At 40.3% G+C, this 234,744-nt stretch overlaps 11 protein-coding genes and 1 long non-coding RNA gene across 22 annotated transcripts in view; 6 read left to right on the top strand and 6 right to left on the bottom strand.

Annotated features, from left to right (window-relative positions):
* Positions 1-619: 619 nt before the first annotated feature.
* On the bottom strand, positions 620-17,296 carry armc8 (armadillo repeat containing 8). Its single transcript, XM_005803797.2, has 22 exons — positions 17,214-17,296; positions 14,880-14,956; positions 12,373-12,444; positions 11,200-11,342; positions 11,027-11,124; positions 10,060-10,152; positions 9,871-9,951; positions 9,709-9,784; positions 9,538-9,628; positions 8,590-8,650; positions 8,290-8,490; positions 7,500-7,595; positions 7,324-7,406; positions 6,422-6,503; positions 6,234-6,320; positions 5,980-6,072; positions 5,697-5,846; positions 4,874-4,969; positions 4,635-4,730; positions 3,616-3,688; positions 2,912-3,005; positions 620-2,809 (listed from the first exon to the last, which is right to left on the bottom strand). The coding sequence occupies exons 1-22, from the start codon at positions 17,256-17,258 to the stop codon at positions 2,776-2,778; spliced, it is 2,022 nt and encodes a 673-aa protein (XP_005803854.1). The 5' UTR covers positions 17,259-17,296; the 3' UTR covers positions 620-2,775.
* A 25-nt stretch (positions 17,297-17,321) lies between these two features.
* dbr1 (debranching RNA lariats 1) lies at positions 17,322-23,038 on the top strand. 2 transcript variants are annotated; one of them, XM_023337231.1, is made up of 9 exons: positions 17,322-17,410; positions 18,774-18,971; positions 19,049-19,173; positions 19,246-19,326; positions 19,411-19,496; positions 20,573-20,797; positions 20,878-20,955; positions 21,034-21,179; positions 21,533-23,038. In XM_023337231.1, the coding sequence occupies exons 2-9, from the start codon at positions 18,775-18,777 to the stop codon at positions 22,212-22,214; spliced, it is 1,620 nt and encodes a 539-aa protein (XP_023192999.1). In that variant the 5' UTR covers positions 17,322-17,410; position 18,774; the 3' UTR covers positions 22,215-23,038. The 2 variants fall into 2 exon arrangements, with proteins under 2 accessions (XP_023192999.1, XP_005803878.1); XM_005803821.2 differs by lacking the exon at positions 17,322-17,410 and adding an exon at positions 17,751-17,898.
* A 254-nt stretch (positions 23,039-23,292) lies between these two features.
* Positions 23,293-29,694, bottom strand: LOC102224939 (ras-related protein Rab-5B-like). 2 transcript variants are annotated; one of them, XM_005803800.3, is made up of 6 exons: positions 29,605-29,694; positions 26,471-26,763; positions 26,231-26,382; positions 25,998-26,120; positions 25,171-25,264; positions 23,293-25,054 (listed from the first exon to the last, which is right to left on the bottom strand). In XM_005803800.3, exons 2-6 carry the CDS (start codon positions 26,634-26,636, stop codon positions 24,939-24,941), a joined length of 651 nt encoding a protein of 216 aa, XP_005803857.1. In that variant the 5' UTR covers positions 26,637-26,763; positions 29,605-29,694; the 3' UTR covers positions 23,293-24,938. The 2 variants fall into 2 exon arrangements, with proteins under 2 accessions (XP_005803857.1, XP_023193000.1); XM_023337232.1 differs by lacking the exon at positions 29,605-29,694 and having other exon boundaries at positions 26,471-28,351.
* Positions 29,621-39,946, top strand: lcmt2 (leucine carboxyl methyltransferase 2). The gene is made up of 15 exons (XM_014470527.2): positions 29,621-29,705; positions 31,780-32,041; positions 32,892-33,016; positions 33,439-33,520; positions 34,267-34,453; positions 34,533-34,689; positions 34,769-34,958; positions 36,356-36,463; positions 36,549-36,636; positions 36,712-36,930; positions 37,027-37,263; positions 37,439-37,536; positions 37,650-37,837; positions 38,979-39,114; positions 39,275-39,946. Exons 2-15 carry the CDS (start codon positions 31,937-31,939, stop codon positions 39,458-39,460), a joined length of 2,106 nt encoding a protein of 701 aa, XP_014326013.1. The 5' UTR covers positions 29,621-29,705; positions 31,780-31,936; the 3' UTR covers positions 39,461-39,946.
* A 908-nt stretch (positions 39,947-40,854) lies between these two features.
* ankrd44 (ankyrin repeat domain 44) lies at positions 40,855-77,086 on the bottom strand. 3 transcript variants are annotated; one of them, XM_023336939.1, is made up of 28 exons: positions 76,550-77,086; positions 68,009-68,092; positions 64,091-64,169; positions 63,508-63,578; positions 62,036-62,236; positions 61,602-61,689; positions 60,636-60,778; positions 59,572-59,784; positions 59,394-59,472; positions 59,205-59,319; positions 59,039-59,121; positions 56,845-56,908; positions 56,520-56,588; positions 56,230-56,370; positions 55,223-55,288; positions 55,034-55,145; positions 54,149-54,220; positions 53,120-53,321; positions 52,824-52,911; positions 52,623-52,740; positions 51,533-51,755; positions 51,127-51,214; positions 50,958-51,041; positions 50,736-50,881; positions 49,872-49,954; positions 49,307-49,389; positions 48,326-48,417; positions 40,855-45,222 (listed from the first exon to the last, which is right to left on the bottom strand). In XM_023336939.1, the coding sequence occupies exons 1-28, from the start codon at positions 76,574-76,576 to the stop codon at positions 44,963-44,965; spliced, it is 3,174 nt and encodes a 1,057-aa protein (XP_023192707.1). In that variant the 5' UTR covers positions 76,577-77,086; the 3' UTR covers positions 40,855-44,962. The 3 variants fall into 3 exon arrangements, with proteins under 3 accessions (XP_023192707.1, XP_023192708.1, XP_023192709.1); XM_023336940.1 differs by having other exon boundaries at positions 45,003-45,125; XM_023336941.1 differs by lacking the exon at positions 40,855-45,222 and adding an exon at positions 45,233-46,928.
* A 3,720-nt stretch (positions 77,087-80,806) lies between these two features.
* On the bottom strand, positions 80,807-97,273 carry sf3b1 (splicing factor 3b subunit 1). Of its 5 annotated transcripts, XM_023337284.1 has the most exons (24): positions 97,173-97,272; positions 95,491-95,666; positions 95,224-95,325; positions 95,015-95,129; positions 92,992-93,071; positions 92,272-92,457; positions 91,716-92,178; positions 91,201-91,322; positions 89,984-90,181; positions 89,799-89,900; positions 88,580-88,759; positions 88,407-88,493; positions 86,639-86,909; positions 85,895-86,040; positions 85,503-85,649; positions 85,107-85,232; positions 84,185-84,406; positions 83,889-84,071; positions 83,693-83,804; positions 83,139-83,259; positions 82,916-83,047; positions 82,553-82,825; positions 81,474-81,690; positions 80,807-81,358 (listed from the first exon to the last, which is right to left on the bottom strand). In XM_023337284.1, exons 1-24 carry the CDS (start codon positions 97,198-97,200, stop codon positions 81,200-81,202), a joined length of 3,948 nt encoding a protein of 1,315 aa, XP_023193052.1. In that variant the 5' UTR covers positions 97,201-97,272; the 3' UTR covers positions 80,807-81,199. The 5 variants fall into 5 exon arrangements, with proteins under 5 accessions (XP_023193052.1, XP_023193053.1, XP_023193056.1 ...); XM_023337285.1 differs by lacking the exons at positions 95,015-95,129; positions 95,224-95,325; positions 95,491-95,666; positions 97,173-97,272 and adding an exon at positions 93,424-93,821; XM_023337288.1 differs by lacking the exons at positions 80,807-81,358; positions 81,474-81,690; positions 82,553-82,825; ... (14 more) ...; positions 91,716-92,178; positions 92,272-92,457 and adding an exon at positions 93,424-93,478.
* Positions 97,274-100,659: 3,386 nt separating this feature from the next.
* coq10b (coenzyme Q10B) lies at positions 100,660-123,147 on the top strand. Its single transcript, XM_023337289.1, has 5 exons — positions 100,660-100,827; positions 106,759-106,914; positions 109,723-109,915; positions 118,215-118,316; positions 119,410-123,147. The coding sequence occupies exons 1-5, from the start codon at positions 100,730-100,732 to the stop codon at positions 119,575-119,577; spliced, it is 717 nt and encodes a 238-aa protein (XP_023193057.1). The 5' UTR covers positions 100,660-100,729; the 3' UTR covers positions 119,578-123,147.
* A 1,427-nt stretch (positions 123,148-124,574) lies between these two features.
* hspd1 (heat shock protein family D (Hsp60) member 1) lies at positions 124,575-132,976 on the bottom strand. The gene is made up of 11 exons (XM_005816344.2): positions 132,868-132,976; positions 129,895-130,070; positions 129,469-129,804; positions 129,292-129,387; positions 128,693-128,786; positions 128,437-128,605; positions 128,251-128,350; positions 127,106-127,351; positions 126,859-127,033; positions 126,597-126,775; positions 124,575-125,542 (listed from the first exon to the last, which is right to left on the bottom strand). The coding sequence occupies exons 2-11, from the start codon at positions 130,066-130,068 to the stop codon at positions 125,384-125,386; spliced, it is 1,728 nt and encodes a 575-aa protein (XP_005816401.1). The 5' UTR covers positions 130,069-130,070; positions 132,868-132,976; the 3' UTR covers positions 124,575-125,383.
* A 459-nt stretch (positions 132,977-133,435) lies between these two features.
* On the top strand, positions 133,436-151,869 carry LOC102225458 (MOB-like protein phocein). Of its 3 annotated transcripts, XM_023336812.1 has the most exons (9): positions 133,436-133,543; positions 135,266-135,421; positions 146,047-146,109; positions 146,528-146,628; positions 147,159-147,201; positions 147,569-147,655; positions 147,741-147,820; positions 149,038-149,149; positions 150,753-151,869. In XM_023336812.1, the coding sequence occupies exons 1-9, from the start codon at positions 133,541-133,543 to the stop codon at positions 150,885-150,887; spliced, it is 780 nt and encodes a 259-aa protein (XP_023192580.1). In that variant the 5' UTR covers positions 133,436-133,540; the 3' UTR covers positions 150,888-151,869. The 3 variants fall into 3 exon arrangements, with proteins under 3 accessions (XP_023192580.1, XP_005816400.1, XP_005803859.1); XM_005803802.2 differs by lacking the exons at positions 133,436-133,543; positions 135,266-135,421 and adding an exon at positions 145,363-145,465; XM_005816343.2 differs by lacking the exons at positions 146,047-146,109; positions 146,528-146,628; positions 147,159-147,201; ... (2 more) ...; positions 149,038-149,149; positions 150,753-151,869 and adding exons at positions 136,643-136,732; positions 136,807-137,003.
* On the top strand, positions 138,684-140,358 carry LOC111609303. The gene is made up of 3 exons (XR_002753048.1): positions 138,684-138,736; positions 139,943-140,137; positions 140,240-140,358. It is a non-coding gene; the product is annotated as an uncharacterized LOC111609303 (long non-coding RNA).
* A 2,008-nt stretch (positions 151,870-153,877) lies between the features above and the next one.
* Positions 153,878-174,599, bottom strand: rftn2 (raftlin family member 2). Its single transcript, XM_005803804.2, has 9 exons — positions 174,198-174,599; positions 161,311-161,491; positions 159,906-160,014; positions 159,642-159,804; positions 158,825-159,043; positions 157,140-157,246; positions 156,157-156,260; positions 155,987-156,068; positions 153,878-154,720 (listed from the first exon to the last, which is right to left on the bottom strand). The coding sequence occupies exons 1-9, from the start codon at positions 174,334-174,336 to the stop codon at positions 154,514-154,516; spliced, it is 1,311 nt and encodes a 436-aa protein (XP_005803861.1). The 5' UTR covers positions 174,337-174,599; the 3' UTR covers positions 153,878-154,513.
* Positions 174,600-193,970: 19,371 nt separating this feature from the next.
* plcl1 (phospholipase C like 1 (inactive)) overlaps positions 193,971-234,744 on the top strand; it is a 158,801-nt gene continuing 118,027 nt past the window's right edge. Inside the window, exon 1 of the mRNA XM_023336621.1 lies at positions 193,971-194,871. Coding sequence (XP_023192389.1) covers positions 194,683-194,871 — 189 coding nt within the window. The 5' untranslated portion in view covers positions 193,971-194,682. The remainder of the gene's footprint in view (positions 194,872-234,744) is intronic.

Here is a 234,744-nt window from a genome sequence, read left to right as displayed (position 1 = left end):
TAAAATTCTGACTTTGAATGAAATGAGTGGCTTGTTACCAGGCCCGTTCAGAGCTGAATGGCTGCTGAGAGAATTCAGACGATTGAGCCTCGTCTGCTGACAACGGATGAATCTAAAAGTTGCAGGACTGGACCTGAGCAATCCTGGTCCATTCAGTCTGCCAGGTTTTGTAATGTCCAACTCTTTTGTGTCTAAGTTTTTTTTTATGAACTCATTTATAAATTTATTTATAGATCAACATATTTCCATGTGCATGTTTGTTATTCATTTTATATTGAGTCATATTGAAATTGCCTGTAATATCACACTTGTGCACATATTTTTTTATCAAATATTTTATATAGTTTTTTTTATATTGTTTCTGGTTATATTTATTTTTATTAACATTTTGGATGGAATATCTTTTCAATTTCCCTTTGGGGATCAATGTAGTCTATTCTATTCTGTTCTATTCTACCTAAAATCTTAAAAATAATACCTATAATATTTTAGTTGTAACAGTCGGAAGCCATTTTCCATGGAAGCGGTGCAGTCTGGAAGTCTCTAAGTGTGACGATGGAAGCACTGGCACAACGTGAGAACAGAACAGAGTCGAACCTAATGAGCACGTAGGGACATGAACATTAACAATGATCTACTTTTATTTCACTCCAGATGAACCAAGAATATTAAATGTTTAGTTCAGCACCTTCATTTCATTGGATACTTTCCTTTGCTTCAAGCCAGAAACACACTAAGAAAAATTAGAAAAGAGGCCATTTTGGGCCTGACATCTTTGTCAGAGACAACAATACGGAGTTACAGTCACATATGCCACGTTCTTAAGTGTCGATAAAGAACCCGCTCTTTAACCTTACTCAGACGTGATGTTGACCATCACACGGTCAAAGCAAATATATGGTTAAATTAACTCCAGATTTTTATTCTTGTAAGAAATTAACCCAAAACAAAAAAGACAGAAAGGAGCACCTATACGCTTCCTAGTACCAAATCTTAAAAGTCAGGCTCTGCAATGTTGTGGCTTTACAAAATAACACATCAAAGCTGCAGTATGTAACTTTTTTAAATATGTTTTAGATATATTTGTTAAAATGTGTAACAAAGAGTAGGAGACAGACAATTTGTGGGGGAAAAAACAGTCAAGGCCCTCCATCTCCTCTCTGAGCTACTATTGGTGTCTGAAGAAACTACAAACAACCAATCAGAGCTTGGAGGTGGGTCTTAGCGATGTCAATCAACCTCATATACTGGTAAATGTGTTAATGGCGGAGAAGTGACGTAAAAATTACAGGAAAATCATTTATCCACCATCATTGATGGCCATGCTAACCAGCCAAGCATTCAGGACAGGTTCTGCTAGCTGACTGGCAGCGCCAAGACCCGCCTCCTAGCTCTGATTGGTTGTTAAAAATAAGTAGTAGGAGCACTGGGAGAAGGCAGAGAAACGACATTTTTTTCCACTGATTATTTCTCATACACTTTCAACAAATACCCCAAAAAACCAAAAAAAAAAGCTACATACTGCAGCTTTAACTAGCTTTATCTAGATTTGGGACTGAAACAAAAACTATGCAGCCTCCCTACAGAAGAAATAACACACAACACAAAGGAATCCTTCTGCAGGTCTGCATATATTTTCCATTTTGTGACATTCATTCTATCAGAACTTCAGTACGGTTTGAAATGTCAGAGGGAAACACTAAAAACCCCCTAGATGGAGGAGAGGTTCTACACCGGAGCGCTAGCTTCAGAGAGGAAACGGTGGAGGAGGAGGATGGCAGGAGAGGGTTTGCTGTTCATGTTTTCATTCTGACAAACACACAGAAAAAGAAGTACAGGAGAGAAGGGGGGATGATACAGAGATAGCAACAGTGAATCCTCCTCTACTCCACTGATAACGGAGCTGATTGGATTAAGCACTACCAGCTCTGGAACTACATTTCCCATGGGGACTGTAAGGAAACTGGGCAGAGGTGACAGGCGTCAAGTGCAAGCAGCCTCTTCACGGTCGCCACCGGAAACTTAGAAATCTGGGATCCTTGGATTTGTTTTCAGTTTTCACCCCTGCAGACAAAATTCAGGGTTTAATAGTGATCCAATCAGGCTGCAGTTCCAACTGTGCTGAGAGTGGAGATGTAGCGGGAGAGGATGGAGTCAATGGGCTGAGAACAGGGGGAAAATAAAAATCCAAAAATATATATTTATGTTTAAATTTATATATATTTATATTTATATATATTTACGAGGTATATGTCCACAAAAAAATAAAACACCCAAAGTTTCAAAATAGGCATTTCTTCCAAATATATCCTTGCTAGTGATGCCTTGTGTAGACGTTAATATTAACAGCAATATTAATCCAAAAATTCCAAAAGAAACACCAGGAAGTTCGCCTGTCTTGAATCTCCTCCGTCAGGAGTCCCAGAAGAGAAGCCTCAGACGAGCGCATGTATGGGAATATGACGTCAAACCCCAGAAAGTTACCTCTCCAGCAAAAAAAGACAAAGGAACAGGAAAAAAAAAAAAACTTCCCTAATTTCTCCAACTACCAAACAGCCACACACTCGGAGCCTCTTCCACGATGAGTTAGGGCTGAGAAGAACCGCTGAAAACGGGAGGCAGGAGAAACGTGGGCCACAGGTCCAAGACGAAACAAAAAGGTGTCTTTGTGCAAGTCTCAAAACGAAAGCCAACATAAACCCAAACAGGCAGCGACAGGCGTCCTCTAGATGACCGTCAGTTAGCCTGGCAGTAGAGGATCGCTGCCCACTGTAGTCATGCTAGGTATTGTTGCAACGCCGTCTTCGCCCTGACAGAGACACAAACACGTCATCATCATCATCATCATCAAGGTCAGACAACAGTCTTTGCTAACGGAAGGGGCAAAGAGGTTTTCTGCTCAGTGGCCCACCTGTCGCTGAGGTTGGGATCGGCTGACTGCGTCAGTTTGTGCAGGACGTCCACAAAGCCCATCTCCCTCAGCTTGTCCTGGCGATCCTGAGAACCTAACGCACAACCAGGAGCAAACCGGAAAACTTCATCATCGTGTCCAAGACGCCGAGTTTGTAAAGCTGATTTTACTTTAAAAACAGACTCAGGTGGGGACATGGTACTGATTAATACTTAGTCTGCAATCATCCTACAACAGCAAATTAGGGCCATTGTAGACAGATTAAAAGAAGGAGTAAATTGCTGCCAAAAAGAATTCTGACGTTTTTATTTTAATTTCAGAAATTTTCTTGGAAAAGAAAGTTGGAAATTCCTGATTTTCACATTTCAGAAATGTATATATATTTTTAATTCTAGAAAATGTCTGAGATTAATCTCAAGGCTTTGCTGTGCTTTCTATCAAATTTTTGACTTTGATTGGAACTGGATTAAATTTTAAACCAGATTTCGGTGGACAAGAAAGTACTTTTAAAAATGACGTGGGAGAAATCTGAAATAAACAGAAAACCAATAATTACAATCAGCAACTGTAATGTTCCTCAATGAAAAAATTACTAAAAAGATCATGTGACAGGAATTTAACAGAAACTCTCTTTTTCTGCCATATTTTTTTACATCCATGAGTTCTTCTGTAATCTGAATCGACCAGCTGGCAGCAGTCCTTACCGTCCTCCTCGTTCCAGATGAGGTTGGACACACAGAAGGTGGCGGCGAGCTGCAGCTTCACGTTCGAGTGTCCCTGTGGGAACAGAGGACGGAGAGGAAGTCAAAGACACACAGCCCTGTTCTGTAGCGAAACCAACGCTTTCTGAACCGTGAGCACAATTTTAAATGTCAGGCTGGACAATACGGCTGAAAAACTTATCATCATATCAGCTCATGTATCAGTCAATACTGATAATTGTCAAACTGGTGATGTGACCTCTCCTGTTCTGTCCGGAGTTTCACTCCATTGTTTTTTTGGTTTTTTTTTTTAAAGTTATGAGGCAGTGTAGCAAAACATAAAACTGCTGCTACCCAAGTTACTTAGCAACAGTTGTTGCTAGGTAACCAAAGACAGTTAATTGATGCCACCAAATAGCTTAGCTCGCTGTCAAAGGTTGAGCAGTTAAATCTTTTCCTTTGCCTACATCGCCCAGAATGCTGTGCGGTTCTGGGTTGGTGTTCAGTGAATATTCTATCAGATGTATTATCTATTGATATTAATCACATGTCTATATACATTGTTAGTGATTTATTCTTCAAATGTTTCTTGAAATCCTGAATCTATAGTTCTATTCTAACATTTTTACTTCAGTCTTAATAATAAATCATCAAGGCATTCTTTTATAGAAGTTATTGACTATTCTCAACGCGAGTAATAAGAGCATACAAAACATCCTCATGTAATACAAATCTAATTAAACAAAATGAAATAAATATTTAGCTTCTAGCTAAATGTACATTTTGTTGTACATTTGTACATCTGTAAATAAATATTTATATCTCGTAGAGCACTTCTGGATAGATGCAAACTACATCTCGTTGCTTGTACTTGTGACAGTGCAATGACAATAAAGTTGAATTCTATTCTATTCTATTCTAAATAAATGTTCTTTTTTCATGAGGCTAAAATCAGAAAGCAACAATGAAGCAAGCTTGTGTTGAAAAGTTCAACACTGGGTTGGATCAACACTGGGCCGTACCATGTAGTATTTAATTTTCTGGAGCATGTCATCATTAGTCATGATGAGCTCCTTGGCTGTGTTTCCATCGGCGATGTTGGCGAGGATGCACAGCGTCTGAGTGAACAAAAAAAAACAAAACGAAGAGTCAGTGCTTTCATCTGAGCTGATCACAGATTTAACTCAAAACGTAGAAATCCCATCCTGCAGTGCAGCAGCAAGACGAAGTGCTGCAGAGAAATCCTGTTTCGCATGCTCACCTGCTCTTTGACCTCTATGCTGTGCTCGGCTTCCAGGATCAGGGTCACCGCCTGCATGATCTGCTTCCCATGAGAGCTCATGATCTGGTCTATGTGCTGGCAGCATGAGGAGAGCAGAGGGAGGTCAGTGTTGAGATGCATGGAGAAATCCTTCACATTCAGCACATTACGGCTCAGAGAGAAGCCTGAATGCAGCGCTGGCTGAGCTGTTCAACTAATAGAAATCCAGACATAGACACAGCCTGAATCTCACCTCTAACTGGTCCGTCTGCATTTCCTACACAGCATTCTGTAATTGATCATTTCTACTGTTTGGGAGTTTACTATTGGCTCGTATGCAAGTCCAGTCAGAGGGAATGGATGCCCCAGTGCAGTGACAACATTTTTATGCTCCTCTAATCTGAAACAAACTTCCAGAAAACTGCAAAACAGCTGAAACACTAAGTTCCTTCAAATCAAGACTAAAGACCCAGCCGTTTACAGTTGCCTTTGATTAGTACAGTGGTTCCCAAAGATTTTCTGGGCCCCCCTATGGATTACAATAAAATCCCCCCAAAAACGAAAAAAAAATACAAAAATCAACTGGACACACACATCGTTCAACCAGACTTGGTACTTGGTAAGATTTTGTGTTTTTAGCTGTGAGGGAACACAAACAGAATATTCTGTGTGTGTGTGTGTGTGTGTGTGTGTGTGTGTGTGTGTGTGTGTGTGTGTGTGTGTGTGTGTGTGTGTGTGTGTGTGTGTGTGTGTGTGTGTGTGTGTGTGTGTGTGTGTGTGTGTGTGTGTGTGTGTTTGGGGGGCGGGGGGGTCTACGTCTCACCGGGCGCGTTGACAGTAGGTTACGCAGCAAACCAAGAGTCTTCATCAGCACGTTGGTGTCGGGGTCAGAGAGCAGGCGGAACAGCTGCTCGGTGCCCAGACACCGGACAATCTCCACCTTCACCTTCTGATCGGCCTGGAACGCCATGTTCTGGAAACACATCATGGGGGGGATTCAACACATCTATACATATAAGATGGGAGTTTTTCCCATCACCATATTTTGGTTTCTTCTTTTTTTTTAATAAATGAATTCTATAATGAAACAAAAGTTTGCTCGTTACCATCAGGGCCCAGATGCCATTTACCCTGAGAGCAGGGCTGTCGCTCTGAGTCAGACTGCATAGTAACTCGATCACCCCAGACTCCAGGATGGGCTGTTGGAAATAACTTCATTTACAGATCAACTTTAAACTGGTCTACTGTCCATTAAATTTAAAATGTACTCTCTTCACAAACTGAGCCACATATAATTGATCAACTATATCTAAAAACAACTGGATGTGAGGGCTTCTTCAGTGTCTAGTGACATCATCACCTCTTTACTTGGTGAGAACTCCAGCAGCAGGTTGCATAGTGTTGAGGAAGCCATGACCAGGACTTCATCTGGGGCGTTCTGCAGCAGCTGCACACAAACACATCATTCATAGTGAACAGCCTGACAGCTGGAACAGATTCTAGTCTTACTTCAGTCAGAAAGTTGAGTGGAGATCGGTTCAAACTGACCTTCATGAGGGGCTTCCACACAGCATGATCATGAAAGCTGGTCCTTAGTTGCTGCACTGACCGGGAAAGACTATGAAGACACCTGCAGAGGAGTGAAGAGGGGAGAGGAGGAGACATGCACACATGGACAAACATTACAGCAACTTCTATGAAAAATATGGATTCTAGATATTTGTTAAAACTATCACCATGTCGTGACAGTCTAATATGACAAAAAAAAAAAGGCTCCTCTGCCTCCTTCTAACAGTCGTCTGAGCAAATACACCGCTCTGTAAAAAACAACCAATCAGAGCCAGGAATAGGGTCGTAGCTCTGTCAGTCATCCTCGTGTTGCTCACAACCTTTCACTTTTTCTCCGCTACACTACATCTGGTTCACCACAACACAGTTATCATCTAATGGTAAGTTGTTTCTGCACCATTAGCACATTACAGCGAGTAAGCGATGTTGATTGACAGCGCTAAGGCCCTCCTCCTGGCTCTGATTAGTTGTTTTTGACTGCGAGCGGTACATTTCTGCAGACGCCTCCATCTTTTCGTAGATCATCTGTCTCATATCACACTGCTTCAACATGGTGACAGTTTTAACAACTGGATGTGAGGGCTAAAACACATTTTTGTAAAAGTTGCATACTGTAGCTCTAACCTTTAATCTTGGGTTCATGCACTATTTTGGTTCAGCGTATTTACACAGTTCCTTCAAGTTCAGTTTCCTTCATCTAATTGTTGGGAACATTTTCATACACATTCATAGTGTTATGGTTTTATTATCAGTATGGCATCAGTATGAAGAGCTCCAAAGTTAAAATGAATCCTGCAGGCATTACTTGATGCACAAGTAATGCCTGCTTGTGCATGCATTCCACTTCTTCAAAGTGGAAAACGAAGTTGAGAGAGGCTCACCTCACCGCTGCCAGCCGCACTTTAATGCTGGATTCCGATAGGCCGCTGACTATTCGGTCCATCATGTTTTCTGTCTCTGTGATCTGAAGTAAACAAAGGCAGTGCATTGGAACATGAGCATGTGTTCATATCACCCACACATGCAGGAATGGGGGGGAAAAAACTGACTGCAGAACCTTTTTGCGAATGTCCTCGTCATTTGAGCCCAGAGAGGCGTAGAGCTTGAAAGCAGCTTGTCTCAGCTCATGTGCATGTTTAAGGTCATGGTCCAGCTGCAGAGTGGACAGGCGCAACATTTCAATACGGACGGCTTTTAGCTTTAATCAAAAAAGGTTCTGTAAAACATTTAAAACAATCCCATCCAGACCCAAAAGCCCATTGGGAAAGAACCAACAATCAAAAGATTAAAGGGAGGAAGAAAGCCTGAAGCAAATGACTTTCAAATTAAGTTGAAAAGAGTGTAGAGTACATAAATATGCCATCATATTACACAAGAAAGACATAATCACATCACAATCCAGCATCTGTGTACCCACCATGAATCAGAAGTTTGGTCATACTGATCATTTGATGACACAGTTATAAGTAGGTATTGAAATTGACAGAAATCACCAAAATCTTTTAGGCTAGGAGTGATCTGATGTGATTTTCATTCCTGTTTTTTATTCAATTCTTACACATTTATCTAACAGCAGCACACAGACAGAAGGTGAAACTGAACCCAGACAAAACACAAGCAGCCGAGACCAAAGACTAACCAGGAATTTCTATTCAATTTACAAGCAATTACTCAGGCTAAACAATCTGTAAAAGGCTTCCACCAATCTGAGGAAATAACCACTCTCCCACAAACAGTGCAATGAAACATCTTTCTACAACTGGTACAGGAAATATTGATAACTTATTTCATATAACCCAAACTCTCCATTTCAGTCAGATACATGTAAAAGGCCTGCTTAGACCCACCCTCTTGATGTCAGCGATGGCAGACACAGAGCTGGGGTACTTGAAGTAGTCGGCCAACATGGCCACCAGGTGGTCGGTGGTGCTGGCGATCCTCTGCAGCTCCACGTCGGGCTCCATCAGGTAGGCTAGTGTCTCTGCACCCTCCACTCTCTCCTCCAGTAAATGCTCTTTACTGCACATTCGCACGAGGCAGGGCAACGTCTGAACACACAACAGGAAGTGACGTCGCACAGAAACGTCGCACAGAAACGGCTCACCGTCGGTAGTTAGGACAAAATGCAGGGGTAAAAAGATCCAAACCTTTAGTACTATGCAGCCGTCGTCGGTCCTGATGGCACCTGCTCGACACATGTAGGTTAGACTGGAATGGAAACAGCAGCCACACATGAGGTCAACGCAAACAACAAACACGCTCTAACTGTAAAGCTGAAGTCTATAACTTTTATAAAAAGTGTGTTTTTTACAGATTTGTTAAAACTGGCACCATATAGTAACAGTATGGTATGAGACAGATGACCTGTGGGGGAAAAAAAATCTAGCCCTTTCACTTCCTCCCAGTGATAAATTTGCAATCTGCAGAAATGGACCGCTACCGACCAAAAACAACCAATTGGAGCCAGGAGAAAGGCCTTAGTGCTGTCAATCACGCATGTGTATAAGTTACTTAATGGTGGAGAAACAACTTCCCGTTTCAAAAAAACTATTTATCTGCTGTCACTGTGGGCTATGCTAACTGGCTTTAGCATTCATTACAGACTCTGGTCTGCAAGATTTTAGACATTTAAAAATAAATGAACTAATAAAATTAGCGTAAGAAGATGTACATTTATTAAAATGTACAACTTTTGTGCTTTTCTGCCACACAATGATAGATATTTCAACTAAATATTTCTATGAATACTTTCTAAAAATTATGTCGAAGGAAAATCAGCCCAAATTTAAACAACCCACCCAATTCTATTTTTCCATGTTTTCATAAGAGGTCCAATTGTGATGGTTGACCCCGTTAAGACCCTCCTCCTGGCTCTGATTGGTTGTTTCTGACTAGAGAGTGTATTTCTACAGACAGCCATAAAGTACAAGGAGAAGTGTGAGGAGCTTCATTTTTTTCACAGATGATCTGTCTCATATTATATTGTTTGTGCATAGTGATAGTTTTACCAAATATGTAAAAAAGAAACATATTGTTTGTAAAAGTTACATACTGCAACTATGATGCGTTATTGGCAAAACCGCTGCAACACTCACCATTTGGCTGCTGTTAGCTGCATTTCAACGGGTTGATCCCTTTGCATCATTTTAACAAATACCTGAGTGAGCTGCTCACCATCCACCAGCACTGCCAGCAACAGAACAACAAGCAGAGCTCAGAAGAGGAGAAAAAGTGGAGGGAAAACCAAAAGCAGGTGAGAATCTCACCATTCACCAGTGTCATGGAGACCTGAGTGTTCTCATAGGCCAGGACTGAGAAACACTTTAACGCCTGCATCCGGACCTGAGGAGGGAATGATGTAGAAGTTGATGTACGCATCACTGGCGGTAAGAACACGTCAGACGACCTCACTGGGAGGAGCTGCGTACCTTATAGGAGGGTGAAATAAGCAGAGGGGCGATATTCTGGATGGCGCCGTGGTTGAAAAGAACAGTCTGGTGCTCTGGGGTCTGCGGACAACAATCAGCAGCGGATTACAGTCTGGATATATGTGTGTGTGTCTGTGTGTGTGGGATTGAATCCATTATGTTCGTGTGTGACCAAATACCGTCAAATACCTTACAACAGTGGGAGAAGATCTGAGTGATGTACTCCTGGGTTCTCTGGGAGTTGCTCAGTAGAGACATGAGATGGGGAATCACAGTGGGATCCTTTAGTAAAACATACAACAACACTATATGTGCATGGCCTCACAGCACTGACAAAAAGCAGAAACAAGCATACTTACACTACAGTTCTGACAATAAATGTAGAGCAATGTGGAGAATATACAGTACATGTGAAATTGATCCTTTGGGATCAATAAAGTATTTTTGAATTTGAATAGTGAAGCTGCGATTAAGTTCCTGCAGTATCAAATCCTCACTGAATCCAGTTCAGAAAGCATCAACTTCACCTTAGAGACGTCACTAAGTGGTTTCTAACGGTGCTGTAAAATATATCAACTCGTTCCTCTACATGTACAGAAGAGTCATCTGAAAAATAATTCTGTAATCAAATAGACACATGCGTAGACACTAAATCTTACCAAGTATTTTTATTCTAGTTTCTAGCGCAAACATTTTAGTACACTTAAAATAAGGCAAAACTAACTTAAAAGTTACTGTTGAGCAAAATATAGGAGCTCGTTTTTAAAGTCAATAATTCCTTAATAATGATAAAAAGTAATAATTCCACTGGCAGATTATTTCACTTGTAATATGGGAAAAATGTTTAATTATAAATGAAATAATCTGCCAGTGGAACTAGTATTTTTTTCAGCAATATTAAGGATTTATTGACTCAAAACAAGTTCCATCTTGGTTTACAGCTACTTGTAAGTTAGTTTTGCCTTACTACAAGTGTACACAGATATTTGCACTAGAAACAGCCCTAAAACTACTTGGTAAGATTTAGCATTTTTGCAGTGCATAGGACCTAAAAGATGTATTATTGTGAATAATCACATTGCAAGGATCTAGAATTGCAAGGAAAGGAAGGCCCTGTAAACATGTGCTGCCCAGAGTCAGGTGTAAGGTGACCTACTGTATACAGCAGCTGCACAGGCGTAACGGGACTGATGAAGACAGTTCTGAGACATCGAAGACAGGCTTCAGTGAAGACCAGGTCTGGACACAGGAGACCTGCAAAGCAAAAGGAACGACCGTTTGCCCTTGTTTTCTTATTTGCATGCATGGCGGTGTGTTTTATAGCTTCACCTTGGAGCAGGGTGGGGATGATGTGACAGTCCACCAAGGACTTGATGTTGTTCTCGGTGCCCATGGCCAGACTGCCCAGCACCACGGCGCACTCCGTCCTCAGCTGCAGGCTGGACGAGCTCTGCTGAAGCAGGTACAGTAACCTGGAAGCAGAGAGAGAGAAAATCTGAAACCGACTTCATCACCTGCAAGGAACAAGACTGACACTGCAAAACTAACCAATCTTACCAAGTATTTTTGATCTAGTTTCTACTACAAATATCTTAGTACAATTGAAACACGACAAAACTAACTTACAACTTTTACAAGTCATAGGAGATTGTTCCAAGTCAATTATTCCTTAATATTGATGAAAACGTTCTGCTGTTTGAACTGGGAGATTATTTCACTTGTAACAAGACATTTTACTCATGATGTACATGAAATTATCTACCAGAGGATCTAGTACTTTTTCATCAATATTATGGAATTATTGACTTAAATCAAACTCCTATATCTTGCTGAAAAGTCAATTTTGTCCTACTTAAATGTAATATGTAATATTGCACTAGAATGCAAACAAGAATACTTGGTAGGATTTTGTAGTGTATCAAACATCCAACTCTTAAATCTGTCACTTTAATTGTCGTTTCATTAGGTCACTTAAAATAAGATTTTGAATTCGGTATGTGTAGGTGTAAGTGAGTCAGATTTGACATTTTGTTCAACCATGGCCTCATTGTTTCTTTTAAGACTTTTGACTTTGTTTCCATGTAAACGGACCAGTAAAAAGAGGAGAGCATATATAGTTGAGAAGCTGAGGTCAGCAATAAAAAGCTCATGTTAAAAAACTGCCTGGATTATTACAAAGCATTGCACTATTGTCAGTGCGAATGCAGGATCTGGTGTTACATTTGCTACAGATGAGATCATCATACAACTTAAAGGCCAACATTTCAGTTTTATTATGTTTCATAAACTACTAAATGTAAATTAGATCACAAACAGCAGCGCACAAGGTAGAAAGCCTAAAAAACCCCACAGGTTTGGAATAGTCAGCAGACCTGACAGCAGATGTGATCTATGCTAATGTTTGTTTACCACCATATTTATGCTGATGCGCTTGAAACAACAGAGAAAGAAAACAAATAAATGGCAAGAGAAAAGATGGAAATGAAAAGATATGCAGAGTACCTCGGTACAGCTCCAAGGACAATCAGATTGGCCTTCTGCTTGTTGTTTCCTATGACAGCATTCTTCATATCACTAAGGGAAAGACAAATAAAAAAACAAAAAGATAGATGAGAGTCTTTTCTTTGGATACAGTAGTTCATTTGTTTGTTTGTTTTTTGTGATGTTTAAATGTTTAAAACTGCAGTATGTAACTTGTATATGTAAAAAAGGTTTTTTACATATTTGTTAAAACTGTCACTATGCCATGACAGAAGAGTATGAGACAGATGATCTGTAATAAACTATTCCACCTCCTCACTGTGGTCCTATCACCATCTGCAGAAATGTACGGCTGCTGCTCAGAAACAACCAATCAGAGCCAGGAGAGGGTCTTAGCGCTGTCAATCATGATAGTGTATGTGAAGGGATTTCTCAACTTTACAGATGAGTTTATAATCAGGTCTTAGTGTGGGTAATGAAATTGAACGGAAAAAATCTAGTTAAAAACAATTCATGATTTAGATACTGTATTTTAGATAGTTTTGCCTTATTAAATAATATCATAATTTGTAAACTTCATTTTGTTTTTACCCATATCATCTTTGTTTAATCTGAAAAAAAAAAAAAAAAACGTTGTACAATCAGAAACATTAGTGTGGCAAGAAAGTTAAAAAAAAGAAGAAATTTGCAAGGGAGCAAATCCTTTATTGTGACAAAGTGACCACATTGTTATGTTAATTCATTTTTGTCATGGAAAATTCATATTATCACCAGATTATCATTTTTTAGTAAAAAAAAAAGAAGCATGGTTTAATAATTGCACCAGAGATTAAATATTTGATACGCTTAATTGAGGTGAAACTGAAAATATTAATGTGTAACTGATTGATTTCTATAAATCTGAAGTCCAATATGCACTTGCTTAACACATATTTATTGACGCAACCTTTCTTCTGCTGTGCCAGTGACCCAAATTACATCAAACAGCAGCTGAGTGAAGCTGGTGGAAAAGTGCAGCTGGAGTTTAGATAGCAGAGAGCTACGAGCCGAAACTAGAGCTAGTAACCTCAAATGATAAAAATAACCAGGAAATAGACTACATGTCATCTACCTTATGCTGAGTTCTGATTCAGAGTATCAGATGAAAACATGTACATATATACATATTGGTTCACTTCAGGAAAATCTCTCATTGGAAAAATGGGGCTTCCATAATATCCTGAAACATGAGCTATGTTAAAATAACCCAAATCACGGCACACAGTTATAAAATTATTAACTGGAAATGATCTACAACCTCTATTTGCCGACAGGAAAACACTTGATCTTCTCAAAACCTTTATTTAGTTTGAGCACAGAAGGAGGAAGCTGACCTCTGTATCTATACAGACAAAGATTTTCTACAGGATTTAGGTCTGGGTGTTGAGGTGAAGATGAAAGAAGATTGGTTTTATATCTGATGAAAAACTTCTGTGTTGCTTTGACCATGTATGGTTAGGTTTAATAAATCAATCATTGTTTTGAAGGGAAACAGGCCCACAGGATCGCAGATCTCTTACGATTCTCAGCAATGGTCATATGTAAAGTTTAGCCAACTCCACAGGTTTACATGTGTCTACCAAGCTACCAGTTGGGATGTAGTTCGCATCTAATGGTTGTTATGGAGTCTAGAGATATAAGTCTCTGCTGAAGTTCTTCCAAAGTGGGCTTTGGGGATTATTTTATTTATTTTACCTCCCTTACCATACAGCTCACTGCCAAGATAATTGTGTCCTCATGTAGAATTATAGCACAGAAATAAAATAACTAATATTTTAAAGGAGAAACAGAAAATGAAAATACCAAAGATCAAGGTAGGCTTTAAAAATTAATATGACAGGCAATGTGTGGTTTATCAAATAGTAGGTACCTAGTTCCCATTTCTTCAAAGCATTTTTAAAAGATAGATTGCAACCTGTCAACTTGATTTTCCCTATTTTAGGCTTTCACATTAACATATTTACATCTTCATATAGTTTGTAAATGTTTTGGGGTTTTTTTGCTTCTTCACTTGTAATGCATAATGTTCCATGAGGCTTGAAGGAATTCTGTTTCATTTAAGGGTGACTTTTGAGAATAAATGTCATCATTAATAATGTTTATTTTAATTGTACTTTGTGTTCAGATAAAAGCCAACTTAGAAACTGGATTAATTTGAAACTTTAAACACTGTGATCCTTCAATAAAAATAGAAAAATACGTATTGTAATATTCTTTTTTTTCCATATTATCCAGCACTGAGATGACATATAATATCTGTCATATTTATAAACCAGGAAGACAAGAAATCATAGAAACTACATGCAAAAATACTTCACCTGCTTTTATCATAAACTGATTCATTTTGGTAAAAACATTGTGTTGCTTATTTGTATAAGTGAATCATTAATGCATTTTCCATACAGAACAATTGGTCAAAAAAAGAATTTTAAAAAACAGGCAGCTTTTTAAAACATAATGCTGAAGAACCTCAGCACTGCTAGACTCACATGACTCCCTGCAGGACTTTCTGTGGGTCAGGGTCGAAAAGTCGGTCAACATAATGGCGACTGGTGGCGGTGACTTCCTGTGTAGACAAAACCAATAAATATAACTATACGAATCCAGAGATATTAACTCCAACACCAAGAATGTTCAGACTATTTGAACCATTCACGGTTTGCCACATTAAAACCACAACCTTCAATGCATTATATAGGTATTGTATGTGACCAACACAAAGCTGTGCATAATGGTGAAGTTAAAGGAAAATCCTCCCCTGGTCTCCAAAATATTTAACGCGTGGCCCTGGACTCTGCATCTCCCATTGTAGCATCATCCTGTTTGGATGCTGTTCTTCAGCTTGGGCAATCCTGGAAGAAAGCATCCAGCCGTATTTACAGAAAAATGTGGTTATAGTTCTACAAAGGACGGACTCAGGAAAACTGAATAAAAAGGGATGCCACTGTTGGTTTGTCACATAAATACTACATAAAGTACATTAAAACTTGTGGTTGCTGCATCACAAAAAGCTAATTATCTGGAAGAGCGGAATTACTTTTGAATATAATGGTTAAGTCTTCGCCTGTTTTCTTACATAATACAAACAACAGTGCAGATTTGAGTAGAGAGGGCTAATAAACAAGCAAATCTAAAGAATTTCCAACACAATGTTCTTTTTTGACGTTCATGCTGGACAAATACGTAGCATTTCAGTAAAACAACAATCTCATGAGCTTTTCAAACATAAATCACAAAACACAACTTAACTCTAGCTCGCTTAGAAACAATCATGTGTTCTCTGATGCAGTGGTTCTCAAACTTTTTTCAGTGATGTACCCCCTTAAAAATATATTTTTAGTCAAGTACCCCCTGACACGGGCAAAACATTTTTGGAATTAAAAAGAGGTACAGTGCTGTAAAATCACTGTCTGATTTATTAAAGCCAAACAACTTATATCAGTGAACCTGACAAATACATCCATATTGCAAACATTGCATGGTTAAACAAAAAAGAAAAACAGAAGACGGTGACCACCAGAAAGGTATAAAACCAGTCAAACCGTTTTATTTTAAAGGATATTGAAACTAAATACTGAATATAAAATTCAGTGCATGAACACACATTTATATTTTATCGAACTTTTTACAAAATAATTTTTCCCAAGACTTATTATGAGGAGCCTACAGATTTTTTAAAGATATTTTGAAAAGCTTCACGTACCCCCAGGGGTACACGTACCCCCATTTGAGAACCACTGCTCTGATGCATACAGAAGTCTTCATTCTAGCAGCCCCCCAACAAAGCTGTTTTATGTGTCATTTAATGAGGCTGCATGTGACACCAGAAAACTTTGTTTATTCCACTGACAGGTTGGACCAGAACTCTCCACATGACCCCTGAGAATTAAAGGTCCGCCAGCTAACAGCACAGTGATACTGTTGGATGGCTCCGGATGCCAACACACACACACAACATGACTCCACCTGCAACATCACTTCTGTTCGCAGCTTTCTCACATAGGTTGATTGCACATTGTTACAATACAGATATTGTAAGAGCTTTTCATGCTCAAAAATACGCGAACAAAACAATATTTTCGATTCTGTGTAGCTAAAATGTGGGTATCTTGTGACTGCTTCTTTTTACCCTTCACTAAACTTTAGCTAAATAATATCAAGCAGCCATTAACTCTAGTTTAAAGGTTTCGCAATATCCTAAAAATGGCACCACTTTGGCTTATTTTCACTCACTTAAAACTATAATGGAGCTGACAGATGTATTAGCTGCGTTAGCTTAATTGTACACTGCTAACTTCACAGGATTTGACGTTAGCTTAACAACGCTAAGTTTACAAACGTAAGACTAAGCAGGAGGTTCAGTGGTTTAAAACAAATTATAACAGGTAGTGGAAATAGAAATTAACTCCCATGACTGTCTTCAGTTGGAGCTTTATGTGGTGTGTAAACATGTTTAAACTGCTTAAACACTTTCAATTTGCAGCTAGCTGCTAACTCACTCCAAATGACACTGACATGACAGCTCCTGTGGTTGGTTCATTTGTTTTTGGGAGAGCACCGCTGGGGCGGGCGTCCATGAGACCAACTCGTCAGTAATAGTGTTTCATATGTTTCCGCCCGGCGGAGCGAAGGGGCAGTGAAAAACGTTCCCCTTAACAGCTATGTAGGTGCACAGCTACATGCTGCTGAGCCCGTTTAGCCTCCAGAGCTAATGCTGGGGTTTAACTCTCCCTAGCTGTTTATGACCGTTTCCATGATATCAACCGCTTGATTTTGTGGGGAGCATTTTGCAAACCGGCTTAAATTATGAGAGTGAGACTCACAGACAGAACACTGATGCGGAGAGGGGCCTCCAATAAGCACGCCATCTCTCTTCCTCCAAGCGGGCGCCCCAATCGGCGCAGCACTCCGAGGACACTCCGCCCCCCAGAGCAACTATGAGCGGCTTTAAAAAGTAACGGCGGCCGTCCACGGGGCTTTCCACGAACTCTCCTTTCCTAATAACGCACCAGAATCCTGTGTGAGTTCAGCTGTGATAATTATTACTGGATACAGAACAAAACAGCCCTGGTTGTGTTGGCGAGCTGTCTGACAGTCTGTGGCTTTACCACTTAGGTAAATGTTGTTTATAAGAGTGACGTAGGTGTCCTCCTTTTCAGCCCGATTCGATACGTTACTAAGATCAAACCAGCGTCAAAATTAAAACAAAGCTAGAAAATCCTCATTAGAATATTATTTTTCATCATAGATGATATTTAGAAACACAAATCTTAAACAACAATTTAAAAAAATGTAATCAACACATTCATGATGAATCTGCTTCCGAGTCTGAAAACATGCTCAAAGAGTGCTGCGCATGCGCGTTGAATGATAAAAGCAAGGTGGGAAAATTGGTTCTATCGCTTTCAACTGTGGATTAGTAACAAAATCATGTGTTTTGAAGAACATTAGAACCTCTATGGACAATCCCTGGAGACCAGTAACCGCCTCAGCTAAAACTTGATTCACGTATGTCCTGAATTGCTATACTTCTGCTTCTGTCGTTGCATTGTTTCGTCTCAAAAGGCATTGCTAGCTGAGGCGTGCTGTGTTCGGTTTGTTGCTGTAGTACTTGAGCTACTACTAATGATCTGGCTGCCAGAATGGAAATGTATTTTTTTTTTTTGTAAATTAGGCTTTGTTAAAGCTATACTTTTGATAAATAGCAGCACCAAGTCAGAAAAATACTTTCATATTCACGTTCTTAAGGCATTTAAAGTCAGTATTTGCTTGCTATGAATATATTATGTACAATTTAATTTGTAGGTTGTCATTATCAAAAACTGATTAACTGCATGCAAAGGCTTAGAATGCCTAAGACACAGACCATGGTGACGTCATACAATGAAACAATTACAATGATTTATTGAGTAGTGTAACAGTTGAAACATCCACCTTTTAAATCAAGTTAAATCAAACCGAACTTCTCTTGTTTTAGTTAGAATTACCAAAATCATTTCTATATTCTGATTTTTACAATAATGAGAGGAAGAAAATGGAATAGATGTATTTAATAATGTCTTCAAAGTCAGAAGTTTACATGCATTTCCTCAGTATTTGCTTGCATTGCCTTATAAACAGTATGACTGACTTGTGTCAGACACTTTGGGTTTCCTTCCGCAAGCTTTTCAAAATAGTTTGCCAATTTTGGTGGAAAAAAAAAAAAAAAGTAGAACTCATCTTGCACATTCTCCGTTTACATTCTCATAACCAAAAATAACATTTTGACAGAAGTCAAATTTCAAATATTTGTAATAGTCGATGGCATCTCATGCCGATCACTAAACCTCACAGTGTGAATGTAAGTTCGTTTGGTAATCTGCAGCTCACCTGTTGCCCCGCAGCATGAAGATCGCAGTAGAAGGCTGTTGCCACGGCGAGCTGGACAAGATCTATGAGACCATCGAGTATCTGGAGAAGAAAGAGTCGATCAAAGTGGATCTGCTGCTCTGCTGTGGAGACTTCCAGGCGGTGCGGAATGAGGGAGACTTGAAGTGCATGGCGGTGCCTGCAAAGTACCGGACGATGCAGACATTTTACAAGTCAGTGGTTTGGTTTTGGTTGGTGGTGACGATGGCGGTGGAGCAGACGTTGCTGAGACGTGATGGGACTGTTACAGGTATTACTCTGGAGAGAAGAAGGCTCCAGTTCTCACCATCTTCATCGGAGGGAACCATGAGGCTTCCAACCACCTGCAGGAGCTGCCGTACGGAGGCTGGGTTGCTCCAAACATTTATTACCTGGGTAAGCAGCAGAAGGTTGTAGACCTGGGCGTCCGATACATTAACTAATATTAACTTGGCTTTTTGTCTCCAGGTTACGCTGGTGTCGTCCGCTATAAAGGGATCAGGATCGGTGGCCTGTCTGGAATCTATAAATCACACGACTACAGAAAGGGTTTGTTCATTTATATATATTTTTAAATATGTAAAATATTTTGATACGTTTTTTTTTCCACTGACAGAGCGTGTTTCCCTTAAGGTCACCACGAATTCCCTCCGTATAATCCCGAAACGCTCCGGAGTGTGTACCACATCAGGAATATGGAGGTGTTTAAACTGAAACAGGTACATCAAGATCTAATGTTCAGCTGCAAATCCTTCAGATATGAACAGGTCTGTCACAATAACACATTTTGCTGGTTGACAAATTGTCCCAGACGTTCTTGCGATAAACGCTAATATTGTTGTTTTGAGACCATTTTCAAGTAATGTATCGATGACGGCATAATTCAAATTCACTCTCTCGATGGGCAATAAACTTTAAAGGTGCAGTGTTTTGTAAAATTTACTTATTTGAGTTTCACATCATGTTAGAATTTTATTTCCTCATCAAAAGCATACCTGTTGCCTGGATTATTTCATGCATGTTTGAGAATCTTTTAATCTCCATGGCAACCTTTCAGCTGTGCAAAACGCCTGGGTGGACCTAGCTCTGCCTTCGAGCAGGAAGTTTCTGCAATTTCCAGGTTTCTGAGCTTCCTCCTCTCCCACAACAGCTACTCTGAGGGAGCACACAGCTCCTATAAACTAGCCAGCAGCAATTAGCAGACACCTGGTGGAACTTCACATCTGCTGAGCTCATTATAGGAGCTACTTCTCAGTGCAACGCTGGTAAAAAAGCTTTGCTAAAGGTTTAATAGAGGAGCCATGTTGTGATGACTTTCTGAAGGTGGAGTTTCAGAAAGAGCAGGCGTTTTTAAAGAGACAGAGGCCCAATTTCAAGGTGTTAAATTAGGTAGTCAAATTTCTTTTTAAATCATATTTGATATACACTTAATTTTAATAACAGCTCAAGTTAACATAGTTACTTGAGTGTGGTATAAAATGGCTCTATATGCCTGGAAGACACATAATACTGCCACTTCAATTTTGAAAAGAACTCTGGAACTGGAAGATTTTTTTTAATATCCAAAGTAAAACATGACGACCAAAAACAATAAGTAGAACAGAAATTAAAAAAAAAAACATAGAAAACTAAAACCATAAATAAAATGGATTATGAAGTCTGAGCTTATTATGTGATTAACTGATTCCTTGCTTATTGTGACAGGCTTAGATATGAATTGCATATTGTTTTTTGTTGTGTTTTTTTTTTTTTTGTCTTATTGGTAAATGACTGTTTCAAAAAAAAAAAAAAAAAGATCCAGATGCCCATAGATATTTTCATGAGCCATGACTGGCCTCGAAGAATCTACCACTATGGAAACACGGAGGATCTGCTGCGGAAGAAGAAGTTCCTGCGGTCGGAAGTGGAGACCAACACACTGGGAAGTCCGGCTGCTGAGGAGCTGCTGGCCCATCTGCAGCCCAGCTACTGGTTCTCTGCACATCTCCATGTAAAGTTTGCTGCTCTCATGCAGCATCCAGTAAGTGTCTCAGTCTCTCCAGGTGGAATATGGCTCAGTTTTTAAAGAAACAAAAACTAACTTGGTTCTCGTCTTCGTAGCCTAAGGGTAACGCAGCCCCACGTGTCACCAAGTTCCTGTCTCTGGATAAATGTCTCCCCTACAGAGAGTTTTTGCAGGTCAGAGGAAGTCTTCTTCATAGATACTATGCTATTTCATACGTGTGTGTGTTCACAGTATATCGTTGTATCTTTCAGATTGTTGATATTCCAGACAGATCGAGTTCATCTGAAGGTCTGGAATATGACCCAGAGTGGTTTGCTGTTCTGAAAGCCACCAACAGTTTACAGGTGACCACTCCTCAGCGCTGGAACCCGCCAGAGAACAACGGCTTGCACGAACGGTACGCAAAGGTTCCCAAGAAAAATGACACAATATACACTCAATCTAAATGAATCTCAACATACAGTAAGCTTAAACTTTTTTTTTTATTAACAATTAACTTTGACATTTGCAGAGAAACTGTCGGTTAAGTTGCAGCATTTTTAGCTCGACTGACTGATTAGAACCTCAAAAATCCAATAATTTTTAGGGATCACACCAACAACAACACAAAAACACTCTTCAGTGTGAAAACTGCTACTGAGAATAAATTGTCACTCTTATCGCAAGCAAAAGAATTCAAGAGTTTGTGATTTTGTTGGTCGTGAACAGTGGTTTCCCCTGACACTGCTGTGGATTGTCTGTAACCGTCAGGTGGGACTTCAGAGCTTCGGAGGCGGACATGATGCAGGTGATGGAGGATCTCAGCGGGGAACTCGGCATTCCAGACAACTTCAGCCGTACCGTCCCGCCTTACGACCCCGGTCACCCCCAGCCACACACCCCCCCGAGCTACAACACCAACCCACAAACGACAGAGCTCTGCACCAAGCTGGGCCTCACAGACATCTACTGTAAGGTCGGACAGAGAGGCGACGACGCAGGCAGGTCCCAGAGCGCCACCAGGGAGGATGAGGATGAAAGTCTGGATGAACCCAGCGAGTATCCGACGGATACTTCAGGGTTGTCCAGTTCTTTTAACCCTGATGAGATCACCATCGAAGACGAGTGGGAAGAGGAGGAGGAGGAGAAAGGAGCAAAGGCGGACCTGCCCTCAGATACCCACACCCCCAGTCGGATGGTCCTGCCAGAGCCCAAATCTACCATCTCCCCCTCCGTCCTGATGGACCTGCCGCCCCCCTCCCACTCTACCCCCAGAGCTCTTCCCGCTCAGCCAGAGGGCGAACAGGAAGGACGGTGCGGTGACGAGGAGGCTGCCGCTCGCATCCTGAAGCGGAGCAGCGGCGAAGCGGGAAGCAGGAACACGACTCCGATAATCAAACGCAGGAACCAGCTCATTTACCAGACCACGGACGATGACGAGTGTGAGGGTTAGAACGTAGGAAACGGACTTCTTTATTAAGATGTCATTTTATGTGTTTTAAACAGAGCCAGATCATTTTAGAAAACAGGTTGAATTTCAGTTATTTTTGGTAATAGGAAATTCTCATTTAATGAGAAAGATTAAAAAAGCTGAACATTTTTTTTATTTTATTTTTTTTAGAATAATCCACTAAAACGAAAAGTCAATTGTGGCTATTAGAAACAGTATTTTCAATGCAGTACGGCTGAACCATCAGCCATACTGATTTTTTTCTTTTTTTTCAGCAAAATATGAATACATTTTAATAAGGAACTTGCAAATAAATTTCTCTCACTATCCTAACAAAAGTACTGGGTGTATTTTTTCCTAGTGATCTGCAAGCAGAATTATGTATTTCTACATTTTCTGCAGGTGCTCCAACTTTCTAAATGGTTTTGGATAATTTTTCTGACTTCTAATCGCACACTTCCAACAAGACTGAGCTCTTTAAGTAAAATTGCATCAGTTTCATGCTAGAAGAAAAACTACTGAACACAGAATGATGCATTATGTAAACTTGAAATCTTTTATTGTATTTGAAATAAAACAAGGGAACCACCCATTAAAACTTAGTGTTTGGCTCATTATAAATTCTGGTAATTATAGTAGCTCTTATTTTTTAAACCACAGATGAAATTGACGTTCAGTCAGATTCTAGATTTTATTTTGTCTTTGCAGGGGTTGCCAGTTAAAAGGGTGAATATGCTAATATTGACGTAATTGCTAGTATACTAGCTATTGTTAGCTTTTCTTTGGATTCATTGAGATTACACATTAAAGCTTGAGTTCAATGTCCACCTTTCCACCACACTTCACCTTCTGCTATTCAGTATCCTGTGTAGAACTTCCAACAGATTTTTTTTCTGACAGAGCCTGCCTGTCGTGTTCCTTCCAAGTAGCTTATTGTTAGCTTTATTAACTACACTGTTATATCCTCATTTGTAGGTCGTTTTGCATGAACTTGTCTCCAAATTGCATAAATACTTTTTTGAAAGGACTTGAAAGGGTTTTTCAAGAAATTGAAAAGGGAAAATATTGCACTGGTCACCACTGTTGATTTAAATCAAATAGATTTATAACACTGATTAGAGTCCTTTGAACAATCCATTCCAGGTTTACAAGTGTGATCTGCTAAAGTCAACATACACTTTCATTAAAATAAGGACAATATATGACATACAGTGTCTTTGACAAGATCTCTTTACATCCATTCAAAGAGCCATTACAGTGTAGCTTAACAACAAGGCGCCATGTTGTTTTAAATACGAGCCAGTGTCAGGGAAGTGCTTTTCCTGCGCCCTGTCCACAAAAAAAAAGTCACACCAAGGAAAAAGAAAACTTGGAGTAGGCACTTCTGTTCTCGTGTTTTACCAACAAATTTTTTTTGTCCTGTTTTCTTCTGCGAGGTTTGACAGCTAACAAGCACGCCTAACTCGTTTCAAGAGCATTGTCTGAAAATAAGTTAATTCATAAAACCATCTAAGATCACCGTGACAAGAGACAAACGAGGGAAACATACCAGAAGACGGGCAGAAAAGATCCCACAGGGAAACGTGGGTTATTTTGAGCTTCATTTTAGATCTTTTCTGCTTTCCTCCACATAACTAAACAAACAACCCCAGGATATCGGTGATCTGAGGCGAGAATTTTTACATGCACAGAAGCAGACACCATGGTATTATCTGCAGTCAAATCACCTCTATTACTCAATGCAGCCCTTCAGTTGGTTTAAGAGATCTACTCACAGCAGGATTCTGGTATTTGATGCCAATCTGAACCCTTTGGATTTCCCCGCTGTTCACTGTGTTTAGTGCCCAACCTCCCCTCCACATCAAGGCCATAGTGTTGTGGTAAAGTTTCCCCTCTTTCTTTATCACTGCTCATGCACTGACTGCAGGGAGTTTCTCAACATTGCATCTTAAATACCTAAAATACAAACAGATTTAGCTTTGTGTGAGCTAACACGTTGGCCTCATGTAGTGAATTTAAGTTTCTACCTAGACTACAGGACATGACAGGCTGGAATATTACAGCCGGAAGGCAATGAAGTCTAAACCATCACACTAGAAATTTGACCAGGCTGACACACTTGAGAAATTGTGATATGGATCTTTTCAAGCATGACAGAAGGGTTACAGATCATTCCAGGACAGTGTTATGGGGCAGTATTCACAGCAGACTTCGATCAGTTCAAAATGAGACAAAGCAAGCTCCACAAAGAAGAAGAAAGCTCCCTTTTCTAATGGTTTCTGTCCACTCACAAGAATGTGCTGTTCAGTTTATGCAACAGGACAGTGGGTAAACTGATGCAAGGCAGAGAGAAACAGGATTTTCACAATTAGTGCTAAATACTACAACAGAACTGCCACTGCCTTGCACATTCCTTCGTTTTGCAATCCTCAATCTTGGTCTTCGCCTGTTATTTCCAAAAGTAAAATCTCCAAGTCTGGTGGGCAAACTCAAGTGCCCGCCCTTAATTCAATTGGCACCATTCTTCTTCTGTCTTAACCGTTCCTTTGAGTTTCTGTCTGCTTGGGCTGGAGGATGGACGCAACGCACAGAGGGGAGCGGACGTCAGGTTTCCCAACATCAGGCTCACCCCTGGATGTTGCTGCAACACGACGTGGCGGAGTCAGGACTGTGGTGGAGGGGAGAATGGATGGGGGAGTTGATACGCAGCGGGGTGGTTCAGGAGCTTTAGTTCCCACCGCAGCAGGCTCGGGTGGAGTGGGCATCTGGATCCTGGAGGTTCACTCCCCGATGTCGTGCTGCGTGTGTTGGGTTCTGCGTGTCTGTTTTTGGCATCTTTTTTGCTACAGCAGAGTAAACGAGAGTTGTAATTAGATTAGCAAATTACAACACATATTCCAGGTTATTAATTCATTTACAAAAGAGCTAAATGTGTTGAATCTGATACAAGGTGTCTCACCAATAGCCAAGAAAAGCTCGTTGACGTTCATGGCTGTCTTGGCAGACGTCTCCATGAACAGCAGACCGGTGTCCTCAGCATATGTCTGGGCTTCCTTCGTAACACAGAGAAGGACAAGAAGACAATTGTCCTTCTCATTGGAGGGGTTTAATGAATTGGATGTTGTTTTGAACGGCCTTACCAGGGGTGGACTGCTCTAGCAATACAACCATTCTACCATAAACTAGTGATACACAGAGGTTTGAAGAGTTCATCCCCCCCTTCAAAAATATTCACACCTCATAAGCTTTCCATCATTTAGTCATGGTACAGCTAAAACTTTAGTGGGTCTTGGTCTTGTGTATGGGCTTAAAACTTTAGTCGGGCCCTGTACACTGAATACAAGACCCTGGTTTCCAGGGATATCCTTCTATTATTCAACAGGACAATGTAAAACCCCACTCTGCACACTGGCTGAAGTAGGAAGTAGCAGGACAAGTAATGGACTGTCCCTACTGTGACCTCTCCCAAAAGAGAAGGTGTAAAGCAGTTGTCTCAAACTAGGGCCAGGGTCCTGCAACTTTTAGATCCGTCTCTGCTTCAGCACACCTGGCTCCGATATTAGCTCATCACAGAGTTCTGTAGAGCTTGACTACATGCTGTTGAGGCAGTTTAGCCATTGAAATCAAGTGTGTAGGACAAAGGACACGTCTATAAAATTGCAGGACTGTGGCCCTCAAGGAATGCAGTTGGAGATCACTGGTGTAGAGGATTAAGAATTTTTGTCAATTTCTTCCTAAACTATGGATATAGAGAGAATAAAATTGGGGGAAAAAAACAAGTAGTACCTCATATTCTACCAGTCTTTTCTCAGCAAGGTCGGCCTTGTTTCCAGCCAGAGCGATAACAATGTTTGGACTGGCCTGCCTCTGCAGCTCCTTCACCCAGGCCTTAGCTCTCTCAAAGGTCTCCTGCAACCACATAATCAGAGGTAAAATAATGATCTTCTCACAAGACTGTATAATTAAACCCATTCTACTTAAACTAACTCATAAATAATGTGTTCTTTGTCTTCATGTACCGGTTTAGTGATATCAAAGACGACGATGGCAGCCTGAGCTCCGCGGTAGTACATGGGGGCCAGGCTGTGGTATCGCTCCTGTCCTGCTGTGTCCCAGATCTCAAACTTCACTGTGGTGTCGTCTAAACACACCGACTGAGCCAAGAACGCAGCTGGAGAAACACGGATGGAAGAGCAACAAGTTAACATCGAAGTATTCTCATACGGAACGATCACCTGGTCAGCACCACTGCGTCTCACCTCCTATAGTCGTCTCCTGGAACTCGTCGAACTGTCCCTTGACGAAGCGTAGTACCAGGCTGGACTTGCCCACAGCCATGTCCCCCAGCAGCACCAGCTTGAACTGGCAGATCTTGGTCTGTGGTAGCGAGCCGTTGGATCGGCTGCCGCTCCCCCTGGAGCTCATACCGACCTGTGCAGGAGACGGCTGGGCCTCCTCCCTGGAACGCTGCTCTAACAGTGACCCGAGTGGCCTCCCAAGTAGACACTCGTTACTGGGGCTGGCTTGATCTTTGTGCTCTTCTGGTGTTTTTCTTTGCGCAAAAGGAAAAACTTTAACTTTTGTGAAGTTAATTCCAACAACAGGTTCCATACTTAGTAATATCTATGGTTTTACTCCCCACTGGTCTAAATTAGAAGATCAATGTGAAGTTTTAGTTTGTACAGTCTACCTCCAAACTGACTCTGTGCAGAAAGAAACCTGTAGATATTTAACTGAGTCGAAGTAACACAACAGCTCATGTTGGAACGCTTTTCAAAGAAATCTGAAGAAATGTTAACAAAACACAATGTCAGTTTTGAGGGGAAGTGACTATAAAACCCAGGGAGAAAACACAACCTTTGTCTAATGTGACTAGAAACATTATAAAGATAAAAGACGTATGTAATCACTATGTTATATCAATACAAATATTTTTTAGCTAAAGACAAACCTCCCACCTCAACTTATGGCACACAAGGAAAGATTGAGTCCCTGATGCAACAGCTTCTAGATCCCCCTTCAACAGGAATATTTCTTTAGACGTCCAGCCACAGGGTTTCTTTTCCTTGTTATTGACAGGTTGTTGTTGTGTTTGCACTATTTGTTCTCATCATTGCCCTGTTTGGGTCAAGGTGGAGCCGTCACAAATGGATTCATATTTGACACAGGAAATTTTGTTGGCGAAGCAGTTCATGGTCACGTCAATGACTACAAGATGGCCAGGTCCCCATGGCAGCAAGCCATCACCTTCCTTCACATTTGGTTACGACGCTACAGTTCCTCCCTCACTGACTCTTTGGTCTTTCCTATGCAAAAGACACTGTTCCAAAATCCCATGGTTTGGTTAGATTCAATCATAGACTGGTAAAAATCAGCCCCTTGTTCTACGCTTTGCTTCGTTCAGAGCACTGAAGGGAGGGGAGAATTTGGCAGAATTGCATAGAAAGGCAGTGGCTCGGCTAATATATATTCTCAAACCTATGTAGAGCTGTTGGACTCTTTGGAGAGACAAATCAATTCTCTAGGTAGCGTTCCACAACAAGGCAGCCTTTAGTTTTCCTGTCATGAGCTTCTCTGATTAGCACACACTCTGACTGAACTCAATGGACTGGTAGTTATCCTGAACATATCTGACTTTTGAATCATCCGTATTTCTGCAGCAACATGGACTCTACTATTTGAAAATGGTCCCTATAGCCTACAGGTGTAAAACTCCAATCCTTGACAGTCAGTGTCCTGCAACTTTTACACATGGTTCTGCTGCAATACCCCTGAATCAAAGAATTAGGTCATTGGCAGGACTCTGGAGAAATTGTCTACATACTGAGGAGGTAATTCAGCCATTTGATTTCCATGTGTTGGACCAGTGGCACATCTGAAAATGCAAGGCAGCGGCCCTTGAAGACTGGAGTTTGACACGCCTGTTATAGCCATTATCACAAGGAGCAACATTTACTTGTGTAAGATCAGTCCTGAGCTCTTCCTACTTCACCGCGAGGTCAACACCTCACGTTGAATCCCCCTGAGCAGCAAACCAACAAAACATCTGCTTTTATGAAAGTGTTAAAGGGGCAGCATTATGTAAAATTGACACCTGGGTGTTGCCTTGATTTTCTCATGCATGTTTGAAAAATCCTTGAATCTGCCATGGCAACCATTCTGCCATGGGAGAAATTAAAATTTACTGATTGATTGATTCAGCTTTGCAAAACACCTGGTTGGACCTAGCTCCGCCTTTGAGGCGCAGACCAGGCCCAGCGGCATAGGCGGGCATTGGGGGGCATTGCCCGCCCACAGATTCACCCCCCCCCCCCCCCCCCCCTGTTAAACTCGTCTGGAGTCGGGGCTGGTGCAGACCCTCCGTAGAGCTGCAGTATCCAAGCTTCCGACTCAGAGAAGCCCTCACTCACAACTCCCCCACTTAACTCCTTCAGACTAGCCAGCAGCAATTAGCAAATACTGCTAAATGCTGATGGATACTGATGGAACTGTGCATCTGCTGAGCTCATTACATGTGCTACTGCTCAGTGCAGCGCTGGTAAAAACGTTGTTAAAGGGTTAACAGAGGAGCCATGTTGTGATGACTTCCTGAAGGTGGAGTTTCAGAAAGAGCAGGAGTTTTTAAAGAGACAGAGGCCAAATTTCAAGGTGTTAAATTAACAAGTCAAACACCTTTAAGTCATATCTGATGTACTGTATACACCATTTTATAAAAACTGAAGTAGTTAATTGATAGTGCTATAAAATGGCACTATGTGCCTGGAAAATGCACATAGTGCCATTTTATAGCACATAGTAAATCTTATGTTACTGATTATATAAAAACTTTTTTAGATCATATCTTTCAAGTGAAAGGTGATGTTTTACCAGGACTATCCTCTATGACAGTAACACTCCCCTCCTGCTAGGCACCCAAAGACAAGCAACACAAACTAAAAATGCAGGACTGTGAGAAATTCGCAGCGCGAAGATAAGACAATTTCAGATCGATGTTCTCACATGTCCTGTCAGACAACAGAGGTCTGAATCAGATCAACCCTGAGATCTGCAGAACGGAGGGTGAAGGTCTCAGCGCGGGTTCAGATGCTGCAGCCTCTGCGTCTAATCGACACAATGAGGAGAAGGAGTGTTGGTTGGGCGCCAGTGGGGCTCCATCACTCCATGACTCCAGCTCTCTGGTTCTCTGAGCGGATCGTTACGACACGCTACGGTTCCTCCCTCACTGAACCTTATCTTGTCTCACGCTGTGAGCTAACGACACACACCGCCGGGTCCAGCCGAGACACCACTCAGTCTACAGACCTTCGTACTTCGACGCTGGACTAGAAACAGAGATTCTCTCTCCTACCGACACGGCGTGTTCTTACTGACGGTCCAGCGACAGGATATTTACCGTGTTGGAGCGGCAGCAGGTGTCCCAGGCTTTTCTGGTGGAGCTATCAGCTGCTGCTATAAGACAAATGTTAACACTTCCTGTAATCTGGCGCAGGCGCGGTGAGTGCCGCATTGTCAAACTGGCATGAAGGGAAATGAAAACAAGAAGTGTTATCTACTCGGTTTATTGAGCTATTGAGCAAAAACTAAGGACGTACAGAATAAGTCAAGCATGAACACAATGCGTTCATAATAAATGCAACTGAAATTAATTATTCTTTAATAAGAAGTAAATGCAGTGGCTGTCTGTAATAGAAAAGACGCGTTGAAAAGGGGGTTTGTTTAAAAATAATAAAGATGGCGGATTGAAATGATATTTTCCAAGAAATTCCATCTTTGCACTTATTGGGAAATATTTGAATATTTGAAAGTCGGAATTTTAAAGATAAACATTCCTGTCAAGCTTTCTAGTTATCTTTACCAAAATATCAATCAATCAATCAATCAATCAATCAATCAATCAATCAATCAATCAATCAATCAATCTTTATTTCAGACACAAAAGAGGTCCATAGTAAAACAAAAAGAAAAGAAAAAAAAATATGAAAAGCGACGTAGAAATATTATTTTTAGTCATCACTATTGCCCTTTGTGGAAAAATTTTAATTTTAGAGATGATCGGCACGTTTCACAAAAAGCATGAGAGCATAGTGGTGCTCAATGGAAGAAAAGAAAAAAAACAAAGAACTCATGATTCCTCACTGGGAGTCAGCATGAGGTTAACATAGTTTCTGCCAAAGTAAAATGTTTTGAATGACACAAAGTATTCATCTTTTAATAATCTTGCTTTTTATTGCTTTCCTTTTAATTTCCTTGCATCACTAATGTCCACCAGCCTTTACTCAAAAGCAAAACTGGGATCACCCAAACCTGCATTTAATTGATTCATTAAATTTGGCTTGTTTTTAAAGAAAGACTGACAAGTGCTTGTATGTTTTGTCTGTTTTAAAACGTTGTCTATGTATTCTATGTTGTTTTGTATGTTTGAAATTTCTGGCTGCAAAACAAATTTCCCCCTTGGAAGACAATAAGGGAATTGAACTGAAGTGAACTGAACGGTTCTTGTCTCTGTGAATAGGCAAGAAAATAAAAAAGTGTCAGTCGCACCATAAAATGTTCAGGCTGTGTGCGGTTCTTCTAATAAGGCAAACCTACACACGCGTTTTTACAATTTGGGTCCATCTGGTCAGTCCTCTCCAGACCAGAACTGATCAAGAAGAGAAACTATTTAAGGCGTGTTTCTGTTAAGCGAAAACGAAACTGTTTCTCCTTGAACTTTATCTCATAATTGCTGTGCGTTATGACTAGAAGGTTATATAAATTACCTCTGCTGACATTAAAATAGTTCCCAGATTTACTCCTCCTCAGTCTGCCACTTACAGGGTATTGCCAAATATGCGTAAAAGAACTAAATATGAAATCTGTAAGCAATAAAACAAGAACTTATCAATGTTTCACCAGGAGCTTTTTTCAATGTCTTTTTTTAGAGTCACTCAGAATCCTATGCAAATGTCTAACTGTAGCAGGCTTTAGGAGTATTTTACAAATGTTTGGCTAAATAGATCTTAATAGGAGCTCAGATAGGATTACAATGTGGCATTCTAAAGGCACAAACATTAACTTCTACTTTCTTTGCATTCTGAGACCATGTCAAATCCCATCAAACCAACATTAACAGATGTTCAACAAATTAAGCTTGGTGAATTCCAAAAAGGAAGTGCAAAGAAAAGATATCAGCCAAATGCCTTGTTTCTTTCAGTCCTTAAATCGCTTAAACCTAAAATCTTAAAACCATCATTTTCATTGATCATAACGAGCAAGGATCATATCTCCAGTTCCTATGTTCATCTCTCTAACCTTACAGTACAGCAAGACAGAGATTTTAAAAAGGAGTGTCAACCTCTTCCAAAGGGAGGGAATTTAGCTTTTCTTGCAGTTTCTCTTTTTTTAAATTTGGTTTTAAACGTTTTTCTTTTCAAGATTAGATTGTAAAATAAGATTACGTTTCTTAATCTAATTCTTTTAGTTTAATGTTCTCACTTTCCCCTGTAAAGAAAATTTGAATCGCTTTGTATAAATGTATGGTGATGCTGCTATTGAGCAGCAAAGATTGACGCGATCTTTCCACCTCCAGGCCGCTGGAGGGCGACCGAGAACCACATGAGAAGGAAGTCGGAAGTTTGCCTCACGTGGCGGATGTTTGTATTATTTTTGATGGAGTGCTCAGATGAAAGAGCCAGAACTTTAACGTCAAAAGATCCCTATCAGATTGCACTTTATTTTATCTGGTGATGTGGTCCAGAGAAATAGAAGAAGAAGACGTTTGCAGTGGAAAGCTCGATGGCGTCGTGGCAACAAGAGCCAGAAAGAAGCAGAGAAAGGGCAGCGATACGGCGGCAAGTTCAGCTTCTCTATACACAGAAAAAAGCCTGTCTGTAAATGTACTCTGTGTAACTTATCTGTGGCACAGTTCGTAAGAAATACTGCACATTAAATATCACTACAGTGTCATGTGTCTCTTCATAAAGGCTCCACGAGGGAGAGTTTTCTCACGGTCTTCCTCCTCTCACTGAGATTTAGTTAGTCAGCGTTTAATGTGAAGCTAAAGAACTGAATAACCAAACTCCATTTTATATTAAACGTCTCTGGAACAGCAGGTTGACTGGTGAGTCCTAGAGTAGGACATAATATTGTATACACACTTTGTGGGTCCCTCCATGCAAAAAAAAAAAAAAAAGAAAGAAAGAAAGCAGAGTATATTTAATATTAATATTGTAAAGAAAATGTACATATATTATACATATAAGGTGTTTTGTACAGTGTACAAAAATGTACACAACAATAAAAATATGCTCCACAAAATTTGGACAATCAGTTAGGAAACTCATCTGTGAGTAGAATGGGAGGCAGAGCTGTCTGAATAACTAAAGTAAGCTGAAGGGAAATCTTTCGAAATGCTAAACTTTTATTTTGAAATGCAGTACTGCAGGGACACTATCAACCAATAATGCCTAGTAATTGAATGACTTCCAATCATGTAATAACTCTGGCCATTTTTAATGTAAAACACTACAACTGGCAAATGAATTGAATGTGATACAAGTCTTTGAGCCGGTATAGCAATGACAGTTTTCCAATAGTGTAAACTATTGTACTATTCCAGTACAGTATAAATACATTTCAAAATAAAATACTTTCCAGAACAGATCATTCTTCTGATGGCAGCGGTTTATTTTCCCGCCTCAGGTGCAGGGAACCAACGACAGCAGCGTGGTGAGCAAGGCTTCGGCTGCCGCGCAGGGATACTTCAGGGACCCTTTCATCCAGCACTTTGTGTGTAAAGTATCTCGAAGAGCCCCGCTTATCAACAGGTGAGAAGATGTCTGAGCCTCCTCACAGGTGAACCAGCCGGATCATCGCGGTGCTGCTGTCAGTCGGCCTTTAATGCATGTTTGCCATCAGGCAAGAGATCCAGAGCAATAAAAACCAGGACAAATCGCCTAAAAAACAGTTTTTACCCGATGGCAATCATGGCACTAAATTCAAAGGCATAAGAACTTCAGCTCTTGACACCACTTTGTTAAAAATGTAAATTCTGTTGCGGCACCTCCAGGCGCTGCAACCATCTTCTGATGTCTATTTATTCTCATTTTGTACTATTCATTTCTTTATCTTTGTATACTACGTATATACACATAACCTGCATCTTAACTCGAGTCGAGCAAATCTCAATCTCGTAATCTGTTGATGACAATGACAAATAAATCTTATCTTATCTTATCTTATGTTTTAGGGGCTACTTTGTGCGCTGGAGAGCTGTGGACCACTGTGTGAGGCGTTTCCTTCTCATCACTGCGAAATGTCCAAAGAGACAGGTGAGTTCTGTTGAGTTCGTTTTCATACAACCAATAAATAAAACCATTTCAAATGAAATGTTATATCAAGTCCCTCCTCATAAATGGACATCAGGGTGTACTCGCATCATTAAAAAGTCTTAAATGAATGTATCTAAAATTAAGACCTTAAATTGTTTAGCTTGATAGCAAGCAAGTATCAGCAGCAAGTAACAGATTCTAGTACTTGCTAGCTAAGTAGTTAGCTACTTGTACTTGCTACCTAGGTAGCATATGGTCAAAAAATACTAAGTGTATTTTTTTATTACCAATATTAATACTTGATAGCTAACTAGCAAGTATTATTAGTGAGTAATACTGTTAGTACTTGCTAACTAGCTGGCTAACAATTATTAGTATTATTTATATCAGTGACAGATGCAAAGAATTTATCTAGCTAGCTTTTTTGCCTCCATCATGAATAAGCGTAAATTTATTAATAGTTGACTGGATGATGTTTGTCTTTGCAACCAGCCCACATTTGTTGCCAACCTGTAGATTTATTCTGTACAATAAATCTTGGGACTACTGACCTTAAAGCTATATACCAATTTCTTTTGAACATTTCTGCCATGATAATGGTCTTAAAAAGTATTACATTGGAGTTGGTGAAAACTGTCTAAATCCCACCATTGGACAGTTGATCAAATCGATAACAGCAACAATCCCTCATGCTCTTCTTCATTTCCTGCATTCTTCTTTGTGTTTCTTGTGTTCCGCTGCTGCAGGTTCTGTCGCTGGGCGCCGGCTTCGACTCTCTGTATTTCCGCCTCTGTGCAGACGGAGCTCTGGACGGAACCGCCGTGTTTGAGGTGGATTTTCCTGATGTGGCTCGGCGCAAAGCTGCTCTGGTCACTTCTAATGCAACACTGAGAGGGATGTTGGACCCCTGCCTGTCTCCGATTCCTCAACCAGGTTCCTGATGCCTAAAATGACAGAGTAGCTGTCTAAATATAGCTTCACTTTTATTCTACAATCACATATCTGTTCTCAGGGCCTGTTTACATGTGCAGCAGCCAGTACCGCCTGTTAGGGGTGGATGTTAGGGAGGAATCTCAGACGGAGGAGGCTCTGAGTGCAGCTGGTCTGGACTGGGCCGCTCCCACCCTGATCCTCTCTGAAGTGGTGCTCACCTACATGGAAACCCAACGGTACAGCAGAGACGGTGACAGAGTGGTGTCCATCGCACTGTAAGGCTTTAAAAGCTGCGGTCCGCTGTGTGCCTCGCAGGTCAGACGCCGTGATCGGCTGGGCAGCAAAGCGCCTACCATGGTCCCTCTTCGTGATGTACGAGCAGATCCGTCCCGACGATCCCTTTGGCCGCGTCATGCAGGACCATTTCTTGAAGCTCAATTCAACTCTGCACGCCCTGCAGCAGTACCCAGATCTGTCGGCACAGAGGCAAAGGTTCCTGGACAAGGTCAGTACACACAACGTTTACTTTTGTCGTTTACCTTCGCAAACTTTGATTTATTTTTTGTGATAGACCATCAGAAAGTTGAAACCTCACTGGAGCAGGAAGGAGTATGGCACAGCTGCAAACCTACCAAGTCATGCTTGCTTAAATTATGCAAGCATGACTTAAGATATAGTCATATTTCTATATTTCTTCTATATGTGAATTGTGAATTTAAATTGTCCTACCAGCTCTGACCTATAATTAAGGTCAGCTAATGTTTCAATATTTCCTCCATATTTCCTAGCATTAAATTAATAATTAAGTTTTACATTAAGTACAAATCAGTGTGTCCTCGCATCCTTAAGATTTCTTAAATTCATGTATCTAAAATTAAGGCATTAAAATATCTTGAATTTATTTTTTAAAAATTTAAATTGACTTGTCATATGTTAATTAGAGGTCTTAAATTTTATCTTGGCAGGACAATGTAATCTCAGAGATTTTATGTATTTTTTTTCTCGTGGGACTTTTCTGCCTCTTAAAGGTTTTACTAGCCTGCAGACAGGCCAATAAAACTTTGCAAGTTTTACACCCAGCAGTTCTGCGACTCAAGATGGTTGGGGCTACTGCTAACTGGCTATTGACATACCCTTGCTAGCTATCTAGCAAGCTAGCCGTTTGCATCTATCATTGGTAGGTGCAAATTTATCGTTAGTTGGCAGGACAACGTTTGTCCATTTCTGTGAAAATGTACGCTTTGATTTCCATTCATTCTGGTCTTAAAACTTCTGAAAGGGGTGAGTGGGTGAAACCTGCAGAAACTTTTGTTTAGCTTGTTAAATAATTCGTTAATCACATGCTGTGCAACAAACATCAAGTGAGTCATTAGAAATACATTCAGTACTCTGTTAGAATGAACCGAAGACAAGCTCAGGCAGCATTAGCATTTCAAAAGATGTCAAAAACACCATCAGAGTAAATAAATGGCTCAATGGCAGTTTAGCTGAATTGTTAAGGACCCTTTAGACATTAACCAAAAGTAATCAGTAGTCCTACTTTAGGATGTTAAATAGTTTTATACGCAAACTTTTCAGAAATAACTAAACTCCACTGTAGAATTCTGATCATCAAATGCAGAAGTGGCATAACAGATAAATAGACATAAAAACAGAAGCCAGCAGTAAAATTAACAACCCTCAACAAACCGATCCAAACAAGCTGAATGTCAAGCATCTCACTGCTGAATTTGGTAAATCCATATTAAGTGTTCATGGAGTTTTGGAGCAGACCGTTCCAGCACTTTTACAACAGCGCCACCGGTGGCTGGATGAATGAACTGGTTATAGGCTTGGTAAAGTTGGCTAAACAGCATGTATGTTCTTCTTAATGAGCACTGTGTGTGTGCTTGTTGTCCTCAGGGCTGGGAGCGGTGTGTGTGTGTGGACATGAATACATTCTACTTGGGGCTGGTCCCCCAGGAGGAGCGGGACAGAATAGAAACCCTGGAGCCGTTCGACGAGCACGAGGTTAGCAGGACTCCTCCGTCAGACTGAAGCTCTCTTCTGGTAAAAGCCAACCCGACCCTTCCAAAGTCTTCCTGTCCTCCCTCAGGAATGGCACCAAAAGTGTTCCCACTACTTCATCCTGACCGCATCTCGAGGCGCTCTGATGGAGCAGGCTCTGCTCAGTCAGGCCTCAGGTAGTGAAACCTTTCTGCCTCAGCCTCTGCGTCTTTCTGTAAACCCTCTAACTGAGCCCATCTGACCGTCTCCAGTACCGTCCGTCAGTCCGAGCTGGGGCTCCACACAGCTGAAGGCGAGCACAGTTCCGGTGTGTTTGGAAGGCTTGGGGTTGGCCTCTACCTGGATGAGGTTAGAGGGGCTGCTGCTGACTGGAGGGTCCAGCAGAGGAGGCAGGGTGACGCAGCCCAGATCCCTGGTCAGGGATCAGAACGGCTGGAGGTCCACCAGCGTCGAAGCATCAGCAGATCTGGGTCAGATCAATGTTTCCTCCACATTCTACAGATTTTGCTAAACTTGCCTATGATTGACGTCAGAGGTTTTGAAAATGTTTTCTTCATTTACTCTAGGCGTGCGGCTCTATCACACGGTTACCCCCCTTCCAAGAGGAGGAGGAGCGGTGGTGTACGGCGGACGCTCCTCACCGCTCCGACCCAACTCCGACCTGTTTAAACTGACCTTTGACCTGTCCGCTGCCAAGGCACCGCGTCCAGACGCAGAGAAGGTTCAGGTGGAGCCAATGGACTGTACGGGGAATCCTCCCCCACCAAGATTTAGACACACTGCCACAGTGGTCCGGCACAAAGGTGAGCCGAGACCAAACCAGCGGTCCGTCAATTTTGACCGTCAGTCTGTCGGTGTTGACCCTCAGTCCTCCAGAACCAACTGGACTTCTCTTGATGACTTGAAAACGTTTCACTTCTCATCTCATTCAAACGTCTTCTTGTCCCAAGCTCAATCCTTGTTTCCTTTTCATGGTAGGCAGACACTTCCTGTTTGTGTTTGGTGGAAAGAACCAATCAGCTTGTGCTCTGGGTGACAGCAGCTTCCTGAGTCTGGACCAGCAGCACTGGACTGAGGTCAGTTTTTATCTGAATTTCCCATAAACTCACACGTCTGCGCTCTCTGCTCTGTTTCTAAGCTTCTGGAGGTTAATTCAGGGAACTTCGTTTCGTTTCATTATGATCCACAGTTTCCAGTAGGGGGCGATGTACCAGCGGCTCGCCATTCACACTCTGCTTGTTCATATCTCGGCTCCGTTGTTGTGTTTGGAGGTCTGAGCCGAGAGGGTGAACCTCTGGGTGATCTGAGCCTCCTGACGCCGACAGAACGAGGCTTCGATTGGATCAGAGTAGCTGTACATCCACCTCCTGTTCCCAGGTCAGTGGTTTTCCTCTGAACTGTTTCAATTTGATTCTAGAAACAATAAATGTGCCAAATTTCTATAGACCCGTCGCATGTTATTGTGTACATCTGGAAATTTTGTGCGTGGGCACATCGATGAAGGGCAAAAACACGATTCTTTTACTTGTCATCTATAGCCAGCCGCGCTGCTGCAATAGAACAATTCCATTAACAAAATGAAACCTGGAGATGGAAGTGTTATTAACTTCATGCAGTGTGCCACAGCAAAAGAAACACAGAAAACCTGTTGAAGAGCTCAAAACCACTCATTCTCTATGTATCTGCTAAGCTACACATAGCAACTGACTAACAGCAGCTCCATTAGGGTATCAGGATACAAAGCCAAAAAACACACAGACATTTCCAACACAAACAGAACATTCAGTCCATTAGTTTTATGTTTTCAGGCTTGATGTTTATTTTGCGTATTAATAAGTGATCGTCTGAACACAAGTGGTTGATTAGCTCATTTAAATTCCTGCTCTATTAATGTTCTGTCAGAAAGTTGGTGTGTGTGTCGTCTTATTTTTTTTAACTGAATCAAACAGACAGAATTCTGCAGCACATCTACATGTTAAGGTTGTCAAAGTCAAGCTAGCATAACTGACTTACTCCCATGTCACTATTTTGTTTTGTAAATTAAAACTTTAGTCAGACTTGAGAAATGTGATACTTTTGGACCTTGTGATCTAGTTGTTGTGGGGTTGACAATTAGTAGCAAAGCACTGTGTCCCTTTTTCTGTTATATATCAGGCATATATTTAAGATTTAGCGCGTTATGTTGACAACTTGACAGGTAAACCCAGTGTTAGCCATCGGTAGCTAGCAGGTTTTTTTCCCCCTCCAGCAAGAAGATGGTGGGCAGGATCTTGTACGTGTGACGTCACATTGCAGCGTGTCTATAGCGCTTCAGTCACACCGACCTCTCAAAACACTTTACACTGTTGCAGCATTCACCCAGTCACTCTCAGAACCAGATTGGTAGGCAACACTTCCACATGTGGAGGAGGAGGAAGCTGGAATTGAACTTGTAACTTCCAGATTCCAAGGCGACAACTCTTCCCATTGATCAACAGTTGCCTCAAAATGAGCTCCATTGTTCCTGTGTTTGTTTCAGGTATTCTCACTGCGCGCATGTGTTTGGTGATAAGCTGATTGCGGTGGGCGGAGCCTGGATGCATTCAGATGGCGTTCCTGGCGTCGTCATCATCAGCCTCAGCACATACAGCAGCATGGAGTTCAGACTGGACACGGTCAGCTTTCATACACAGTACACCCCCCTTTGGAGGAGTTTTCACACCTGATAGTCCGGTGTGAAAACCTTTTGATGTTCTGTTCTGTATAACATAGCAGGGTGTACTTTCTTTGACAGATGTTTTAGTGTAAATGTCTGATTCCGATGTGTGTGTGCAGAGCTCCGTGCCCTGGCCTCTGATGCTCCACTCCTTCTGCTCTGAGCTGACAGACTCAGAAGAACTGGCTCTGCTCCTGATTGGAGGAGGCGGGAACTGTTTCTCCTTCGGGACTCATCTGAACCCTCAGCCCATCTCTGTGTGTCTGCAGCCTATCTTTGACTACCTGCAGCCTCCTGGGCTTTAAATCCGGATATGTTCATCGCTGGTTTTTCTGGGACAAAACAAGATCTTTTTTCTGAGTTGTGATATATTTATATGTATGCAATATTAGGTATTTTCAATAAGGTCAAATAAATAAACCAAGCATTCAAATTCACATGATTTTATGGGTGTTTCAGCTGAGCTCAGAGCTGAGTCCCTGAGTGATGCAGGAAACTAACAATTTCTATCTTGGTCTATAAAAATCAGTTCAAATGTTGTTCTGTTAGTTGTACAGATAAAATTGAGGCAAACTGACCTACCAACAGAAAATAAGCTCTGCTGTGATTGGTCAGATCGAGTTTTGTATGTACATCAGTAACTGCGTTTCCATTAAAAATGTCTGCGAAAGTTTGTCAATATTCCTTAAATGTCTAAAAAGCACAATTTCACAATTGCGGTGCTTCCATCAAATAAGAAACGCAATTAAAATCACACGTGAATACGTTTTTTAACGTGATTAATCATTAAAAATGTGTGGCGCCAGTCGGCTTTTTTTTTTTTTGCCATCATACCAATTCCTGTTTTCTTCTTCGTGGTTTGTGCAGTGGCAACATCCGGTTGTTGATCATGTAATTATTGCGATGCAGAAAAAAAAGTGTTTCATTAGTTTTGCGAAATAAACCGATATCATTGCAGCTAAAAAACCCTCAGGTCATCCTAATGGCAGAACTTTCTAATTGAAAAAACGTGATTCTTTTTTCAAAATTTGTTTCCTTTAAGCAAATTTATGTCCCAAATGTCAAATTACGCAATTATATGGTCAATGGAACCTCAGCTAGTGACAATATTTTACTGCTACACCTTGGCCTCGTTGAAAAACTCTTTAACATTGTGGTAGCACTGCAGCCACGAACCTCAATGAATTTTATTGGTATAGTAAGGGATGATGACTGAGAGGTGGAAGAAAAAGGAGTTAAGTATTTTTACAAATAAAATGATGTCTTTCAAATGGACTTGGGCTCAGAGTGTTCATTATTTCAACTTCCTTCATTGAACATTTTAACATACAGTAAATGTATTATCCTTGAAGGGATAAAAGGCAGTGGAGTAAGCATTACTGTATGGAAACACCCCAAATCAACCACCCACCACTCCGTAAGGCCAGTAACGACCAACAAACACAAACATTCACCACAGATCACAGAAAACTGTTTTATTATTAAGGGAGAGACCCGACCAGTCTGCTGTGTTATTCGTTCATTTGGAGGTATCAGGGTAAAGGGGTTTGAATACTTAAAAAAAAATATTAATAAAATTGACATTTGTCAAAATTTGCATGCAAACACGGCATTACCTTTTTTTTCCCCAAGTTTGAAAAACATGGAAGCATTTTATTAAAAGAAATCAGAGAGAAAAAAGTAACTGTCACACAAAAAGTTCAGACAGATTTTAGTTTTATTTGTACAGCTACTATAAAAGAAAGGTTGCTGACAAACAGCCCTCGGCATGTCATACTGCATCAGGAACTGGCATGAAAATCATCAGACGCGTGACGATGGAGATTGTCAGGCCTGCATAAGCTCTTCTTCTTCTTGTCCAGTAATAATACTACTGGTGGCCAGACTCAGCCTCGCAGGCAGAAACACACTGTGCTTGTTCACCATCTGTGTGCTTATCAGTTCATAATCGTTTGAACCCAAACGTCAACCGTCTGTGACAGGAAGTGTTTTCGTACAAAGCTGTGACTAGTCGTTTTCATATCAGTACCTAAAGCCAACTTACACACACACACACACACACACAATTTTAAAGAAAAGCCTGGAGGTACTCCTTTGTTTATTATGACCTATAAGTACAGGTATGTGGGTTTTGATTTGGAGTAACAGCAGAGGGGACGATTCAACATGTCCGATTAGTTTGGTCTCATCATCTGAAATGTTGGCAGTAAATCTAAACAAAGGAAAATCTCCAGACAGGAAGGTGGGGGGGGGGGAAAAACAACACTTTCTCATTCAAAGTAAAATCTATGTCTTCACATATTAAAGGATAAGTTCACACAATAGCATAACTTGATTTTCTCATGGCAACGCGATCTCTTCTCAAGGCATTTCGAATATTCTCTTCACGGATTGAAACAGGCAGATTATTTTTAAAATCGTGAAGTTTTCCGATGTGTGACTTTCTTTTTATGGAGAAGAACCAACAAAAAGCCAAAGCAGTAAACCCAAGGAGAGAGAATCTTCAAGTATTCAAGTGAATTTTATTAACATACAAGTTATTTGGATGTTTTGGTGAACTTATCCTTTAAGAAAAAAACAAAACATTTCCGGAATTTACAAATAGAAAATATTATAAAACGAACCACGTGAATCAACATCAAGGCACTGGACACATTAGAGACAATGGCACGTTGCTGGTATGCAGACAAAAGGGGGTGAGAAAAGAGGGAGGAGGGGGGAGTGGTCAAGGCCCTGTGTAATTTTACATTTAAGTGCTGGCAGTATTTGTACCATCATGAAGTTAATAAATAGCACAAAGAACTGAGCTAAGAAGACATTTTCACCACAGGAGACTTTTGGTCTTTTTCTGGGAATCTGGAAACCGTGCTACTCTGAATTGTAAAGTGTGCAAACGCGCACAACCGAGTGGTTCACATGGAGAGGTCAAAGTGCAGGAGGCCATTTAAGACTGCGGGACAAAATGCACTAATGTACGTGATAATCTCATGATTCGTCCACATCTGCACAAATACTGCGTTCCATCGACGGGTACACCTGTTCCCTCAACGAATCATTCCACACATCATCTGAACCAATCTGGGGTTTTCTAAGGCCAATGCCCATACTGACATTTAAAAATAAGGGCAGTTGGTATTCTACGCAAATCATAGTTATTTTGTTTGTCTGGTGCCCCCCCCCCCCAAGTGTCCATTTCTTTTCCTTTATTAAAGATTCATGTAGCAATGACGCATTTCTCCTGTCTCAACAGATCTGCTGGTGAAGACATTTTAGGCGACTCACTTGGATCAGATTCTGTTTTCTGCCAGAATAAAGAATTTCCTGGTAGAAAATATGAGAGATTCCCATATAAGAGAACTCTTAGGACTTTACACTAAGATCTAAGAAATGTTACTATGCTAATATGTAAGTCTAGTACCTTCATCCTGAATCTTTTTTATACCCGTAACTCTGTTGTACCAATGTTCTTCTATGGAAAGTATTTTTAATGATTTTGTTAATATGCTCAAATCCCACATATTCTTAATGCTGAGATTTTTTAAAATCTCAACATTACACCCTATTCTCATTTACTTCGGTTCCGACCAGCTGACTCCTATGAAATATGACAAGATTATAAAACACTTACATATTTGGAGTAAGATCAGACAGGACAGCATGAGAAACAGGAAAGCCTCGATTCTCACTCCGTAAGAGTGAGAGTTGGAAACACATTTATATCGTACCGTGTAAAACCTTTCATTTTCGGTTAAATCCAGCCAATGATGTGCATGACATTTTCTGTTGGTGGAACTGAGATGTACCCGTTCTCTCTCTTACTCTCTCCTGGTGAAAATTAAACTACCAAGCATCTCATTGAGGCTGTACTGCTCACATTTCATTAAACCACACAGCCAACTCCACACTTGTGCTTTTAAGCTGGTAAAACATTTCAAAAAGTACCTGCTCATGTAACCCTTCAGTACATGGCAATTATCTATGCATGGAAGTCAAATATTTGGTACAAGTTTTAAAAAACTTAAAACTACACTGGAATTTCTGAATAATCTTAATTGTGTACAAACAGTTAAAATGGCTTTTTTTTTTTTTTTTTACAAAAAAAAGAAACCTCGTCTCAGAGCGGCATGGCTTTGCCATGCAGATGCTAAGTACCGAGGTTAGTTTACATTGAAGCACCACCTGAGCGTAAGAACCAACTGCGGCGTCAGTCAGTGTAAGCGTGCAGACCGGCGCTGAGGCCGGTCCAGATGGAGCTCTCCTCGTTTGGGGACCTAGCGGGCCGGCAGGCCGCAGGCGCCGGTCCAGGGAAGAAACGAAGGAGAGCCGCCGGACATCCTGCTCCGAGAGTCAGAGAGGAACTGTCCGCAGGCGCAATGTGGGGATGTGGAGCCCCAAGGGTTCACTGTGTAACAGCTGGACTACGTCGTCTGTTTAACAAAAAACCAATACTAAAAAAAACTACTTCTTAATATTAATTTCAGTCAAGTCTGAATGTTCAGAAAAATTAAGCAAGTCATCTTATTGCTTTTAAACTCACACGTTTCAGCTATCGGCTCCCAAACTGCATCTGTTAACCGTTTGTGTTTCCACTGTAGGGCTGAACGATATGAATCAATCAATATCAATAATTATTGATTAGTTATTTTGTCTTAAATATGTGAAATACTGCCAGACCGGTGACGTGACCTTTCCTGTTTTATTCACAATTTCCTCTCCAGCTTTTTCTCTTTGAAATGCACGCTGTTGTTTTTTTTACATTTCAGCAGTAAGCAGTGAGACTCGGGGGTGAAACATGAAACTGTTGCTGCGCAAGTTACTGAATAGGTTGTTGCTAGGTAACCAAAGAGTAAGTGAGTTTGTTGGTGTCATCAACTGTGCTTAGCTGGCCAGCTAAAGCCTTTCCTCTGCCTACATCCCCCAGAATGCTGCTCGGTTCTGAATCGGAGCTCAATGAAAGGATTGAAAATTCTACTGGATGTATTGAATATTTATATTGATCAAGTGTCTATCGCGATATATGTTGTTATTCATTTATTGCCCAGAATCAAACCAAGAAAAAAAAAAACTGACTAATGCAGCATTGATTTCAGATTTTTTTATAGTGCTTCCAGTTTCAAAGCTAAGGAAAGTCAGTGTAGAACAGTAAAATTTATAATTTATAACTAGAAGAATTTGAAATTAATTGCTCCGATCCTGACGTCCTGTTTAGCCACCAAATGGATAAAACTAAAAAGCTCTGACTTTCAGGAATAACATTTTAACCGAGGAGTAACTGAAAGAGGCTCCTACAGTGGAAACACAGCTAATGGTGCAATGGAAAATCAACATCCTAGATTTATAGATTCCTCATTATTTTTTATAAACTACTAATTTTTTTTTTCAATAATCTAAAACTTGAAAGTCAAGAAAGTTACATTTTGATTTGACTTTTTCATAAGGCGTGAAAAGTTGATCATGTTTCGCACAAAATCCCAAGAACGCATCGCAGCGGAACAAAGCCTGGTTGTTAGAAAAAAATAAAATAAATTTTAGTTTGTAACAGATTCAGACAAGTATGATTCATTAAAAAAAGAAAAGAAAAAAAGCTAATGAAAATATAAATTATTTAAAGAATAAATTAGAAATTATTTTCTGAGATAATTATTTTATATATATTTTTTGTAATATCTGTAAATGATGATTGTAAAGTTGCTTCTTTCTGTAACACTGAATCCCTTTGGAGCTCCATGCTGACCAACGTCCCGCTCTGCTTGGCAGGAGCGCCGTTCTGCTGAGGAGTCCGGGTGACCAGCTCGAGGTAAGAATCATCAAAACGTTTCAGAGTCCTCCGAGTCGTTCTCAGTAGTTCCCTCGCTGGAAGGTCCCGAGGGGTTCCTGGGGCTGCGGGGTCCCCGAGGGCCGGCGGCAACGCCTTTACCCCCCTGGTGGGGCAGCTGCCTCAGCAGGGAGCCTGGGGAGGGAGCTCCAGAGCTGCAAGGGGAGCAGAAAGGCATCATGGTAGCCAGAATGAGAGCCAGACAGTCAGCCACCTCTCTGCTAGGAGTACAAGCCAGAGCAGGGGTCAGACCTGAGGCAGAGAGACAGAGACGGAGCAAAGAGGAAGAGGAGGAGGAGGAAGGAGACAGGGAGATGTGGAGGAAGCGAGGGAGGCGAAGCAGAAGACAAAGATGGAGCAGCATTCCGTTAGTCTCCGGCCAGCTGACAGGTGGAGCAAAGAGAAGGGAGAACACTGAAGACAGGAACGACAGTCAGTCAGGGCTGGACTGAGGAACCACTAAAGGTTTTAACTCACAGCCAGGGATGCAAGTTATTGATTAATGAGCTGATCTAAAGATGATCAACTCAAGATTAATTGATCAGCAGCCATTTGCTTAAAAACCTGAGTTTTCTCTTGTATTGGGCCTCTTCCAACCGTCTTATCATAACATGGATGGCAACATTTTCTGGAATATGCTGAATTATAAACAGGAAATCATGATTAAGGTTTAACATATATTAGAGTCAGCTGAGCTAAATACGACTGACTCAACAGATAATTCAGTCATTATTAAGCTTAGACATTATGGTCATTCGTGTTGATTTTTTCCAAATCATAAGTTCTATCAATTTAATTTTTCTTTGAGCTGCTAGAAGATACTTAAGTTAGTTTGGAACCGAAACCTGTAATTAATTTTTGTATTTGGAAATGTTCAGATTACTTTGGTCACTTTTAGACCCTCCCATTCATTAAAGAGATGAAGACCACACCAGGGTCGGGGTGGATTTGTTTGTTTGTCGAATGTCCGGTGTGATGACGGGCATTTTTGTTTTTTCCCGCTCTCTGAACTTGTAGGTCAGTCTTGGTTAACTTTCGTTTTCATCGAAGTTTTTCAAAATTGTTGTTATTGATTTGCTCGTATTTTTGCTAGAAAATATGAAAAACTTCAAATATTTTTTCAAACAATAAAGTCAGAAGTGCGTTCAAGAAGCAAACACCTGATGCCGCCCACGGTCTTTCTGGAATAATTTTGGTTTTGGAGCTTAGAAGGCCGTGAAAACATAGGTTGCTGAGTAGAAAAATAAAAGATGAAAAAAAAAATAGATATTTGAAACACGAAATATATTTTAAAACACAACTGGACAAAATGCGTTTAGCATCTCAAACCGGACTCTAGTTGGACTGTTTTTCTTTCCCGTTCTGGTAAGGCTCAGCTGTCATTAATTTTTTATCACTGGCTCCCATGGGTGTGACCAACAGCGCCCTCTGATGGATGGCGCCCAAACTGCAACACTAAAACAAGGTCTACATGGATCAGAACTAGTTTTAACGTAATAAACCATTAGTCAAAAGTCAGTTAATTGTTCACATCCCTAATCACAACTATCCCACAGTTATTTATTGTTCATTCCATCCTGAATAGTGATAAAGAAGTCTAAAAGGGTTTTGAGCTTTGAAACAAAGATGAACCACATCGCTTTCCATGTAGAAGGAGCCTCAAAGCTCAACATTTTCAGCCTGTTCTTTAGTGGATGCTGCTCATTTCACTGCATCAACATTTCCTGCTTTTTGCAGTTTACATCGTTTCTTCTTCAGCTGTTCAGAGAACAGAGAGGATCCAGCTGCCACAGAACGCCAACTGCTTCCTGCTTTGGAAAGGTTTCATGTGCTGGAGTCAATTTCAAACGCATTACAGCAAATGTGCATTGTTTCTATTATTTTACACTTACCTGTATTTGTAAAAGAACACACAGGATTTGGGAATGTTTACAGGGATTTAGGAAATCACCTGCTTTCTGTAGGGAATACAGAAATATTGCAGTGTTTACTGGATGCTGTCGTGTTCTAAAATACAAATACACATATAGGAATATTAAAAGATATAAAAAGAGGCTGATAAACATTAGATTTGTTGTTTATGTTTAAATTAGTTTTCTTACTATAATGTGAGAATTCAAACAGGGTCGATTTGGACTTTAGTTGACAATTTGGGTCTTAAAAACAGCGACGTCCAGCCCTGACCAGTAAACACATTAAATAGAGAACACAGCAAGTCGGCAAGCAACCTGAACCGTTCAGTCACAGCTCCCACCAGCTGAATGCAAATGAAAGCATTTAATATCGGAACCCTTTGGAAAGAAAAATGGTTATTATGAGCCAAAAATCTTATTAAATATTCATCCTGGTTTTCACAATCAATATGTTCTAGAAGAGATGCTTTAAAATTAAGGTTGTACAATATAATGGTATTAACATCGGTATTGGCCAAAGTCAGGCAGTTTTTAATATATCGATACCAGTCCAATAAATCAAACTGGACTGATATTAACATCCGATCTTTCTATTTTGTTACTGATCTGATCTGGATTGAGAGGGGAGCAGGTTGGTCATGTGACAGTGATGCACCAAAGGATTATGGGGAGTTTAACTGAAGCAAAGACACCTTGGTGAATCAAAAGGGACTAGAAATGTATATTGATATTGATGTATATCAATTATTTGCAATATTAATATCGGCCCAAATTTTTATATTATTGCATCCCTAATTAAAATCTTTTCAAAGAGCTGAGAAAGTATTATAGGAGAGTTTCTACAATCATAAAAAGAGAGAAAATGTTAAAATTTTGCCTGACAAAACACAAAATCTTACCAAGCAATTTTGGTCTAGTTTCTGGTGAAAATATCTAAATACACTTGTAATAAGAGAAAACTACTTTATAAGTAACTTTCCAGCAAGATATAGAAGCTTGTTTTAGGTTAATAATTCCCTAATATTGATGAAAAAGTACTGATCCACTAGTAGATTATTTCACTGATGAGACTTTTTTCTTATAAGTGAAATAATCTGCGAGGGCAACTATGGAACTAGTACTTCTTCATCAATATTAAGAAGTTATTGACTTAAAACAAGCTCCTGTATTTTGCTGAAAAGTTACTTATAAGTTGGTTTTCTCTTCTAGTTGCACTAGAAACTAGACCAAAAACAGTTAGTAAAATGTTATGCTACTGCAGTGTATGCCTGTAATGTCACTGTACGCGTCAACCCAGTGGGAGCTGCTGTTAAAAGTGGAGCATCTGCAGAGCAGAGAGAAAGTCGTTTCCAAACCCTTCAGCAGTACAGTGCAGTTCATGCTGCAGGAGAGAGAAGCGTTCATGCAGAGCAGCAGTGATGGCGTGAAGCTGGTCATCCTACCGTTCTCATCGGCCGTCTGGACGTTGGCTCCTCTGGACAGCAAATCCTGGACCGCCTTCTTCAGGCCGCTGCGGGCGGCCAGGTGGAGCGGACTGACGGAGACAGACAGTTTCACACTGACATCGCTTCACTGGATCATATCACACTGCTGCCCAGGCTAAAAAGAAAACAACTTTTCCCTTTGCTCCTTCTCTTCCAGACCGAACACCGAACCAGGGAGAGTTCCAGAACATGTAAGTTCTATTTTATATACACTTTTTCCAATAAGTAATCCTACACATTTTAGCAATATATAAAGTCTAACCTGGTGTAGGTAAATACAAAAGTATTTACACCTCGTGAACATTTTTAGCATTTAGTCATTTTACAATCACAAACCTCACTGTATTTTATTGGGATTATAATGTCATAAACAAACACAAAGTATTGAGTGATTGCCAAGTGGAAGAAAGATACATGACTTTGAGACTTTTTACAAATAAAGATCTAAAAACAATGTGGAATACATATGTTTTCAGCCCCCTTCACAATGACACCTCTAAATAAAATCTACAGTAAGATTGTAATATGACAAAAGCCTTGTCCAAAATATAAACATATTTTTATAAAAACAAATATCTCCACCATATTGTTTAAAAAACAAGATATCATGCACACAGGATTGGTTTCAATTTTCATCCACATGAACCCGCACAACCATGGCGAACACATAGGGGGCAGTATAGCGCAAAGCTAAAACCCGTTAGCCAATACAAGTCATTCAAAACCAAAATGACTTCCTGTTAGGAATTAAACATGGTGCCAGATTTATAGGTTGAGCTACTTTTAAATAGTGTATTAGATTATATAAGTTACTAAAACACTAGATGACGTGGACTGTTAATATAACATAAAAAATAAACGGAATGCATTTCGAAATATATCCCTTGTAGATAATTCATACGTTTAGCTTAATTTTTATCCAGCTTCTTAGACACTCACGTTTGCAGCGCTGCATTTGTGGCATTTATGAGTGAAGAGTCAGACATCTTCTCCATGATCAACAATGCACAGTCTTCTTTCCCCTGAAACCAGAACATGCTACAGGTCAGGAGGAAAAAAATGACACTTATGGTAAACAGAGTGAAAACACATAACACATAACATTTTCTCATTAAATGTCCCAGTCAAAGTGTTTTAAATGCTCAGTTTTGGGGACAACTGACTAAGCTTATGTCATAAAACTCAGTTTTTGTGCTTTGAACTTAAAAATCACAGCCCATTTTCCTCTGCACAGCTTGCGTACCTCCCTTAAAGGCCATGCACATTACTCTGTTGATTCTATCAAATCTTGGTTTTTACAAACAATCTGAGTGTTTTTCACCTTTCCTAATGCATGCGCACATGTAGTGAAAGATTACTGAATCTGTGACTCAGTCTGGAGGAGAGATATATATACGTATACTATCAGCCACAAGCTGAATTACAAACAACTCATGACAAAACAGAGAGCAAATGTGCTAAAGTTAGCATATCACATTAGCAAATACTAAAGCTATGCACTTACATTACTGCAAGCCAGATGCAGGGCGGTGTTGCCATCTTTGTCTGTTAGACTGAGGTTGGCGTTAGCGCTGGTCAACAGCAAGTCTGCAAGAGAGCCATGTTAATACGCAGCTAAAACAACAACCAGACTGACTGCTGGGAAGGTTTTTAAATGGACTCAAATGGTCATTTTCCACTGGCACTTACTCAGCAAGGCTCAACTTGACTCTACGCAGTTACAGATTTTCTCTAGGTTTAAATTAAAAACTAGAAAAATTTAAAATCAGAAGAAAAAAAATCACCAAAAGAAACCAAACAAAATTAAAGAATTAAAAACCTCTAAACTTCCTCTAGAAGTTACATGGTAACAGTTTTTATCCAGCACATATGTTATCATCACAAGCCTAGTAGTTTCTCAACTCTATCTCAAAACAGATTTGGTTTCGATTTGCTCACGAATGATCATTTTTGCACCTTTAGGAAAAATCCACATAAACCATGTTCATATGTTATTACAGCATTTTGTAGATGCCTATAAACTTTGCCAACATTGTTTCTGAAGTTTGAAAAAAGTAATAGAAAGGAACAAACACAAAAATACCTAAGAGGTCTGAAATTTGACGATATATCAAACTTTTATTAAAAGTATCGGCCTCAGTATTGACGATTTATTTACTTGGTATTGGATTGATGCCAACATATAAAATGCTGGACAGCGTTAATTTGTGCCATGTACACGTATGTGGTAATACTTCCTGGACTCTGGGGTCATCTATATGAAGACCCCGCCCGCTTACACCTGTTCATCTTCTGTAACAGAAAACCAGAACTGTGCAGAGTTGAGTTGAGCTGCTAGGTGGAAAAGCACCAAATCAGGAATCATCACCAAGAGCTTCGGCCCGGCCCTTCTCAGCTGCCATCATGAGTGCAGTGCGGCCTGACTGGTCTGCGGTGTCCACAGGTGCATCATGGGAAAAGAGCAGATGGATGCAGTCTACGTGGCCGCTGAACGCCGCGGCGTGGAGAGGAGTCCTGCAGGAGTAAAAAGCTGTGATGCAGCGCAGATTGATGGCGCTGCAGCACCAGTGCTTTCACACCGACGTCTTACCTGCCCTTAGCATCACTGCATCCAGCGATGTCCGACCCCATGGCCTCCAGCAGCAGCGACGCACACGGCTCATGATCGTTCAACCTGGCAATTTAAGCATTGACACAAGCTCCGGCATGAAGGACGGCAAAACAAGAGAGCCGCAGTGAGAGTCGGCAGCCAGACTTACACCGCACAGTGTAGAGGAGTGAACGGATTGCCGTCGATGCACCGGCAGCCTTTCTGCTCCAGCAGAACCTCCACACACCCTTCATGGCCTGGAAACACACACTCATCGTCAGCGCTGACCAGTGGAGTTTATTATCTGGGTTTATTGTTTCATTTGTGGAAATTTATTCTGTAAAAAGTCTGTCCTCCTTTTCATAAACCTGCATGTTTTGAACATTTTAACTTCAAATTAACCTACACAGTTGAATAATCTTTTGGAAAACAATATTTCTGCACAGTTGGAATAATTGCCTAATTTTGGCTGATTTAGCTTAAAAACAGAAATGGACAAAACTCATTCTTAGTTCCTGACAGTTAACCAGAGGAACCAACCATCTTCCAGCAGCGGGTGTCTTTCAGTCACTAACCATAGTAGCAGGCCCAGTGCAGAGGTGTGTACCCGCCGTGGTCTCTTAGTGGGGGCAGAGAGGGCGACTCTGAGCAGGCGATGCTCAGAAGCTCGCTCAGCCAGGAGGCGTGGCCTCGCGCAGCAGCCAGGTGGATGGCGGTGCGACCCCGAGAGTCTCCTAGCAACACTGAGGCCTCTTGCTCCAGCAGACACTGGATGCACTCCTCCTGACCGCACAGCAGCTGGGGCGGACAGAGAGCAGGTCAGAGTGTAACTTCACAGGAACAGTCACATGATCAACAACAGCAAGTCTGACAGATTCATTCATGACAGGCACCGGCTGGCTCAGCGCTCTGCAACCTGCGGCTCCGGGGCCACAAGTGGCTCTTTGGATCTTTCACAATGAAAAAAATAATGTCCATTTTGCAAATTCAATAAAAAACCTTGTCTATAATTATATTCGACACAGAACTTCCTGATGTGGCATTTTTAGCTTCACCTGGTTCAAATTGTTTAAAACAAATCTCGTATTCGGCACCTTCAGCTGTTGAGCTGAACTTTTCAAATGATGTTAGAAGGATTATTTAGCTGAAGATAAATCCTTTGCTACAAATTAGAAAGTGTTCACCAAAGGAATGTTGTTATTCAATGTTTATTTTGCTACTTTAAAAAGAATCGTAGTATTTGCTTATTTACATTTTTATGTATGGCATAAGTTTGAATCATTAGATGAAAAATCAACTGACTGTAATAATCTTTTTATTAAATTGTTCATCAAAATAATCTTTTACTAAAATAATTGTTAGTTGCAACCCTAAAATTTTCACCGTAAATTTTTGACTACATAACTTTACATGGACTTTTACTACTTTTTTTTCACAAATATGAATATTCCCATAAAATAAAATGTATCCATTTCTTTTTAAAAAAAATTTATGTTGTTCTTTAAAACCTAAGAAACAAAACTGTATTTTTTTAATGACAACTTCTTACAGTAGATATCTTTTTTAAAAATGTTATATTGTCTTATTTTAAAAGGCTTTATAACATTTGCTGCGCTAAACAATTTGTACGTAGCTTCAAAGTAAAGTCTTGTGACAGAGACTCACCCCGAGGTGGAGGGCTGTGAGGCCGTGGCTGTCAGCCACGTTGACGTTGGCTTCCCGCTCCAGCAGCAGTGACACGGCGTCGACATGACCTCCAGCCACCGCCAGCATCAGAGGAGTCCTGCGGGAAACAAGGGCGACGCTTCCTTAAAGCAACAGACACAAAAATAATGCTGGAAGGCAGAAGGGAAGAGCACAACTCACTGTCCCTGAGAGTCAGCGGCATCAATGAGCTCCGCACCGTCCGATTCATCCAGCAGGAGGCGCACACACGTCGTATGGCCGTTCATCACTGAAGAGAGAGGAGCAGACATTAATGGCTGGTCAGCTGACTAACTGTTGAATAGTGGGACAAAAAGTGGATCCAAACAAGGCAAAGTTGTTATAACCATGACTTAAACATGGTTGCAGCGCTGCACTGACCGTTCCCTCTAAATAAAAGGTGATTTGATCAAAAATCTAAAGTTTAATTTGAACTCTATCCATGACTGTTAACCCACCTGCCAGGTGAACAGGTGAACGGCCATACTGCTGGTCACTAGAGTGTGGCGATGCCCCTTGGCTGAGGAGCGTGTGAACGCAGTCGGTGTGGCCCCGGAGGGCGGCCAGGGCCAGAGGGGTCCGTCCTGCCTCGTCTGCCTGGTCCACCTCCCTCTCTCCCTGTAGAAGGACCTCCAGAGCCTGGGCATGGCCGTGGTATGCCTGACGGAAAAACAAGCTCAGAGTAAAGAACGTCAATCAAATGTTTAACAGGGAAACTATCAATAATTCTTAATTAAAATCTCTACACGGGGCAGTGTTAGGTGTTTTCCAGCCACATAGTGCCATTTTATAGAATAATCAAATAACCATTGTGCCTTCAGTTGTTATAAAATGCTTGACTTAAAAGAAATTTGACTTTGTGATTGAACACCATGAAAGTGACAGACTTTTTCCTGTCTCTTTAAGAAACTCCTGCTTTTTCTGAAGCTCCGCCTTCAGGAAGCCTTGACAACATGGCTCCTCTATTAACCCTTTAACAATGTTTTTACCAGTGTTGCACTGAGAAGTAGCTCCTATAATGAGCTCAGCAGATGAGCAGGTCCACCAGGTGTTTACTAATTGCTGCTGGCTAGTCTGAAGGAGCTGAGCGGAGGAGTCGTACGGGAGGGCTGATCTATACTGCAGCTCTGAGGAGGAGCTTCGTTGTCAAAATGGGGCTACAATCCAGGTGTATAGAACAACTGAATGGTTGTCATAGAAATTAAAGGATTTCTAAAACATGCATGAAAGAATCACAGCAAAACTCTAGGTATGTTTTTAATAAGGAAATAATATAAGATGACAAAAATTGGATTTTCCATAATACTGCTCCTTTAATAATCATTTTGCTGACATAAATAAAGCTGAGAAACCCAGTAGAGATGATGTATTAAATCATTTGTCATTACTAATTTTACTTGAAAAATGACCTTATGGAACACCTTTGCTTATAATGCATGACATTATGTGGATTACAGTAAAGTGCAGTAGGAGAAGAGAAGACTTACAGCGAGGTGCAGAGGGCTCCTGGCATGAGGAGACTCAGGTTCTTCTTGAGGTCCATCATCTCTGTTCAGCAGCTGCAAGTCACAACAAAACCAGCATGAGACCCAGCTGGCTGGCCTCAGAAAGACATCCAATGGGATTAAAGGATACTTATGGAGGTGTGGAAGTTTTAATCACCTTTATTTTTCAGAATATTTAAACAATACCTCAGATTAAGGTGAGGGATTATTAGGGATGATTAACTGGCTGTTTATGGGATCCAGCAGTGTTTTAGCTGGACCAATCATTTCAACTATTTCTACAGAGGCAGGATGTAGAAAACACTTAGAAAACTTCCAGCCCACGTGGGATTTATTTACAGTCTAGCAAAGCCACACAGAGACTTTACAGTTAGCTAATCCGACTAGCCTTAATAAAAGATGTAAAAGACAGTCAGAAAAATGTTAGGTCTAAAATCATTCTAGTCTTTTTATTAGCAAAAAAAAAAAGATTCAAAAGTTAAGATGCTGCAATGTGAATTATAAGGCAGATATTGAGTAATTATTTTCACTTTCTTCAGCCTTTGGGCATGCACAGAAAGCCCATTCCCTTCCCAGACTAACAGCTGAACACATTAACATGAGCAAACATTCAGAATGACAAGTTGCTGCTTTCACCAGCATCAAACCGACATAACATGGCAACGACTGCAGGGTGAAAGTTCTTACAGGCAGTTTTAGTCCAAAAAACAAATAAAAAAACCCACAAAAGTTACTGTGTCTTTGTTAGATCACACTGGTGTGTGTGTGTGTGTGTGTGTGTGTGTGTGTGTGTGTGTGTGTGTGTGTGTGTGTGTGTGTGTGTGTGTGTGTGTTTGGGTGTGTGTGTGTGTGTGTGTAGGGACCAACCAGTTCCAGACAGTGCCTGTGTCCGAAGGCGGCAGCGTAATGGACAGGACTGTAGCCCTGTTTGTCTTTGACCGAGGCCGTCGCTCCGCTCTGCAGCAGGAACTCCAAACATCTGCGACACAAACACAGAGACTCAGAGGAGGGAGCAACTGGCAGCAGACATCCAACATGTCCGAACATTTCCCTCACAGCGCAGCCTCCTTCTCCCTCTCTGCCTGCACTCCCTCGCTCTCTGGCTCCAGGGCAACACGCCGCCTGTGGAGGGGTTGAAGGTAAAACACGGGACGTTAGCATAAACAGCGTCATCTCACCACTTATTTTACAGCACTATTACCAGCATACTCTAAAACACGTGTCGAACTAAAGGACTGGGAGCTAAATCTGGCCCGCCATGGCTTTTTAAATAGAACTCTCTAAATAACTGTTGTGCGGATTGTTTTCTTTGGCTTCTGAGAAGTAAAACAAAAATGAAAAAAATGGACAGTGCAGCATGAGCCGACCGTTTAGGAATGGAATGAGGTGAGCAAGGTTATTTACAAGATGGAAAGAAAAGACATTTCTGTGAATTTACAGATGGACATTATTGCTGAACATTGGGGGAAGTGGGAGAATTATGACACAAAATGTATGTCTGTGGTTATTTGATGTAAATGAAGAACTAAGTGTATTAGTTTTCAAAAAATCTTAATTGTTATCTCTTTCAATTTAAGTTAAACATTGCTACATGTTAACGTTCCTTCTCATTAATTTTCACTAGAAAATTATGTACATGTTAAAAGGGGAAAAAAAACATATGATCTTGTTGATCTTTTGCTCTCTCAATTTCCTTTTCTTTGGATTGATCTAGATCTGATGGTATTATAACTAATGAGTAATAACTGTCTGCTTCCACCAATGGGGAAAAGGTTTTTTAACTTTGGGATCGGCATGATAAATAAAACTGGGCAGATATAAACAACAAATATTTATTTCTACCTTGTTGCTGTTTGTTTCTGGTTGTTTTTTTTTCTTTTTCAAAGATGTAGAAAGAATAGATATATATAACATTGGTAAATATAAGTTATAGGCCGTAGCAACAATATTAATATCGGCCAAATTCCCTAATCAGATAATCAGAACACATCTTGTGGACAGGCCTGGTGTGTGGTATCATGTTACCAGAGCAATGAGTCAGAAACAGCTCTGTACCAGCTCACCTTCTGTCCAGGTCTGAGGCAGCAGCATAGTGCAGGGCAGAGCGCCCCCACTGGTCGGTCGCATTAATATCAATGCCACAAGCTACCAGGGTCTCCAGACACTGAAAGTGACGGCTGGCTGCTGCATAATGAAGCGGAGTCCTGAGGGACACGGAGACCAACGCATTAAAGCGACACCAGCAGAAACATTCTCAAAAGAAAATAAAGGAAACAAGACCCAATCTGAGGCAACAAGTCAACATGAGAGAATTTAAATAGACTCAGTGACAGCCTGTTGTGCTGTTTCCTACCTGCCACATTTGTCTCTGCGGTTGTGTTCCCCCCCACTGCTCAGCAGCAGTTTGACACAGTCCACATTACTGCACAGAAACAGAAACATGGTTAGTGGAAATGTGTGGCTGTTAATGTTTATAAAGGTTTGGGTTATTTTCCTTTTGGTGTTTAAAATAACATTTTCACATAACTTTATATTTTGATTGGTTTGTTTGACCTTTTGAGTCGCCTTTTTACTTGGTTACTTTTTTTCTACTTTGTTTGAGTGAAAATAATTCTGCCACAATATCAGATGAATTCATGAAGTTCAAAGCGGCCCAATCTGTGAACAGCTGCACTCACCCTCCAGCAGCGGCTGCGTGCAGGCATGTTCTTCCGAGGCTGTCCGGGGTGTCTATCTGGAAGCCTGCGGACAGGACCGAGTCGTTACACATTATGCTAAACCTCCGACCTGAAGGGGGCGGCACAGGGAGACGCAGGGAGGCCAGACAACACACATCGGCAGAGAGACGGAGAAAAGAAGAGAAGCAGGCGGGCATGGAGAGAAAGACAGGTGTTAGTGTGACAGGAGGGGGGAAACGAGGCTCAGGTGGACAGATATAAGCCGTATGTTGCTAACACAGACGACAGAACGTGATGCCTTCAGGTTACATATAGCCAGACAGTTTGAGCAGCTCAGAAGCGGTAGAGAGATTGAACCGGAGGTCTTAACGCAACGCTCAGGAAGAGGGCGGCAGAAGCAACAACAACAACAAAACTCGTAAAAACGCAGGCGGGTCAATGTGACCCCGCCGGAGAACCAAGCATAGATTAAAAGGCTCGCGGGGTCCAAATTCACCCAGTCCCTTAAGACCACGAGAGAGTTAAGTCAGAGAGTTTAGACACTGGTAGACAGGTGGTGTGAAGACAGACAGGAGGGAAATGCGTGATTATGTTTTAGCACAAGCTGTGCTCAAATTACTTTGAGAACTTGCGTTTTGTTTCAACATCTCAGTCATTCTAAAACACGTTCAGACATGTTTTGGACAAGAAGGCGTCTGTTTTTCTCTTCCATCTGCTTTTTTGTTCCACTTTAGAATGTAATGAACTCTGCACCACGGTGTAAAACACCAGGTTCCATCCCAGCCCCACATGCAGCGCCTTCCAAAAGTATTCCCCACCCCTCAACCTTTTCGTATTCTGACATGTTACAACCACAACACACCTCAGGGTGTGTTATTAGGATTTTATATGACAGAACAAGAAGCATGCGGAATGGAAAGTAAAATAAAGTTACAGGCAGTCAGAGAAATGGGAAGTTTGCCACAATTCTCTAGCCATATTTCCATCCAGTTGTCATGCAAATTTTGGGCGTCCATTTAATATGTCACAAAAAATCGAATTACACATATTTCCATCTACAGGTTTGGAACCAATGAAGCGAAGCAAAAAATAATTTAGTGTAATAGAGAAAGTCCTCCCTTCTGAGCCGGAGGTCTGGACATAAACATTTTCTGAGTTTCATGCCTCTGGTAAAGCACAAACCCATTTGACAATTGTGTTTTCATCTCTCCATTTACACATCAACTCTTTTTCGTAAAAACTGTTTTGCTAAATCGAGTACGTTATTTTGAATTTTTGCTGTTTCTAAAAACATTTCTAATGCACAGCTATAACATGTGCAGAAGAAATTCTGATAGAAACACAGCTTCCCATTAGTGCAACTTTGAGTATTTTTATGCTTATGTAACGCTCATTCCAGGGTGGCACACTGGTAGCATTGAAGAAAGTATAAAGTAATTTATTGGTAGTCCAATAAAATGCTCTCAACTCACATTTTCTACCAGAACTGAGTGACTGGAAAGAACTGAAGAAAACAGACATCTCCTGAAATGATTCAGTAAGAACTCTGAGCTCCACTTTTAACTGAGGAACAAATGTAGCCCATCCAACCAGCAGCTGTGCATGGGTTAGAAATATAAATAGGTTCTTTGTGCTCACTTCCACAATATAGCTGAACCACATGATGAACCCTTGTTTGTTTGTACTCATCGCCTGTAGACACAACAAGCACTGGAGTCTTGAAATCATCAAATTGTGTGATTTGATGATTCACACAAATCATCAAATCATTTCCAATGATTTGATGATTTCTAAATACATGGAAATGAGTTACTTATTCAGAGAATGAGTGGAAACCATGTCAGTAGCTGCATTTCCATCACAAATGTGTGCAAAACTTTGTCAATATTCCACTAATGTAAAAAATATATATATATAATCACAATTTTGCGATTGCAGTATTTCCATTAAACAAGAAACGCAATTAAAATCACATGTGAATAAGCTGGTTGACGCGATAAGTCATTAAAAGACATGATGAGGCATCATCCTCCAGATACTTCCTGCTGTCTTCTTCGTCTTTTCCACCAGTGGTAACATCCGGTTATAAATGTGACTCATGTGATGGGAAAAATCATTTCCATTACAGTTTTAGGAAATACACTAATTGCTGCGCGTTTTCCACCATATTTATCAGTATGTGAAGGTAAACTACCTGAGGACAGCAGCTTCCTGCAGCAGTCGGAGTGAGCGTTCAAGGCCGCCAGGTGGAGAGGAAACATCCCATGGACTCCTCGTCTGTACAGACAGATTGACAGTATTTTTAATGATTATAAACCTGCCCTGGTGATGAAAACACTTGCGGACAACAAACGTCACACCTTGTGCAGTCCGCTCCACTAGTGATGAGCGTGTTTATGAGGAGTTCGTGGCCGTAGCGGGCGGCAATGTGAAGCGGAGTGTTGCCGTCCTTATCCACGCTGTCGATCTCTCCACCTGAAACACAAAACGTGGACGTGTGAAGACAGAAGAGCAGCTTCGGGAAAGGACGATGTAGAACAACAACCAACCGTTCTGGATGAGTGTCTGTGAGCGGGTAAAACGACCATGAACCGCTGTCATGTGAAGAGGACTCTTCCCATCTCGGCTCTGATTGAAAACGAAGCAAAAAGGATTCAGGTTTAAAAAGAACAGAACTTTTATTTCAACAGAGCAGTCTGTCGTCCATCACTACCAGCCTGGTTTTACCTGCACGTTAACATCAGCCCCGTTGTTGACCAGGAACTCCAGACAGAGTGCTCCGTGTGTGGAGGCAGCAGCGAAGTGCAGCGGGGTGAAGCCTTTGTTGTTGGGCTGGCTGACGTTGGCGCCGTAGTCGATCAGCTCACTGACGACGGCGTCCTGGCCGTTGAAACAGGCGACGTGGAGCGCCGTGTTGCCGAAGGCATTGGCCTCGTCAATCTGTTGGCACACAGGAGGAAACGTGACCGTAATGGCAGGGATGCGAGACAGAACTGCTGACTTACAGCGACCTGCTAACTTGAAAGAAATTTTACTTCGTAATTCAACGCCTCTCTCTTTAAGAAACTCCTGCTTTTTCTGAAACTCTACGTTTAGGAAACCCTCACAATCACTCGTCTATTAACAATTTAACAATGTTTTTACTGAGAAGTAGCTTGTATTATGGGATAAGGAAATGATCGGATAACACATAATACTAGCCAGCCAGCATAATACAAACGCCTGTAGGTGTTTGTATTATGCTGGCTAGTCTGAAGGAGCTGAGTGGGGAAGTCAAGAGAAGGGCTGCTCTGTAAGTTGGAAGCTCAGAAGCTTGGAAAGTGAAGCTCAAAGGAGGAGCTTTGTCCTCAAAGGCGGAGCTAGGTCCACCCAGGCGTTTTGCACAGCTGAATGGTTACCATGGAGAATAAAGGATTTCTCAGACATCAATGAAAGAATCAAAGTAACACTTCAGATATGTTTTAGTTGAGGGAATAACATAACAGGATGTAAAGCTAAAAAAAGTCAACTGTGCATGATAATACCCCTTTAAAAAAATGGAGCTGCCAGATTTGTGTCTCTTGGTCAATGGTTACCAAATACAACACAAGCTTGACTTGAAGATTTATTGTAGACGTTTATATTCAGTTTACATCAGAGGTGGAGCTTGTAAATATCCGAAGCTTTGGGTTTAAAAGAGGTTTCTTGTTTATTGTAAATGGGTGGAATCCTGTAAATATGAACTGAAACACAGATTGGAAAGGCTTTATCTGTAAGAAACCAGTCAACCTGCTCTGACGATCTGTTCTTACCTCTACCGCCAGGTTGAGCAGATGTTTGACCACGGGCAGCTGTCCGCTGGACGCTGCAGCGTGAAGAGGCGTGTACCCCCGCTTGTCCTTACAGCTGATCTCTGCACCCTGACTCACCAGCTGACGCACTACTTCCAAATGACCTGCAGGGGGCAGCAGCACACAAACCAAGTCACACCTGAATAACTCTGGGCATGAACCTTTTTCTAAACAGGAGTCAGATCCTGGAACTTTCTGAATGATTCAACATTCATGCTCTGTTTTAGTTGAGAGGTCCAGTACCTCCAGCCTTCGCTTTAGTTAGCAGACACAGCCTGCAACGCTGAGAGCTAAAATGGAAGCACGTGATTGTGGTCATTTTTCTGATTATCAGCACAAAAAAAAAAAAGACCAGGACACTTGACTGAAAACTGACTTGAAAGCAGAACATGGAGAGAGAAGAAAAGACCTTATTATAAGGATAACAACATCAGACATTAATGTCTCTACTCTACTCTAACACCTAAACGCACAAAGTGACTCTATGCTGAAAAATAACCAACTTCAGATTAAAAATTAGGCTTTTATTATTTACTGGCACCCCTTGTAAGTGTGTGAAATCTTAGTTTTTATTGCAGTACTATAATCTCCCAAAAATTGACATGGTATAATCTCCCAATAATAATTCCTGTTTTCCCATTTTGAAATAATAGATTGAAGTCATTAAAATGTATAGCTCAGTTTAACCCAATTAAATTGTTTCATATTTCTATTTCCAATTTTGGATTTGTGTCTAAGAAGGAATATAGTGTTAAGAACATAGGAGGGGAATAATGGGAAGAAAAAAGGAGGAAATACTATAAAACACTAAAAACAAACATTTTAGGCTTGTATTAAACCCCCCCAGCAATATTAAGCTTTTTACACATCTTGGACAGGAATAAATGTGACATTTAGTTCTATAAGAAAGAGGTGAGTTGGTCTCACCCATGAAAGCGGCCCAATGCAGCGCTCGGCCGTCCTTCTTGTCGAAGGCGTTGATGTTCGCTCCTTTAGCAAGCAGAAGGTTCACCATCTGAGGGAAAGCAAGCAGAGGAAGAGGGATTGGTTGGTACAACATGATGAACACATAAACACAGCTCGTCTCCTGGCTCACTTGTTGCTTGAAAACTGTGGAGGACTTGTTGTTGGTGGTGAAAACAGCAGATTAATTTTAGCTCTGGCACATTTCTGAATGATTCCGTCAGAAATGAAAAGGCACCGCCCACTTCAAAACCCCACTGATACAGCTCCACTCGCCCACCTGTTTCCTCTATTCATCCAACCAGAATAGCAACGGAGGGCCGCTTACATCACAGCCTCCCTCTTCAGGAAAACTGCACTGGAAAAAGCTGATTTAGTCTGGACTCTGCCTGCAGTACCTCTGTGTGGCCGTTGAGGGCGGCGTGGTGCAGCGCGGTCCGCCCGCCGCGGTCCGACACGTTCACGCTGCTCAGCAGTGGGATGATGACCTCGGCGCACCTCAGAGCGTTGTTGGCGGCGGCGACGTGCAGCGGCGTCTGCCAGTTCTTGTCCCGCGCGTTCACGTCTGCAGAGTGTCGGATCAGAACCCGCACGGCGTCCTGGAGGGGGAGGCAAGACAAAACAGACCGGAGGACGTCTTTAACCAAAGTCACTATGAAAAACAAGAGAGACGATGAAGTTAAAGGAATGCGTTTATTTATTAAGACTTGTTAAATGGCAGCATGATGAGACAAAAATGTCCCACAAAACGTTTCACTAGGCCTGACGCAATAACCAATAAATCTTTTTTTTTCTTCTTGTGTCTCTCTCTTTCTACCACATTGTGAAAAAGTTCAATTTTCGGTCAGACCAAGTAGCAGCAGTAAAAGACTGTTACTAGCTGCATTTCCATTGACCATCTAATTGTGCAATTTGACATTTGTAATATAAATTGGCTTAATGGAAACACGGCAATTGAAAAGAAACTCTCGTTTTTCTATAAAGAGCTTAGGTGGTAGGATGAGGTGTTTTTTTGTCAAACTAAGTTCATTTGTTCAAAAATAGTTTTAATTTAATTACAATATAATTAAAATATTGGATATTAAATTGGGGTTTTTGAAATGTTTAAAAAAATTGTGTACATTTCATAAAACTGAAATGAATACACTGGTGCAAACCACAAAGAAGATGAGAGGAAGTGGAAGGAGGATGATGTTTTTAACAACTTGATGACAGTGAAATTGTGTTTTTTCGACATTAGCGGAATATTAGCTGTTTACATTACAAACGTGCGCTATATTCCGCTAATGTCGAAAAGACACAATTCCACAATTTTATTTACATTAAATAAGAAACGCAATTAAATTCATATGTGAATATGGGTGATCATCCTACAAGTCATTAAAAAACAAGCCACGCCTTCATCCTAAAACTACTTCCTGTCGTCGTCTTCTTCGTGGTTTGCACCAGTTGATGATCACGTGCAAAAAAACAGTGGTTCCATTGCATTTTTGCGAAATAAAACAATTTTGATATGGCAAGAAAAACCACCTCATCCCAGCGGCAAAACGTTTTATAAAAAAAACATTTTTTTCCCCTAATTGCAGTGTTCCATTAAGCAAATTTATTTTCAAAATGTCAAATTGTGCAATTATATAGTCAATGGAAATACAGCTAGTAACAAAGTCGTGTGAACTTTTATAAGGGAAGCGCAGCTACTGTCTGAAGTGAAATCAGACCAAACTGTGTTTGTTTAAGGGAAGTTTGGTCTGAATTCTTTTCAGACTGTGAGAAAAGAAGTTGTGTAAATCTTTTTACTTGATGTATGTAAACTCGTGGTTCCACTTGAGTGTGCCTGTGTGTATGCGTGTGTGTGTGCGTGTACACTCACCTCACTGCGGGATGCCACGGCGCGATGCAGAGGGGTAAGCCACATGTTATCTTTGGCATTGACTCTGGCCCCTGCAGCATGGAAACATTCATGTGAACACGGTGCTGCTGATCTGCACCTTCACACATCAATATGGCTGTCAGATGGAAGAACACACTGCAAAAACTACACCAGCCATGACAGCACACACATCAGCAAGCTAAAGTAAGACAACCTTGTGTTTCTTTTTCATGTTGTCTCACATTTTAGATTAAAGCTGCAGCTAATTTTCAGAAAGAAAAAAAATAAGGGGCAACGCTTTCCACAGAAATTCTGTCACCAGATATGGAAATTGTGAAAATATTTGCAATTTAAAGTAAACATCTGAAGCTAACCTGTTATACAAGTTCTTTAGTGAAGAACATCACAAAATACAGCTTGCAGAGAAGCTGTTGGAGGATTTATGCTTCTGAGATCATTTATCAATAATAGTTTTCTTTAAGTATTTTAACTTAAGGTTCATATCCTAAGTGAAAAAAGGCCCTTGCAACATATAACAGTAGATGAAAAATGTGAAGGATGAAGATCAGAGTGGATTTCTTACCGGAGAGGATGAGGAGCTCGATGATCTCTGCATCTCCCAGGAATGCTGCCGCATGCAGCGGGGTGCGTTTATCTGGATCCTGCAGGAAAACCCGCAACAAGTCAAGATGCAGCAGGCTCCAGAAAAACAAGCACCCCGACCTTCAGCTCAGGAGAAACCTCAGAGGGATTAACCTCTGGACCAACAGAATCATGATGCTGGACTCTGGACAGAAAACAATCCACTTCTAATCACATAACCAGCCCAGAGCTGTACAAACCGCAGTCAGGTTTGGTAGAATATTATGTTCCAAGTACCATGCATGGAAGTTGTGCATGTCAGTCATACTTCTAGCCTGTTGGATAAACCTTCACAGCCCCTCATGCAAACATTTGATGTGTACTTTTAAAGGCCAGGATGTTGGGACGTTGTGATGAAGGTAAAAATGTGGGTTAACCACAATCAATATCATCATCACTATATTCACCAAAAATAGCACAGCTGACCTGTTCTAGCCAGAACACTTTAGCAGCCTCTCATTCTGCTGTGTGCTAAGAAATATTACACCTCTGTTTTTTGGTGGAGTTTTTTTTTTAGTTGCACCAATTTGAAAACTTGGGCCGATATCGATATTTACATTATGGTCGATAACTGATATGGACAGATTTTATGTACATTGCAGTGGGGAGAACAAGTATTTAATACACTGCTGATTTAGCAGGTTTTCCCACTTGCAAAGCATGGAGAAGTCTTTCATTTTTATGATAGGTACTGTTCAACAGTCTGACTCCAAACTAAAAATCCAGAAAATACCCCTGAATGATTTTTAAGTAATTAATTATTCACTTAGAATGTAAAAAGGTTGTAATTTATCATCAGAGTCAGAGTAACAGACCCAGAGGTAACTAGAAGTAGGCGTCGGTCGGGAAAAGCCTGATCGGTGCTACAGGTTAGCACAGAAAAAACACATTATCTCCTGTTGCTGTTGACTGTTTCACGTTTCCTTTTTGAAAATGGGATATTACATTACATATCAATTAACATTTACATATAAATGCATGCGATGATAGCCAAAGGGCTAGTTTCCATCTATAGTCCCATTAGCAGGCTGATATACATGATGTTTAAAAATATTCAGAAAAAGCAGCCTCAAATACTGCATCAAAAACTCTTCATAAAGGTGAAAAAGGGCTAATTAAACAGTTCTTTGTCATTTGTAGGGTTCAATACATTGAATAGCATTAGCTTAAAGGCACTAAAAATAGAGGTGGATACGATACAGTTATCTATGCTATGCTAAACAGGCTAATTGTGTGACTAGAAAAAATAGTCATTGTAACAAACAAATCTACTACACAGTTTTCACATCCTATACAGATTCATGCGTTTTATTTTGGGTACATAAATAGTTTTACTGAAGTTTTGGCCTGCCGTTCACTGGAATCTAAGACTGCAGTTCATTTATTGCAGTTTTAATGTGCCACCCTTCAACAGTTTGTCCCCCTGCCTGGCCTCCGTAAGTAAAAAAAAACAGACACGCCCCTGATTGAAAGACATTCCAAGCGACATTAAGTCGCAGTTCAGAGGTGGATGTTTGAAAAATATCAACCTATTAATTAAAAGAAAAAACTCTTAAAAGTCAAGCCTGAACCATGTTTTAGTACTGGAGCTACTCTGACAGACCAACCGAAACACTAATCACTGGGTCTGATGAAAGATCCTTCCACTCACAGGAACTCTGCTTTGTTTTTTTTTATATCAACTCCTGTTCTAATGCAGTGTGATAAAATGTGAAGTCAGGGTTCATAAATCATCTCTACATGAGAAGGAAACAGGAGTAAAGTGTCCCTGTAAACACGACAGGGTTACCGCCGGGTTACTAAACCATGCTGCTCGTCCTCCAGCTCTAAACAAACCGGTTGCTATGACACCATTTCAGCAGTTTACATGGAGCAAGGTGTTAAATGGAACAAAAAAAAAGCCTCTGGTCCCACGAGAACAAGCTGCCTTTACACATGGCGGGCTGACGGATCGGGAGTTTCAGCTGACGGACGTCCTGCTGGACAGCCGGCCCAAGTCCAACCCACATCCGCTGCAGCTCGGCTGCACGTGTTGTCTATCTATAGCCAAATTAGAGCATATGTAAATAAACACACGCTCTGAACTGTGGCCTCGCTGACCCCTGACCTCCTGACTCAGGAAGTGGGGGGGCGGACCGAGGAGACGATGGATTATCTCCTTGAAAGCTGACTCTGAACTGGAGCTCCTGAAAGCAGCTACATGAAGATACTTTTAACCTGATGTGTTGAGCAAGTGGAAGAGAACCCAGCCCTGGTCAGATGTCAGTAGTTCGTGATGTGAAACAGTGAGAGCATTTCAAAATGTATTTGACCTTATTGTGACTTAGAACCTTGTAAATTGCAAAGCAGCTGAAACACTGAGCTCCTTTAAACCAAGGCTAAACACCCACCTGTTTACAGCTGCTTTTCATGAGCAGTAAATGGAACAGGTTTGATTCTGATTGATGATTTTGATGATTTGACAAAATGTAACGTTCACTGCCTGTTTTTGTGATACAAAGAACTTTGTTGCCTTGTTGCTGAAATTTGCCATACAAATAAACTTGACTTGATTTAAAGAGACAGTGTTACGTAAAATCAACTTTTTTTAGCTTTATCTCATGTTGTAATGTTATTCTCCTGTGGCAACCATTCAGCTGTCCAAACCACCTGGGTGAACTTAGCTCCGCCTTCAAGGACGAACTACCGCCCAACAGAGCACACCTGCCCCACTCAGCTTCTCGAGACTAGCCAGCAACAATTAGCAATGTCTCCTAAATTGTTAAAAGAGGAGATATGTTGTGCTGACTTCCTGAAAGCGGAGTGTCAGAAAAATCAAGTTTCTTAAAGAGACAGAGGCCCAATTACAAGGTGCTAAATTACAAAGTAAAATTTTCTTTAAAGCTATTTTTGATATGTACAGCATTTTTGCAAAAACTGAGGTTAACATTACTTAGTTGTGCGCTAAAATGGCACTATGTGCCTGGAAATGAACATAATTCTGCCCCTTCAACCTGTAGAAAAACATTCAAAATTTAAATGCTGCAATATCCCAGTTGCATAAGTTTGTATCTAACACTTCAGTCATTTTTGGTACAGATATCAAAGTTGTACATGTTGACTTAATAGTTGATATCTGATCATTCAAGCTTACAGATGTGCTCCAAATCTAGTAGATTGAGGACAAATCAACTGTTGACAACTAACGCACTTTGTCGCTATATTTTGTGACTTTACAGACCAAAAATAATTTTTAAAGAATTGGTATCAGCAGGTCAGTCTTTTTACAGACCGCCCAGAAAACTGCAATTGGTTCAACGCTTAGCCTACAGATTTTTTGTCAGTTGTTGTTCAGGACTTTGACTAGGCTGTAATTTTCACCCTATGAAGCAATTATGCTGTTGATTTGGATTCATGCTTGATCCTCAACAATGCATTTGCTACTCATCTCCATTTTTTTTGCTCAACATTGACTGGCATTTATTTGCAAAGGGTCATAACTTCATCCAGTTATATACAACAACTTCCAACTGACGTAACCTCACCATGATGCTGCCACTACCATGTTTCATTGTTAGCATGACGTTTCAGTAACCAAACATAAGCAACACTGACAAGTTTTTAGTCTTTAGCTAATGAATGCAAATATCAGAAAAAAATTAGTTAGGTACAGAAGAAAACCTACCGTTGAGTCAGTTTAACAGATTATTAATTGAAGGCTCCTGCTACCAGATTATTTCAGCTTTCTACTATTTTTCTTTTCTCTCTTTTCCGCAAAATGTTGAAATTATTTATTATGGTTTCACTTTTTAATGCCACAAAAGCCTGGCGTTTGCAGCTTCCTGTGAACCCCTGTGTCAGCGTCACTGTGTGTCCTCACCAGGGCATTGATGTCTTCAGATTTGTATATCAGCATTCGGATCTCTTCAGGGTCTCCGCTGAAGATCGCCTGGATAAGAGGAGGCTGGAATGGAGCGGGGGAGAGAGAGAAAAAGAAAGAAAAAAAGAAACACAAACATTTCTCTTAAGCACTTTGTCAAAGTGAGGCGACATGATGAGAGAGCGTTGGAATATTTCCTGAACATTACAACAGGAATTCATTCCTCCAGTGTTGCAAAGCGCCACCGTGCACAACTGGAAGTTACTCGGTTTAGGAAAAATATTCCCATTCCCTTTCCCCATCTTCTCCCAAACAGACAAACCACAGTGGAAAACACATTCCAAACACAGATCAGAAAAATAAAATGCTTGTGTAGAGAAACGGTCTCTGTGAAAGGCACGGCATGGAGGTCACATCTACAAGGCCCTTATTTTTCTTTTCAACATCACAGACAGACATGAGGTAAATGCAGGCCCTCGGCACTCCTTATGAGACTGAGGAACACTAGAGACAAAACGATAGCAGCAGGCTAACTGTGTTGTTAGGAATGTCAAAGCATTGCGGCAAAGCAGCTCAGTTTGTAACAGACTTTTTCAACGTTTTCAGCCTGCTGTTTTCTCAAACAAAGTCTTAAATTCATGTAACTATAAATAAGGCCTTAAAATTTCTTAAAAACTCAGACAAAAAATTTGTTAGCCTTAAATAAGTCAATCACAGCTCTTCAGATTATATACAAGACTATTTAGTTTTCAAGACGAGTCGTTTTCAACAACACCTTCCCTATGGTGTTCATGGGCACAGTAAGGTGAGACATGTTGAGGTTACTCTATATAGGAGAAAAAACCAAAAACATAACACTGTGGTCAGGGTACTGTTAGCCTTAACACTGCCAAAGAACTGACATGGTGAAGCATTTAAACATTTTCGTGTAATATGCTAGCTCAGTGGTTGACACTTTTTAAAAAGTACCACGTCAGTAGAAACTAACGTTTTCCACCGTCTTCACAGACATTTGAAATTCTTGACAAAACACATTTTAAATTCTTGTGTTTTGTCAAGCATTTCAAATGACAGCTTGCAGCATGCATTTTCATTGACACGTTTAAAATTGCAAGTATGAAGTAAGAAAAATGCGCAGAACAGTTGAAAACCATGTGGAGTTTTATTGCAATTATGAGTTCATCACATCTACAGTATGTATGCAAGACAAACTACTAATATAGACATATTTTTAATCTTGACCCGCTCCAAAAAAAAAAAAAAACTACAGAAAGGGATCAAACCTACTCTGTTAAACAATTAAAAGCTGAGCTCAGGCTCACTTTACTTCCTGTTGTATTTCTGCCACGAGCTGCCTCACTTCCTGTTGCACAGTCTCTCCTTCTCAGAAACACCAGAGAGGAACCGATCGCAGAGCAGCGTTTCACTTCTGCTTCAAACAGCCAGCGGTACTTCCTCATTGGACCCGTTTTGTCCCCCTGAAAGTGACTGTGGCGTGGTGAGATCATCACGCTGCTGATGGACATACCGGAGCCTGACCGTAAGGCGGCAGCTTTAAAGCAAACCAGAGATCAGGTCGCATCAGTTACCACAGCTAGGAATTCAAAGAAAATCCTGGCCTCAACATGTATGAAATGTTTTGGCAGTAATAAGTATGCAAAAAAGAAGCAGTGAACAGAAGCATCCGGTTTATTTCATTCTTCCTGCAGATTGGTCACAACGAAAGGAAATGTCTGTGAGAGACGGTCAGGGTCTCTAAACGTCTCCAGGTGTTTTTGGAATTCAGCTCAACTATTCCAGATACAGACAGAGGAATGTTCTAGAGCCTCTCCAGAGTTGTCTTGTCCGTTTCTTTCTCTGTTTTTGGTCAGTCCAGCAGAGCCAGAGGTTTGTCCCACTTCCAGGTCTCTCCACTTTGAAAGCAGGTTTCATTTCAACGCCTCTCCTCCTGAGTTTATCTCTACATTCTTCTGTCTGTACACACCGACTCACAGCATGATGCTGCCACCCTCGTGCTTCCCTGTAGGCCTGGTATCGTATTTACCATGTAACTAACTTGTTTATCAGGAAAACATAAAATGTCTTAATTCATTTTCATATAATCCTGATTATGCTCTGCACTTAATGATGGGCGATAAATCGATTTTTATCAATTAATCAAATGTTTGATTTTTGAAGTTTACATTTTTGGAAAATATGGATTTTGTTTTTTTCTCACCGTTTCCCTCCTGGGGTTTCCACAGTTCAGAGTGATGTCAGCGCGCCGACGGCAGCCGTCCTGTTTCACAAGCATCTCTTACAGCTTCTTTTCATTTGGACTTTGAATTCAGGTCAGCTCTATCGCTCAACACCAGGGCCAGGCTTTGATTTTATTTATGTCTTTTTTTTATGAGAATAAAGTCATAAGAGAGTGAAATCGTAATAAAAAGAGAGCAATGCCTTAATATCACCAGAATAAAGTCAGGATATTTTAAGAATGAAGTAGTAATTTTAAGAGAGCTCCAACACAAAAAATATTTTTTTAAAGTATTATTTAAGCCTTTTTCTCATTAAAATGATTTTTTCTCATAATTGAAATATGTTCTTTAAATATTATGACTACAGTCTTATAATTAAACAAAAGTTCTCATACAGCTAACAGAAGGGATGTTTGAAATAAAAGACACTTTTTGAAGCTATTTTCTGTCTTTTATCAATTTTATTTCGGAAAATAAAAAGGGCTGCACAGTGGCACAGTTGGTAGCTCTGTTGCCTTGTAGAAAGGAGGTTCAATTCAGGGTGTTTCTGCATGTTTTCTCTCTGTGTATGCGTATCTCGAAGTTCTCCTTAGGTGTGAGTGTAAAATAGGTTTTGTATGGAAAAAAAAAAAATTCAGAGGCATAAGTCCGAATAAAAACAAACTAGCCTAATTCACATCCAGTTCCTGTTGCTATCTCCTCCGCAGAGAGCGGAATGCAGTTCAAATGTCACAGCTGAGGGGAAAGCTGTCGACATTTGGCAAACACAAACAGCTTTGGGTTTCTCCCCTCTCGTCTCTGCATGCATTCAAATAACGTGGTGTGGTGGATGACAGCGTTGTCTACTGCACTGCTCCCAGATTGTCCTGCAACCAGCCTGACACCTAAAGCAAGGAGAGGAGCAGAATGGAGCAGAGACAGGGAGAGCGGAGGCCTGACAGGAAGTGACATCAGGAGTCTGGTTCATCTTCCCTGCAGGCCGTCCCGAATATAACAAGTCATTGTTGCAGCGGAAACTTTCACATATATACCCTGCCACAACCTCTCTCTCTCACACACACACACATATTTGCCATTATTCCGTAAGGACGGCTCAATGTGACCCAGATCCCATTAGAAAGCAAAACAATAAGAAATTCTTCTCCAACATGCAGCGACTGTTCATTCCTGGCAGTTCTTATTTAAAACAGGCTGAACTAGAAAAGGACAACACAGAAGTTCAAACTGAGTCGGTCAGATTAGCTGAAATGTCCTGTTTTCATCAAATAATCCACACGCTAAAGAACATTCTGCTTTAATTAGCTGCAAATTATGTCAAATACCGATGACTCAGCACATCAAAAGGCTGGAAACAGACAACGCTTTATGACTGAAAGGGAAAACACCGATGCTGCTATTGATTAACCAATCAGTTGCAATGGGTATTTTGAGAAGCATTTAGGAAGGAGAATTTGCTTATTTTATCTGACAGGAAAGATTGTTTTTTCTGCAGATTCCTCCAGACCATTAGAGGGCGCACCGATAAATCGGCCCAGATTTTATTCTTTTTGAGAGACTGGTGATCGGCCAGAAAACTGCAATCGGTGCAACCCTTTATCTTTTACTATCAAATTTCTCCATCAAATTATTACAAGTAGCCTGATCATGACATATCGTACAACGCTAATCATTTTGAACCTGTAAACCTTTGACAGGTTCAAAATGGGAAAAACCAAAAGTGTTATGAAGGAAAACAAAGTTACCATATAAATAAATAAGCACATCTAAACTCCCACCTGAGTCAGAACTACGGATGCACCAATATGAAAATTTGGGCCGATATTGACATCCAATATTAACGTTGCTGTTTTGGACGATAACGGATATTTACCGACATTATACACATTTATCAACGTGTGCAAAATATACAACATTTTGGACATTTTGAAAATGGATGTTTATTTTTTTTTATGTTTTATAATAATTATTATCATAATTATTACTTCGAGTGAAATCATATTTTATTTTACCGAGATTTTAGGGTGGAATATGGAAATAAATATCGGTTGCTAATATTTGGGCAAGTTTTATTTATCGGGTATGTTAAAAAAAAAAAAAAAAAGACTAGTATAGGCCGAAACCGATGTTGGCACTGGTATATCGCGCAGTCCTAGTCAGAACATCCAGAATTTTTGTTTTATTCAGCATGGAGGAGAGTTCTGTTCTAGGGGGCACAGAGAGTAAAAAGAAGATGAAGAAAAGTACACAAGTACACCAAGCCTGCGGGCTTTAGCTGAGTGCTGAGTGTAGGCATCCAGTTATCAGTCATCATCAGCTTGTTGTCTGAAAATAACAGGAAGTCCTACAGTTCTGGGCTACACACACACACAAACAAACTGAAAAAAAGAGAAAAAAGCAGCTCTTCCTTCCTTGACGACACATCTGATATGAGCGCCAAATCAGAGTTTCTACTGAGACATGTCCACCATAGAGCAGCTGCAAACGCCACTCTGCAGAGGCTCCCAAACAGGTTCAGAGACCTGTAGGATGGCTTTCTGTGTTCAGCACCATGAGCCCACATTAAAGCCACGGCGTCAAACCACAGAGACAACGACTGCATCGTCTAACAATGTCAGCTTTCTCCGTCAGAACTACCAGAGAGAAAAGTGAACAGGGAGGAACAAATGTTTTATTCAGTTTGATGAACATTTCCGTGCTAAGTGATGGAGATCACCGAGACGTTGCACGACCTTCGCCACTGAGGACATTCCCGTTTCTGTTTCTGTGTGAATCTACAGTGCTGGAGAAAAGTATTAATTCTTTTGTCTGACACCAGACCTCTGATATCGGTATCCACATCGGAAGTGAAAAAAGTGGATCGGTGCATCCCTAGTAACGACTCTCAACAACTGCCACTGAGTCTTTTTCCCTCCTTGTGGAGGAATTTTGTCCCAATCTTTTTTGCAGAATAGTTGAGCCGCATCATAAGTTTCTGAATACCTTAACAGCCTGTTTTAGATCACATCCGAGAATCAATCAGATTCAAGTCCAGACTTCGACTAGACCACGTCAGAACCTGATGGCGTTGTTCTTCAGTGTTTTCTGCATCAATGATGCCAGGTCGTTCAGGTCCAGACCATCACACTACCAAAATGGCTGATGGTGGGTTTTATTCTAAAACATTGTGTTAGCTCCACAGCAGCTGCAACGGGACACACTACTTCTGAAAAGTTAAACTTTTTCATCATCTAACCCTTAAATATTTTCACAGAAGCCTTGGCAATCGTCAGGATGCTTTTTTTTGGGACGTCCTGTTCCGCTGGGTCAGCAGTGGTTTTAATCTTGGAACTCTCACACAGATGGGGTAACTTCTTAGTGTTGAACTCCAACCTTTTCTGAGGCTAGAGCTTGAAATGTGACCCCCTGGATGAGTCACACACTCTTGGAGTTCCATGTTTCCTCCATTTGTGGATAATGGTTATCATTATGGTTCCGTAGTCATGCAGCCTTAAAAACGGCTTTCCAAACCCTTCCCAGACAAAACTCTGTCAATGATTTTGTAACGATTCAGGTCATCTAGATTGTCAGAATGAAGGACAAAACCCCAAAGAAGCCTGAAATTGATCAAATTCTGCAGATGAGTATAATTGTGATACAAGTGAAAGCTTGAGAGGAGAAAGCATGTCTCCTTGGGAGAAACATTTTATCTTTCGGCTGCTCATGAGTTCTCTACGTGGGATATCTAACAGGTCAGCAGTACTGATCTGCACTGCAGCAGCATTTTTATCATTTTTAATGACTAACTCTGGACGGCGACGTTATTCAGACAGAGTCAGTGTAAGAATGCACCACTACAATGAAAATAGATCCTCTGATTAAAATAAAAAGTGCTTCATTATTCAGGAATAATGTATTACAAAAACAATCAAGTCAATTTTAGATTAATATGTCGGGTGAAGTCATTAAATATTTGACACCAACTTAAAAAAGTTATTACACTGAATAAACAAACATTTAAGCAAGTTTTGGACATCATCTATGATCTGGTTGCAATCCCTTCATTCAAATATAAGACAACTGTTCATAATCAACTATACAGGCATGGTAAAAAAAAATGTATGCCCTCTTTATCTTCCAGGATTTTGTCTATCAAGACATAATACATCAATTTGTTCTTTTTCAGGTTGTAAAATCATTTTAATCTAAAAAAAAAAAAAAAAAGCATACCATGGTCTCCATTGCTATCGAATGTCAAACAAAAACAAAGCTAAAATGGAACAATGAAAAATAATAAGTACACCCCATGATTCAATAGCTTGTATACCTCCACTCAGTAGTTAGAATTTAAATTGTCTTCTGTCTTATTTTAGCAGCATCTCATTTTGTTTTGGAGGAAACTTAAGCTCAGTCAGGGCTTTGACTGGACCTCTTCTTCAACCATCCTAGATTACATTGGGGATGTGATTGTTGTCCTGTCGATGTTTCAGCTTAGTTGTCAGGCGACTTCACACTGGACTGTGGAATACTATCTAAGACAAAAGTTGACTTATGGACAGCAAGGTCCAACAAGCCCAGAGTATCACCACCCACCACCGTACTTGACAGCTGCTATAAAAGACTGTGTGCTTATATGGTGTCTTTGGTTGTCACCAAACTTGCTGCTGTGCATCATGGCCAAAAGACTCTGTTCTGCTCTCATTTGCCACAAGGAATTTGCTCTAGTGGTGCTATAATTACTTCTGATTCAACTTTCTGCTTTAAGAGAAGACACTTTCCCCTCGTTCAGTCTAATTTAAGTGTCACTAATTTCAGCACTTAACATGCTAACTGGAACCTGTAGAGGTCCCGGAGTTCCTGGGTTTCTCGCAATTCTCTGAGAAATGCAGGGTCTGACCTTTGGTTTCTCTGAAGAATGATGAACTTCAAATACTTTTGGATATGCCAATATAACACTTCCTCGATTTATGGGTGGTAACAATTGCTTTTATAAGTTCATTGCTGATGTTTTCCCCCTTAGGAGTTTGTTAATACAAACCTGTGTGTTCCAAAGCGGTACACTGGCCTTTTCTAAAAAGGTGCTGCCACTCCCTAATGATCAATTATTCAACTACATTTCACTGGAAACACCTGGGTGCCACTTTCCTTCTTAAATCCTATGGAAACAGCAAGGGTGTACTTAGTTGTTGTTGTTTTTTTTTATGCACAGCTTGAACATTTTGGGGTTGCATTGTTAAACTGATAATGACTGTGGGGAACCTGTTGGGTGTTTTTGTTACTTTAATGTTAGATTTAAACAATTTTAAAAACTGATAAAGACACTGTCATTTTTAATGTAGTCTGATACTTTAAACAGCAGAAGGTCAACTAATATTTGTCCTATAACTCAATTAATTCAACAGGATTTGTTATTGCCAGAACTGAAACTCTACCAAAATCCCACAAACATTAAACAATAGACCTATTTAGAACGAAATTTGCAATTCTCAACTACACAAAACACCAGAGCCGTATTAATAAAGTGGTGTGGCTTTTAGCTAGTTTTTATCTTTGTAGATAGTTAACATAAAAATCGAGGGCATTTATTTTTTTTCTATTATGAATTAGTTTTCTATAGTTCTAGTAAAAAAATATGGAGTAAAAATTTTTTTTTTCCTTTTTCAAATAGCAAAAGGTGTGAAAATGAGTCGCGTAAATTTAGCTAAGGCTAACTCGCTAGCTACAGTTAGCTGGTCTTCACTGTACTTTTTCTTTATCCTATTTTATGTATTTTTATTATGATTCTTGTAAAGTTCGTTAAAAGTTTGAGTCTTAGAAAATCACATTGTTTCTAATTTCATTAGAGTAACTTCTCACTTTTGAAGTCATGCACTGGTCTGGAGCTTCTGGATTCGGGCTATTGACTTGTTATGTTACTGTCGGGACTCCTTTTTTAAAACACATTTTTCTGGAAATCTTTGCAGAGGAGCAAAACACAGAAAACACTAGAGTTAATTATGTCATGTGTTCTTGCAGGCGCGGTACTTTTGCTACCTGCTTCTGGTGGAAGGAAACAAGCAGGAAGTCGCTGAGCTCTGTTATTAGGAAACACTTACACACATCATTACATCTTTGCTCATTTTTGTGCAGATGTCATGAAGGTGAACTGTGAAGTCTATATTTGGGTGAGACGTACTGCTTCCGGTTTAGATCTTACAGCTAATGCTCTAGAGAGGAATGATAAAGAAAAAGTCCAGTTGATATATTAATCACATTTTAACGAGGCAGCGCATCAGTGATGCTGAGCTGCGGGGCTCGCGCTAAGCTAACAGCGGCTAGCGGGTCCTACCTGGTCGGCCAGTTTCAGAACAGCCATCTCTGGGTCAGCTCCGTCTGCGCATCCACTCGCCCCCAAACCGCAGCACCATGCACGGTGCGATGCTGCGCCTCGTTCTGCCGCTACTTCCCCCTCGAGCTTCCTGCGGCACTACAGCCGACTGAAAGGCGAAGTTTTAGACCGTAATTCTCTACCGGGCACTCAGACGGGTGACTGTGGCGATGGTGAAGGCCGGTAGGAGCTCCACGGCCATCAGCCCCGCTCCACCGAGGCTATCTGCGGCAGGGCTGCTGAGCCGAGGCAGGCGCGCGGAGTCGCTTGGAGGCAGGGAAACAGGAAAAGCTTGACCCGCGGCTGTGAACGATCCGCATTTATGGTTGCTTCTATTACTTCTGGTGCACGGAGGTCCCGGGCGGCTCTCGGAGTTTTGCAGCAACCCTCACAAGCCTTCCTCGTCCTCGGTCTGCAGAAGCAGAAAGCTCCCGGAGAGGAAGCTAGGCTGTAGTCAGCTGAACGAGATCACACAGGAAGTCCTTGCTTCTCTCCTGCTTTCAGATGCAAGAGTGGAGGCGAAGCTTGCTAAGCATCATCAGAGCTGCAGCATCTCCTCGTTGCCGCCACCCAATGGCCAAACGCTGAACTGCAAACAACAACTCGAATAGATTTCATGTTTTTTTGTTTTTCTTTTATTGAAACATCAAGGCAGACATCTCAGAGGTCTAGTCAGGCGGTCACTAGTTAACCTAAAAGCAACTCCCAATGTACTACAAAGAAATCCACACAAACAAATAAGACTACTAAAAAAATATATAAAGCTGATTACAAAAAACCTCAAACTTAAAAGACTTTGAATTTTATTAATATTCTACCAAACTCAAATTGCAACCATCTGCTTTCAGGAGGTATGTCCTCATGTTTGCAGCACAGCAGCAGCATTAGGGATAACGTTTAGCAAGGGACGTCTCGTAGCTCTGTTTTCATGATGCATTCCAAAGGTTATGAAGGAAGGAAACAGATGGATGAATCTACTGCAGACACTGGAACAGTGTGACAGGAGGACTAGACTGTATGGTGTGGTGTCATATTTCATTCACAGATGTCATTCAGTGAACATTTTATTTCTTTTTGACCTACCGAGCCTTTGCTGCCAAAAATACTACTGATAGTTTGAGGAAACAATGTTCCTGAAGTGTTTGGTTTGGTTGAGATGTGGAGGCGTGGCCTCTGATACAGATAGAATCTGATCCATATCTGAAATGTTTTCTTTTCTTCTGTTTCTGGAGCTAGTCAAAACCAGTTTTTCTAAGAAGTCATTGTACTTGTACTTCACAATTTAAAAAATAAATAAATAACATACATTAGTACCATGCGACTGATGTACCAGAAAAACATTCCAACCAGATGTGCAACCAGTTGCGGATTCTAATTCTACAAAATTTTCTCAAACTGCTGCTAAGGTTTAAAATCTTTTAACACCAGAAATCCTGCCAGATGAGTGGCTTTTTCTCTGGGTGTAGTGATAAATTAAATCATTTGTTCCCTGTGATAAACTGGGGGTCTTGTTTGGAGACATATGGATGTAGTTCTGGTCTGCAGTTGAGGGGACAAAATTGTTCTTAAGTTGAGCTCTGCCAGAAAAGCTCCTCGTCCCTGATCTCATCTGTGGCGCTCCTGGACAGGATCTCGAGATTAACTGTGGGGGAGAGGAAACTCTGATTTTGGAAACTTGGGAGTTATATCTGTGCTTTTGGCAGATGATGTGCTTCTGTTGACATCTTCAAGCCACAACCACCATGTGAAGCAGCTGGGGTGCCCAAGTCGAGTTCTCAAGAGCCACCATCCTCAAGAGCAGTGAAGTATAGATACTTTGCTGCTCCAACTTCCTGAAGTCAACTGGCTTAAGGCCTCTAGCAGTAATTTAGGTTGGCAGAGGCCTGGTAGCAAGCCATTAATTTCATCCAGGTGTGTTAGAGAAGGGATGAATCTAAAAGTTGTAGGGTGGTATGTATCGAGGACTGGACCCAATTGAGATCTAGTGTATTATTCCTCAATTGCAGTCCTCTGGGACTACTGCCCTACATGTTTTAAATGTGTCTGTTCCAGAACTCCTGATTCAAATGCTTGTATTTCCTGCGGAGGATGAGAAGAGCACACCTGCCCCCGCCCATCCTCAAGACGTTCTACAGAAGCACCATAGAGAGCATTCTGACCAGCTGCCTCTCTGTGTGGTGTGGAGGCTGCAGCGCCTCCGACTGGAAGAACGTGAGGAGAGTGGTGCGGACAGCAGAGAGGATCATCGGGGCCCCCCTTCCCTCCATTCAGGACATTTCATCCCAGCGCTGCGTGTCACGAGGCCGAAACATCGTCAGTGACCCCTCATACCCCCACCATGGACTGTTCTCCCTGCTGCCCTCTGGAAAGAGGTTCCGCAGCATCCGGTGCCGGTCCACCAGGTTCCGAAACAGCTTTTTCCCACTTGCCATCAGACTGCTGAACTCTTAACTGGACTGCACTCAAAAACTGGTCTCCATTTGCACATGTACATAGCTAAATAACTCCCATTTTACTGTCAGTCCTGCACTTTATATTTTATATTCATATTTATATTCATATTTTATACTGTATTTTATTTTATTCTGGAGTAACCTCACAACATTGGAACCTCAAAACATTGTCCTGAGCCGTATGCAACGAAATTTCGTTCTGTATACACCCTGTGCATGCAAAATGACAATAAAGTCAGTCTAAGTCTAAGTCTAATGATTCTCAACCGTAAGTAGGGTAGGTCAAGGGTGTCCGAGTTCAGTCCTCAAGAACTACTTATAGCTTATTGATGAATTCCTTCTCTAAGACCTAGATAAAATGAATGGCTAGTTACCAGGCCTCTGCTTAAGCCATTTGACTTGGTTGTGTTGGAGCAGGGATGCATCTAAAAGTTAGGTGGTGGCGCGCGAGGACTGGACTTGGGTACCCCTGGAGTAGATTGATTGTTCCTGGTTGGGGTCAGGCTCTGCATCCAGTGTAGGACCTCGCTGTCTTGTTCACAAGAGATGGTTGAATTGAGAGAAAAACAGACATTGAGGCCTGATACGAAGAAAGAGCAAACAAAAACAAGCAAAGAGTGGTCTGTTCAAACCCTCACTAATGGCCCCAAAATTAGTGAAACAAGCAACCGGTATGAGTGGCCTCTGTCCAGCCACCTTCAGCCTTAGAGATAAGATGAGGAGCTTCATCACCTGCTGCTGCTCTACACGGTCAACGAGTCAGTTGAGGTCATTTAGAAATATGAACAGGATGCCTCAGAGGCACCTTCCTTTGGAGGTATTCAGGGCACATCCTGCTGGGATCAGACCCAAACCACATTGGAGAGGCTATATTTGCCTTCTGGCCTGGGAACGCCTAGGGATTCCCTATAATGAGCTGGGGAAGAGAATGTCAGTTTCCCTCTTCGACCAGTTGCCACAAGGACTGATTTCAGTGAAGCTGAAAACAACGGATAGATAGATGTACCGAATATGGAGAAACTGTGCTCTCTTTCTTCACCTGGGCACTGCTGAGGTTTCACTCTCTGTCCTTAAGACAAACATAGCTGTTTGGAAATGCTCCTGGGAGTAAAAACCTTTGTTTAAAACCCATTTAGACAAAGATTTTAGGCATATTTCAGCAACAAGCATAGTTGTAATTTCTTGACCCAAGGTTTTATGGTGAGGCTCTTTCTGGCATATAATTAGATCAGGGTCATTTCTCACTGAATTATCTTCACTAGTATGCTGTCCTGTGAATACCAACCTCTCCATCTGGTATGCAGAGAATGTCGTTTTGCAAGTGATCCAACATTAGCACTCATCTTAATTGTAAAAATCTTTACTTTTTTTGTCACCTTGTACTCTCTCCTGCATGCTGAACACAGAATTTACTTCTTTCCAATGTTCAAAATCAAAACAGATACAAATACTTTGCAACAAACTTCCAAAAGTGAGCAAACTATACAAATGGATGAGAGAGGGAACAATATGGCCTCAGTTCAGCCGTCTGCAAGGGAATCTGGGTCAGAGAGTCTGTGGTGCAGGAGCGAGCAGAACTGAGGGAAGGGGGAGGTGCAAGTCACAGTTGATGAATATGTGGAGGTTTTTATTTTCTTACTCTGTCACTTTATTACAAGCTCATTTGCTACTCAGGACAGTAAAGAGAAGACAAGATGCACGGCATTCTTCCTGGATGCAAATGCACACGTGTGGAAGAAAGAAAGAAACTCAACCAGAAACAGGATTTTGTACACAAACCTTTTATTTGGTTGAATAAAGCCTTGATCTAAGAACAGAAGTGATGTGAAAAATGGGGAAGGTCTGGGCGGTACAGAAGTCTATCATAACCAATTAAACAGACAAAATGATCTCGATATTTAAAATGTGCTGACGACAGCCCTGTGTTCCTAGACAATCTTCCGGCCTCAACTGCTTCTTACAGGAAACACAAGTTAAAAGTAAAAAATACATACAGACTCTACAAAGTTCCTTCTTTCACGTTTGGATTTTTCACTCAAATAGAAGAAACTTAATGTAAGCACGACGCCACTAAATAAAAACTGACCCACAGGTGACGGATCTAGAGCTGACCAGGGTTGGGAAGAGAGAGAGAAAAAAGAAAAAAAATCAAGTGTATTTACAAAACGTATTCGAGCTCATAGCGGACGTAGACGTTCTTCTCATCGTTGTAGACCTGTGGGTAATGAGCAATCAGGGCGTCCTGGGAACCAATATAGATGGAGTTGTAAATCTTCCAGTAGACGTCTCTCACCTTCCGGGCCGGATGGAACAGACCCTGCAGAGACAGACGGGGTTAAACAATGTGGTTCGTACATATCCAACGAAACATATCTATGTACCATCCTCTCTAGTCATACAGCTCTAACATCTATCCTAACTCTGGTCCCTACCTGTAAGCAGTACTGCAGCATGCGGCAGGGGCCGAGGGCCACTCTTAGCCCCTCCAGGGCACCCATAACAGCCTGGATGACGTGGGGAGACGTCTCAAAAACGTTGGGCCACACATAATTCAGTAAATGGTTAAGGGAGTCTTCACAGCCAAAACCGTAGACACCCAGGGACATGTGCTGGACGACAGCGCTGGCGGTCTGTCTGTGGACCAAATCTCTGCAGGACAACAAAGAAACGAGTTCAGAACGACACCCAAAGAACGCTCTTAAACAGTCACATGGTTTTATCCCAGTATATTATAGGCCTGGCGGGCCGTCAGGCTTTACTTACCTAAAACACATCATTACTTTGTCATACTTTCACATTTCCTGTCAACTTTAAACACTTAACTCAAAAACATGCTAGGCTGCTGGATGACTGCCCTAGCACCCCCTTAGCAAGCCTAGTAAGTTTTCTGGGTAAAACCCTGAATCATGTGTCTGGACAGGTTCTTCTCCACACACATTTCTATTTTGCCTCTTGAATGATGTAATCGGAAAGGCCAATTCAATAAATGAAAATTAAATGCTCCATTTCTTATATGTGTGGTTTCTCCTAAGCATCTGTAGGTTTCAGCAAGTCAAATTTAAAACTTTCTAAGATCCTTTTAAAGCCACACCGAAGTAAATTTAAATTAGAAATGTTAGACATTTTAAAGCTTCAAATTTAGATACATGAAATAAAGGATTTTAAGGTCAGCCCGTTTGTAGTGTATTAACATAATAATAATATTAATTTATTTATGGCAGATATTTGTAAAGCAGCCTGATGGGCAAAGTGTATTGGTAACCAAGAGAATGGAAGAAATAACATCTGTAAATACCTATTTTTTCCCTTTCTCAATTAGCCTTTTCCAACTCATCAAACCCTGGGAAACATACCTAATTCCCTAGTTTTTCTTTCTGGATGGGAATTCTGATAATAGCTGAAGTAAATTGTAGTGTATTCAAATATATCAGTAAACAATTCCAACTCATCAGGGAGTTGTTTTAGACATGGCAATAACTTGCTAGAAATCTTTCAAACTGAGGCGCATCACCTGTCCATTAATGCGTCCTCCAGTAGAGGTGTGACAGCGTAGATGTAGTCTTTTCCCATTTCTCCGATGTACTCGAACAGGAACGAGAGCGACTTCAGGACGCCGTTCTGCACGTTCAGCTCAGGCACTCTGTATTCGTTCATGAGCGCCGGCAGCACCGTGAACGGCGAACAGGTCTCCGCCACGATGGCGATGGCCACGGTTGTACACACGCGGTTCTGACGCTCCTGGACCTTCAGGTTGTTCAGCAGAGTGGCCAACACGTCATGAGGCCTGAAAGGAGAAAGGGGAAATAAAATGGGGTCAGACACAGAGTGAAGATTTCTACAGGTTAGCATACAGGAAGCAAACATCTGAACTGACCCGATGGCTTTGGCAATATAACCAAACGTGTTGACGGTAGCTCTGCGGATTGCCTTTTTGTGAGCTTTGAGTAACTCAAGCAACTCAAAGCAAATCCTCATCCACTCTCTGGCTGACACGTACTCAGCACCCCTACATGAGGAACAGAAGTTAGAATGAGAGCTGCCAGGAAACGGGCTGCACAACACTGAATCAGATTGTTGTTCATGCAGATTGCACCGACCTATCAGCAATCCGGCCCACCAGGTCGATGCAGTTCTCTTGAACCTTCTCATGCCGGTTCTTCAGGATGGGCGTCAAACGAGGAAGCAGGTCTTTGATTGGTGGAGTCATCTTGTGCATACCTATCATAAGCAAACAGCAAAATCTTTCCATATAATTCTTAAGCTTAATGAGTAATTTAAAAAAAACAAACAAAAAAAATATAAAAACAAAACAAAAGAAATGTATCATACAAACAGCATATTTTTTTTTAAAATCTAGTTTTTAATAGCTGATGTGTAAAAAACTCAAACCTTTGGAGTAAGGGTGGGCAATATGGCATAGCATTTTCTTCATACCAGTTTAGATTTTTAACAATTTCTCACTTTTTCTAAAAAAAAAAAAAAAAAAAAAAAGTAAATGAAATTAAATATTTTCAAAAACTGGCTTCTATTTAACGATTCCTTCTGTGAGCTGACCTGAATTCAAAGTCCATAGTTACAAGCTGTGAAAAGCACTATTTAAAACAGGATGGTAGTAGCAGTGTTGTTGCTAAGGAGACGCTCTCAGACATACCTATGACATTAACAATGGCCTTCAGTGCTCCCAGGATGCTGCCCAGGACCTCGGGGTACTCCTCTCCCAGGTACTCGTACAGAACCACGCCCAAGTGACCCATCAGCTTCTCCTGCAGGGACAAACAGCAGAGAGCATGAGCTGGAGCAGTCGGTCAGACCCGGCGGGCTTCGATGTGGCGTGGCGCAGCGCTCACCTCCTGACAGGTTTTCATCACCACTGCCGTGCGGGAAATGAGGTCAGCCGCCTGCTGGCGGACTTTGGCCGACTTGTTGTTCAGACGCCATAGCACCGTACCGCAGATCTGTGGCAGGTACGGCTTCACACGCTTCCCCAGGGCGTTCACCACTGTACCGAACCCATTCAGCATTACAGAATCCTGCACACAGTGGAAAAAAAAGAAAAAGAAAAAAGAAACAAAGAGGAATTCAGTTCAGTTACAGTAAAAATCCAAACGTTTTGGTCAGGTTGTGAACAGAGCTCCTTCCTCACCTCTGTAGTCTGCTCCTGGAAGGCGTACAGGATGCCGTCAATCAGCTGCTCCTCCAGCTTGTGGTCAATGTCAGCGGCTCCCAGGTTCCCCATAATCTTCTCGATGGTCTCCATCACCATCTTCCTGTACTGCTCTGCCTCGTCTTTCAGGTCGTCAACAATGCGGGAAATGATCTCGGCTGCTCCCACTTTGTTAGCCAGCTCCACAGTGGTGTCCACCAGCTGGAAACACAGAAAGGGAAAACCTTAGCCATGTGCGTCAGCTATTCAGGACATAATGAAGTTGCATGCCCCTCTGCCCCCACCGGCAAAAAAATAAATGTTGCTAGTTCATAGGGTGGAATTTTTGTCAGCCTCATTCAGCATTATTATAGGTTGTCCACATGACCGTCTCATCAATCTTTGTCTTCCCTGACAATTTCAGTGTTTTCCTGTTCTTGTAGCATTCCCAGTGAAAGAAAGGCTGCCTAGGCTCTCAGGGCTCCCTGTGAGTCATGTGACTTGCTCTGAGCCCAGACAGCTGACTGGGTGGAAAAACACCAGCCATCTTTGTAGGCTTACAAAGATGGCCATTTCTTTTCTTTAGTTTCAGTCCAAACACAGCAAAAAATAATGCAAGATGAATTATTAACAAGTGATTAAATCAAAGAGGAATCAGGAACTTTGTTCTTCCATTGATATTGACAGCCATATCATTTTTGTCACTGGTGTCAAAAATCCACTAGTATTACTGTAAATGAGACAATATGGAACACCGCTACTCAATACTGATAAAGACATCTTTAATAAACATTTTCTAACACTGAAGACATCAGTAGGAAATTGTATGTAAAAAGCGAAAAAAAAGATGCCAAAACTTAAATTTTGCAGTTACTTAAATTTCATAGCTTCAACGTTAAATGCTTCCATGCTTTTCACTGACCTGTCTGTAGTTGCGTCTGTCCAGAGCCATCCTGTGCTGCCAGAAGTGCTTGAAGAACGGGGGCAGGATCTCAGTTTTGATGTAGTTTGCTTCCACACCATCCGTGCCACAACACTGCTTCACCACCTGAGAGACAAAAACAGAAACGCTGTGGGATTTCTGTACAGTTTGCCTTTAAATCTATAATTGTAAATAAAGAGTCTTGGGTGATCAGAGTGAGTATGTAACCAACGGGTGCAGGGTGAGACCAGAAAGAGAGCAGCTGATGTTTCTGGTGAGTCTCATGCTGGTGTTAATGTAGCGGACTACTAGCCCTGCTGCAGCCACATTACGGCTGAACAGGCGAGAATGAGCCGCTTCCAGTTCGCACCAGGATGCCAGCCAGCTGCCGCTTACCTTCAGCACAATCTTCTTCATCTCCTCATCAGGAGACTGGAACTCTCTGATGAGAATCAGCATCACCTCCCTGGTGTAGTAGTTGGCGTATTCGGCGTCCATCAGGGGGATCAAGTAGCCGATAGCTTTGAGGAACGCAGCCAGACCCTGGAGACGTCAGGAGACGTTAGAAGTTAAACGTTAAATCTTATTCATAGATTTTAATTATTTCTTCTTTTTTTTTTTTTTTGTCCGCTGCTCCCAGCTGAGTAGTAACGGTCTGTCACCGGACCTCAGCCAGCAGCAGCAGCTCCCCAACGGAGACGATGTAGCAAGCAAATATTCACGCTGCAGCCACGTCCAGGCTCAGCGCTGGGTGTGGATCTTGCATTAGGAAGAGTGAAGGCGCTCACCTTTCCTCTGTGCTGCCGGATGCCCTTCCACAGCGGCTTCAGCACAGAGTCAAACGACTCGATTCCGTAGGGAGTGGCGGCCTCGGCCAGGGCAGCTATGGCCAGAGCGCTGATGGTCCTCACCTTCTGCTGCTCATCCACCAGACCTATAGCGCCACCAGGGGGACAGTTAGGGTTTATCAATTTCACACATTTAGGTGGAAACTTTCTGACTTGAAAACTTTCTATGGCAAATAATAGAAATTCCCGGGAATAAACCTGGATTTAAACAAACTGCAGGGTGACTTGCAGTTATGATTTTAAACATGGTTGGGGAAAATACATTTAGGATAATCTTGGCTAAAAACCATTTTTTAATACCTACAGCATATGGGAGGAATTGACTATTTGTGTTTTGCAAAACAAAACATATCTGAGTATGATGGTTTGTTTACATTACAATCTCTTCCCATAAATAAGTTAAAAGTCCAGTAGAGGTTTCCACGGAAAGCTTCAGAACCGATTCTGGAAATCTAAACCTTTTAAATTTAATAACTCTAGTAAGAGGTGAAAAAGCTGCCAAAAGCTGGTTGAAACTAAAACCTGGGTAGTAATCTGCAGCTACAATAATATTCTGAGAGCATTTTCCGGGCTTCAACAAATGCTGTCAAGATTAGTGAGTAGAATTCAAAACCATGTGAAACAAACTACAGCGTGTTGTGTGTGGAGACAGTTAAAGCTTCCAGAGATCAGCGCTGAACTGACCGTGTTCAATGATCTCCACCAAGCTGCGCAGGTGAGGCAGGATGGCGCAGCCCATCAGGATGGCGATCTGCTGCACGATCTTGATGCCCGTGTGTCTGGCCTGCCACGACTTCTTGCTTTTGCACACGGCTTTGAGGAAGGGGAGGAGCGAGGGAATGCCGAGGGCGGAGGCCACCACGGCGAAGGCTCGAGCGGTCGTGTTTCTGACGTACTCGTCCATGTTGTCGATATCGGGTCGCATCGTAGAGATCATCGTGGCCAACCCGGCAGCCTGACGCACACAACAGAAGGACGGGTTCCAGGTAAGACAAAAGAGATGAAGATATGGACACTTATTTTGTCGAGTCCCACTAAATAGATTAGAGCAGGAATATCCAAATAGTGGCCCAGGGGCCATTAGTGGCCCTTGGAATAATTTTATCCCCAACACAGGTGGTTAATGCAGATCTAGGCTGCATCAATAGCATTTACTAGTCAGGGTAAAATTATTGACAAGGGCTGAAAATTAATTGGATTAATCGCTATGAATCAATTATTTTTAAAAATCGTCAGCCAACGTGGTAATCAATAAATCGTTAACTGGAGTATAGACTCAAAACAGGCCATTTGCTGAAAAAAACCCTCAACATGTAAATACGCCAAAACTGCACAGAATCTATATACATTTTCTAATGAGGGTTTGAACGAATAATCATAATTAATCAATTATTGAAATAACCGTCAGCTAATTTGGTAATCTATTAGTTGTTAACTGAAGGATAGACTCAAAAAAGGTTATTGGCTGGAAAAAGAACTAAAAACAAAATAAATTCAGAGCAGTAATTAAACCAAAACAGGATATATGTATACATTTTAGGTTTAAGATAAAAACACCCTTGTTTGTAAATATGTTTCAGCCAAAATTTCTCAAATGGAATCATTTTAGCTTCACCTATTTCTAATTCACTGAATGAATGCTGTGTTATTGCAATTTAAGGAATAAAATGTTTATTTTCTTATTAAAAAATTAATTTAATTGCTTATTTTCATTTGAAATTGATTTGTTAGCTTGTAACTTTGAATGTTTCTATTATTTACATAAGATTTAAATTTCTAAATGAAAAACATGTAGACTGTGGCAATTTTTTGATCCGATTATTCGTAAGATTAAGGGATTACTAACATAATCAGATGATTTTTTACAACGGAAAAATTCAAAACTAATTGTTGATCTATTTATAAGCAAGTTTCTATAACAGCCAACTTTGCTGCACCCAAATCAGCTTTTATTTAATTGATTAAACTTGGCTAAATACAGCAACGTGCAAAATCCCTTTTACGGATAACATCCCTTTCCTACATAAAATGTTATTATTTTTTTTTCCTTAAGTGCCTTTGACTCGATTATTTTGGCTGACGTGACAAAATGTTTGGACATTAATAAAATATAATGCTGCCGTATTTACAAAATATAAATACAGTTACTGGACAAGAGAATAGGCCTTCAACATGATAACAAAAACATTTTAATAAAAAATTCAGAAATAATAATAAAAACATAACATATATATATATATATATATACATATATATATATATAGTGTCCAAGATTTGTGCCCAACGGGTGCAGGTTGAGAACAGACGAGGTGTGCACAGCAGGTCTGCTTGCTCTCATGTTGGTATCACTCTGGCGAACAACTAGCCCTGTTCTGACCACAGACCGGTCCAACAGGCGAGAATGGTTCGCAAAAACACCTTGGGGCAACAAGAAAAAACTGTTCAACATTACCTTCGCCAAGTTGGAGATGATTTCTCTGCCTTCAACTCTGGCGTAGTAGTCCTCATCGATCAGCAGCGGCTCAATCACCACCAGGATCTGGACACAAGAAGAAGAAAAGTTTGAGTCTCGACACCGGCAAACCGAGCCCACTGGAGCAAATATGAATCTAAAACTGAGCCCACCTTGTGTACGTACGGCCGGACCAGGTCGTCCAGTTTGTAGAGGATGCGGTCGATGACTTTGACCAGCAGATGGCGCTCTTGGTCTTCCAGGGTGGGGGACATGAGAAGCGGCAGAATCTGGTTGAAGAGCGGACCTGCTCCAAACTCGCGAGCTTTGTCAGTTATCTGGCGCAGAGCGGCCTGACAGGGGAAGACAGAGCTGCTCATCACCTTTCAGTTTATTTAGACCATAGTGAAATTGCTTGCAAGTTCACACTTCTACATTTGACATTACTATTGTTCTACATACACTTGCTAATATTTAACACTTTGGATGGGAGTAGCTTGCCAACAAGCACGCAGTTTTAACTACAGTGCAACTTGATTCTAACAACAGCTAAAGTTGTTTTCTTCTCACAGGTATGAGTTCACAAAGCAGCTCAGTGATATCGACTTTACATAAATAGTCAAGGGGATCATTGTGTAACTGGACAAAATTCTGCTAGTTGATAGGAAGCATCAGAGACTTTCACATGGGTAAATACAACCGAAACAAACACGAGTCTAGAGCCAGTGGGAGAAATGACTCATGGTCTTTTAGTAAAGACAAGAGAGAAATCCTACACAAATCTGACACAACTTCATTTATGCTTACATTTTGTAAAGAAAGTTTTGTTCAGTGTCTTCTTCTAAGGCACAAGTGTCAAACTCCAATCCTCAATGGCCGCTGTCCTGCAGTTTTTCGATGTGCCACAAGTACAAAACGCTGGAATGAAATGGCTTAATCACCTCCTCCTTGTGTAAATCAGTTGTCCAGAGTCTTAATGACCTAATTATTCTGTTCAGGTGGTGCAGCAGAGGCACATCTAAAGGTTGCAGGACAGCGGCCCTCCAGGACTGGAGTTTGACACCCCTGCTCTAAGGGGTTTGTGTCGTTTCCTTCAGTGGCTCTTGGTGCAGCGCCCCCACAGGTGTGTCTTTAATTTGTGAACATTTTCAGAATCGGGGGAAATGTGACAGGTTTCTTTGCCTTGATGGTTTATGTCCACTGCTCCCAGTAGAGCGCACCAGTCTAGACTGAGCTCCACCGACAGCAGCAGCTCCTCAGAAAGGATCTTCTGTAGCAAACACTTATTCACACTGTAGCCACATACAGGCTCCGTGCTGGGTGTTGATTTTGCAGCAGGAACAGAAACGTCTCCACTACACAGACTTTGCATCATGACAATCAGAAACCAACCTTTCTCATGGGAGGAGTTCCATTCTTAATCTTCAGCAGCAGCTTCATGATCTTCCTTTCCTTCTGTTCCTCGGGGCTCAGAGTTGATTCATCCACCTCCACCTAAAACAAACAGTTAATGACTTCAAAATGTCCTTGTGTACAATATTAGTTATGAATGATTAGTATACAGTGTGGGTGCTCACCAGCAGTTTGTCAAAGTACTGAATGTCATCAGGTTTGAGGAAGGGGAGGTTTCCTGAGGGCTGGTCATTCATCTGCTTGGTGGTCCGGTCCTCGGCCTGCATGTGGAAGCCCGTCATGCCTCCGATTGGGGTGGGAGTGGCCGACAGCTTACGGGCCGGGGTACGGATCGGTACGTACCCCGCTGGAGGAGGTAACACCTGCAGTCAGGAAGGACAGACTGAGTCCTGGGTCTCTCTGGGAGCAGCTCACAGCAGGGTTGGGCAATAAACCAGTAACAATATATATCGCCACAGACAAGGCATCAGCATCAATAGAAAATAAGTGCAGTAAAATGTCACTGAACTTGGATAAAGACCTGCACAGCTTTCTGGGAGATGTAGGCAGAGGGAAGGCTTTAGCCGCTAAAACTCCTCAGTCCCAGTTAACTAAGGCTGGAGGCATCAACCAGCCATGTTACCAGTTTGGTAGTAGTTTAAATATTTTAAACCAAAAACTAATCAATAATTACAAATAGACTAGTGCTGAAATTATTGTGATTAATCAGTTACTTAAATAATTGTTGATTAATTTAGTAATTAAATCATTAACTGGAGTATATGACCTCAAAAAAGCCAATCTGCTCTTCCTAGAACTCAAGTGGCTTCGTTTGAGCTACACCTGGTTCAAATTCAGTATAAATTTTTTTATCTTTAATTAACCACCTTTTGCTATCCATTTATTAATGGGTTGATCCAACATTAGTCAACAGATCAGCCTTACTATGTATTGCTTTCAAGCAGAAAGCTCTGATCTTTTCACATGTGGATTGTAGATTAATTATTTAGCAGCAGATGCTTCCTTTGCTACGAATTATCAATTGTTCACTAAAAGAATGCTGTTATTGCATTAAGGGCAATAACATTTTTACTTTCTAATTTGAAAAGGAATAATGTTTTTTGGTTATTTAAATATTTTAATGCATCTCTAATTTTGCTTAAAACTAGCTTATGTGGTTCAATGAAAAAGCAGCAAAATGTGCAAATTTATTATCCAACTGATCATCAGAATAATCGATTGCTAAAATAATTGTTAGCTTCAGCCCTGGGATCGACCGATATGAAACTCATACATCGTGATACATTTTTCAGATTTGGTCGAACCCAGTTTACAGTCTGTCTGCTGTAGAGTCAACCTCTAGTGAACGAGATGTCTAGAGACACCTAGAAGAGAAACAGACCTTGTATCCTTCTGGGAACATGGCGTCCAGCTCTTCATCGGTCAGAGGTCGGTTCCTCTCATCAATCTCCCGTTCCCACCTCCAGGCCTGGAGCTGCTCTGGGGTCATGCTCATCAGGTGTCCTGGAACAAACAACAGTTTGATTCAGAAAGAGACGACAGCAGAAGAAGTTATTCTTCACTTGCTGTGTTTCCGTTACAAAGGTGCACAAAACTGTCAATATTTTGCCAATGTCAAAAACATAATTTCACAATTATGGCGTTTCAATTAAGTAAGAAACATGACTGAAATCAAACATAGATAAGTTTGTCCATCCGATAAATCATAAAAAAAACCAAAAAAAAACAAAACACCAAAATCTTTTTATCAAAAGACAAGTTTTTTTTTTTTTTTAAAAGCTGTGCTACCATTAAGTGAACTTATTTTTGAAATGTCAAATTGAGCAATGGCATGGTGAATGGAAACACAGCTTATGTATTCTTGATGCAGAGGGAGAATGACAGGAGGATGTGTACCGGGTGTAGGTGTGGCCATGTTCATGGCTGGCGTTCCTAATGGAGTTTTTCCAGGCGTCAGAAGAGGTGTGGAAGAGCCCATCTGGCTGGCGGGCGTTTCATCCCACCGAGACTTCCTCTTGCTGGCTCCTGGGGTCGGGGTCTCCCCCACCGATTCCTCCCCTCTGTCTGTGCGCGGCGTCTCGGCCCAGCCGCTGCCGTGTCCTGGCGTCTCGCGCTCCGTCTTTGGGGTTTCGTCCCAGCGGTTCTTGCGGACGCTCCCCGTGGCGCCGCCGTGGCCGGGCGTAGCGTGGCCTGGTGTATCCCGGCCAGGCGTGGCGGCGCCGGCTGGGGTGTGGCTGGGGGTGGGGTCCCACATACGGGTGCTGGGTGTGGCCCCTGGGGTCTCACTGCCCTTCGGGCGGCCGGGAGTTTCGTCCCAGCGGCTGTTGGAAGGTGTGTGTGCAGGAGTGTGTCCAGGAGTCTGAAACAATCAGAGGGACAATCTGCAGGTTCAGAAGAGCCTTTCCCCCCCTCAAGCGGAGCAGGACGGACAGACTGAACGTGATTGGCTCACCTCAGTCCCGGCGTCTGCCTGGTCCCAGCTGGACAGTTTTTTGGGTGTGGAGTTGGACGGAGTTTGGTCAGCTGTCTGGTCCCAGCGGCGCTTTCGTTTGGCAGCAGCTTGAGAGGCAGCAGACCCATTGACAGCTTTCAGATCCCCCGACTTGGCCTTCTCTGCCAGCTGCAGACGAATTTCCCTCTGCAAACACAACAGATGATGGCCAAGGTTAACGGTAACGGGGCTGTAACTGCATTCCTGCTTCAAAACCAGACGCTTACACCTCAACCGGATGCAAACATCTATGGTGACCTCATTACAACAAAGACACTACTTTGTCTAGGGCAGTCTGACAACCAAGAGAAAATTGTGACCACAAACCAAAAATTAGGGTTTTCAAGTGCCCATCATTTGCTCTCTTCACAACTCACACACATATACTGTATATAAAACATTAAGTCCTCAGCCACCATTTCCCCATTGGCTGGATGTTTGCCCACTTTTCAGGAAAATGTCTAAATGGAAACCTACATATTACTGGGCAAAATGCTAGCTAGACACCAGTGGAAAACTTAAAAAATTGAGCTCTTAAAATAAACAAATGATGAAGATGGCATGGACATGTAGATTGAAAATGTAAAGAAGAATTTTACAGTCTTTACAGTTCAAGGTGAAGATAATAAACACAGACTGAAACCTATAAAGTAGAAAAGAAAAGCTGGTGTATAACTTTACCTCCTCTTTGGACAGGTTCTGTTCCATCATCACGTCCACATACGACCTGACCTGCAGCTTAGGGTCCGGTGTTTTGCCCCCTGCGCGAAAGAGCACCAACAGGACAAAGGAGACTTATCAGGATTCTGAAAGTACAGCCATCACAAACACAGCAAGTACAAACACAGCCAGCTAACCTTGTCTCTTTACTTATGTTTCTGCTCCGTTTAAAACAGCTGATTAACAAAAGAAAAGAAAAAAACAAAAAACTGGTACTGAATTGTGTTAAAAAAAATCTACAGCGTTTTCTTACATTGAGTCATAGCATTTTTAAAAGAACAACAAACAAGATACATGAAAAAAGCTGAGGTTGTGATGATTTCTTTAAGTGGATTAAGAAGTCTAGCCATCACTGATGCAGGGCTCCTGGGCTGTGCTCCTCAGAATACGTACACTTTCAGTGCCAAGGGTCCTTCTGCAGTCAGACTTCAACCGGCAGAAAAGAAGCCTAGAAAATTTCTCTTTACCATTAGTAACACTTTGGAAAAGGGTTTGAAGTCACACACAACAGTATACCACCTGTGTTGCAATGAGTCATGGCATTCATAGGACAATGCATCTTCTTGGGGATTACCCACCAAAAGTTACAGATAAATGATTCTGACTGTTACTTTTACTAAAAGAAACTAAAATGTTCAGGGTAAGGTTTGGCAAAGTAACAATATATTTATTTGAATGTAAGCAAAACATTACAACTATAGAGAAATATGTGGGATGCAGTGGCCACTCTGATTTCTGATTCACTCATTTTGGCCTTGACTTCCTCGTATGGAAGAGTGGATAGGTATGAAGCCAAATGTTTAAAAACAAAAAAAATCTGAACTTATATGTTGGATTTCTGAAAGGCCAAATAAAGGAGGATGAAGTTTGAAGTAGCTGCGCTGCATCTCATTCCCCCTCACAGCCTCCCAAACAAGCGGCCAGTGGACCCTGACCAAACTGACCCCATAACCTACACAGGATGAGTTGCTGCACCCTTTACAGAGTGCAGTACAGGACTGGCAAAGCAGTACTGCTGTAGGAGAGAAATTAAGGACAGTTAGTATGGGCCTGTGGCATTTTGGCACACAACTTTTCTTGGCAACATATTTCTATTTTACAGGGGAGAGCTGTAAAATAAAAATATATTCACATGACAACTTTATACAGAGAGCTCTCGCTACATGCAGGCTTTCAGAGAAACTACAACCAAACCTGAAACACTCAGGTTGTTTAAGCTCTTATCAAAAAGAAGGAAATCTGCTTCCTAAAAAATGAAATTAATGATAAACAGCTGAGGTCTGTTTTCAGTATTTCTAGGAATAAAGATGCTAACTTTTACATTGAACATTAATCCAGAGGCCCAAGATTTAAATCTACTCAAAGACTAATTAGATTTTTTTTGTTAGCTTTTTCAGGGCCTTTCACACAGAACTGCAACAATGGTTGCTATTTGCCTCTACGCTGGCCGCTCCACTCTGACTGCCGTAGATCTACATGACTGTGCCCAGTATGAAAAAAGCACAGCTCATTCAAACCCTAGCCCAAGTCTTCACATGCTCTGTATGCCAGTTTTGGGATCGTTAACCCTTCGACACACACATACATCACAATCTGCGACCCACGTTTGTTAGGCCAGACCTAACCAGCTCTCCCCCTCAACACATGGTTAGCCCTGCAAGGTTTGAGAGGCAAATCAGAAAATAAAGCGCTTCATTTGCACAACCAGAACAGTAACTCTCTCCCCAACCAAACGATGAGCCCATACTTCTACTTGGTGTAAAAATAGAAAATGATATAAATGTCGTGTGACCACAAAGGATTGACCACAGGGAAGGCACGGAGTCTGGGAAGCAAGCTAGTGCAATGTGGTCGAAGGGTTGAACAGTAAAGCTAAGCTACTGATGTTCAAGAAGGGGGAAATTCACTAATGTGAGCAGCGGGGAGGAGAATAAAAAGACAGGGTGTGTTTGATGTGATGGAAAGAAAAATGACAAAAATTTACCGTCAGCAAAAGGGTCGAGACGCTCGGGCGAGATGATCATCTGTCTGCGGCGGGCTTTGTACTCGTCCTCCCGATCGGCGATCTTCTGCGGCCGATGTTCTGCGAATGGGTCGTACTGCAGCACAAAAAAGAGGTGAAATTGTTTTTCCTTTTCCTGCTCAAACAATTGTTCTGAAATAAATGCAAAAAAGGGACAGATGTGGACATACCTGCTCATCCGACTGAGGGATGGAGTTGAGTATTGCCACCGGCGCGTGGTAGCCAGGTTTCTTCTGCCCCAGTAGGCTAGTGGACGTGTCGTCTTCATCGTCCTGGGGAAGGAAGGACAAGCAGGAGTCTAGTCAAATCTCGCCAAACTGGCAAGATCCTCCTAGCTCGCAAACAGAACACACACACATATATATATATGGGGAGCAGTCAAGCTCCCTGGGACAAGACTTGAATCGCCAAGCAACAGAACTTCACTTAATACTTACGTCCTCCTGCTCATTGGCTGCGATTGAAGTGACATATCCAGCAAAGCGGCTGTCGCTGCCGCCGTAGATCTCCTGGTCATAGAAGCCAGTGGAGACCAGACCCACACCCTGCTCGCCATTCTCCTCCTGCAGGGTGGCCTTCATCCCCTGGATCTCCAGGATCTGGGCCTCAATATCTACATGCCAGACAAAAAAAGGGACAAATTTATTTGTTTTTAAGTCATAGGACATCCCAACACGCAGTCAAGGTCAACTATAGTAGGGCTGTTTTAGTAAAAGAACAGGGACATGCCCAAAAACATGCTTAGCAATTTACACATTTAAATCAATGTGTGTTTTGCCTGAAGTACCAAGACCAATGCAAAAATAGAAGAAAAAGCTGTTATGTTTTATTAGTTTTAAATACATTCTTTGATTACTCTTTGAACAGGCTGAAAAATGCCAAACAACTTTAAAAAATATTAATTTTTTTTCAATAGACAATGTTCATCAAGTCAATCAAGGGAACCTTTAGTGTTAAACTGTTGTAAAATTTCTTTGTTGTTCTTAATTCTGTAGCAATTTTCATCATTTTCACAGAGGATCTGCCTTGGTAGCATAATCCACGTTCACAACGTCCCCTGGCATACTCTTCTTTACATTGGTATAATTTTTTTTAAATTCCCCCCCCACAACATCTTTATATTCAACATTAAATGTCCAATACATTTACCATCCCTTATACACAGCTATGCAAATCATCTTTGTTTGCTCAACCTGAGCCACAGATCTAATATACTAATTTCTGACTTTCAATTAGACTCAATCTTTGGAGTAAACAATGAGTGAAAATATTCTCTAAAGAAAACAAAACTCTTAACAGTCTATTCAACTACCGTATTTTTTAAAAACATGTTTCGTCAAAATATGTTGATGGAAACAAAACGAAATGACACTGTAACTTTTTATATTGCATGTCATTAGTAATTAGTCTTTGAAGATAAAGCGCGTGCTTTGTGACAGGTGAAAAGGAAACAACGGACATGCGCAACTTTTAAACTGGGATAATTAATATTAATAATAACAAAAGTAAAAGCGAGTAACTCTGTTGGGCTCTGGTAAAAAAATATAAATCTTTCCTAATGGTCGGGTTCGACAAAGACGAATCAGTTAAATTGATTATTTTAGTTTTGCCTTTATTTAAGAAAGAGCATCAGCGTCAGTTGAAAGTAGGTACACCCGAACTGCGTGTCTGTCTGGGCTTCTAGTGTTTTGTTACATGGGGGTCATGCTAAAAGCTTTGGCCTCATTATGACAAATAATGGCTATAAATTGTAAAGCTGAAAAAACAACAAAATAACCGCATATGAGGTAGCATAGCTACTATGTATAGTTAAATTTAGCGTATAAAGCAATCTAAAAAAAAAACAACAACCTTTCGTTACGTGTACAAGATATAAGCGCCAGAAGGTTGCTCAGTTTAAGCTAGCTAGCTAGCTAGCACTAGCAACCAGCGCCATTATATAAACCCGTCCGCGTTGCGTCGTAACAGGCCTGCTCCTTATCCTCTTTTAAACGTCAAACTAGAAATTATAACGCGTAAAAAATATCGGAATTACTGCTGGTTTTGCATTCATTTCCAAAACTCACTGAAAAGCATCGCGTAGATATTGGATATATATAATATTTCAGTAGAAACTTACCTTCGTGTGTTTTGGCGATCTTCGCCATTTTGGTGTTGGTGGCTCAAGACTGAAACCGGAAATGCGCTGTTTTTGACTTCCGTCTCCTTCCTGTGGGGAGCAGTAGACTCATGTCTACGGGTAGCAGGCTGTAAAGATAGAACGCCCCTAATTTAAAGCTCCAGACTACATGGTTGGAGGCGTAAAGAAGGTTGTTATCATTTCGAAATGTTCTCTTATCACGCTCATATTTGCAGATGAAATACCACAGAACTACAGAAATGTTATAATTAGGAGTCAACACAAAGCAACAAAGAGGAATCTTAACTGAATTTGCACTCTAAGAACTTTTTCACATTTATTTAAACAGCAGTAAATTAGTTTCCTTCTATGTTTCCTTCTGCTGATACAAAAATGCTGTGTAATATCAAACATAATTGAAATAATTGAAAATAAATGTGACTTTCTGCTGACCTCCACAACTTCGTAATTTGACGCCTTGAAATATGTAGGTCTGTCTCTTTAAGAAGCTCCTGCTCTTCGCGACATCGTCACTACAATGCCTTCCATTATGCATTTTACCATCATTCTTAAGAGTGTTGGACTAAGAAGTATTTTGTATGATTAGCCCATGAGACTCGCAATTCCAGCTCTGTTTGCTAACTGCTTGACCAGTTGTTGCTAGTCTAGAGGAGCTAATTGGAGGAGTTCAGGGAGGGGTGCTCTGTGAGTCAGACTGGCAAGTCTTTAGGTGTCTAGGCTGCCACAAATGACTGACACAGAGATCCATAGATTTCTCAATTGCATGAAGCAATCAAAGAAATACTCCAGGTATGTTTTTGATGAGAGAACAATTCTATTGCATGATTATGGCTCAAAAAAGTCAATTATACATTGTATCCTTCCTTTTAAGTATATTTAGAGTGGGTAAAGAATAAAAACAATGTCTGCTTGCACACTAAAATTCTTTTTTTTCAACACATTGTTTTTCTGATTAAATAAGACATATAAATTAATGGTGTTTTACCTATTTTTCTATGTTTCTATTAGAAACATAATTTTTGTATGAATGCTGACATGGGATAGGTTTGATATTAAAAATGCAATATTATAAGTCCCATCTGTTCCATTCCAGGTGTTGTCCTAATCACTTTTGGAAAAACATTGCAGTACCAAATCATATGCAGAAAGGCTTGTTGTTTTTTTCTGTTATGTGTTTGTTAAAGCCAGAGAATAAGCAGAACATCCTCTGCAATGAAATCACATTTCAATTGTTTGGATCAAAGAACACAAATGAATATCATCACCTTCCTAAAAATAATGGCCTATGTGATATTTTTGGCCCAAATTGATTTTGGCCAAAAAATGACTTATGGCAAAAAAAAAAAAGGCTTAGGCCATTATTTTAGGATTAAAATTTATATTAAACATAATTTTGTCATTTAATGTAAAAGTCTATTCAAATTTTATATACTACGTGTTATAAATCAAACTTTTTTGTTTCAAACAGTCATGTACTCCTGTTGCTCTAAACACACTTTGTTTAACTGGACCGAAGGTAAAAATGGCTCTCAGAGTTGTTGAGGTTGCTGACCCCTGGTCTCGTGTGCCATAGAACAAACAGGATTTTATTGAAGATTTGAGAAGCAAAGTTCATGCTGGACTCCCGCAGGGTTTGAAGTTGTTTGATTGAGGTTTTGTTCAAGTAGAAATACACTGCTGATTAACACACAGTCAACAAAACAAGCAAATTTATGTCTGACATGAGTTCATCACACAAACAGCAAACTCTCTCATTAGTTTGACCTTTAATATCTGAGCTAGGATTTCATAATGCAAACAGTGCCTTGCAGATGCATTCATACAACTTGAACTTTTTCACATTTTGTCTCTTTACAGCTACAGACTTTAGTATATTTTATTGGGATTTACTATCAGAAAGTAGTGCAGAATTGGAGTATATTGTCTTGGCACTGATTATCAACCGGATTTAGGTCTAGACTATGACTGGGTGATTTTTACATGAATATGCTTTGATCTAAAAACCACTCCATTGTAGCTCTGTGTGTATGTTTAGGTTCATGGCGTTCTAAAAGTAGAACCTCTGCCTCATTCTTAATTATTTTTGGAGCATTTCATAAGTTTTCTTCCAGGATTGTCCTGCATTTAGCTTCATCCATCTTCCTTCTAAGTATGACCTGTTTTGGGTCCATGCTGAAGAAAATCATCCCACAACATGATGCTGCCATCATGCACAAAATTATTTTGCTACAATTAACATTTTGCATGTGTAAATAGGCTATGTCATTGTTTTCCTATAATTTAACAAAAGCTCCATCACTGAAATAGTTGTAAATTTGCCCTGAAAACCACTGCTGAGACTATATGAGTTTAAGCTCTTCATTTCTTTGTCTGTGGTGTTCTTTTAAAAAATATTTTAAGCTGAGAGATTCAATTAGAATAAAAAAGAAAACAGAATAACTGATTTTCAGTGGCAATGAAAAAAGGTTCAGGGTGTCTAAGAGGTTAAAGTTATGTTGTGTAAAGCTTACTTAACATCAGCAGCGGTTTTGTGTGTCAGTGTGTGTGCTTACAGTGAAGAGAAGATTTTTACACTGTGGTGTTGTGACACCATTTATCTCCAGCACTTCATAATGAATGACAGAATTTAAAATAAAAAAAAAGAAAGAAAGAATAACAGGATGTTAGTTCTCTATCAAAATATCTTATCATTTGATATACAGTATGTTATTGATATAGATTAAGGAACTAAGCAATTTATCTGCATGCACTGATGACATCCAGAGGTGGGTAATAACGAGTTACATTTATTCAGTTATATTTACTAGAGTAACTTTATTGAAAAAAAATTACTTTTAGGAGTAGTTTTACTACACCGTACTTTTTAATTTTACTTGAATAATATTATAATAAAGTATCACTACTCTTACTTGAGTGAACTTTCTGGATACTTTACTCTACTCTTAATATAATTTCAAGCATTTAAAAGGGCTTCTTCAAATTTGCTGTAATGCAGACCACTACAGGGGATACTTCCTGCCCACAGCCATCAATATCTACAACACAACAACTCTTTGAAGGACATTGAATAATATGAGCTACAACAGAAATTAATATCCCTGCTTTAGGATAAATAAAGTATTTTTCAATTGAATTCAATTTGAAGTGAATGTGTCAGTACTAGAACCAATATAAAGCCAATATATGGATAAGCGGATATGAAAGTGGGAAAATATTTTTGTCTTGTAATTAGGCTTAAGAAAGTTGCGTATGCGCGCGTTTTAACTGAAAACAGTGAACCTGCCTGAACCTGCGTGAGAAGACACTGAAACCGGAGCCAGCATCTCGTGACTCTCGGGTATGCGCTTAGGCGCGTGCTCAAACGTCACTACTCTCATCCAACGAGTGGGTTGACCGACCAATTAAAGCGTTCAGTGGATACGGATCGACCAATAGCAAAGATGAAGGGAGGTGACGTCAATGTGGCTAGCATACCACCGCTGTATGCCTGTGAACTTGTCGCAGCAGGCGAAAGAAGAAACCGTCAAAGAAAGAAGATGGCGAGAGGCGGCCGCAGCTTACGGAGAGTAGCAGAGTATCTGAAGCAGTTACCGAGCACAGCGAGCCGGGAAATCCAGGCCAGGAATAATGTCAGGTAAAGAAGTAGCCTGTTTGCTGTCGACTAAACCCGAAGGAGTTTGGGGAGAAACACCCAAGGCTCCCAGCACACCCAGGCAGCAACCGGAGCCTTAGCGAACTTACTCCGTTCACTTTGGGGGACAAAAAGCTTGGTTTATTGATAACTAAATGTGCCATAATTTAAATAACTGCACTATTTTTAAAGTTAATCTTTAAATGGCTGTATCTGATAAGAAGAACCTCGTTTTTTTTCAAAGACTGAAACGTCAGGGGCGTTGCTAGGGGAAAAGCCGATTTGGGCTGGGGTCTACAAATATTCTAATCAGTCACTAAGTACTTTGGCTATGAGCTACATTTAGTCCAATAGATCCCGTATGTATCATAATGTGATGTACATTAACTTGCTGCTTCTCGCACAAAATTTGCCCACAGTCACTTTGTTGCTGTTCAAATCTGAAACCAAAATAAGTCCGGAAAAACACTGATACTGTGATTGCTATTTCAGCCTCAGTCGTCAGGAATTCATTAATTCTAATCTATTAATGACACCAACATATTGATAAAGTTACCGATTTCAATCTCGACATGGTCTAGAATGTAGTGTCAACGATGACCTGGATCACCAAATATTCCTGTCTTTAATAGACTCTAATTCAAGCAGTATATTCTCTATCGCATAGTTATTACAGGTTTCCTTTATAAGTCTCTGTGATGATATAGGTATGATTTTTCTGCACGCTGTTGAGTTGATTGCTCGTCACGGTCAGCCATTTCTTTTGTGGTACACCTGTGTGAGGTCAGAACAAAGTGTCAGCTGTCTCATGTTCCAGGTACTGGTGAACTGGCTCCTGTTGAAGGTCTGCATTAGGAACAGGTGGTCAGACGACACTTCATGACAAACATCTACTGGTGACATAATGTTATGTCAGCTCATAAAGTTATAATTGGATATCTATTTATTTTTTAAGCTATTATGTAAGAGGTATGTACAGGGTGTAGCTCTAAAGAAATTAATGCCACAGATTATCTTCCTAATGCGTAAAGCCTTGAGGATATGAGGTTGCTGTGGTTTTGGATTACAGTGTGATTTTAGTTTTGGAGTATTTGTATGTTTTGCATTCCTGTGACTTTTTCAGTGTTTTCAGTCTCATTTTCCCCTCTGTGTTCATTCTGTTCCCATTTCTTTGTGTTTTAATAGTCTGTATGCTAGTGTTGCAGAATATATCGGCTTTTTTTTTACCACTTCAGTATCCATCTGATAAATAAATCTGGGCCAGTATTAACAAATGTTTCTGTTTCTGACAGCAGAGGGGCTTGGTCGTGTGGTATTTGTTTGGTCATGGAACTGGAAGATATTTTAAATATCCAAAATAAAACAGTGTTTTAAATAAATAAAAAGAAAATGCAAACCATACAAAACCTAAACCATAGATATGTTATATAATAGATTATTAGTTTCTATAAGAGAAATAAATTAGCTTAAAAATATTAATGATTATTGTGATTTATTGCTTATTGTGACAGGCGTAACACTAGCAAGGCTAACTGCTGATAAAAGAAGCTAAAGTCAGTTTGAAATGCCTCCTGATCATTTTGTTTTTGTCTACAACAGTAAAACTTTGCTTTACAATGAATAGTCCTTTAACAAACACAGACAGCATCACATTGACTGCTCTTAATTTCAGTAATAAGTGACTGTTCACTGCAGGAAGGCTAGAACATATTTTCAATTCTGTTATATTTTCTTCTTTTATTCTACTCTTGAAATTAGGCTAAAATCAATATTGACATATTTTTCTGATGTCGTTTGCACCATTTTGATAAAATTGTAGACATCATTGATGTATTTATTGAATAATTCATAAATGTTTCGAAGTGTTTTGGACTGTGATAGAAAGTTTTGCAGAAACCCTCTGCCTCCATGGGGCAGGGAAACATCTGGTGCCAGGGACCCAGCTGTAGGGTGGACTGCCAGGCATGTCGAGCCAATGAAAGCAGCCAGCCCCGTCCCTCAGCAGCGGCCAATCACAGACAGCAGCCCCACATGCCGCCGCTGTCACGGTAGCAGGACCCCATTTAAGGTGCAAGCTCAGGGCTGCAGTGTATGTTACAAGTCAGCGTGTTCCCCCTGAGGATTAACAGAGTCCTCATTCATGCCGTCAAGACGGATCTGGGTCAGACCTGTTCACTTGATCCCAGAAGCGCTGGAGCAGAAACTCCAGTTGTGATAACTGATCAGTCATTTATTAATTAATTAGTTTCAAATTTCAACACTTTCCACTGCTTTTATCAGTTTAAATTGATTTAATCAAAAATCAAAGTAAAAAAACGCATCTTTTCACCTTTTGCATTCTTGTTGTTTGTTTTTACTATGTATTTAAGTATTTTTTCTTTTAAGATTTAGTTGGATGTACTCAAGTGTTCTGTTTTTAATTTTGCTTGATTCCTGTAGAGTTTTTAGAACAGTGCAATGTAAATAAAATGTATTACTATTATTATAAATACGTTATTTTAGCTTTACATTTGTGTCTCTAAATTGCCACACCTATATGGCAAACATATTAGAAGAGAACGTTTCTAAACGTTTGAGTGAGAGAGCAGTCACTGTAAAACTGGGCTTTGCTGGTTTAAAACAATAAAATGATTTGGAATTGACATTTTAATCCTCGTCCATCTTTAGAGCCTGATATTAGTGATTAGTTCTATTTTAATGGTCATCATAACTACTTGTCAACCTCAGCCTTCATATGAATGCAAACTGTCTGAACTGCTTGAGACTGCTCTGAATCTATATCAAGTTCCTGAATGTGTCTGCAGAAGATTATCCAACGATTAAAATGGCTGGTATTCAATCTTTCTTTATTCAAATAATCAGGGTTGATCAAACACCAATTCTTCTCAAACATAAAAACTTAATCCCAGAATTACCCATCTAACACGGCTTTAAACTGATTTTGACCGCCGATAACTTTAACTTAACCTGGCTTATATTCCAACTGAAGCCTAGTTCCACCCAGTTCTGGACTTTTTGTCCTCAGGAAAAGCTCAGGTGATCAGAACTGACTGGAAAAGTTTGGCTGCATGGTCATGCAGGTCTCATAAAGCTCATTGTAAAGTGTGTGACCTTGGCCTTGTTGCATTACAAAGGGTTTCTACATTTGCCTGGATGTTAAATCCTTCAACTAGACAAGGACAAATCTAATGAAACAGCATTATTTGTAGTTCTGCTGCAGTAGAATAAAGCAACACCACCTAACTTATTTATATAAAAAAACACTTATTGCATTACCTTGCAGTTGCTGTGTAATAATGTGTATATTTACTGTCATTGAGAACACAGATCAGACAGTCAGAAGTAGGTCTGTCACAATAAATCAATTAATCGTATGATAAACCAAAACAAACTCAATAATTTTCATTTGCTTGATTTATCATTTTTATTTTCTCTCTTTCTACCAAAACTGGTCTTCAGTCTGCTGCTTTGGTTTCAACTATCCCTTTTTTGAAAGACAATTTTGTCAACAGAGACTTCAGAATTCATTTAATTTGTTGTTTCTGTTTTATTTTGGATATTTAAAATGTCTTCCCGTTTCAATGGTTAAATGTTCATCAGATTTTAAAGTTTATTGATCTTTGAAAATGTTTTCTTGCATTGTTCTTCCATTATTACTATTATATTACTTGAACATTGTCGCAAAACAACAATATTACTGTTTGTCGCAATAAGTTCTGGGACAGTTTGTCGTCTGGAAAAATTTGTTGTTTTGACAGGTCAGAAGTAAACGTTGCTGAGTGAGAGAGCTCAGAACATTCGCTTGAAATTTTAGTGTTAGAAATACGCCATATTGTCAGCAATATACTCAGTTCTGCTCGTCTATTTTAGATAAAAGTAGATGAAGTTTGTGTTTGATAACTGGTATTTTTTACTTCTGATTATCATACCGTAAGATTTTAATTTCCTTTTAGAAACTGAAAATAAATATCCATATGTGCAACAATGTTCAAATCGAAACACACTCCGACAAGGGCGTCCTCATTTTTTCCACATGACTCTGTAGTTGTCCGTCATTGGTTTCTTGTGTATGGAAAGACAAAACTTAGAGAACGGTGGCGGTCAGTGGGGAAACCTCTTCCTGTGATGCATTCACTTCCTGTCCTGTTGGAAGTTTATTTCTGGAGGCGCGTCAGCTTCCTAGAAAACAGCCTGTGGAGCCAGAGTTCCTGCTGATTTACAGTGACAGCCCAGCATGCAAATGTTGGGACTTCACAGGGGTGTGTAATAATTCTCTATTTGTATTCAGAGTATGTTTGTTGTCATTTGTGCCTCTATATATATATTGCAGTATTTATAACACTTTTAAAAAGGAGAACAAAATATAATTTTATTTTTGATGCATTGAAAAAGAGAGAGAATAAACTCCTGCATATTGAGCAGTAGAACAAGAAAATCATTTGCCATTCTTGTCACCACATTGAATTCAGAATGTTACGTTGCTTTGTAAACTTCAGCAACTGGCAATAAATATAACAGCCTGTGTGATATGTAAACTGTGATCTTTTAAAATGTATATTCTAAATTGCAGGTAAAGCAGAAATGGGTATTGTTAAAAATGCAAAATCTTGGAACCACAAAACCTCAAATAAGAACTGGCTAGTTCCAAAGTTGTGGCTTTTCGTTTTCTAGTCTGTAATTATATTGCACACAGGATTCATCAAAGAGGCACCTGAGGGGATTTCACCAACATTAAGATAGAGATTTTTCAGAAAAACCTGAAGAGATTCATCTCATGTTGTTCATCAACCGTCATCATGTCATTTCTCTGGCTTGCTTCACTCTTTGGCCTTTACGCTTTTCTTCTTCTTCACTTTGTAGAGTGAAGATGCACTGACCAGGACCATCTTTATTTCTCATTTTATTTGAGGTCTTACATACTGATTTTATGTCCCTTAAAAGGACAGAATTTTGTAAAGTCAACTTCTTTTTTTTTTACATAGTTTTGTAATATTCTCTCATCAAAAACATACCTGGAGATGGTGTCCGAGAAACGCCCTCATGTGATCACTTTGTCCCCAGAAGTGATCTCTGTTGAAGTCTGCTTGTATTTGTCGAGATCATCATATCAAAGTCCGCAAACTCTGACGTAAAGTTGACATGCTGCACTCTTTATCCCTCAGCTAGACTGACTTTAGATCATAAAACCTCTGCTGTCTCCCATGGCAGAGAGCAACGTTTCCATTACCAGTGTGCGCAAATATTTGTCTATTTTCGACTAATGTTGAAAAAACACTTTCGCAATTGCGGTGCTTCCATTAAATAAGAAATGAAATGAAAATTAAACTTGCATGAACTTGTTTACAAGATAAGACATTCAAAATCATGGCAGCTCATAATTCGGTCATGGCGCTAGCGCTCATCAGCTGTCAGAGGAGACGTGGTATTCAGATGTTGGCGTGGCTACATGCGCAGAGTTTTGGGAAAATTGTAGTTTAAAAAAAACAACCCCATCATCCTTCTACAACTTCTTGTCATCTTCTTTGGCGTTTCCACCAGTAGTAACATCCATCTGTTCATCACGTGACTCGTGTGAAGTGATTCCATTGCAGTTCTGTGAAATATGTGAAATATTTTGATGCTTCCAAAAGAACACCTCAACTTAGTGCAAAAACTTTATAGGAATTTCTTTTTTTCCCCCGAAATTGGCGTGAATCCATTAAGCTAATTTATTTTTGTATTTTCAAGTTGTGCAATTTTATGGTTAATGGACATGCAGTGGTGCTCCTCTTTAAGCTCTGGTCTTTAGTCTAGTGTTTACCGCCCTGTTTCTGCTGACTCTAACTGAAAATATCTGGGGTTGTGTCGAGGACAAATCGAACAAGGTTTCCAAACTGAAAGTGTCTCTTAGTCTACAAGCCTCACCTTCTGTCCCTCTGTTTGCTTGCCGACCAGATACCTGTCGTCATGTGGCATCCTGATGACGCGCGTGCCTCCTCTGCTGGGCGGAGCCATGTCCAGTCGGCCCATCGTCCTGCCGACACGCAGCTTCTTCAACCTCACCGACTCCTTCTCCAAGAGGAAGGAGTACTCAGAGAGACGCATCATTGGGTACGTTAGCGCCGTTTACCAGCTGTTTTCATTCATTCTTTGTGTCTTTTACTGAGTGATGGTTTCCTACTCTGTTGTAAGATCTTATTTCCTGCTGTCAGATCAGCTACAGACAGGCCTGATTTAATACTTACGGTACTTTACCAAATTTGCAAAGTCTAAAGTATGGGAAGGATCTAGAAGGAGGTGGGGGAGATCAATATTTTTACAGATTATCTGTTTGAGATTAAACTGTTAGGACATAGTGACAGTTTTATCAAATATGTCAGTTTTTAATTTTTTTTACTAAAAGTTACATGCAGTTGCATCATGTCTGCTTACTTTCATACTGAACCTGGCTCAGGGTCTGGTTCTGAGGAGCAACATCTGCTGCTTCTCTCATTTCTAGCTGTGCACTGCCTGTCAGCAGGCTGAAGGAGGGCAACCAATTTCTTCTCTCTCTTCCAAAAACCCAGGACAGCTGTTAAAATGCATTCATGGAAAATGCTTCAATTATGATGTAGGAACAAAATCTTCCTGGGTTTTTTTAAGTATATTTTTCTTCTAAATCAATTGTAAAGTGATACAATAATAAATAACTCTTATTGATGGCATTATTAAAGCTGGAGTTATTTTTGTTAGATTAATTGTCTTAGTTTTGTTGTGTTTTGTGTGTAATTATTGTTTTTTAACGGGGTTCAGTTAGCATGTTAGCTACACCTTATTCTTCTGTCCCTCCTCCCCCACATATTTCTACTCCAAGAACCACGTCATGCTAGTAAAGTAAATCTCCGACTAGCTGCTGCTCTGAAGGTCAGACCAGGATGATTACAGGGAAGAGGATGGAAACGGAGGACATTAGCAATGTCCATTACTAGACTTGCACGCTAGTTGTTTTTTGTGAGGAACAATTCATTCATTAGAGAAGGTGCGGCTCGGCTTTAAACAAAGAAAAACATTTCAACTGACTGAAACGCAGATTGTGGAGAAAAACCTGAAAAACAACATCTGCTCACAGTAAGCAAAAACTTCAGTGCCTCGAGGACGTCCACAGGCTCTTTATGACTTTTAATGAGCGGGATAAATTCAGATCTCAGCAGGACCCTCAGTGTTGTGTTCTGGCCCCACTTAAAGGGGCAGCAGTGTTTTTGTTTTTTTAGGTCAGTTGTACATCCTTTTTTTTGGTAAAAGCAGCGTTTTACGGAATGCATTGTTCTCCGGATGGTGCTTCCTCAGAGTAACACCGGCAGACACACTGCCAATTCATATGGAGCAGATTAGGTTTGGTTTCACACTGTCACAGAAAACAAAGAACACAATCCTGTCTTTGTGTCTCAATCTGCAACAAAATGAAACTCTTCTCGGCGAGATCAGTGTGAGGCCCAGGAAGGAAAGGGATGGAAAGCTCCACCTTACTGAAGATGGAGCTGAAATATGAATTAATGATTGTTTGAGTAATCGATTATTCCTTTAATTCTGGCAAATAATCGATTAATCAAATAGAAGCTTTGGCATATACTACAGATTTTTTATTTAATCATTTAAGTCTATTTTGTATACTATTGAAAATGCACGAAAATGCAAAGAAGCAAATAATTAAATTCCTTTTTTAAATGGCAAAGTATTTTTTTATTGCTAAAAATGCAATAACAAAGCATTTATAAATGTTTGATTATTTGTAGCAAAGAATGCATCTGCAGCATCTGTCAGTACTTCTGACATCAATGTGAAAAGCTCAGCCTTTTCTGTTTGACTTATCCACAGTACACTCTAGGGCTGAAACAATTGATCACATTAATCATGATTAGCCAGTTATTGAAGAAATCGTCAGTTAATATAGTAATCGTTTAATAATTAAATTACAGTCTAACAAAGGCCATTTTCTGAAAGGACAACACAGTTAGAGCAGTAATTAATCCAAAACTGTCCAAAGAATACACAATTTTACCTTTAAGAAGAAAAACCTTCATCTAAGAAGAAGATTTGTTTGATACAAATAATCAAGTGTATGCTGATGTAATACTCTTATTGGTTAAATAAAAAGTCTGCAGAATTTGAATTGCTAGCTGTAGCCTTACAGTGTAGGGCTGATCTGTTGATTATTTTTTGGATTAACCACCAAAGGGAGCTGAAGAGATTTTTTTCATAACGACTTTGAACCAGGTGAAGCTAAAACGGTCCCTTGGAGAGTTCTGGGTAGAACAGATTTACAGACAAAGAAGTTGTCTGTTTTTTTTTCTTTTTTTTTGCATCTTAAATGTAAAATGTATTTAGTCTTTAATTGCTCTGGCTGTGTTGTTCTTTCAGCAAATGGCCTTTTTAAGAGTCTGTATACTCTAGTTAATCATTGGACGATTATTTGAACAATCGATTAATCACGTTTAATCTGATTAATTGTTTCAGCCCTGCCCAGAGCTGTTTTGCCCTGTCATTGCCGTCCTTCACAGGTTGAACTTTCATACTTTAAGTACCCGGAACGCCTCACTGTCCACATGTATGAGTGACGCACTAAGTGTTCCACACAGAGGTCATAATCACTAAATCTGCAGGTATAAATAGACACCAGAAGCTGCCAGCTATTTTCCCCCTAGCTGGAACTGGACATTGTCTCTGCGTGTCCCTCACTCTGCACGTCCTAGCTCTATTCCAGAGCTTCACAATCACCACGTCTGATCTTAATTTAATTGTTTCTTTTTTTCTTTTTTTTACCCCCAACTGGCGTCCACGCTCCTCTCTCTCCTCAGTCATGGGTCCTGCATCGTCCCGTCCTGTTGGGTGTTGCGTCACATGAACCGCCCACTGACCTTCACTCCCCTCCCTGTTCTGCAGGTATTCCATGCAGGAAATCTATGACGTTGTGGCGGAGGTGGAAAACTACCGCCACTTCGTTCCCTGGTGTAAGAAGTCGGACGTTGTGTTCAGGCGCTCCGGGTTCTGCAAGGCCAAGTTGTCGGTGGGCTTCCCCCCTGTGGTGGAGAACTACACCTCCCTCGTCACGACGGTGCGACCCCATCTGGTCAAGGTAACGCACAAGCATGAATAGCCCAAATACAGCGCTTCGTAAAAGTATTTACACCCTTTCATTCACCTGGATGTACAGACAGACTTTTCTTGTTATGAATTTGCACAGAAATGTGAAGTCATAGGAAAATGACACAGGTTGCCAGTATACTTTAGGGGAAAAATCTGAAAAGTGCTGAAGAAATGCGGTAAATGTCGCCGGGTCCGGGAATCGAACCTGAGACAGCCGTGTCGAGGACTCAAGGCCTCCAAACGTGGGTCGCGCTAACCCCTACGCCACCACAGCACGCCCTCTACATCTATTTTTACCTCAATATAAATCCAGCTGTTCTATGAAGGCCTCAGAGGTTTACCAGAGAATATTGGCCAACAAACAGCATGGAGACTTCAAGGGGTATGAAAACCTTTGCAGTGGACTGATTTTGAGTCGGGGTTTATATAATATACCGCAAGTATCATTATCGCAATATCATTGTGCGCAATATTTATATCGCAAAGGACTGGAGAGCAATAATTGTTGGCTAATATAGCTTGTGACTTCTGAAGTTGTATTTTTTTATTTACTCTAATGCAATATTTAGATAGTAGGACAAAGTCTCATGTTAGCAACAGTTTTTATGTGATAGAAATGACATGCTAACGGTCACATAGAGTAGGAAGCACAGACTGGAGAGAAGAAAGCAAGCAAATATTGCAATATTTCTAATATGATGCTGCCCTATATTTGAGCACATGGATGTGTGCAATGATTTGAGATATTTTATTATGGCTTAAATAATTTTTTCCCCACAATGTGAGGGCAAATAATGGGAGAAATGTACATTTTTTAAGGGAAAAAGCAGAAAAATGTAATGAAATCCATTAAGATGGGAACATTTGTTTGTCAGAAAACTGCTACAACTTGCTGAGTAAAATTCCCAAACTCTTCCACATCTAAAGTGTGTTTAATATTCAGCGTAGTCACAAGTTCACCTTTTCAGAGGGATTTCAGCACCGACACCAATAACAGAATAGAAATAACCTTTGTTTTCCCTCGATGGGGAAAATCTAAAAACAGAAGTAACAATGACAGACTGTACAGTAAGGACACATTAACAGCATAAGAAAAAGTTACTATATAGTTATTCACAATATCATACTCTAATTTAAAGAAATCTGAGTTGGGTCTTTTAAAACATCTACAAAATGTTGCTAAACAGCCGCTGTTTCAACAGTCCGATGTGGGCTGTAGTTGGTGTTAGCCTCTGACCATTTTGGGGGGATAAAGGCAAGGCTGAAAAAACAGATCAGTAATGGAGAAGTTTGCCATGATGGGTGAACTTTTAACAGAGTTTTTGACTGATTTCTGCTTTGTTACTTTTAAACTAAAGTTTCCAGAAGCGGCTCTGTTTCCCCCTCTGCCTCTGTAGAACCTCACACATTAGTTTCTTTTTTTTTTTTATTATTATTCTTTTATTTGGAAAGGCAAGTTACAATTACTTTGTACAATCCAGCTTCCACCACAATGGAAGTATTAGAAGGAATAACGTAAGCCAATCCAGGGTTTTTGTATAGTAACCGAACATCCATAACAGAAGAGTGAGTGGGGGTAGGGTGGGATTTTTCTAATGTTAGGGAAAAAACACAATCAAGAGCATAATTTTGCCCTAATCCTGAACCAGGGTACAATACACAGCACAACAATATTTGCATGTGATAAACATATTTAGTCCACAGGAATTACTGATTTTACAGTTTGTCCATTTAGACCAGATCCTCAAGAATGATTCCCTTTGACCTTGAACAGAAAAAGAGAACTTCTCCAGAATGTAAATGTCCTGTACAATATTGACCCAGTCCTCAACTGTAGGTGCTTCAGGCTTTAACCATTTTCTAGTGATTGTCTTTTTGCTCACTGCCAGAAGCATTGAAGCAGTTTTTGTTATCATCCAGAGTCCAGTTATCAAATGAAATGTTTCCTAAGTAAAGGGATTCACATTTACATGGGATTCTTTCAGCAAAGATGTTATTTAGGTGGGAACACATTTGTTCCCAAGAAACTTTAATCACCGGACAACCCCAGAAGATGTGGTGATGATTTGTCCCGTTTGTTCCACAGAGTCTCCAGCATGTGCCTCTGCTGCTCCGATGTTTTTTCTGAACTGGAGTTACAAATTATCGAACAGTGTTTTCCCAACAGTCACCCATCAGTTTCTATAGAAAACAAACCCGTTCCACTCGAACTCAGACTTGATCTGCCTCTTTCAGGATGACTCTGCGATTTGAATGACATAACGACATAAACTTGTACAACTCATTTTTAATTAAAGTGTCAATAATAATAAATGTACATATATGTGAATAAATTGCTGCCTACAGGGCAATTAAAAAAAAGAATGAAACAAAAAACAGGGCAATATTTCATCATTTAATATATTTGAGCCAAAGAGCCTCTTCTGTTAGCCTGTGTCTAGAACCGCCTGTGTCTGCAGGTCTGAGGCTTTTTGCTAGCATGTTTTCTATCATTCTTATAGCTTGATAGGAAGCCTGATCCAAACTGGCAACCCACATTCATAAAATGGTGAAATAATATTGACCACAAAACACTGTATTTATAAAAGATATCAACGTTTTTCCTACACAATCCTAACAAACGTTTTTAATGTTCTCTTCACAATATTTATTTATTTACTATTAATCTCTTTGTATGATTTGTTCTTTAAATTGCCATTTATATTATTTTTCGGTCTCAGAAAATGACTGAGGGATGAAGAGGCTGGTGTCTGGTTCTTTAGGTTCTGACGGGTCTGCGGTTCCTCTCCTGATCCATTCTGTCTGATCTCAAACAACCCACCGAATATCGCCGACACATTTTCTTTAATGCCCCTGTTAAACTTCACTGTAATTGTTTAGCCTGGAATGTGTGTCTTCCCACTCATAAGTAAAATAATAATAATAAATATAGGGCATAATAAAATATTATGTAATACACAAACCGTTCATTCAGTGGAGATATACAAATTCTATTTAGTCTAAAAGGTTCAAAAATTGTCCAGGTATTTTCCACATTAACATTTTGTTTTCACTTTTTTTTTTACCCAAAGTTTTTACAAATATAGTCTTTAACAAATGTAGCCATACTTTTTGTTAGTTGTTTCTGCTACTAAATGTTTCTTAAAAATCAGGATGTTCCTCGTTTTCCAAAGAGCGTCTTTCAATTAACAATTATCCACCACAAAAAAATCATTCCTCCCCCAATTTTCCTTCAACAACCCATAGGCTATTATTATATATGAAATAATAACCTGTAACCATGGTAACAATAATAACCACACCCGTTGAGCAAAGGAACATCCCCAAAACTAATGTCTGACCGTCTCATCATCTCCACATTTTGGTCTGGAATATTAACGACTTCTAGTGTCGTTTCTCTTGTATAGAAAAGCTCATGTAGGTAAACATTCATTTACTGTTTGCCAAGCTAAATAAATGGATGTTATAGTCAATCTATAATCAATGGATGTTATAGTCAAGATATATAAATCAATGGATACTATAGTCAATCTATAATCAATGGATGCTATAGTCAAGCTATAATCAATGGATGCTATAGTCAAGCTATAATCAATGGATGCTATAGTCAAGCTATAATCAATGGATGCTATAGTCAAGATATATAAATCAATGGATGCTATAGTCAAGCTATAATCAATGGATGCTATAGTCAAGCTATAATCAATGGATGCTATAGTCAAGATATATAAATCAATGGATGCTATAGTCAAGCTATAATCAATGGATGCTATAGTCAAGCTATAATCAATGGATGCTATAGTCAAGCTATATAAATCAATGGGTGTCTGCTTCAACATGGAGTAATAGTTACCTCTTCTCAGGTATTTTGTTGGCCTGAATTGACTTGGTTTATTGTGATGTGGGACTGAACCAATTCACAGTAAAACAGATGTGACCTGATTTTGTTTTTTTTCTTAAAGTGTTCACTGCATGGCGTCCATTTAAAGTGCATTTTGCATGAGCATGAAAAAACAGAGACTTCCTTTTTATGGCTGTTGTTCGTTTTCACTTGCAGGTATGTAAAATCAGGGGTGCAGCATGGATTCTTTTCCATGGACCGATTATATAATGTGTCAGTCCAACGGGGACGTAGTTGACTTTGACCATGTCTTATTTTTATATACACTCAAACATTTGCCAACAAACCACAGGAATCACCCACCGATTTCAAAAGTAACCTACAAAATGATGAATGCCCGACTTACCCAGCCTTGCAAGATCAATAGGCATCAGTGATCTTGTCCACAGCTATATTGATGTAGAGGGTGTGCGGATCTGCAGTTTTCCTCATCGAGCGAAAGCATCTTGCTGTGACGTGAACAATGTTGGAGGCATCGCGTGGCTCAAACACCTTGATCTCATCCAAAAAAGGTGACATGAACTTCTTAGTTCCTCTGTCCATTGTAGTAGCTGATATATTGTGAAAATCCGGTAGAAATGATGCACTAATCGAGTCAGAAATACACTGCAGAGAATCAGTCGAAGTGGAAGACGCCATGTTTACATAGAAACAACGCGCTGTGAGGCTTTGTTTGTGAGACTTGAGGCCACGTGGGATTTTCTAGGTCGGTTGTGGGCGGAGCTTGGTAAGGTCCATACTCCCATCCTCACTTCCGACGTCTGTCATGGCACCTCGAATTATTAAGTGAAACAGTTGCAAAGGGTCAATTTTTTGGGTCATGTGGAACTGATCTGAGTGTTTCCATAGAAACGAGCAGAAACAGACATTGCCTCAGAACTACTGTGACTTCATTGTAGCTATGACCTCATCTGTGATGTCATAGAACTTCTGAGGTTATGAGGGCTTGTATTTCAAATCATCAGTTCATATTCAGTCAGCTCTTCGAACTTCAACACTGTGTCTACCAAAGCTTTTCATTATGAACAGGATTTTAGTTGGCGTGTTTTTTCCCCTGGGTTTTGGACTTGGATATTTGGTCAGCACCAGAATGCAGAAGGTTTTTGACAAAATCTTTCCTGGTAGCGATTCAGAGGAAAGTGTCTCTAAGGACGAGAGCACTGAGTCTGCATACGATGATTTTGATGAGTTCCTTTTTGAACCTTCCTCCACTGTGGAGGTTCCTTCCGAGACTTCCCTGACTGGGAAGCAAGCTTCTCCGGCTGGAGAAGCTTGCTTCTCCCAGTGTGATGATTTTGATGAGTTCCTTTTTGAACATTCCCCGGTTGGGGAAGTTTTAGAGGAGCCTTCCTCTCCAGAGATCCAAGCTTCCCCGGCTGGGGAAGCTTGCTTCTCTGAGCACGATGATTTATGTGCTTTTCCTTTTGGTCCTTCACCGGCTGGTAAGGACCCCGAAGTTGAGTCCGAAGGCTCAACTTTTGCTCTGACGAAGACGGCACAAGAAGACTGGACCCATGAAAAGAGCGCTGTCCAGACCACTGATATAGGGAAGGATTTCTCCAATCTTCACTCAGTGAAAGAAACAGTTGAGTCTGAGAACTCAAATGCTGTTTTGTCAAACGCAGCAATATATTGGTGCCATGCGGCAGTTGATACCTGGATCCAAGAAGCTATCCAGGAAACTGTCCGAGGGAAAGATTCCTCCAATCTTCCCTCAGAGAAAGAAACAGTTGAGTCTGGAAACTCAAGTGCTGGTTTGACAAACGCAGCAATAGAAGATTGGTGCCATGCGGCAGTTGGTTCCTGGATCCAAGAAGCTATCCAGGAAACTGTCCGAGGGAAGGATTCCTCCAATCTTCCCTCGGAGAAAGAGACAGTTGGGTCTGAGAACTCAGGTTTGGCTTTGACCAAGGCAGCACAAACCGATGGGACACAGGCCACCATTGATAGCTGGATCCAGGTACCGAGTGCTGCCCAGACCACTGACATAGAGAAGGATTCCTCCTATCTTCCCTCAGGGGAGACAGTTGAGTCTGGAAACTCAAGTGTCGCTTTGACAAGTGAACAACTAGAAGCTTGGACCTGTGAAGAGAGCACTTTCCAGACCATAGTGGTACAACTTCTGTTACTGTTGTTTTTTGTTTTGAGTTTCTTGTGCTTTTTATTTTTATTACGGTTTTGCTTTTACTTTATTGTTTTTTTCTGGGGTTTATTGTTTCTGTACACTGTTTATTCACTTGCTTCTTTTTTCAGTTCGGTTTCAGAAATATTTTAATGAGAATTACTACAATTGTTTTTTTTTTAATTGTTACCCCGCTATAAAACTCCCAGTTTTAGATCATCCTTGTGTTGATGAACTGGACTAAATTGTTCAAAATGGGTAAAACAGCAGTAAGTGTGAACCAAAAGATGAACTGCAGTGTAAAGATTGGAAGGTTATTGAAAGGCAGAACCCTGTGAAAATAAAAACTTCTGAACAAATGGATAGTAAATTATGGGTTAATATGAGTAAATCATTTATATAGAATTGGGAACTGGAACATTAGATGAGTATGTGAATTATTTCCCTCCATGCTGAGAAGGTAGTAAACATTAAAAAAAAGCTTCAGCAGGAATATTTTATGAAAAGGAGGTTTTAGAGGGAGAAGAGGAAATCTAAGATCAAATAATTCAGGGTGTTGTGGAAAAGAAGGACATTTGGCCAGAAACTGTCCTGAGAAACAAAACGCCTGAGTATAATTAGAATCAGCTCTGAGTGAACCAGAGTCTGATAATGAGACATCGCATCCCAAATGAGATGAAGTGAATGAAATGGAAATTTATCAAACAAAGGAAGTTTTGCTAAATTTACACGATTTGCTATCAATGGTTAACATTAAGCCTGAAATAACTATTGGTTATTGGGGAAAAGATCTTTTTGTGTGACACTGGTGCATGAGGAGCTACTTGTAGAGAATCAACACTAAACTGTAATAAGACATGATTAAAAGCAACTACAGAAAGAAGAGAGTGTTGCAAATAAAAATAAGCAGGAGGAAGCAACAAGTATGTTTATTTAGACTAGAGAACAATGAAGCACCAGGGAGGAGCTGCAACTCCTGCTCACAGCAGCTTGCAGCAGCTCAGCAGGGGAGAACAGGCAGAAGCTGCAGCGGTGCTGCAACTCCGACCCCCACCAGGTCCAACTGACCACCATATGAAGCCCCCTGGCAAAACACTAGTGCATGATAACAAAGTTACAACTTTAGAAGTAAAGCAACAGAAGACTCCCACATTTTAAAATGAGATGAAACTAAAATGTGCAACTTCATCCTGTTGGAGCATTTTTAAAAACCTCACAAGTCAGAAGTAGTTTGTTTTAAAGCTTGTTGTTGAGAGGAGCCATGTTTTCATTTAAAACTGTGCACATTCCCCAGCTTTAGGCTAAGGTCCTTATTTAGCAACAAAGTCTCTGAAAGAATTTTAAATGGAAAGAATGAAGTTCTTCTCATCCCTCAGAGCAGATCAGGTGGAAATTCACAACCTGAGCAACCTGTCTGACATTAGGAGAGGATTGAAAAGGTTTTTAATACTCAGGAGTGGCAGAAACCTTGAGTTTTTGATGAGCAGCTTGTGTTTATTTCATGACCCGCTCTGTGATCCTGACACAACCACTTCAGTTCTGTTCCAACTCTAACGAAAAGTTAGATCCACGTTTTGGACACAGATTGGAATCAACCGGATTTTCCTGTGATCAGCCAATCAGATCAGTTTTTTTTTTAAAACTACTTTATTAAATGAATCAAAACTGTTATTGTTATGTACTTTGATGCACCTTGCTTTGTGTTCAATCAGATAATGGTCAAAATCCACAAATGGAGTATTTCTTAGGAAATAAAACCAGTTAAAATTGGAATCATTAGTTAAGAACTAAAGATGAATCGGTTTGGACTCAGGACTTTCATTTACATACTTCTGGAGAACATCTGGGGACTACTGTGGTATTTGTTTTCTACATTTAAACATAACTCTCACATTAGCTGGAAAAATAACCCAACCCAGCTGTTTTTAAGCTGATTGACTTTGGAGGGGAAAACAAATCCAAGAGACTAAAAGCTGTAAACCACAAAAGGACAGGATGTTCCTCTGAGCCTGACTGAGCAGCAGGTCTCAGGTTGTTCTGTGATTTGTGAGCCCAGGAGTGATGAGGTCAGAACAAAGAGTGTGGAACCAGCTGCTCCAAACAGCCACACCTCCCTCCCTGGACGGACGGCTGGAGGAAATATTAGGTCAGATTTTTGGGGCAACGATACCAGAAGGTTTCAGATTGTAAATAAATGAGTGAGGTGTCACTCTGTCAGTGGAAGTTTGAAGCCACCTAAATGGGTTTATGTGTGTGTGTCCTTAGGCGTCTTGTTCAGACGGGAAGCTGTTCAACCACCTGGAGACGGTGTGGCGTTTCAGCCCGGGCCTCCCTGGTTACCCTCGGACCTGCACCGTGGATTTTGCTGTGAGTAAAGTAAACCATTCACACTAAAGTCTGTGGGAGGTTGAGTTTAATTAGTACTATAGATGACCAAGCAAAAAACTGATGGCATTTTAGCAAAACATCGTAATTGAGCATCAAGAGTTGCTGTGTGAATGTAGCCATACAGATATTAGCTGCTTTTCCATTACAAATGTGCAACATTATGTCAATATTATGCTAAAGTTGAAAAAAGACCATTTCACTGACAATTTCAGACTGTTTTTTTAAAATTAGGAAGCGCAATTAAAATCACAGGTGAATAAGTTTGTTGACGTGATAAGTTATTAAAACACATGAGGCGCCATCATCCTCCAACTACTTCCTGTTGTCTCCTTCACAGTGTCCACTGTTGATCATGTGACTGGTGAACCAGACAACACCATAACAGAATTTGCTGGGCGATAAATTGTCCCAGTAGTTATTGCGATAAACAATAATATTGTTGTTTTGAGACCATTTTTAAGTAACATAATGGTAATTTCATAATAATGCAAGAACACATTTCTCATAGATCAATAAACTCTGGACCTGGAAAACATTTTTAAAATATCCAACATAAATAAACGAAACAACAGAAACGACAAATAAAATAAAATGAAGCATAAAGTAAACAAAACTGTCCTTCAAAAAAAAAAAAAAAAAAAGAGACCAAAGAACCAGCATGAAGACTTTTGTCATCTAGTTTTTGACAGAAAGAGACAAAATAGAAAAACGATAAATCATGCAAATTAAAATGATTGAGCTTGTTTTAATTTATTATGCAATTGATTTATTGTGTATTGGGACAGCCATACTGCTAATACAAAAAGAAGTGTTTCCATTGTAGTGTTAAAAATAAACCAATTTCAATGCAGCCAAAAAACACCCACTTCATCCTAGCACTGAATAGTTTTTTTAATCAAAAACAAGCATTTTCTGAACTTGGCATGTTTCCATTAAGTAGATTTATTTTCAAAATGTCAAATTGTGCAACTTTATGGCCAAATGGAAACGCAAGTGTGTGTGACGATGCAGTTTCCCTGAGACCACATGTTGTCAGAAATGTTTGCTAACCTGAAGCCTGCCCCCTGTCCAGATCTCCTTCGAGTTCCGCTCCCTCCTCCACTCCCAGCTCGCCAACGTCTTTTTCGACGAGGTGGTGAAGCAGATGGTGTCGGCGTTCGAGCGCCGCGCCTCAACAATACACGGCGCCGAGACGCCCATCCCCCGCGAGCTGATGTTCCACGAGGTCCACCACACGTAGCACCCGCTGCCGACCTCCTACCCCCCCGTGGCCCCGCCCACCAGCTTCACACGACAACACAAGAGAAACACAACGCCAAAGAGCCAGAGGACCGCTGGCCCGCGCAGTGCCTTTCCCACAGCAGCAAAGAACCTTTCAGGAAGCGGTTGCCAGCCGTAACCATAGAGACGGAGCAGCCCGCTCGTTTTTAAAAAGAATATCTGCACCTCCATTTAAACCGTAATGCTGTCACATCTGACAAAGCACATCAGGAAATCCAGCTGGAACCACAGAATGGCTAGCATTTTAGCGTTAGCATTTCTTAAAACTTTCTACTGATCGTCAGCTCTTTGTTGAACACTTTTCTACATGAAGTGGCCTTTTTCTAGGTGAGCCTTTTCTGGTTCCAGCGCGTCGAACCGGAGGATTTGTTGCTTGTCTTTGTCAAATCTGATTGTAAAAGTCTCCGTTAGAGGAGTTGTGAATAAATCAGCCCGTTGAGAGAAGCTGCACTGAGCGACGCTAGCCGGGCGTTGAGATTGGTCTGATCGATTGGTTTATAGGGAAGTTTTTCTGTAGTTCACTATGAAGCATTTTCTAACCTCTATTTATATGAAAACACAAAGACAAAGAGGAGCATTAGAACGTATATAAAAAAAGAAAGCTAAATCTAAGAGATGTAAAGCAAAAGTGATGAATATAAAAGCTAATATAGTAAGCTAACATATTATAGAATCTATGTAGGAGGAGAGCTCCCTATGGGAGACATGACAGTTGGTACTGATGCTTGTAAAACAGGGGTGTCCAATGTGAGGCCAGGGGGCCATTTGTCGCCCTTGAAATGCTTCTGTTTGGCCGAATGGAGAAAATTCATGAATTCTTGACAATTGATAATGAAAAAAAATCATTGAATGGAAAAATGTGGAAGTTATCTGTTTTACTTTGAATAAAGCAACAGTCCAAAGCCCCTTTAATGTTTTGGATCTTTTAATGAGATACAAATAAAAACAAATTGTGTTGTTGAGCTAGTAAAACCAAAAATAAAAATGACAAAGCAGTTTTTTCATTTCTAATTGAATGTTTAAATTTGCCAGTTTTGGCCCCCCTAAGGGCAAAGGTTTGGGCACCCCTGTTGTAAAAAGGTCAATGGTTTATAGAGGCCAGCCGAAGGGGAGCGTGCATCAGCAGGGTCCAGTGAGGCTTTCAGGTGCATCAGGAATCTGGACGCTCCTCTGCGGCCGCTTCACAAAAACAAAATGTGATCCCACAGGTCACGCAGTCAGAACACGACCCATGTCAGGTCGCTATGGAAACGGTTATTTCACTTTTACGCTGTCTGGTAGCGTTGCGTTCGCCGTCCTCCCTAATGGAGGAAGCCAAAAGTGATTCCGGTAGTTTCGGAATCAACGCATTTCTCTTCCACGCCTGCTGCAAGGGGAAACAAAAAAAACAAACGTCAGATCGGATTTTAAAGGCACAAGCACACGAGGAAGGATGACATTTATCCCAACCTTCCTGGAACAAGCATGATCCCAGCTTGTATTTCTGCTGAGGATGTTCGAGAACCATGGATCAGGTTTTTCTTACCCATCACCGTTCCGTTTCCTTTGCTTCCTCTTTTGACAGATTCCAGTTACAAATATGCATCAAAATCAGGTTTTGTTTTTTTGTCATTTTTATTTTGTTGGTTTTTGTATCACAAATAAACTTGAGTAAACAAACTGCAACGTCAATCGGGGAAAAAAATTAAATAAAGGTGAGATTACGTAGTTTCACGAAACGAGGTCTGACATTTTGGACATAATTCAAAGATTTTCTGACCAGTAGTTTTCAAAAACTGTCCTCTAGACTGCTCAGACTATAAGTTATTTTTTCCATTATTTATCTGAAAACATTTTTGAGTTTTGACTTATTTTTTTTTTGCTGTCACCAATATATGATGGCATATTAAGGGCATTGTGGTATAGTAAAGAAAAAAAGAGAATTTCTGCCAAAAAAACACAGGACTTTTGAGATTAATCTCACAAATTTTCTAGAAAAGAACTTGGAAATTTCTGAGTTTGTAAAGTCGAAACATTTTAAACTTTTGGAACTCAGAAAATGTTCCGAGACCAATCTCAAAAATTCCAGCGTTCATTAGTAAATGTATTTCTCCTGTTTTTTCCCCTCTCTCTTCTATCTACAATGGCCCTAATATGTCGTCTATAATAGCAGATATTTATCTTTTTTCAGAAGCTCAACTCCCAAAATCAGGTTTTATTTTTACACATATTCAACTCATTAGGAGCTCATCAGTGCATTTTCAGCATTTGATCATTAATCTCAGTGGATCATGGGGAAAACGGACCGATTCCGTTCTCAGATGGGTGCGCGTCCCGGCAGCCGGTTCAGAGCGGTCCGGATGTTTCCAGCTCACCTCATGTTGGCTGCTGTTTGCTCAGCTTTCATGAACCAGTCAGATGTTCAAGGCTGCGGCGCCTTTAGTCCGGCTCAGCTCGGTAAACAGAGACACGCTCTCATTAACCTCTACCCCTCCATGCTTACAGCTTCCATTGATGTCTGGAACTGGAACTGATCAGATGACAAACCATGTGTGCTATTAATGTAATTCAATCAGGAGACGCTTGGTGTATGTTTTCAGAATGATTCACATCAGTATTATTGGGACAGTTTGTGTGAAGTTGATTCAAAAGGGATGAAACTGAGGAAGGGAAGCTTGATCAGCAGATATGAGACACTCAAGCTGCTCTCAAATTAAAGCTGCAGTATGTAATTTATTAAAAAAACAAACAAAAAGCTTTTTACATATTTGTTAAAATTAGTATGAGTAAGATAATATGAGAAAAGATGTTATCCACCTCCTTCCTGAGTTGCTACTGCCGACTGAAGAAATGCTTCGCTCCTGACCGAAAACAACCAATCAGAGCCAGGAGGAGGGGCTTAGTGCTGTCAGTCAAGCTTGTGAATGTTCTGCTATGTGTGCTAATGTCGGAGAAATGGCAAGAAAACTATTTATCCACCGTCATTGGTGGGTATGCTATCTAGCCTTAGCGTTGACTACAGCCTCTGCTGACATTGAAGTGTGGCAGAGAAAGGGGTGATGGGAGAGTGGTGCGCATGATTGACAGCGCTAAGTCCCGCCTCCTTTCTCTGTTTGGTTGTTTCTGGTTAGCACTGGGAGAAAACAGAGGAGATTGATTTTTTTTTCTCCAGAGATTCTCTCGTACTGTACTGCCACAACATGGTGACAGTTTCATGCAACTTATAAAATTATTCCAGCTTTAATGACTGAGCGGAAGCATAAAGGAACAAAACGATTAATTAGATTTGGAAGTTTGATTCTGTGGTCGACCCAAACGTCCCAACAGGAAGTTGTTTCCATGACAGTCTCAACTGTCCTGCCCACTCTGTGCCTCTAGGCCTGCTGGCTGCATATTTATCTCCAGTTGTAAAGGAACATCATCGTCATTATCTCCTATTTATTGTTTAGTTTTACCGATAAAGGTTTGTCTTTTTTATTTGTAGCTGATGGTTAACATTTACACAACGCAAACATTTCAATCCTGAAGGGTAGCTTTTTTTTTTTTTTTTGCACAACAATGTTATCTCCTCTTTGTCAGTTTTTTTTCTTTTTTTTATGATTGCCTTCATTGTTTTATTCAGTTTTATTGTGGCTGTTTGTAAATGTTAACTCAGGCAGCTTCAAGTGTCAGTTTGTAAATATTAGTTTGAACATCTGAGGAAGCTGTACTCTGCTTTTTAGGAGAGGATGGAGACTGGTGTGTGTGAGTGGTTTTTTTCTGTAAAGGTCTTTGTGTGATAATGATGTCTGTGTTTTCAGTCTTCAGACGATGTACCAACTGCATGATGTATAAAGTACTTTTTTTCTAAAAAACAAAGAAAAACGACTTCCTGTGGTTTCTTTCTCGAAGAGTGACAAAGTTTAATGCACGCATTTTTCCTGACCTTTGACCTGTTTGAACAGTCAGGTGTTTTTGTTACATAGAGCCTGAAGCCACTTTCAGGTAAAGTGTGTTCACAGAAAAGCAAGCTGATAGAAAAAACCAAAGTCATCGCATGAAGGTTAAAAGTGCGATTTTAACTTTTATTCTGAAACTAACTGGAGGTATTTGAAAACGGAAATGATATCAACTCTTCTTTAGCAAGTTGGATGTCATGCAGCAGGTTCTGGACTACCAGAGGACAAAATAGTTCCTTCTTACCGAGACAAGTAAATGCATTATCACAATAGAAGAACTCCATGAATTAATATATTAAGTTTAGCAGTTGACACCAGTGATCTGAACTTTGAGGTAGAGACAGTACTGTCTGCTGCAGTATTTAAAGTTTCAGTTTTGGCTGACTTAAATTGACTAGATTCTTACTCAGTTAAAGGGGTGGTGTTATGTATTTTAACCACATAAGTGAAACTTTATAGCACAATCAGTTATAAAAATGCTTGAGAGAGAGACAGAGATATGACATAATAGTCCTTGCAGTTTGCATTGAAATTGGGCTTCTGTCTCTTTAAGAAGCTCCTATTCTGTCTGACACCCCCTTTCAACACGTCGTGACAATGCTCCTCCTTCATGCTGTTTACATTGGTTAGGACTGTTGAACTCAGTAGATTTGCAGTTCCACCAGGTGTTTGCTAATTGCTGCTGCTGCTAGTTTGAAGGAGCTGCCTGAGCAAAGCAGACCTTTGTGAGGTCACGCCTTATGAATCCCTCCTAAACTTCAATAAGCTTTGACTCAGTCCTTTTGGGACTGCTGTTTTTCCCCTCTACCAGACTTCTTCCCTCCAACTAGGGAGATAATGTGCTCAGATGCAGCACTGCAAGCCAACTTCTTCAGCAGCGACCAAATTTCTGTATTAAAAATAATTTTTGAATGGTAGGATGATGCGAAACTTACCTCTTATATTTTACATTTGCTCACATTTTATTTCTTTACTGAAATAAGTTGGCTTCTGAATGATTTAAATTAACCTATAAAGGAAGCACTAAAATCAAACGTAATATGGACACCGATTTATTAAATAGAACAAAAACAACCATGTCTACTCAACAGAAATGACCTGATGACCACTTTCAGGAACACAGGCGCCACCTACTGGCTGCTTCCTGCACGTGTTACTACAGGACCAGATACAGTTTCACATTCACACTGTCACAGAACATATCAGGGTCATGTTTACACTAACGAGGGTCAGCATGTCAGTAAACATTCAGACTCAACAGGCCTGTTAGGCACTCAGAGTGAAAACGTAACGAAACGCTCGTAGTCTGTAAGAAAACTGCTTTAATTCGGATCGATGATGACAGACATGTATATTACAAAAACATATGAAGAATTAACAGAAAAAAAAATTACTACAAAATAAAAATCAAGACATGGACATTGAAGGCCTGCTCTCCCTGGTCCACAAAGGAATGGTTCTGTTTGTTTCAGCCTGCAGGACTACAGCTACTCGACAAGTGCAACTAGGGGGAGGGGAGGTTCATGAAGTAGAAGAATCGGAACATTCTGGAGACAAAAAGTAATGATTTTCTCCACATGCAACAATGCACACAGATTCAGGACTCTGCGTTTCTCTGCAGACACGTGAGGCTGAAACAAACCAAACCCTCCCTAATGGTGAACTCTCTGTTAGTGATTCCCTCTGAGCAGGTTACATGATGCGTTCAGGTGCCAGTGTGGAATACGAAGAAGGGCTTCGGCAGCTCTCAGTCCACTGAGCCGTCAAACCAAGTGAAGTTCCGGAGGAATCGTGGTCAGTCCAGCTCAAGTCTGATCATTCAGTCTGTACAGGGTCGGCAGGCCCGGCTCAGAACCCCATGCCGCCTCCCATTCCTCCCATTCCCCCCATGCCGCCCATGCCTGCTGGCATCTCCTTCTCCTCCTTGGGGATCTCCGTAACGACGGCCTCGGCGGTGGAAAGTAGAGACGCGACTCCGGCGGCGTCCATCAGCGCCGTCCTTACCACCTGCAGGAGGAAGAGAAGGACAGGTTACAGCTTATTTGTTGTCTGCAGGACAACACTGCCCCCCTGTGGCAGACTTTGAAACTGCAGCTGAATTTTTAGCAATTTTCTGAAGTCAGGATTTTAATTTTTGTTTTTTCACTAAGGGTGTCAAATCTAAATGGGCTGAATACAATGCCATATTGTCACTTACCTAAAATAATAGCCTAAGTAATATTTTGCCAAAAGTGATCATTTTGATTAAATTAAATTATCTTTAGGCAATAAAAAGGGGACAATTTTTTATTGCAAAAAAAAAAATCACTTTGGCAGAAAATTACGTAGACTATTATTTTAGGAAGGTGATGATATGCAAGCCACATTCTTCAGATTTTTGCTAAAATGTTTCTATGCACCATTTCTTACACTTCACAGTTCTGCACTGCTTTGTGTTGGTCTAGCAGCCCAAACCAGCAGCTCTTCAAAACTGAGCAGTGATTTGAAATATAAAAAACATATACGACTACGTTCAAGCATTAGTCAGGGTAGAAATCCCACATCAAAAATACAAACTGTGCAATATTTTTTGTTTTTGGTTCCCAGTAAAATACAACTACAAGAAAATGTGTTTGTTCCATTTTTCTAAGTCTGGTATTTTTTTTGTAACCAAACGAACTTACAAAAACAGATAAAAATGAACTTCTTTACATTGATCACGAGACAAACCAATTATTTTAGATTTATTATCTATGAGAAAAACAGGCCCTGCCACAAGTTGTCATATATCCTCTGTGAGGCGGGACCTTGGAGACTGCAGATTGTAGGAGGAGCTGCATCTTGAAGGCGGGACTAGGTCCCACCAACTGTTTTGCACAGCTGAATGGTTCCCATGGAGATTAAAGGATTTCTCCAACATGCATGAAAGAATCCCAGCAACACTCCAGGTATGTTTGTGATGAGGGATTAACATTATAACAGGATGGAAAGATCAATAAAGTTGATTTTACATGATACTGTCCCTTTAATGACTCAAACACTAAGTGGGTGCACTGAGTTTCATCTTCAGTTTGTCCTGTACCTTTGTGGGGTCGATGATGCCCTTCTCCACCATGTTAACGTACTCTCCCTGCATGGCATCATAGCCCATGTCTGACGCTCCCTGCAGGATCTTCTCCACCACCAGGGAGCCCTCCACACCAGCGTTCTTAGCGATGGTCATGGCAGGAATACGGAGCGCCCGCCTGATGATGTCCACGCCTGAGACAGAACGACAGAGAGCATGAGGCAGAGCTCGCGTGTGGACTAGAGGAGATGGAGCTAGGAGGATGAGTTCTACTCACCGATCTTCTGGTCATTGTTGGCGGTTTTCAGGGCGTCCAACGCCGGGATGCATCGCAGCAGAGCGCAGCCTCCGCCGAGAACAATGCCCTCCTCCACGGCGGCCCGGGTGGCGTTCAGAGCATCCGTCACGCGGTCCTTCTTCTCGTTCACTTCGACGTCGCTGGTTCCCCCCACCTAGCAATCCACAGAGGAGTCACATGTTTGTTCCCCAAATCCCTTAACAACTGACGAAGCGTGAGTGTTTACCTTGAGAACGGCCACCCCGTCAGACAGCTTGGCCAGCCTCTCATTGAGCTTCTCCTTCTCGTAGTCGCTGGTGGTGTTCTCCAGCTGCTCGGCGATCTCTGCCGCTCGCTTCTCGATGTCGGCGGGGCTGCCTCCGCCCTTCAGAACCAGAGTGTCGTCTTTGGTGATCTGCACCTCACCCACTCTGCCAAAGTCGTGAGCCTGGATGTCCTCCAGAGCCAGACCCAGAGCTTCATCACCAAACACCTGCAGACACACATCCAGTCAGGGATCGACTAGAGATGCACCGATGCAAAGTTAATATCCGGATCGGTCCTGATATAGGAAAAAATTCTAGATCTGAGTGACAATGTGCCCACTCGATAAGGGCAGATCTAGTCAGTCTAATTCTATGCTTTGAGTGACGCTAGGCTTTATTATTTACCTATTTGGAATTCCTAATTGCACTTTCTGAATCATTTGAAGGTTTGTTGCAGTTTATTTTTACATATTTGACCAAGACAGTCAACCTATTGTTTTATTTAGTTTCTTTATTATTTATTTTACATTGGCTGTTCTACTCCTAACTGCACTGACTGAACAAATTCAAGTTGTGATGTTTTTACATGTTTGACCAAACTTGTAAAGCTGTGGGTATATTTAAGTTGTTGTTCTGATCGTTGTAATTCAGTACATTTATGCCTGTTTAAAAAACGTTTTAAGACAATTCAGCTGATTTTCTGTATCTAATCGATATCGGCTGATGATTAACCTCAAATATCAGCATGTGGAAGTAGAGGTGGTTGATATGGACATGCAATATTATTGTGCTATTTTGCAATACTATTTTGATAATAATACAAATGACAAACTATTACTACTTTTTTAGGTTGCTGTATGGCTGACAGCATGACAATATTCATATTGCCACAAAAATTCTGTTAAAACATTCCCATTTGAAACGGGAATCTTCAGGATGTCACATATGGAAAGTAGTGTGATTTAAGCTTTTTTTTTTTTTAAATTAACCTATTTATTGATGCTCTTCTGGAACTGTGGCAAAAATAGTAAAAACAACATTTTAGTTTTTTATTTAAGAGCATTAATTTAATTACGACTGGAAGGCAATTTTCCAACAGGAAGGTGAGAGCTGAAATGAAACGAACCGTCCCGCCGGTGGCGATGGCCATGTCCTTCAGCTGGTTCTTCCTGTTGTCTCCGAAACCTGGAGCTTTGACAGCGACCACCTGAAGACCGACCTTCAGCCTGCAAGTTCAATCAACGGTTATTTAGGCGTTGTCCAAAAACTTGTTTTGTTTCTGTGTTGAGGGGACAAACTTGACGAGACGTGCCTGTTGAGAACCAGGGTGCTCAGAGCTTCTCCGTCCACATCCTCAGCTACAATCACCAGAGGTTTGCGGTGCTGGTTGGCGATTTCCAGAGCCGGTACGATGCTCTGGACGCTGGAGATCTTCTTCTCACTGAGCAGCAGGTAGGCGTCCTGGAACTCACACTTCTGGCCTGGGAGCAAAACAAGATGGATGGCGATTGATCTAAATATGACCAAACCATGACCTTAGATGGGGTTGGTCAGATGAGTGACGTTACCTTTAGCAGTGTTGATGAAGTAAGGAGAGATGTAACCACGGTCAAACTTCATTCCCTCAATGATCTCCAGCTCGTCCTGCAAAGTCTTCCCATCCTGTTACAAACAAAAACACTAACTTATTATTTTTTTAAATCCCCCAATTTTAATAGCTTTGTTTAATGTACAACATGTAAGCTGAAGAATAAGTAATTGAGCCAATAGGAATAATAAATATTCACTATGTTGAAACAATCCAAACAAATTGTGTTGAGGTAAATGATCTTCCTGCTCAAATTAAATGCCGATACAAAATAAAATCTCAAATGTTTTCTGGCATTTGGACAAAGAGAAATATTTTTTGTAATTCTCTAGAGAGGAAAATTTGGTCTTATTTAACTTCAGATGGTGTCAAAAAAAAGTTGGTCTGTATGAAAATATCTGGTTTCAACTGGAAATAATGTTTCCAAATCTAAAACATTAGAATGTCATGAAATTTCTCATTGCTCTCATGAAGCAGAAATCTATTGCTGTCTAAGTTCATATTATTATGATGTTTTCATGCACTATTTCACCTTTGAGACTCTTATTTTGAAGTAAAACAGGAACAACAAACACCGACCTTTACTGTGATGACTCCCTTGCGGCCAACTCTCTTCATGGCATTGGAAATGATGTTACCGATTTCCACGTCTCCATTGGCTGAGATGGTAGCGACCTAAAACGACATCACTGCATGTAAATTTCATTGTCCTGACACTTGGGGGCAGCACTAAGCAAACCTAGCGTTTTTCCATACCTGTGCGATCTCCTCTGGGGTTGTAACAGGCTTCGAGAGCTTCTTCAGCTCGTTGATGACCGTCTCCACGGCCAACATGACTCCACGCCGGATCTCCACGGGGTTGGCGCCCTTGCTGATGTTGTCGAAGCCCTCCTTGGCGATGGCCCGCGCCAGCACCGTGGCCGTGGTGGTACCGTCGCCGGCCTCCTCGTTGGTGTTGTTGGCCACATCTTGCACCAGCTTGGCCCCAATGTTCTTGTACTTGTCCTTCAGGTCGATGCTTTTGGCCACCGTCACGCCATCCTTGGTGACCTTTGGACTGCCCCAACTCTGCTCGATGATGACAGTGCGACCCTGAAGATCACAAAGACGATACTTGAGCTCTCCAACAGTGTCGGTCATTAGACGAGTCAGTTAGCAGGGGACGTTAGTGAAGTGCGATACCTTTGGCCCCATGGTGACGGCCACAGCGTCAGCCAGCAGGTCCACCCCCTGCAGCATGAGGGCGCGCGCGTCCGCCCCAAACTTCACCTCCTTGGCGTATGCTCGTGTGAGGTGAGGAGCCAGGGCCCGGCACACAGGCCTCACCTGTTTCATGACGGTAGGTAGACGAAACATTTCTGAGGAAAAAAATAAATAAAATTTATAAAATGGTCAATACATGAGCCTGAGCCTTGTTCAGTCAAACATGGAGTTCCACAAGGCTCTGTTTTGGATCTGCTGCTTTATCTCCTGCCACTTTGCCAATTATTACATTCTATTCAGAAACCTGCTAAGCCCAGTGGTAGGGGTAATAGGGCAGTCCACCAGCAGCAAAACGGGTTTTTGTGTTAAAAAAAAAATAATGAAAAAATTTGTCAATTTGTTTTTCCTGTCACTGTTACTGGTATATAGAAAAACACCATTTAAAATAAACAATGTCTATACTGGTGGGGAGGGGCAAATAAGCCCTGGTGGCCCCAACGCTTCTGACACCGAGGGAAAACCTGATTTTGGAATCAATTTCCACTGCTATGCAGATGATTTTCAACTACATATGTCTGTGTTTTTTGATAACGGGTCTAACTTGTCCAAACTTTAGGTATGCCTATCCGCCCTTAGGAACTGGTTTACTGAGAATTTCTTCTTGTTTAACTCTGCAAAGGTAGAAATGGTATCATCTATTTGATAATGTTCCCTTGCCTCTTGAAAACGGTCATTTTGTGTTTTATTTGATCAGACCCCTCACAGAAATATTAAGGCGATGACTTTTTTCCATCTCCGAAGAATTGCTAAGGTTACGTCTGTCCTGTTAGTGTTCATTTAGGAGCAGAAACTTGCTGATTTCAATCCATCAACATGGTGGGGATGAACACCACCCCCTAGTGACAATAAATGGAAGGACATCAAACTGGTAAATACATAATCAGGTTACAAAAGCACAAACAGGTGACCTAAAATATCCACCATCAAGCTTTTAATTTGTCAGCACAAAGACAGCCCCACTCTACTTGTCTGGACCGACCTGACCACTGTATGGGTAGGGAGGTCAGGATTGGAAATTTGAACCTTCAAGTTGATGATTCAACAACCTAGTTGCACAAGATGCACATTGACAATGAATGAAAAATATGAAGTTTATCACAGCCTCACACTTAAGACATTGTAACTGTTTGATTAAATATATAAAAAACATGAACACATTTCAGGTTTGATAAAGTCTCCATCAAACTAATTATTTACACATCTACCCACATGCTTCACCGCATTTCTTCTTTTGTTAAAACTTAAGTTGCAGCTGAATTGTCCAGCCTTTAAAGAGTCACAGACCCTGATTATTTCAGCTTCTTGCCGCCATGACACCAACCAGGAGGCAGTAATCCACCCAGCTTATCAGCAGTAAATTCATTAAGTCTAGACCATTCAAAATTGGCTTTACACAGCCACTAGCAGGTAACCAAGCAAAATTACAAAATGACTTTCCAGAATAAATTCAGAGAGCCAAACAATCAAACAGGTTTGAGAGTTCAGTTATCTTTTTAGTGAGAGAAGAACAACATCAACATTTCAACCAAGGACACCTTAGGCAGAAGGCCAGAGGATGAGATTGACCGTCTGACCTGACCACAAGATAACTAATTGTTGTTTTAGCCATCTGCTAAAGATAACTGGCAGGAACAAATATATTTGTGTTAGTCTAAACAGGTTTATTGTATAGTTTTCACTCTTGTCAGAAAAAGGCCAGTATGAGAATTTTACAGTGTGGTAACTGTTAGTAGAAAGTATCAACCCAAAAAAACATACAATGTACTACATGGTCCAAGTGCTTATATTTAAAACTAGAAATGTATATTGCTGCTAAATTGCAACATGTTGGTTATTACAATAAAAGATTTCTTTCATTTTGCCATTTTGACACACAGTCACTTTCCACACCAATACAGTTCATGAATTTTGCAACAGGAAATAATTTCCAACAGTTGAATTTGATTTTTGTTGTAAGTGAGGGAAAAGCATAAGAAACTGTTCAGCCAGCTGGCCTGCTGTGTGCAGCAAGCGGTGGAGGTGACAAAAATAAGAATTATACCTCATACAATCTCAGAAAATCGAGAACAAATTTTCCTTGGTATCTTGTTTCAATAATGCCACAGAAAAAATATACAAACCCCAAGTACACCGTCATATCCTGCATATTGATACTACATAGTAGCTACATAGTGGCAGGAGTAATTTAGGATTTAATATAATCTTTCATTTCCAAAATTTGAATAATTCAGTTTTATCTGTAGTGAAAGGAAATAAAAGGATGAACGACTAGCACTAATAAAAAGACACAATTGAGCAAACAGTCCTATGTAAATAACCCAAGGAAATTATAAAATCAAACATTTTCCTGTACCTTTTAGTTTCACCTTCTTCCTTCACACTGCTAGAAAATTAAAACTTCATTTACTTTTTATGCTGAAACTTTTGCATAAATGTTACTAATACTTCAAAATCCAGCCAGCAAAAGGATCCCACGTGGGCTCCTGAGGCCGTACGTCACAAGGTCAAATGGTAAGAATTGTGAAGGCAGCACGTGCACTGCCTGTGTCTGGACGCTCACGCTCTTGTGGAAGAATCGGGCACAAACACGCTGTATCTGAGATGACATCAAAGTGACACCAAAGCAAACTGACCGTCTCATTTCGTCAGGCACGAGACAACTATTATCAGACTGAAACTGAACGGCGTTCCCGCGGACAGTTGGGAAGCTCGGTAAAATCCGTAGTGCCATTTTAACGTGACCGTCCTTGTTCTTCAGAGGAGGAGGAATTAGCGAAATGTGAGCTGTTCGGGTTAAAACAGCGTCATCTACACGAGCCTAATTGAAGCCTACTCTTAAAATATGTACACTCGAGCCGCCTGTGTTAACACACGTGACGTTTAAGCGCTTACCTGCGAGGTAAAAGCTTGTAAATGCAGCGAGGACACCACACGGAGCGGTAGGACTGGATGAGAGGACAGTCGTGTGGAGCTGTGAAGACAGGACTGCACATGGTCTACTGCATCCGGGTTATGTACCGGTCCGCCCCGTACTCAGTATACTTAAGTATATCTTACTTAAAATTAAATTATATTTGCTTGCTTTTACTAAGGTTACCTCCGGTCTAGCAAATGAAGAGATTAGTTCCAGAAAATACTCGGATTTTTAAAGAATTATTTGATTATTTATGATATTTTAGTCCAATAACACCACAGATATGCTCGTTCCCGGGCGAAAGGTTCCAGAAATTTCCTGCGTGCCATTGGAGGAGCAAACACAGGTCAAAGTTGACATTGTGCAATCTTGCGCGAGCTTCAAATGAGAAACTTTTTAATAAATTAAGTTAAAATCATTTAAAATCATTAATGCGCATTTTAACTTAAAAATATTATAAAATTTCACAACAAAATAGTTTTTTAAAAATCATCCCCGGGTGTACTAGAACCTTCTGTGAGCCACGTCAAGTTCAGTGAGGTAGTGCGCATGCGCCTTCTGGAGATTTCCTCACGTGGAGGGAGTAAAGGAGAGTCTCATTTCCACGCTAGTTGACTGCAGCGCTGCTCCAGACAGACTCTCTCACTTAAAATGGTAAGAAACAGCATCTAGTAGTTGGCGATAGCTTCAGCTGGATGTTCAGGGTTTAGACAGAGAGACAGGGGACCGGTTATACTCTGTAAGGTTTTTATTTTATCTGCATCGAGGCGCCAGCTAGCGTTGTGTAAGCTAATTTTCATTCACAAGGTCACGCTGCTGAGGAGAACAGTGTGTGGGGGGGCTCAACCGCACATTTACCTTATATTTCCGTGAATAGGTGTAAGAAAGAAATAACAGCAAGAAAAAAACGGGATTATTGAATATATGCAGCTGCTATAAGACCTAATAATTTTTAGTAATAGAAATAGCTTTTTATCTACGCAAACTCTATTCAGCTTAATTCATTTGCATGTGGAGTTGTAGGGATCGAACCCGCGACCTTCGGGTTGGTGAAACTTCACTGCAGCAGACAAAAACTCTCCGGAACTGATCCCTAAAGCTGTGTAGTAGGCGTCCAGCACAACTGTGGCTCTTACCATCATGTTTCGTCACTTCAAAGTGATGTAGTGAGCCTAGTCTCATTTCATCGAAAGAGTGTGTACGAAAAATCTTATTTAGAAGAAGTAATTCTATCCTAGATGCCGACTTATTGTCTACTATTGTTAAATAAATAAAAGGTGTATGTCTGGCATGGACTGGTTTTGATGACATGGGAATATTTTGTAAAAATGGCATGATATAATGCCTTGATATAAAGAACGTTTTCAAAGATTTAAAACAAAAATAGTCTGATTGCTTTTGTTATAAATCAAAAAACTTCATAAAATATACTGAACAGCCAGAGAAAACTCCAGCACTCTTCCTGGCATTTCAGGAAAAAGTTGAAGCCATAGGAATGGTTTCTGTAGAATTCCTACATTAAGAGCACTTGATTATTTTACTGCAAAGTTCTAAATTTCAAACTTAACGAGTAAGTAACCATCAGTTAGCTTACAGATACTTTGGGATAAATAAATGCTCAGTCCTGATTTTTGTAAAACTAAAAGTAAATTGTGACACATTCCTGGTTAAATTAGTTAACATATAAATATGTTGACGTGGTTCCTTCGTGTCTTAAGTGGAAGTTTTCAGGTGTTTTATCAGTGAGTCGAGCCGTCCTCGTCCTGCCAGGTTTCAGGGTCGACTGATCAGAGAGAGAGAGAGCGAAGCTGCCCCTCCTCCTCCCAGTAAGCATGCTGGGACCAGAAGCCTTGACACATGGTCACTGATTCATGTGCTGTTATCCTAAGCTCAGCAGCCACTATTGGAATCCTCACTTAAGGCATTTCCTAAAATCTCACCAAATGTAATAAAGCTGACTTGAGTTGCCTGCAAACTGATTCATTGACCTAAACTTGATCATCTCTAGTGTTAAGTGTAGTTGTTAGTTGTTACTGATAGTAGTTGTTTTAATAGAAACTAAGTCACAATCTTAATTATTGCTGGCTTTTTGATCATTGATGTCAACTGAAATCACCTGTCTGGTTTCTATGACGGCATATTAGGGACATTTTAGAGAACAAAAATTAAAAAAGTACTTTTTTTATTCTCAAAATTTTCTACAAATAACAAGGATATTTCTGAGTTGGAAATTTGCTAGAAAACCCTGACCTTTTCTAGAAAACGTTTGACTTGGAAATTTTTCTGTTTGAATAAATGATGTTATAGATTTACAGTTAGAAACTAATTCCCATCCATATGATCTATGGTTGACCTGGAGCTCACCGTTTCTTACAGGCCTTCAGGAAGTTCCTCCCCCTGTTTGACCGGGTTCTGGTGGAGCGTCTCACAGCGGAGACGGTAACCAAGGGAGGCATCATGCTGCCGGAGAAGTCCCAGGGCAAAGTACTGCAGGCCACAGTGGTGGCAGTCGGCCCAGGCTCTGTCAACCAGGTGATATATTGTTTCCTTCATTTCCCCCATAGTTTTGATTTCTACTCCACGTTTCACACAGCTTGCTGTCTGATGCAGTACCTGTTGTACCTTAATCATGTAACTTTTGTGTTGTTCTTAGGTAGATTGAAATCATCACGCTGTATTCTGCAGGCTGCCTCGGTCCACAGATTCAGATTTTTACACCTTCCTGAGAGTAGTGAGTAGTTAGGCCCACAAAGTGAGGTAGAAAAGACGGATGGAGTAGTGGACCCAGTATGTGGCTATGTATTAGCCACATACTAATACCTAAAATCCAAAATACTTAAGATTCCTTCTAGAAACGATTAGAACGACCTATTTTAATGGCTCTCACACCAAATATATTTTGATACGTAATAAAACGTACCGTACAAACAATCTTAGCTCTGCATCAGAAGCTAATATCTACAGTCTTCTTGTAGCTGATTAGAGCCAAGTAAAAGAAATGCCCCTCCTGGATTGGCTTCTTGACAAAGCCATCCAGTAGTGTGTGAAGCAGCATCTCTGCTAGGTATTTGAACTACCCAAGCTGAGTTTTCCCTCGAATATCTTAGATATGCTCTACGGGAAAAACAATTTACTAAAAGGGGGATTTTGCACAAGTATTTTGGATTTACGTTCCACAGAAACATTTGTGAATACTGAACTCTGAATAGGTGGAGGTCCACAGTATACCAGTTTGGTTTCTTCCTATGTTGTCATCTGTAGACCTTTTAGAAATGCGGTTAGCTTCATGCAGAGACCCTAGGGTTAAAAAAGGTTTCACCTGAAGACAGACAGTGCAGTCTGCAAGTGTTTTATTTTGTTGGGCTCAACATGAAGTTTTGGACTTTTTCAGCCATATTTCATACTTTGGACTCTCCTTATTTTCTCTGCTTCTAATAGTAAATCATCACACAATAGCAGATGATAATCTTAACTGTCTGTACTTTTATCCTAATAACATAAATACATGGCAGACCTCATGCCTACATCTTTGCCATCTCCGTGATGCAAAGCGTTCGTAACTTTTTACACAACATTTGTATTGATTTCAGAGGTACAATGCAATTCGGCCATTTTGTTTCGATAGATTTTCGGAGATGGATCTGGGATGATGTATGTCCAACAACAACCATCATGATAAAACAAACTGGTTAGTTGAGGAGTTGGGCTGGGATTTTTGTAACATTCTATCTTTTTCTTTTTTTCTGTCTTCAGAAAGGCCATGTGCTGCCTGTTAGCGTGAAGGTTGGAGAGAAGGTCCTGCTACCGGAATATGGAGGAACGAAAGTAGTTCTAGAGGAAAAGGTGAAGCACCGTTTCAGTCACAGCAGAGGCTTTGTGCTCTTCTGGGTTTAACTTGTCATATTTTGCTCCCATAGGACTATTTCCTGTTCCGCGATGGAGACATCCTCGGCAAATACGTCGACTAGGTTCTGTTTGTTAGTTTGTGTGAAGTCCATCATCGCTGCAGAGAAGAATTAATTTCATTCATGTCTGTTTTTCTTTTTTATGTCCCATAAATTGTAAATAATTCTAATTGCATTTTGTTACAATAATAAAGTCACTCAACTGTTAATTTCTTGTATTATTTTCATGAGGGTGTGATGGGGGTTTTCCACACATTTCTAAAGGTTTCAAGGTTAACGGACATTCAAACGTAGATGTAAATTAATTTTTTCTGTCTGAAAGTCTATGGAGGCATAAGTAATATTTCTGGAATAAACTTGGCTTTATGTAAACTGGAAATATTGTGGCAGATAACATCCACAACTCCCCACTTTTCTATTAACGGTGAACATTAATGTATGGATTTTTCTTCCTCCTGTTGCAGCGATTTCACTGAGGTAATGAAACCTTTCTACAGAACTTTGCAGGCATATTGAAACCCTTGAACCTTTTTGCATCTTATGAAACAAAACTCGGATATTAAATGTATTATGATTTTATGTTTAGGACCAACAAAAAATAGGACTTGATGGTGAAGTGGAAGGAATTGATACTGTGCCTACAAAGACCATTCACCCTCTTCAGTGTTTTACTTGTTAATTCCTTTTACGAATCAATCGTGATCAAAATTTGGTATTTTTGATAGAGATTTTACAAAAATCCCTTTAATGTCATTGAAGATTGATTTCTACAAAGTTTCATTTAATAATATTTAACATCTAATCCCTCATTCAGAGCATGCATGAGGTGACAGTAGAGAGGAAAGACTCTCCTTTAACAGGAAGAAACCAGCAGAACCTTACTCATTAGAGGCCATCGACAATGATTAGGTGGAGCTAAACTGGTTTTGTTTTTCTGCATCATTATCACTAGTTTCTCAGCAACATGGAAGACTGACATATCGGCACACATGTCCTAAAACGGTGGGTTTTATTTAGCAGATTAATTGAAATAAATACGGTTTATACACCTTTATTGAGACACATGAGTCGAACGTTTTTCAGTCAGTGTCTGATGAAAATGTTCTCCACAGATGGTTTGAAATTCCCCGATTTTTCTTTTAACACCATAATAGCTTAAAGTATTACAAAACAGAGGCCCATTATGTAGAACATTTTCTTTAAAACCCACCGTTTTAGGGCTTGCATGGTTAAGAAACGTGATAATCTTACTAATATCTTTAAAAGTTTCCTCTTCAGTCATATTTCAGTCCGTTTTCTCATCAATATGCGAGAGTTTAGAGAGCTGAGTGAAGCTGACACCCCACCCACGTCAAAAAATTCAGCAAATAGTTTGAGTGGTTAGTGTTCCGTTCCAGCTTTCGTTTCTGAGATATTAAAAGTTATATTTTAGGTCATCCAGAGTTCACCATCCCCCCATGTTGCTCCAAAACAAACCAAACTGGGCTACACAGTTAGTGCTCCGTTTGTGCAGCTTTGGTTTCTGAAATATTAATGACTCTTTCAAAACGATTTCTTTCAGACTGCTAGAATAATTTCAAGGAGAGGTTGAAATTACACTTGCCAACACTCGCTACAGTGTGGGTGGAGCCAATCACAGTTGACCTCGTGTGAGAACTTTGTCAAAGTTGGCAAAACATTTTACGTGCTTTTAAAAATCCTTGAAGCCCACGCACATACATTTAATGTCAGAAATTGGATGAAATGAAACTCGTTGCATTTAAAATATATTTACTAAATATTAAGTACATTACTTGGATGAACTTTGTTGAACCAATGACGCTGCCGTGCACTTCCGGTTTTACTCTGCAAAAACTTTATTTGCTCAAGCAACTAGCATGTTAGCTATGGATTTTTTTGTTGCTGTCGTTTTTTTACCCTTTTGCTGCATAATCAGCAGAAAGTAAGTCAACAATGTGAATATAATTGTTGAAACCACCTCATACAAATACACACATTGCGTTATGGTCACAGCCGCATGTCCTGTATTGACAGGATTCAATTATTGTGGAGAAAGTTATATTGGTGAGAAAACATTACTATCTAAAAACATTTCTTGAAATGAGACAAATTTCTTCTTGTTCTAAATCTTTATTGAAGTTCAAAACAAAAGAAGGTACACATTGTCAACAGCTGAAAATCTGCAGAATTTAACTTACACAATAACATACGAAATTAATAACTGCTTGCTGTGTGGTTATGTCCAGAGCAGGCCACAGTCATCAATTTAGGTGAAGTCAGTTGGCGTATGAAAGAAAATTATGTAATATCTCATAATGAGCAGTAGCCCAGTTTGTTTTGTTTTGGCGCAACATGGGGGGATGGTGACGTCATCGGCCAAAAATATAACTTTTAATGTCTCGAAAACGAAAGCTGCACAAACGAAAATTTTAACTGCACAAACCTGCACAAACGGAGCACTAACCACTCAATTTGCTGAATTTTTTTGACGTGATAATTGTTTTTCTCACAATCTCCTTTAACTGTTCTTAGTCTCCTCTTCATCAGTAACAAATCCTGTGAATTTGCTAATATATACCCTTCATTTACCAAACTTACTTGGGGGGGAACCATATATTTTAGCCACTTGAAAAAAATTGTTCCCCCTCCATGACATGGGACCTTATTATTTTTTCACAAACTCTTTAACTATGTCGATTCCTCTCTTCATCAACAACAAATCCTGTGGATTTGGTGACATTTGATTATTATTTTCCAAAGTTAAAGGAGGAGAACCAAATATTTTAGCCACCTGATATAATCCGTTCCCACTCTATAACATTGGAATAAATTAATTTACCAGCAATTCTTTAACTGTGCTTTGGAAACATTTGCTCTTCATTTCACAAAGGTAAGAGGCTTTGGGGTTTAAACTATCTTTCCATAGCTACCTTATATCAAAGTCCTGTAAGGATAAATATCAAACATAGTTTTCAAAATGTGACTTATTAACCATTATACAACATACATAAACCAACACACCACAGCAAACTCAGGAACCTAAGGCAAACACGCAAAGTACTGATAGGTTTTTTCAATTGGTTTTATTTTTTGCCTAATTGATGATATTGTTTGTTTTTTTGCCCCTGTTTTATTTATTTTTCTGCAGGCTGAGGTTGATGCTGCTGTCCAGCTGCTACTGAAGCTGAAAATGGGCTACAAACAGATGACTGGTCAGGACTACAAAGCAGGATGTCAGTGAACAACAGAACAGCAGCAGATTTGGCCGGTGAGGACGACACGGTGGATCCATGGACCGTTTCAACCACCAACGCCAAGGGAGTCGATTATGACAAATTAATAGGTGAGAGTCCAGTTAGCTTTAAGTCTGAGGGGAGGGATAATCCACCGTGGTGGATTGATAAACATTGCTTTCTCTTATTTTATTTTATTTTTTTATTTTTAGTGAGGTTTGGGAGCAGTAAAATTGACCAGGAGCTGGTGGATAAAGAAGGTTTGTGGACAGAAGCCCCATCGCTTCCTAACAAGAGGAGTTTTCTTCTCACACAGATGTTTGTTCTTCCAATTAATAACTGACAGATTAATCATATTAATGCAAAACTTTTCACATTATTACTATGAACTTCAGTATGCTCTATTTTAGTGCATAATTTAGCATAATGTTTTACATCTTTTGGAAGTAAAAATGATTTCCGATTGTTTTCAGCTCCCTCACTGCAAAAACACTAAACCTCACCAAGTAGTTTTGGTCCACTTTATTGTACAAATATCTTAGTACACTTAGGATAAGACACAACTAACTTATGAGTAACTTTTCAGGAAGATATAGGAGCTTGTTTTAAGTCAGTGATTCCTTAATATTGATGGAAAAAAATACTAGTTCCATTGGCAGATTATTTCACTTATAACTGGGGAAGAATGCTTTGTTTTAAGTATCATATTCTGTGAATGGAACTAATAATTCTTCAGCAATTTTAAGGAACTATTTACTTAAACAAGCTTCTATATCTTGCTGAAACGTTTAGTCAGTTTTGTCTTATTTTAAGTGTACTAAAATATTTTCACTAGAAACTGGACAAAAAGAAAAAAAACTTGGTAAAGTGTTGTCTTCAAAATTCAACTTTACTGATCCCAAAGGGAAATGAAATGTTGTTGTGAGTCATATAGATCTGGTTAATGATAACATTACCCAAACCACGAATTTCAGTAATTACATTCAAACTAATCAAACTCAATTTCTCAGAAAATAATCCTAAATAATAACTAATTAAAATGGATTTTAAACACAGAAATAGTCTAATTATGGTAAGGCTGAACAATATTACAATATCATGAAATAAGTGTCTTATATCTGTATCAATAATGTTTTTGTTAGTTTTTCTGTTTTCAATATTTGGAATACATTCTTTTTTTATCCATAGTTTTCACATCACAATGCTTTTTAATTTCTTTTTTTTATTTCTAAGCAATTATGAGGAATAGAGGCGAAACCAGAAACTGCTGCTGCGCAAGTGACTCAACAGGCTGTTGCTAGGTAACCAAAGAGCGAGAACATTATTTGATTCCAACAACCTTGCTTAGCTAGAGAGAGGTTGAGTTGGCGTCAGCTGGGTCAACAGGCCCGCCCGTTTCCCCTTTTTCTGTTTTCGGACACAATGTTTCCTTTTGACCTGTGGTCCTCGCACCCTGCTGGGCCAGTCCATTGTCTCCCAAGTGTGGATTTCAGCCTTGGTGACATATTACCAGCCGAACTGTCTCCAATAGCCATCAGCTAAGCCGAGCAGCGTTTAGCCGTAAAGTTTGTTTTTATTCAAACTTCAGCAGTTTTCTAGTTGTTCTGCTGAGGCAGTGACATCAATGTGTGACATCACGCAAATTGATGTCACAAAGAGCGATGCACACTTTGTGGAGCTAGAGGGCATCACAGAGCTGCACGCTTGAATTCTACGGTCATAACCATTGAAGAAGAGAGACAGAGAGCACGTAGTAGTATCCTAACAAGAGATTGAAAATGAAAGCTTTTCGAGATAAAGAGGCAAATCCTAACACACAAGTAAAGAAAATCATTGAGAAGTTTTTGGATTTGTCCAAAGAAAAGGGATCAACAATAAGTTGCAGCAGTAAAACATCGTCTTCTGATTCTGGAAAGGACAAAGTACAACAGACATTAACTAAAGAGACACAGAAGCTCCATGGAATATTGAAAGAAGTTGGCATGATGTCCATTGTAAGACAGTCTCTGGTTAAAGGAAATGAGGAGCTGAAGTTGCAAGTTCTGAACATAGAACAAGCTGCATTTGAAAAAGACAAGCTGCTTCGAGACAAAGAGGAGGAATTAAACAAACTGTTCCACATAAACAGAACCTTAAAGGAGAACAACACCACCCTGGAGCAGAATACCACTGCGTTGGAGAACAAAAGCACCTCCCTGAAGCAGAGAATCAATGCCCTGGAGAAGGAAAAAAATACCCTGGAGCAGGAAAAAACTGCCCTAGGGCAGAAAAGCACCGCTGTGGAGCAGAGAAACAATGTCCTGGAGAAGGAAAAAAATACCCTGGAGCAGGAAAAAACTGCCCTAGGGCAGAAAAGCACCGCTCTGGAACAGAGAATCAACACCCTGGAGAAAGAAAAAAGTACCCTGGAGAAGGAAAAAACTGCTCTAGGGAATAAAAACACTACTCTGAAACATATAAACCATTCCCTGGAAAGGGAAAGAAATACCCTGGAGCTGGAAAACACCATTTTCGACGAGATAAACACCGTCTTGGAGCAGAAAAGAGCCTCCTTGGAGGAGAAAAGCAACTTCTTGGAACAGATAAACACCGCCCTGACGCTGAGAAGCACCACTCTGGAGCAGAAATGTACTATCTTGGAGAATATAAACACCGCCTTGGAGCAGCAAAACGAGGTTCTGGAGCAGAAAAATACTGACTTGAAGAATATGAACACCGACCTGCAGCTTAAACTGGAGCAGCTGAACCAGCAGCCACCTGAACAGAAAACCAGCGAAAACATCCAATCAGTTTCAGACCAGCCACAGACGCAGCTGCCTGTATTCAGACGTGTCATCAGTGGCGTCTCCAATACACTCCTGAAAATGTACCAAACAGGTACTCTCAGGTACTGGGTTGACACTTGGTACTTCTAAATAAAGAAGAGTGATGAGGGCTCCAAGCTTCATGCTTGAGTATCTGTGGCAGAAAGGCTAGAGGACAACAGAACTGCGGTGTCAGGGGAGCTTGACACTTGGGGACTTATGGCGGAAAAGCTTAACGCTTGAAAGATGTTGACAGGAGAGCTTGAGGCCCGCAGGACTGCGGTGCCATGGGAACTTGAGGCCATCGAACACAGGTCTCCTTCGTCACCAGACAATTCCTTTGTCGCCAGGTCATCAGACCCTTATTTATCTTATGAACTCTAGTTTTGCTTTTATTTTAGTTAGGTGTCAGATGAGGAGCTTGGGGTCAGCAGAGCCTCCCGGCCTGCCTCCAGGGCTTCGTAGCGAGTCCTGTTGGTCTCCTGGTTTGCCTCCAGGGTTTTGTAGCAAGTCTTGTTGGTCTCCAGGCTGACCTCCAGGGCTTTGTAGCAAGTCTTGTTGGTCTCCAGGCTGACCTCCAGGGCTTTGTAGCGAGTCCTGTTGGTCTCCAGGCTGACTTCCAGGGCTTCGTAGCGAGTCCTGTTGGTCTCCAGGCTGACTTCCAGGGCTTCGTAGCGAGTCCTGTTGGTCTCCAGGCTGACCTCCAGGGCTTCGTAGCGAGTCTTGTTGGTCTCCAGGCTGACCTCCAGAGCTTCGTAGCGAGTCCTGTTGGTCTCCAGGCTGACCTCCAGAGCTTCGTAGCGAGTCCTGTTGGTCTCCAGGCTGACCTCCAGGGCTTCGTAGCGAGTCCTGTTGGTCTCCAGGCTGACCTCCAGAGCTTCGTAGAGGGTCCCATCGGCCTCCAGGTTCGTATTTGGTTTATGTATGTTGTATAATGGTTCATAAATTACATTTTGAAAACTATGTTTGATATTTATCCTTACAGGACTTTGATATAAGGTAGCTATGGAAAGATAGTTTAAATCCCAAGGCCTCTTACCTTTGTGAAATGAAGAGCAAATGTTTCCAAAGCACAGTTAAAGAGTTGCTGATAAATTAATTTATTCCCATGTTATAGAGTGGGAACGGATTATATCAGGTGGCTAAAATATTTGGTTCCCCTCCTTTGACTTTGGCAAATAATTTCTGGCAGCTGAAATATCGATTCTCTCCTCTCCTCCCCCCATAACTTGGGGAAATAAAGAGCAACTGTTTCCAAATTCTTAAAAAATATTATGTGTGATAGCATGTAATATACTATAAATTTCCTTAATCCAGTAATCTGTCATATTTTACATTAGAACAGGATTTACCAGGAAGTCTACACTCTCATCTTTTCATAAAGTCTTAATTTTTGTGCCCTGCTATCAGCCAGCTTCCATCCTCTATCAGCAACGAAAAATTATAAATACACACTACGTGTTGGAAAACTGTGTTTGGTGACTGACTTTTATTTGTCAGACTTAAGTGACAAAAGTTGGAAAAAGGGCGATTCTCTTGGCGTTTAAAATAACAACACAAAACAGCGAAAGAAGACCTCGTTTATTTATTTATTTTATAATTTTGTTATTGCTTCTTTTTAAAACAACAGCTGCCGATTAAACTGAATGTTACAACCTTGACATGATTATATGAGTTGTCTTCAATTTCTCGGCCCAAGAAGGAGAAGGATCAGGCCTGGAAAGCTCTGAAGGAGAGAGAAAACATTCTCAAGCTATTAGATGGAGAAAAAGAAGCAATGTTTGGTTTTTCTTCTTTCTTTAACCCACATCTCATCCTGTCCTTACAGACTCAGGCAGGAGAAACTGCCCTGTAGTGTAAACATTTATGTGACATAGTTTTAATAGTGTGTAAAATCAGCCATCTGACTCTCAGCCTTGAGTAACTTTTTACTCAAATGATCTGAAAATGATGGTCAGATCATTTTCAGATCTGACCATCTGGAAATGGTCAGATCCGCCTCTCTGGCTGCAATGCGCGCTCCCGACACAGGGGGCGCGGATTTTCACAAGGTAACAGAATTTCGCACAAGACCTTCACTGATTTAAAGAATGCAGGTAGCAGATTGTGTTAATTATTTTTAAACCAAACTGCAAAGGATGCATACGGAAGAGGATTAGGGCCACCGAAAAAAAAAAAGAATTCTGACTTTAAAGTCAGAATTATTATTATTTTTTTCGGTGGCCCTAATCCTCTTCCGTGATTTAATGTATGTTCTGAAAAGTCCTACTACAGGACTTTGAAGAAGACTGGAAATAGACTATAAGGTCTGTAGTTTCTTATTTTAGGGCAAGTTTTGTGGAGGCATTTTTCCAGTGTTCGTGTTGCACGTTTTCCACAGATAATTTAAGATATACTGTATTCTATTATTATCATCCTTTACACTTATAATAATAATAATAAACTTAATAAATCCATTCACTTTTGCGCTCAGTTTTTAAATTTGGAGTTCCATCTCGGCCGCCCTTGAGTGAATAGCTTCCGCTTTCCTCGCGACAACGTCGCTTATGACGAACATCCGGGTATTCTGTCGAGATGGTCATGGCGGAGGGAGCTGCAGTTCTCAGGAGGAATCGGCCTGGAACCAAGGCAAAGGTTGGTTTCAGCTCCGGTGGACCTACACAGACCCCACACGACGGGCTGAGTTATCTCCGGACAGCCATGCAGTTTCTTCCCGCCTCTTTCCATCGACAGCTCGGTCCAAGACATCGACTCAAAGGGGCTTGTCACCGGAATGCACAGCTAGCTGTAGTTAGCTTTTTACACCGTCTAATTGCTGGGATGAAGGGCTCTCTAAAATAGTTCCTGTTTTGCTTCTTTTGTCTTGAATTTGAATTTAGAGTCACCGCTTTATGTAACTAGTGATGTTTTGCGTCAAAGGACGTTTATAGCCAGTCTCCTAAAAACACAACCGTGACTTTCATTTTACCTTTACAGGAAGTAGTCACGACCTTGTTTACATTGTCAGGTAAACTAGCAAGGCAGCTTCAAGGAAGAGTGAGAACTCACCCGGCGACCTTTGGTCAAAACGTATTCTGCCGGCAAATGTTAACTCTTTGATATTTATCAGACACTTAGCTCTAGTGGCTAGCGTAGGCGAACTAGCGCTGTGATTTAGTAACTTGTGCCACAATGCTAGCTGTTAGCGCTGAGATTTTTCCTCCTTTCTCTTACAGGATTTCTACAACTGGCCGGATGAATCGTTTGAGGAGATGGACAGTACGCTAGCTGTTCAACAGGTGTGTAGCTATTGATGTGTTATCCTGGATATAAACTGTTACTGAGTAATGTAATGATATGGAGTTCAGAACAGTGTGTACTACATGAAACCTCTCAATGATTCATGAATGAAAATCATACAAGCATAGGCTCATGGTAACACAAATACAGTAAAATACAAATAAACTTCAGAACTATTCCATCAAAGTGTTTAGATCTTGTGCTGAATGTACATGGTTACCTTCTGTTCTTATCTTGGTTCAAAACAAACCCATTAGTTTTCTGAGTGTGGTTAAATCTAGAATGCTTGGATTCTTGTCTTAAGTGGTGAGACTCCAGCTAGTCTAAGTGGCTGAGCTAAACAAACACAACAAGGACTGACTTCTTTGATCCACGCTCCCTTTTTTGCTACTATGTTTGTTGTCTTTTTATTTTCAGTACATCCAGCAGAACATAAGGTCCGACTGCTCCAACATTGACAAAATCCTGGAGCCTCCTGAGGGTCAGGATGAAGGCGTCTGGAAGTATGAGCACCTCAGGTAAACAAAACGTCAACTTTAGCCTCATGCGTAGTCGTTGTTTTGTTTAGACTGGTGTCTAAGTCTGTCCTTTTAGTGAGTTATTGTGTGATTAAAGTCACACGATGACAATTGTATATGATTATACAATTTTTGATTTTAATAAAATAGAGAAAAGAATTCAAAAGTGTTTCTGACTTTTGTTTCTTAATAACCAGTAAATATAATTAATTGGTTTTTCAGCTACTGGGGGGAAAAATATAGGTTTTGTTGAAAAAGTTTCTTCTTGCTTCCATCAAAGCAACTCGGTTGTATTTTCTTAATGCCTTCCCACCTTTTCACCTCTTTACCTTTTGTGTGTCATGAAGGTATAAAAAAATCTAAATGCATGGTAGTTAAATTATTTGCTATCAGTTATTGTAGAAAAAACAATCAGTTTCCAGTATAGTGAATGTTCTGTTTTTATACAGCGAGAGTAAAACTGAAGCAGAAATGTCCAAACATTTACAGTTTTTTCCCCCCCTTTGTGTTCTGATTTGATCCTCTTGCAGGCAGTTCTGTCTGGAACTTAACGGACTTGCTGTAAAACTGCAGGTGAGTTTTCCAGATTTAGTTTCTGTACATGTAAAGTCTGACCTTAAAAGCTTAGATTTATTTTTAAATACCCGTCGGTTTGCTTTTTCTGCACAGTTTTTAAATATTTAGTTTCAGGCTCATTGTGTGGAACAGTTTGTTAGACTTGTTGTTTTTATTTTTCTGCTGCTTCATTTCATCAGGAAGAACTGTGAACCTTTTAATCAGTCCTAATGAGTGAACACTAACAGGCTGAAGACTTTCCTCAGCCATTCAACACAAGTTCAAAGACGATCACTGCTGTTATTTTATGCCAGAAAGACCAAATAAATGTTTTCTGCTGTGAAACATCTGTCCTCACATGTGCTGCTGGTGTTTTTGCCTGCAGAGTGAGTGCCACCCTGACACCTGCACCCAGATGACAGCCACAGAGCAGTGGATCTTCTTATGTGCCGCCCACAAGACGCCCAAAGAGGTGAGTCCTAGCGAATCATTCGTTACATGGAGAAGTTGCTCTCATTGATGGTGTGTGTTCTGCTTGTGTGTTGCCGCCATCGCAGTGCCCTGCCATTGACTACACCAGGCACACGCTGGACGGAGCTGCCTGTCTTCTCAATAGCAACAAATATTTTCCCAGCAGGTCAGTCACCCCTTCTGTTTACATATTGATATATATAAAGGTGTTGTGTATTAAGGCCAGCTACATTACAGAAAATTCAAAATTTTTTTTGAGCATTTGTTCTGGTCGTCTTTTGCTTCATGCTCAATCCAGAAAAACTCGACCTTTGTTTTCATTTGAACAAAGTACAGGGTTAAAAATGGAAATACAAGTAGTGTTTGTGGCTAAGTTGTCAGTGTCAGATTTAAACTACTGTTATAAAAGACACATTTGTTTTGAGGCTTTTTACCCTACCTAAATATCAGTAGGTACGGTGGGTCTATGTAAAAATGACTCCCCCCTCAGCTCCTTCAGACTAGTCACCAGCAATTAGCAAACACCTGCTGGAACTGCTCATCTGCTGAGCTCATTATAGGAGCTACTTCTCACTGCAACACTGGTAAAAATGTTGCTAAAGGGTTAACTTAGGATCCATGTTGTGATGACTTCCTGAAGGTGGAGTTTCAAAAAGAGCAGGAGTTTCTTAGAGAGACAGAGGCCAAATTTAAAGGCGTTAAATTACAAAGTCAAATTTCTCTTAAGTCATATTTGATATATGCAGCATTTATATAACAACTGAAGGTAACATAGTTACTTAGTTGTGCTACAAAATGACACAATGTGGCTGGAAAACACACAGTACTGCCCCTTTAAGCCTGTTGTCACACTTTTTCTACAGCAGCTCTAGGAGATTTCAGAAGAAACTTCCTGTTAGGGGTGCAGCAATAAGTTGACCCAGACTTACTGCTTCACCCCAATACTGACGTTTCAGACAAAGAAATTGGTGCTGGTCAAAATTAGTACTGGCAGGTGAGGATCTGTACAAACTGGTGATGGGCCAGAAAACTGCAATCAGGGCACCGCTACTTCCTGTAAAGTGGAGAAATGTTTTTTTAGCATTTTCACCAGTCAAGAGCTTTTCCTCAGGTCATTATAAACATTGTTAGTTTTTCAGCCTCTGGCCTAAAGGGGAAATATTCATAGGAAATGTTTTAGTGTAAAATATTGTACTAATAAAAATCTTTTTCTTTTTTGGGAAAAAAGTGTAAAAGTGCATTGAAAATTGAAAAAATACTGGAAGTGTGAGAAAGGAGTTACTATACAGTGTGGTTTTGTGAAGCACATGGAGGTTCTCTGCTGGGTTGAGAGTTTTCTTCAAGTTTCGTCTTCCTTCTCGTCGTGTCCGCATTGTGCTGCAGGGTGAGCATCAAGGAGTCATCAGTGGCCAAGCTGGGCTCCGTCTGTCGCCGCATCTATAGGATATTCTCTCATGCCTACTTCCATCATCGTCAGATATTCGACAAGTATGAGGTGAGTGTTAATGACTGAGCTGCTCTTAGTTACTTATTTATACAGTTGCTTTTTATACTCAAGGTCTGCTAGTCCTCCAAGTGCTCCCACCTGGTTTCATTTGTCAATATGATGCATCTCATAAAGGTGGAACAGCGGATCTTAGTTCAGGTCATAAAACATGACCAATAAGATCATCTGGTAACCATTTATTACTGAGTGTATTGTTTTGTTTTTCTCAGTGGTTGCAGTTCAGACAGGACTGGCTGATTGTGATCAGATCTAATACTAACTCAGACTAATAATCCCCATCTGAACGGATTGCCACTGATTAGGATTAGCAGTTTAAAGTCTCTGCTTTTATCCCAACACATTTTGGTTCCTGTCCAATCAAGTCATGGGTTATGTGTTAGAAAGGACACGCCACTGTTACCATGGAGAGAAGATAAGATCTCAGCCTGAAACTAATGTAGACATCCTGAGCATGTTTACACTAAGACGATGTAGACTTTTCTCAGAATAAACTTTGAAAAACTTTATTTTCACCCAAAAGATTATTGAAATATCGTCAACTAATTTACTAATTGATTAATTATTAATATGAGTATATAGACTCAAAAAGGGTAATTTGCTGAAAGGACAACTTATTCAGAGCAGTGATCAAGTCAAACTGTACAAAAAATATTTACATTTTGCTCTTAAAATAGTAAAAAAAAAACAACCTTTGTCTATAAACATGTTCTATCGAAGATTCTTCAAGTGGAAGTTTTCGCTTCACTTGGTTCAAATTCTGTAAGAAAATATACACTAAATCTCCCATTAACCACTATTTGATAATAGTTATTAATGCAAAACTTAATCAATCTACAAATGAGCAGACATTCACTAAAGGAATGCTGTGTTACATTTTAGGCAACACAATGCTTATTTTCTTATTCAAAAGGGGGCTAAATTATTTATTTGCATATTTTAATGTATTTCAAATATTGTTTTGAAAAAAGGCTTAAATGAAAATCTGAAGAATTTGCCATGTTCTGATCCGATTAATTGTTGGAACAATCGATGGAATAGATACAGTACAGACCAAAAGTTTGGACACACCTTTTAATTCAATGAGTTTCCTTTATTTTCATGACTATTGACATTGTAGATTCACACTGAAGGCATCAAAACTATGAATAACACATGTGGAAATATGCACTAAACAAAAAAGTGTAAAACAACTGAAAATAGCCCTTATATTCTAGTTTCTTCAAAGTAGCAACCTTTTACTGTGATTACTACTTTACACACACTCTGCATTTTCTTGATGAGCTTCAAGAGGTCGTCACCTGAAATGGTTTTCACTTCATAGGTCAACCTGCCCTGTCAGGTTAATAAGTGGGATTTCTTGCCTTATAAATAGTCATAAAATAAAGAAAACCCATTGAATTAGAAGGTGTGTCCAAACATTTGGTCTGTACTGTAACTAAGATAGTCATTAGTTTCCACCCTGTAATCAGTTGACCATAATGTTGGTCACCCAACTGACCTAAAGCAAGAAAAATCTAGCCTGACTTTCTGAAATTGCTGCGCTCTTTAAAACAAAGCAATTGTGTGTGTGTTTGTGTTTGTGCGCGCGCAGAACGAGACGTTCCTGTGTCACCGGTTCACACGCTTCGTGATGAAGTACAACCTGATGTCCAAGGACAACCTGATAGTGCCCATCCTGGAGGAGGAAGTCCAGAACACCTCGTCAGCTGGCGAAAGCGAGGCCTAACGCCACCGCCGCCGCGCACAGCTCTATATCTATACAGTACAGAGGAGGCGCACTCATTCTGCATAAATATATCTGAATATATGTATAGACACACTACAGTGTATGGAGACACTGTCCACGTCCCCCGTTCCTCCCTCACTCTTCTGTCTGTATCTGAGGAAGTAAAGCTAGCAGGAGCGGGGCTCGGCAGCCTGCAGGGTAACATCAACAAGGTCACTTTCTCCTCACGGTTCCCACCCACTTTGTCCATAGCAACGCCTTTTCTCCCCCCCATCACTATATCAGGTTCTCTTTTGACCTTTGACACAATATTTTTATGGGTTTTTACAAAACATTGAACCATATTTGCGTTTTGTTTATCCCTGGGCAGCACAGTACTAGTCCTAAAGTTTAAACTCCTGATTTTAGCCACCTGATGCCTCCCACTGACCAGTGGCTCGCTGTGGACACGGTGGGTTTGCCTCAGTTATGACCCGCCCCCTTTTCCTCTGTATATACACCCCACATCATGGTTCTCTTCACCTGTGTTGCTGACCTTCCTGCTTTGGGTCGGGGTTGTCCTAATGAAATGGAAATAAATAAAAACCTAGGTGTGATGCTTGTGTGGTAGTAACCGAACCTTCACCTTTAGCTCTGTCCTGTGATCTAGCAGTGAGATGTTCCTTCTCGTCGGACTCTGATCCTGCTTTATGACTCGCACCATGCGGCTAGTATTTGTTAGCGGGAGCAGCAGCAGATTACCTGGCCTGTTCTAGCCAGGTTTGAAGTGAGCGCCGTGCTGAAGGAGGGAGAGTATTGGCTACATGATGTGTCAGAGCACAACCCACTTCCTGCCTTCTTTAACCCTCTTCCTCATTAAGTTATTGTGTGGGAGGAGTCTCTTCAGTCCAACCCACTTGTTTGTTTTCTAAATGGACTAAAAATTTTGTTACTGTCGACATTTTCATGATGTCTGTTAATAAAAAAAGACCTATTATTCATACAGTTGTGTGGAGGCTGTTTACTGATGCACCACTGGGTTCAGCAAACATCACAAGGATGTTAATGGACTGACCAAAAGGTTTCTGAATGTCCCTTTAAAATACTATTTTTCAGTCTCACTTTGCTGTAAACCTGGAGAGAAACGGCTTTAGTGAGAAGGAGACTTATCTACATTATGAAGTTAAATATCAGTTTGGCTAAAAAGAAAAAGCTAAATTTCCTTGAGGGTAAAACTGGATTTTCCTTATGATGAAAGTAGTGTCATGTTTTCCAGCCACATTGTGCCATTTTATAGCACAATCATGTACCTACATTATTATAAAAATTTGGGCCACTGTCTCCTTAAGAACTCCTGTTCTTTCTGAAACTCAGCCTTCAGGAAATTATCACTACATGGCTCCTCTATTAACCCTTTAACAAGGTTTTTACCAGCGTTGCTCTAAGTACTGTAGCTCCTATATTCTCAGGAACAGGGCAGTTCTACCAGGTGTCTACTAATTGCTGCTGGCTAGTCTTTTTCTTAGTTTACTTAGCTGTAAGCCTACAGAGCAGCAGCTTTAGTGAGATCTACTACCATCAGAAGTAGAACATCAGTTTGGCAAAAAAAAAATCTAGATTCAGTTTACAAACTTCCCTTGATGATAAAGTCTGTTTGATAGTCTTTTGATACCTTTTAATCTTTTTTGATGTTTTTCAATGAAAAATATTTGTGCTAGAATGAAAAAATGTGAAATGATCTTTTAATGACTCTTCCAGATCAGATGGTCAGCTGCTGTCCAGAAGGCTTCAGGGACATCCAGGATGCGCTGCTGCAGGTGTGTGCATGCAGAGAGCCGTTTAAACCTTTGACTCTGTGATGGAACAGGAACTAAGACATTTTTGTCCAAGAAAAGCCTCAGGGACACAAACTAGTGGAAGTGAAAGAGTGGACGGCTGCAGTTCTATCTGATCAGAGAACAGCTGGAAGCTACCATGACTCGTGTCCTGGTGACGGCGAAGAATCCTGATAAAATCATATAATGTATGAAAAAGCTTGCCTGTAAAAGCTCCTGCCTCCAACAGCAGGTGAAGAAGAGGCCAACATTTAGAAGTGTGGGAGTTTGTCTCGTGTTTTTTAATATATTATCTAATAAAAACCTTTGAAACTTGAGAAAAGTCTCTGTTCTCCAGTAAATAACAGAAACATGAAGAAAATGTAGAAAACACTTAGTTCACATTTTTCCCAGATGGTGACCAACACCACGCATGTAGTTGGACTTCTCAGTACTGCCACCTGCTGACCACAGTGGTCACTGAAAATTAGATGATAAGAATTAAAGATGAAGTGCGTGTATGAACACTTGTTGATAGGTGGAATTATGGATAATCTTTGAATATAAGAAGAGTACACAAGCCGAGCGGCCATTTTCTGCATATGCTTTTCCCAATGGTTTTCTCAAAATAATGAGTTGTCCTTCAAATCCATACATTGGCGACAAGCTTAATTTAGAAGAATGAAATCAGGTTTTAACACACACCCGTCATCTTGTGATATGATCCAGATTAACTTATTGTGAGAAAACCATGGGGAAAAAAAACATACGCTGAAAATGTCCTCTCTCAACTGCCGTAAGAAGAGTGCACATGTACATTACACAAGAAAACATCAACAGCGACAGAAATGAATGGAGAAGTTCCTATAAAAAAAAAAAGGAAGAGCTGGGACACTACTGACATCTGGAGTCCGGATGGTGACGTTATTGGTTCTTCCAATTAGTCCATTTTACTCGTTATCTCTAAAAAAAAAACAGCTTAAAGCGAATCACAAAAGTATTCACACCTTCTGAAACTTTAAAAAAAATGTTTTGTCATGTTATAACTACAAACCTTGTAGTAATGCAATAATACAAGGTCAAGTACTTGTGTGTTTTATTGGGATATTTGTTTCTCCAAAAGATCAACCCAAAGTACGACGTATTATTGTGAAGTTAAAGGAAAATAATTGATTCCTTTTAAAGTTTTACACAGAAAAATCTGAAAATCTAGTTTATTGTTCATCCATTTGACAAATGTGTTGATCTACAACATCATCTCAATTCTGTCCTTTTAGAAGAAAATGTAAAAAGTTCCAATGGTATGTCTACTTGTACAAAGTCTAACTTAGGCCTCTCATATGAAGCGTGAGCAGAGCACGAATACTTCAGCATTTCTGCAACAAGAATGATTTTTTCCCAACCTCCTGCAGCTCCATTTCTCTCTAATCTTCAAGTGGATCACAACAGCAATAGATGCGTTACGACACTGACATCTGTAAAATCCCTGCTTAAGCCATAACAGTCACTTTAATTACAGAATACCTTGGATTAAAATAAAAAAATTAAAATTGTTCCGCTGCAGCATATTAGCAGTACCATGTAAAAGTCATCTGAACAGTTATTTGTGTCTCAGGCACAAGACTGAAGGATCTCTGTAAGAAATACTGAGCAGTAAAGATGGAGATGAAATTTGATGATGCAGAAATTCCAGTCTGAACAGTGGAGCAGCTTTCCCTTCTTTCGCTGTCCGATCAAAAATAAGTCATAAAGTGATTCAGCTCCTTGGTCCTTCTTAATATTATGGCTTTCATAAAATCAGCCCAAAAAGTGCTGAGTCAGTTTCCTTCCAGGTCACATGCAGGTGACCTCGGCCTTCCCCTCCTCCTGCTCAAAGCCCCCGTCCTCCAGGTGGGACAGGGAGCCGGAGTAACCGCCTCCGAACACCGGGAAGCCCCCGATGCCTCCGCCCACGGCGAGGGAGAGATCCTCTGTGGGGGTGGAGCTGCTGACCACGCGGCTCACGGAGCGACTCGACAATTCGCTGTGCGCCGAGACAGTCTGTGGAGGCGAGAGGAAGAGGAGCATCAACAACCGGAAACTGATCCTGACCATGAAATGACGAGTTTCACAGCGATGAGATCCACTTAAACATTAGCTGCGTTTCCATTACAAAGGTGCGTAAAACTTTGCTGATTTTCCACTAATGTAAAAGAAACACAATTTTGCAATTGAAAAATTCCACTAAAAACGAAACACGATTAAAATCCCATGTGATAAGTCGATAAAAAACATCCCGCCCCATCAACCCACTTGATACTTCCTGTCGTCTTCTTGTCATTTCCGCCAGTGGTAACCATGCAGTGGTTGATAACATAACTCATGTAATATGAGTTATTACAAAAAGTGTTTCCTGGAGCTTTGTAAAATACAATAATTTCTATACAGCCAGAAAAAAAAATCACCTCATCTTAGCGCAATAAACGTTTTAATCCCAAAACATGAGTTTTTTCCAAATTGCCGTGTTTCTATTAAGTAAATATTTGCAATTCCAATTTACACAATTTTGTGGTGGATGGAAACGCAGTTAGAGTGGCAAATGCAGTAGATCTAGTTGTCATAATGATGGTTTTCTATGAGAACCATTCTAAGCATCACTTTCACCTCCATGACAACTGTGCTGTGAAAAATGTTTTTGACCCCCTAGTAAATTTCTCCTGCATTTACACTTTTGCCAGACTTAAATGTTTTTAAAATGTTAATATTAACATACATTTTAAAATAAAAGCTATGGTTATATTTGTATTAGCTAATATTGACCACGTTCGATGAGTAGCTTGTCAACAAAAAAGGAGTTTTTGATGCGGGTCAACCTCTGCCCCATGTCTTCCTCCTCTTTCAAAAGCTGCTTTTCTGTAGATTCACTGTTAAATAAAGACAATGGGAGCCCAAAAATATTTTTAAAAATTAAATATTGATGATTGGCCACAAAATTGCAATCAGTGCATTCCTAGAATTAACTCAGCCTGTCATAAGCCTGTCATGGCAGCAAATTTTGCTGGGTGACAATCTGTCTTCAAAAAAGAAGGACAAAGCACCAGACTGAGGACTGTTGTCATCCAGTTTTTGGTAAAAAAAAAGACAAAATCTTTCAAATGGAAATTATATCACTCGTTTTGTTATGGTTATATTTGCATTAGCTAATACAAATATATTAGCTAATATATTTAGCTAATGTAAATGTATTTACATTAGCGTAAATACATTGAGACATCTCAGACGTTGAGGATGTCTGAGAACGTTGAGGACCTTTCTTTTTCGCCCCACCTGGTTCTTTAGATATCCGGATGTGGAGGTCCTGACCGGTCTCTGCAGGAACACCACCTGCTTTGTGGCCAGGTTCCCGTCGCTGCATGATCAGCGGAATGGAAAAACAAACACAATATCAGTCAGAAGTGCCTAACATAACGCCATGCATCAACCCACTCTGTACCCACCTGTCGTGTCGAATGATGGGGGTGGGCAGCACGCAGGTGAGCAGCCAACCAAACTCAGCCAGGGTGTGAAGCAGCGGCCCGTAGTCCGTTTTCACGTCAGAGCCCTGAACACACCGCAGACTTACAGATGAATCTGTAGCTGAATGCTCAGATCTCTTCATTTCATTTTTTTTGTGTCACAAGTTGCTCTCTATGCTACGGTATTATAGCTGAAGGTAACGCAGAAATATTTAAGATTTTAACAGGTGAAAATCTGAAAAGTGTGGTGTGCATCAATAATCAGTCCCTCTAAGTGAATTCTTTGTAGAGTCAGATCTTTTGGAGGTATGTCTCTGCCAGCTTTGTATAGACTTTGACTGTGATGCATAAATATACATTGGTCCAACCAATTCCGTTTACCACCACTGGAATTTATTGATTCAAATAAATCATATATTAATTTTTTAAGATTTCTATAAAATGTAATCTGGTTTTCCATCAGTATTATAAAATATAAGTTAAAAGAACTTAGTGAAGATGGCGATAGAATATAATCTTGTTTCACAAAGGAGAAATTCAGGAAAACATTGTTTCTGATGCTCATCGTTTTGATTGGATAATTGGCTGAATTGGTTACAGGAAGTGAAAATGGACATACAAGTTCATTTCTGGATATTTCTTTTATCCAGAAGCAACCATTGGATGGTTTTTGAAATTAATTAATTATGTTTTGCGAGGAAAATATCAAAACATCCACCAGGAAAAAACATTAGCTTGGGGGTGGAGGGTCTTGTTAGGTGACTGTTGAAGGCAGGTTGTTGTTCTGGATTTTATTTATGGGTGTCAGATTAACTGGGGTGAACATAAACACACACCACATTACTCTTGTTTAACAATAAGAAGAACTTGATCCAGATGGTTCTGGTGTGAACCAGGAAAACACACCCTGTGAACCCTTAAAGGTCACATTTCAGGGTGGAGCCGTGACCTTTGGAGTGACCCACCTCGATGACGGTCCACTGCTCCACCACGATGGTATCGTTAGGGGGAGGGGCGGTGCTCCGCTCCTCGTACACAAACAGTCCCTCCAGAGATCTGGGAACCGGCTCACCTGTGACACACACACACACACACATCTCAACTTTGGGTTTTTGATGATTTACTTCACTGATTCCCCACCAGGGGGAGCTCTGACTGCAGTAAACACAAGATGTGTTATTGTGTTAGCAGTGGATGAACCTCAAATGAGTGTAGCTGAGTGTGATGAGTTAAAATGACCCAGTTATTAGAAATAGGTTGACAGCTCCCATGTGTGTGTTTGAAATGAGGGGATCTAGATGAATGGAACAAAACGACCCAAACCTAATGGAACAAAACGACCCAAACCTTTATTAGGTTTGGGTCGTTTTGTTCCATTCATCTAATGCAAATATCTAACTAGGTTAATTTTTTTTTTTTTTTATGAAAGTTACAAACTGCAGCTTTAAAACAAAGTTGTTTAAAATGTTCCATGTGCCTATGTGTGTGTGTGTGTTTGAGCCATCAACCCGTTTTTTCCCCCATTCCTTCCAGATTCCTACACACAAAAAACGGCCACTTCCTGTTTTGTCTCCTCTCTCTCCCCTGCTGGATCTAAAATTGGAGCGTCCTCCAGACCTCAACGACCTCACTTCCTGTTGCTGTGCCGAACAGCTGACATTTGCATCATACACCAGATGCAACGCTCACCCCTGTGAAGCCAGTAAATAAATAAATAAATAAATAAATAACATCCTGAACGCTTGGGTCCAAACAAGGACGTGTCCGGGAGCAGCAGAGGGGCAGCCTCTCCCACCAGAACAGTAGCAGAGATCCCCAAAGCTTAGCAGCAGCCATCAAAGCTTCCAGCAGGCTACAGGGGCTGGGAAAAGTTCCCAACAAACATCCAGTGGATTAAAACATTCACCTTCCCAGGAAGCACCCCTCTGGAACGACTCCAGAGTATGTCAGGAATCCAACGCATGCATGGAAGCAGCTACGGCGTCCATTTTATGCTTTCATTTAATGAAAAAGCCTTCTGAGGACAATATAAAACTGGACCCACCAAACTCTTATCAGTGCTCTTCTTTAGCTTGATCCTTACTTGGGTTCAAATCATGACAACATGCTGCTCTGATTCAACAGTGTGGCCTTTTCTGGCATCTGGACAAATTTAAATCAGTTAAAATCTAGAATACGGAAAAAGTCTGGACTGGATTATCACAGATTAAATACAGACCCTGTTCTAAACCCAGAAGAAAAGAAACTAGAGGTCAATAAAACAGTGAAATGTAGATTTTTGAATGAATGTGTGTGTGTGTGTTTTGTTTTCCTCAGGTGCACTAGGTGTTTTTGATGTGGGCTACTTGGGCAGTTGCCCAGGGCAGCACCAAGGCGAGGTGACACCCAAGAATAAGAAAATAAAATATATCTTATACGTTGGTTGTGCCCTGAACAAGTTTGCTACAAGTTTTCCTTGCTGTCTGCTAGAAAAAAAACCAGATAATTGCTTGCATTTTATTTGGTTGGGGGGCAGTAGAAGGAGGGGCTTGCCCAGGGCACCATTCCTGTTAGAACCACCACTGCTGCTTGGGCGTTTACCTGAAACAAATAGTTTTGCTAAAGGGGTTAACCCCGCCATCCCCCCACGCTTGTGCAGCTTCAGACCAACCTTTAGGTGTGTCCCAGTACACAAAGGAGTCGACCAGCGTCCAGCCTTTGCGGTAGTAAGCAGCGGTCAGCTCCAGCCAGTCAGCCTCCAGAGCACTGACAACTTGGCCCTTTCTGGAGACCCGCATAGAAAGCGCCCCCTGGTGGTACTGGCAGCCCAACGAGTCCAGAGGAACGCAGCCTGGGGGCCAGGAATGGAAGAAGACCAGCAGACTCAAGTCTTCAGGAGCAGACAGGAAATGTGGGTTTATGAGCAGGAATAGGTGCTTCAAGCTTTACATGCTTTACAACAGAGCTTTTTCAAAAGCTAAGAATCCTTCTTTAGTGACTTGTTTGAAATGTTGCTTTATTTACATTGCCCTTGGATATTTAACTTTAGCTCCAACACCCTGCTGAACAACAGAGAGTAAATCCAGCTAGTGGTGGCCATTTTTATATCGTTTATCATTTATCGTGATACATTTTGGCATTATAACAATTCTGATTTATCGTTGTCGCCATAAATTCCAATTAATGACGTTTCAAACCCCCTCCAAACTGTCCATATTTTCGGTATTGTTAGTTTAAATATTTTCTCTGTTTGCTCAAAAGTATCAGTAAATAATTAATTACCAAATATAATTAAATGAAGTTGCTGTGTGCAATTTAGTGACGCAAATCACACTGTGTGAATGGCGTCCTAAAGAAGACCATTACCAATGGGAATCATTTTCTAGAGGAGTATTCAGTTCGCTAAAACAGAAACTAGTAGTTCTTATTGTCACGTTTATTGTTTATCACAAAAGCACAACAGTAAAATACTATAGGTAGGGTCAAACCTGGACTGTAGGCGCGCTCCTCCTGCTCTCTGTCTCCAGGCGGCGTACGAGGCGGGGAGCGGCAGCCTCTTTTGGGGCTGTGCAAGCGCCCGTTGGTGACGCCGCTCACCTGCTGCAGGACGGAGCCAACGAACTGAACGCCTCCTCGCGCGCTGCTGTTCACCTGCAGGACGCACGCCACACACGAGCAAAGTTAGACCCAAAGCGTCCGGGGCTTTTCCTGAGGCTGAATATTCAGAGGTGTGGTTCCAGGAGCTGTCTGACCCTGTCAATCAGCGCCCGCACCGTGTCGCTAGTTAGCGAGTCCCCGGGTAAAGGCCACTCCTCCACCCTCAGCACCGGCGCGCTGTGGCACGTGGACGCAATCTGGTTGCTGAAAGCACCAAAACAGAAGGAAAAAAAAAACAAAACACCAGTGTCCAATGTCAAATGCAGAATTTGGTCAATAAAAACCTGCACAGAGAGCATCTACTGATGAATTCAGGTTATATAAATAAACTGAATTTAATGAAATGAGTCTGAATTGATAGAATGGATGGAGCTACACATAGGACAAACCTGTAAGAAAACCTGCTAGAGGCTGCAGACGACTAGCGAGTTGGGTGGAGGACAATGATCACAAACACGCAGACAGAGATCAAAGCATATTCATGTGCTAAAATGGCTTACTCAAAGACCTGGATGGACATCCAGCTAGAGCTACAATGGAATGGATAAGATTAGATTTTTTTTTCTTTTACAATTACCAGCTCAGTCAACACAAAGTTTCCAAGTATCACCATAATAACGTGTCTAACACCATTTTAAGACAGCAATAAAACAGAGCCCTCCCAGTTATTTGTTCCATTTGAACCAAAGTCAAAACTTCTTGGGGAAAAACAAAACAGGAAGGCCGTCTGAAGTCTGAGTTCTATATTCCAGCTGCAAATCAAATATATCCCAGCAATCCACAGCTCTAAATCCAACATGGCTGCCACATCTCTTTAGCTGCTTAAGCTCAGTAGCTTTACATCACAGTTTAGCTTACAGTGTTTGATAAGCCTTGAATTCATTGTACAAAATAATGTTTGACTGCATTGTTTCTTCTGAGTCCTACTGTTCGCAGCTCATGTGATACTGGTGGCACTTGTACCACAGCTAGAGAATCATGTATTCATATGTTAGACTGGCCCAGTCAAAGCAGAAGAAAGGACAGAGAATTCAGCTGTAACATGTCCAAACCAGCTACAGACTTACACCAAGCAAAATGTAGTTCTATTAAATATTGTTTCTGGGTTTTAACACTTAAAAAAAAAAAAAATCAGTTTCATTCCACTTCACAAGTTTATGCCGCTCTGTGTTGGTTGATCACTACACATTGTCTTTCTTACAATAAATCCATGATAGTTACAGTATTACAGCCAACCCACAATCAGAGTTCAGACACTCTGCCTCCTCATTGGCTGCTCAAACACCCCTGTTGTTGAGTGAATTTCTAGCCAATAGAATCCGTAGAAAATGCAACTCAAACCAAAACATTTCCTCCTCCTCCAGTCTGACCTCCATCTGAGACTGCCTATTAAATATGCAGCTGACCTCATCTATCTTTCATCGTGTCGCTCCATGGCATGACTGTGACTGTTGGGGGTGGGTGGGGTGGGGACCTGGTTCGGGTCGTAGGCTGGCGTACCTGGATCTGGGACGGGCCAGGACGGCGCGGTAGAGCAGGCTGAAGGGCAGCGAGTGGCTCCGGCCCAGGGACAGGATGATGGGGTGGAGGGTGGCCAGGACGTAGCCCTGGGTGTAGAAGGACTGCAGGGCCTGAGGCAACTCAGACAGGGAGGACACATACTGGACGGTAGGACGGCTACCTGTGGGGACACACAGTTAGGCCAGGTCAGGGGTCGGCAACCTGAGGCTCCAGAACCACACAGGCTCTTTGGACCTCCAACAATGACTCTCAATATCTTTGACTAAATATGTTGAAGAACTAAATAATGTTATTATTAAATACAGATATAATAGCAAATGCAGGGTTTTAGTAGTATTTCCTCTGTTATCATGGAATAATTGCACTGTAAACTATTTTCTATGACATAAAGTCCAGGCTTCAGTCAGGCTGTGAGAGAGCAAGGCTTAATGCAGATAATAGGAAGGCTGAATTCAGCAACAAACTGTTAGCTGTTTTAACATTGAACAAACTTACATAAATTAAATTTGACAAACTTAATTTGATTACATGTAACAAATTAACTCAAGTCCTTTCCTTTTTGTAAGTTGGAGCTCCATTCTTGTTTTTCGGTGTGCAGCAGGATGTTACCTCTGCTCCTAATTACGGATCTGTTTATACAGATGCTGAAGAGAAATGTTAATAGGTTTAAATCAGTTTAACCTGTGTGCTGTTTTTTTTATGAAGAAAAAAAGAAACAGCACACAATCCTGCTCTCTACTTACGACACTGAAAAAAGAGACATGGTGCTCCAACTTTAAAAAACAAATTAGTTTGTGTTCCATTTAAACAAAATAAGCTTGTCAAACTTACTTTATTGACATTTGTTGAACATGACAACTTAATAAACTTAATATGTTTAGAATTTACTTGGATAAACGTCTCTGAATTGAATAAATTAACAAATCTTTTTATGTTGATCACCTTTGCATTTCTCCTTTAATGCATCTAAAGATTTGAATGTTTTTGTTTTCCCTTTGGTAATCAGAGCAGTAATTACTGTGGTATACTGCTTCCACTGGGACTTCTATGTGAGTTGTTCTATGGTTTTATTTCAGGCTCAGACAAGCTTGGAGTCAAAGTAATGATTGAAGCCCAGCAGTTAAACTACACAGGAATTATTTTTAACATTTTAGTTGATTGCCTGTTTTACCAGGATGAAAGTGAGAGCTTAAGTTAACATGAGGTCCGTAAACAGCGTGTGTGTGTGTGGGGGGGCGTGTGTGTTTGTGGTAGTGGGAGCATTCCGCACAACAACACCCCCACCGCTCTCTAACCAACAAACAACCAGAGGTTTGGGAGTCCGGCGCACAGCTGACATCACTGTGGTCTCACTGGTTCCCATTAGACCCAACCAGTAAAGATGGAGCTGGGGCAAACACTGCTGCATTTTACTGGAATTCCTGTGGGCTTTACCGCCGCTTCAAAGGTAGATGAAGCAGCGACGGATTCGGGTTGCAAGTCAGACGCTGGAACATGGGGGAACCGAGAGGAACCAAGAACCGTCACATGGAGAAGACCCAAGGTTCCTACAAATTTTAAAATGTTGTAAATTTCATCAGTGTATTGAACACTACAGGAAACTGAATAAAAACACTATTTGGGTTTTGGTATCAATTTTCTCCCACAAATCATGAAAGAACCTGGTGCTAAAAAGTGGTTTGTGATTCAGCGGGCTACTTCACAGGTATTTACTTTCAGGAAAACTCCAGAAAAGTGTGGATTAGGTCATCTCAGACCAAAAACAATTAACTTTAAATTGCAGCTTGTCATCAATATGATGATTGTATATTTCACAAAGTTCCAAAAAACTGAGTTTCAGTGCTTTGTTTGTTTGGCACCTCAAGCAGACCCAGTTCAAGAAGCTTGGCTCCAATGTAAAACCCAAACTTAAAAAATTCTAGAGGTCAAACAAAAGCAGTAAAATTGCTCACTTTTTATTTGTTCTGTCACTTGCTACGTCATTCAGATCACAGATTACTTTTTCCCTTAACATCATAAAAGTTCTTCTGGAGAGCTCCCGGTGTATGTCTGCTTTCAGATCATACAGCTGGGATTAAAAGGGGTGTGGTTTACAACTGAGAAATTGTATTTTTTCGATGTGCAAAAATTTGTGCACATTTGTAAAGGAAATGCAGCTATGCAGGCACTAAGATCAGTGTGTTTATGCTCTGTGGGCTTGTTCTGCTGCTGTTTGCTTTTTGTTTGTCACAGCCCTTACTCTTCATTTGTTTCTGGGTTCACTGCCTCCCAAGATGCATTTGGATGCCAAATTGGTGGGTTGACTTCAACTCCCCATCCTGCATTGAAACTTCTCATTTGAGCAGGAGACGTCAGGAAGATGCAGATCACAAAACTAAAGGAAGACATAAAGGTTGAGGTCATCCTATGAATCAAAAGTTTAAAGTTTAAGTTTTAAAACCAACTGTACATTCTTCCAGACTTATCTTAACAAAAAATATCAAACTCACTGTACAATTTTCCAGCCATTTCATGGCTACGCAGAATCCTGAAGTAGAACTAGGCAACATAGTTTAAAAATAAAATCTCAGATTTTGTCTTACCAAATTTCATTTCTGACTTGAATTCATATTTTTTCGCTTTCAATTCTTACCTAACCTAAATTCAAAGTCCAACTAATTAGAAGCTGTAAAACACGCGCGTCAAACAACATGGTTGGTAAGATGGGCTGACATCACTCAGATCTATATAAATCAAAGGATGGCTTTGGTGAAAGAGAAATCTAGATTTTTCTAAAAGGAAATCTTCAAAACCAAAAGAATTGGATTAATTGATAATTGATTTTATCGCCCAGCAGCCCCACACTGAGCAGAGTTTGGGGTTGATACCAGAGGAGGGGGCGACCTTCACCGCAGCCAAACCCTCCCAGGAGAGCCATGATGGCTCACCAAAACACATCCACACCAGGCTTTTATTCTGACATTTTGCTTTCCTCCTCCACCTCCTCTGCCCCCCACCGCCTGCCTGACCAGTCCACTCGGACACTGAGCCCTCTGTTTAGAACTGCGTGGGAGAAAAGTTGAGTGGAGGAGGAGGAAAGGAAGAAGAGGGGAGGGGGTTAAAGAAGAAGGAGGCAGTTTAAGGGGAGCAGAAAAACAGAGAGGGGACGACAGAGCTAAGGGAGGTTCAGAGCCAAGGACCACAGTTTATGAGCGCTTCTGTTAAGGCCAGCAAAAGAGGGCGTTGCCTGGCAGCGAGGAGCAAAGAAAACAATGATATAAAAAAAAGGATAAACTCTACCCAGCCAAGATTTTGTGGACATCATCCCACAAATATGGGACACGACTGTAAACAAGAGACAATAACTTGAACCTCTGTTTAAACCATGACTCTGGTTTGACTCTGAGGGCAAACCAGAGTCATGCCCTCTGAGAGGCATGACTTGCCTCTCAGAGGGGCAGAAATCTCAGCTAAAAGGACGAGGAGGGAAGGACAAGCTGCAGTAATAACAGACACCACAGAGCACATCTGTAAACCTTTGGGACATCTACACATCTGTGGAGCCCGGTTCTGTTCTGTGATGCACGGCTGCGGACCAAAGCTTTGGCAGAGACACAAATATGTCGGGTTTTTGGCAGTTTTCTTTTTTTTATGCTTCTATGGTGAAAAAGCAGAACATTTATGTAGAGTCAGGGTTTCTAGATTAGACTCTTCTGTTTCATAGCATCGGTAATATGTAAAGCCATGATGGGTGCACTCTGCTATCAAGGCAACGGTTATTTTTTATTTCAATGATTATTAATTTAGCTGATGGTTTTGAGCCATGGTAAAATTATTGCTGAATGTAGATTTTTCGTCTTATTGGGCCAGGCTGTTTGTTACAGTAGCTATTTTTCTAGTCACACAATTAGCCTGCTTAGCTTAGCATAGCCTAACTGTATACAACTCTGTTTTTAGCACGGTTATGCTAACTCTGGTCAATTTATTTATCAACTAAAAGTCAAAATAATTGAACCATTTTAGAATGCAAATGACAACTGTTTAATTTCCCCCATTTCTCCTTTATGAAGAGTTTTGTTTTGTACAGTAGAAATTACTAGTTTTTATAATTATTGCTATTAAACACCATCTACATCAGCCTGCCAATGAGAGTAGAGCTGGAAATGAGCCACTTGGCTATAATGTCATGCATTTACATGTAAACGGTAATTAAAATGTAACGTATATTCACACCAGTTTAGTCCAACAGTTAGTTTGCCTGGGAAGTCCGGTTTGTTTGGGTCCAATCAAACTCTGATCTGGACCTAAAACCCAAACTCTGATCCTCCTACGGACCTCGGACTCTGTTCAGTTGAGGTGAGCTCTGGCGTGCTGCGAATATGTGAACATATGTGAATCCCAAGCAAACCAGAGACTGCTCAAAAAGCAGGAAACAAACTATAACGCAGGGCATTCTGGGTAAATGCAACCAAAACAAATGAACATGTCTAGCGCTCCAGGGAGAAATGACGGAACGTCCTGAAGACTTTCTATTTCCGGTCACTGCTGCCATGGGCGATGAGCCATAAAAACAAGCTAATCCAGGTCTAACTAAAGTATTCGTGATACTTCTGTCTATTGTTTTACGTCACTGCATCAACTTCCTGTTGTATGTCATTCACGACTTCTCTGGAGTCACGCAGACAAAGAAAGCAGTTCTGAGTTACCTTTCCCTGTCCTTGAAAGCTGCTCTAAATTTATTATGTGCAAAACTGACTTTAATCTGAAATAATCCAGGACTGGATCCTGAGATCAGACAGAGATTAGAGGCAGACGGAGTGGCCCGACGCCCAGCAGGTCTGACCACCTTTCAGAAGATTACCAAACACCTCGGCGACAGGTTAAACCATTCCACCCTGTAAATCCCTCCGTACTGCCCCCTCCCATGCAGTCGTCCTTGCTTGCTATCATCTACACCCTTCATGTCGGCCGTTAACCCTTGGTTCCAATCAAAGTGCCTGTGCGATGGGGCCGTGTGTGCACAGGAACACGAAGGCCGAGGCTTCAAGGACCACTTCCAACCGGGGTAAGGCGGATGCATTCCCTCTTATGTTCAAATGGATCGTACTGATGCATGCTCTGTTAATCAGAGAGCTTCTACAGCTCCATGAAGAGCAAACTGAAAGTGACAGTTTGAGGGAACTGATTACAGAAAGGCCTTCATGTGTCACAGAAGAGTGCAGACCACAGAATAGACACAAATAACCCCCCAACGAGCACGAAGCGATGCCTTACAGCCTAAATGATCCCTTAGCACCACAGGGTGAACTACAGAGGTGGAGTTAAGGCCTGAGTCCCTTCAAAGGGGGAGAATTATGTGCTTTCCAGCCACATAGTAACATTTTATAACACTATGTTACCTTCAGTTGTTATACAAATGCTGTATATATGATATAACTTAAAAGAAATTTGACTTTATAATTTAACGTCTTGAAATTGGGCCTGTGTCTCTTTAAGAAAGTCCAGCTCTTTCTGAAACTCCACCTTCATCACTCCTCTATTAACCCTTTAACAACGTTTTTACCACTGAGCAGTAGCTCCTATAATGAGCTCATCAGTTGCTCAGTTCCTCTAGGTGTTTGCTAATTGCTGCTGGCTAGTCTGAAGGAGTTGAATAGGGAAGTTGCGGGGGAGCGCTGCTCTATGAGGCAGAAGCTTGGAAACTGCAGCTCTGAGGAGGAGTTTCATTCTCGAAGGCGGGGCTAGGTCCAACCAGGTGTTTTGCACAGCTCAATGGTTGCCATGGAGATGAAAGGATTTCTCAAACAAAGCAACACTTCAAGTACGTTTTTGATGAAGGTATATCATTATGCCATGTTGATATGAGATCTGATTTCAGCAAAAAATAAAGAAAAAATGGAATTCAGCATCAAGAACATAAACATATTAGGATTTTAGGTCCCTTAAAACAGTGAACCTCCTGCTGCTGCCTCTTACTTCCATTCAAATATTAACGACTGCATTATTTATACATGCTAAGTGTGTGAAGATAAAAATGTTTTCCTTACCTTATAGTCTTAAGCAGTAACATCTGCTATCAATTTTTGTTGAAAAACTGACACGCATAATGGGAAAGTCAAAATGGAGAACAGTCTAGAAATTTGTTCTATACTTTGGAAATTTCAAACAATCATTAGCTCAGTTTCCATTGACCATATAACAATTTTACACAATTTTACATTTTGAAAATAAATTTGCTTAATGAAAATTTTTGAAGACTCGTTTTCTGATCAAATGTTTTGGTGCTATGGATGCTCATAGCCATTGGTTAATCTTGCAAAATTACAATGGAAACACTATTTTTTTGCATCACACAGGTCACATGATCACCAACCAGATGTTGCCACAGCAAACAAGAAGACAGGAAGTAGTTGCAGGACGATGGCGCGGAATGTTTTTAATAACTTATCGCGTGAACAAATTTATCCAAGTGTGATTTTAAATCCGTTTCTTATTTAATGCAAAATTGGGCAGTACCTGGAGAAACTGTCCCATACAGAACTAATGATGGCACCTTAATGGTAAACAGGACAAGAGGTAATCCCTCAGATTGATCACTCTTAAATCCTCAGAGCTCCACTTCCTGGTGGGAGTCGGCATGTTGGTGTGGACAAAAGCAGAATAAGCTAAGTGGCTATTGAGCTGAGGCCACACTCAGCAGTCTGCAATCAAGAGATCAATAGCTTTGAATGTCCTGCTGGAGTCCAGATGCTTCCTCCCCTTCCCAGAGTATCAATATGGATATCATTTATTCTACATTTTATATCTGAGAAGGCAGAGTCAGTGCAGTCATGAGGTACTTTAGCGAGATGCATCAGAGTCGGACCCCACATCAAGTCTCCTATATAGTCAATGTGAAACAAGGCCAAGCTGCCTGGGAGCTCTGGGGATGGTGGGGTGTGTGTTCTCACTGCGTGTGCCCCAGAAATGCTTGGTAGTTTCAAGGAGAAGCAGAGACGTCCTTTAGCCGTTGAAGTGATTGATTTGATCGATTCTGAGTCCAGCTCAGAATCCTTCAAGTGGAACTGGAATGTTTTTAGGTCAGTTTGTCTCCAGGAATCGAAGGGCAGTGAGCTGAGCTCGTTGAATAGAACACCAGCTGATCATACATGTGCATGTATGGTCTTTCATGACACATTATGTGAATGCTGATTGGCCTTGCTTTAAGAAAACATCAGGGTCTTCAGAAACAAAGAGAATCTGACCTCTGTGTTCCAGAATATACTGATTGATCAAGATTTAGTTATCACAACCTGACAGATAGAAATACCTAAAGGAGCCAAATCATAATCTGTTAGACTAAAACCATTTTAAAAAAGCAAAAGTCACTTTTCTTCCTTCCTTTTCCTTTATTCATAGCAAAATGCGATGTAAAGCTGCCTTCCCGTTGTTTGCAGTCTTGCTATGTATGCTAGCATATTAAAAAAACAGTCTTTTATCTGAGGAAGTGAAGTGGAATTTGGTTAACATAAAATCCTGACATGTCCTTGAGATGTGTGTGTTGTTTCTTAGGTTTTAGATGAGAGAATCCTGTCAGAACATACGTGAAGTGAGAGTGTCTTCGTTCTGAAAACATGGTGTGAGCTGGTTGGCAGACATTAGCTTCATATGGGTGGTGCTGTACTAAAATCATTTATTTGGCAAGAAATAGCTCAGCAGATTGAAAAGACGATGCCGGTTGTAAGCAGACGACTACAAACTGGGTGAACTGGTATTTGCACCGTTTTATTTTCATATGTTGTAAATTGTCTGTTGTCTTTTATGCACAAATAACTGCACATTTTGTACTTTTTTTTTTAAATTATCCTACTTAATTGGACATTCCTTGGATCAGATTATGCTATTTTCGATAACCTTTCAGTATTTTAAGTTATAATTTTGTCCTTACGGTATGGTATATTGTTCTTAATTTTGTATTTTAGGCATTTTTAATACTTTTGTCCTTGTGCGAACCTATATGTCATAATATCCTGTCAGTTACATCTAAATTACAGTTAGACTGTGAGACAATAAAGGCTATTCTATTCTACAGAAGAGTACAGGTTATCTCTGTATTCTGTCAAGTATTTCACTGAGAGCTTCGCGCTCAGTGAAAGCATTTTTGTCCAATTAAAAAAAATGCAAGTGAGTGTTTTCAAAGTGTTTGCATGTTCTAAAACTGCTGGTGTGATGCTGTCATTTTCACATTTCTTCTTTCGATTGAACGCTTCCTGTAACAAAGTCACAAACATGGACAATTAACACCTAATGGTCTTTGCTCGTACAGAGAATCAGGAGGGTATCCAAAGGAATCAGGATGAAACCCCGTCTGCTGCTAGGATTCTCTACAGGTGAAAACAGGAAGAAAATCTATTTATTTACTACTTAGCACATGTATTTTTGGATCCAAACACACAGATGAGTCACATGAAGACGCTCTGCGAGTGAAAAGCTTTATTTATACGTGTGTCTGAGGGCAGAGGCCGTGACTGTGAAGGTTTTCTACCACATGGTGCAGATACAACAGATGCAGAAATGTAACTGAGAAAACTATTATTATAAATATTCATGGGCATAATTCACACTAAGCCATTTTTTGCAGTCAAACATTGTGGTGGTAGTGAGATGGTTTTAGTTTTTTCCCTCTTCATAATCTAGACAATTTGCTGGAATCTTCAGACCTGTAGGAGAATATCCATTGGGAGAATCTCCGTCTGCCAGTTTGTGTCCTGAAGCTCAAGGAAACTGGGATTGTTCGGCAGGGACGATGTTACAAAGCATCCCAGTAAGTCCACCTCTGAATGGCTGAGAAAAGAACAAACTGAAGGTCTTGGAATGACAATCAAAGTCACGACTTCTTGAGTCTGTTTAGCTTAAAATCCCTTTATTGTGGCTTAATTAACACAATTGCTCCACAATAAAGTAAAAGACTCACTGCACCCAACGTTGGTGCAACTAGTTATTTGGTTTTAGGGCAATTATTTTTCACATAGAGCCAAATCCAAATCATCCTTTGAAAACTGCTTTTTGTGTCAAGTTGACATTAGTTTAACAATCTGGAATGCTTAATTGTAGCAGACCATTATGTGTGTGTAGTGTGTGGGAATGCATAAAACAGAGCGTAATATGTCATTGGCTTGTATTGCTAATAGTTGTTAGCACCCCAGCCATTAGCAAATCGCTTCACACGATTTAATCGAGGGGTGGGAATTATCGAATCATTTATTGTTTATTATTTATCGTGATAAATATCTTGTCATGAAAAGAATTTTCATTTATCTTTGTCGATAAATTGCCATTGATGAATGGGAATCGTCTGTATTGTTATTTTTCCCACTTCCTCCGCTGTTTGTTCAATGAGAGAATCAATGAATGTCAATACATTTGAAAATATGATTAAATACAGTGTGTGCTGCTTAGTATTACAAATCACACTTCTTTATGTGACTGGTGTTCTATAGATATTTGTTACAAATGGGAATTTTTCAAGAGCTGTATTTGTTTGTGGGGCTTTGATTGCTGCGTCATGCAGACAGAGTCATACAGTCATCTAGAAAAGTTGCTCTTATCGTCCCGTTTATTGTCAGCACAAGAGCACCACAAAATGTCGTGATAAAACTTTAAGTCCAATAAAGCCTAAGGCTCTAAAGTCAACAACACAACAAAAGCAATTCTTGCTACATGTTCATTCAAGAGGACAGAATGGTGCAAGTCAGTAGCTATGTTTCCATTGACCATAAAATTGCATAATTTGACAAATAAATTTGATTAATTGAGACATGCCATTTTCCAAAAAAACAAAAACAAAAAAAACCTTGTTTTTTGATTGAACGTTTTTGCACTAGGATGAGGTTGTTTTCTTTTGTGTGAGAATGGTCGTTTCAAAATTGGCTTATTTCACCAAACTGCAACGGATACAGTTTATTCGCATCATTTGAGTCACATGATCAACAACCAGAAGGCGACAGGAAGTAGCTGAAGGATGATGGCATGTTTTTTTAATGACTTACCACGTGACCAAAGTCATTCACGCGTGATGTTCATTGCGTTTCTTTTTTAATGGAAACACCGCAATTTGCAAAATTGCATCTTTTCCACATTATGATATAGCACTGACAAAGTTTTGCACAAATTTGTAACGAAAACGCTGCTACTCACTCAATGCAAGCTGCTGGGTTTCCTTGGAAACCTTTGAAACTACTGTGAATCATTTGAGCTTAATGTGCTGTTCGATTGGAATTGGAATGTGTGTGTCATTGAATTGAAATGATTTTTTTTTTTAAAGTACCGTGAGACAACATTTGCTGTGAATTGGCAATATAAAAACTAGCTGAACAGAACTGAGTCAATCCGCAACAAACTAATATACCGAGAAATTTCAGAGAAACTGGCTGCTCAACGGTACACACACACCATGACATCAACGGCGCGCCGGCCACAGCTCCTGCACGCCCACGCTCCCACATTCCTGCCCATATTCATACCCACATAGCGAGGAGCACGCTGCCAATGGAGACACACCCAACTGGGCTGGTACCGAACCAGACATTAACCAGCTAGAGTGAGACTTGACAATGGAGAACGGACTTTAGAGTAGAAAACACATGTAGTGTTGCATGGAGGTCAGCTGAGCGAAAGCTATTATATTTGATGTCATGCTACAGAAAGTAAGCTATATGAAGTGTAAAAACGTCAACACTGCGGTCACCGAATCAATCATGGCACCTTTCCATATTACGGCACAATCTAAAGTGGAGCGGACCTCTGCTCAGCCTCCCTGATCTCTGACTTTAGAAGCTGCTCTCTGTTCTGTGATTCACCGTTTTTCTCCCTCGGCCTGCTGTTTACACACCCAGCTCCCATTCACAACTTAATCACCGTTTCCTTCCAAATAGGTCACGGCAAAAGCAGCCAGTTGGAGCCCCAGATGAAGGGATTATCCTCAGGGCCGTTCAAATTAGACTCCGTTTGCCAGCAGGTGTTTTAGTTTTTTTAACGTGTCAGGGAGGGAGTTTCATTTAGCTGCAGGGGAAGATGTGTGAATGAGTGAGTGTCCTTGTGCGTTTGGAGGGAAAGAGCCACGAGAGGAAGAGAGGGAAAAAAAAATCATTGGTGACCTATTTTCTCTTTTTTTGACAGGCTGAATGAACGTCTCTGTTGCCAGGAAAGGTCTGCTGCATCTCAGGCCTGGTTGGTCATTTCACACAGTAATTTAGGTGCTAGTTTCACTTTGTCTTGTTGAAATATTATTTTTACTGCACATAATATGCACAATAAAATATAACAGACGCTATAATTAAAATGTTGGATACTTTTAAGGCCAAAAAAAAAAAAAAAACAGAGAAAATTGTTTCCCTTGAGACAAAATTTAAGACGGATTAACAGTCCTGGGAATAAGAGAACATTTATGATTTTCCTGCTTGGAGATCTCATAGAAATCATACAGTGGCCAGTTCAAAACTTTTACTTCACTAATGTCAAAACAAAAAAAATGCAATTTCGCAATTCCAGTTGACGAGATACCCGTTTAAAATCACATGTGAACAAGTTTGTTCACACAATAAGTCATTAAAAAACTTCATGTCTTCTTCGTGGTTTGTGCCAGTGGCAACATCCGGTTGTTGATCACGTGACTCAAATGATGCGATAGTCATGTGGCGAGAAAAGCATTTCCATTGCACTTTTGCGGAATAAACCAATTTTGATGCGGTCAAACAAAACAAACAAACAAACAAATATATATATATATATAAAAACAAACAAACAAAAAACAAATAAAAACATCTCATCCTAGCGTCAAAGCTTTTCTCACGAGTTTTTTTTCTTAAGTTGCCATGTTTCCATTAAACAAATTTATTTTCCACATGTCAAATTTCGCAATGATATGAAGATTTTTTTATATATATATATTACAGTAAAGTTTTAACTGATACGTCTAACTACAGTAGTGCCACTGAATCAAAATGACCTTGCTCATATTTAGCAATCCTTTCAGTAAAAGACAATTATTTATGAATAACGATGACTGTATAAGTCGTCGTGTTATGGTGGTTTGTACCTTGTTGCTCAGTAGAGAGAGACCGGATTCTTTTATTCATAAAAAGTTTGAATGTATCCAAAATCGTACCGAAAAATACTGAACTCTCTCCATTCATAAACGTGTGGGTTACTTTCCCCCCTGGATTTTGACTCTCAGGCATCTTTTAAATACTTGAATAAGAAAAAACAACAAACCAACAAACAAACAAAACACGTGCTTGTCATTTGTGTGACCGACGTGTCACAACCTCTCAGGCAGGTTGTAGCCCCGCATGGCCCGTTCATTTGAAGCGTCAGTATGTAAAATTCTCTCCGAAATAATGCAGAAAAATAACTTGCACGATGCGATAATTCAGTGTTTTCTATTGCCGAGCAGGTGAGATGAGCTGCGTTTACCTTTAATCAATGTAATGCTTTTAGCGGATAAGAATTTAATAAATCCAAAGATCACTGTCCCCAAACTGGAACAATAAAAAAGCGTCCACACACACCCACACACACACCCACACACAGAACTAAACTTTTTCTGACCTTAGGAAAGGTAGTGACAACTAAGACAAACAAAAACGACATTAAACAATGTTCCATCTGCACACAACCACTTTTAGCATGCCGACTTTTCAACAGATTACTTCATATTTGATGATACCAGACACTACACAATAATTTAAATTGGCCTATTATTTTTTTTATATTAATCACCATTATCTGTCAATATTTTGCTATGAAACTGTAATATGAAATATGACAAAAACTATGCGAGAAACACTTTAGAGAGGGTTACATTCATCCATCCAATCGACTCAAAGTAAAGAGTTCCCGAGGTTTACCTTCCAAACTGAAGTCCAGCAGAACATAATCATACACGGTGTCTGTCTTGGTCTCCACCTGGGGTCTCTTCAGGGTGGAGTAGATTTTCCCGGGACTGCTGTCCTCCGGGTCTTCCAGTTTCCTCAAGCCGCAGCCCATGTTTCCCGAGGCGGGGAGAGGCGCTCTCTCAGCGGGGTGGGAGCAACTCAGGAGCCGCCGGTGGACTGTGGAGACTTCAGCTTCTAACGGGTCCGCTCCATCTCTGCTCCATCGGAGCCAATAATCCCTTATTGATGAATGCAAAGCACGAATGGTAGCAACAGGAAGGAAACATCCAGCGCAGCGGGTTTGACTTTAACAGAGTTCCGCAGCAGAGGATGCTGCTGCTGGGGGAGCGTGGACAGGAGAGAGCGCGCGCTTCTCCTGGAGAAAAGTTTCCACCCCGTAAACAAGTTCACGAGCGGAAAAACATCACTTCCGCCCAAAACTTCAGAATAAAGCAATGAGGAACTAAACGAAATGCGGGACGTCTTGAAAGTATTTGGGTAATGAAGCATGGTGGTAAAATTAGTCGATAGCAGCCTGAGTGTAAGGCGTTCGGAAAGTATCAATCAATCAATCAATCAATCAATCAATCAATCAATCAATCAATCAATCAATCAATCAATCAATCAATCAATCAATCAATCAATCAATCAATCAATCAATCAATCAATCAATCAATCAATCAATCAATCAAATTTTATTTGTATAGCACATTTCAGCAGCAAGGCATTTCAAAGGGCTTTACATCATATCAAACACAGAAACACAAAGCAACATAGAATCAACATTCAAAACACGACATTAATTCAGGTTCCATCAATAAATTTGTAATTGATTACATTTCAAATATAATCCTAAACAGGTGGGTTTTTAGTCGAGTTTGCAGAAGGTTTACCTGACTCCGGATTTTTGTGCAATTCTATGTGAAAGTATTCACACGGTTCTCCCCATCCACACCCCCCGCCCCACACACACACGCCCCCACGCACACACACACATTTTGTTGCTACAGTTGTGTTTCTGAATGGATTGAATAAATTTTGCCTTAATATTTCACACCAAATATATTAGGTGAAAATTGTTTTTTTTTTTCTTTTTTTGCTCATTTTTGGCTCATTTTCACACACCTGTTCTGGCCACTTCCTCCCATTCTTCTCTGCAGATCCGCCTGAGCTCAGTCAGGCAGTGTCAGTGAAACAGCAGTTTTAGATCCTATTAGCAGGGATGTTCATCTGGATGTACGTCCAGTGTTTGGCCTGGACGGCCAATCAAGGACAGCCGCAGTCTGCTCCTGAAGCCTCTCCTGTGTTATCTTGGCTGCTTGCTTCAAATCATTTTTATGCTGGAGGTTGAGTTCCAACAAAGAGGTTTGAGGTCCAGATCATGCTCTCTCTGGACCTCAACAGTTGTTCAATCTGAACAACAGAACTGTTGTTCAGACAGTTCCACAGTTGTCAAGTCGCCCAGTTCCTGCTGCAGAAACAAACCATCCCCACAGGAGGATGCTGGCTGCATGGTGGGGTCAGTTGAAAGTGATGCAGTGACTGTGTTCCTATACAGATTCAATGTTTTGAGTCCAGTGCTGATCTTCAGGGTGATTCTCCTGTTCCGTAAGACCATCAGTTCCCGAAACTACACCCATAAAAAAACTTGCTTTTTACCCTCACATACAGGATGAAAAGCTTGCTGGGTCCATTAGGCCCCATTCCTTAAGACTGCAGGGGGGCTAAGACAAAAAAAAAATAAAGAGCATCTGGCCGACTGCCTGTTGTTTAAGCCTAAAGAGTCTTCAGAGGAAACTTGAGAGTGAAAAAGGTCAGAGGTCAGCAGAACCTCAGTGGGTAGGTTCCCCCTTACCCCTTTTGAGCTCAGGCTGTTCTGGATGTTGTTACTCAGCAGCAGTCTGGGTTTGAGTTACAGCTCTGAGCTTTGCATCTCAGTGTTAGACATGCACTGATTGGTTAAATGACTTCCTGCTCATTGTGCCAATGACAGAGGAAGAGCAGACGGCTACAGAGTCTGTGACACGAGGAACTGAGGAATCTTTTCGTTCGTTGATTTATGATGCCGTTAATGTTTTCTGGTTTTGCTGCCAGTGTTCTGTAATCTCTGTGTGCTGCTACCAGTTTTGACCAGGATTCTCTTGCAAAAGACATTTTTAATCTCAGTGGGATTTTCCTGGCGAAATCAAGGTTAAAAACATAAATCAATAGAAAGATAAAAACCACAACGTCATTTAGAAAGATCTACTGCTGCGTTTTAATCCGTGTACTCAAAAGATTTTAATAAATATTTCTCACTGACTGCTATAAATTTAATGGCATTACTGAGCGACGCAGTTTTCTTCTGTGGTAACTGGGTCGAATTCCAGCGCCATCTTGTGATGTAATCAGGGTAAGTCAGACATAAACAACTGAGGCTGAGTATGTGAAACGGAGGGAGTTGTGAGCGATTTCAGTGAAGATTTGAGCGATTTATCTGTGGTTTTGGAGGAAGAAGCCGGATGGAGTGATGAAGAATCTGGTTCTACTGGAGGACGGCAGCTGTTTATTGAGCCATATAGTTCAGGAAGCAACAATGACTTCAACGTTTTTGGGCCAACAGAGAAGGGTGGAGATCTGTAGCCTTCAAACCACTGAACGGTAACAAACAGATGTATGTACATATAATAATTGTTTGTCTTTAATTCAAATAACCCAATTACTTCTTTTTAAAGGTTTTATTGGCTCTAGTGGCATTTATTTGACAGGAAAGTGGGTAATGAAAGAAGGAGAAGACATGTGGCAAAGGTCACTAGGCTGGGAATCGAACCTGCGACAGCCATGTCAAGAACTAAGGCCTCCATATGTTGTGCTTAACCCCTTGCACTACCACAGCACACCATAACCCAGTTACTTTAACTGGTTCAAGTTAACAACATATGAATGTTCTGATTATGGCGTCCAATCCCCAGCCTGTCAATTCCTCCTATCTCCAACTCTTGAATTCAATTTTTCTACTTCTGATAACTGTATAATATTACCATGTTATGATTCTTTTACAGATGGATTATCAGTTATTGTCATGCAGCATCTGAACCCAATGTACTGTTGCTTGCAGAAAGCAAACAGGAATATATTACTTTATTCAAACTATTTACAGTTAGACTGATGTTTGTTGGTGAGCCTCAGGTCTCAGTGTCTTATATGGGAAAGAATCACAGAGTTCATGAAACTATTTGCAGCATGAAATGGAAAAAAACCTCTAATTAGTCTAAATGTATGTAGGTTTTGCTTTCACATATTTTTCAAATTTTTAATGAGAATCTCAAACGAAACCAAACAATGTGTAACTCCTGAAACCTACTCAGTGTGTTTAATGAAATGAAATTAGAACTGAGCGGTAGTTCAGACTGTGGTGTGTCTTCTGGAAGAATCAGAGGAAGGAGACACAGGAAGGAAACAGCCAAATGGATGAGACAGAACAAGTTGAAAAATTAAAATATATTCAATGAATTCGCCTGGCTCAGAAAGAAAAAGCAATTAGCTTTGTTAGCAATGTAAGGAAAAGAATAAATGCCAATATAAGGAATTTTTTTTCCTACATAGAATAACTTGTTTAAATAATTAGAAAAATATGGAATTGCAAATATAAAATGTCAAATAAAAAGATATCATACGGTATTATTTGCCATTTTAAAAAACTCTGTAAACATCCCTTATTTACTTTTCAACGTCTCTGTGCAGCAGCGTGAGTTTACATGTCTTCAAGCCTTGTTTTAACCCATCAATCAAAACAATTAACAGACGACTCAGACTTTGGTAAAAATGCATTAATAAAGAAACTAAAAAGAATCTGAATATGTATGCATCGGGGGAACAAAGAAGAACAGCAAAGCAACCCCCTCCCCCCCCACCATAACACGGGTTATTTATTATGAAGAACAGCAACAAAAATAACTCCTCATGGCTTAAACTGGACTTTGCTTCCAGCAGGAAACCTCCGTCTGTCATGAGCTCCACCCGGCTGGAGCGCACTGGGAAGGAAATCCAGGGCCCCCCCTTTTGCTAAACAGCCTACAGGACTACAGGAGAGGAAGGAAGAGAGCAGTTTATGAAGCAGAACATTAAACACTCCTGTCACCCCAGCCTTCCTCCAGAGACACATTTAGGACGTCCTGAGGGACAGAAGAACCTTCATTGTTCTACATCACATGTAAGGTTGGTGTTTTGACAGACTGATGGAGCAGCAATTAAAGCCCTCAGAACACCCCTGAGAATCATTTTGAAGTTTATTTGAATTTTAAAGTTCCTCAGCTGTCAAAGTTACTTAATAATCATTTTCTTCTCCCAAAGGTACACAATTAAATGAATCACAAGCAACTTATCCATTCTAATATTGGTAGCGTTATTCTTATTAACATTGGGATAAATGTTCTTTTTATGTATTCATTTCAGCCACTGACATGAGAATCAGCTGCTGTCTTTCTTTCACTCTCCAGTGAGAGAGTGCTGACTGACAGACCTGCTCACCAGGTTACGTGTGCAGACGTAACAATGGACACTCCACTGTTGACAACTTAGCAACTTTGTCAGTATTTTTGGCAACTTTTCAGACAAAAAACGGAACAAGAAAACATACAGACCAAAATCAGAATCAGCAGGTCCAACTTTTTTAAAGATCTGCATTTGACCAGAAAACTGCGATCGCTGCACTGCTACTGTTTATTAAGTGTTTGTTGCAAACAAGGATCATATAATCACAAGCTTAAGTTACATTTTTTGCACACCACAGAATAAACTAAAATAACACGGTATCACATTTTTATGATAACAAATAAAGTCAAGAGGATGAAAAATGCTTTAAGCCAAATTCTCATGAATTTGCAAGAAAACCAACTTTAACTCAACCACAAAAAGGTAGAAAACAGAACAGTCCTGCATTCAATCAAGAAAATACACGGTGTACCCTGGAACAAAGGGCTGATGCCAGGAATTGACATCAGAGTCATTTAGAGAAGACTATGTATTTGATTTTATTCCAACATACACCCTGATTATGAAGCTTAAGAGTCCTCAGTCTCTGCTTTGGTCTAATTTAACTTAAAAATAAATAAATAAATCAAATGGTTTGGGGGAATTAACTAATTTCAAAATTATAGCTGTCAGACGGACTGGATAATATTAATTTATGGTGCAATGGTGACATCTAGTGTTGAAAATGCTCCACTGTGTTTGTAATGCTATTATGAGCCCTGAAACCTAAACCAGTTGTTTACCTAAGTATTACTTACATTTCTGTATTCCAATCATTTTAATAACTTTTCTACAGCAGACCAAACAGTCCAGTAAAACAACAAACAAACTGAATGTGAGAACATTTTACTTTTAAATGAGTTTTTCTCATTGTAATTTGACTGACAAATTTGGCTTCATGATATTTATTGTATAAAATATCAAATATCTAATATATATTTTTTAAAAATTGTAGGAACACATCTGAAGGTTTCCAATGCAACAAAGGGGCATCGTTCCAAAAGTTAAGCTTTTAGGAAAGTCATATTACAGTTGAAGCTCCTGACACACATGCATGGGGAGGAGAGCAGAATAAAAGTTCAACAGGTTTATTGTTACGGAGAAGGAGTGGAAGGTGCAGACGGCTCGGTCCGGGATTCTCATTAGTCTGCAGAAGGAGAGAACTGTGAGGGAGATACAGAGAGATGGGAGCACTGGAAAGATGATTGTGATACTGAGGATGATGGAACCCTCACTGAGCAGGAAGAAAACAGAATCAGAAAACATCACAGAAACAGAAACAAGCCACATCGCAGACAAGGACATTTGGAAAGTAAATCTGCACCTGTCTTGTTGTTTGGTATGTTTGATGAATGAAATGAGGTCATATTGGACTTTCCTAGTCATTCTGGCCACTGAGTATAGTATACTGATGCTCTAGTACACTAGTGTCTCAGTATACACTAGAGACACATTCACTTAGTTACACACCAATACACATTGGCCAGCCTTGCCCAGGAACACATCAACATGTGATAAGGGTACACTGGAATAGAACCCACAACCTCCTGACTGTAAGACAACTAGCCTACTGTTGCCCACTGTGACTGCTCTTCACTTTCACTTTACCTTCATAATTGATCTCTTACATTGCCTGAGGCTTAATTTAATATGACAGTCAATAGTTTCACTCTGACCTCCATAGAGGTCATACTTTCTCAACAAAGGATGAGGAGGATTGTGAGTAATAAGAACAAAAACATGGCCGAGTTTGTGTTTGTGTTGACTGACACATCAGCGAACACAGAGGGGTTTAAACACCTGTGTGGCAGACTGATCCAGGACACAGGCAGAGACTGAAATCACAGTGGGAGAACTTCACAGCACCTGCTCCACTTTCACTCAAACACTCTTGAAAGCATCCTGAGCACTTACACACCTGGTGAGAGTTCATTCACAGTTCAGTCTCTGTCCATTCCTTTTGCAGGATGTTAGCATGTTCACATGGGCTGTGTTAGCATGTTCACATGGGCTGTGTGTTAGCATGTTCAGATGGGCTGTATGTTAGCATGCTCAGATCGGCTGTATGTTAGCATGTTCAGATGGGCTGTATGTTAGCATGCTCAGATCGGCTGTATGTTAGCATGTTCAGATGCGCTGTTTGTTAGCATGTTCACATGGGTTGTATGTTAGCATGTTCACATGGGTTGTATGTTAGCATGTTCAGATGGCTGTATGTTAGCATGTTCCGATGGCTGTATGTTAGCATGTTCACATGGGTTGTATGTTAGCATGTTAATAATAATAATAATAATAATTCTTTATTTAATCAGGTAAACCCCGTTGAAATCTAGATCTCATTTTCAAGAGGGACCTGAAACAAACTTCACTCCCCGTCGGGGAATCGAACCCCGGTCTCCCGCGTGACACTCACCACTATACTAACGAGGAACATGTTCACATGGGCTGTGTGTTAGCATGTTCACATGGGCTGCATGTTAGCATGTTCAGATGGCTGTATGTTACAATGTGCCTGGATTCTGTTCCAGCTGACTGAATAACAGCAGAAGTAAAGTGAGGAGCTACTTCAGAGCAGCTACTGTTAACCCTGTTCTTTCCGAGTGTCACATAAATACATTTACAACTAAAAATCACGCAACAATGAACAATAGCTACAACCTGCTATTCTTTTTAAAGTTAATTCCGTTATAAGAGAAAAAGGGAAAAAATCCTAAAGATGTAGAGAAGGACTCACTGGAACAGAAATCCAGTTACACATATATGAGTGCTACATTCTTTAACATTTAAAGTTTTGTTGCTTATGTTTTTATGTTCTCTGTCCATGTTCTGTTTTCTTTGATTCAGCAGGCCTGTTCTGAGAAGGAAGATGACTTCTTCATTCAGGTGACTTCAGGTTTAGTGCTGAGTTTTCAGTTACACAAAGCTGCTTACGTCTCCATAGTACAAACCCAGCTTTGTTTTACTTGACCTTGCTTTCTGCTTTCCCCGCACAAGATTTTTATTCACAATGCCTGTTTGTTTTTTAATGCACCAATCAGCATTTGGTGGCTTATTTCTGATCTCCAGGTTTTTTTTAAATTTTATTTTCATAGCTCTAACATAAGCTTTGACAACAACATTGAAAATACTCTTTCACCCAGCTTTTCATTAAAGTGAGGTGTGTTGTTTTTAGAGAATGTAGACACTTTTCCTAAACTTGAGTTTTTGCACAAAATATTAACATTTCCATATCCAACATGTTGCATGCATATTATGATATCTCTTTGTTTGGTGATATGTCTGAAAAACGTATTATGATATAAGCATTTCATATCAGTTAATGTCAATAATTATTAATTTGTTCTTTTAAATATCTGAAATACTGTCAATATGGTGACATGACCTTTTGTATTTTCTCAACAATTTCCTCTCAAGCTGTTGTACTGAAAACCTGAAACTGCTGCTGCGCTAGTTACTCAACAGGTCGTTGCTCGGTAACCAGTGAGTAGGTTAGTTGATGCTGACCACCTTGCTTGGCTGGACATGAGAGGTTGACCTGCTAAAGCCTTTCTTCTGCCTACATCTCCCATAATGCTTTTGTGGTTCTGGATCGGAGTTCAGTGAAATCATCAACATTCTATCAGATGCATTTTCTAATCTATATTGATAATGATATATTACAATATATAGCATGTTATAACATCTATCTATCTATCTATCTATCTATCTATCTATCTATCTATCTATCTATCTATCTATCTATCTATCTATCTATCTATCTATCTATCTATCTATCTATCTATCTATCTATCTATCTATCTATCTATCTATCTATCTATCTATCTATCTATCTATCTATCTATCTATCTATCTATCTATCTATCTATCTATCTATCTATCTATCTATCTATCTATCTATCTACATAGACTTATTGCCAACCGTACTTCTAAGTTCAGTTTGATCTAAACATAACTAAGTTTGAGTCTTCTTCCCTCAGTAACAACTCCAACACTGAAGAGCATTGTTGTCAGTAAAGACCTGATTGTGCCTATATGTGTTATTCACAGAAAAAGATTTGACAATTTTTGCGTTTCTGACTGGCTGGTTGCCTTTCGTGGTCAAGCTGTCGTATGCAGGCAGTAATCATGGACGCAACACCAGAAACGGCAGTGTGTCTAAGATTTTATTCATGAGACTTTGCAAAGGAGATGTGTGGTGGATTCTCAGGACTGGGTTCCAGAAACACAGTAGGAGAGAAGCAAGTGATCAGTTTGAGGATGATGAGAAATATTACCATAATCACTGATTCAGAGAAGGTTGGAGTCCCAGGATGAACAGGTAAGAACCCGGAGAGCCGTTTCCAGAAGCGCCAACGGCGGAGTGGGAGCAAGAGAGAGAGACCCAGGTGGGTAATCTCCAGATAGATTCTTTGATCACTGAAGTCCTGAATCTGGTTTCTGAATCTGGTGGCAACAAGATTAGAGTCAACACCACTGAACCCGGTGAGATAAAGGCCTGAGAACCACTCATGTAAGCAAAACGATCCGGCATCTGTCGTAGGAAGTCGCTGACTCTTTAGGAGTGAGAACAATAATAAGGGTAAGAAAAACAGTCATTTGCTGTATTAAATAATGAACACACTTTGTGATAGTTATGGTTCTGCTCATCCTATAAGTATCCTTTTCTTCTATGCAAATTCCTTATTTTAGATCACATTTTTTAATGTAAATGTGACGTTGATTTTCCCAGGTCTTGCTCAAATCAAGTTTGATTCCTCTAAAAACACAAATTCTTTCTTCATTTTTCTTTATGTTGAGTCTTAAAGTGAATATAAATCTGTCTGGGTTGTTTTGGTTTTGACAGTCTAGTTTTTGGCATTTTGATCACTTGTTTATTTAGTTACTAGCTGTTTTGTGTTTCTTCCACTCTTGCTTTGGATTGGACCAGTCTCCTTTAAATATTGTTCATTTACATTTGGTTAGATTTCGTTTTGGTCGGTCATTCTTTAGCAGTCAGTTTATTTTTTCATCCCTGCTCCTCTCTTCCCGTCTCTCCGTTCCCTCAGTCTGCCTGCCTGGTCTCTCCTCACAGCTGATCCCCGTTTCCAATCGGTCATCTGTTCTCTGTCCAACAATCAAAGCTCAAACCTCGTTTCCTTTCAGTCGCTGCCAGATTCTGCTGTTGTCTTACGCGTTATTTTGTTCGTACTTCATGCCACGTATTCCTCTGAGGATCTTTGTAAGTCTCTTTGTTTTCATTAAACTTCTAAGTTTATCTCTGCACTTGGGTCCTTAACAAAATCCCTTCAAAACCTGATCAAAACAGCGTTTGTATCATTTTTATTTGCTTTATTTATTTTTATCCCCTCGTTTTTTTTATCTCCAATTTCTTTATTATCCGAATTCTCCTTTTGTTTTCCACTTGGTTAAATTCAATTTATCTATCTAATTAGTATTAGTATTAATTAGTATTGATTATCAGCAGATGTGATGTCACTTCACTTTCCAGTTTGTATCCGACACTGTCAACTGGAGCAGATATATTACAACTAGACTAAACAAAAAAAATGAGTGGAATGGAAAGTGTTTTCTTGTTTCCACACTTTAATCTATTTTATATGTAGTTATAATAATAATTTTATTATTTGTAATCTGATCAATGCAATAAATTTCCACCTGTTTTCATAAATATTGACACAAGCAGTTCAGATCCTCTTATTAAAATCCATTCAACTGAAGCCTGCTGTTCACTTATCTGTTGCTGCAACTGAAGGAAACATTTTCTCGTCCAGTGGAACCAGTCACACTTCTCACCCACACCACTTCAGTGTAAAAAAAAACACACAAACAACTTTGAATGATCAGTTGTTGTGCAAAGAAGACATTAAATAGCCAGACGTCTGGAATTCTCAAGGCATTTTGAGGGCTCAGTGTGTAAACGTCGTCCTTACTGCGATCCAGGAATGTTTAAATATTACATTTAGGCCTCGGCCCTAACTACCTGGGTCTAACCACACCTGTGTGACTCTGGGTTTGGTCTCCATTTAAAACCTACATTTGCTTTGACAAGGAGAAATACGAACGTTTCTGTTGGATTTGACGTTTGGCTACCCTGCTGCCCTCCAGCCCACACATGAACTTGAGACTTTCTTGCGAACCAAAACTGCAAATGATATTTTCTACTGTGACCTCCGTGCCAAACGTGAACCATATAAGTGTGAGGCGTCTTTATTTGCTTTCAAAGTGGTTTGTTAAATCAGGCTCCCTCACAGAGCTCTGTGTGCCTGCAGGGAGTTTCTGGGGAGGGAAGCATTTAGCACCTTGTGTTCTCTGACACTCGACGCTGATTAGCAGAAACTCTCGAAATCTAATTGTAAAGAACAAAGTGGCAAGCAAAAGAATTAGTTTCAACTCACTCCTTTAGCCACAGACAATGTTTTTGTTTGTTTCAATAAATTTTATGTGACATTTTCTTGACTCCATGATGATGATGATGATGATGATAATTTATTTCAGACAGACATATCACCAACAAACATAATAATAATAAAGACTTTCATGTTTCTAAGTGTAAATACAATACCTATCAAATTTACATACTCAAATACATGTAAATATGCCACTTATTCAGTGACTGTAAGTGAAAAAGAGTATGATGAAGTTTAACTTATATAGTCATGCCCCTTTTCCATTCGTTAATTCATGGCTTAAAGAACGTTTCAAATTCAAGGCCCAGGGGCCAAATTTGGCTCGCCTTAACTTTTTATGTGGCCCTTTAGACTCCAAATGATGTCAATACCCCCACACCCCCCCAGTTTTTCAGAAATCCACAAAATTCATGCAAAATTATTATTATTTTTCTGATTTGACTGCAGATTTTTCTCAAATTGGCCAAAAAGTAAATGACTACTTCCTCAGCCTTACTTGATGTCAAGTTATAACATCTGCTGGTGGTTTCAGAGGTGCTGTACGTTCAGAGAGAGTGGACATGATTATTAATCATGTTGACTTTTGTCCCAACACTTTCTAAACTGGTGTGAACTTACACAAAACAAAGGGATTATAGTTGATTGGCCACCCAGGTGGTGGATTACTGCAGCCTGTGTACCAACTCAAAGTTTTATCCCAGCTGTCTGTGTGTGTGATGGTGGAGTAAATAAAGGGATAGCAAATTTGTTTGACTTAAAACACCAAAGCAAAACCCGGCCCTGAAAATATGTCTGAGAGGTTTCTCAACGTCCGGAGGGGTTTGTCCTTCACCGACTGTGTTTCCATTGACCATAAAATTGCGCAAATTGGAATGACAAAAATAAATCAGCTCAATGGAAACATGCCAGTTTTGAAAAAAAAAAAAAAAAACAACCTACAATTTTTTGATACGTTTTTGTGCTTGAATGAGGTGGTTTTTCAGCTGAATCAAAATGTGTATATTTCGCAAAACTGCAATGGAAACAATTTTTCCTCTGCATCATGAGTCACATGATGAACGCCTGGATGTTACTACTGGAAAAAATGACAAAGAAGACAACAGGAAGTCATAGGAAGATGATGGCGAGGCATGATTTTTTAATGACTTGTATCATGAACAAGCTTATTTGTACGTGATTTTAATTGCGTTTATTATTTAACGGAAACACTGCAAAAAGTGGACTTTTTGCTTTGTCACATTTAAATGTTTCAGAACGTGAAGCTACTTTTAAAACTGGATGGAAATAAGCAGAGTAAATGCGAAAAAACTGTTTTGAAAAATGATTTCATTAATTAATGGAAAAAAGCTTTCCAACCCAACACGGCCTTCTGGGAAAATATAAACTGACATCAAAACTGAAATACATCATCACAAAGTATAGAAGATGGCAGTGTGGCCTTTTTACTTCGTGTTTCATGTTTTGTTTCAATACTTTGCTCTGTATTTATTTTGGATGTACTTTGGTTTGTTTTGCTGCTTGCTTGTTGAGGTTGGAATTAGTTCTGATGACACTAGATGTATTTCTGTTATAAATGTCAGAAAAATACAACTTCCATTTTGTGTTTTTTTCCACTGAAAAAGAAATGCAACTACAATCACAATAAGTCACGTGACAAGTTCTTAAAAACAATGGCACGCCATCATCCTCCACCTACTTCCTGTCCTCCTCTTCTTTGTGGTTTGCTCTTCTTTGTGCTTTGCTCCAGTGCCTGCATCTGGTTGCTGATCATGTGACTTGGGTGAAGCGAAAAAAGCGTTTCCATTACGGTTCTGCAAGACAAGCAAATTTTGATACAGTTGAAATACCACCTCGCTCTAGCACCAATATTTTACCAAAAAAAAAGTTTTTTTCTAAATTGCTGTGTTTCCATTAAATTCACCTTTCAAAACGCCAAATTGCGTAATTGTCAGTGGGGCGCAGCGACTGTTCAGTATAATCACTGGCTAATATTCTTTCTTCAATAACAAAAACTTCATGAAGACATGTAGCCCAAAACATCCCGCTTTCAGAGACCGTCTCATGGATATCTGTTTATCTGTTAGCAGTGCTTGATACTAGAAGCTTTTTTTATTTTGAAATTGATGAAGGTCCTTGTAAAAACTCTGCTGCTTCAGTGGAGTCATGCTCACTCAGTGGGTGGTCCTCACTGTGTCTCAGCAGGAATGTCTCTGTTTCTTTTTTATATTCCGGTGAGACTGGCTCTTATGAGACTGTAAAGATCACTAAAGAATCGGTTCTGCTCAGGTCCGGTGTCATGTCTATCCCAAACCATTTCCTATGTTGTAAGAACTTGGCTTTCAGCTACTGCTCATCTGTTGCCGGCTGTCTTTTCAGTGATCTATTGCTGCCATTAGTTGAATAATATGAGTTTTAGAAGAAATACATCAATAAGTTGCAGGACAATAGCTCTCCAGGACTACCTGGGTTTGATGCATCTGAACTGGACTTCTTTGTCAAAATGGACAAAATCGTTTTGACCTAAAATCTTTGTCGCCCTGAAAGCTGAAGATGCATGAGGATATTTAATATTTCAGCATCACATTGAGTTCAGGCATAAACCCAAATATACTAAAATATGGCTTCAGGAGAAAAAAACTTTTTATTTTTTATTTTTTACACCGATTGAACCAGTTCAGACAACAAAAAACTCTGTGACCCTAAATACAATCTGGATTTGGGGAAATTATTGATAGATTCCTGATTAGGAAAACTGAAAGCTAAAACTAAATCCAAAAAAGTAATAATTCAAAACTGTGAATATTTATGGAAACCAGTAATTGCATCTATATTGTTTTTTCCCCCTACCAATTATTCTGTTGAGTAAAATGTGCAGAATAAATATCACATTTTTGGAATTTATTTGCACCTTATAGTTAAACTCAGTATCACTGTGACAGAGACTAGCATCAGTTTGACCTTTGAACTTTACCTTCAGGGGACACATTTTGTGACCGCTGCTCTCCACCGTCTATCCTCCACCACTGAATTTCCATCCATTCATACGTCCAACAGAGGATTGGTGTATAAAATGTTGCATTGCACATGAATGTCTTATGTTGTTGTACTATACTGCATTTTTCTGAGTTGGTATGAATCTTATCAAATCCTTTGGTACTCACACACTGCAGATAAGCGCTGCAGCCTCCTGCTTTCCATTTTCAGATTGAGTAATAATGATTATGAAAGGGATCAGATTGTTTTTATGTTATGTGCATGTAAAGGCCGAATGTAGCAACATCAGACCTTCTATTGACAGCATTTGAAAGCTCTTCAGTTCACGGAGAAATAGATCAGGACTCGTCTGATGAGGAAATCAACACGATCCATTTTTTTCCCTCAATACTGACAGAACTTAATGATTCTCAGGCGTCTTAACAAGGTCACTGCTCTCTGTACTTCGGACCTCCGTCTCCACATGTAATCTGTCTTTGCTGAATGTTCAGCCATGTTTTCATGTAATGGTCTGTTTGGTGGCTGCTCTCAGACATGATCATTTTCTATTAATCCCAACAAAACGTCAAGCTTGGTTTGATCAAAGTATTATAAATACATTAGAATTATAAATGGTAAGTAGGTTGAACTTTTATCGCGCTTTTCCAATCATTTTCACCACTTATAGGACATCTGCAGTCTCTCTCAGTTTCCAAGCTTCCATGCTTCCGCCTCTCAGAGCAGCCCTCCCTCCCCCACAACTCCTCCACTCAGCTCCTTCAGACTAGCCAGCAGCAATTAGCAAACACCTGGTGTTATTGCGCATCTGCTTGAGCTCATATGAGCTACTTCTCAGTGAAACCCTTAAAGAGACAGAGGCCCAGTTTCAAGGCATTAAATCACAAACTCATATTTCTTTTTCTTAATTTTTTGTTGTCAAAAATGCCAAATTTGGTTGATCATGATTGACTAGTAAAAGCAACAAAATAGGTAATACATTGTAGAGGGTAAATACATTTTATAGACGCTGTACTGTTGCCAAAAGGCAAGGAGTGTTATTTTTAAAGTGTGGTTTCATGTCAGATGAGCTGCTCCTGGGAAGCTGCTGAGAGTTTGTTCTTGTGTTTCTCCTCTTATGCTAAATAAATGTAAATCAAATTAACTTTTGGCAGGAGTTAATGCAGAGGTTGAACTTCATTGGCATCAGTATGAGGAAGTAAAGGCCATTAGGTGCCCAGCGTCTTTCTTAATACTGGATACCTAATAAATGAAAGACAATGGAAGGTGAAAAAGGCGTGAAATTAAGACTAACAAAGTCCCCAGAGTCAAGTATTGTAGTTTTTTTTTTCTTCATGCAAAATCTGAACCCTCTGCTTCTGTTTTATGTTTTATATGACGGGTTTATTTAAGAGTGTCCCTGCCTGGTTGTCCCGACTCCCCGGTGTTGCTCTGAGGCTTTTAAGATTAAGGATTAACTAAGATTGATTACAAAAAGACTGATGCCTCCCAGGCCATGTTCTGTAATCACTGTGAAATGATCCAGTCCAGGTTTCACTCTGTGCTCATAATGTCAGGTAATCCTCTGTCCGATTTTCACAAACAGAAAATGTTTTATTATTGTCACATTTGGGTTGTTGGATTCATTGCTGACCAGCTAAGTAATTCATATTTGCACATGGTCATGATCATATGTTTGTCCACATTGTCACCAACTGTGAAATAGCCTTTTAGCCCAGGCAGGAAACAGATGCCAACTTCATCCTCATTAGCCGCTAACAGTTAGCCAGTCGTGGTACTTCAAATATTCTCGTCTGCCACTATTTTGTGGACTTTTGTTTTTACCCAAGTTCCACAAAATGCTGCCACACGATTTCAGTGGTGAAGGCTTCATTAATCGATCAAAAAACTTAATCAGATTAATCACATGCTAGTGCTGTGATTAATCACGATTAATCGTTAGTAGCTAACAGCTAGCCAGTTGTAGTTTATTCAAATATTTCATATCTTGTCTGGCACCATTTTGTTTCTACCCAAATTCCACAATATGCTGCAAGACAAATTATTTCAAAGTGGTGAATGCTCGATCAGTCGACTGGGGGAAAGAAATCATATTAATCACACTCTGGTCCTGTGATTAATATGATAACTAACTTTGTAGGCCTGAAATGTAAATATGCACGTTTTTGTTTTGTCTTAAATCAAGCATCTGAAAATTCTCAGTTCTCCAGTTTTTCATATTCAGGAAAACTTTAAAAAAGTCACAGCGTTTCAAACGCAGTTTGTCCATGAGGAGTAACCCAGGAAACCACGGACAGGGGCAGGAGTCTCACTGAATCATTTGGAAGGAGTGATCGACTCAACAGGTTGAGCAACTAAATGTCCAGTGACAGGAAGCATCGTTGTTGTCCAGGCCTTTCATTAGTTTGTTTCTTTATATTTATGTGGAAAAAAAAAAATCAAAAGCAATGTGTGATTTTCACTGATCAATTTTCAGGAAACGTTTATTTATTACTACCTTTGTCAGTTTCAAGTTAATTCAGTGACTACTGGGAACGTTTTTGTCATGATCAGCAAGCTACCAACTACATATTTTGTTGACCAAACTGTGGCCAAACCAAACCTAATGTTGTATAGTAAATGGAAAAGTGAACCACTCCACCTTCTTTACATTTTACATAACAGGTTCAGTATTCACCCCACAAACTCCCTGCTGTATATTTTCATTCTGCACATACTTTCCTTAAAAAAAAAGAAAAAATCTTCTGATTGTTTTCGATGTAATGTATGGCCTTATTGTCTAACCTGAGGATGTTTTGGAACGGTTTTGATCCGTCGACCTAATTTCTGTCACCACACACGCACCATGTAGCTCAGCAATATTCCCAGTCCCTGCTGGATTTAAAAAAAAAATGTTTGGTGATACGGACTAAAGCACAAACATGAGGAATTCCTTTGCTGTGAAAATGTGGCCTGGTTCAACACATACTATCAGGGCTGTGTGACTGGAGGGCCCCATGTGCTAATAGGCTTCACCAGCTGGCTACATTCCACAGCTGTGTGGCTCAAGGTCCAGAAGCACACACACACACACACACACACACACGCACACGCACACGCACATGCACACGCACACACACACACCGACAAACGCATACACACACTTTCATTTCTACTCAGCCAGGAACACCTTCAAATAATAACTCAGGGGGGGGTGGGGGGGGGGGGGGGGGATTCAGAGGGCCTGAATCTCGACTACCATCAAAGTATTTCAACCGTGTGAGAAGACTGACCAGAGTTCAGCCGGGATTCACCACACTTTCATCTCAGATTTACTCAATAAAACTTTATTATTTTAAGTGGATGAAGAAATGATTTTCCCCTCCACCTAGATTTGATCCTCAACTCCATGATAAGATGTCTGATGGCTCCCCGTCGCTGTCAGTCAGTCAGTCAGTCAGAATGGATGGATTTATTCTGTCACACAGAAATGTGTGTTTTCAGGATTATGGCTCAACCGCAGCTGTGGTGCTGATCCACATAATAATCCTTAACAAATGTTCACACTTCCCTGCAGATGAATTATAGAGACTTTCATAAGAATCTGTGAATATTTTATGTGTTTTCCTGCCACATAGTGCCATTTTATAGCACAATCAAGTCATTATGTTATCTTCAGTTGTTAAAAAGCTGTAAATATATCAAATATGACTTAAAAGAGATTTGACTTGGTAATTTGGTAAAGGCCTTGAAATTGGGCCTCTGTCTCTTTAAAAACTCCTGTTCTGTCTGTGACTCCCCCACTGAGTTCCTTCAGACTAGCCAGCAGGAATTGACAAACATCTGGTGGAACTGCGCATCAGCTGAGCTCATTATAGGAGCTACTTCTCACTGCAACGCCGGTTAAAACTTTGTTAAAGGGTTAATGGAGGAGCCATGTTGAGACGACTTCCTGAATTTTGTCTCTAATTGTTTTGCTCTTTTGGATTACTGAGGGGGAAAATATGAATTATTTCCAGTAAAATATGACTAATAGGGTAAATTATGCTAAGGAACAGCACACTTCTGAACACCCGTTGTAGTGACTGCATGTGTTTCTCACAGGATTACTTTATATTTTCTTTTAATTCAGCAGACGATATTTCCACACATCTCCCAGCAGACAGAGAAAATCCCCTCTAATAGCAGCCTGCAGGTCGTGAAGGCCAGCATCAGTCCACCCCGCTGAGCATCTCCATGAGCAAAATACTAAAAAAACCTGCCAGTTCTCATGTGCTGCTTCCTCCCTCTCCCTGACCCTTGACCTCCCCACCAGAGGAAAGAAAAGGTGATTCTGCTGCCACTTCGATGAATAATGTATCGGCCCTTTATAGCAGCTCTGCAGTGACTGTTACCAGCCGCCTGCTGCCCTGAACCCACACCTACCGGACAGGACTGAGAGGTCAGGGTCTCACTTCTCAGACAGAAGACTAAACAACAGTTAAGGATCTGAGATTCACAGATTGAACCATCCCTCAACGCTTTGGAGCCTCACTATTCTCAGGAACAGCCTTAGAAAGAGCAGCGGGGAGTCTGGTTTTCATTTCTTTTTAACTTCAGTCATTTTTTATTCTTTCATTCCTACAACAGGCGGTTTGTTAGGAAATACATTTCATCCCAACATGTCAGTTAGGATAGGAATAAAAAGTATCAACACCTGTAGAGAAACTGGGAGTGTCTGGAAGAACTGAACTTGACATTTTGGATAAAGTGGCGCCTCTAAGGGGAAATCCTGTCATAGAAAAGGCATACAGAGTCATCTTCTTCAATGAAGATATAGATATTAAACGTGACAGATCAATAAATAAATACATAAATAAATACAACCTACAACCTAAAATTTTTACTGGCCTGGTTTGGCCGCCTCTATGAACATCTTCTGGGGTCGCCACTGTTTCCATGTTCATTCGACTCAAAGACAACACCGCATCACTTTAACATGGTGGCAGCATCATGCTGGGGCCAAGTTTTGTCAGGGTTTTTTTTTTCAAGATGGCTGAGACTGTGAAGTGTTAATCAGCTTTGACCTAAAAACATCAGGAGAATGAAGATGAAGATGGCATTTTGCACCTTCAGTGAGTCCAAGCACCAAATCAGGTCTGTGAGCAGGAAGTTAGATTTGGACAACACAGAGAAGGTGTTGTATGTAGATCCAGTGTGATAGACTCATACCAAAAAACAAACAAACAAGCAAAAAAGAAGAAACCTGCTATGCTTTCAACCAAGCTTATCGGTTTAATGATGTGCATAGTTATACAGCCAGGTTATTGTTAATGTCTTACTTTACATTTCTCCCCCTAACAGACATATTCTTTATTTTCTAGTTGCATTATACATAAAAACAAACAAACAAACAAAAAACCCACATCTGAGTTCAAAAAGTAGAAAAAAATGTCCCGAAAATCTATAAAACTGATAGATTATTCTCAGAAAAATTCTAGAAAAAACATGAAAACAATCTAAAAATTTCTGAAATTTTTCTAGAAAAATGAGATTTTTGGAGGAAATTTACTCATTTTCCCCCCTAACTACTATGGCCCTAATACGCCGCCCTATGAGACCCATCAGTTACCTAAAAGACAAACAAACAAACAAAAAAACAACAACAAAAAAACCACAGTAACCGAAGTCAGTCTGAGCATCATCACAGCTGTTGACACCTCGCCTCATACTGACAGCTCCGTCGGTCTCAGGGAACACACAACCTCCGCCTATCGGAGGCTCGCGCTTCCTCGGTAATCTCCCCGCGCCTGCGCTCATTGGCTGCCTCGCGCGTCAGTCTCGCGGAGTGGGCGGAGCCGCGCGTACAGGGTGGAAGGAGGAGTGGCGCCCGAGAGGCGGCGCGACCGCCTGTCAGTTGTGTTCTCGTCCTCGTCAAAAGTCGGCTGTCTGTTGCTGTGACTGAAAATCAGACGGACCCGCGGCGACGCACGAGCGAGTCGGTCCATCCGCCGCGCCACGCCGAGAGCCCGGTCCCTCGTTGCACTCTGACACCAAAGGACGTGTTCCGGGCACGGAGCGGTTCGGTTTCGGGTAGTCCTGGTAACCTGGTGAACAACGTTGGATCGGAAGATTTCCTCCGCTGCAACAGCTGCTGGTTTCCAGGAGGCTTTACGCACGTCTGGATGCCTTGACCGCTTCCAGGGAACCGGGAGCCAGGAGCCGGGCTGGAGACGGTGAGGACTTGTTGCGCGCCTCCAGGGGAGCGCACCGGTCGGTCCCCCTTCCTGAACCTGAACCTGCCTGTGATGCTCGGGGCTGTAGATACGCCGCGGAGCGCGCTAACACAACCAGCCTAGAGTCAGCGTGGACTTCTCCTCTGGAACTATGAAATCCTGCTTCTAAACAGTCAAATTGAGTTGAGCAGTGTGCGTCAGGCTGACAGAGCCGCTCCTCTTTTAAATGGCATCCCCGAACAAGGGCACCAAACTTTCTCCGATCCCTTAAAATTGCTTCACTTTCTCCCCCGAGCCCGCTTGTTCTGAACTGAGCCCCCCGCCCCCCAGCCACCCAGCCCTCTGACCGCCGACATGTCGGAGCGTGACGGATGTGGAGACGGGCTGTACGGCGACGGGGCGCCGGACTGCATCCCGCCGAGAGTGTCCCGCGGCCGGCGGAGCGGTGTCATCCTCCCCGGAGGAGGTGGAGGGGGCCAGGACTCGGACACCATCCTGCTGGAGTCCGTGAAGGCAGCACCGCGCCGCAGCAGCATCATTAAGGTACTCAGCATGTTTAGTCTTTTATTGTTTTGTGACATGATTTTGAAAGCCTCTTCAGTTTTAAAGTGAAATATTTCAACAAGTGACTACAGGGAGGCTTGTAAGATGATGTCTGCCCCCCCTCCCTCCTTCCGGCCCCCATGGCACTTTTCTGACTCCTGACGCGCCTCCTTGCGGGAGATGCGCATCTTGTTGCACATTTCCGATAAAATGACCTGTTTTAGGCGAGTCAGAGGTGATTTCATCTCCCATCATCGCCTTGACTTTCTCTTCTGTTTGGAATGTCAAAGCAGTCAGACCCAATTCTTAGAGACTTGCTGAGCATAGAGAGAAGCAGACATGGCAACACGCATCAAATCTCCTCCTAGCGGTTTACTTTAACTCTACTAACGGTCCTTGTTTAAGGTTTGAACTCATCCTGGAAGTCTGTCAGTTCCTTAAGCTCCTATCAGAGCCCAGGTTAAATGGTAGCTAGCTGGCTTTTGGTTTCCATGGAGATAACCCCTGAGCTGCTCTCTGATTTTCTGACATCACGGTCAGCCCCGGGCTCACCTGTGCTCAGGTTGCAGATCACTGGGCCGTGAGTAGGAGTGGATCATGTTTGGGAGTTCTTTACCTTTCATGTCTAACATTTCCGCTCCATAGGACTCCGTCTCTCTCCGCCTCAGGCGATGCGGCTCATGTGTCACCAAGGCGCTGGAATGCAACATGTACGCACGTAATCGATATGTGCGGCTTCTCATCTGAGCTGAATCAGAACCGCCGGGTTGCTCCTCTTAGGTCTGAGTGGAAGGTCAATATGTGGCGTTTTTGTGTGGCGGTTTACCTGACCTCTTTCATCCAGGTGGAAGAAAACTGGAACAGGCTTTCTCAATGTTTTATTCCCCCCGCCCCCCAGAAAAGTGTGGCTTGCACTTTAATAAACCTACTCAACATTTTGGAACTACCTTTCACCAAAATTACACCTGCAAGTTTTAGAGGAATGTCTCTATTATGCACTGATCCACTTTTTTCACTCCCGATACCGGTATCTGTTTGTTTAGTATCGGCCGATACCGATCCGATACCAAAAAACAGCTGAACTAACTAAAATTTTTTCTATTTTTTTTTTAAACACAGGCATAAATAAACTGAATTACAAATTTATTTGATAACTCTGCACCAGTGCAGCGCACTGAAATACACCAACAGCTTCACAGGCTTGGTCAAACATGGAAAACCAACTTTAATTTGTTCAGTCAGTGCAGTTAGAACAGCCAAAGTAAAACTAATAATAAAGAAACTGAAGCTGATAAAACAATAAGTTGACTATCTTGGTCAAACATTTAAGAAATAAATAAACTCCAACAAATCTTCTTTCAAATGGTTCAAAAATGCAATTAGGAATTCCAAATATAATGTAAAATAAATAAAGTGTGACGGTGTGTAGAGCACAAAGCATAGAACTAGGCTGAACAGATCTGCCCTTCTACCCAATCTAGATTTTTTTCTATATTGGGACGATACAGATATTGGCATCTGATCGGTGCGTCTCTAATATCTACCAACTTTGAATATTTAGAGGCTGTTTTGGTTTAAGTTGGATTGAAGGGACATTGTCTTTAAGCATTAGTCGTCAAGTCTTGTTACAGATTGTCATTTGGATTTGATTCAATACTTTGACTAGGCCACTCTAACAAGTACTTCTTTTGATCTCAACCATCCCATTATAGCTCTGGGGGTTTAGGAAGGCTTTTTATGGTGAGGTGGTAGGGAAATATGTGTAATATGTATAATATCTTATCAGCCACAACATCAAAATTACTTTTTATTTTTTTTATTTAACATTTATTTTACCAGGATAAAAAACCAGTTCAGACTAAAAACCACTTTATAGGGGACGTTCATATTGGTGTATATTTATTCATATTTAAGGGCATCACACCACACTTTTCAGATTTTACGTCATAAAGAAGAAAGGAAATGACGTGTATTATTTGGCTTCCTCTGCATGCAATGCTTTGTGTTGGTCTGTCTGGTTAGATCTTGATAAAATACAAGACATCAGTGTTTGTAATGTGACTTAAAGTTAAAAGTTGCAAAGCTTCGGCTCCTTTTGCGAGACAGTAATCAGTTTACACATTGTTTTTTCCATCATTGTTCTGCTCACATGAGCTGCACTAGAAGATATTCTAATGTGTGACATGGCTGCATGATGGACATGTGGATAATAAATTCTAATAATATATTTCTCAGTAAGCCCGGGTTCTCATTCTCATTAAAATTCGCCAGACGAGGTTTTTGTTGCTTCAAACCTGGAATCAGATTGACGCGGTGGCGGAGGTTTACGACCTTCCGGCCTGTTTCCCTCCTCACGCTGTCAGGTCATCCTCCATGTTTCACTTTCTGATAGGTAAGCTGACAGAGAACGGAGGCTCTCATCCACGCGCTGTTCTCGGGGGCCGACAGTCGGCCCCATCTGCAGGAGCCAGCTGAACACAGAGCTCTTTGACTGATCAGGAGGATGTAGATGGGAGGTCGGTCAGAGGAGGAGTCAGGATGATATGAATCACAGCAGAAGCTCTGAGACTCAATGGAAACATGTTGGTGTCATTAATTATCAAGGAGTGATGAGTCAGTTCAAGTCACAGCTAAAGATGCACCGATCTGATATTAATATCTGCATCAGCCCTGATATTGAAACAATTCTACATGGGGTGTCGGTGACAATGCACCTGATCCATAAGGGCAGATCTATTCAATCTAGTTCTGTGCTTTGTGCTCTGAGTGACATCATGCCTTATTATTTATTTTGCATTATATTTAGAATTCCTTATTGCACTTTCTGAATGATTTGAAAGAAGGTTTGTTGCATTTTTTTAAATGATTGACCAAGATAGTCAACTTATTGTTTTATCAGTGTCTTTATTATTTATTTTACATCGACTGCTCTACTGCTAATTGCACCGACTAACCAAATTAAAGTTGTTTCTACATGTTTGATCAAGATTGTGGGGCTACTGGTGTATTTAAAAATCTAAAATTGTCTCTGGTTCAAGGTTGAAAATCAGAGATTGTTCAGATATTGCTGAGTACTTATTTTTAATGAGCTTCACATTAATGGCTGACTCTAATATAACCTGTCATAAAACATGTTGACATTCACATCAGCTTACGAACCTTGGCTCTGTGTTTGGAGTCGAGGTTCTAAAAATGTCTCATTTATTAGAAACCATCACATTTCCTGGTGACTTAATACATTATCTTCAGCTCAGATAATGTATTAAATTAAAGAGGCATCTTATGTTTAACTAACTTCAAGTCTCAGATCTTGCAACACGTCTTAGGGTTACACCTTAGCACTCAGTTTTAATGACACTCCTTCAACATGCTGATACATCATCTATACTAATTAACTGCATGTGAACTTTGCATTTAAGATTTTAAACTCTAAGTACACCTGAACATGCATTAATACAAACAGTTAGCATAGGCTAACATGCTACAGTTGTCCTTATTTCTGCTTTCGGTCGTACAGTCAATCAATGCCAAAGAAAATAAATGACTTTCTTGGATTGGCTGCTTTGCAAACACCAGCCAATAGCATCAAAGCTAGCATTGCACCTAGGCATTTGAGCTTCTCTCCAATTATTTTGAGGTGCGCTCTGAAAATCCTTCTGCAAATTATTTGGAGTTACAAACTACATGAACAACAATCTCCAGAATCTTTATCAAATGAAACAGAAAACGTGGAAAAGGTCAAGGCCCTCGTCTTCAAAAGCACGGATGACCTGGAAAATGATCAACTAAGAGTTAGCGCATGACTTGCATATTGGAGACAGACTTCTCAAGCACAAAATCTAGTAGCCATATGCAAACACCCCAAACCTCAAACTGAATTTATGGCAAATTACATCGTCATGGTGACTTCCATCGATATTATCACGTTTCTCTAATATCATGCAGCCACGCTGTGTGTTGGCTAAACCGTTATCAGATCTGCATCAGATGTCAGGAAATGTTTTTTTTTTTTTTTAAATCTTTTTATGAAAAAAATAAGACCAACAGTAATACACCTAAAAACATCAACTAGACTTTAGCGACACTGTTTTGTGTGTTGGTGATCATATTTTTTTCAAAGATTAGGGTTAGGGCTCTTTTTATTGTTCTTTTTTCCCCCATTTTGCTTCTTCAAGAATTAAAAATGATTCTAGACAGCCACTTTATTAGGTACACTTTGCTCTACTTACTGCTTAATGGGTTGGACTCTTTAACATTCAGAGCTGCTTTATTTGCCTAAGGGCTAAATTTGGGATGACAGCATCACACATTTGCTGCATGATGCAAATCTTTTGTTCCAACTCATCTCTAAATGTTCTGCTGGATGGAGGTCTGGTGACAGCGGACACCACCGGCCTACAGTGAGCTCATTGTGCTGCACGCTAATTAGGGTCGGTACAAGAAATTGGGTTCTTTGTTAGCATTGTCTTTTTTTTCTTAACTGGATGCTGAAAATTCTGACTTCATGTTCGTGTTGCTGAATGCATCGTTGATATTCAACACCAAGCTTACATCACAAAAGCAACCTTATACATATTAATACGTTGCTCATTGAAGTAAAAGTTCTTGATGACACATTCTCAGAGTTTTAAAGCCGAGCAGCAGTGAGCTGAGGGTGCAAAAATGACCTGCTAATTTCAGGTCTCAAGGTTTAGATAAAAAGAAAACAAAAGACTGTTTACAGCTTTTGTATTGAACTTAACTACAAATTGGGGCATCTCTGTATTAGAAGGTTCCACTTTTCATTTCTGGAACGGTCTGCCCACCAGGGGTCCAATTAGTTACTGGTACCCTGAGCCAGATCTGCTTTGCAAGCTTGAAGTAAATGTAAACATTTAATGTTTTATATCAAAGCATCATAAATGTACAAAAAAAAAAAAGAAAAAAGAAAAAAGATTCCTACCACAAAGCGACACAAATGAACCACGGAGAGATTTGGAAGAACCAGATCAGAGATTCAGAAACGGCTTGTGAATCTCTGACCAGATGGCGGTGATGTGAGGTGGGGCTCCAGGGGGTCGTTTGTTAATTGCCATTGGCAGTGGTGTGATTGGTCTGTCATTGATGCCTCAGAGGCTGGGTGTGGGGAGGCTGCTGGTTTTTGAAGCAGGATTTATGATGCTTGAGTTTATCTGATGATTAACCTATTTTTACCCTTCCAGCTTGACGCCTGTTAGCCTGAACAGTTCATTCACTTCATGACTGGGAGTCTGAAAGTACATCACATGTCAGGTTTACTTGTAAAAGGACCAAGTTTTGAATGTCTGTACATTTTTCTCTGTAATGGACTTGTAGATATGATTTCTTAAATAGATTATAAGCAAACTTATAATACACAATAGCACCCCTGAGTTGGGTGTCTAACAGACCGGCACCCAACTCAGAGATTTAAAAGCATTCAGTGGCAATCCCAGGTTTCTTGTAATGACAGCTTGTGGAAAAATAAGCTATTTAAAGGAGTATATTCAAGGCATATAGTGGCATTTTATAGCACAATCAAGTAACTATGTTACCTTCAGTTATAAAAATACTGTATTTATCAAATATGACAAAAGAAATTTGACTTCATAATGTAATGCCTTGATATTGGGCCTTTTTAAAAAGTCCTGCTCTTTCTGAAACTCAGCCCTCAGTAAGTCATCATAGCATCACTACTCTGTTAACCCTTTAACAAAGTTTTTACTGTTTTTCTGTGTTGCCAACAAACACATTCAACATATTCCTGTTAAAAAAACCCCAATCATTTCTTCTGTCTTTCTAACAATAGGGCATCTGTTGTGCTTGATAACACATCATTGCAGTTTCTTCCCACCTAACAAGGCGTGTCTCCAAAGGCCGTTTCATGTTGGAACAATACACTTTAAAATTACTTTCGTGCCTTGAAAAAGAGTAAAAATGTCCATTATAATTCTTTTGTGTCACATTTTCAATATTAAATTTGACTTCTAAAATGTGGTCAAATGTGATATTTAAATTTTAAAACAGAAAAGTTAATACAGACAGAGATCAGAGTAGTGTCTTGTTAACCCAGAACCAACATTTCTTCGATTAGGAACATTATATATTAGTCCTTCAAGTAAGAAACTACAAAGGTCTCTCCATTTTAGCCATTGAAGTGTCTAAATATTTTCTTTCTCCTTCTTGGACCAAATCACTTTCTTTTTTCTGGATCACGGCGCTAAAACGCAGAGTTCATTTATTTATTGCCGACCTCTTTAGACCCGATTAAACACAGACAGACCTGCACAGGTTCTGAGCTGAACGGGTTAAAACAAAGTCAGGGTGAGGCCGCCTGCGGCACGGCTCACCTTACCACAACAATCCCACATGCAGGCGATTAAATCACTTCTTCTGCAGGCTCAGAGCTGATGCATGGATGCAGTGATAGTATCTGCAGAGCTGCAGGCGATCTGGACTCAGCGAGTTCTTTTACAACTTTTTAATGCAGCTTGATGTACTATCGTTAACGAGGGACGCACCGATCCACTTTTTTCACTTCCGATTCCGATATCTGAAGGTTATTATCAGCCAGTGCTGATCAGAAGCAGAAAAGCGGTGCTGGATTGACTTAAAATTACTTTTTTATTTTTTTTTAAATGCAAACATAAATGTACTTGATTAAAAATGTATTTGTCCTTAGTCTTAGTGGAAGGTCAATATGTGATGTATTTGGGTTGTTTTTACCTTTCATCCAGGTTGAAGAAAACTGATACATGCTTTCTGAATGATTTACCAAGACAAATGTGTGTCAATACTCAGTACTTTGTGGAACTACTTTTCTCTGAAATGACACCTGCAAGTGTTTAGAGGAATGTCTCTACTTTGCACTGATCCAATTTTTGTCTCTACCGATACCAATGTCTATATCTGAGACTTAGCATCGACCGATTCGTATGTGATACAGAAAAAACAGAGATAAACTGATTTAAAATGTTTTTTTTTTCAAACACAGACATAAATATACTGAATTACAAATGTATTTGATAATTCTGCACCAGTACACCACACATGAATATACCACCAGCTTCACTAGCTTGGTCAAACGTGGAAAAATAACTTTAATTAGTTCAGTCAGTGTAGTTAGGGGTAGAACAACCAATGTAGAATAAATCTTGGTCAAACATGACCAAGATAGTCATATTTAATATTTTCAATATTAAATTGAAAATGTAATATTGAATTTTCTATTTAATACTGAAAATATTGATAAACTTTCCTTCAAATGGTTCAGAAAGTTTAATTAGAATTTCTAAATATAATGTAAGATAAATAATAAATAAAGACGTCACTCAAAACGCAAAGCATAGAATTAGACTGAATAAATCTGCCCTTATGGCTTGGGTGCATTGTCACCAATGGATCTGAAAACATTTTTCAGATATTGGTATCAGATAGATTTAATTTTAAATGGCATCATTTTGTATCAAACATATGAATTTCTCAGGATCTACTCACCTTTCAGAGCTTTGAGCTTTTAAAAACACCTCGGAGGCATCGTGGCATTGAAACGACTGGAATCAAGCTTTCTTCTCAGACATGCCAGGGAAGCAATTGTTCATTTTTCTTCTCATGATTCAGCAGGGAAAAGATTTGTGTCCAATACGCCCTGAAAAGGCTCCAGCAGTCAGTGACCTCTTGACCATGATGCCAGAAATAACTTCCTCGCTCCGTCTAGTTTAACAAGTAGGAAATAATTGTACGTCTAGAGCGCTGCAGAGTGCACCAGGCCAAAAAGGAGTGGAAAAATCTGGTGTCCATTCATATTACAAAATCTGTAGACCACACGTCGGAAATGCCGTGACGGCGTTTGAAGACTAAGTGACGATCTGAGCTTTAATCCCCAAAATACACAGAAACTTCTTTGTCACATTCAGAATTGTTTTCACTCCTTAATGTTTTATCAGTGGAACTTGAACCTCTACCAGATGCTGCTTTATCACAGTTAAAGAGTCACTTACAGGATATTAATCTCTGTCAAGTTGACTTCATTAGGCTGTTATATTCATTTCCCCCCAGCATCCCATTCGCTTTTAGTTTACAGCATTACAGTAAGGCGAATAAACACACTGTGGTAGACCAGGGAGAGCCGTGTGGGATCACTAGTGAATGAAAACACACACACGCACACACACTTGTGCTCAGGCTTTCCAGGATAAGGCTCAGGGGAAGGTTTAGCCAGACGTCTTCCTGACAAGCTGATGTGTCGGCAGAGCGCTGATGGATGCCGTCTCTGTCTAGAGTCACCAACTGACTGTCAGAGTTCAGCTTCTCTCTGGGCTTCCTCAGCGTCATCCAGGTTTATGGACTCCTTCCTGGGCGCGATGCTGGCTGATAGAGGTCTCTCTTATCAGTGCGATTGTGATGGAAAACAGTTTTCCTATTCTGCACTCTGCCGGTTTTTGAGATTCTCTGAAAAGCCAGACTGGACCCAGAATCTTCTGGTCTTTAGCTCAGCAGGCTCCGAATGATGAATCTCAAAATATAGAGAGATTTTTAAAATAATTTTCCTTAGATAATTTAAAGGGCAGTATTATGTGTTAAGGTTGTATAAGGTGGAAGTTTCGAATCTGCAACCCTGAGGAGGAGCTTCATCCCCCAAAGGCAGAGCTTGGTCCACCACAGCGTTTTGCACAGATAAAAGGTTGCCATGGAGATTAAAGGATTTCCCAAACATGCATTAAAGAATCACAGCAACACTCCAGGTATGTTTTTGATGAGGGAATAACATCATAATATGATGAAAGACTTAAACGTTCCGGTAACACTTTATTTGACGGGTTATGAATAAGGATGTTATGACACCGTCATAATCATGACATAACACCTGTCATATACATGAGTTAGTCCTCATGAATATTTATGACTGTTGTCATAAAGTGTCATTCGGTAAATCATGACACTTTTGCTACAAAGTTGACATTATTCAAAATGTCTTTGTTATGACAACTTGACATTAACCAAGAAATCATGATCTGACATAAATTTGTTATAAAAGTATTACTGATTAAACTTTAAAAATTATGTAGCTTTATGTTATTAAAGCTAAAGTTTAATCAGTACAACTTTCCTTGACAAGAACACATTCACTCTGAATAAAAAGGTTTTCAGTTTTGCTGTGTGGGGCCTCATGTTGGCTCGTTTCTCACTATTCCAGCTGAATTTGTGGAATTTGTGTAAAACTATAAGGAAATTTGAACCAGGGTTGAGAAAAAACAAACAAACAAGAAAAAAAAAATATATAGTATAAAAGTATAGTATATATATATAAAAGGCATATAGTGTCTTAAAACCAGTCCACCCTCTCCTGTGAACATGATGCTGTGCACCAGCTAACTTCCTTTTAACTGTCACTAACTAAGGGCGTGTTCACACTTGTCTTTTGGTTTCCTGATTTGGACTCAAGTAGATATTAAGCCTGACAACATAGAGTTGACATCCTAGTCCATACTTTAATCTTAAGATCCTAAATATTGTTAAAGTCTGTTTCAGAGGCTTTTAGTAAGAGTAACTTACTCTTCAACATATTTTAGTTTGTCATGTCACAACCGTATACTTCATTGTGTACTATTTCAACTACTTCAACATATTTTAGTAAATTAAAAAGTAGCCGTCTTACAAATGATTTAAGAGCAGAACCTCGAGTTCGGGGAGTAAATGCCTCAAAGTCACAGGCCTCATGCTCTGCTGGGCTCTTTTAGATAGAAACTTTAGAAATGAATTTGAATAATGAACTGAGCTTAATGCACTGCTGGATAACTGGAATCAGTTGGAGTGTATGTAGGATTGAATTGAAATGACTTTTTGTAAAGCGCCTTGAGACACTATTTGTTGTGAAATGGCAGTAAACAAACACTGAAATGAATTTTAAAAGGTATTTTGTGAAAAGTACCGAGTAACTGATCAGAACAACTATCTTAATATTTTAAAAGGATGTGATATAGAAATATAAAATTATGCACAATTTCAGGTGGACTAAAGGGGCAGTTTTCTGTATTTTTCCTGGGACATTGTGCCATTTTACAGCACAATAAAATAATGATGTTACTTTCAGTTATAAAATTATGGATATATCAACATGACCTAAAAGAAATTTGACTTCATAGTTTAACAGCATAAAATTAGGCCTCTGTCTCTTTAAAAAACCTCCTGCTCTAAATGAAGCTCTGCCTTCAGGAAGTCATCACAACATGGCTCCTCTGTTAAGCCTTTAACATTTTTACCAGCGCTGGACTGAGAAGTAGCTCCTGTCGGTGTTTGCTATTTGCTGCTGGCTAGTCTGAAGGAGCTCAGTGGGGCAGTTATGAGGAATGGAAGTTTTTGATGAGTGAATAATATGAATAACATGACAAAACTGCATTAAGCCAGAAAATGTTAGCTAACCCATGTTGTCGTCCACAATTTCTACTTAATGTCGTCAGTGGCAACCGGCTAAAATCTCTTAGTTTAAGAGTTTGATTCATGTATAGCTGGGCTGTGCTTTTTGCTGGCTCTAATATTAGTTATGATAAAGAAGAACCGCGGTGGGAGAGTTGTTTACATGTTAGAGCAGCTGACGAAGCTCTGCTAAGCCTTAACTAGTGCCTGAAGTCAGAACCAGATCCCTGCAGAGTTCCTGATGTCACTGGGCTGAACACACAGCAAGGATGTCAGGACTGCATTATCATCACAATCCTAAGAAACAATGTTTTGATTAACAATATATATATATATTTTTAGGATTGTTACATTTATTTTCAGCATTGCACCCCCCATCCCTCCCCCAGATACTCCTGTTTTAAATAAAGGCAGCTGAGTGTCCACAATCTCCTGACTGTCAGAAGAGCTGATTGGATGTTTGAATCAAAGTGGTTGAAAAACAAACAAATGATTTATAGACCATGGCCTGTTATCAGCTACAAGATTCCTTCAAAAGTAATTATGAGCTGGGAAACTGAGGTTAAAAAAATGCAAAGTGTGCAACGTGCCACTGATCCGGTTCTGGAAGTCATGGAAAAGTCCTGGACTTTCATTTGAAGGCCACAGGCAGAAGCTTGTTTATGTCTGAATTGAGTTTATTTTTGTCGTCCTCAGACAGAGCAGCGTGTGGATTCCTCGTCCTTCTTCCCCATGTCGACTCTGACTTTCCAACCCCAGGTTCATTCCTTCATACAACCTCACTTTCAGTTTTCTCCCCTCTGTTCCCTCCTGCATTGTCCTCTCTTTGTCTCCCCTCTCGGTCCGCGCCGCGCCGGGCCACTGGCCGCTCGGCGGTTCGTTTGCTCCTGGGAAAGCGGGTCAAGTAGGAGGACAATGCGTCTCCTGTGACGGGGTGCCTTTGTTTCTGAGGGCCCTCTGTCCAGCAGTGCCACTCTGCTCCTGGTCTCCCCTGGAACAGACCTCGGTGCGGCTGCCGGTCATGAGTTTGTGTGATCAGCGGACACAGAGGCGATGCAAGCACCATGTGTTGTCATCGCCAACGTTTTGTCGGGAAGATCTCGTCTCCGTCCTTTCTTTGCTGAAAACGGAGAAGTGATGAAAGCGACACCTTCCTCGACGTTTAACACTAAATAATCAGTGATAATTGAGTATTTTTGGGGCCTTTGTTTGTAACATTTGGTGTCTGATCTTTTTAAGAACTTGGTGTGAAAATGCAAACGAGGTACTAGAAGAGCTCATTTGTGAAATCGCATATTAGCACCCTTTCTGGGTGATAAATAATCTGTCTTATATTTTATAGGTTGAAGCGCTGCATGTGTGGTACAGGCATGTAGGAAGTAAGTCTGGGATTATTGGCTTCTCCAAAACGATCCGCTTTGGTTCAAGTTGCCACAGCAGCTATTTAAACATTGACCAGGCTTCTTCAATGCTTTCCTCTTGACTGTCTGCCACTAGCATCGACTCTGCATAACTCGTTTCTACTCCGTTATAAGGGTTTTCCTTTTGTAATCATGCTTTTCATGATATTTTTGAGTCTCTGCGAGTAAAATAAAATCCGCAGCATTTTAAACTTGTTCATCCATGTCTTATTCTTCAACACCTTTCCATTTTCTTTTTTGTTTTTCATTATTAAAATGTACAGAAGGCGATAAGAGCCACTGAAAATGTTAAGAATTCAAACTTTAATCTCCTTGGATCAAAAGTCAGATTTCCTTTTTATTTTATTTGACTTATTTTTTGTTTTTTCAGTGGCCCTAGTTATCTTCTGCAAAAATGAACCTATAAAAGCCTAAAATGAATTTGACATTTATGCAAATAAATAGGTTTAAGTTGTGTATTGTTTGAGTTGGGAATTGTTTTTCTGTTTCATATGAAGGCAGAGAAACAATGCCTGATCATTTTTATTTTGTCTTAATTTTAACAACCAATACACCTTTTAGCTCAGTTTTCGTCAGTGTTCATCTGTAGACAGACCTCTACAGATGAAATGTGGATGAAACTCAGTGGAAATCTTATAGTCTTTTTTTGTGTTTTGTACCGAAACCTCGTCAGATCCTGACCAGTTTCCGGATCTGATGAATATTTAATTAGTAACTATACCTAGCAGTGATTAGAAATCAGCTTGTGTTATAAAAATCATTAAAATATAAAGGCAATTTTTATTTTTTCAAAACCACAAAAATGCCAAGTGAAAAAAACATTGTTTTTTTTGGTGCGGTTGGAGGATAAAAGCCGCAGTGCGTTGAAACGACGTTTTAATGTTTTCAGCTCTGTAAGGCTTGTATGTCTTGGAGGATGCTGATGAGAGCAGAGTGAGTCACTGCAGTTCATGTGTGAGCACTCATGTCTGTTATTGGAGTTACTGTGAACAATGTGGGATTTAAAGTGACCTTTACTCAGCGCAGCCAAGGTCTGCAGCGCACACAGAGGCTTTTACGTTTGAATAACCGATTTAAATACAAACTAGCTGAAAGTTCGGTTGACTGTTGGCAAGGACAACGGAGAGCTGTTCAATTCTGCAAAACCGTTCTAACCAACCCCTGTTGAATCCACGCGCAGAAACTCATCTGTCAGCTGTCCCGCCTGACGCCGGCTGTCTGTCCTCTTCCAAACTTTTCTGTTGGAGAGAAAAAAAAATCAGGAAGCAGATGAAATGCCAGGAAGAGAGAATAACCATCTCCAGGGCGCGAGGAGACGCAGACAGATAAAACGAAACGTGGTCCGGCCGTTTGTTGAAAGCAAATTGCCAAATGCTGAACATAAAAAGTAAAATACTAAAAACAATGTGTGGAGTTGGGGGGAAGTGGGGTGGTGGGAACAAAAATCATCCCATCTAGGCGGAGGCAGTTTGCAGTGTGTGTCTGCTCAGCGGTGCGTGGCGTTAGCTCCGGGTGTAGTCATCGGGGAAAACTCCAGAGACTGCATGTCAGCTCGCTTTGCTGTGTTGGGTTTCAGCCTGGAGGGTATCACAGACACTTAGGAAGAACACACTACCAACACAACGCAGGCAGCAGGGCAGTGCAGGCCGACCGGCCGCGTCTGGTTGGATTCAACCCCGCTCTGTAAAGACGCCAAATCCAAAGGTGTGACGCCTCGACCGACGACTCAGGCTGCAGGAAGCAAGAAGCAGCTGCTTAGTACAGGAGACTGGACAATCAGTTTAGCTACCAGTAGCTGCGTTTCTGTCACTGATGTGTGCAAAACTTTGTCAATATTCCACTAATGTTGAAAAGACACAATTTTGCAATTGCTGCGTTTCCATTAAATAAGAACTGCAATTAGAGTAACGCGTGAATAAGTTTGTTCATGATAAATCCTTAAAATATCTTCTAAATGCTTCCTGTCGTCTCCTTTATGGTTTGCATCTGTGGCAATGTCTGATTGTTGATCATGTGATGCAAAATAAAAAAAAGTATTTCCATTGCAGTTTTGTGAAATCAAACAACTTTCATACCGCCAAAAAAATCTCCACCTCATCCTAATGCCAAAAAGAGTTTATTTCAAAATTGGCACGTTTCCATTAGGTGAATTTCTTTTTGAAATGTCAAATTGCACAATAATATCATTCAGTCAGTGGAAACGCAGCTGCTGCGAACTAACCTGATGAGTTTCTGGAAACTAGAGCTGTGGTGTCCAAACCTCCTGCCTTCGTCAAGATAACACTCGCATGACACAAAAATTCACTTTTATTTATTTATTTTTTACATCATTTGTTTTTTACCTGCTCAGAAATAAACTAAACACAACATCTGAATGATGGAAAGCAAGACGGGAGTTTTCTTTTTGTTTTTTGAAAAGGGATCTGTAAATCATTGTAGATGATGGAAGGTAGATTCTTGTCCACCTTCTTGGCCTAGAATTATTTGTTTTGTCTTCCTTAGCAACCAGAACTGGATTTGGGTTACTCTTTCTAAAATGGTCGCAGGATTTAGCCCCTTTAAACACGAGACACCAGGGACCGGAATGCTAATTCGGTGTGATGCAGAAGTGAAAGTGGTGCAGGATGCCATCTATCAACATGCCAGGAGTTACCCAGGAAGAATTAAGTTTGTAGCAACAAAAGATAAATGTGTTGAAAGAACTGGTTTATGTTGGTTGGTAGGGAAATCAGCTCACTGTGTCGTGAACAGAGCAGGAATCATTCATGTCAACTTTGTGATTTGACTTTCAAACGGCTTCCTGTGAGTCCTGATGAGAGCTGATGACCTCATCTATCTGATTCCATACGCTTCAACTTTCTACAGTCTCAACAATAAAACCATAATAGTTCCCTCAGTAGCAATTAAAAAGTGACATTTTACAAGCAATGTAGCTGTTCGTAGTCTCAGCAGTCTCCTGTTGCCCCATCAATGAGTGATGGCAGGTGGACGGATCAGGACTTTGCCTGCAGTAATGACGGCACTGATCTCGTCAGGATTGAGAGAGAGTCGAGCCAAAAGGTGACGCTCTTCGTTTACTGTCCCATCGAGGCTCCAGCCCTCAGCTCTGGTGATGAGGTACAGAACCCGACCATGAGAACAAGACCCACAGCACGGCTGGCTAAAATTAGCTTCTTCCTTAGGGTAGCCAAGGTCTTCCTTGACATGAGGCGAGGTTTTCAGCTTATACTTTGGCTGAAACAAGTCAGTCGAGGTGGTTCGCGTATCTGATGCCCTCCTTTGGAGGTTAGGACAGAATGCAGTGGATACTGTCTCCCACCTGGACCTGTCTGCTTTGCAACCTGATGTTGAAGAGGAGGGAAACAGTGGCTGGATCATAACCAAATTAGGTTTTAACTGATTCAGTTTTAAAGGGGCAATAGCCATAATAATTCTTTTCTGGTAGTCGATGAAAATGTCTTTTTTTTATTACTACTTTTAAAAAATGCCCTTCTGCACAAAAACACGTCTCAAGTAGGCCTGTTGCAATAACCAATAAACCAATTAATCGTATGATAAATTAAAACGAGCTCAATAATTTTCATTTGCATAATTTATTGATTATCTATTTATTTCTTTCTACCAAAAACTAGATGACAAAAGTCTTCAGTTTGGTGTTTTGGTCTCAACCAGCCCTTTGTCAGAAGGACTTTTTAAACATTTTTTTACAAAGACTTTATAATTCATTTTGTTTCTTTTTTTCTGTTGTTTTGTTTATTTATTTTAGATGTTTTAAAACGTCTTCCAGTTCCAGTGTTAAATGTTCTTTAGAATTGAAAGTTTATTGTTCTTTCAAAATGTGTTCTTGCATTATTATGCTATTTCATCATACTTCTTGAAAATGGTCTCAAAACAACAATATCATCATTTATCGCGATAACTTCTGGGACAATGTATCGTCCAGCAAAGTTTGTTATTGTGACAGGCCTAGTCTCATGTTGGAAATGGAATTAGGACCAGATATTGATTCTTAAATGGGAGTTATCTTACTTTTAGTGGCAACTGCTTATTGCTCTGAGGTTTAACTAATGAAGCTTTTTTAAAAAATAAATCCTCTCCACTAGCAAAAAAAAAACTCGATTTGTTTAGTCAAAAACACCAGTTGAAAAAAAGTGCAACCCAACATCCATGGTAGCAATGCCATTATTTTCACAAAGGGTCCCCATAAAGTCTGATACAACGGCCTCAATGAAGAATGTCTGTCAGTAAAAGGTCATTTTTATTGACTGTTTTCTCGGTCCAGCAGAGCAGGAGCGGCTCTAATGATGCCGCCATTATGCATGGTCACAAGCACGTATTTCTTTCAGCGAGAGCTGAACTGATTGCAGACCCTCTCACTCCCACTGCCTCGCTTGAAGGGAAGGAGTGTTAGCTGAGTCCGTTCTCACAGTTCGATCATAAGGCCGCTCCTACTCTCATCATCGTGTTTTCAGCATTATCAACACTGTGCTTTCACTCCAGCTGGCATGTTGGGTTACAAAGACAGTGGGTGTGCCCCGACTTACCAGAAAGTTAAGTCTTGTTGAGAGTTGGCAGGACACGCATATAAACTGTTGTCCTAGTCTGTTAGAACAAGCTGATTTCAGGTGTGTGTGTTTGTCGGGGTGTGTGTGTGTATAGGATGTATTTCATCTCTCTTACAACGAAGGAATTTTCTGTGACTGCGGGACCAGTGGAGAATCCTGGCACCACACACACTCACTTGCTGCTATGGCAACACCATACGCAGGACAAAACTCACCCTAATCCCAAATCACCTCCTCCTTCTCATTCCGCTTTCCCAAACTCTCTCTGTGTGTGTGTGTGTGTGTGTGTGTGAACATTTATTACTCATATTGCGGAGACATAAATCTGAAGCACGTACTAGTTTTTTGGTTTCAGGTTTGAAACTTTAAAACTGCTAAAAAAAAACCTGAGTAAAAGTTAGCTTACCAGTCAGCTGAGGTAAAGGAAGTAGAACTGTATAGAAATAAATGTTAAAAACAGTTTTAGTTGAGGGAGGGGACAAATGCTGATTCCTTAATATTTCTATATTTGCTGGGTTGAGAGTCTTTTAACAACTTATTGCAACTTATCCTGTGGTCAAATTTATTCCTGAGTGATTTTAATTCTGTTTCTTTTCAGTGGAAACGCAGCAATTGGTAAATTGTGTTTTCTTGACATTAGCAGAGCATCGGCAAAGTTTTCCACACATTTACAATGTTGCCTTTGATTTTGGGGTAAGAGTCACACTTTGTCCCTATTATGCTTATTTCTGAATAATCTGCCAAATATGGTAATAAATAGAGCCATTATCATTCATTTGCATGTAAAGTGTTTTAAGGGACCCTCGATGCAGAATCAAGGCGGCTCTATAATCTTAAGGAAACCTGGATAGTCCTTCCAGGATCTTGGTAAAGTCTTCTTGCCCTCATGTTTGCATAATGCAGCAGGTGATGGTTGCCAAGGTTCCGATAGTTTACTGTTGAGGACAATGCATTAGGTTACTTGCTGGAGTACATGTCAAACCTGTCACAAGTGTTTTGTCTTAGCATGTTCTTCCATCATCTAGCAGCATCACTGCACCACTCTAGGAAGACGTGCAAAACTGTAAGTATCGTTATGGAAGCGCGTTACGAGGCACTGCATCGACGGAGCAGAACATTTCCATCCATACATTTTTTATGTAGGCCTAATTTTTCTAGGGGTTTGTGGGAGGCTGGTGTCAGACTCTGCTGGATGCTGGACGATTGTCTATAAGGCAACAGCTTCACCTATATGTAGACAGAGAACTTACGTGGTCTTAATTCTGTGTGAAGAGCCCCTGAGCAAGGCAGGTAGTCGGTGGTCGCTAACTGAATTACTTGAGTAATCATCTTTGTGGCTGTGTTCTTTAGGGGTAAACTAACTTTACATCCGTTCAGCAGCCGCTCTTCTGTTTGCTCCCGTTTCCTTTGGATGGACAACAGCCTGCAGTCGTTTGTTGTACTTCTCAACAAGTCTCTGACAAGTACCCTGAGGAACTCCAGTCTTTTCTTTTTTGGCAAATCTCTCATTCAGATTGGACAGCCTTCTGGCATGGACATTTGCCACAGAATTTAAATAAGATTCGAGTCCGGGTTTTGTATAGGCAAGTCGCTAATAATGACTTTGGTTCTTCTCGCCTCGTTCTCCAAACATAAGAAATGTCTCTATGACTTAAGAGCGTTAGTTTCTTCTCATCTAACCAAACGACATTCTTCCTGTATTCAGAATCTCTCTCCAGGCTGTCTGGAGGATTGTTCAATCTGGCTTTTGATTTTAGCTCGAATCTCTCTCAGTTGACAGATCAGATCTTTCCTGATGCTCTCATCCATGTGTAAGTTGTCAGAATAGGGCAATATGGACTTAAAATTTTATTGCGATATTCTGTGGTATTATTATGATATGGATAAAACTGTTTATTACTTCTTTTTTTAGGTAACTGTATGGCTGTGACTTGGTGGGACATCGATAATAAACATAAATACTGGTCTTGAAAAACATTCCCATTTGTATCACTGTTCAAGAACTGAGATTAGTTTCACTAAACTGCACACAGTAACTCATATTTTTACATTTATTAGTATTTATTGATACTCTCGTTCAACAAACTGTGGAGAAAATGGTAAATATAACAATCCTGACAATACGGACAGCTTTTTTTTTTTTAAAAAAAACAAACTCCATCATTAATGGAAATTTATTGTGACAGCAGTAATTCAAAATTCCTATAAGAAATTCATCGCAATAAATGATAAACGATACAATAAATGCCCACTCCTATATGAGATAGCATTGATTTTTAGTTGATTTTTACCAGCTGTGAGTATCACAAAAATAAATCATGGTTACCAGTGGTTTGGTTCAGCAGCTCCCTGAAGTGTCCTTTTTTATACAGAGTCAAAAAAAAAAGTAATTTGAATTTTTCCCCTTGTTGTCTCCAATCTTTCGAACAGACTGTCTGTTCATTCTGGATCTTGAACATCATCTTTCTCAGACAGAGTCCACTCCGGTCTGTCGGACGTCGCAGTCTGTTTCCTGTTAGAGGCTGATGCATCTCGGCCTTCAGGATATTTAAAGTTGCTTTTGATTTATTGCATAATGTTGCATCGTTGGTTTCAGGCTATTGGAGATGTATTTCTTCTATGAATGCGCAGATAGAGTTCTATATGGTGAAGCTCCCGACGTTCGTCCATGCAGTCACATATTTAGAAGAGACACAATAACCACCACTGACATTTTCATGTTCAGTTTTTGACCTTGAGAATATTTCGAGACTCAAAGGACGCAGCTGAAAGGGCAATCTATTTAAACCGTGTTAGTGTGTTCAGACAATAATTACCAGAACGAATGGTGGGTTTTTAGTTAAAAATACAAGGCCTATCTTGTATTTTTATGTCTGCGGACCAAGAGATGTGTGTTGAATTGTTAATGCAAACAAAATTCAAAAGCTGTAAATATTTTACCAGGTTTTTGGAAGAAACTCCCTAACATCACTTTCCCCCCCTCTTCATTTTACAGCCATCTACAGCATTTTTTTCTCAGCCATGAGTCTCGCTGCACAACGACATGTGAGATCATGCAGAAGAACAGAAATAAGAGTGATAATGACATGAAGGGTGGCAGGTTTAGAGTGAGCGCTGAACGAGTGAAGAGGACGGTCAGTTGCGTTCCGACTCATAAATCGTTCTTCATCATCATGTGGGAGTAGTGAGACGAGATGCTGCCTGGAGGAATAACTGCTTGCTGCTTTAATGTGTTCCAAGATAAAATAACATTCTGTTGACGCTGAAAACCTGTTAAAACCATGAGTAAGAACAATTTTAATTAGCCTTTTTTATTACACAAATGGATTTGATTCACTGGGGGGTATTTTTTGTCTCTCCTGCTCATGCATCATGTTTGTGACATCATCGAGTCCTGATAGGTTTTGACAAGCCGATAATGTTGATCTTTTTCATAGAGAACTGAGCCTGTGAGACTTTTTGGAAAATCTTCACTGATTGCAGCTTTCTGGCCGATCGCCAGTCTTTTCAAAAGACTGACCTGCTGATTTCAATTTTGGCCAATTTTATTTATTTATTTAGTCTGAAATGTTGCCAAATACAGGAAGAAAGTTGCTGAGTTGGTAACTATTGTTAACTGACTGCTTCTCAATTCAAAGAAACAACTTTTTTCTAGTTTGTTTTTTCAATATTTGAATTATTTTTTATTTTTTATTAATCACCTGGTTTGAAAATTGTTTTGTGAAATGAGTGAGTTGATGTTGAAAATAATGAATTTTATACCAGCTAAATGATTGATTTCTTCTTGTCCTTGCAGTAAATTATTTGTATTTCTCAGATCATTTATCACATTTTTAGATATTCACATTCAGTCTTGCTGTTGTGTTTTAATCTCACACACGTAGAGCCTCATGTTATCGTCCGTTTTCGTCTGCTTTGTTTAGTTCCTTTAGCTGTTTAACAGGCTGATAAACAAGATGTGATCCATTACTGTGATTTTCTGTTTTTAGCGACATCCCAGGACAAGAAGTTACCATTTCTGTTCAAGTGTGTGTTGCATGATTCATAACTTCCATATAAAACCTCAGCAGAACTCCTTATGAAATAAATAGAACCTCCACATGTTCTTCAGCTGTGTATATAACCAGATAAGAGCCGGTGCAGTAGCTGGGACCGGCCCTGGACCACACACTGCACGACCCAGAAAGCCTCTGTGGTGGAGGGTCATGTGATCACATTCAGAGCTTCAGGGCGAAGCTAATGCAGAATTTTTCATCCACTGGGCTGATGAAATATTAGGACGTCTCATGTCTCATGAACCAGACTGCAGGAAGTAGCTCCTTCCTCTGAGTATTTCTCTGCTTCCATCCAAACAGAAGATTTTGAAGAAAAGACGAACAAAAAAAATCATAAAAATGGAAAAATGTGCCTTTCTACATAATGTTCTTCTTTTATTGGTGTTAAAGTTAAATGGTAAAAACATTACTTTCCTTCTTAATGTGTTTGGCTTTAAACACATTATTATAATTCTAATAATGTAATGCTATTATAAATAGCAACTTGTTTTTAATATTTGAGATTTTATGAATTTGAACAGTTTATGACCAGCTGTTTAGTTTTTACCAGTTATGGCGTTGAAACGCTGCTGCCACAAGGTGGCGGTAATGCACTAAGTTGCTTGCTTATTTTTAAGCCATTATGAGGCACAATGGCGAAACCTGAAACTGCTGCTGCGCAAGTTACTCAACTTGTTGTTGCTAGGTAACCAATGAGCGAGTGAATTTGCAGCCTTGTTTAGCTAGCAATGAGAGGTTGAACAGCAGAAGCCTTTCCTCTGCCTACATTTCCCAGAATCCTGCGTGGTTCTGGATCAGAGTTCAGTGAATATTGCATGGATTGAGTATTCTATCAGATATATTTTCTGTTGGTTTTGATCACGTGTTTATTGTGATACATACTGTTATTGATTTATTGTCCAGCCGTGGGTCAGGAATTGAACCTAAAGCGTCAGACAGTCGACCAACAACAACGACCAGTTGGTGACTGGTTCTTATTCAGAGAGATGAATAAAAACCACTTTCTGGAGTAGCTGTGGAAATTTATTGTCATTACCGTAAAAATTTCTGATAAGAATTTGGATTCATACTTGTCATCATAAAGTTCAGTTATTGACAGTAAATAGAAAGGCCAACAAAACTGACAGTACCATGAGAGATGTTATCTTTGTTGTTTCCTCCAGCCTTTGTTCCACAAGATCATCAATAAGTGTCAGTGAATTTGAAAATATGACTAAATGCAGTGACTGTGTGCAGTTTAGTAATATAAACCACCATTTATTTATTTTTTAAAGTAAGCATCAATCTGAAGAAGCTCATTTCGATTGGGAATGTTTTTCAAGAGCAATATTTGTTTGTGGTGTATGAATCATGCAGTTACAGCCGTACACTAATAAATATAATTTTTTTGTCTTAATTTTTATTTTTATCATAATAGTACTGAAAAATATTGCAAAAAAAAAAGTTAGTTCATATCGCCCAAACTTTCTGAACTTAAGAATTTCCTTCCTTCCGACCACTTCCTCCTCTTCCTCCTCTTCCTCCTCTCCAGTAAACACAGCCTGCAGCCTGGAACTCTTAACTTTCCTTCATTACCCATCAGCCAATGCTGGATCCAGGGTGGGTGATTTCTAAGCCCCGCCCCATCGCCATGGGAACTCATGTGGATGAGTAAACATGACGTTGAAACGTGTAAATGGCTGTCTGATGTTGAGCTGAGGGCAGGGAGATCACGCTCCATCCAAACATCACTCATTACATAACTCAGGACTCTGAGGCTTTTTTTCTCCTTATTTTTTAGTTTCTGCTCCAACAAACCATTAATTCCCCGTCAACATCATCAGATCAACAAACAAAGCGTCCTGGGTCGTGTGAGTGAACAGCATCATTTCAGAGCTGCACACACACTCAGTGTGAGTTCCTCCTGAGGTCATGGAGCTCCAGACGTGCCGGCTGGACTCCACTCAGCTCTCATGCTCCATGCTGTCCTTCTCATTCACACGGCTGGACTCTGCTTGGCTGGACCCCGTCTACCAGCGTCATATCTTTCTGTTCTGCATTCGTTTCCTGTACGTCACCCGTGACCTACGACCTTCAATTTGCCCACCCTATGTTTCCTTGGATACCGAGACGGAGGTTGCTGCGGGGAAATACCCTCCTCTGACTCTGGCTGTATTCATAAGCAGATGCATTGAAATACATGCGGATGTTTTGACTTATAACGGGGTCAGCAGGCAGTTTCCATTTTGCTGTTTGCACAGAAAACAGTGGAAATAATTAAAACTTGAGCATCGCCGGAATTTAAGGTTTGTGGAGATGAGGGGGAAGGTTTTATTACGATAGCAACCGAGCAATAACGGAGATACAAGCAGTCTGAAACATGAAGAGCGATCCTGGAGTTTTCTTCAGTCTCTGCTGTTGAGATTTAATTCAAAAACATGAAGGGAGAAAAATGCCTCGTACTTCACTGCAGAGCAGGAATCTGTGTTTTTCTGAGGTTTAGCACATCGGGCCATACAAATATGTAATCTTCATTGGATCTGACATCAGTTCTATATGATATCAGATGTATTCCGCCTCATGCACTGCAAAAACACAAAATCTTACCAAGTATGTTTGGTCTAATTTCTACTGTAATTATTTTAGTAGACTTGAAATAAGAAAAGCTAACTCACAATTAACTTTTCATCAAGAATTACATCCCTGTATATGTGAAATAATCTGCCAGTGGTACTAGTACTTTTTCATCAATATTAAGAAGTTATATACTTATATATACCTCCATAAGCTCCTCTAGCCTGCTGAAAAGTTACTTGTATGTCGGTTTTGTCTGATTTCAACTGTAGTAAAAATATTTGCACTTGAAACTAAACCAAAAACACTTGGTAATATTTAGCGTTTTTGCTGTGCATCAGTAGTTTCTCACATTTTGCACTGGAGAAAGACGGATCCATCTCTACTGGAAATTCCCAGGAAGGGGCGTCCAAGTTCACCTCCAGGTCACACTGTACAGTGGTCAGAGCTACAGCTGGAATTCTAGAACATCATACTAAAAACTTTAGATAGTTTGACCAAAATCTATAGCAGCATATTTCGTGGAAAAAAATAGAAGAAAAACAAACAAAACATACCAGCTCTAAGCAATGGCTGCTGGCCAGCAGAGTGGTGGACTGTAGATGATCTGGGTTTGTGTTGCAGTCAGACAGCCTTCACTTCATAAATATATTTACATGTATGAGTTCTGACAAAATGTTCCAGAAATGTTTAATGGCATCTTAAATCCTGTAAAATAATGTGTAGAAATATTTTTTAGATATATACATTTAGACATATTTAATTTGACCAGTCTTCTTCTTCAAATGGGAATTTGGATGCAACGTGTGAAAACACTTTGGTTGCTTGGGAAAATTGACATTTATTGTCTCACATCCACAGATTAATCTCAATCCCATCTTGGATATTTTTATTATGTTCAGTTCTGATTCTGTCTGTATTTTCAGCACCACCATCGCTGAACCCTAAGCTCAGGATTCTAATTGTTCTGGCCTGGTGCCAGTAGCTGAAGCCCGTTGCATTTTGTTAGAGGCAACATTTCTCAGCGACAAATCTGAGAGTAACAAAAGGATGCTGCTGTGGCGTAGTCAAACACCAAACTTGAATTTAATGGAAATGCTGTGGCCAATTCTATGTTTCCTCTCCAGGAACTAAAGCAACATTTTAGCAAAAAATTTTAGCAAAGTTCTTCAGTGTGAGACGCTGAAAATGCCTCCAGTCTGAATTTGCAGTTTAATCTACTCCCTTATTTTTCTGTGCAAAATAACTAAATTATTCCTGGAAAATTCTCTTGTGCAGATTTTTCAGTAGATCATATTTAAAATATTCAAAAGAAAATGCAGCTTGCTTGGATATAAAGCTACCCGACACGCTATTGGCTGGTGTTTGCGAAGCAGCCAATCCTGAAGCGCCGTTCATCTTCCTCTGTGCTGATTGGCTGTTCGCTCATGAGCAGAGGTAAGGGAGACGTAGGTGTTGGCGCTAAGACGGTTTCCATTGAACACACAGCAAATATTGCAGCATATTTCTGATAAAATAAACAGTCCTAAAACGTTTTTAGAGGAGGACTCAAGCATTTTCTGATTTGATCTATTTGTGAACTGCTGTGGTCCGTAATGTCCACAAATACAGGGACTCTACAGTACTTCAGCTGATAAATGTAGTTTTAAAAAGTATTCACATTTTTATGTCTTGATTATTTTCAATAATATTTTTTAAATAGAAGTCCTGATGTCTTTATTGTTGCATCCGTTTCACTCCCCCAGTAATTCTCTGATAAGCATTTAAAGACGTTCATACTGAACACACAAACAATACGAAGGTTTTGAATGAAATAAATGTTGTGTTTTATTCCTGACTCCTCTGGGTCTGGTTCTGCCATTCTTAGCTGATACTTTGTTGGGGGAGATGATGCAGAAATTCTAGGAGTTAAATAAAAGACCCATCTTCAAGAATCTATTCAGTTTTGCAAAAGAGCTAATTAAAATAATTACTGCTCTTCTAACATGATGATCCCCTCCTGCTGCTGCAGCGTCATTAGGAGTCTATTTTCTCCTACAATCATCCTGCCGTCTTCATGAACATCTTCATTTTTTTCCCTCACTTTTTCCTTTTTTTGTCGTAGATGCAAACATTGCATAAGGTCATTTCTCCCACCTGTGTTTTACAAAGTCATATTTTCCTCAAGGTGTTCATAAATTCATAATATTGCATGTACTTATTAGAGCACTAGAGTATGGAGGAGATAGAAGAGTGAATGTATATCCTGCTATCCAAGTGCCTGACTCATTTTAGTAACTAATTTAGAACAATGTTTAATTTTCTTTATTGCATAACAAGATAAAAATAAAAACAATTATCAATTTCTCCTAATATATATATACTGTATATAATAATAAAAATTTGAATGAAAATGTTTTTCCTGCTTTGTATAATATTTGTACCATGAATCCTTATTACTATTTTTTGTCTTTTTAAATTATGTTTGAGCTGTTTTTGAATTTATGAATCATATTTTGATGTTTCTGGGAAAGTTGACTCAGCTCCCTTACATAACTTGCCCCGAATCCCATGTAGGGTAAAAAATACCACTTTACTTTTATATGAAAAAAGATACATGTTACAACATTACACGTTAATCAACATGAATACATCACGCAAATATGCCGAATTTATCCAAAGAGATATCTGTCGTCCACCAGCAAACTGATGGAAGGGACTAAATGTTATCAAGTTGTTTTTGTCTAGTTTCTAATGTAAATATTTAGGCACACGTAAAATAAGACAAAATTTACTGAAAATGTGGCCAACGCACTATATAAATTAAATGTTATTTTATTTCTTCATTTTTTTTTCTTGAATGAAAGTTTGGAATCCATCATGATGCATTTATTCTCTAGTACCGGTGTTAATATTTGTCCGTCCACAGTAACAGTTGGAACTGGTTCCTTATTATTGCACTCAGAAAAGAACATGCAAACTGTTTTATTACCGTTAAGATGGAGATTTAAAACTGGCATTATTTCTTTATTCAGTAAATAAAGTACATCGTCTGCAGCCAGATGACAGAAATATTACCTAGTACAATTTGTTCCTTTCTGTAGTGGAAGAAAAAATCAAGACAAAACAAATTTAAGTAGCTTGTTTTAATTATATTTCTTTAATAAAAAAAACAAAGCTATTAAGAACCACTACAAACCACACGTGACTTCAGGCTGCAGGATCTTCTTTAACTCAATCATTGCAGTCTCAGTGCACAGCAGAAGACATGGCAGTATGATGACTTAAAGGGCCAGTACGCTGTTTACTGCATGAGATCCTCAATTGGATCCACAGAACACGACTGAGTTTCTGTAATTCTGCTACAAGTGGTGGGCAGCAACTAATGGAACCAACAGACTGAATCACACCTGAGTGTGTGTGTGTGTGTGTGTGTTGAAGGCCGCCACGCCTCAGGTGCCTGCCACGTCTGCAGGAAGAACCTCTGGGTCACGTGTGTCAAACTCAAGGCTCGTGGGCCTAATCTGGTCCGATTCTGATTACAAAAGACTACAAAAAAACAATCACAAAGTTCTGGCTGGACTTTGGAAAGATGTTCAGGATAATTTCATTTTGCGAAACACTTATTGAATGCTGAAACAAACAGCTTTTTATTGATATTTGATCAGTTTAATGGGTTTTATCAGTAGATTCTGGCCTTTTTAAGAACATTCAGATTTTTGATAGGGCACAAAATAAAAATGAGTTTGACCCCCCTGCATCTAGGATATTGGTGAGCAGAGAAAGGAAGAGGTCCAGGACTGTCTCCCTGTCATAAAAATGGATTCAGATGGACTTTAAAAAAAAATCTCTTCTCCATGGCGATATACTGTCTGACTGAAAAGGTCATGTTGAGATGAAATCAACCTGTAGAGCTCTGGGTGAGTTGGATCGAGCCGACCTCAACGGGAAGGAAGCTGAGATGGAAACCTAGCGGTTAGTTCTCCTTAAGAAAGGGAAACAAGTTTCATTTCATTTCCTTTCACCTTTTTATTTGAACCAGGAGCCGTCAGCAAAGTAAAATCACCTTTATGTAAAGACCTGGCCAAGACAGGAAGTTATTCTTACTGCCTGTCTGAGAACACGTTGATGGAAGACGGCTGCAGCAGGCGGCCAGCATATCTGTCATTCTTTATAAATCAGCCTCTGCGTCACGCTTTGTGCTGTTCAGCATGGCTGCTTGTTCAGATACACCTGAAGAACCAACGCTCCTCCGATACTCTCACTGCGCCGTCGACGCAAAGACTGACAGACGCAAGGCGCACCCGTCAGTCACTCTGCTGTTCCGTCAGGAATGCGCAACACACTCACATTTCACGTTCGGATATTTGCCGTCTACAACCAGGAAGGCTTTCTGCTGCTGTTGGTGTGACTCTGGTCCAGAGATGGCAACAGCCTGAAAGATCACAACCTTGTTAGTCTTCCCTCCTTTGCTGCTCCACCTTCAGGGTCAGGAGACGTTTCACAGCCGACTGTTAACGAGATCATAGAGAGTCTCTGCTTTCACTCGTACTGCCACTCAGCACGTTTCTTTCTTGGGAAATTAAAAATGTTGCTGAACTTCTGTACATTGAGCCTCATTAATAGACATTAACACACAACTCAAGTTTACCTCGTATTTTATAGTCTGACTTGTTGAAAATGTGAAAGTACTGAAAATGACAATAGCTGTGACTCCACTCACCATACGATTGTGGAATTTGACATTTCAGAAATAAATTTGCTTAATGAAAACATTAAGCAAATTTATTTGCTTAATGTTTTGAATGCCTTGAAAAACCAGATTTTTTGATTAATACGTTTTTTACATCTCTAGCATTATTAGCAGCTAACTGTTAGCTGCTTCACACCATCAGTCTTGTAGCCGCTAACAGTTAGCTGCTTTACACCATTAATTTTGTTAGCATCTAGCAGTTAGCCTGTCCCTGAATTTCCACTGTGTTTACAGTCAGTTTGGAACGGTTCAACATGTTTAAGCTGTAAGCTAATGGAACTGACTGCTGTTATCTATGGCAACATGTAGTTTTTTAAAAATCAGCTTAACAAAGCAACAACTACTTCCTTTCAGACTTCAAAGTAAGAGTCTTAAACACAGATAGCATTCTTTATTATAGCTTAAACTAAAACGAGTAGCTGAATAGAGCTTTGCTACACAGCTTTCATTTTGTGGCATTTGAGACTTCATAACGTTTTTTCTTGTCACTGATGACATTTTTCCTTAAAAGAAATCAAATTATTGTAGAAGATTATAATAGTGTTTCAAACCTGCAGGTGTAGCTCAATCATTTCCACATCTTAATGTCTAATATGTGTTTTCATCACTTTGGACGGATTTAATATTTATTTTCTTCAAACACTTTGAGAGTATAAATAAAAAACAGAAGCTCTTAGAAAAATGAATTGCTAGGTTTTTGAGTCAGTTTGGAGCTTAATGGACTCTGTTTTCTGTATCCGTAATGCCGTTACAGCCAACGTGGTTGTTCAAAGGAGACACTAATTAAGATAAATTTAAGCATTGATGACACACACTTCTGTCACCAGATTCTGGATGAAACACAGCTTTTAGGGACATCCTGTCACCAATTAGTGATAATTATCCAGCTCCTGTGTCGGAGTTCACCTCCCTTCTCAAGGACCAGTCCACTCGCTGCATCTCATTCCACACTCCGCTAAAGACGTTTGAATCGTCCCGGTGGTGAAGAAAGATTGATGCTAGTTCTGATAACGCATCGCTGTTGAGCCTCACTTTTTAATACTGATCAAACTGCGGCCATGAAGGTTCGCCGTTCAAATGGTTCCTAAATGTCCTGATTGGTTAGAGTTCTACTTCTACTACTTCTGATGTAGAAGGAAAACTGTGGTAGTTGTGGTTGCTTCATGTTTTTAGAACCACAGTAGATCTACTAATCTAACATGCATAGCAATCATTAAAAGAGGATTGCGTTTTTGGCATTCAGTTGATGCTCTTTAGCAAATTTATTAACATTTCTACAGTTTCAAGTAAAATTTTAGTGTACATACCCACAGCGTATGTATACTTCTCTGGGTATGTGGTGACTGGAGGTGCAACAGGATGTTACAATGGTTTTATGATTCCTGCTCAGAACCTTCCCTAAAAGATAGGATGCTAATAATAAGTAAAACGAAAATAGTATTTTCAAATATTTAATACAAATGAAATCATGGCCTGAGGAGTTGTCAAAGTGCAAAAGAAGTAAATCAGTCTTCCACGTTAATATGAACTGTACACACACTATAAGCAGGCCTTAAAGACCATCTCAAAATGTTTTGTTGCTAAAAAACAACAACAAATGTTGCCATTTAGCGTCACACATGCTTTCATTTTGCATGTTTGGCTAATTAGAAAAGACCTAGTTGGTCAAGATTCAGCTGAGTTGCAGTGATTGGTCTGAAAGGAAGGAAACATAAAAAGGGTTAAGGTCAGATTTGAGATGACCTGTGAAAATTGCAAGTCAGCTCAAAGTTTGCGAGTGACAAGTGAATTTTCACTATTAGTTGCGATCGCAACATCACATCTTCCTAGAGGGATTGAACATACAGTCACAAAATGACGTGCTGAGCAGAGTTTTAATGCACATACAGGAATATTTGAATGTCATCTGTTGGGCGGCTGTGCTGTGATTTCACACAATGTCAGGGGATCACAATAAAACTGGTATCCTTGTTTCGTTTGGTTTCTCCCTCATCACCCCGGTTAGGATCCATCATGGTCTATGAATCATCAGACTCGTGTCCTGGCTCAAACATACGGAGCTGGAGCCTTTACAACTGGAACACTTTCTTTGTTCGATCTTTATGATTCAAAGAAATCCCTCTGAGTGGATGGATGTTTCTCAGAATCCATGTCCGTCTGTCCAAGGTCACTCCTTCAGCTCACAACTCAGCATGAAACTGGGATCTCCAGTGCTTCTTTCTTGTTTACTATTATTTCAGAAGTCTACTTTGAGTTCTGAAAGGTGTGATGTGAAGGAACACTTACTGCTGCTTTATCTTCTCTTTAAATAATTGTTGATGCATTAAAATGGAAACAGTGCAACTGGACACTCGGCTTCAGTCTGTGAGTAATTATTGATCTGTAGCGACTAAATAATTTGATGAATAACAAGTAAAGTCCAGATGTTCCCCAGCTGTGTTTTTCAGCTTTGGGCTCAAGATAAATCTCTAATTATGACAAAAAATATTTGGGAATGTTGCAAAAAAGTCCAAATTTTGATAGAAAGAGTTTCTCCTTCTCACTAAGTCACAAATTTATGCACAAAAATATAATGCTGCTACAATAATAAAAGAGCATGATCTCCACTACAGTCAAATTATATTTCAGTTTATCAATCATTTTAACAAACAGTGTCCTGGAGGAAGTTATAACTGCAGCCAGTTTAACATTTGGATGCTCAAATGGAGAATTACAGTGAACAATACTGAAACTTTGTGTTACACTTTTTCACAGAGTTCAGTAACGATCTAACTGCAGCTAAATGAAAGTTTGTCCAACCTTTACATTGTGAGTTTTTGAATTTTATTTCTAATTTGAAAGAAACGACCTCCAACAGGACAGTGGTACTGACGGTGAGCACGCCAACATCTCTGCATATCGGCACCACAGACAAAACTGAGAATAAGAGAAGTTGAGGATTTTCATTAGGAAAAGCTCAGCGTTTGTTGTGTTTACCGTATCTGTCTGGTTTTGTCCCGACTGTCCCATCGACCTTCAACTGGGTGCTAAGTAGGTGGAGGACAGAGGAGGGGAGGTTGGGGGCAACGGCTGCGCTTCTTCTGTGTATGTGAATGAAAATATTAAAAAAATAAAACTCACTGTAGTCTGACCTATGAATAAATCAGGAAAGGGGGTGGAGCCTACAGAAGGCAGGTGCTCCACCTAGTGGCCCGATCGGAGTTACCAGCAAAGTGGTCAGTCAGTTTATTTTTGCTATGGGAAAACAGTAGCACGGTTGTGAGGTCTCATAATTCATAACTAGAAAATTTCGGAAGAAATTTAGCCGGGGCCTGCCAAGGCGCGGCCGTGGGGTTCGGGCCCGGCGTCGTCGCGCCACAAATCGGCGTCGACGCCAAAGAACGCCGCGATGTAAGCAGTGGCACGCGGAGAACCGCAAGAACGTTAAGCGAGGCGGACGTGCACCGTTCGGTACGATTTAAAATGTTGTCCAGGCTTTTATTTTGGAAGTTTTGTTAAACTTCATTTCAAAGGGCCAAACTAATCCCATGCGTAATAGTCCTTGGGTTAAAATAGTTATATAATGCTCAAAACACAAGTAGCTGATGTAAAAATATTCAAGGCTTTTATTTTGAAATTTTTGTTAAGCTTCATTTCAAAGGGCCAAACTAATACCACGTGTAACAGTGCTTTGGATGAAAAAGTCAAATAAAGCCAAAAAGAGCAATTACGTCATGTAAAATTATTCAAGGCTTTTATTTTGAAATTTTCAGTATGCTTCATTTCAGAGGGCCAAACTAATACCACGTGTAACAGTGCTTTGGATGAAAAAGTCAAATAAAGCCAAAAAGAGCAATTACCTGATGTAAAAATATTCAAGGCTTTTATTTTGAAATTATTATTATGCTCCATTTTAAAGTTCCAAACTAATCCCATGTGTAACAGTGCTTTGGATGAAAAAGTCATATAAAGCCAAAAACAGCAATTACCTGATGTAAAAATATTCAAGGCTTTTATTTTGAAATTATTATTATTCTCCATTTTAAAGTTCCAAACTAATCCCATGTGTAACATTGCTTTGGATGAAAAAGTCATATACGGCCAAAAAAGCAATGACCTGATGTAAAAATATTCAAGGCTTTTATTTTGAAATTATTATTATTCTCCATTTTAAAGTTCCAAAGTAATCCCATGTGTAACAGTGATTTGGATGAAAACGTCAAATAAAGCCAAAAACAGCAATTACCTGATGTAAAAATATTCAAGGCTTTTATTTTGAAATTATTATTCTCCATTTTAAAGTTCCAAACTAATCCCATGTGTAACATTGCTTTGGATGAAAAAGTCATATACGGCCAAAAAAAGCAATTACCTGATGTGAAAATATTCAAGGCTTTTATTTTGAAATTATTATTCTCCATTTTAAAGTTCCAAAGTAATCCCATGTGTAACATTGCTTTGGATGAAAACGTCAAATAAGGCCAAAAACAGCAATTACCTGATGTAAAATTATTCAAGGCTTTTATTTTGAAATTATTATTATGCTCCATTTTAAAGTTCCAAACTAATCCCATGTGTAACAGTTACTGAGTTAAATCAGTTATATACAGCCCATAGCAGCAGTAGTTCTAAAGGCCAGTTCTCAGTCCTGATCTGTTTCAACTGAGGATAGATAGAACTACAGTGATGCGTATTCGTAGTCCTAACCAGCAGCCAATAGCCTCTTGAGTTCCGTTGCTATGGCAAATAATGGTCTCAGCAGGTGTGAGCTCTGAGCTGTGAGCTCTCAAACACACAAGTGTGTTTGAGCAAACACACTTTACTGAAAAAAAGCATTGGAAACAAATCCTTCTTGTTCGGGAACCGTAATACATATTCGAAAAGCGTTTCGAGCGTATGACAGTTCAATGTGTCTTCTGCGATAGTCCCGAGATTCATATCTGTACCTCACTCAGAGCATTTACAGCGATGAGAGAAAGAAATGTTGTGCCCAGATATGAACCGAGATGGGCTGTCACTGTAATTTCAGCAAAAATGAGAAAGTTTGGGTCGCTTAGAGGCAAATTGTGGACAAACCGTAACTGGTATCGATGAGCCGTCTTCACTTTCGAAGAGATCACAGACGTATCTACAAAATGAAATTTGAATGGCATTTCTAGGTGAATTTGTGACGACACAGCAAATCCTCAAAAATAGGGTATTTCTAGGATTTTTCCCATTGAGTTATAATGGGGTTTTTTTCGTAGTTTTTTGCGAATTATGTCGCCACGTTAAGCCCAAATCCCACCAGAAGTAATAGCTCCAATGGCGTGAATTTTCTGCACGTTTTGATACCTCATTTGTAGGTGTGCACCCAGCGGTATGAGCCGCATTAACGGTTACGGAAGAAAAATAAAGTTCTATAATAATAATAATAATAATAATATTAAAGAGACGCTTCTCTCCGACAATAGTAATAGGTTCCTGCCATTGCTTTGCATGGCAGGCCCCAACTAGAAAATTTCGGAAGAAATTTAGCCGGGGCCTGCCAAGGCGCGGCCGTGGGGTTCGGGCCCGGCGTCGTCGCGCCACAAATCGGCGTCGACGCCAAAGAACGCCGCGACGTAAGCAGTGGCACGCGGAGAACCGCAAGAACGTTAAGCGAGGCGGACGTGCACCGTTCGGTACGATTTAAAATGTTGTCGAGACTTTTATTTTGGAAGTTTTGTTAAACTTCATTTCAAAGGGCCAAACTAATCCCATGCGTAATAGTCCTTGGGTTAAAATAGTTATATAATGCTCAAAACACAAGTAGCTGATGTAAAAATATTCAAGGCTTTTATTTTGAAATTTTCAGTATGCTTCATTTCAAAGGGCCAAACTAATACCACGTGTAACAGTGCTTTGGATGAAAAAGTCATATAAAGCCAAAAACAGCAATTACCTGATGTAAAAATATTCAAGGCTTTTATTTTGAAATTATTATTATTCTCCATTTTAAAGTTCCAAAGTAATCCCATGTGTAACAGTGCTTTGGATGAAAACGTCAAATAAAGCCAAAAACAGCAATTACCTGATGTAAAAATATTCAAGGCTTTTATTTTGAAATTATTATTCTCCATTTTAAAGTTCCAAACTAATCCCATGTGTAACATTGCTTTGGATGAAAAAGTCATATACGGCCAAAAAAAGCAATTACCTGATGTAAAAATATTCAAGGCTTTTATTTTGAAATTATTATTATTCTCCATTTTAAAGTTCCAAAGTAATCCCATGTGTAACAGTGCTTTGGATGAAAACGTCAAATAAAGCCAAAAACAGCAATTACCTGATGTAAAACTATTCAAGGCTTTTATTTTGAAATTATTATTATGCTCCATTTTAAAGTTCCAAACTAATCCCATGTGTAACAGTTACTGAGTTAAATCAGTTATATACAGCCCATAGCAGCAGTAGTTCTAAAGGCCAGTTCTCAGTCCTGATCTGTTTCAACTGAGGATAGATAGAACTACAGCGATGCGTATTCGTAGTCCAAATCAGCAGCCAATAGCCTCTTGAGTTCCGTTGCTATGGCAAATAATGGTCTCAGCAGGTGTGAGCTCTGAGCTGTGAGCTCTCAAACACACAAGTGTGTTTGAGCAAACACACTTTACTGAAAAAAAGCATTGGAAACAAATCCTTCTTGTTCGGGAACCGTAATACATATTCGAAAAGCGTTTCGAGCGTATGACAGTTCAATGTGTCTTCTGCGATAGTCCCGAGATTCATATCTGTACCTCACTCAGAGCATTTACAGTGATGAGAGAAAGAAATGTTGTGCCCAGATCTGAAATTCTATTCAAATACATGGGAGAGAGCCTCAGACAGCCTCAGAAAATCCTGTCGCATGACTTTGCTCTGAAGCACCGTGACAGAAAACCGTACGGTCTAGATAAATTTCGAAAACATTTTACCGGAGCAGACAGGCGTATCAATGTCAGGACCGATTTTGATACTAATCGTGCGATATTTGTGGGCGTGATGGCGATTTCAAAAATGATTTGGGCTGAAAAAGTTGTCTTGATCTCTCACTCTAATCAGCGAGAGAAGCACTCTAACTTTAGGAAAAATGAGAAACTTTGGGTCGCTTAGAGGCAAATTGTGGACAAACCGTAACTGTTATCGACGAGCCGTCTTCACTTTCGAAGAGATCACAGACGTATCTACAAAATGAAATTTGAATGGCATTTCTACGTGAATTAGTGACGACACAGAAAATCCTCAAAAATAGGGTATTTCCAGGATTTTTCCCATTGACTTATAATGGGGTTTTTTTCGTAGTTTTTTGCGAATTATGTCGCCACGTTAAGCCAAATCCCACCAAAAGTAATAGCCAACAATGGCGTGAATTTTCTGCACGTTTTGATACCTCATTTGTAGGTGTGCACCCAGCGGTATGAGCCGCATTAACGGTTACGGAAGAAAAATAAAGAACTATAACTAGAAAACCAAAATTTCTGAAGAAATTTAGCCGGGGCCTGCCAAGGCGCGCCCGTCGGGCTTGGGCCCGGCGTCGTCGCGCCACAAATTGGCGTCGACGCCAAAGGACGCCGCGACGTAACCAGTGGCACGCGGAGAACCGCAAGAACGTTAAGTGAGGCGGACGTGCACCGTTCAGTATTATAAAGTAAGTATATCAGCTAAAATCAGCAGAAACGCTAATGTTAGCGTCATTGCTTTCATCAGCATGTGGGAAATGACTAGGATATTTTCTGTAATTGATTTACTCCATTCAGTATACTAAACATTGCTAAAAAGTAAAATAAATAGCTAATAGCTTATTGAAGCTAAAATGCTAACGCTAATGAACCTTGCATTGAACTGTTCACTAACAGTTCAATGCTCATAAACTGCAGGAATGCAGTTCATTAGCATTTACCTACTGATCGTGACAAATACAAAATTTCAATAACACACACACACAACATATTACAGTTTAAAAATATATATTGACCTTATGTTAAAGATTTGTACAAACTTTTTACAGGTAAAGTTTACAATGAACCAAAATTACAACATTTAAAGAATACCATAAATTTAAGAATCTAATGTCTCTGCAATAAAAAGAAATTGCTATCTTTTTTATTTTACATGTGTCCTGTCCGGCCGTGTGGCACTCAGGGTTGTTGCCTGAGTGTCAAGGTGAGGCCCGACAGATTTACTGTCACAAGTGAAACATTATGGCTTTGCCATGATGATCCACTTGTTATAAATGTGAAACCTTTATAACTATATACATACATGAAAACATATTTTAAATTAATCTAATGTAACATATTGCAGTCTCTATACAATAAATGAAACCATCTTAAATATATACATACATCAAAAACTATTTACAACTATAAAGAATAACAACAACAAAACAGTATCGCTTCTCCAAAGCTTTTTGATTTTTCCCAACTTCTTCTTAGGCATCCAATCTGGTGTGACACATCACAGACTGTATTAAAAAAACAAAAAACAGACAAAAACCAAATTAATATATATATGACATTTTTAAACATTTATGTGATTTATGAATGAATAAACTAAAAATTAAACTTTGTTTAAACTAAGGTTTAAGAATGATTAAGATAGGTATAAACACCAATGTCACCTAAGAAAAAAGGGCATATATCCACTGAATTCCTCCTATCAAACTTACATATACAACATCATCAATTTCAAATTAAAATAAACAAAATTAGCTTTAATTTGTTATCTACCTATCTAAAGAAACAGGAACTCCATCTTCTCCTCAGATTGGGTGTGGGACCAAGTCCATGAGCTAGGCAAGGGTTGTCCTGCACTAAAAATAAACAAGTCATTCCATCAATAGACATCTATTATCAACAACAACAAAAATGTAACTGCTTTTAAGGTTGCTACAATTTAGATACATTTGCTAACTCTCATGCACCAAACCTCCATGTCTCGTTTCCTGTCTCTTCTTAGCAGCCTCCAAGGATTGTTTGTGTGGAACAACCTGCAAAAACAGACTAAAACTGGGAGAAAAGAGGTTAATTCCATCAAAACAACACAAATTCTCAGTATGTGGAGGGAGTCCAACAGGACAAAAGTGAGTTCAACTTTTGTCCTTCTAGTGAAGTAACCCCTAGGGCGCTGCAGCAGTAAAAAGTGCAGTGTGATTTGGGAGAGATGAAACAAGGAGAGCTTTAATTGAATGACGCAAATTGTGAAGAATAAAAAAAGAGTTTTGCAAAAAATTAACTTATTCGAAGGGTAACAGTTACTCTAACTGCATTAGAAAAATGAGGAAAATGCTATGTGCCAGATTGAAGACCAATTTGAAATAATTTTTATTTCAAAATAGAACAGAATATACGTGTAGTAACGGATTTTTTAATCTACCGCTTCCTGGTCCAATATTTCCAGCAACTACTCTGACAGAGAACCGATAAGTGTTTCAAGATCAGCCACTTTCGTATTCCCAAACCTCAAACAAAGTTTCATGGGCACATACAAACCCTGGTTATGAAGCCTCCTTTCTACGGAACTAAATAAGTATTGAAAAGATTTGCAAACTGTACAAGAATATTTTTATTCCTACAACAAAATCCACAAGCTACACTATAATTCACAAATGTGTACAATGAATAAATATATATCAAACCCTCTGCAACAATGATAGAGAAAAACAACCCACACTGCTTTCTGATTGCTGCATATACAAAAGAAACCACAGTCAGATAAAATGATGCAAGATCTTTACATGTTCTTCAAAAAGAATATCCTGTCATGAATCAGGATTAAGATTTACAGTGCTTACAAAGTAATCATACTCCTTGAACTGTTCCATATTGTTACATTACAACCACAAATATATTTCATCAGAATTTAATAGAAAAGATCAAGAAAAATACCCCTTATGATTAGTAAAGATTTCAAGGAACATAACTATTTTTGGAAGCCACTGTAGATGCAGCTTATACTGAAGCTAACACACAGTATATAGGATTGTGATAGCTGTAGTAAGCCTGCAAGACACCTGACTGGATACAGTATTCTGGATTGGAGATGTAAATGTGATCAAGGAGAGTACGTTTTTCTGTGGTTGCAGCAGAGATGAGTTGCATAAAGCCTTTTGCTCTAAACAACTCATTAATGGCTTTTTTCCCAGGAGGAATAAGGTCCTCATTGAAGTCTCCCAATATGACAACGGGCCGAATATCCATTGAATTCAGGCCATCCAAGAGGTTCTGCAGATTTCTTAAAAATGTTCCAAGATCATAACTTGGTGGCCTGTAAACTGTCGCAATCAGTGCTCTGATTGGGGTTTCCACTTTCACAACGTTGAATTCAAGATCTGTAACCTGGTTGAAGAATCTACGTTCCTGCGGTTGGAGAAGACTCCGGCAGTAAGGTCGCTACTCCCCCACCCTCTTTTGTAGCAATGTCGACTCTGTTTGAGTAGGAGACATGTCTGTTCCGTGAAAAGAAAGAATAGCCCTCCATTTGGCAAGAAGCAGGAACAGAAGATCCAAATAAATGAGTCTCTGTTAGGCATAAGACATCTGCCAGCATAAGTTCATGATGTTGTTTTATGTCCTCAGAGTGACAGACAAGACCTTCGACATTGTGGTGGACAATTGTTAATGTTTCACCTTGATGACCAGACTGAAAATGCAAGAGTGGTCTGATATGCAAAAACGATGCTGATCTCATTGATTCCATAGCTGCTCTGATGTTTTGTCAGCGTAGATCTTACTTTCATCAAAATCAATGATTTTAAGTCCTTCCAGGGAAGTTGTGCGACTGAGTGCCACATATGCCATTCCCGGTTCAAAAATACGCTTCAAAGAAATAACCGCAGACTTCATGGTCATCCCTTGGACCTTGTGTGCCGTACACCCAAAGGCTAACCTGATTGGAAATTGCCGTCGTACCACTCCCTTTACGCTACTCTGTTCCTCAAATCTCTCAATGTAAACAAAGCTGTCTGGTTTACCCTGAATCTTTTTTGTGTGTCCAGCGAGGGGATTGTCCAGTTTGAGTCCAATTAACTTTACACTACTCTTTCCATCTTTCGTACTGGTGACAATATCCGCAATGGTGCCAAATGTTCCATTAACAAGACCATCCTCTACATCCAAGTTTCTTATAATCATTACCCTAAAACCCAAACCAGCCTGTATGTTGTTAGACAAGTCTCGTTTGTTGCCCGCTATGCAACAGCCCAGATTAATCATGTTTCCTGTCTTTGTAATCCTTTTGTAGTCCTCTGCCTCGATATCAACTGTTACTACACCTAAAGAGGTCACAACTGCTTGCATTATGGGTGTCCACCTGTTTGTTTGTTGCAAAAATGTGCAGAACATCCATTGGACACTCTTTGGAGTCAGTAACAGCTTGGATCAAAAGAGTCTTGTCATCCTTACTAAGCGAATCGGCTTTACCTTTAACTCGAATCCGGTTCAGGAGCTCTGCAAACGCTCGGTCATCTTTCTGCCGCATGATTTCTGTCAGGCTTATCATCTGGAAATTCTCATTCCAGATATCAAGCACGCCATCCTCGGCGACACAAAGCGGTTTTGATCGTCCAAGAGGAGGAAGTTGGAAGAAGTCCCCCACAGCCAAAACAGAGACCCCACCCATGAATCTGTTGTTCCCCTTGATTTGTTGAAATCTCCAGTGCAACATATGCAAGTAGGTCTTTGGAGACCATGGAGATTTCATCGACGATTAAGATTTCTACATTAGAAAGAACTGCCCTCACTTCATCCAATGAATTTCCAAGTCCCTTGTATGGTGGTTTTAAACTTTTGGGTAGCTTCAAGATGGAATGTAAAGTCTTCCCTGATATGTTGTACGCTGCAGTACCAGTAAAAGCTGTGAGGAGTACAGTGGGCTTGGACATGTCACCAATATCGAGAAGTCTCGGAAGCTGGCGCAAGAGCTTGGTTGCCTCCTGATAAACACATTTGATGACATGAGATTTACCACAGCCGGCTCCTCCCGTCAAGAAATAAAAGAACGGTTCTGGTTTCTCACCCCAGACGCGCTTCAGACACCAATCGCGAATGGCGTAAAACACGGACGCTTGACTCTCATTTAAACTCCTGTACATTTTTCTGATGAAATCAGAGCTCAATTTAGGAGCTTCAATTTTTGGCATGTCTACAGTGTTGACATCA

The sequence above is a fragment of the Xiphophorus maculatus genome, chromosome 7 (genome assembly GCF_002775205.1).
Source record: "Xiphophorus maculatus strain JP 163 A chromosome 7, X_maculatus-5.0-male, whole genome shotgun sequence".
NCBI lineage: Eukaryota > Metazoa > Chordata > Actinopteri > Cyprinodontiformes > Poeciliidae > Xiphophorus > Xiphophorus maculatus.
This window is presented reverse-complemented; position numbering and strand designations above follow the sequence as displayed.

Coding starts and splice junctions, on each gene's coding strand:
- armc8 (XM_005803797.2), bottom strand. CDS start 17,258: ATGGCGTGCTTATTGGAGGCCCCTCTCCGCATCAGTGTTCTGTCT. Junction 7,407..7,499: donor ACGAGGACATTCGCAAAAAG/GTTCTGCAGTCA, acceptor TGTTTACTTCAG/ATCACAGAGACAGAAAACAT. Junction 3,006..3,615: donor CATCTGGAACGAGGAGGACG/GTAAGGACTGCT, acceptor GTTGTGCGTTAG/GTTCTCAGGATCGCCAGGAC.
- dbr1 (XM_023337231.1), top strand. CDS start 18,775: ATGAAGATCGCAGTAGAAGGCTGTTGCCACGGCGAGCTGGACAAGATC. Junction 18,972..19,048: donor ACGATGCAGACATTTTACAA/GTCAGTGGTTTG, acceptor GGACTGTTACAG/GTATTACTCTGGAGAGAAGA. Junction 20,956..21,033: donor CCTACAGAGAGTTTTTGCAG/GTCAGAGGAAGT, acceptor TGTATCTTTCAG/ATTGTTGATATTCCAGACAG.
- LOC102224939 (XM_023337232.1), bottom strand. CDS start 26,822: ATGGAACCTGTTGTTGGAATTAACTTCACAAAAGTTAAAGTTTTTCCT. Junction 26,121..26,230: donor TCTTTGATATCACTAAACCG/GTACATGAAGAC, acceptor ATGTGGTTGCAG/GAGACCTTTGAGAGAGCTAA. Junction 25,055..25,170: donor CGAGCTTTTCTTGGCTATTG/GTGAGACACCTT, acceptor ACTCTGCTGTAG/CAAAAAAGATGCCAAAAACA.
- lcmt2 (XM_014470527.2), top strand. CDS start 31,937: ATGTGGTCCAGAGAAATAGAAGAAGAAGACGTTTGCAGTGGAAAGCTC. Junction 34,690..34,768: donor ACCTACATGGAAACCCAACG/GTACAGCAGAGA, acceptor TGTGCCTCGCAG/GTCAGACGCCGTGATCGGCT. Junction 37,537..37,649: donor ACCAGCAGCACTGGACTGAG/GTCAGTTTTTAT, acceptor TATGATCCACAG/TTTCCAGTAGGGGGCGATGT.
- ankrd44 (XM_023336939.1), bottom strand. CDS start 76,576: ATGGCTGTTCTGAAACTGGCCGACCAG. Junction 55,146..55,222: donor AGGGAGAAGGAGGCTGCGCT/GTGAGGGAAATG, acceptor TTTGTGTCGCAG/ATGTTTGGAGTTCCTGCTGC. Junction 49,390..49,871: donor TGCATCTGGCTTGCAGTAAT/GTAAGTGCATAG, acceptor TTCTGGTTTCAG/GGGAAAGAAGACTGTGCATT.
- sf3b1 (XM_023337284.1), bottom strand. CDS start 97,200: ATGGCGAAGATCGCCAAAACACACGAAG. Junction 92,458..92,991: donor AGAACCTGTCCAAAGAGGAG/GTAAAGTTATAC, acceptor TTGTGTTTGCAG/AGGGAAATTCGTCTGCAGCT. Junction 88,760..89,798: donor GAACTCCTCCCATGAGAAAG/GTTGGTTTCTGA, acceptor TTCCCCTGTCAG/GCCGCTCTGCGCCAGATAAC.
- coq10b (XM_023337289.1), top strand. CDS start 100,730: ATGGCGAGAGGCGGCCGCAGCTTACGGAGAGTAGCAGAGTATCTGAAG. Junction 106,915..109,722: donor TCAGAGAGACGCATCATTGG/GTACGTTAGCGC, acceptor CCTGTTCTGCAG/GTATTCCATGCAGGAAATCT. Junction 109,916..118,214: donor TGCGACCCCATCTGGTCAAG/GTAACGCACAAG, acceptor GTGTGTCCTTAG/GCGTCTTGTTCAGACGGGAA.
- hspd1 (XM_005816344.2), bottom strand. CDS start 130,068: ATGTTTCGTCTACCTACCGTCATGAAACAGGTGAGGCCTGTGTGCCGG. Junction 128,606..128,692: donor CTTCATCAACACTGCTAAAG/GTAACGTCACTC, acceptor TTTTGCTCCCAG/GCCAGAAGTGTGAGTTCCAG. Junction 125,543..126,596: donor GCATCATCGACCCCACAAAG/GTACAGGACAAA, acceptor TTCCTCCTGCAG/GTGGTAAGGACGGCGCTGAT.
- LOC102225458 (XM_023336812.1), top strand. Junction 135,422..146,046: donor GCCCAGGCTCTGTCAACCAG/GTGATATATTGT, acceptor TTTCTCTTACAG/GATTTCTACAACTGGCCGGA. Junction 147,202..147,568: donor GACTTGCTGTAAAACTGCAG/GTGAGTTTTCCA, acceptor TTTTGCCTGCAG/AGTGAGTGCCACCCTGACAC.
- rftn2 (XM_005803804.2), bottom strand. CDS start 174,336: ATGGGCTGCGGCTTGAGGAAACTGGAAGACCCGGAGGACAGCAGTCCC. Junction 159,805..159,905: donor TGCGGGCGCTGATTGACAGG/GTCAGACAGCTC, acceptor TGCGTCCTGCAG/GTGAACAGCAGCGCGCGAGG. Junction 156,069..156,156: donor CCCATCATTCGACACGACAG/GTGGGTACAGAG, acceptor CTGATCATGCAG/CGACGGGAACCTGGCCACAA.